We start from the raw sequence: 288358 nt of genomic DNA, 5'->3' as shown, positions 1-288358 counted from the left end.
TAGGAAATCCCAATGTGTAAATTTTCATGACCACAACATCAATCGGAACAGGTATCCAGGGATTAGTGGAAAAAAGCAAAGAAAAAAAGGGCTTCCATGGTAAAGTGTATTGGGATTTATTTAAAAAAAACAAGTTAAAATGAATTAAAAACAAGTTCCCATAACAACTTAAACATCCATATGTTGAAGATGCCATTAGCGTTCCAGCTGCATTGGATACGGTGAAAGTGTAGGGTGACTTGAGTGTGATACATCACTTCCACTCATTTGCAACGCAGCTGGAACGCTAACAGCATCTCCAACACATGGATGTTTAAGGATTAAACTGTGCATATAATAGGAAAGATGATTACTGAGGAAGCAGTGAGAGAAACATAAAAAAAAATAGAAAAAATCTGCGCTTAGTAAAAAAACTATAAAAAAATCAGCAGCTGAACACCATAACCAGGATACTGGGCACAAAGAAAACAAAAGAAATAAAGTGCAGTGCTTGGCCACTAAATGTGAATGTGACCTGAAAAAATGTGCAAAAAAAATATATGATCAGAAAAAATATATGATCAGAAAAAAAGCTGTGAAACCGAACACACAAATATTGTGAAAAAAATATTGTGAAAAAAATCTTATTAAACTCAAGTGTCCAATGAGATAAAAAAAAAAAAATTGTGAGTTCAAATGTCCATATGTAAATTAATGCAAAAAATATAAGTAATGTCCAGTGTATATATAAAATTAATTAAAGTTTGTTTATTCAATGAAATAGTACTTGACCACGTGGACCCTTCACCTCTAAACACCACTAATAGATGGAGGCTTACCAGATCCCCAGTGACCCCCCTGTTAGGGGAGGTCAAACTGTGCAGATTCAATCACAGATCACATAGACGTCCCGATAACCAGATGCCGGAGATTGTCCCGATCTTTCGGATGTCCCGTGATGTTCGGATCCGCACGGATGCTCTCAGCACGCCTCCAAACGACGTATCACTCCCCTCATGTGTTCAGACGATGTGCTCTTAGTCTGAACACATGAGGGGAGTGATACGTCATTTGGAGGCGTGCTGAGAGCATCCGTGCGGATCCGAAGATCACGGGACATCCGAAAGATCAGGACAATCTCCGGCATCTGGTTATCGGGACGTCTATTTGATCGAATCTGCGCAGTTTGACCTCCCCTAACAGGGGGGTCACTGGGAATCTGGTAAGCCTCCATCTATTAGTGGTGTTTAGAGGTGAAGGGTCCACGTGGTCAAGTACTATTTCATTGAATAAACAAACTTTAATTAATTTTATATATACACTGGACATTACTTATATTTTTTGTATTAATTTACATATGGACATTTGAACTCACAATTTGTTTTTTGTTTTTTATCTCATTGGACACTTGAGTTTAATAAGATTTTTTTCACAATATTTTTGCACAATATTTGTGTGTTCGGTTTCACAGCTTTTTTTCTGATCATATATTTTTTTCCGATCGTATATTTTTTTTTGCACATTTTTTCAGGTCACATTCACATTTAGTGGCCAAGCACTGCACTTTATTTCTTTTGTTTTCTTTTCTTTAGTGAGAGAAACATGTTGAATTAATTGGCCTCATCCACATAACTATATATTAAGTGTGTGATGACTAAGGCCGTGTACACACGGGCGGATTGTCTGCCCAACTAAGTTCGTCAGACAATCCGACAGACAGTCCGTTCAACTTTTGAATGAACGGACTTGACCACACACGATGAACAGACAGTCCGCTGAAAGCTTGCGCGATGACGTGTACAGCACGTACGACGGGACTAGAAATACGACGTCCAATACACTGCAATGCAACCTTCGGCCGTGTAAATCCTTTCTGAGCATGCGCCATACTTAGTCCGTCCAACTTGCCTACACACAAGCGGACTGTCCGCTGAAACCAAGTTTGGACGGACAAAACCAAGTTTGGACGGACAAAATTACGGAAATTCCGAAAGACTTAGTCCGCCAGACTGTCCGCTGAAAAAGTCCACTGAAGCCCACACACGAGCGGATTGTCCGCTGAAACACGGACTAAGTTGGGCAGACAATCCGCCCGTGTGCACGCGGCCTTAGGTTGACATGTAGTATTAAGCCCATTTGGTTATAGTTTTTTAAGTTATGGAGTGGCTATTGAGGTGTTTTCATTGAAGATGCTTACAATGAATAGATGTATATGTATTATTTTTTATTAGTTTGGATCTATAACATTCTATACTTTTAAGTATATGTATATTTTTATTTGAGAGACAACACCAGTAAAGTCCTATATCTTTGTTCTTCCTTTGACATGTTGTATTGAGAATTATTATGTAGTGTTTGATATTTCCACTGATGTTTACTGTTTTAGTCTAATTGATATGAGTTTGTAGTAAGAGTGTCAATCTTAACTGTAATTTCAAAGTCCAATTTCTAATCCCAATAATTCAATGAATTCACAAATTATATTTATCCCTCTTCTGTAATCCCATATGCAAGAAAGTCATCTCTATACCATCTTTACATGATCAATTCTGTCCCAAGTTTTGGTTAAATGTGTATACTTTCTAATGAAGAGATTTGTATAAGAAGGTACAAATCTGCACCCCATTAACTACCCTTATCTGTTGAAAATTATGTCTTAAAATGCAAATAGGCTCAATCCCTAAAATGATTTTTGTTACTTCAATATAGAATTGGGATTTATTTTTCTTTTAACTGCATAATGGACATGAAGTGGTAGTCGGTTTCTAAACCCTTTTGATGTTCTATAATTGTATACAGTGATTTGACTTCACACATAACTAAATGCCAGTGGTATTTCCACCTTAACTCTTCTAAATATCTTAACACATCCTCAGTGTTTTTCAAGTACAGGGCTATAATTTATATATGTAAACAGGTGCTTGTGGGGATTTACTGGGCTATGCTTCTCTGGAGGGTATGAACTTGGGCAGCCTGCATTAGTTAGGGCTGGACTCTGTTTTGTATACTGTGCTATTAAACTGTTCTACTGCAGCTGCAGAGTAAAGTTACATTATCTGTTTCCGTGCCTGGTCTGAAGTTATTTAAAGGGATGCAAGGTGGTAAATGGCATGTCAGAAGAACAGGGCCTGTACAGCACAAATAAGGTATGACGCAAGGCCACTATGAAGGGTTCACGCAGAAGGAAAATTGGAGAGCAGTTGCCCCAGTAACCAGGAACTGGTGGGAAGTGTATAGCAGCCGGTCATAAAGTGTGGTACCTGGCAAAAATGACAGGTCCTCCAGTAGCAAGGGGGTCAGTGTTCTGTCTCCCTCCCTAACGATCAGTTTGCCAAAAGCATCCTGAGCTTGCGGTAGGGAGACCCCATGTACCTGGATGCATGGTACGGGAGAGTGAAGTGGTTAAAGAGGAACAATACTGACCTCAGCTCCAGCGATGTGGCATCCTCAAACTCCCCGCTTGGCCACTGACATCTTCGGGTGGCTGGCTTCTGGGTTTTAATTGGCTGTGTGGGGATGTTCAGTCAGATACGGCATTGCCAAGTTTGTACCATGAGCTGCATGTGTGCGGCTCACTGTACAAGGACGAACAGGCAGGTAAGTAGCTTTAATGCAGAAGAGACAAACTATGTCTCTTCTGCATTAAAAATCCTGCCTGTCCACCAATTTTATTTCCATAGGCTAAAGTTTCACTTTAAAAGAGAGCAGGCATGAGGTCTGCACTTGGTGCTTGGCAGCACTACATTCTGTCACTGGGAGTGAGTTGACAGAGGAATGGACTGGTGGAAAGGGTATGGACTCAGCAGTGTCCCTCCTAAATGCAACATACATCAGCCGATGGGTGTGTAGTAACATGTTTCACAGAGGATCTACTGCTCACAGTGTATGGATAATCACTAAGACAGGGTACCGCCATAATGTTTAATTTCCCACCCCACACAACAAAGGGATGCAGGGATGCTGATGGCATCACTGATCTAACCTAGCCACATGGCTATATCTCTTCATTGGCATTTTCCAAATATAGCATTATGGCCATATTAGATCAATGATTTAAATTACTGAAAATGCAAACATTTTCAGTAACATTATTTGGAAAAACTGTAGAGTAAAAAATGTAGTCAAGACAGACATAAAGCAGCCCATAGATTATGCGATTTTCTTCCCTTCCACTCGATTCCCCCCATCAACACAGTGTTAATGGGGGAATGTTTCCGGCAGCACTATTGTGTTCTGGGGCATGGGAAGCCTAAATCCGCCAGCAATAATCAAATGTAAAAAATCCCACAGGCTGGTTGTACTCAAGTTGATCAATGGAGCAACCTGGGTACAATTACATTGCCCTTAGATGGATCAAATCTCGGCCAATGCTAAACCAGCAGAGATTCAATCAATCTATAGCCAGCTTAAAGTGGTTGTAAAGTCACTGTGTCTAATTAATAGAATCCTCTCTGTTATATGAAGCTATGTTGCACAGTGTCTGTTTTGTAAAAATGATGCAGCTCAATACCTTATTTCAGAGTACCACTGTGTGGTCATGTAACGTCCCGTTGCTTATCTTCCCTGATCTGAGGACTACAGGGGGAGGGGCTGGAATTCCCCTCTGACGTCAGCTGGGGGGAGAGGAAGAGATCGGCGGGCAGTCACATGATCGCACAGTGGCTCTCTGAAATATGGTATTAAACTACATAATTTTTATGAAACCAAGACTCTGTGCAATATACAGTATATATATTTACAGTACATAGATACAGTATATACAAATATATAGGCAAATATAGCTTTGACTGAATGTTAACCTTTACCTAAGGTGTGCATTTATTTCTCTAATAAACAATATTTGTTAAATAAAAATGTCCAAGACTGGTTTTACACGCTGATTAAACATATTAAAACACTTTTTTTTCTGTGCAGTGGTTTTCTCAGTCAGCAAAACAGGCAATGAGGAAACAACAATATAGAGACATAATTCCATTACTTTGGGAACTATAATGCGGACATCGGACAGTTTTATTATCACTATAGACATTTCTGCATTTTTATCTCCTTTCTCCTTTCTCCCCAATCCCTCCCTACAGACAGAAAATCTTTATTTTAATTTGCTTCACTTGCTGATAGTACATTTTCCCGACAATGCATTATAAACCTTCATTGGCATGTTGTGTCTGAGATTTCCAAAATTAATTGTGTTTAAAGGTATTTATACTAGCTGCATAAGAAACTATGAATGAAAGTGCATTTGGTTTTGATTGTTACTGGAACTCTTTGCCATTAAAATAGCAGTACTAAATATAGCTATTTAAGAATATAACTTGCATTGCATTTTACATTTTATCCATTTTTTAAATAAAGTAATACATTCATAAACAAAACAGAGTATTATTAAAAGCCTACATGATCTGGGCAGCTAGTTATGCTCTGCCCTTCAATATGACAATCAATTGTCATATATGTTAGCTAGGCACAAAGGGTTTCTTTAAGGCCCCATTCAGATACTGCTTGAACAAGCGTTTCAAGCATTCCAACTTCCAAATCTTGATTTACAGGCGTTTCTGTGCAATGGGTTGCCCTATGCGTGTTTGTCAGACAAAAAAAATCTCATGCCCCTTTTTGAGCATCAAGCTTAGCGTTATTTGCTGAATCACACAGCAATTGCAGCAGAATCACACTGCATTTGGGGTGCCATCAAGAATAATGGCACCCTAATACGCGTTGCATGTTTTACCACAATTTGGAATCATGTGCAGAATCGCATTGATTCTCCTCGTGATTCCAAATTTTCTAATGTGAATGAGGTCTAAGACATGATATATACCATAAAATGTATGTTTTGTAAATTTGCTTGTCCAATATATTTTTGTGCCAGGAAAAAGCTGATTGATGTTATTTGTCCTGTGGCTCTACTTTCCACATTCAGACACACATGTTATGGTTGGGATAGATAGTAACGAGGACATCTCACCATTGGGGACATGGTCAGATTGAAAGCTGACAAAGTTTATAACCCATAAAAAAAAAAAAAAATTTTTCTTTGTGTCTCTGTTAGAATGATTTCCTGTCAATTCCTGTCCTGGTGACAGGGGATGCTAAGTAAGGTGAAATTTCCCAAGCAGGAAGGAATACCAGCACACCTTAATAAATGTTTACAAATGGTATCCACATAAAATCCAGTTGCAATGATTGGGCCACATAAGGTCCCCTACTTTCACAGAGGACACCATTGCTTTGAAAATGGGAGCCTGTATGGAGCATTGGTGACATATATTCTCTCATGTTCCACTGACAGTGATATTCTGGTTAACACAGCAATTATTATTAAAGTAGTGCGATCTCCTTAAGCCGACCATACATGGCCTGAAATTTGGCTAGTGCAGCAGGGAGCAGATTAATTTTGATCCATGTGGGCCACTGCATTTTAATAGAAGTTGCCCTATTTTTTTATGCATTCTTTATTTATAGAAAGGTTTCACAATTACAATAAGCAAAAAAACATAGAGATGCAAAGATAAATAGACCTAACCATCCACGTACAAATTCACAAATTCAGAAAGGGTACCATTAGGATACTACCATAAGTCTAGGTCTAGAATATTCAATATAAGGTACAACATAAACCCATTTTGGGCCAAAAGCATTGCCAAAAAAGACTTCAAGAGGCTAGATAGTTGTTAATCAATAGTCCATCACGAAACCCAATGCAATGTTGAAGGGTATATAGGATGGATGATAAGAGAACTGTAAGCTAGGCAAAGGAGAGAGAATAAGAGAGAAAAAAAATTGGGGGGGGGGGGGAGGAAAGGGGCAGAGGAGGCAACACCACCAGGGGGAGGAGTAACAACAGCACACCTATTGTCTAAAGAAATTGCACCCAGCATACAAATGGGGTTAAAGAATGTCGATGATGTAAGGAGAGTGTAGCAGTGCATGAGATTATCCTGAGAGACTCTGTTTGAATTCCTCTACAGGATGAACAGAATTTACAGGAATTTACAGGAAACTTCAAGCCAATAGAAACACGTTTTAGAAATCCTTTCAGACCTTCCATTTCCCTAATGTCCTCCACTTTAAGGATCTATTGCCATAGAGTAGATGGGTACACCTACTTCCATAAAGGTGGAATACATGCCCAGGCAGCGCTAACTAGGTGCCTCACCACCGATTGTATTATATGTGGACAGTGGTACTTCATTGTAGTGCAATAGGTAAAAGGAAGGTGTGAAAATCAATGTCCTGTCAGTAAATTTGTGTGTGATCGCATGGACACAGTTCCATAAAGTTCTGAGAACCGGGCAGGGCCAGACTTATTGATTGACTTCCAATCCTGTAGGATTTTAGTCACTCAATCAGCACTGCAGCACTGATCTATGCATCCTGATGGTGGGGGAGTCTCCCCACTGTCAGAAAACAATAGCGCAAAGGGGAGGATTCCTGCATCCACCTTGAATGTGTGGATGGAGGACTTGTTGCAGTTTTTACCCGAGGTTGTAAACTCTCCCTACTTTGTCCTAATCTGTCTGGCTTTGGGATTTTAAATTTAGCAAGAAACAAAACAGTCTATAACTGATAACATCTCTGAATGCAATGATAGGAATCAGATGCAAACTAACATACTGTATTTTTTTCACAAGCATGACCAGGCTATGCTTCCACGCTTCATACCTCTTAAATTCATAGTTTAAATCCTTGTGCATGCTCCAGTCCCAATCTCAATAACAGGTCAAATAGTACCTTCGTTGGTCACTGCACCTTGGGGTTTGCCACTGTTATCTCTTTATGTTTAAGGCCGCGTACACACGCGGGGACTGTTCGCCCAACTTTGTCCGTCAAACAGTTTCAGCAAACAGTCTGCTCAAAATTAGCATGGACGGACATGGCCACACACGACGAACGAACAGTTTGCTGAAACCGTGCGCGATGACGTGAACGGCACGTACGACGGGACTAGAAAACGACGTCCTATACACTGCAATGCAAACTTCGGCGTGTAAATCCTTTCTGAGCATGCGCGGAACTTAGTTTGACGAACAAGCCTACACACGAGGGGACTGTTCGCTGAAACAAAGTTTCAGCGGACAGTTTTTCGGAATTTCCGAAAAACCTTGTTCAGCGGACTGTTTGCTGAAACTGTCCGCTGAAAGCCCACACACGAGCGGACTGTCCGCCGAAACACTGTTCAGTGGACAAAGTTGGGCGAACAGTCCCCGCGTGTGTACGCGGCCTTAGTTTTTTTTTCTATGCTCTTTATGTTTTAGTTTTTTGAAAAAAAAAATAAAAACAATATTTTCTACTTTCTGTTGTAAAACATATCTGCATAAATCAAATGTTTTCATCAATTTAGGCAAACATTTATTCTGCTACATTTCTTTGGTAAAAAATCTCAATAAGTGTAAATTAATTGGTTTGTGTGAAAATTATGGAATCTACAAACTATGGGATATATATTTGAAAATTAATCAATCCTGATGTACTGTACTATCTAATGTCTTGAGGCCCCTAAAATGCCAGGACAGTACAAATGCCCCCCAAAAAGTAAACTCCTCAAGGTATTTAATAAGAGGCATGAATGGTGTGGTGGTGATCAGGGATACTGACAGGTGATAGTATGTAAAAAAAAAAAAAAATCTTATTCAATTTGTTTTTTTCTTTTTTAATATTTTTCTTTGTGTTCATCCTGTCATCAGTGTCTGACACTATACTACTCTGGTTTGGTAGTACACTGATATTGGTTATACAGTGCTGATCAAGCAACAGTTTTAGCTGCCATGAATAGGTTAACATTCATGAACAGCTTGCTTATGGTTGTGATCCGTGATTGGCTACAGGTAATTACATGGTACAGATAGGCAGGTACCATGTGATTGCTGTGAGCCAATCACATATTACAACTGTAAGCAAGCTGTTCATGAATGTAAATCCATTCATGACAATTTGTTTACATTGTCATCATGTGATTGCTATGCTGTGACTACTTATAGCGATCACATGTTACCCGGTTACTAGTAAATTTAATGTAGTGCTCCCCTAGCCTATAGTTTTATGTGTCTAATGGAGAATTTTGTTGCATAGATTATTGTCAGAAACCAACTTGTTGTTAATACTGGACTGTGAAGTAAAGTGAGAACCCTTCCTGCTACTATTAAAGCTAAACCGCAGGCACAAAAGCTTTCATTAAAATCAATTTTTGTATAGCCACAATCGGGGCACATAGAAATCCATTTAATGTGCCCCAATTGTCTTTGCAAACCCAGATATCAGCATATAAACGTAGCAGTGGACTCATCACTGTGTTGTACATAGCCTGTGCAGAGAGGAGAGCTGTGAAAGGGACTCAGCAGGCTCCACCCGCTACAGGCTGTCTTCAGAAGTCAACAGGAGGGGGTAGAGAGAAGACCAGTCATCATGCACAATGAGAGGGAGCTGCCATCATTGGTCTTTTTTACAGTACGCTTCTACACAGAGGTAGTTTCACACTGGATTACTGCACGGATCTGGAAGAAAAACACAAAGCGTACCAAGATTCAAAAATGAATACACATGTATCTTGTATTTAGACAGTACTTACTCATTCCAACATGCACCTTATAAGTTGCTGTGTGCTCTCCCCACAATATAGTTACATGCTCAGCTTATCTGTTTCCATGGAGGTGTCAGCCTCTGGGAGATATTTGCAGCATTAAAGACTAGAGACATCTGTAAAAGGAAGTGGTGGTAGCACATACATGCCATTTTCTGGGTATAGCTGCAATCACAAAGACCCCTGCTAATACACTGCTGTTTTGAACTGAAGTATGGGCAGGGATTTTTTTCAGCCGGAACATGACGGAGCAGAGTTCTGGCAGTCCTGCTCTCCAACCTGTCATTTAACACATAAGTCAGTAGAGCAAGTTTTATGCACAGCTCACTTCTGCTGGCTTCTATAGACTAGCTCACATTTGATTTTCGTGTGTGTCTGTGTGTGTGGGGGGGGGGGGGTTGCGCAGAGAGAGCTGTGGGTGTAAGGGGGGATTTTAGCGGAGAGGAGAGATGCGGGGATCTGTACAGAGAGGAGAGCTGGGGTGAATTTGTGCAGAGAGAACTTGTGGGGGGGGGGAGCGTTTGTGCAGAGTGGAGAACTGGGAAAGTGCAGAGAGGAGAATTGGGGGGTTGGATGTGTGCAGAGAGGAGACTTGGGGGGACTCTGTAGAGAGGATAACTGGGAAAGTGTATGTGTGTGTGTGAGGGGGGGGGGGGGTGTATGCATAGAGGTGAGCTGGGAGGGAAGAGCTGGAAAAGTGGGGGAGAATTTTAGCAGAGAGGAGAGCTGGGAAAGTGGGGGCAGATTTGTGCAGAGAGGAGAGCTGGGAAAGTGTGTGTGTGTGTGTGTGTGTGGGGGGGTGAGTGTGAAGAGAAGGGAGATGGAAAAGTGGGGGGATTGTGCAGAGATGAGAGCTGCAGAAGGCAGGTTGTGCAAAGTGAGAGATGTGGAGGGCAGGATGTGCAAAATGGGAGCTGTGGTGGGTGGGGCGAGTTTTACTGAAGTGCGAACTGTGTGGAACGCTGGGGTTGCAGAGGTGAAACATGGGGGGTAAGGTGAGAGCTGTGGATTGGGGTAAGCTTTGGATGGGGGGTGCAGAAGGGAGGCAGAGATAATATGGATGGGGTGCAGAGGTGAGTTGTGGACTGGGAGTGTAAGCTGTGGTTGGAGGGGTGCAGAGGTGAGATGTTGATGGGGGGCAAAGGTAAGTTGTGGATGGGAGGCTGCTAAGGTAAATTGTGACTAAGGGTGCAGAGTGGAGCTGCGGACAGGGGAAAGAAGTGAGCTGTGAATGAGGGTTGCAGAGGTGAGCTGTGAATGGGGGACACAGAGGTAAGCAAAGAGGTAAGCAGAGGTGAGGATTTGATGGTTACTTTTGATGAATACTTGAGGGAATTTGATGGATACTCAAGGAAATTTGCTGGGGTACAGTAAAGCATACAGAGTTATTGACCAAGAGTATGTATTTTGTAACACCCTGTACATTGCACACTCAGAACCGCTATACTCTGTATGCTGTGCTGTATGTTAAAGGCCTCTGGATGACACACCTGAATGCTGTACTCTGTACATTGGGTTTTGCATTAAATACTCCTTTGTATGCTGGACTGCAAAGTACATAAGTACAAAGTACATATGCTTTACCACTGCTCTCTATGTGTTGGACTCTATATTTCATATTCCTGACCCTTGCACTCTGTACACAGGGCTATATGCTGCATATTCCTAAAAACAAGGGATGCTTCACATTGAATGTAAATACTATCCCTTTTGCTAATTTTTTGTTATGCATTGCTCACAACTTGTACAATACACATTCCTGAGCCCTATGTGTTATGAACTCTTGAGTCCTGTACTCAGGGCACAGTACTCATGTAAGGGGCCCAAGTGTCCCTTGGGGCCCGACCGGCCAGGGCCCGCTCCTCCCTACACGAACATGAAATTAATCTCGTACCAGCTCCACCGCTAATCTGTTCCACTGCAGAGAGGCATAAACAAGACAAGCCTCTGCCCCCCCCCCCCGCATTTTGTAAGTATTCTGCACACAGTAATGAAATTTAACAAGCCTGCTAACAAAACACCAGCCAACGCTGATGAGGCGGAGCCTGCTGGCTGCTGCTGGGTTTGCTTGCAATGTGATTGGTGGGCACAGAGGGACTGGCCTGTTCGTCGACGGTGCACGTGGACACAGCAATAACAGGTGCATGCAGATATACCTGAGAGTGCAGCATGGAGGGTAAGTTGCAAAAATGTAATGTGTGCTGCTGACTGTGCCCCCTGTGCTGCCTGTAGATTTTGGACTTTATCTCCTTCTTGGATGGGACACCCTGAGGCTGACAAGCTGGTATAATTGAGTTTCATTGTGAAAATGGATGACTCTGGGTGCAGATGAGAGTTACATTTTGGGGAACCTCTTCACTATGTAACTCTCATCCCCAGCCAGAGTCATACTCATCCATTTTCACAATGCAACTCAATCATCTTCATCCTCACCCAGCATCTACTCCATCCCTTCAGTCTCCACAATGCATCGCCACCCACACCCAGCACTATCCATCTCTCCAGTCTCCATAATGCATCCCCACCCATGCCCAGCCACCATCCATCCCTCTAGTCTCCACAACGCATTGCTACCCACGCCCAGCACCATCCATCCCTCCAGTCTCCACAACGCATAGCTACACACGCCCAGCACCACCCATCCCCCCAGTCTCCACAATGCATCCCCACCCATGCCCAGCACCACATCCATCCCTCCAGTCTCAACGCATTGCCACCCATGCCCGGTACCATCCATCCCTCCAGTCTCCAAAGGTGTAAGAGTATTAAAATAAAAGTGGGTGCACTGAAGGACTCAGTGGGATGGCCTGTGGGCGGATTTGCTGGGACGACCAGTGGGTGGGCCCTGGAGAATGTTGCTGATTGGGCCCTGGGGGCCCAGGCCTATAGCTGTGTAAGGGGCCCCAATTTCTGATGGCTGCCCTGCCTGTACTTTGTGTGTTACACATTCCTGAACCATGTGCTTTGTGTGATGCACAGTTCTAAGCCTTAACTTTTTACAATTATTTGGAGCTGCTGTGCTTCTCTCCTCTAAAGAAGGTGTGCATGGGGGTGGGGTTTGGGAGTGGTTGGGGGGTGGGGAGTTAAGCAGGGAAGGGCGAGTTCCTACACCTGTTTTCTGAAAAAATAAGCCCAGTCTATATGTACGCAGGACATTTTTACATTTTGTGATGGAAAATACATAAAATAAATCCTGAAAAAATATTTAATGAAAATAACCTGAATTTTGCTGCTTGAAAATGTAAAATGTGCAATGTGTTACATTTCTGTGGTTTTAAATTGTTTGCACATTTTACTTTTTTCTTGATCTTTTTTTTAATGCTTGAAATAAATAATTTAACAAAACATCACAAAAATATTTTTAGCGTCTTCATTATTCATAAATAATCCTTTGACTGATTTGAACACTGCAAACATTCCTTCAGGGATGTAAGGGCAAATGGAAACAGCCTCCAGGCATATGCTAAGAAATGTGAAGGATTTACAAGCTTCAATCCATAGATTGCTTCATTTTCTCTTTTTCAGTGTTATTATTATAGTTTTTGGTTTTCACATTGACATTCTTTACAAAATTAATTGTATGCTAAAGTTATTTTCACAAAAGGCTTTGTTTTAAGATGATGAAAGTGTGTATGAGATGTGTCCTTGTTACTTAATCTTGTACAATGCATAACCTTTCTGAAAAATACTAGGCAACACTAGTATATGCCTTAGAGGTTAAAGTGACTCTGTCATTTACAAAAAAAAAGATGCTGACTATTTAAAATGAAGGAGCCTAGAGGGACACGTGTCTGTAGCAGCTGTCAGTCCCTGCTACTACATGCCAATGCCTGGACTGTCCTGATGAGGCAAAGCTTTGAGTCTTCATGGTAGTGCCAATGCTTACCCATTCCCTCCCACATATTGCTATTGGTCCATCACTTTGATGCGCTGCCTCACTGACTAACAGGAATGTACACGAGACAGTTTGTTACAAAATGTATTGACGTTTCCATGTTTCCATTTTACCTGCTGTATGGGGTACATTATCTTGTAATATAATAAATATCTCCATCACCTGTTCCCAGTTCCTCTACTGTGTGAAATCTTCCATGTACATTTGTTTGCACTTACTGTTTAAGTCCCATTGAGGTGATTAACCATCACATTGTGTCCCCGAGAAATAATGGTTCCTGCTGAACCAGCCGACTTTCGGTATGTGTATACTTATGTTAAGGTTACATATACTTACACAGTAACTGGGGTATATTCAATGTTAATCAGATTCTTTTCATAGATGATTTTTATAATTTTTTTCTGAAATATAATCTGCCACTTTCCTGTTAGCTGTGTAACCCTATATCTGTGAATTAGATTATGTTTTCAATGCACATTGGTCTGGGTTCTTCCACAACACATTCTATCTTAGTAACCATGGTCATTAGGACAAATAGAGCGGATGAATCTCTCTCTATGGTTGCCATCTAAGCTGTAACTTCAAAAATCTCTGCTTTGACACATCCTGAAGAGGTCATATGACGAAACATGTTGACTGGAAGTGGCATCATCACATGCGTAAACCTAGAAGTTCTGGTTTCTTATACTGTTTTTTTAAGGTGAAAAAAGTTTTTATGTTTCTGTGAGTAATATTTATATAATAAAGAGCTTTTTTTTAATGAGTTATACTATGAACATGATTTTATTTTTGCTATTGAGCAATGCCTGGTTGTGAATCAAGTAAGGAAGATTAAGCAACAGATCCTATTCCTGCCTGGTCTGGTGGTAGTACAAGTGGACAGGATTGATGGCGTGATTTTAAAGCATTCTTTTGTGACTCACTTTGTAAAAGAAGGGATCAGCCTTTTCTATATACCACCTGTGGTTGGTTTAAAGACACAGTACCCTTGAGTGGAGTGTGCTTGCGACTCACTTTGTAAAAGAAGGGGGTTAATAACTTTTGGTGAGCCTTTTATGTATACCATTGATGGTTGGTTTAAAGACACAGTACTGTACTGTGGAATGTATATTTGACTTACTTATCTGTTAGGCGGGCCACATTCATTTGGGGAACTTTAGTAATATCACTTAAATCAATACAGAGCACCATGCATTTAATATCCCCTGTGTGAATGCGGAAGGATTGAGGATGGGGCCCTAGGTATTTGAAGCAGCCCATGCCGGGTGCTTATTTGACTCAGAGATATTAATGAGTCCTCTCTATCTAGTGAGCCCTTGAATGATTTCTAAAAAATAAATTTTTTGAAAGTGTATTTTGTAGCGCAAAAGTGCGTGTAACATCAACAAAGTTTAGGATTATCGCTGCAAAAATGACTGCACTATGGAGATATTTTTCTTTCTAATATGTACTCCAAACCAAAGGGTTTAGGAAAATAAATAGTGAAGAGGAAGCCTGATATTGGATCCATCCGGGTCGGAAGGAGGTGTACATCAGATCTGGCATACTCTCCCCCTTGGGGAAAAGTATTTTTGACTTACTTATAATTAGGTGGTCAATATATTCCAGCCACCAAGCCCTTGCAGACACACTGAACACGTGATAAAATATTTTAGGACTTTATTCTATTGAAATTTGTCTTCACTGACTGCACTATTGTATTTTATGTAATATTTTAAGTCATTAACTATTTGATTATATCACATCTATTGTAATTTTTAGAGAAGGTAGCGTTATTTGTTTTTTATTATTTAGGGGCACTGGGGAGTGGTATTTTTTATTAGCAGCTGGGGGTTATTTACAGCATGGTTTTAATAGTCATTTGCTATATATTGTCTGTATTTGCTAAAATCGTTTTTAGTCTAAGAAATTAAAATGAATGCAGCCAACACATCTAGGGACTGGTAGGCTTCACTATATTACATTTTTTTTCTTCAGTTCAGTTTTCAGTTTCAGTGCTATACTGCAACTTACTAGTCCTTATATATGGTGGATGCACTAGGTTTTTTTTTTTCTTTTCTCCATATTTTTTACTGGTGATCCTGTCAGTAAAACATTTACTGCCCTAGGGTAATAATGCTAACTCACTGTAGTGTATCTATGGAGGAGTAGTATTTTTACCCTATTACAGTATAAGAAGTGTGTTAGGACTACAGGACATCTCACCTCTCATTCATAACCCAGGGCAAGATGCTCTGTAGTCCACAGAGAAAACATTGAACGCTGATAACTGGTAGAGCACAAGAAGCTATCAATGCATTTGATTTCTGGCAGGATCAACGTGTATTTTTGACACTTAATAAGCAGATATGGCAAAACAATAAAAAAATGTATTAACAGATCAAAAGGGAGCAAATAAGGGAAAATCTTGGTTAGGGTTCATATACACTAGTTGTAAGCTAAAATTCTGTGTAAAAAAAATGTAGCTAAACTATTATTCTCTTTAAAGCAGATACAATTTGCAGATCAGTTTAAAACTGCATATAAAAAGTAAGCAAAATTGATTTTCTTTTCTACCATTGCTCCTCTGAACTCTATCACACTCAGTGCCAGATAGAGTCACAAATTATATACCCTTGGCACAACACTTCATGAACATTTTACATTGGTTAGAATTGTTTTTAAATTAAAACAGATTGCATAAATTATTGGTTCAGACGTGCTTGGCTTAATATAAGTTAACTTGCTACAAGAACAGAGCAGCATGGCAGTGATTATTTCAGTAATTTTAATAAATGGCATAGATCAGTTGCATAGGGCAAATACTCTTTGGGAATAATACATAGCATGACACTTTTTAACTGCAATTTGTTGGTTTGTTTTTCTACAATTACTGCATCTGCGCCTTCATCTTGGCACAGAACAAAGGGAAGGGTTGATGGATGAAAAGAAACAATATTTCATGCCAGTCAAATGCACTGCAGTAATAATGGCTTAAAAAATAGATCAGCATTAACCTGCCTGTTGGGGATATACAACAATGTGTTATTTTCTTCAGCTGTAACAAAAAAAAAAAATACATTACAACAACAACAATGAACTATTCTGAATTTGTGGCAAAATAATATTACAAGTATCAAAGTGACAAAGTTCTCCTTATACATTTTTTGGATGGATTTTGTCTCCAGATGACAGCTTCTTGCCCTTTGCTTGGTTTGGTGAGCTGACCTAATGATATCACGATCATTTATCTCATACCCCCACCTCCCAAGCATTAGTACATACATACACCTTTTCTAAAATATTTACTTTCAATGGTGAGCATTTACTTTTTTTTCTTTAAGAATAGGTGGTCCAGTGAACCCAATGAGAAAACAACTTCACTCATGTATGCATGTCTCCAGCAGCATGATGTCACAGATTCAGACAGGTTCAGAGACCAGTGGGAGAAAACACTTCAAACGCACTACTCCGACATACAGTGGTAGAATGCATGTATTCTGGTTCACAAGTGCTCCATCAGCACAAGGTTGCAGGGAAATGTATATACATTACTTTCACAATGGTATGCCACTCCGGTTAAAGTGAAGAAATGGTACCCGACATCCTCAGACCTGTTCTGGAGATGTGGAGAGGCTAAAGGGGACATGCTGCAGATTTGGTGGGATTGCCCCCAGATATCCGCTTACTGGGGGAAGAAATGCGAACTAATTTTACATATCACGAAGTCCAAAATTAAGCTCACCCCAGCTTGCTGTCTTTTACATATATCCAACCTCTCCCTTGAAAGATACAAAAAGTCTTTGACAAAACACCTCCTTATAGCTGCAAAGCCCTTGATCCCTAGGTACTGGAAACTATCAACAATCCTGACTATTAGAGAGTGGGTGCATACTGTAAACCACTTATTTAACCTGGAAGAAACACTCACGATAGCCAATGAAACATCAGATAAATTTCATAAAACATGGACCGCGTGGGTACAGTTTAAATACTCTGATACCTTTGAAAGAATGACCACGGGATGAGTGGGCCACTGGACCCAGGTGGACCAAATATCACCAGTTCTGTTTAATCCTGATGGGGCACTATTGAGATTGAATAGACGACCCTCCTCGACGGGGTACCTCCTATTTTACACTCCTTTTCCACACACATAATGGCAACGGTATTGTTAGGTATATGTCTGTAAGATAAGATTCACGAGCAACACAAAACAAGACGTTTATATAGTCCTGTATTTGCATTGTTTATCTCATGCAGATGGATCCCATATATGGCGTTGTTTTGCTATGTTTGTTTGATAATTATACCGACATTGTGTGGTTTTCATTGTAATGTCATTTTTGCTCAATAAAATTCTATTGGAAAAAAAAAAATTTACCTTCTATTGCTCTCAGCCTCTCTCAAATCTCAAACGTTTTTTTTGCTGCTGTGATCTGACTTCCTATTAGAGGGTGGCTACATTTGTTCTCCATGGTCCCACTGTATGTACAATGTAGCCACCTTCTCTTGTTCACACCAAAGATGAACTATGGATTATCGGATTTGTAGTGTGCACAGAGCAGTGGATGTGACCACAACTAATACCACGTACACACGACTGGACTTTCAGACAGACTAGGTCTGTTGGAATCATTCTGTCGGATAGTCTGATTGTGTGTGGGATAGTCTGATCATTTTTCTTTAAAAAAATCAGACGGACCTAGAAATAGAACGTTTTTTAAATCTGTCTGATGGACTCAATTCCTATCAGGATATCTGTTCGTCTGTATGCTGGTCCGATGGACCAAATACGACACAAGGGCAGCTATTGGCTACTGGCTATTGAACTCCCTTTTCTAGTCCCGTTGGACATCATCACGTTCAAAACTAACGGACTTTCGAATGGACTTTAGTCCGTTCGTTCGGAAGTCCGTCGTAACTCAGTTGAAAGTCTACCGGGATCTTTTCTGCCGGAAAGTCTGGTCGTGTGTACGCGGCATAACATGCACTGCTTGTTCCAAACAAGCTTAAGTTAGGGGGATAAATAGAGGTTCAGGAGCTTGCAGAAGACAATACAAGGAGGCAGAAAAACACAGTAGTAAGAAATGTGTAAATGAAAAATAAATTACAGGGCCATTAGTTTGTGAATGTGTATGAATTATTTTGGTGAATATAGATATAAAATACACAAATTAATTCAGATTTGTGTTCATTAATACATTCCTAAATGCATTTTTCTAAATGCAAGCAGTATAAGTCCCGGAATTTCATCTCTTGCAGCCCCTGTTTAACAGAGCTCAGACTGGGGGAGGGAGATGCAGCATAAGGAACTAATTGGTTGTGCTTAAAGTGGTTGTAACCCTTGCTAGTACTAACACCATATTTCAGCAAAACAAATGAAAGTAGAGCTAAAAACAAAACTGTTTTTTCAATTCGGATAGAGCAAGGGGTTAGAACCCCTGTAAGATTTTTTTTTACCATCTGTGTGCCATTATGGAGATTTCCCTTCACTTCCTGTCCTATAGCTCAACATGAAGTGAGAGTAAATCCCTGCAAATTAAGGGAATTCCTTAGGGACCCCAGGTCACCTGAAAGTGTGTCCTCATTGGAAGATTTCCCTTATATATTAATATATAATATATATAATACATATATTTTTTGGAGACAACCCAAAATGTAGGGTTTTCTTTTACTTTCACTTTCAAATCGAGAGAGTGAATGTCCTTATTGATAACCCTGGGTTTTGACATCACTTTCTTTTCAAATGTTTTTATTGAGATTTTTAGCAGAGTTAGTTACAACAAGGGTTACAAAACAAAAAAAAAAATAATATATAGTAATAAAAGTAACATAACACAGTATAATGTAGTGACAGGGTTTTCTCAGCATAATATAGCATAGAAACAAATAATCCACAATAAAGAATAAAGTAGTATTCCTAAGTATCTAATATTCATAGTCATAAAGGGACTCGAACAAGAGTAAGTCTCTTAAAATGTGTATAATAAAGTCTGTAATATAATTATTGTAAGATTTATAAATAGCGATATGGATAATGGCCACTTCTGGACCCCAAGACACCCCTCACAGGGATCTATCTGTGTCTTGGAGTACCTAGGCCAACATCCTAAAGGAAATTCAAACACAGTAGTTATCTTTTATGAAGGAAAATAAAGATCTATTCTTACTCCGCAGCTCAATTCAGATAAACAAATATGTGATATATTTGTCACTTTGCTATGAAATTATTTTTAAAGCCATCCAAAAAAAAAATATTAAAACGCACAGGAGTTCTTTCTTCTATATGATTAAAGAATCAGCATTATCTAAATTGTGGAAGTATAATTTTTGTACCATGTACTCCAAGGTTCCCATAGTTGTTGTTCCTTAATATATAGGGATTTGTCATTAGGAAATAACAATTCATAGGAGTGGTGGAGTTGGGGTAATTCTATAACTTCTGTCACAGTAGGAAGAGAGTCAGTTTTCCATTTTCTAGTTATGGATAGTCTCGCAGCTAAAAGTATATGTGTTACTACTTTACGATATTGTTTGGGAATCGTATGTAAATTCATATTCAGAATGGCTAGTTCTGGTGAAAGTTGAAGGACAATACCTGTTACGGAAGTGAGTAAATGGGAGATTGCCTGCCAGTAGTTATGTAAGCTTGGGCAGTCCCACATAATATGAAATAGGGTCCCCAATTGGGTACAATTTCTCCAGCAATTAGGTGACGAGTTCCCCTTGAATTTTGCTAGGATATGTGGAGTCAGGTATTGTCTTTGAACAATTTTTTGTGCCAGTTCCCATAGTGTAACACATGCAGTGGCCCTATATATGCTTCGTAGGGAAGCCATCCATTGTTTAATTGAAAAGTCTTGCCCCAAATCTTGTTCCCATTTAAGGAAGGAAGGTAGTTTGCTGGGTATGTTTTTTTCCCCTAGAATTGGGTATATTGTAGCTACTCCTTTCTGTGAGGTGGCATGGTTATTGAGGAAAGACCATATTTTAACCGGGATTGAAGCTCTGAGTTGTGGATTGTGTAGCAGACACTTTTCTATTTGAATATATGTAGATCGCTCAGAATTCGGAAGCTGTTATTCATTACTTAACTGAGAAAAAGACTTTAATGAGCCCTGTTGGAAGAAGGAACCAAGTTTGATATCCCCACCCAAATTCCAGTCGTGTATTTGTACACCAGGAATTAATGTTGGTATAATTGTTAGAGGAGGGTTTAACACCGTGATTGGAGTTTTATCCCATTTGTATGTGATGATTCTCTGCCAAGAGTGTAGCGTCGCTTTCACCGTTGGTGGGTATTGAGCTGTAATTGTGGACTTAATTTTCCTACTAAGTAACCAGAATTGCATATTAGGCTGTCGTGTGATGTCTTTCTCAATTTGTCCCCATAAAGTTTTAGGAGTAGGCAAGAACCATTCTTGCAATTGGGTCAAAAGAGTTGCGTCATAATAATCCTGTAGATCAGGTACGGTCGCACCACCTATATTTCTATGTTTAATTAGTATATGGTATGCGCAACGGGATTTTTTGCCATTCCATAGATATTTTCCCAAACTGCTTTGTAAGGATTTAAAGTAGTATTTAGGGATACATATTGGAAGGGACCTGAGTTGATATAATAATTTTGGTAAAGTCATCATTTTGAAAGCTGCCAGGCGACCAGCCCATGTAAATTCGAATTTACTAAGTGTTGTCAGATCTGTTTCAAAATGTTTCTTCAATGGTAAAAAGTTTGTTTTAAATAACTGTTTTGTTTTGTTAGCGAGAGTGATTCCTAAGTAAGAAATCCCCTCGTCTTTCCAGTGGTAGGGGTATTTATTAGACAATAACTGCCTGGTTGTGTTATTGTCAGGAATCCGCCCGTTCTGCACGATCGGGTGTCCGTTCGCGCACGCGCGTTCGTCCCGCGGGTCGTCGTGGGCACGCGCGTCCCCAAGCACGAGCGTGTGCACGTCTTTCGGATGTGCGCGCGGCATACGCACGCACGAGTGCGCGTTAGCGCTATTGGCGCCAGTGGCCCTTTTTAAAGGAGCAGCTGCAGTCATTCTGTGCTGTTCGTCTGCAGCTTGTGCCTGAAGAAACCTGTGATTCATCTGCTACCTACCCGATACCTGACCTGGCTCCGTCTGACTCTGCTGACCTCTCCTGCTCTGACCCCGGCTCGTTTGACCTCTCTTGGACTGTCTACCTGCTGCCGAACCCCTGCCTGTACCTGACACCTCTGCCAGTTCCTGCTTGTTCCTGCATCTGTACCTTGCATCCAGAAGAGCCCGCCATCCTGCCTGCAGTCTCCTCCCAGCGGCCTGCCTGCCACTGCCAGTTCCTGTTCCTGAGGATTCTCTCCTATCCGGTACCTGCTGCTGCTGCACCTGGCTGGACTCTCCTACCCCGCTGTGCTCCGGTCTCCCTGTTCCCATTCCAGAGAGACCAGAACCAGAGCCGTAAGAGCGGTCCCCTTCCACTAAGTCAGACTCACCACCTGAGGATCTTAACAGTACGAACAGCCATAATGTCTGAGTCTGCGGAAGGGGCCTCCGCCATGAAGGAGATCTGCTCGCATCTTGCGGCCCTGACTCAAGCAGTGAAGTCCCTTCAGGATGGTTACTCCAGGCTGGAGGAACGTGTGCAACAGCTATCTACCTCCGGTCCTCCTATCACCGCTCCTCAGCCTCCTCCTGTTCAGCCTGCCATTCCACCAACCGTGATGACGCTTCCACCTGAACCTAGGGTCCCCATTCCTGAGAGGTTTTCTGGGGATCGCTCCAAGTTCCGGGCCTTCCGTAACGCCTGTCAACTTTACTTTGCTCTACAGCCTAGGACTTTTTCTCTGGAGGCTACTAAAGTGGGATTCGTTATCTCCCTTCTGCAAGGAGAGCCCCAGTCCTGGGCCCATCACCTCCTGGAGAATGACAGTCCTCTCACCCAGACCCTTGCTACCTTTCTTGAGGGAATGGCCCAGCTCTACGAGGACCCCCAGCGGTCCGCTACCGCAGAATCTGCATTAACTGCGCTCCAGCAGGGCCGGAGGTCGGCAGAGGACTATGTATCAGACTTTAGACGCTGGAGCGCAGATACCCAGTGGAACGAGTCGGCCCTGAGACACCAATTCCGCTTGGGCCTGTCCGAGGGCCTTAAAGATGAGTTGGCCCGTGTTGGAACCCCGGATTCCTTGGAGGATTTAATCACTTCGGCCATTCGGATTGATAGGAGGCTCCGTGAGCGTAGGGCAGAACGCTCCACCCAATCCCAAAGACCAGCTTGGATGTCCGCCAGGACCCCTTCTTCAGCACCCTTCTTCATACCATCCTCTCAAGGGAGACCTGCCAGTGCCGCCCAAGCATCTGAAGAACCCATGCAGCTCGGGCTACTCCGGCCTACTCTGTCACCTGAAGAGCGAGCCCGCCGCCGGCAGATGAACTTATGCCTATACTGCGGTGGCCCAGGACATTACGTGATCAACTGCCCTGTTAAGACACGTAAGTGCCTTTCTTCTGTATCTCACAACCCTGTAACCCTGCCTTCCAACTCTTTCCATGTCGCTCTTCTGCTCTCATTCCAGCTGCAGGGAAGAATGATTCACGTCAGCGCTATCCTTGATTCAGGGGCCTGCGGCTGCTTCATCGACGCTGCATTTACCAGTCTGCACTCCATCCCCCTTCGGAAGAAACCCCATGAACTTTCCATCTTCCTGGCTGATGGTTCGCAAATTAAGTCTGGCCGAGTTACCCAGGAGACTCTTCCGCTACCCACTACCACTTCCTGCCAACATACTGAACTACTAACCCTGGACGTTATCTCATCACCACTTTTTCCTGTGATCTTGGGAATTCCGTGGCTTCAGGCACATAACCCCTCCATCGACTGGTCTTCCGGGGAAGTGAGGTTCCTCTCCTCTTACTGCCAGGATCACTGTTTGCCCGGAGCTCCGGTACAACCCAGAACACTCCTCTGTCTGGATCCAGACCAGGACTTGTGTCAGTTAGTCCCAGAACCCTACCAAGAGTTTCTGGATGTTTTCAGTAAACGGGGGGCTGATTCTCTTCCCCCACATCGCCCCTACGATTGTCCCATCGAGCTCCTTCCTGGGGCAGAGATCCCATTCGGACGTGTCTTCCCCTTGTCCGAGAAAGAGCAGGAGGCCCTGAAGGTCTACATCACCGAAAACCTTAAGAAGGGGTTCATCCGTCATTCCACATCTCCTGCCGGTGCCGGAATATTCTTTGTTACAAAAAAAGATCAGACCCTTCGGCCCTGTGTGGACTACCGGGAGTTAAATCGGATCACGATTAAGAACCGTTACCCCTTACCACTAATTCCGGAGCTTTTTCAAAAATTAAGATCAGCCTCTATTTTTACCAAGTTGGACTTGCGGGGAGCTTACAATCTGGTCAGAATACGAGCAGGCGACGAGTGGAAAACTGCGTTTCGGACTCGTTTTGGGCATTACGAGTACTTAGTAATGCCCTTTGGACTTTGCAATGCCCCGGCCACTTTCCAGCACCTGATTAATGATGTTTTCCGAGACTTTCTGGACATCTTCGTCATTGTGTACCTGGACGATATTCTCATCTTTTCCGGGTCCCTAGAACAACATCGTGGGCATGTCAGCAGAGTGTTGCTCCGGCTCCGGCAACACGGACTTTACGCTAAGGCCGAGAAATGTAAATTTGAGCAGCAGTGTATCCAATTTCTCGGCCTAGAAATCTCTCCAGCAGGCATCAAAATGGACCCGCAAAAGGTCTCTGCTGTGCTCGAATGGCCAGCTCCCACTGATAAGAAGGGAATCCAGCGCTTTGTGGGTTTCGCTAATTTTTATAGGAGATTCATAAAGGGGTTCTCGGCCATCATCGCTCCCATCACTCAGCTCACCAAACAGAATACACGCTTTCATTGGGGACCCGAAGCGCAGGCCGCCTTCCAGAGACTCAAGAGTCTGTTCACCTCTGCTCCCGTTCTCAGGCACCCGGATCCGTCAAGACCCTTTATCCTGGAGGTGGATGCTTCTGAGGTAGCAGGAGGGGCGGTGGTATCCCAACGTCAAGGTAAAGATGACCTGATGTACCCCGTGGGGTTCTTTTCCCGTAAACTTTCTCCGGCAGAGAGAAATTATGATGTGGGGGACCGAGAGCTACTCGCCATCAAATCTGCATTGGAGGAGTGGAGATACCTACTGGAAGGGGCGGTACACCCCATACTTATCTACACAGACCATAAGAACCTTGAGTATCTCCGTACCGCCAAACGTCTGAAACCTCGGCAGGCCCGTTGGGCCCTCTTCTTCTCCCGGTTTAGCTTTCATCTTACCTACCGCCCCGGGTCAAGAAACATAAAGCCAGATGCGCTTTCCCGCATGTTCGATAGTCCCAAGGACATCGCACCCCCTGATACCATCCTCCCAGCCAACACCTTTCTGCTCGTCCAGCCGGACCTCCTGTCTCTGTTAAAGAGAGCTTCCCTCGAGTCCTCCAGTCCTCCAGGAGTTACGCTTATTTCCAGAGAAGGTCTGCTTTGGAAGGACAATCTAATCTTTGTCCCGGAGGACGTCCGAATAAAGGTCTTGAGTCTCCTCCACGATCACCCCCTCGCCGGGCATTTCGGTGTCCGCAAGACTCTGGAGCTGGTACAGCGCTCCTTCTGGTGGCCTGGCATGAGGGAGTACTGCAAAAAATATGTGAATTCCTGCCCTGTGTGCAGCCGGAACAAGGTCCCCAGGAACCGGGCCTGGGGTCTGCTGAAACCACTTCCCGTGCCCGACCGCCCCTGGCGGATGATCACGATGGACTTCATTGTGGAACTTCCCCCTTCTGAGAACTGTACAGCCATCTTTGTGATCTGTGACCGTTTGTCTAAAATGGCCCATTTCCTACCCTTGAAAGGAACACCCACCGCATCGGAGACGGCTCATATCTTCATCAAGGAGATAGTCAGGCTTCACGGGGTACCTTCCAATATTGTTTCCGATAGAGGGGTGCAATTCACCTCTCGTTTCTGGAGAGCCTTATGTGAAGCCCTAAGAATAGAATTGGCCCTGTCCTCCGCCTACCACCCGCAGACCAACGGACAGACGGAACGCACCAATCAAACCCTTGAACAATACATTAGGTGCTTTTCATCCTTTGTCCAGGACGATTGGGTCTCCCTCTTACCTTTGGCGGAGTTCGCCTATAACAATGCCAGCCATGCTACCACCGGCCAATCCCCGTTTTTCGCTAATTTTGGTTTTAACCTGTCCTTTCTCCCTGATATTCTTTCAGAATCCCACGTTCCAGCGGTACAGGACACCGTATCCTTTCTGCAGCGGAACAACCAAATCCTCCAAGAGACCATAGCCAAGGCTCAGGCGGATAGCAAGAGGAATTTCGATCGAGGAAGAAGGGGAGAACTGATTCTTCAAGTCGGGGACCAGGTATGGCTTTCTACTTCTAATTTAAAATTAGCCTGCCCTTCTAAAAAGTTGGCACCCAAATTTCTGGGTCCGTTTCCAGTTAAAAGGAGGATCAATGAAGTTTCCTATGAACTGTCTTTGCCTGTTTCCATGAAAATTCACCCGGTCTTCCATGTAGCTCTGCTTAAGCCGGCCGTACCTGATCCTTTTCCCGGTAGAGGAACAGGTCCTCCTGACCCAGTGTTGATCGACGGCAATGAGGAATACGAGGTGGAGGCCATTCTGGATTTTAGAAGACGTCATGGACAAGGTCAGTTTTTAATTAAATGGAAGGGTTATGGTCCAGAGAATAACTCCTGGGAACCTGCTGCCAACTTACATGCAGATAGATTAATTCAGGCCTTTTTTACTGCACACCCTGAGAAGAGAGTCGTTAGGGGCACCCGGAGGTTGCCCCTTGTGGGGGGGCAATGTCAGGAATCCGCCCGTTCTGCACGATCGGGTGTCCGTTCGCGCACGCGCGTTCGTCCCGCGGGTCGTCGTGGGCACGCGCGTCCCCAAGCACGAGCGTGTGCACGTCGTTCGGATGTGCGCGCGGCATACGCACGCACGAGTGCGCGTTGGCGCTATTGGCACCAGTGGCCCTTTTTAAAGGAGCAGCTGCAGTCATTCTGTGCTGTTCGTCTGCAGCTTGTGCCTGAAGAAACCTGTGATTCATCTGCTACCTACCCGATACCTGACCTGGCTCCGTCTGACTCTGCTGACCTCTCCTGCTCTGACCCCGGCTCGTTTGACCTCTCTTGGACTGTCTACCTGCTGCCGAACCCCTGCCTGTACCTGACACCTCTGCCAGTTCCTGCTTGTTCCTGCATCTGTACCTTGCATCCAGAAGAGCCCGTCATCCTGCCTGCAGTCTCCTCCCAGCGGCCTGCCTGCCACTGCCAGTTCCTGTTCCTGAGGATTCTCTCCTATCCGGTACCTGCTGCTGCTGCACCTGGCTGGACTCTCCTACCCCGCTGTGCTCCGGTCTCCCTGTTCCCATTCCAGAGAGACCAGAACCAGAGCCGTAAGAGCGGTCCCCTTCCACTAAGTCAGACTCACCACCTGAGGATCTTAACAGTTATCTAATCCTAGGTCTAAAATATTGGACTTAGTTTCATTGATTTTATAATATGATGCTGCTCCAAATGTCGTTAGTATATTTTGGAGATTCGGGAGAGATGAAATAGGATCAGACACTATAAGCACTATGTCATCTGCGAACAGACTTATTTTATTATCTATTTGCCCAATTTTTATACCAGATAGTTTTGTGTCAGATCGTATACGTTCTGCTAGAGGTTCGATGGCTAAATTAAATATTAAAGGAGATAAGGGGCAACCTTGTCGTGTTCCATTCAAAATGCCAAAGGGCCTAGACATCATATCATTTGTGTATACTCTCGCTGAGGGGCCCTTATACAGTGCAAAAATTGCCGATAAAATATTTCCACGAAAGCCAAATTTTAAAAGCACTGACTGTAAATAGCCCCAATGGACCCTATCAAACGCCTTCTCTGCATCCAAAGAAAGGAGCAGAGAAGGCGTTTGATGTCTCTCAGTGAAGTGTATAATATCAATCAGACGTCTTGTTGCATCTGAAGATTGTCGACCTTTAGTAAAGCCAGATTGATCTTTGTGAATGAGGTCTGGTATGTAGTTCATCAGTCGATTCGCTATTGCTTTGGCGTATATTTTGATGTCAATGTTCAATAATGAAATCGGTCTGAAATTTTGGGGAGCATTGGGATCTTTGCCTGGTTTCGGCAGTGTTATGATCAAGGCCTGAAGCATCTCAGCCGGAAATTCTGATTTGGATGCCGCGTCGTTAAAAAGTGAGCATAGGTTCGCTCTCCAACCAGCCTAGCTACAACGGCGCCTTGAGGGACAATCCACCGCCATCCGATGGGTAGATCGAGGGCTACCCGATCTGCCTCCTCCAGGGGACCCTCTGCGGCCCCTCCGGGTCCTGTGGCAGGCCTTCGGGCGTTCTTTTCCCCCACGGATCTCCCGGCCGGCGGGCCTCTCAAGATGGCGCCGGCCGCAGCTGCGGAGACATCCCGGGCCTCATCCCCGGCACCAAACATGCAGATTGCCCGCCCTACGGGTCCTGAGGAAGCCAGAACGCCACCCGGTTCCAGCGGTCCGGTCCGGCCATCGGGAGGGGTGAGTGCACGTTCGCCCCCGGCCCCGTCCCGTGCCGCCGGACTAGGCCTGAAGCCTGCCACGCCACCATCGGAGCCCAGCAGACGCATGTCCGGCCCCCCGCAGGCCTCGGGGCAAGGTACGGCCGCCAGGGACCAGGTACTTCATCGATGGGGCCAGGAGCCCCCCGCACACTCTGCTGCGAACCGGACCCTGGACAATGGGGGTGGATGGGGGGACGCAGGAGGCTGCATGGAGCCCGGAAGGCCCCAGACTCCCTTGGGCAGCAGATCCCCTCCCCCCCCCGACCGGCACACAGTGCTCACTGGCACTACCCCGGCTGCTCAGGGAGTTGTCTGATCCCCTCCTCTCCACAAGCTCGGTGGGGTCCCCCCCATCCCTGGATGACAATGACTTTCCTGCCCTCCCTCCACCAAGGGAACCGCTGTCCCACTTACATCAGGGGCGCGGGGGAGTGGGGGGGCCCCGCTTAAGCCCGGAGGCACGCTCACCTCCACCCAAGTCTCAGAGACTGGCCTCGTCATGGGCCCTCGGCCCGCAACATCCCCGCAGGGGCTCCCTGACACCCACTGACTATGCCACGGAGTGTGGGGAGGAAGACCGGACCTGCCCGGCCCCCTTGCCTGCCTGGGAGGGGGTGTGGGGTCTGCCTGCCGAACCTGTCCCTACTACGCGGGCGAGCGGGTCCGGGAGTTTCGGGCCTGCACCGCCGCCCCATCAGCAACCAGCCGGAGGCGACGTGGGAGGCTCATCCCAGCCGCCCATACATCCGCATTGGCAACATTACCTACAAGCAATCCCTACCAAAGAAGATTTTAAGCAATTGATAGAAGATGTCAAGTCTACCTGTAGAGCGGAAATACAAATGCTACATACCGGTCTCAGGCACCTGGCCGACCAAGTGGAGATGGCTGAGGAGGAGATTCAAGAGACAAAGATAGCGATCCACCAGACCCAAACGCAGGGGGCCGACAACCGCGTGCTCCTGAGAGATATGCAACGCCATGTGGAAGACCTGGATAACAGGGGGCGCAGGCACAACATAAGAGTGAGGGGGATACCGGAGGCGGAAGGCCCGGAAGATCTACAATTTATTCTGCAGGAAATATTTAATGAACTGCTTGGGGAACCCCCTACCAAGTTTATTGAGATGGACAGAGCGCACCGGGCCTTGCGCCCCAAAAACGCAACATCTAGTCCCAGGGACGTTATTTGCAGACTCACCTCGTTCCATCTCAAGGAGGACATAATGAGACAGGCACGCCTGGCTCGGGAGGTGACCTTCCGGAATACGCCAGTTCAACTCTTTCCGGACCTCTCTTGGCTCACGCTACAGAAACGCAGAATTCTCCAGCCGCTCCTCCGCACCCTCCAAGAAGCTGCCATCCCTTACCGTTGGGGATTCCCATTTTCTCTCACGGCTAAACATCAAGGCAAGACGGCCTCCTTGCGGTTCCCTGAAGACCTCCACGCCTTCTGTGAAGATCTGGGCGTCCGCCCGCCCCAGCTGCCGGACTGGGACCTAGTGGCTACTCAGCCTGCTCCCCCGACATTGTGGCAGAAGGTCCCCTCCCGCCAACGGCCTCGAAACAGGGAAGCACCGAAAAAATCTGCTCGTCAAGGACATGGCTGAAAGATGGTGCAGTAACTCTTTTTTCATAATTTTTTCCCCCTTTTTTGATCATTCCGTTTGCCCGTGAGGCGAAAGGGAATAAGGCCCGTTTTGTTTGTTGGTTGGCCTTTGGACCGTTGTCTGGACAGTACGTTCCTGCCCGTATGCATTGACCCCTGAGTTCATTTTTTGTCCCTCTTGGTGCCCTTTTATTGATGTGTCACAATTAGGCTGGTACGAATTGGAGACCCGAGTTAGTGGGATCCCTGATACCTTTGAGTCACCCCCCCCTCCCCCGGATGCGTGGGCAATGTATCCGGGACTCTAGGAGATGTCTGGCGATTGGTATCGCGTTTGCATCTCCCCTGCTCCCCCCCGTTCTTACCCGTCCACTTCAATTGCAGAGTCAGACGGGGGGAGCTGGACTCCCAGGCGGCCGCCGGGCCCGACCTTCGGGTTCGGGTTCTGGTGACCCCCTGGGAATCCGACCAGACCTGAGCGCCAAGCCTGTTCATGGTCTTAAGTGGTTGTCCGCTTGGTTGTATTACAATTACCTGCTTAATATGAGTTCTTTTCTTTGCTGCTCTAACCTTTTTTTCTTTTCTCTTTCTCTATCTCTCTTCCTCCCCTCCCCCTCCCTACCCTTTCACCGTGTGGGAATCTGTGGCTGTCAAGCGGTATCCTGTCGGACCCTCCTACTGGAACGAGTATGCTCCTGGCTCCTGGCGGTCGTCAAGAGCGGCGGTGACCGGGTAAGAACTAGCTTCCACATCCCCTCCCCCTCCGACAAGACTGATGGCTAAAATTTTGTCTTTAAATGTTCACGGCTTAAACTCAAACAAGAAGCGGCATCTGGCACTGAGGGAATTTCGGCAGTCAGGTGCTGACATAGTCCTGGTTCAGGAAACACATTTCGATAAGGGGGGTTCTTTTGCTTTTGCCTCTAGATACTTCCCTCTTGCTTATCTATCTTCAGGGTCTCATAAGAGAGCGGGCGTGGCTATCCTGATACGTCAAGGGGTCCCATTTGCCTACCTTGATCACTACAGTGACCCCGGGGGTGGATTCCTGATACTTAAAGGCACATGGAGATCCCATCCGATCACCCTGTGTTCCCTTTACGCCCCGAATACTCATCAACACAGCTTTCTCTCTAAACTTTTCCTGCGATTATTTAAATCGGACCACGGTTATTTAGTGGTGGGGGGTGACTTTAACTTGGCCCATTCAGCTACAGTGGACCGCTTGGCGGCGGCGCCCCGGCCGCCCTCGGCTAAAGCACTTAGAGACTCCAAACTTTTTCGCCAACTGACCCGGCGATATGCTCTGTTCGACGCCTGGCGTGCCCTCCATCCGGTAGACCGGCAATATACCTATTTTTCGGCCCCTCACCAACTGCATACCCGTATAGATTCTTTTTTCACTAACAACGTTACACTGAGGAAGGTCTGGAGTGCCCGGGTCCTGCCAATTTCTTGGTCGGATCATGCCCCGATACTACTAACACTGGACCTCGGTGCCCCGGTGACTAGGCCCTATAATTGGAAGCTGAACACTTTCCTCTTGCAACACTCTCCTTCCCAAGCAGAACTGGTCTCGACCTTGAAATATTATTTTGCTGAAAATGCAACACCCGATGTATCCCTCCCCACGTTGTGGGAGGCTCACAAAGCGGTCATCCGCGGTAAGTGTATGGCTCTTTCTTCTGCAATGAAGAAAGATGTCGAGGCCACTAAGCTGCGAACGGAAGGGGAGCTCGGGCAATTGGAACGGGCTATGCAAGCCTCCCCCTCATTGCGCATCCTCCGCAAGATAACGAAGCTCCGCATGGTGCTCCGGGATCTGGCACTTCGCCGGGTGGAGAAGACCCTCCTGAGGATTAGGCAGACATTTTATGACAGGGGCAACAAAGCGCACTCCCTTTTAGCGAGGAAACTTAGAGATAAACACCTCCAGTCCACCCCACATCAGATTAAGACTAAGGCCAATGTTGTGGTCTCCCACCCTAAGGAGGTGGTTGACACATTTGCAAGCTTCTACGAGGAGCTGTACAACAGCCGTGACATCCCTAGTGATCCCTTGCCAGCTGAGCTCACCCAACGCATGAACCGCTATCTAACAGACAGCGGGATCCCCTGCCTTCGAGCCCAGGACCTAGCCTCCTTGAACAAACCCATTTCAGAGGAGGAGATAGAAGTGACCATCAAGTCGTTGCCAGCTAGTAAATCTCCGGGCCCAGATGGCCTGCCCTATGAATATTATAAATCGTTCCTGCCCCTACTGCTCCCGTACATGAGCAGACTATTTAATGCGTTCCTACAGCAGACCCCGGTCCCTCCGGATATGCAGCGCTCCTTTCTTACTCTGATTCCTAAACCGGATAAGGACCCCATCCTATGTGCCAACTACAGGCCTATTGCGCTCTTGAATGCGGACCTAAAAATCTTTACAAAACTCCTGTCCCTGCGGCTCAATGAGGTCCTCCCCTCCCTCGTACATAAAGATCAGGTGGGGTTTGTCCCCCTTCGTCAGGCAGGTGATAACACCAGGAAGGTTATAGATTTGGTCGACGTGGCGAACAGGGGGGGCATCCCGTCTCTACTCCTGAGTCTGGATGCGGAAAAAGCCTTTGATAGACTGGGGTGGCCCTTCCTGTTCGCCACGCTGACACACATGGGGATGAGGGGACCATTCCTGCAGGCTATACGGCACCTTTACTCTACTCCGACCTCGCAAGTTAAGACCCCCTTTGCTACCTCCTCGACCTTCTCTATTTCTAATGGCACACGCCAGGGATGCCCCCTCTCGCCCTTATTGTTTGCTCTATGCGTGGAACCCCTGGCGGCATCCATTAGGCGGAACCAGGACATTAGGGGCATCCCGGTCAGAGATAGGGAATTCAAGGTTTCGCTGTTTGCGGACGATGTGATCCTTACCCTGACCCAGCCTCTGGTTTCCCTGCCCAACTTACACAAAGAGCTCGACCGCTACAGTGCCCTATCGGGTTATAAAATCAATGCCTCAAAATCAGAAGCTCTCCCAGTAAACATCCCACCCCTGGAGGTGGATCGTCTGCGATCTGCTTTCCCATACCATTGGAAAACCTCCTCATTGAAATATCTGGGGATACATATTACCCCAACATTTCCTTCCCTATACCAGGCGAACTTCCCGCCCCTGTATGGCACCATCAGGCAACTGCTCTCCCGGTGGCGGAAACATCAGCTTTCCCTTTTTGGTAGGATAGCGTCAGTGAAAATGACGATCCTTCCGAAACTCCTTTACCTCTTCCAGACCCTTCCTATCCCCATACCCTACCATCATCTGAAAAAACTGCAGGCGGACCTCCTCAATTTTGTGTGGAACTACAAACGCCATAGAATCCCCTGTTCTGTCATGACTGCTTCCCGCTCAGGAGGGGGTCTGGCGTTTCCGGACCTCATTAAGTACTATCAAGCAGCCCAGCTCCGCGCAGTGGCCTCCTGGTTTACCCAGCGGTCGTACAATAGATGGACGGAAATAGAGAAACTCTGGTTGGCCCCGGCGCATCCTAATAGCATGCTCTGGAGCGCGGCAGCTTCGATCCCTCGGGCCCAACTGTTGGGGACTATGTCACATCTGCAGGGCCTATGGCGTAAGCTCTCTAAAGTCCACGAGCTATCCTCGGCTGGGTCGCTCCTGACGTCCTTTCTATATCATCCTAAAGTGCCAGATAGCCTGACATATCCGATGTCGCACCCGTGGTCGTCCCGGAATCTTTTCCATCTGGGCAACCTGGTGGATCCTAGGTCGCGGAGGCTGTTGTCTTATGCCGACCTTCAATCTAAATTTGATCTCCCACGACAGAGTTTTTATAGTTATTTACAGATACGACATTACGCCCAGACCATATCCTCTGACCTGCGCTTTTCTCCTCCCTCCGCATTTGAGACTGTGATCCTAGCGGGCTTGGCCCAAAGGGGATTGATATCAACCATCTATAAAATAATCAACGCTCCCCCTAAAGCCTCGAAAGGCAACCATACCTATATGCATAAGTGGGAGGAGGCGTTGGGTGAGGAGATTACGGAGGAGCAATGGCAGTTGATATGGTCCCAGGCCTCGAAAAGCTCTATGTGCACACTGTACCGAGAGAATGCATATAAAATTTTATTTTTTTGGTATATGACCCCGGACGTTTTACACGCCATTTATCCCGCTTCATCCGACAGATGCTGGAGATGCCAGGCCCACAGGGGAACACTGTTCCACATTTACTGGCAGTGCCCCCTCGTGGTTCCCTTCTGGGAAGAGGTCCAGCGCCTCTTGACGACTGTACTAGATCAGCATGTGACACTAGACCCTAAGACTTTCCTCCTGGGCATCCCCTTTCCCAAATTGACAAAGTCCCGAAAGAAACTGTCGAGACATATCCTGACAGCGGCGAGGTGTCTCATTGCCCTGCATTGGAAAAAAGTACAGCCTCCCACCCAGGACGCGCTCCATACTAGAATCAGAGACGTGGAATTGATGGAGAGGATGACCGCCAGGATGCAGGACCGGATAGAGGCTCATGACGTGGTCTGGAGCCCATGGAAATTTCGGGAAGACCAGCTGTGATTCGCTGCCGAGACCGCACACGGTGCTTACCCCCCCCTTCCCTCACCCACCCTCCACCCTATCTCTTGTCCCCCTTCTGTTTCCTTAATGTCCTGTCTCCTTTTTCTTCTCCCTTCTATCGCCTAACCCTTTGCTTTTGATCACCCCCATGTTCTTTTCTTCACTTCACTCCTATCTCCTTTTCCTTTCCTTCTTGCCTCTTTTACCTCTTTTGTTTTAGTTTCCTAGTGCTTCATGGTTCCTTTAAGAAGAAGCTTTGTTAACAGCAACTACAGGGAACAATCTGAAATGTTTGTAGCTCTAAGCACATAGATATTGGGATCTCTCGCTGGCTAATGTGACGGTTGTCGCCATACCCTGCACCCAGCGTTGGCCCGGTTGATCGGGGGGGAGTCTATTTGGCCAGGTCTATGCCTGCTCCAGAGGGCTCCCTGTGGATCGAAGGGCGGAAGGTCCCATAGTATGCTCATTTTCTTTCTTGTGGAACTATTCGGATGTAATGCAACATGATGTGTAATGCATTGTTGGAAACAATAAAAAGTTATTTGATAAAAAAAAAAAAGTGAGCATAAGTGGGGAGCCAGTATATCTCGAAGTAATTTATAGTATTCTCCTATCATTCCATCTGGGCCCGGAGATTTATTGTTGGGCAGGGAGTCTATAGTTCTTGCAATTTCTTCCACTGAAAATGGGACGTTAAGATCAGAGATTTGATCAGTAGTTAATGATGGGAGACTAATAGTATCTAAGAAATCACTTATTATCTTTGGGGTAGGTGTGGGAGTTTGAGAATCATCTTTAAGATTGTAAAGGGAGCTATAATAACAGCTAAATGCATTCGCTATGTCTTGGGGGTCTTGCAATTTTTCTCTAGTAATAGGGTGGTATAGATATGGAATCTTTGATTTGGAATATCTGCCTTTGATCCGAAGTGCCATGTTTTTTCCTGCTTTGTTGCTAGTATGGTAATATTTAGCTTTAAGTTTTCTAGTATGTTTTTCAAATGTATCCAATAAAGTCGTTCTGAGTTCCTGTCGTAATATTTGTAGTTTCGTTTTCAGTTGTTGTGATGGGTGAGATTGGTTTTGGGAATCTAATGTTTTAATGTCAGCAGTAAGTTTCTCAATGAGTTTCGTTTTATTTTTCCTGAATTGAGCATTCAGTTGCATTAGGATTCCCCTACTAAATGCTTTATGAGCACCCCATAGGGTGGCGGAGTCTGACACCGATCCCACATTATATTTAAAGAATTCAGTTATCTGGTTTTGTATAGCTGTAGCATAGGTAGGCATTTTGATAAGATATGCATTTGTTCTCCATAGAAAATGGGTCGTTTGAGAGTGTTTAGGTAGAATAGTCATACTAATTGGGGCATGATCAGTCCAAGTGATGGGTGCAATGTCAGACTCCCTCACCCGCTGCAATAACCACTTATCCGTAAAAATATAATCGATACGAGTATAGGTATTATGTACCAGGGAATGATATGTGTATTCACGATCTCCAGGATGATGGCATCTCCATACATCATAGAGATCGCTTTTATTCAAAAAAGTTTTAAGTGCACAGTTGGTTCTGGTTTTGGGATTAGAAGTGTCTAGTTCTTGTTCATGTATTGTGTTGAAGTCTCCACAAATTATTAAGGCACCTTTTCGGCATTTACCTATTTTTCTCATCAGGCCATTCAGAAAATGGGATTGCCTTTTATTAGGCGCATACACATTTACCAATGTAGTAAGTGTATTATCAATGGTACATATTAATATGAGGTATCGTCCATTGGTATCTACAATAGATTCATGCAATTGAAAATTAACTGAATGATGTATGGCAATAAGTACTCCTCTTTTTTTCTGTTGGCCTGATGCTGTAAATATGTGAGGAAAGTTCTTATGGGTGCAAGTGGGAGTAGCGCCTGTTTTGAAATGGGTTTCTTGTATACACAATATTTGACATCGCTGGGTGTTAGCCATTTGCCACATCGACGCTCTTTTTGCTGGATGGTTAAGACCATTAGTATTTAAAGATATTAACTTTATACTCATAAAAGGATATTAATAAGATGGAAAAAGTAAGTACATACTACCCTGATAATAGCTTTAAATTCTACTTCCATGTGAACAATCTGTAGTCTGAAATGACTATGAATGTCCAAAAATTTAGTGACTGAAAAGTTTTGATTCAAATTTTGTAGGTTCACAACATACCTGTCCCTTTGAATGCTATGAGTTGTGTATAGGATACTGTGAAGAAAAAAATAAAAGTAAAAGCACAAACAAAAATATAACCAAACATTAAACTTAACTTGCAGTGGTAAACATTTCAATGTATACTGCAACATTAGAATGGGGAATTAGTTCAAAGGTCAGCTGTTCCAAAGATTTAGTATCGCACGGCACGGCGGGCAAGCTGATAGATTGGTTTCCTATAGATAGGATTGTATTTTGACCGGATCTAGTCAATGAAAGCTAATGCCATTGTGGCGTAAGTTTCTCCAGATTCTTCTTAGCTCCGATAGGTGGAGTTGGTTCGGGGATAATACCCCATGCGTGAAGTAACTTAATGCCTTGTTCCACAGAAGTGATTGTATGGTAGGTGTCATTCTTCTGTATCAGTAGTTTATATGGTTGTTTCCAACGGTATTCAATTTTATGATTACGCAGAGCTTTTGTAATCATGGAAAGTTGTCTTCTCATATCTAGAGTATGTTTAGACAAGTCAACATAAATCTGGATTGTATTATATGGTTGTGGAAGTTGTCCTAGATGTCGCACTTTATATAGGATTTGTTCTTTAACATGGTAGAAGTGTACTCTAAGTAGTACATCACGTGGTATCTGTGGAGGGAGAAATGACGGTTTCGGAATCCGATGGATACGATCAATTGTGAGCTCTAAGGCTGGTATAGCTGGCAGCAAGTTGGAGAATAAGTCAGTGGCATATTTTTTAAGATCAGACTGCTGTATATTTTCAGGGATACCCCTGATTTTGAGATTGTTCTTCCTTGAGCGGTCTTCTAAAACTGCGATTTTAAATTTAAGCCACTCTTTTTCAGCTTTATTTTCTTCATGAGCATCTATTAAATCATTAATAGTATTGGTCATGTCTCCCATAGAGTTCTCAATAGTGTGTACTCTTTCACCTAAGGAGTTCACTGCTTTGGAGAATTGATTTGTGAGTTGTAAAATATCCGTATGAAGCGAAGTATGTAAAGTTAATAGCATTTCTTTTAATTGGGTGTCCAGAATAGGCTGGTTATTAGTGGGGAATGCGGCTATAGGTGAAGCTATAGGAGTTATGACTGTGTTATCTTGACTAATATGAGGTATTTTATAGCTTACCTCCTGGCCTGTGAAATCCAGTTTGATACGAGTTTTAGCCGGGCTGCGACATGTAGGACTGAGGTAATCTTCCTCATGAGGAGATTCCAGATATGTTTTCTGAGGTGATTCCTCTAGAGCAGCATCAGGCCTGTCAGTGTATTGCGCTCTCCCTGAGGAGGCTGTTGCTGGTACAGCAGCTGTGAGAGGATCTGTGCCATCTTTTTTTCTCCCTCCCGCTGACTGAGAGGAGAATGTCGTTAGTTTTTTCATTTTCCGTTCGTCTTTCCGCTTTTTTGACATCACCTTCGGATTCAGGAACTCTTCCGTTGTCTGTTCGTATCTTTTTTACCGATATTCGCTGTGAATTGTCGCTAATATGCCCGTTCGTGTCACAGAGCTCTCTCACAGAGCTTCCATTCAGCTCATGCGCTGGCCACGCCCCTTGACATCACTTTCGGTTGTCTGTATTCCATGCTGGCCCTGACAGCACGGCTCTCCATCTTGGATCAGAGACACAGTGTTTCCCACCGCTGGTCACCTGGAACTTACACCTGCAGCTGTCTTCACTCCCAGGAGGCATCCCACTGGATGTTATGGATTATTATTATGTAGTGTTTTTAACCCTTCCTTGTCATTAAAGTGCTTTATTTCTGCATTTACAAGCACCTTCTTCTCTACTTTGTTTAACCTATTTATTTGCCTAACGTTGATGTGAAAAATCCTTGCTAAGGTATTGTCCATTCAACTGAATAAGGTCATCACAGCTTTGGTACATGGTTTGGTCCCAACTTCATTGCCTGGATATGTATGTTATACTCTGCACCCCTGGTGAGAGTCCGCACCAACAACTCTTTGTCTTTGCCACTTTCCGCTATGCAGGGGGACTCAGCAGGGGTGTTCTCTCTCCCCTGGCTTGTTTGCCCTGGCGGTGGAAATGCTGGCTACTTTGATAAAAGCCGCTGACTCAGGATCCGTGTTGTGGTGGCGGAGGAGAAAATATCCTTGTATGTGGATGACATGCTGCTTTATTTGAATGATGTTGCCTCCATCCTACCCACAGCACTGCGGATTATGGATGTTTTTAGCTTCTATTCTGGGATCAAAATGAATTGGCAAAGTCTTTGTTTCTACTCCATCCAGCCCATCCTAGACCTACGGATGGATGAGTTTAGGTATTGGGCACCCGCCTATGGCTGTCTTCATCTTGGTAGGTGGGAGCAAAGTGAGGCCTATGTGTCATCACTGTACTTACATCATGTACAGCTCTGGATAAGATACATTCTGTTAATACATTTTCTGTTAATCTGGGGTGGGACCAAAGAAGAACTGCATCTGTTCATTCCAGAACTTAATGTAAATGCCAAAAACATTAAACTTATGTTTACCTTCCATACTGAAACTTTATCCTTTTTAGATCTATCTATTTCTATTGTCAATGGTAGACTCGAGACCAGAACTTTTAGAAAGCAAACAGCTGCCTTACTTCTGGCCTCGAGTCATAACCCACCATTACTTGTTAGAGGAATCCCCATAGGTCAATTTCTCCGTATCCGGAGAAATTGCTCTGATGAAGTAATCTATAGGTCGGAAACAGAGGACCTTTACGGAAGGTTTAGAAATAGGGGCTACTCTCATAAGACAATTAGACGGGCACAGAAAAGAGCATCATCCACTAAAAGGGAAGATCTCATTCAGCCAATATAAGGTAGACCTCTGTCAGTTGATAGCTCTCCTGTCTGTATCATAACTTGATACGGCTCTCAGTGGAATGAGGTTAGGACTATTTTAAACAAACACTGGCATGTCTTGCATAGATCTGATGCTTTTTCACAACTTGTTGGTCCTCGTCCCCTAGTGGTATCTAGGATAGCGATATATCTTCGAGACAACTTAGTCCACGCAGAATTTGTTCAGACTCCGACTACAAATTGGTTATCCGACAGGTCCCATCCGCATGGCATGTTCCCTTGTGGACATTGCCATATTTTCCAGTTTGTCGAACGTACGGCTAGCTTCACCGATGCTGATGTGCAAAAACATACCCCATAAGGCAGTTCATCAACTGCAGTACCTCAAGGGTGTTATACATCCTTGAGTGTCCCTGTAAAAACCTTTATGTGGGAAAGATCAAGTATCAGCTGTGCATCCGCATCGGTGAGCATCTTGCTAGCATTAGGAATCCCAAAAGCAATGACAAGTCCAAACAACCTCCTGTAGCCCATTTTGATAGGTTCCTTCGTTCATCTGCAGAGGGTCTCAAAATAAAGGCAATCTTTGCCCTTACTCTATCCAAGCCAAGGGGGATTTTGATACGGTCCTCCTCTGTAGGGAAAAGAGTGGATATTTTGTTTATAAACTATGGCCCCCAAGGGCTTCAACACTGAATTAAGTCTACAGGTGTTTTTGGAACCCTGATATATCAACAATGATCACGACATGTGAACATCTCCTTCCCTATGATCTGCCTGCTTTGCATAAATACGCACAGAGACCCAGTGATGATGTCATTGGGTATAAAATAAGGCATGTAATGAAAACTGTAAGGTTTTATTAAAAATTTCCATTTGCATTTTGGGGAGCGGGAAGAACCAGGGGAGGCAAAATATAGTTCTCTCCTGTCTTTTTTCTTCCTTCTCTTCTACAATCGTATTTACTACAATACACATAGTACTGAGGCAGGGTGCTGTGCTGGTATTAGGAAGCTATGTACAGCACCCCCTCCCACCATGATCTGCCTGCATTGCACAGATAGGCACAGAGATCCAGTGATGATGTCATTGGGTCTAGAATAAGGCATGTTATTTACTTATTGGTCACTTATATTTATTTTCATCCTCTCAAATAAATAATTTCATCTAGTTCAATTCCTCAATTTTTCTGTGGATATCAAAACCTATATTGCTAATAAAATATGGATGCTTGTGTTAGATGGTTTCTATAATTAGATCCACATATTGGACATTTTGTTATTATACATGCGGGAATTAGCATCATGTTATATACTGGTATTATTTGTCTATAAAAGCAAGTTATTTATGGATTTTATAGGTTGCATCGCTATATCTGTAATAGTTTTTAAGAACCACTAGAAAAGTTTTTCCTTGTGTGTCTCTTTAAGACTGTGCTAAGTGATGGAGACAATTGAAATGGTAGGTATCTAGTTTACCCTTTATAAACTTCCGTTCTGGACTCTCACAGTGCCCTGATGAACTCACATCATGTGAGTGAAATGCATTGGTGTTTCAATGTCATCTGACCCGGCCTTACCAGCATCTGTGCAGCTCCTTTCATCTGCCTCCCCACTTGATAAATTGATCTGATTGGTCTCAGCATGTACAGCCATTTGCTTTATTGGTGCACACCAAGCTGTCTGAGCTTTGAAGATTGGAGAAGTGCTAATAACATCTTATACACCTCCCAGTCCGCATCAGCTCTCATGCTGATTCGCTGACCCGGCAGTCTGTGGAACTCTGAAAGAGACCTCATTGGAGGCCCAATACCTACATGAATGGATCTGTCAGTGAGGAAGGAGCATCAGCGTGGCCTTGGGCGAGCTTGTTCCAGGGACTCAGTTCCCATTCTTTTCATCCTTACTGCACCACCGCTTCCACCGCTGAGTAGATGTCCCCTCACTTTCACATATCAGGCTGTAACATCAACATTTAGTCTCTTCTGCCTCTGTTCCTCTGTCATCCTTTGTACATGCTAGTTGATCTGATCCTTCATCTTCCATTAAGCGCCTGCAGGCATTTGTTTATTAAAACAAGCAGTCCACACCATACAGACGGATTGGTCCCCCTCATTGTTTTCAAGGATTATTTTTGATGTGTCTAAACCATTGGTCCAGCTAGATTTATAATTGTTTCAGCAATTCCTTGGCCATCAGTTCTTTCAACTAAGTGCCTCATCACTGCATATGGTTGACTGCTGGTATGATAGTGGGTAATGCACGTGAGCGTGAGTTTTGTCTTTGTTCTTAACACTATTGACAACATTGTCTTTAATGGTTTCCACTGTGGTGTGGTGAATGTTGCCTTTTTGTGGAAATCTTATTAATAAATATTTTCTATTTTTGTGACTATCACACTGCTGTTTCCCTTTGGAGATACTCTCTCTTGGTATATTTCTATATCCAAGTCCTCTCCTCCTTTTCAGTCTGTTACTGAATTCTGGGATCCCCCACCCCCCAATCCCCCAATAGAGGTGAGTCAGTGAATTTTCACTTCACTTCTAGTTTAATCAAGTGTTGATTTTCCCTGTTTTAACCCATTCATTTTGTATATATACTGCGGTTCCTTTAAGAGCCATAGCAGGGGCGCGCTCACTCGCTGCATGGCGGGAGACCCGATGCGTGTGGCTGGCGGGAACAATCCCTGCCGGCCACCTGCGACTGCGGGCACAAGAGCAGGAATGGGGATTTGTGTGTGTAAACACACAAATCTCTGTCCTGTCAAGGGAGGAGAAACAGATTGGTCAACAACGATATGTCTGGAAGGAACAACGATATGTCTCCTCCCCCTTTACAGTTAGAACACACCTAGGGAACACAAATTTAACCCCTTGATCACCCCTAGTGTTAACCCCTTCCCTGCCAGTGACATTTATACAGTAATAACTGGCTATTTTTAGCTCTGATCGCTGTATGAATGTCAGTGGTCAAAAAAAAATTTGATTCTGATCTGTCCCCTGCAAAGTCGCAGTCCTGATTAAAATCACCGCCATTACTAGTAAAAAATAAATAAATAATAAAAATGCCATAAATCTATCCCCTAATTTGTAGACGCTATAATGTTTGTGCAAACCACTCAAATTATGCATATTGCGATTTATTTTTTACCAAAAATATTTAGAAGAATACATATTAAATTCTAAACTGGTGAAGAAATTTTTTTTTTTTTTATTTAGTATATTTATTATAGCAAAAGGGATCAAATACCACCAAAAGAAAGCTCTATTTGTGGGAAGAAAGGGCGTAAATCTTGTTTGAGTACAACATCGCACGACCACGCAATTGTTTGTTAAAGTGACACCCTGCTGTTTTTCGCAAACAATGGCCTGGTCAGGAAGGGAGTAAATTCTTCCAGGGCTCAAGTGGTTAAACAAAAGAAAAGAATTGGTAATCTACCAGACATTACATTTTTATTTTGGGTTTATTACCTCTTTAGGTCCTAGAAAAAAGTATACCAGAAGTTGTGATGCAGTAAGTAGGAATTTGGCAGAAGAATTTGAAGAAGAGGACTTAGAACAGCGCTGGAGCAGCTTTACGATCATCATTACTGAAACAACAGTAGAAGTTGTAGAAGAAAGCTTTATTGAGAACCAAAAGGTAGTTCATGAGGCGTATAAGTGTGAGACAGGTCAAAGAATGTTCACTCTAATTCATTAAAGTGGAACTGTCAGTGCCTTTGCAATGAATACATTCCTGCAAGAATACATTCCTGAAATGTCACAATATACAGAAACAGTATTGTTTTTCAAAAAGGTTGTGCCCCTATCACTAGTAGTAGGTACATTCAACTGAACTTGTTCTGTTATGCTGAAGACCTTTCACAGCATATCCAGGCTGCTTGAGGAAGCTGATAGGATACGCTACAAAATATGTTTCATATTGCAGAACAAGTCTATCTACTAGATGTACCGACCTAGATATATTAGAACCTTTACAGACATACCGTGCCCTTTATCATTAGAAAGCAATAATTGAGTTCCAGTACATTTGTATAGGCTGAAATGATGTCATCAGTCTACTGCAGGCAGAGGAAGGGAATTTTTTTCAGTCTCTTCTTCACCAGTGACCAGACTGAAAGGTTGTAAATTAGTAGCAGGGCACAATGTAAGTGGCTGCAGCAGGGGGATAATCAGACATGCAGACATGAGCAGCACAGTGGTTAGCACTTTTGTCTGGCAGCACTAGTGTCATTGGTTCAAATCCCAACCACGGCACTACCTGCACTGAGTTTATATGTTCTCCCTGTGTCTCTGGTTTCCACCCACACTCCAAAAGACATGCTGGTAGTTTAACTGGCTCCAGTCTAAATTGGCCCTAGAATGTGTATTTACAAATGTGAGTTTTAGGGACCTTCAATTGTAAGCTCATTGAGGGAAGGTACTGAGGTGAATGTATAATATGTATGTAAAGAGCTTAGTAAATTGACGGCACTATAAAAGTACCTGTAATAACATTAACCACTTAAGATTTTTTAAAATCTTTTTCTTTTGAGGGTAAAGGGATTTGGGGTCTTTTTGACCCCAAATTTTTCCATAAAGAGAACCTCTCATCCTTATTTCTATTACACAGGATATAGGAATAAAAGTGATAAAAAAAATTAAAGGAACCGTGTAAAAAAATAAAATATAAATAATAAGAACCCCATCCCTCTGGCTCGCACGCAGAATCGAATGCATATATAAGTCACGCACGCATATGCAAATGGTGTTCACACCACACATGTGAGGTAGCGCCGCAAACATCAGAGTGAGAGCAATAATTCCCTAGATCTCCTCTGTAACGCTAAACAGGTAACCTGTAAAGGGCTTTAAAACATCGCCTATGGAAATTTTTAAGTACTACATTTTTAAAGCGTGACATGTTAGGTATCTATTTACTCAACGTAACATCATATTTCACATTTTTCAAAAGAATTGTGGCATATATATATATATATATATATATATATTTTTTTTTTTTATTCTCTAAAATGATTTTTTTCCCAAAAAATTGCATTTGGAAAATAGATGTGCAAATATCATGTGACATAAAAAATTGCAACGATCACCATTTTATTCTCTAGGGTCTCTGCTAAAACAAAATGTATAATGTTTCTTCTAAGTAATTTTCTAGAAAAAAAAAACTTGATTTAAACTTGTAAACAAAAAGTGCCAGAAAAGGCCTGTGGATAATGTGCCAAGAACTGCACAGGCACAAGCTTATGTATCTAGGAACTAGATCCTGACTCTGAAAGGGGAGGATTGGTGGAGTCTTTAGTTTGTGAAGTCTTTTTCAGAATGGGATGTCAGAGTTTCATTGTGGGCAAATTATATCACACAATTGTGCACTAAAAATGTGTGACATACCGTATATACTCGAGTATAAGCCGAGATTTTCAGCCCTTTTTTTTAGGCTGAAAGTGCCCCCCTCGGCTTATACTCGAGTCACCGCCGTCTGCCTACCTGATCAGGCATGTCATGTAGACAGACGGTGGCCAGCGTGTCATAAAAACATATAGCGGCCATTCCAGTATTTAAAAGCCGCGCCTCCTCCTCGTCTGATAGGCAGAACACTCAATTTCCTAGCAGTCCGTTTTCAGCCTATCACAGACAGCCTATCACGGACAGCCTATCACGGACAGCCTATCACGGACATCCCCTCATCCTCATACCTCAGACGAGGATGAGCGGATGTCCGTGATAGGCTGAAAACTGACTGCTGGGAAATTGAGTGTTCTGCCTATCACAGACGAATACTAGAGAGCACATGCAGACAGACTATACGAACGGGACAGTGAAACTTCACCCAGTGCACCAGCAGCAGCCAGAGAGCGACACAGTGGCTTACATTGTGAAGGTCCATCTAGCCCCATAAGGGGCGTAAGTTCTGGTGAGAGCATTTACATATTACAGCACTGAGTGGCGCACCGGGGATTAAGGTTTCTAATTGAAGACCCGCACTGTTTGCATTAGTGGATGAAACGTTCCCTATTGAATTCACGTATCAGTTACAGCAGTAGCCTGCGGTGGCAGTATTATCAGCCAAAATATTAACATTGGACACATATTGGATGCACATGCGTCTTTATGCGACTATTGGCTGAACTTGGTTTTTGATCTCTAGCCTTTTTGCACTTTCTTTTGCACTTATTTGCACGGTCTTTTTACACTTTGGCACTGCGCTGCTTTAACTGGTAATTGCGCGGTCATGCAATGTTGTACCCAAACAAAATTTGCTTCCTTTTCTTCCCACAAATAGAGCTTTCTTTTGATGGTATTTGATTGCCTCTGCGATTTTTATTTTTTGCGATATAAACGTAAAAAGACCGCAAATTTTGAAAAAAAATGATATTTTCTACTTTTTGTTATTAGAAAAATCCAATAAACTCAATTTTAGTCATACATTTAGGCCAAAATGTATTCAGCCACATGTCTTTGGTAAAAAAAAGTCAATAATTGTATATTTATTGGTTTGCGCAAAAGTTGTCACATCTACAAACTAAGGTACGTTTTCTGGAATTTACGCAGCTTTTAGTTTACGACTGCCTATCTCATTTCTTGAGGTGCTAAAATGGCAGGGCAGTACAAAACCCCCCCAAATGACCCCATTTTGGAAAGTAGACCCCCTAAGGAAATTGATAAGAGGCATGTTGAGCCCATTGAATATTTTATTTTTTTGCCTCAAGCGATTGAATAATGACAAAAAAAAAAAATTTTTTTTTTTTTTTACACAAAGTTGTCACTAAATGATATATTGCTCACACATGCTATGGGCGTATGTGAAATGACACCCCAAAATAAATTCTGCTGCTTCTCCTGAGTACGGGGATACCACATATGTGGGACTTTTTGGGAGCCTAGCCGCGTACGGGGCCCCGAAAACCAAGCACCGCCTTCAGGCTTTCTAAGGGCGTAAATTTTTGAGTTCACTTCTCACTACCTATTACAGTTTTGAAGGCCATAAAATGCCAAGATGGCACAAAACCCCCACAAATGACCCCATTTTAGAAAGTAGACACCCCAAGCTATTTGCTGAGAGGCATGTTGAGTTCATGGAATATTTTATATTTTGCCACAAGTTGCGGGAAAATTACAAACTTTATTTATTTATTTATTTTTTTAACAAAGTTGTCACTAAATGATATATTGCTCATGCATGCCATGGGCATATGTGAAATGACACCCCAAAATAAATTCTGCTGCTTCTCCTGAGTACGGGGATACCACATATGTGGGACTTTTTGGGAGCCTAGCCGCGTACGGGGCCCCGAAAACCAAGCACCGCCTTCAGGCTTTCTAAGGGCGTAAATTTTTGAGTTCACTTCTCACTACCTATTACAGTTTTGAAGGCCATAAAATGCCAAGATGGCACAAAACCCCCACAAATGACCCCATTTTAGAAAGTAGACACCCCAAGCTATTTGCTGAGAGGCATGTTGAGTCCATGGAATATTTTATATTTTGCCACAAGTTGCGGGAAAATTACAAACTTTTTTTTTTTTTTTTTTTTTCACAAAGTTGTCACTAAATGATATATTGCTCACGCATGCCATGGGCATATGTGAAATGACACCCCAAAATAAATTCTGCTGCTTCTCCTGAGTACGGGGATACCACATATGTGGGACTTTTTGGGAGCCTAGCCGCGTACGGGGCCCCGAAAACCAAGCACCGCCTTCAGGCTTTCTAAGGGCGTTACAGTTTTGAAGGCCATAAAATGCCAAGATGGCACAAACCCCCCCCAAATGACCCCATTTTGGAAAGTAGACACCCCTAAATTTAGGGGTACACTAGTGAGACTAGGTAATAAATGGCGGGTGCCCTGAAACTATAAAAAAATAACTAACCAACCAGCGTCACCTGTAACAGTTATATGGTGATCACTGGTGAAAGGGTTAACTAGGGGGCAATTAGGGGGCTTTATGCGGTAGTATATGGGGGTCCCTGGCGCTATAAAAAGCTGCAGCGAACCTAAATACCTACCTGCCTAACTAATACAGCGATCAGAAAAACGATCGCTTATTAGGCTGGGTTCACACTGGAGCGATGCGGGAACGCCACGAATGCGCGGCGGGTTCCCGCATCGCATGCCTCCCGGCGGCAGTTCACACTGCCCTATACGAACTGCTGGGAGTGTCAGTGAAATGTTACTGACACCCCCAGATCAGTTCGCATATCGCAGTGCGATCTGCAAACTCGGATCGCATGGTGTGAACACCCATGCGATCCGATTCTGCTGCGGGCCAAAAAAAGGGTCCCGTGCGAATTTGCGGCGGGTGCGGCGGGTGCGGCGAATGGCTGAACTCGAATCGCACAGAGATCGGATGTGATTTGCACTGCAGTGCGGTGCGAATCACATTCGTTCTCATAAACCGCTGCAATGTGAACCCAGCCTTAGTGACACTGGCGACGGGGGGTGATCACGGGGTTAAACCTTTATTGGGGGGGGTTAGGGGGGTACATTAGAACTAAAGGGGGCTAACCCTAACTGCCCTAACAGTTATTACAGTCACAAATGACACCAATGCAAAAAAAAAAAAAAAAATGACATTGGTGTCACTGTGACTGGGGGGCAGGGGTAATTGGGGGGGTGATCGGGGGGTAAAGGGGGGGTGTGAGTGTGCCTGGCATATTCTACTGTGTGTGTAGAGTGTTGGTGCAACTCACCGATCCGCTCTCCTCCGTGTCGGAACGAAAAATACCGACACGGAGGAGAGAATACATCACTTCCTCTCCTGTGTTTACATTACAGGAGAGGAAGTGATGTCACCGGGGATTTCTATTCGTCGGGAGCGATCGCGAGGGGGTGGCCATGAATGAATGGCCGCCCCCTCGTCCCGGATCGCTCCCGGACGAAAACCGACCGCCGCAGGCACCGGGCGGGGGCCCGATCGGGCCCCCGACCCGCGGGAGGCAAGGGACGTACATGTATGTCCTTATGCCTGCCCGTGCCATTCTACCGACGTACATCGGCGTGCGGCGGTCGGCAACTGGTTAAACAATGCCTTTGGTGGTGCTTTGTGAAGAGGTCTCTGCATTAGAGCTCATTAACACTATCAGTTGGGGGGCAGTAAAACCTGACATATCATTGGAGTCTTGCTAATACATTTCTAAAAAATAAATAAATATATTAAATAAAAAGCACACCCCAGTGATCTTTGATCTTTTCCGTGTTTTTCAGTTTGATTTCCACCTCTCAAAGGTTGCCTACCCTTGGTGTAGACTAGAGAATAGTAAACTCTCAGTTTGCAGTGTTTCTCACAACAGCTGGAGTTAAGGTCACCATACACAGCTCGACTTTCTCATGTTCATCCCATGGGCTGAGTGAGTGAAAATAAATCAATTTCCCATCCACGCTAACAGTGTAGATGGAGGACTCTCCACTGCTGCTATTGTATCCAGACAGCTGCAGCATCCGTGGCTGCCTGAATACAATTGTGTTACCAAAGACTGACTGTATCTGAACATTTTCGGTTCAATTCATTTTTTAAATAAACTTTTGTGGTTCTTTCCAGGCCCCCCCGCAGCTCAAATTTCAACGAATTTAGCCGGAATCTAAGAAATTTTGAGCTGTCCATGGGGACCTATAGACAGTGAAATGGTAGACAGTCTTTTATTGCTGTTTCTTCAGGTTCTGATAGATGATATCATTAGGTAATTCCACAGTAAGTCCATTTAAAAGGGCTGGCAAAAGTGTTACTTCTATCTGTCTAAGAAAACCATCTATCTTTATGATCAATGTACTTCCTAAAACTCACAACTATATTATTGAAAATATAATTTTTCAAATGTACAGCATAAAAATGCATAGGTATTAACTGTACTACTGAAATTAATTATGCAAAACACTCATATATTTAAGGCACAGTTTATGTTCCAGTTTAAGAAAAGGGGCGCTTAGATTTGTTTTTTGCTATTTAATGTAATCTATGTTTTATTCACCTTTCCTGTTAGACTGAGTTTTTTTTCTTCTTTTGGCCTTCATGACTGTGACAACATATTCTAGAAAACTGCCGTGCAAAATTCCCTTTAAAGTCTGATGTATGCAGTAATATGAGTACAGAGAACAGCTATAGCCCCTCTCTTCACCTAAGCACATATCCCAGACTGCCATTATCTTGCATTGCTACTGTTCAGTGAGACTTTGGAGGGTTAGATTATAGAATATCTTTTTTTAAGCTCCACTTTCTTAAGTGACCTATCCTCATTTTTATTCAAATGCAACTTTTATCCTAAACAAAGGCGTCCTTATAACTCAACCCAATGAGCACCGAATGGATACATTTCCTCCATATACAAGCTATACCCTTCTTCCACTGTTTTTCATTACTACTCTGACTTTTTCTTTACGTTTCCCTTGGGCCCTTGATTCATGTTTCCATCTCACTATAGTTCTGGGCCTTACCCTAGGTGTGAGGCTTAGCATTATAAACTATATTACTTTCATTTGACTTTCCTCACTAACCCTAACATGGATATCACTTTCACGTCTCGTTGCGATACGGACTTGTTTACGCTGGATGATCATTTTTTAATTTCATGTACTCTCTTATGGATCTCTATGTCTCTGTCACTGGACTATGGTCTGTGTTCTGTGCTGTTTCCTACAATTTTAAAGTTTTAATAAACATATATTGTTAAAAAAAACTCCAATTTAAAATCTCATTCTTTAAAATGATACCCACCAACCTAAAGAAGGGAAATCCAGAAATAAGTCAAAATGGTGGAACTTTTAATGAACTGAAAATGATGCAATTTTTTTGTGAAGCATTTCAAAATAATGTGTTTTTCTTTTAAAAATAATTAAAAATCTATATTGCTTCCAAGATGGTGAATGACTGAATCAATAAAACCTACTTAAATGTTTTGTGGATCACTTAATTTTTAGTGCCAAAGCACATTGAAAAGTACCATAAGGCACTCTTAATTACAGAGTAAGTGCAATCCATTCCCTTAACAGAACAAATCGATGACACTGATATGTTAAAAGAGCTAAATGTAATTGACTGACGATTAAACTTTTTCAGGCTTTTGACTTTCTTTTCTTGCTTGTGTTTTATGCAAGCTCAGCAAAGGCTTACACATACTAAAAGCAAAACGGCTCTTCACTTTGGAAGGGAATGTGCTCAAGACCTTAACAAAAAGTGAAGCTGCACTGATTCACCCAATCACGTTCATGCCCTTTTTTATTTTCCTTGCACATGATTGGGTATTCTTTACAAAGTGAAATCTCAATACTACATTCACAATGCTCTAGGGCAAATTACTTTTAAAAGTCAATATCATATTTGCTTTAGTAAATCATCCCTACCGCATGACATCAGTGACCAATTTTTATTGTGTAGATCTAACTAGAGAAGCAGAACTTTAGATTTGTACGAAACGCTTACAAGGACTTCTATACACAGTTACTGAGACTTTTGTCTGCCGCTATCCCACATTATTATGCATGTCAAACTGACATCCTTAAAGAGTCGCCGAAGACAGTTTGAATGCACTAAACTATTGCAATTCTTACTAGTAGCCAAAAATCCCCATTTTTATTTAATTTCAAAGTAAGCAATTGTTTGGAAGAAACATATTTTTACATATACTTTAAAAAGACCTTTGCTCTATCCCTTCTTTTATTCTGATATATGCATTAAGGTGACTGTGCTTTAACTTACATGCCCAAAAACCCCTACTAAGTGCAGTTCAGTTATTTCACATACAAGGTAATAGATTCAGTAAAAGGAAAACTCCAGCATAGAGCAGGTGATCCAGTTTGTTTTTTTCTGTACTTTATTATTAGCAGCACTGTTTTCTTGCAGGCTTTAAACATCACATAATTATAATAAAAAATCCTTGTTAAAGAGTTACCATTTTAAAATGCCATGAAATATAGTTCGTAAAGTATAACTTTGACTTTTCAGTATTTTTATTTTAGTTTAGTTTTATTTATTATACCTTCTGTTGACTGCAGAATAAATGGGCATCAGTCAGCACTCAAAAAGTAACATTTATGGATGTAAGGCTGAACCCAAGGCTGATATAAAAAACATCAAATAATGCAGCTATGTAATTTAAAAAAAACGAATTTTAAATGCAGGATAGGCAGGCGGAGGGGGAATGGAATGTTTTTAAGAATAGGTATATTAAGACTTTTAAGGTAGCACAGACTGTAAGTGGAAGAGGCGGTACAAGAAGCCTATCAGGTGAATTACATAGATTGGATATAGGATGGTTAACCTAGCTTCATGACTTAACCATAGTAGAGAAAATTCAGGTCACTAACCTGGCTGCACAATTTGGCAGAACTATGTGCCGTAAATCAAGTGCATTGTACTATCAAGCATTTTATGGAACTCTATATTATTATAAAATTGGAGTTCCAGCCTCTTAAAAAATATATAAAAGTCAACAGCTACAAATAATGTAGCTGCTGACTTTTAATATAAGGACACTTACCTGTCCAGGGATCTCCCAATGTCGCTCCCCCCCGAAGCCGATTGCAACTAAGGGAAACTTCAGGCTTCACAGTCGGTTTCCTTCTGAGCATGTGAGAGTTGTGTTGCTCTTCCTGATTGGCCCCGTCGCCTTCTGGAACACACACAGGTCCCAGAAGGCAGCAGGGGGTAGGAGGAGGGTCGGATGCAAATCCTGAGGGGACGTACCTCGCAACAGCGGTGTAGGACAAAAGCCCTGCTGGAAAAACGGTACAAAATGCCCCCCATGCAAAAAAGGATGTCCAAATACGAAAGGGGGGTGGGTTGCTTGATTGGATTACACCTAGTTTGATTTTAGCCTATCTTGAGGTAGCAATGTGATTCCTCTATATATAATAAAAATTAAGTAAATGGAATGACTGCAGTCCAATTATTTGCTGCCATACTTTCTAGTTTACTATTTACAGTTCAAACTTTGCATAATGACCATTTTATAAGGAACATAATTTAAAATGTAGTTCACAGGTATGTAGGATAAAAATGTAGGTTAAAAAAGGTCATATTAGATTGTGTGTGGAATAGAGCATATTATATTCAGATGTACAGCAGCAGAGTAAACAGCAATAGCACCAGGACCAATGAAACCACAGGGAGCATTGAATCAAAAACTAGGAGAAAGACATGCATTGGCATTGATCCCAGCAACCAGTCTGATAGCAACTACCATGTTTATTATTCGAAAAGGAAATATACCTTCAGACTACTTGTTATGGGCTGCAACTTGAGTTTACCTTTTATGTAAATTTTTTATGTAATACTCTTGATTTGCCATTCCATTTGATTGTTTCTGTAAAAGAAAGGATCTACACTTTCTGCTTATTAGTTAAAGAAGACTATATTAAAGCAGTTGAAACTATGGCTGGTTAAAAAAAAAATTGCATACTGTGCTAGTATGCATCATATACTAGCACATTATGAAATAATTACCTTAGAATGAAGCCCTTCCGTGGCAGGCTATCACTGCTGAGAGAGCTGACATCTTCACCCAGTCTTTTTTCCAGGTTGAGCGCTCTGGCTGTGAGATTGACCGGAGCCACGATGAAGTTCCTCCCAGTTCCGCTCTGAAGCTCTGAAGTTCCAGCAAGGTATACCAGATCTTCAGAGCACATGTGCCGGTGATGTCATCGGCTGCATCCAGGCTGAATATCTCCTAAACAGTGCACGTTTAGGAGATATTCATTTTACCTACAGGTAAGCCTTATTACAGGCTTATCTGTAGGTAAGAATTACAAATTGCCACCACTTTAAGCTAGGGATGCAACGTATTCTTCAGAGATCCCTCTACTACCGGTATATGGTTTTCAAGTAGTCCTTTCTTATCAGCCTGTGTGTGTGTGTGTGTGTGTGTGTTCTAAATAATGAAAAGTAATGCTATCTTTACCAGGTTCTAATTTTGTTTTATCATAATTACTCTGAATATTCCCTGCATTATTATAAAATAATGTCTAGGATCACTTACAAACTGTGGTGCAACTTGGGTAGCATCATAACAAACTTATTTACATGAAACTATAACATAAAATGTTTTTGAATTTGAAAAGAATTCACTAATTACCACAAAATATTACTCCAAATAAAGTTTGTTATTCACATTCTGGCTACATCATCGAAGACCCACTAAACAAACACAAACACACATACACACACCAACTTCCTGCTCATGAGGAGTAGGCAGAGTTAAGGTTAACCTGACACAAGCCTAGGCAATTCTAGATAAACGTATGATGAAAATAGTTATAAAGGTAAATGTTACCTTTGATGAAAACCACAGGTCAGAATGATCAGCAAATCCAGAGATATAGACAGCTGTTGTATATCTATTCTTTTTCCTGTAATGTTTGAGCATAACCCTCTTTTACCACCTCATGAGTCCTTCAATGTGATGAATGGTCTCACTGGCCAGTAGGGAGGCTTTGAATGTGAAATAATAAGCAGCCAAATTCTGAATTTGCAGGAAAGATAAGAATTGTATATAAATGTACCTGATGATAACTTTAGATCTGCTGATTGTTTTGTCATGTGGTTTTCCTTGAAGGAAACCTCAGCTCATGTAGTTTCCATCATATTATATACAAATTCAATCAGTGCAGAACACTGTTAACGTGATTCCACAACACCTTACTAATAATCCAAATAATGCAAAATTAGTGTAGCGCAACAATATAATGTGGATAAGATGGTGAAAACTCCAAAACACCACTGTGCAGTTCATGACCCTCTACCTTCAGTCTTCATCAAGTGTCGTACGTGCCTTCCCCCAATAGATGAAAGTCCTGTTCACCTCATAAAAGATCAAATAACTCTCATCAATATGCCACGGATGACTATACTATACTGAGGAAGCCCAATCACAGGGCACAATGCCTATAGGAGGGAAGAGCCTAGCTTGTGACGTCATACCACCGCCATCTTAGGCCGCGTACACACGGGCGGATTGTCTGTCCAACTTAGTCCGCTGAACCGTGTTTCAGCGGACAATCCGCTCGTGTGTGGGCTTCAGCGGACTTATTCAGCGGACTGTCTGACGAACAAAGTCTTACGGAATTTCCGTAATTTTGTCCGTTCAAACTTGGTTTTGTCCGTCCAAACTTGGTTTCAGCGGACAGTCCGCTCGTGTGTAGGCAAGTTGGACGGACTAAGTATGGCGCATGCTCAGAAAGGATTTACACGGCTGAAGGTTGCATTGCAGTGTATAGGATGTTGTTTTTCTAGTCCCGTCGTACGTGCTGTACACGTCATCACGCACGCTTTCAGCGGACTGTCTGCTCATCGTGTGTGGTCAAGTCCGTTAATTCAAATTTTGAACGGACTGTCTGTCGGATTGTCTGACGAACTTAGTTGGGCAGACAATCCGCCCGTGTGTACGCGGCCTTAGAATGTGATGCTGTGAGTTGGAAATGTCATAGTATTAATAAGCCTTACTGTCTGCTATTTTTGTAAGTGTTTTTAATCTTTTTGGGTGTCCAATACATTTTATAAAATTGAGAGCACTATGGTTTTGCCTTTGTGTTTCATGGGATCTATACCTTATGGCAAATGACTATACTTGATATCAAAGAGTATGCAAACTCTGGACTCAAAGTAGGACCATGAAGGGGGTTATCTAAAGAGTATAGTTGTCCCTGGGGTATTGATGAGCGTTATTTGATCTTTTATGAGGTTTTATGAGGTTTCACCTATTGGGTGGAGACATATATGACACTTGATTAACATTGAAGATAGAGAGTCGTGATTTCCAAAGTGGTGTTTTTTTCACCATTTAATATGGACTATATCTATAATACTATTAATCACATTATATTGTTCCGCTACACAAATGTTTGATTATTTATGCTCAGTTTGAATATTCCATGTTTGTCACTGGTTTACACTAAACAATGCTCCAGTTATCTTATGTACAATGGCATCCCTGCAGAACCTTTAATATGTAAAATACATTACATGTAAAGCATTGCCTTTCTTTTAATAAGATTCATAAATGTAGCAAAATAAGTTGTATGACTTCTTTTAGTTCTTTGTGCCATTAAACCACGGATGCAATGCATCAACTTCAAATGGCCTTCATCTCACAGCTCCAAAAAAATACTTCCAGAAATGTATAGTTCACATATTTCTTCTCTGTAGTTTTTTTTGACTTGACCGCAATAACTGGTATAACTGTGTAAAAAGTGTCTCCTCATTTGCAGATTGAGCGCATTGTTGCACAGCTCTGTGCAGTTCAGCTTGAAGGGGATAGGGACCAGTAGACTCCATGATGCTCACACTGAACCAGCGACGGAATATCTTGTCACATATAACCTGTGGGTGAACACAAAGAATATCTGTCTTATTTTGTCTTACCAAGACGGTTAAGGAATCTTTTAACTTTAGGCGATCCTGGCCTAATCTTTTGTATTTCTCTATACAGTCATACCCCACTCTTACGTACACAATGGGATTTATTTACTAAAGCTGGAAAGTGCAAAATCAGGCTCCCTTTTGCATAGAAACCAATGAACTTACAGGTTTTATTACCAAAGCTTAATTGAACAAGCTGGGGTTAGAAGCTCATTGGTTTCTATGTAGAAGTGAGCCTGATTTTGCACTTTCCAGCTTTAGTAAATAAACCCCAACATGTACTTAAAAGTGGGATATGCCTGTACATAATATACTTTTGTTAGTTACTCATAAATATTGTGAAAGGCAAAGAGCAGAAGAATTTATGGATTCAGATTTTTAATAGGAATAGAATATTGTAATGTGAAACATGTTCTCAAGAACATTATTTATGACACTGAATGAGATACAATATATTGATTATTATATAATAGAGACTTGTCAATTACCTGTTCTTGTCATCCTTAAACTAGATCAATATGCTATGTTATGTTTACAGCCATGCTTAGATAGTAAATAATGGAAGGGCTGAAGTGCCTTTCCTGAAGATAAACTGCCCCAGGCTGCCTCTGATGCTAGTCATGTGACCAAAAGATAGGTATTTGTTCATGTGATCTGTGATGCTGAAGGGGAAGATTAGTATTCAGACTGGCTGATCCTATTTCTTCAGCAGAAATCACATGACCAAGTTCAAAGGCTTTTTTTCAGCCATATAACTGGCAGTGGATGAAGGCCAAAAACAGCATTTTTTTAAGGAAAGTATTTTTTATCCTTTTCTAACTGTTCATCTTTCCAGACCAGCAAGGATTTAATAGTTCAGAGTAACCATCCTAATATGGATCTACTTTAATTATCAAATGAAATATATCCTGTTGCACAGAAACCAAAACAGAAATCAGAGGAAATGAAGAGTAATAAAAGAAAGGACAGAATGATACAGTGGAGACTATATTCCTATTCCACAGTAATTGTTTGAGTACTTTGAAATAGCTCTTTGATAAGTATGCAATAAAGCACTGACAATTCATGAGTTATGTTTGCTAATGACAAATAATTTTAAATGTGGTGAACGCTATGTGTAAAGAACTTATCTTTTTTTATAAGAACTTTTTATTGAGTATAACAAAGATACTATACAAAAACCAAAGGCAAGATTTAGGGCGCCATAACAAAGCCATCAAGTTCAAGAGATATAAATCCAAGCATACTATCGAGATTACAAGGAATACAACCTTAGGATTTACCATGTGGCTTCCATGGAGTGAAAAGCCTGGAGAAATGAAAGGAAAATCCCATAAGTGCCGTCAAGGCACATATTTAAGTCATGTATGTGTTTTCTCTAAAGTAAAATTGTTTCTCTATAACATAATTTATAGCTTTTATAAAAATGATTCTATATGAGTGCCAACTACTACTACCATAAAGTTATATATGTGAAAACTGGCACCTTCAGATTCTTTTTGCTTTATTATGACTGAATTTTAAACTCTGGAAGCATTTACATTTGAACAGGGATTAGAAAATGATAACTGCTAATAAAAAAGCTAATAAAAAAAGATGTAAAAATATTTGTTGAAAAAAATTCTACCAATCCAGGAGTGTGCTATTTTACGCCAGTCTTGTAAATCATGCATAGTTCAGAGTTAGAATAGTGAATAGCTGAGTTTATTTAGTAGGAGAAGTTGGAAAAATATACATTCCATATAAAGTATAGATCCACTCCAGAGATAAAATGAATCATTAGACTGGCTGGGGAAAGGGTAGAAATGTAAAAGCCGACCTTTCATTTGCAAATAGCAAATTCTATATCATGTATCATGACACAGTGCACTAACATTAGCAATCTTCAGTAAAAGAAATAAAGAATGCTAATATTGATACTTACCATACAGAGCTGATGCAGGGTCATGTGACCAAACATGTCCCTTTCAAGTCATCAGACCCAGAACCCAGCAGGACCCTGAAAAGGAACCCTTAGCCCCCAAGAAACCTAACATCTAAAGTGAGCCCTTAACATTCATCGCTCAACCCTAAAGCCAACACTTAATGTTTATTCTAAAACAATCCCAACACTAATGAATCTCTTTAAAGTGGAGTTCCGCCAGGAAAAAAAAAAAATTAAAGTCAGCAGCTACAAATACTGCAGCTTCTGACTTTTAAAATAAGGACACTTACCTGTGCAGGGCTCCCAAAATGTCCTCACTCAAAGCCGTCACGTCCCTCGGCTCTGGGTGGAGGTGCCGGCCTTGCAGCTTCCCAGCCTGGTTCCCTACTGCCAATGCGCGAGTTCTGCTGCGCATTCTGAGTGATCCCTGCTGTCTTCTGGGACCTGTGTGTCTCACAGAAGACAGCAGGGGGGGCAGAGGAGGGGCCAGACATGGAGTAGATCGTTGCAGACTCTGCATAAGTCTTTCGCCGGAAGTGGGAGCAAATACCTGTATTAGACAGGCATCTGCCCCCCCCCCCTGCCCCCCCAAAAGGTGCCAAATGTGACACTGGAGAGGGAAGTAACCGGATAAGTGGAAGTTCCATTTTTGGTTGGAACACCACTTTAACTAAGCCCTTAACATCCCTGGTGGTATGATTATTTCAGATTTTTGATTCTCAAAGCAGTACAATGCTTTGCATGGGAATATGCCGCTTTAGATTATAGGCGTGTAATTCTTAGAAATAACACACTTAAATCTGTCCAAACTAGTAGACATCCCGGGTATGATAAACTTTGAAACACAAAATCATAAATTATATTATAATAAATAACTATAAATAATTATAACAAATAATAATATAATAATAATAAAAATTATTCAATAATATAATCAAATCAAAAACAAAGAAATTTGTTCAGTTGCAGAATTGTCGCTGTCGTCACTTTCAGTGTTTGATGACTAATATCCCCACAAATCACTATCTCTCAATTCTGGGAGTGATTCTAATTTATTATCGCTGTTTTCTAGCTGGTCTAAAACCGCTTTTGATGTAAAGGAACAGTTTTGGTTGCTATGGACATTCTCCAGTTTCCAGACAGAAATAACAGTATTTATAATATAAAACTGCATGCAGGGCCCTGCACAAACCACTAGGGACAAAGGGGATGTGAAATTATTTGATACAGTGATGTAATCTGTAAGATTACAGTATATTGTATGTATTGTGTGTGTTTCCCTTTTTGAATTTGGCACCGTTCTCCATCCACATGCATCGCTGTGATACATCGATTGTAGACATGGCTTGCTCACACAGTTGGGAGACATCGCAGGATCCTGGGGACAAGGTAAGTAACTGTACCTGGATTCTGCAATGCGATCCTGAGTGTGGCTAGGGGTTACTGCTTTTGGTACTGAAAATCCACCCCAAGCCACACTCGGGAATACCACCAGGGAGGTTAATAAACCTTTATTCTGCTGCATAGTCATAATATTTTGCACCAGGAGTTTCTGCATAACCAGAAGCCCTGGCAATAAATCATGCATCATTGAGATCCCAGCACTATTCTATTGGGATCTATTCTGATGTTTTTCCTCATTGTTCTGGTAATTTGCTACATTTGGAGCCCTTTAAAGATGAAATGTAGGCAAAATCTTTACTAATAAAGGTACCTCTAATAATGTGTGTTCTACTGGTGGCTGCTGCTTCCTTTTTACACAATGTTACTTACTTACTCACCATTGAGGTTCTGGCTGTAGCACCGTGGTCACAGCAGGTCGCTTGCTATGCAGGTCCTCCATTCAGAAAACATACTGTATTTCAAAGAATTCAAGGCATTCTGTGATTGCATAATGAGAGATTTGACATTCATTCGGCCCCTTGTCCAGTCACAGAATACCTTGTATTCTTTGAAAACAATAAAAGATGTTTTCTGAATGGAAGAAACTGCACAGCAAATGAACCTCTGTTGATGTGCTCCAAACCCAGAAAAGAAACACTACCTTTTTTCCTTCCCTTTTTTCGTATACCGGAGAATGTGACTCCCTCCCCTTCCCACCATATGATAGTGTTAGTGCTTGACAATTGGTTGCTCAGGAGTCAGTGCTGTCACATGTGGGGGGAGAGGTGGGTTAAGTAATCAACCCTGTGTAAGCTCTAACTAGGATCAACTTGGAGCTTACACCTCAGTGGCAAATGCAAATACAAATGCAAAAGTATTCACCTCCTTTGGCATTTTCCGTGTTTTGTCGCCTCACGACCTGAAATTAACATGGATTGTTTGAGGATCATTTAATTTACAGAACATGCCCACAACTTTGAAGATTTTTTTTTTTTTTATTGTGAAGCAAACAACAAATAGGACAAAACAACAGAAAAAGTCAATGTGCTAGTCACCCCCTAAAGTCAATAATTTGTAGAGCCACCTTTTGCTATCACAGCTCTAAGTCACTTTGGATAATTCTCTATGAGCTTGCTACATCTTACCACTGGGATTGTTGCCCATTCTTCCTTGCAAAACTGCTCCAGCTCCTTCAAGTTGCCCACATGCCTTTTCGCAAACTCAAAACGTCACATTTTGTTTTTTTGCTGAAAGTAATGGCTTTCTTCTGACCACTCATAAAGCCCAACTCTATGGAGCGTACAACTTATTGTTGTCGTATTGTGCAGCTCATCCAGGGTAACCTTAGGTATCTGTGCTGCCTCTCTGTTTAATGCCCTCCTTGCCCAGTCCGTGAGTTTTGGTGTGTGGCCGTCTCTTGGCAGGTTTGCTGTTGTGCCATGTTCTTTCCATTTGGTTATGATAGAATTGATGGTGCTCCTAGGGATCGTCAAAGATTTGGATTTTTTTTATAACTTAACCCTGACTTCTACTTCTCAACAACATTGTCCCTTACTTGTTTGGCGAGTTCCTTGGTCTTCATGGCAGTGTTTGGTTAGTGGTGCTTCTTGCTTAGGTGTTGCAGCCTCTGAGGCCTTTCAAAAAGGTGTGTCTATGTAATGACAGATCATGTGATACTTAGATTGCACACAGGTGGACATCATTTCACTAATTATGTGACTTCTGAAGGTAATTGGTTGCACCAGAGCTTTTTATGAGCTTCATAACAAAGAGGGTGAATGCATACGCACATGCCAATAATACGTTTTTTATTTCTGAAAAATAGTTTTATGTATATATTTTTCTAATTTTACTTCACCAGCTTAGGCTATTGTGTTCTGATCCATCACATATAATTCAGATTAAAAGAACATTGAACTAAAGGCTGTAATGTAACAAAATAGGTAAAAAGCCAAGGGGGTGAATCATTTTGTAAGGCACTGTACATGAGGAACAAAAGGGATATAACACTGCATAGGTATAGCACTGGTCCACTTTATCTTACTTGTATTTTTATTGATATGTGTTTATTTAAGCAATCAAATGTGATACAATAGTGTTTGGTGACACATACTTATATAATTACAACACTACAATGATCTTTATATATTAATAAAGTTTCATTCAACATAATCACAGGGGATAGGGACAGGATTACATTAATCCTATAACAACAAAAAACTTTATCAATAAACTTTTCACAAAAATAAAAGGTAACTCACAAAACAATTTGGAGAAAGAGTGGTGGAGTCTTGTTAAATAAATATCCAACAGTAGTAACAGAAACAAAAAATAAAAAGGCAATAAATGGTGGAGAACAAGAGGGAATGAGGTAGGGCTCAGAGGTTCTCAGGTTATTGTACCCCAAGAGGTGAAGGGTAAATTCATCATATGTGATTGCTCTAGCCTAGCCACACCAAGTTTGCACACGTTTTTATGTTTGTTTGGATAGCTATAACAGAAATTTTTTTTTTTTGCTTTCATAGTTAAAAAGTACGTACTTCTCTTGCTGCCCATATTGCTGTAGTGATTGTGGATCACCAGTAATATGGTCCCCAGATCTGGGGATCATACTACTGGTGATCTACAATCTTTGAAAACAAATACAATCATTAGGTTGCAAGAGTCAGAAGTTATATTGATAGCCTATACCTATTTCTATTATGTTTTTAATCCATTGTTCTCTGTCATAAAGTTTTGTCTGTTTACTGCATCAGCTTGTGTTGTTGCTCAAGTCTCATCTTTGAGGGTTCTTCTCTTTTTTGCACATACATACAGGGATGTTGGCAACCACAAGCCACCGCTAAAAAACGCTTTCTGTAGCGACATGGAAGTCATCAGGAAGTACAAGTAAATGTTGAAGGGGGGGGGGGGGTGCAGGCAATCAACTCACTGAGAAGTGTCCGCTTCACAACACATTTTGGGGATGATCCCTCAACGACGTGGTGTTTGGTGCCATGGGCAGCAGATGAGATAAGTATTTATAGTCCTTTCAGGCAAATGCTTTATTTAGAATTCCATATTGGCAACGGGGTTGGTTTACATGTGATGCTAAAAATACCACACTATCATAGAAAAGCCAAGCAGTAAAATTTCAGAAAGCAGTCGGCCATCGCAGCCTACGTAATTCTCCAGCAGAGGTTTTCTTTTATTATAATAATACTGGGTCTAGAATGATTAAGCAGATTGTTTTTATTGATCTCCTTTTATGTTGATTTTTCAAATTATTAACTGTAGATTACTAGGTACACAAGGAAAGAAGGTCTATTTCCAAAAAGATGTAACATTTATTGTATAAAATATCACCACTGGCAGCTAATAGTGCTTAATAACTAAGACATTTCTGTATATCTGGGATGATTGCCAAACAATTTCAGGTCTCTTTGGAGAAAAACAGGTTTTAATATGATATTAAACAGAGCCCAGGGGCCAAAAGTGCATTGAGTGTATGCAGAAGAAAATCACTAAATGATCTATAAACAGCTTGCATTAAAAGCACTTGATGAGTGGGCCGTGTACAGCGAACAGGCACTCTGCTCAGTTACTTCTATACAAGCAGCCAAGGTGAAAAAAAATAGGGCTGTCTTGTAAGTTGTTATGGGTATGTGCAATGTACAAATCAATGGATTTCCTCGCTGCAAGCGTTATATATTTTAGAGATTTGTGCCAGCAAATTGTTTAAGAGATTAAGAAATAGCTGGGGCTTTACTAGCCATAGAAAGCCATTTACAGGACCTAGAAATAGATGTGCATTCAATGCCCAGTCTTAAAAGGATTTCATAATTAAACTTGAGAGTTTGCCTGGAGAGATATATTCATTTGTAGGAACGCTGCATTTTATTTTTGAAAAGTATTTACAGAAGTAGTTTTGGGGTGCATACGTGGCATACCCCACTTTTAAGTACACAATGGGGTTTATTTACTAAAGCTGGAAAGTGCAAAATCAGGCTCACTTCTGCATAGAAACCAATGAGCTTCTAACCCCAGATTGTTCAATTAAGCTTTAGTAATAAAACATGGACGCTCATTGGTTTCTATGCAGAAGTGACCTGATTTTGCACTTTCCAGCTTTAGTAAATATACCCCATTGTGTACTTAAAAGTGGGGTATGCCTGTACTCATGCTGCTCATTGGTAGATTACTGCATATAGTTAAAGTGGAAGTAAACTCATGGATTTAAACAGTTAAAAAAAAGGCATGCCGGAAATGCTAACTGCACATTGGCTGTGCTCTCAGCCAAACTACCAAACCATCCAATGGCTGGTGTCATAACGAATCACATGTGCAGCACCATAGCAGTTGAAGATTAAACAGAGGCAAAGATGGCAGCTTCCTTGGCTGAAAACGATAGGGGAGTTTACTTCCACTTTAAACTTTAGGCCTCGTTCACACCTATGCAAATTAGATGCGGGTATCCCCGCATCCAATTCACATAGCAGGAGAATGTGACTGGCTCCCTATGGAGCCGGTTCACATACCTCCGTTGTGGCTGCGGAGCGCACTGCACGCTGTGCGTCTTTGGCTCCATTTCAGGGCCAAACTCAGGCATAGAATCGGCCCTGATTTGTCCCTGAAACAGGGAACAGGGACACACAGCACTCCTGTGCTTTCCACAGCGGGTTATAATGTGAACCCGGCCTTAACCTCCCTGGCGGTACCATTATTTCGGATTTTAGGTGCTAAAAGCGGTACCATTATTTTGCATGAAAATTTGGCGTTTTATATTGTAGTCCTGCAATTCTTAGGAATAACTCTCTTAAATCTGTCCAAACCAGAGTCTAGCAGACATCCCAGGTATGATAAAGTTTGAAAAATTAAATCATAAATTATAATATAATAAATAATTATAAATGATTGTACCAAATAATAATATAACAATAATAAAAATTATTCAATAATGTAATCTAATCAAAAACACTGAAATTTGCTCAGTTGCAGAATTGTCACTGTCATTACTTTTCACTATTTGATGACGGATCTCCCCACAAATCGCTATCGCTCAATTCTGCGAGTCATTCTAATTTATTATCGCTGTTTTCTAGCTGGTCTAAAATCATTTTTGATGTACAGTGACAGTTTTGGTTGCTATGGACAATCTCCAGTTTCCAGGCATAAAGAACAGTTTTTACAATATAAAACTGCATGCAGGACACTGGGCAGACCACTAGGGACAAAGGGGATGTGAAATATTTACATACAGCAATGTAATCTGTAAGATTACATTATACTGTATGTATACTGTTTATTTCACTTTTTGAATTTGGCGCCGATCTCCGTGCCCGTGCGTCGCAACGCTCGCAGGGCACGGAGATCGCCGATGTGATAGATCGAGCGAGGCACGGCTCGCTCGTACAGCGGGGAGACATCGCTGGATTCGAAGGAGAAGGTAAGGAAACCTCCTCCTGGATCCAGCGACGCTGTCCCGAGTCTGACTCGGGGATACCGCTTTTGGTATAAAAAATCCACCCCGAGTCAGACTCGGGAATACCGTCAGGGGGGTTAAGGACAAAAACAAAACACCAGTGCACAAAGAAACCCTTGGGAAATAGTCGTAAATCCAATATATAACTTGTTCATTTAGGAAATGGTGTGATAACAGTGTATAAGTTAGACTTAAAGAGCCACATCACTTCTCTCAATCAATAACCATAAAAAAAAAAAACTTTAAAAAAAGTTTTTGCCCAATTTAGGCTCTGTTTCCACTACTGTGAGTTGTTGTGCGACTTGACACATGTGAAGTCGCATGACAAGTCAATATCCATGTATTTCAAGAGTCCCTGTACTAATTGGCGTGACTCAAGTTGCAGCGACTCTAAAAAAGTTTTTTTGTACTAATTTGTTCCGACTTCGGTGCAACTTGTTCTCCCATGGTGCTCACCAGTCGCATGGCATTGCATCAAAAATCACATTGCAAAGTCACACTGTAAACCGCATGACTATGGGGTCGCAATAGTGAAAACCTAGCCTTAAAGTCCAAATAAATATCCACTTCATTGATGGGTAAAAGGCAAAAACACTGATAGCCAAGTAAAAGGAATATAATGTATGTTCACCTGCGACCCAGGACTTCCGCTGTGTGATGCTGTGGTGGTAACAGAAGAAGGTATTACCCAAGAGGGTGGCCAGACCATAGGGGCAAGGAAGCTAACCACTTTGGGGGTCACACAGTGGGAATCCTGGGTTACACGTGAGCATACATTATATTTCTTACTTGGCTTGACTCTCAGTGTTTTTGCCTTTACCCTTCAGTAAAGTGGATGTTTATTTGGGCTCTAAATTGGCCAAAAACTTTTTCTTCTTTAGCCAGTGCAATTTTTTAAATAAGAAATTTCAAGCAAGGGACAAGTAGAGAGGCTGAAAAATAGCCTAAAATAAATCTGTGGTTATACTTAAGAGGCAATTTTACCTGCCCATTCAGAGCAACGTGAGAGTGCCTACTATCAACCCACTTCCCCAGCAAGTTATACCCAACCATTCATGCTCCCACCCGGGCCTTCTTTCTGCTCTTTCTGAGCCCTTGCTTCACTACTCTACTGAAGCAGGACTTCTGGGTGCATGGGACATATGACCTCCCCCATGGGACAGCACTAGAGTCTTAGCCCTTGTACACACGGTCGGAGAATGTGTCCTATCAGACCGTTTTGTCGGATAATCCGACTGTGTGTGGTATGCATCGAACTGTTTCTGTCGGAATATCCGTCGGACCAAATTTTCCAACTTGCTGGAAATATTTTCCGACAAACTGGTCCGATAGGATATATTCTGATCATGTGTAGAGAATTCTGATTGGACAAAGTGCCACGCATGCTCAGATCAAATTCCTACACCAAAGCTATTGGCTACTAGCCTGAACGTAGTCCCGTCGTAACGAAATAACGTCATCACGTTCTGAACGATTGGATTTTCTGACAACTTCATCCGACCGTGTGTATGCAACAGTTTCGGACAAGATCCGTCGGACAAAATCAGACGGACAGAATCCATCGGATTTGGTTTTCGGAATCTCCGACCGTATGTACAAGGGCTTAGTCACTGTCACATTTGTTAGTTACTTATGTAAAGTCCATCTAAATCTACTAGTCCATTTAATACTACTTCCTCCATAGGTTGACAATGCTGCATCTAAGGATGGCTAAGATGCTACTCCATAGATACAGTGGAGGAATGAGGTTATCTTTTCTAAGACAGGACATTTTACCAGATTACCAGGTAAAACTAAAGGAAAAAAACTATAAAAGGTAAAACAAATGCAGCCATAACATTGGCAAGTTTCAATATATTACATTTTTAGTTTTGGGTTTAGATGCCTTTTTTAGCAGCTATGAACAAAAGAGACACAGACCGAACACAGATTTTGGTTCTGATCTATTATGTGGTTTTGCTTGAGAGGGATATACTGTCAAAACATAAATGTCACCATGTTGGGTGAATTAAATAAATGTGATTTTGTAAGCAGCAGTTTTCCTATTACCTTTTGTGCTGTAAATAATATATAGAACAAAGTAATGCTGCTCATTACTATGCATTTCCTTTTAAAAACATAAGACTTTATTCCAAGTGGACAGCTGCTTATAGCAACCACCACATTAATCAGTAATTTTTATCCAAATTACAACATTATAAAGACTGCTTGCTACAGCAACAGGGAAAACAGACATATATTATGCCTCTGATGGGATCCCAATTTTGTGACGATGGATGATAATTTTCATCCTGATAGCTTCACATCTGTGCGTGGTGCTAATGGGCTTTTAAACGCACATTTTACCTCATGTTATTGAAAGCATGATTAGCATGATTGACAGAACAATGTCTTGCCTTGCCATGCATTTTGGAAGCTCCCCTCTGCCAATACATCTTGTAAAGACACTCTAAAATGTGTGTTGCAGTGCACCACAAATCACAAATAGAAACCGTCTGTGAACTGTGGTACAGTGCGTTTACAGAAAGAAAAAAATATGTCTGGTTTTTGGTGCATTCAAGATGAATAGGCTGCCTTAACACAACACATATCAACATACAAAATCGCTCATGTTAATGTGCTAGAAAGGGAAATACCTTTTGGACATTATTTCCCCTTTAAATGGCTTTGTACTGTTTTATTAAAAGTACAAAAAAATCAAGGCACTATAAAGATGAAATAGGATGAATGAGTAACATGCTTCACAGAAGTGTACATATAGTGTGTGTGTATATATATACAGTATATATATATATATATATATATATATATATATATATATATATATATATATATATATATATATATATATATATACTGTATATACACACACACACACATATATATATATATATATATATATATATATATACAGTGGGGACAGAAAGTATTCAGACCCCTTTAAATTTTTCACTCTTTGTTATATTGCAGCCATTTGCTAAAATCACTTAAGTACATTTTTTTTCCTCATTAATGTACACACAGCGCCCCATATTGACACAAAAATACAGAATTGTTGACATTTTTGCAGATTTATTAAAAAAGAAAAACTGAAATATCGCATGGTCCTAAGTATTCAGACCCTTTGCTGTGACGCTCATATATTCAACTCAGGTGAAGTCCATTTCTTCTGATCATCCTTGAGATGGTTCTATACCTTCATTTGAGTCCAGCTGTGTTTGATTATACTGATTGGACTTGATTAGTAAAGCCACACACTGGTCTATATAAGACCTTACAGCTCACAGTGCATGTCAGAGCAAATGAGAATCATGAGGTCAAAGGAAATGCCTGAAGAGCTCAGAGACAGAATTGCTCATGTTAATGTGCTAGAAAGGGAAATACCTTTTGGACATTATTTCCCCTTTAAATGGCTTTGTACTGTTTTATTAAAAGTACAAAAAAATCAAGGCACTATAAAGATGAAATAGGATGAAATTAGATAAAATTAGGAATAAGATTTTTTAATGAGTAACATGCTTCACAGAAGTGTACATATAGTGTGTGTGTATATATATACAGTATATATATATATATATATATATATACTGTATATACACACACACACACATATATATATATATATATATATATATATATATATATACAGTGGGGACAGAAAGTATTCAGACCCCTTTAAATTTTTCACTCTTTGTTATATTGCAGCCATTTGCTAAAATCACTTAAGTACATTTTTTTTCCTCATTAATGTACACACAGCGCCCCATATTGACACAAAAATACAGAATTGTTGACATTTTTGCAGATTTATTAAAAAAGAAAAACTGAAATATCGCATGGTCCTAAGTATTCAGACCCTTTGCTGTGACGCTCATATATTCAACTCAGGTGAAGTCCATTTCTTCTGATCATCCTTGAGATGGTTCTATACCTTCATTTGAGTCCAGCTGTGTTTGATTATACTGATTGGACTTGATTAGTAAAGCCACACACTGGTCTATATAAGACCTTACAGCTCACAGTGCATGTCAGAGCAAATGAGAATCATGAGGTCAAAGGAAATGCCTGAAGAGCTCAGAGACAGAATTGTGGCAAGGCACAGATCTGACCAAGGTTACAAAAACATTTCTGCTGCACTTAAGGTTCCTAAGAGCACAGTGGCCTCCATAATCCTTAAATGGAAGATGTTTGGGATGACCAGAACCCTTCTTAGAGCTTGCTGTCCAGCCAAACTGAGCTATCGGGGGAGAAGAGCCTTGGTGACAGAGGTAAAGAACCCAAAGATCACTGTGGCTGAGCTCCAGAGATGCAGTCGGGAGATGGGAGAAAGTTGTAGAAAGTCAACCATCACTGCAACCCTCCACCAGTCGGGGCTTTATGGCAGAGTGGCCCGACGGAAGCCTCTCCTCAGTGCAAGACACATGAAAGCCTGTATGGAGTTTGCTAAAAACGACCTGAAGGACTCCAAGATGGTGAGAAATAAGATTCTCTGGTCTGCTGAGACCAAGATAGAACTTTTTGGCCTTAATTCTGAGCGGTATGTGTGGAGAAAACCACTGCTCATCACCCGTCCAATACAGTCCCAACAGTGAAGCATGGTGGTGACAGCATCATGCTGTGGGGGTGTTTTTCACCTGCAGGGACACGATGACTGGTTGCAATCGAGGGAAAGGTGAATGCGGCCAAGTACAGGGATATCCTGGATGAAAACCTTCTCTAGAGTGCTCAGGACCTCAGACTGGGCTGAAGGTTTACCTTCCAACAAGACAATGACCCTAAGCACACAGCTAAAATAATGAAGGAGTGGCTTCACAAGCCCTGACTTAAACCCAATTGGGCATCTGTGGAGAGACCTAAAAATGGCTGTCCACCAACGTTTACCCTCCAACCTGACAAAACTGAAGAGGATCTGCAGGGAGGAATGGCAGAGGATCCCCAAATCCAGGTGTGAAAAACTTGTTGCGTCTTTGCCAAAAAGACTCATGGCTGTATTAAATCAAAAGGGTGCTTCTACTAAATACTGAGCAAAGGGTCTGAATACTTAGGACCATGTCATATTTCAGTTTTTCTTTTTTAATAAATCTGCAAACAATTTCAACAATTCTGTGTTTTTCTGTCAATATGGGGTGCTGTATGTACATTAATGAGAAAAACAAAGGAACTTAAATGATTTTAGCAAATGGCTGCAATATAACAAAGAGTGAAAAATGTAAGGGGGTCTGAATACTTTCCGTCCCCACTGTATATATATATATATATATATATATATATATATATATATATATATATATATATATTTATATATATATATATATATTTATATTTATACATATATAGTATGTTAATGTTATGTTAATGTTCATGACTCAAAACAATAATTTGTATTGCAAAGCACATCAGTACTTGCATAACCGTCACTTACTTGCAGATTGTTATTCTCTCTCTGTGCTCCACACGTGTATGTCTTTAAATCACATGTTGAAAAACAGTCAAAGAAGTTGCAGTCCTTATCAGATTGACATTTTTGTTCCAGTATGTTACGCATTTTGGGCTCAAAAAAAGCCATATCCATATCGATGGCAACTACCTGCAACCAATAAAATTACATAAAACAGGAGAAGCATAGTTAAATAAATTTATATGTAACATGTCACCTTCTATTACCAAGCTCCAGGCATGTTTTCTGCAGGAACATCTGCTGCGCAATATAAAAGGATTATTGTGTTCTAAATGTTCTGCTAAATAGGTGAGATCAATCTTGGCTTTACAAAGGAGTAGCTTAAGTGTGCCCATTCATTCAGTGTACAAATGTAAAAGGGAAAATGCCTAATGTACTTAGCGAGTAAGTGAATATATGGGTGTTAATAGTATATATATATATATATATATATATATATATATATATATATATATATATATATTGTGGCAGCACGCAGGTAAAATCACCTGGTTGTAATCAGGATGGGAAATATGTGTGTCCTAGATTCAGGCTTTATGCAGACTTTTACAATTAGAGGGGAAGATTTAATGAGCCCAGCTGTAGTAAGTGGGCTCATTAAGACCTCTACAAAAAACCCCAGCATGCATAGGGAGATGCTCCATCCTGGAACCAGTTTTGTGTGTATAGACTGGGGAGTCTGAGATCTGTTCTGTGCGGTGAGTTAACGCCTGTGTGGCAAACCCCTACAATAGAGACAGGGACTGGGCAGCACAAGGCTGCACCCAGTTGTTAGACAGGGAGTCTACGTGTGTAGTTAGAGGTCAAGCTGACCAGGATTTATTTTCTTGTTTTATTTTGTTTGGCTGTTATATGTATCACTGCATGTAGCCTAAATAAACCGGATCTTTTATTTTTTGCACCTACACCACTGTCTGCTGTGCCTGACTTTGTGTTGTGAACCCATCCAGGGGGTCACACACACCCGCTACCGAGCGAACCCCCTCACAGTTGGTGGAGAATGCGGGCAGTTTTTTTCTTTCTTTTTTTTTTTTTGTTGTTAAGGCCAGCATGGAGGAGATACTGAGACAGCTGGCTCTAGCAAATGCAAACCAGCAGCAAACAAATGCAGCTTTACAAAAGAGCCTTGCAGCTCAACAACAAGCCCAGCAGCAGGCAAATGCAAATCAGCAGCAGACAAATGCAACTTTGCAGCAGAGTTTGGAAGCCCAGCAGCAGGCAAATGCAAATCAGCAGCAGACAAATGCAACTTTGCAGCAGAGTTTGGAAGCTCAGCAACAAGCCCAGCAGCGATCTGAAGCCCGCTTCATAGACCTGTTGCAGAAGCAAGAGCAGAATTTTCAACAGCAAATAGAGACATTGATACAGCAACGTCCGCAGACCAATGAAGCAAGTGGGTACAATAATACCGCAACCTTTGGTGTGAGCCGTTTACTGACAAAAATGACTGGAGAGGATGATCCGGAGGTGTTTTTGACCACATTTGAAAGGACTGCTGAAAGGGAAAAGTGGCCTAAGGAGCAATGGGCTGGACTGGTGGCCCCTCTGTTAACTGGGGAATCGCAGAAAGCTTATTATGACCTAGAGCCTGACCAAGCAAAAGACTATGTGGTGCTTAAAGCAGAAATATTTGCACGGCTGGGTGTCACCCTGGCAGTCCGGGCTCAGCGTGTGCATAACTGGACTTTTCAGGTTGGAAAACCTCCCAGGTCTCAAATGTATGATCTCATTCACCTGAGCAGGAAGTGGCTGCAGCCAGAGATTTTGACCGCACCAAACATTGTGGAACGTGTGGTTATGGATCGTTTCCTGAGAGCTCTTCCTACTGCCATCCAAAAATGGGTAAGCCATGGAGACCCAGAAAATGCAGATAAACTTGTGGATCTGGTTGAGAGGTACTTGGCTACAGAGAACTTGACCACCTCTTCCAGGGACTCACGGACTTTCCCCCCTAGGACCAGATCATCCCCAGTGGCGGGTAAGATGACTCCAAGGGGTGAGGGTGGAGAGAGTGAGAGGGTGGGAGTTCTACCTAAGGTCTGGCGGGAGCAGCCCAGGAAGCCCATGCTGCAAGAGGCAGCAAAAAAAATTATTTGCTACCGCTGCCGGCAAGAGGGACATATTGCAGCCAATTGCCCAGTTGTGGATGAGCCTATGCAATGTGACTTTATAAGGGAGAGACGTCAGTCGCTGTTTGCGACAGTTGCATGCACTGCCATTCGGGGACCTGAGAAACATTTATGTAAAATGTGTATTAATGGTAGACATGTTGATGTGTTGCTAGATTCAGGTAGCCTGGTAACATTGATAAAAGCTGAATTAGTTACTACAGAGGTCTCTGGGAAGAACAGGGTGGCTGTTATTTGTGTGCATGGGGACACCCGAGAGTATCCTGTAACTTCAGTGTTTTTTGAGACCCCCAAAGGTAACCTCTCTCCATCAGGTGGGGTTAGTGTCTCAGTTACCACATGATGCTATTGTGGGAAGGGATTTTCCAAAATTCTGGGAACTCTGGGATTGTCCTGAGGCCCCTATAAACCAGGAAGATGACCAGAATTCCTCTGGGAGTGGTGAGGACTCTCCTGAATTTCCCTTGTCGGTATTGGCGGGGGAAACTCGAGAAACTGGGGAGGAGCCAACATCCTCAGATGAAAACATGCCGTCTGTGGAGTTTTCGGATCTTGAGGTTCACAGGGAAAATTTTGCCACAGAACAGTTAAAAGACCCCACCCTAATAAAGGCACGGGAAAATGTGGTGAAAATAGATGGCGAGTTAGTGAACCCAGATAAGACTTGCCCTTATCCTTACTTCACTATGGAAAGGGACCTGCTATATCGAGTGGCTCAAAGGGCAGAAGAAACCATTGAGCAACTTGTAGTCCCCAAACCTTACAGGAAGTTGGTGTTAGAATTGGCTCATGGACACATTCTGGGAGGTCATCTGGGGACAGAGAAAACCAGAGAGAGGGTATTGCAGAGATTCTATTGGCCTGGGGTCATGAAGGAAATAGAAAAGTATTGTTCCTCCTGCCCTGTGTGTCAGAAGTCGGCACCTATGCCACATTTCCGTAACCCACTGGTACCTCTTCCTATCATTGAGGTCCCCTTTGAGAGGATCGCAATGGATTTGGTAGGTCCGATAATGAAGTCTGCTAGGGGGCATCAGTACATTTTGGTTATATTGGACTATGCCACCCGTTATCCGGAAGCAATTCCTCTCCGAAATACCTCGGCCAAAACCATAGCCAAAGAGCTATCCCTTGTTTTTAGCCGCGTGGGTATTTGTAAGGAACTGCTTACGGACCAAGGTACACCCTTTATGTCCCGGGTTATGAAAGAATTATGCAAGTTGTACAAAGTGAAGCAATTGCGTACATCTGTGTATCACCCCCAAACAGATGGGTTGGTTGAAAGATTCAACAAAACCCTAAAACAAATGTTAAAGAAGGTGGTGGATAGAGATGGAAAGAATTGGGATTGTCTAATACCCTATCTGATGTTTGCCATTAGGGAGGTACCCCAATCCTCTACGGGTTTCTCACCCTTCGAGTTGCTCTATGGGAGACACCCAAGAGGGCTGCTGGATATCGCCAAGGAAACTTGGGAAAATGAGAGTTCTCCTCACAGGAGTGTGATTGAGCATGTCGCCCTGATGCAAGATAGAATTGCACAGGTAATGCCAATTGTAAAGGAACATTTATCCCAAGCGCAGTTAGCACAGCAGAGAGTGTACAACCGTGGGGCCAAGACACGTACTTTTTCCCCGGGGGATAGGGTCTTGGTGCTAGTCCCTACAGTTGAAAGCAAATTTCTGGCCAAATGGCAAGGTCCATATGAAGTAATTGAAAAAATTAGTGAGGTGAACTACAGGGTTAGACAGCCAGGAAGGCAAAAGCCGGAGCAGATCTATCACGTCAATCTGCTGAAAGCCTGGAGGGATAGGGAATCCCTAGTCGCAGAGACTTTGTCACAAGTACAGCCTGATTGCTTAGTTCCTGAGGTTGGAATAGCAGACACCTTATCGAAACCCCAACAACAGGAGGTTAAAGAGTTTGTACTTCGTAACAAAGAGATTTTCTCTGAGCTTCCGGGACAAACATCTGGCGTAAAGCATGACATTATCACCCCGCCAGGAGAAAGGGTAAAACTAAAACCTTATAGAATACCAGAGGCCCGACGGGAGGCAATACGTGGGGAGGTTCAAAGGATGCTGGAATTGGGTGTGATAGAGGAGTCCCAGAGTGACTGGTCCAGTCCTATTGTACTAGTGCCCAAACCTGATGGGAGCTGGCGGTTTTGTAACGATTTTAGACAATTAAATAAAGTTACAAAATTTGACACCTACCCCATGCCACGTATAGATGAGTTGGTTGACCGGCTGGGAACAGCCCGATATATGACAACTCTTGATCTCACCAAAGGGTATTGGCAAATTCCCCTGGCCGAGTCGGCCAAGGAGAAAACTGCGTTTGTAACCCCAGATGGGGCATTCCAATATAAGAGAATGCCGTTTGGGTTACAGAATGCACCGGCAACATTCCAGCGGAAAATGGATAAGATTCTGAGGCCCCATCATAAATATGCTGCAGCTTACCTGGATGATGTGATTATCCATAGCACAGACTGGGTCTCACATTTGCCAAAAGTACAAGCAGTCCTAGACTCTATCCGGGAAGCTGGGTTTACGGCCAATCCAAAGAAGTGTACCATTGGACAGGAGGAGGCCAAATATCTTGGGTACACTATTGGGAGGGGGGTGATAAAACCCCAAGTCAATAAAGTCGAGGCCATACAGAGTTGGCCACGTCCCAACAGCAAGAAACAGGTACGAGCCTTTCTGGGAATCGCTGGCTATTATCGACGATTCATTCCCCATTTTGCTTCTCAGGCTGTGCCCCTCACCAACCTGACAAAAGGGAAAGAGTCGGTTATGGTTAAATGGTCCCCAGAGGCTGAGGAAGCATTTCAGTCCTTAAAAACAGCCTTATGTAGCCAGCCAGTGTTGTACTCACCAGACTTCTCTAAGGACTTTGTTGTACAAACTGATGCATCAGACGTTGGGTTAGGAGCAGTGTTATCCCAGGTCTGGAACGGGGAAGAGCACCCAGTCATTTACCTCAGCAGGAAGTTAAAGTCCCATGAGGTAAATTACTCCACAATTGAGAAGGAATGTTTAGCAGTGAAGTGGGCTCTAGATTCCCTTCGGTACTATCTGCTAGGTAGGCACTTTGACCTGGTGACCGATCACGCTCCTTTAAAGTGGATGGCTCAAAACAAGGAGACCAATAGAAGGGTAAATAGGTGGTTCCTGGCCCTACAGGAATTTAACTTTACAGTTAAGCATCGCCCTGGTGTTAAAATGGGGAATGTGGATGCTTTGTCTCGGATACATGCGTGTCTGGCTGCTTGTGTTACAACCCCAAGGTTGAAACAAGAGGGGGGGGTATGTGGCAGCACGCAGGTAAAATCACCTGGTTGTATTCAGGATGGGAAATATGTGTGTCCTAGATTCAGGCTTTATGCAGACTTTTACAATTAGAGGGGAAGATTTAATGAGCCCAGCTGTAGTAAGTGGGCTCATTAAGACCTCTACAAAAAACCCGAGCATGCATAGGGAGATGCTCCATCCTGGAACCAGTTTTGTGTGTATAGACTGGGGAGTCTGAGATCTGTTCTGTGCGGTGAGTTAACGCCTGTGTGGCAAACCCCTACAATAGAGACAGGGACTGGGCAGCACAAGGCTGCACCCAGTTGTTAGACAGGGAGTCTACGTGTGTAGTTAGAGGTCAAGCTGACCAGGATTTATTTTCTTGTTTTATTTTGTTTGGCTGTTATATGTATCACTGCATGTAGCCTAAATAAACCGGATCTTTTATTTTTTGCACCTACACCACTGTCTGCTGTGCCTGACTTTGTGTTGTGAACCCATCCAGGGGGTCACACACACCCGCTACCGAGCGAACCCCCTCACAATATATATATATATATATATATATATACAGTGGTGTGAAAAAGTGCTTGCCCCCTTCCTCATTTCCTGTTCCTTTGCATGTTTGTCACACTTAAGTGTTTCGGAACATCAAACCAATTTAAACAATAGTCAAGGACAACACAAGTAAACACAAAATGCAATTTGTAAATGAAGGTGTTTATTATTAAAGGTGAAAAAAAATCCAAACCATCATGGCCCTGTGTGAAAAAGTGATTGCCCCCTAAACCTAATAACTGGTTGGGCCACCCTTAGCAGCAACAACTGCAACCAAGCGTTTGCGATAACGTGCAATGAGGCTTTTACAGCGTCCTGGAGGAATTTAGGCCCACTCATCTTTGCAGAATTGTCCTAATTCAGTTACATTAGAGGGTTTTCGAGCATGAACGGCCTTTTTAAGGTCATACCACAACATCTCAATAGGATTCAGGTCAGGACTTTGGCTAGGCCACTCCAAAGTCTTCATTTTGTTTTTCTTCAGCCATTCGGTGGTGGACTTGCTGGTGTGTTTAGGATCATTGTCCTGCTGCAGAACCCAAGTTCGTTTCAGCTTGAGTACACGAACAGATGGTCGGACATTCTCCTTCAGGATCTCTTGGTAGACAGCAGAATTCATAGTTCCTTTTATCACGGCAAGTCTTCCAGGTCCTGAAGCAGCAAAACAGCCCCAGACCATCACACTACCAACGCCATATTTTACTGTTGGTATAATGTTCTTTTTATGAAATGCAGTGTTCCTTCTACGCCAGATATACTTGGACACACACCTTCCAACGAGTTCCACTTTTGTCTCATCGGTCCACAGAATGTTGTCCCAAAAGTCTTGGGGATCATCAAGATGTGTTGTGGAGAAATTGAGACGAGCTTTGATGTTCTTTTTGCTCAGCAGTGGTTTTCTCCTTGGAACTCTGCCATGCAGGCCATTTTTGCCCAGTCTTTTCCTGATGGTGGAGGCATGAACGCTGACCTTAACTGAGGCAAGTGAGGCCTGCAGTTCCTTGGACGTTGTTGTGGGGTCTTTTGTGACCTCTTGGATGAGTCGTCGCTGCGCTCTTGGGGTAATTTTGGGCGGCCGGCCACTCCTGGGAAGGTTCACCACTGTTCCATGTCTTCGCCATTTGTGGATAATGGCTCTCACCGTGGTTCGCTGGATTCCCAAAGCTTTGGAAATGGCTTTATAACCCTTTCCAGACTGATAGATCTCAATTACTTTCTTTCTCAATTGTTCCTGAATTTCTTTGGGTCTCGGCATGATGTGTAGCTTTTAAGGATCTTCTGGTGGACCTTACTGTGTCAAGCAGCTCCTATTTAAGTGATGCCTTGATTGTGAACAGGTGTGGCAATAATCAGGCCTGGGTGTGGCTAGAGAAATTGAACTCAGGAGTGGAAAACCACAGTTATAGTATGTTTTAACAAGGGGGGCAATCACTTTTTCACACAGGGCCATGATGGTTTGGATTTTTTTTCACCTTTAATAATAAACACCTTCATTTACAAATTGCATTTTGTGTTTACTTGTGTTGTCCTTGACTATTGTTTAAATTGGTTTGATGTTCCGAAACACTTAAGTGTGACAAACATGCAAAGGAACAGGAAATGAGGAAGGGGCAAACACTTTTTCACACCACTGTATATATATATATATATATAGTATAAATATATATAGTATAGTAAGGAGTAACTGAGGATGCAGGTGTGAGGGAAGTTTGGGTGGCAGAATGAGGGTTGTGGGTTACTATTAATCACTGGTGAGTGGTTCATTAATACGGGGAGTCATGAGCGGTCAAGTTAGAAAGCGTATCATTTAGGGGCTAAAATCATTAATGGTCATCAGTTGAGAGTACCCACAGATACAAGTGAACTTTTGCCAGGTTGTTTTGATAACCCTTTTGGCATTGTTCAAATGTATGTAGGTTTTCCCCCATGCCTTCTGCCTAAGCTTGCTTGGGTATACAGTTGATGGATTTACTGACTTACCTTGAGCTAGTCATCAAGAGCAGATCTCCCCCTACTCTCCCCATGGGCACAAACCTGAAAGTTTCCACAGTGCATAACATTTGTATGTTGGGGGAGTCATTAGCAGGGCAAGTCTACGTAACACCTATATTGATCATATCAAAAAATAAAAGGCTCCCAAGACTATTTTCCTATTAGAGTGTGAAAGCTGAACTCTGGGTTAAGTAAAAGTTACCTCTGCCGAGAGGAATTCCTCTTCACTGCAAAAACGAAATACTCACTTTTGTATAGGGAGAACAGAAAAATAAGTTTTACTTATCTTATTGCTCACACCCGCAAAAGAGTTGGCTATTGGAGGAGCACGGGACAAGATCAGTAAAACCGCTTTTTAAATATCCTTAGACAAAGCTGTTTATTTAAAACAGAGTATTGACCCTTGCAGTGTGGGTGGAGCACCACTGCAAGAGTATTTTTTTATTTTGCCCAGAGTTTTCAAGACCTCAAGATACAGTATGTACCAATATTCTTTTAAATCATTTTAACAATATCTTTAGCTACTAGGTACACAAAGAGAAAGTAGAATTTGTACCCAAATGCAAGCTTCTGACAGCATTAGAAAAGCGCTTGACCTAATACATCACTAAAACAAATCAAAGCTAGCCTTAATTATACTAGAATTTGATATACAAAAAAGACTCCTGAGAGCCTCTCCTGGCCCTACATGTTGGCAATATCAAACAAATTTGGCATACAGAGAAAATGTACTTAATCCCAAAAATATCAAAATCTTTCTAGATCCCACCCTACCCCGTATCTTTTTAACATGGAGCAGTGTATTGCTGTCCAATTTTGCTCTCTTTGTAAAACCTTAGCACTTTATGCAAAACAGCTGATAGCCAACAACTATTCTAACCTGGACCTGTCTACCAGTAACAAAGCATATGCGGCCAGGTTGAGTTGCTTTAGATAGGAAGCCAAGAGTTAGGCTCAAGAACCAGACTGAGAAAAGCAAAGAAGCAGCAAGGCACAATTGAGTCTACCAGCTTATAGTGCAAAGCACAGCTGTTTCATTACTATTTGATTCCTACCTTAACAATAAATAAGGCAGTTTATTAGGTCAGCTACATCTTTAATTACTTTTTAATCATTGGGCTTCATTTGTACTTGAACTTCAGCTTAATGGTAGGTCTGCATTTGCTTGGAGTTAAAATAAACCTGGACGAGCGGAGGTACCTAAAGTTTAAATCTGCAAATCAAATTTTTTTGTGTAAAAGTCATGCTTAGCCTTCTTGTACCTTCCTACTGGCCCTATAATGTGATTGGCTAGGGAGGTGTAAGGGGTGGGGCCAGGTTAGATTCCCCTGTAAAAGGTCCATATTGTATAACTTAAGCAACCTTATTTCTGAATATACTCAATGTCCGAGCAAAGTTATGAATGCAGTTGCGTGAAGTGTTTAAAATAGGAGTGTGCAGTCCAATAAGCACCTTGGGTAAACCTAGTGCAGTCAGCAAATCAGCACTCAGTAACATACTTGGCTTGATATACCTCTCCCCTTCTCTCCAATACAAGTCTGTGTGAGGGCACTCGTGTGAGGGGTGTGGCTGTTACTCAGCTATACCACCACAGAGCAACGTAATATAACAGGAAGCAAAGTTTCCATGGAAAAAAAAAATGGTGTTTAAAACATTACCAGTCAAAAATGTGTTACAAATCATAACATGTGGGGTACAAAACTATAAAGAGATACAAAAATTATGAGACTTTAGGCTTTATTAATAAATGTATTTATTTATTTTGTATGCTACGGTCACTAAAGGAAACCTCTGCTTAAAGTGATTCTAAAGGCAGAAGGTTTTTATATATTAATGTAGGGCTGAAACAACTAATTGATTAATCGTTAACGAATCGATTATGAAATTAATCGATTACTATTTTCATAATCGATTAATCGGCCAGTAACATAATGGGGTTAAAAAAAAAAGAGCCCTTTATAGTAGAAAAAGAGCAAATAATCGCTAATGTAAATATTACTTTCACTGTTCTACAGTAAAAAAATGAATCCCTTACAGTAGTGATTATCTGCTTTTTTCTACTTTAAAGGGCTCATTTCTTTTAACCCCATTATGTTACTAAACGTCTTAGATCTGGTTCACATCTATGTGTTTATTGGTGCTTTTTGCAGAAATACACTAAAGTTCATTTACATGGTTTCCTATGGGAAACGTTCACATCTGAAAGGGTCAGGGACTTTTAACGCAAAATGGTTCTTTATTTGTTCAATATACTTCAATGGAGAAGCTGGAGAAAAGCATGTAATGCATTTTTGCTGCAATTTGTGTTTTTTAATCCGCCCAAAGAAAAGGCAAAAATGCAAATTGCCGTAAAATCACGTGCGCAAAAATAAAAAACGCACAGCAAAAGCACTGCAGAAACAGATTAAAAGCAAACTGCATAGGTGTTTACGGAGCCTTATGCTGGCCACGCAGATCAGTTTTCAGATGAGAATATTCAGACGAAAAATCTTTGTACATTCGCTGAATGAAAGAATTTTGTTTGAAATTTTCACTTGTTTTTAACATTCTGTTTTTAAAATGAATGTAATTTCTGAACGAAAACCACAAACACTGTCTGAAAATTCCTTTGACTAAGAAGTTTTCTATTATTTCTAAATTTTCCTGTCACTGTGACTGAAAATGGACGTCAATTTGACCCACTTTTTTTTTTTAAAGGTTATTAACCGATTAATCGATTAATCAAAACAATAATTGCCCAACTAATCGATTATGAAAATAATCGTTAGTTGCAGCCCTATATTAATGCATTCTTTGCATTAAGATAAAAAAACTTTCTGTGTGCAGCAGCCACCCTTCAGCCCCCCTAATACTTACCTTTGATCCAGTGATGTTGCTCGAGAGCTGTCTCGTCTCATGATCGTGTGCCCTCATAGCAAGCTGCTTGCTGTGTGGGCACTCGGCAGGAGGGAGGGGTCGGGAGCTCCAGCGAGGGACCCAAGAAGAGGAGGATCTGGGCTGCACTGAGCAAAACCATTGCACAGAGCAGGTAAGTATAACATGTTTGTTATTTTTAAACAGAAAGAAACAAGACCAGTGGCGGAACTACCGCCATAGCGACCCATGCAGGCGCTATGGGGCCCGCAGTTGCGTGGGGCCCGCAAGTGGCATACTAACTGGGGGTGGGGGGTGGTCCGCACTGGGTGGCACACGCTGCGGGGATGTCAGACGGCGTATGAAACAGTGACAATGGGCAGACTTGGTAGCAGCAGTGGCAATGTGTGCAGGGAGATCCCAGCTCAGGTGGACTGAACCATCAGGCATAAATATAGGGATGTCGGCTGTACTTGACACAATGCTGTGCATTACGTTCTAACAGCCCAGCGAGTACAACTCCCCCCCACCCCCTCCACATAAATGGAAGAGGCTGCATCGGCTCTGCTCCCTCTCTCCCTCCCCTCTGTGTCCATCCAAGCTCCGTGCAGCCGTGTGCTGTGTCTGAAAGGAATGTGGGGGCGGGAGCGTTTACAAAAGTAGCCGACAGCTACAGAAGCTAGTGTGAACATCCTGGGAACATCCAAGTGAGTTTGCAGCACTATCACTGTGTGTGGACTCTGCCCTCTCTCTCCCAAATCTTTCTCTCCCCCTCTTTCCTCTGTTGTCCTTCAGCAGAATCTTTCATTAACTCTATCCAAAACATTTTCTTTTAACCAGCCGATACTAATAGATGGCCACATCATGTTCCTTTAGCCATGTTTTTCACTAGTGCAATCACAGACATTGCATGTGATTCGCACCACATTGCTGTGCAAATCACATGCAATGTCTGTGCAATGCAAGTTTAGCCATACAAACTGTATGGCTGAAATCATTGCATTCTCTCCAAAATGGTGCAGGACCCTTTTTTGGTCTGCACTGGAATCGGATCGCATGGGTGTTCACACCTATGCGATCCCATGCCTGCACCATTTCACAGTTCGCACTGTGATCTGCAAACTGATCTGGGGATGTGAGTAACTTTACATTGACCCCGTAGCAGCTTGCAAAGGGCAGTGTGAACCTCCAGAAAACGACATGCAATGCAGGAGTCCGCACTAGAATCACGCTGATTCCTGCATTGCATATATGTGAACCAGGACTCGAGTTGATTCACACTGATGCACTGTGGTTCAGTTGCAGTGATGGTGTATACAGATTTTTCCCGCATTTAACTCCATTTCCACTACAGTCCCACAGACTTCTATTAGGTTACACATTTTGACAACATTTTCTGAAAGCGCACCAAATGTCCGCTATACTGCAACTTTGGTGTGCTTTCAGAAAACACAGTAACATTATACAAACTAATAGAAGTCTGTGGGACTGCAGCTAAAAATGGGGATAAAATGCAGAAAAAACTGCGTGTACCCCAGAACTGCGAAAAACTCCAGGACAGCAATGTGAACTCAAAGGCTGCAGGGTGCTGAGTAATATAAAGGGGTCCAGAGATGCTGTGTAATGTAAAGGGGTCCAGAGGTGCAGGGTGCTGTGTAATGTAAAGGGGTCCAGAGGTGCAGGGTGCTGTGTAATGTAAAGGGGTCCAGATGTTCAGGGAGTTGTGTAATGTAAAGGGGTCTAGAGGTGCAGGGGTTCTGTAATGTAAAGGGGTGCAGGGGGTTGTGTAATGTAAAGGGGTCCAGTGGTGCAGGGGTTGGGTAATGTAAAGTGGTCCAGTGGTGCAGGGGGTTATTTGATGTAAAGGGGTCCAGAGGTGCAGGGGGGCTGTGTAATGTAAAGGGGTCCAGTTTTGGCGAGGGGGTACAAAGTAGTGACAAAGAGATATTGGGGGATGCAGAGGTATGCGGGGGCACAGGGGGTTGTTTTTACATTTTAAAGTGGGGGGTGCCAGATATAGGATCTGCCCTGGGTGCCAAATGCTCTAGGTACCCCCCCCCCCCAGGGCCCGGTGAGGATGAGGAATGTAAGTTTACTGTTAAGCCTCCCAGGCCCTGCGAGTCCGGCCATGTCTTGACACACGCAGCCGCATACAGCAGGAGCAGAGAGCAGAGTGGGTCAGGCAGAACGCTTGAGAGCGCCTGTGAAGGGACATCGTTTTCAGCACATGAGGAGGCTCTGGAGTCTGAACAGGAGGTAGGAAAGGAGTGGGAGACTATCATCTTTTTTTTGTGGGGGGGGAGGGCCCAGTACAACATTTTGCTATGGGGCCCTGTGATTTCTAGTTACGCCCCTGAACAAGACTATAATATCACTTTAAGCATTTAGTAACAGTCGTAAATCATATACGCAATAGAAATCTTCCAAGTCTTTGCCAGGTTCCCTTTAAACTGGTATAAATATGGAGGGAGATCTATACTAGTAATGGTATGTGAGTAAATGAAAAATATACACTTGGCTGGGTTGCACTGTTCAAGATGGGCAGCTGAAATTCCACAGTGTTGACACCATGTGAAGTCAACAGATTTTCCTCATGATGTAAGTCAAACTGGCTTCAGCTCCAGTTATCAAGTACACAGCGATTCCAACAATTTAGTTATACGTTGAAGAAGTGTGAAGAATCATTCACATACTGATATTCAGGACAACAAATGCATGTAATCTGCACACTGAACTTTATTCCTCTTTTCACAGCTGCAAGATAAAATTGCATAGCATTTAATGTGCTTGTTGCTGAGGTAAGCACACACAATAAAAACTGTATGTGTAGAGAAATTAGTATTGTCCAGCATAGTTCACCATATATAACCCTTCTGCGTAACACAGTACATTCTATATAGTGCTAGACAGACATTTGTGAGCGTTCAGGTCACTTGATTTTGCTTGACCTAAACTGTAAAACGCAAACTCGTACAGAGAGAAATATAGAGCTGTCATTGCTGAACTCCTTCTGGACAAACTAGTTACCTGGCTGCAGGGCCGCTGATAGAAATCATGGGGCCCCGTACAGCCTACCTGACGGGGCCCCCTTCAGCTCCACCCTGTTTTCTCCCCTGGTCCCTCCTCCAGCCCCACCCCTCCCCAGATGGTCAGAGACTGCAGATATAGTACAGGAGATGGTCAGAGACTGCAGACATTCCACAGGAGATGGTCAGAGACTTTAGACATGGTACAGGAGATGATCAGAGACTGCAGACATACTACAGGAGATGATCAGAGACTGCAGACATTCCACAGGAGATGATCAGAGACTGCAGACATACCACAGGAGATGGTCAGAGACTGCAGACATACCACAGGAGATGGTCAGAGACTGCAGACATAGTACAGGAGATGATCAGAGACTGTAGACATAGTAGAGGAGATGGTCAGAGACTGGATACATAGTACAGGAGATGATCAGAGACTGCAGACATAGTACAGGAGAGGGTCAGAGACTGCAGACATAGTACAGGAGATGGTCAGAGACTGCATACATACTATAGGAGATGATCAGAGACTGCAGACATAGTACAGGAGATGATCGGAGACTGCAGACATAGTACAGGAGATGATCAGAGACTGCAGACATGGTACAGGAGATGATCAGAGACTGCAGACATGGTACAGGAGATGATCAGAGACTGCAGACATGGTACAGGAGATGATCAGAGACTGCAGACATGGTACAGGAGATGATCAGAGACTGCAGACATGGTACAGGAGATGATCAGAGACTGCAGACATGGTACAGGAGATGATCAGAGACTGCAGACATAGTACAGGAGATGGTTAGGGATCGCAGACATGATTGATTCAGGAGACGGTCAGAGACTCCGTTTATGGCTGAACCCAGTGTACAAGTATATAGTATCACAGGGCTGATCCACTCTATTTAAACCACCTCTGCAAGATCAAGTCAGTGATTTTCCTTTGAAAGTACAACCAAGTGACAGAAGACAGCTTCACATACAATTTCCAAAATACTAATTTTCTTACAAACAGTGAACGGGTCAGGATTACTGAGGTGCAGTAACCAGTTAATGGGTCTGTGAAGCTTCTAGCCTGATTTAGAAGTAAATCCTTCTCCAAAAAAGAATTAAAATATCAAACAATCTGTGCAGCACACAGAGCTCTGGCTAAATAGTTGATTATAAGCTGAAATGGTTAAAAGCTGCTACAGAGTCTTCCAGGAATCTTATCAGTGTGATCAGACAATGTGCAGGTCAGGTTAGGCAGATAAAAAAAAAAGTAACCAGCAAGACAAGAGGGAGGGGAGGCTGAACGATAACCTGTACACTGGCTAATCCCACGGAAGACACTGCAGCCAGCCAGTTACGTGTAACTGTGCTCCAGACGATCCTGTTTCCTGCAGAACTTGTATTGCTGTAGTCATACCTCCTTGTGTCTCCCTCCTGGCTCTCCCCCATTCAGCCCCACTCCAGCATTGTTTACAGTTAAAGGTGAGCAGGCTGAAGAAGGGGAGGGCTACACTTTTTTTTTTTTTTATTAGTTACTATGCATTCTTTCATCCCTGTTTATATTGCCTGGGCCCCCCCTGGTGGCCAGGCCCGGTACAACAGGGCCAGTCTTACTGGCTTATCAGCGGCCCTGCCTGGCTGGCATCAATATCTTTTTCAAAAACAAGAATGCAGCCAGTGAACATAAGAAGAAAGGCAGAAGTCCTTATCCACTTACTTCAGATTAGTGATTCAGAAAATCTTAAACCCCCATTACTAGAGGGGTGCATTCTCCAAGCACACAGGCAGTGACATACTTTCTGATACTGAAAGTCTGTGAAAAGGCAAGCGCTATTTGTATTGTCATAGAACGTAATGTGTTTGTTGCCTGGGGTTACTATTTAAAGTGGAAAAAATGCTGTCACATAGAAAATGTAGCCATAACCAGTAAGCTTGCCACTTCAACTTGCTTACCCATAAATTCTGATTGGCCTATCACAATGAAGGTATGTCTCAATAGCCAATAGGAATGTGCAGGAGGTGGGCAAGTCCTAACACTACCAAGACGTGCAAGAGTTTTGCCCATGAGAACAGGAGGCAGGCACAGAATTGCTTTAACCCAACCCCCCCCCCCCCACCCCCACCTGATGGTTTTAAGAGGGCCTGTCTCTGCACCATGTATTTGTGGCCCCCTTCACCATCTAGGGTATCTTATATCCACCATACATGACTTTTTTCTCTTTGGTAGTCTATATCTATACCTATTTCCAGGCCCTCACACATATTCTCACCAATATATGTGTATACCACACACAGTTCATTATTTCTTGATCCCATTCCCAGTGCACCTATCAGATTTATATATATATATATATATATATATATATATATATATATATATATATATATATCCCTACATTTCCTTATTTTTCCAATACACATGACTTTGGATCATCATGTTGTTATTGCCTATACATGGAACATGTCCACCATTTGGCCCCCTCATCCCTATTTCTTAAATTACCACCATATTAATATCACCTTATGATCCCCCATGATGTGCTGAATGTCTAATACTTATATTAAGTCAAAATTTTATTTTTCCAATATATTCAATTTTATCACACATATTTTGTCATTGTTTTTATTTTATTTTAGTTTTAATTTTTATTGTTCTATTCCTCTATTTTTGTCCCATGGTTATTCCCATTCTCAATATGTATTACATTACATTGGTTATCATTGTTGTTTTTTATTATTTGTTATTCCCACTAGATATATATGGCCCCCACCTGCATGACCATATCATTCTTCACCAGTGTTCATCATCACCTGCTATTTGCCCCTATCACCACTAGATGGTGGACTCTATATATAGCATGTTTAATTCCTGAATACCCAGCTTGACAAAGGAGCGCACCTGTCCTTCCCACTGTCAGTGCGCAGGCTCACAAATGGCGTTGCAACACTTCTAGTTCCACAAGCGCCTCAGACTTCTCCTCTGTATTACCATCTGAGCCACAGAGTGTACAGAGCCGGCCGACGGCTCCCTATGGGTTCCTGAGTGACATAGTCTGTTGAACCAGCGAGTAAGGAGATGCACTGTTGCAGGACTTTCCTCATGCTGATCATTTTTAACCCCAATGTGAGTGTTTTTATTTATTGTACCATAAAGATTCTACTTTAGAAACTACGTTTTCATACTTAGAAGGCGCCTCTTTCTTTACCCTTTTTTCTACATGTTTTGGAGCGTGCTTCTGCTGTCCTGCAGAGTCCTGCCCTGAGGTATAGACTGATTCTTCTTCACCCCTGGATATCTTCATTCATCTTGCATGGTTTGTTCTCTCCCTTGATCCACACCCAATATAATATCACAGACTCAGGTTCTCTGGCATTATTTGAACTACAGTTTGCGCCAGAACCACTCCCATTTCCACAGAGTTGCTTTATTCCTACTCATTCTTTTGCCTTTATTGCTATTTTTCAACATGCTCTGTTGTTATCAAAAAACACACACCAACCATATCTCTGTGAAAGACAAAAGACAAAAGACGAGCATGTATCTGGTCTTGCGTTGTACATTGTGCCAACCACTGTGCCTCAATTGAACCAAAACAATGGGCCATAAAAAGTAAAAATGTAATAATCATTTTTTTTTATTTAAAAACCTTACATTAAATACCATAATCAACAAAAGTAGCCTATGTGCCCTTTGGGTTGGAGTAAGGTTCTAACAAAGTTGAATGCCGTGTTATGATTGTGGAATGTCAGCATGAAATCCATTCCACACTTGTGGAGGTGGAGGATCTGCTGTGTGACAGGAGCAGCCAATATAGTGCATTTCAGCAGCCGCAGTTCCTAATGGCATTGTGCTTATCTATGATCTATAATCAAATCTGTTTGTGCTGCAGAGCAAGAGGAAGAAGCCGCTGCTAGCTAATCCTATGTAACATTAAACATTTATTTAAAGTGGAATAAAAGCCTGACTATATATAGTCTTAAAGCCTACATTCCATGTTTAATGTCCCTTTAAGTAGTTTGTGTGGGCCAAGCTGACCCATACAAAGGATTCACTGCAGTACCTGTTGTACTTGCTGTGCGCACTGTATTAACTGTATGTAGCCTCAGCTACATACTTCCATCCCACTCTCGAAACAAAATAATGGTCAAGCTGAGCGCTGCTCAGCAGTTCATGGGAAGCTTTGTAGTAAATCCGCTTGTGCAGTAAAAACTTTGATTGGGCCAGCTTGCCCCAAAAAAAACTATTTCAAGGGACAATAAATGTAGAGTTAGGCTTTTAAAATTTTCCCTCCTCCCTTCTCCTAACTATCCTGCCTAACCTGTATAAAATGATCTGTATACTTACCTATTTTATTCTGCTCTGTTCCAGTCATGTCATCCTATAGCATTGTGTAAGGAAGCGCTCAACGACGACTGTAAATTCTGGAAGCAGTGACGTTAGCTATATGTGCCCTTAGCCCAGCTGTTGTAGGTTCTCCCTCCTCTCCCCTGCAGCCACTGCTCCCTGAGAGCTGGAGCTGCAGGATTAAATGACCAGACAATGAGCACATTAAAAATAGATAAATTGAGGAAAAATATAACTGGAAAAATTTACTTTATAGGCATCACTGATAAAAACTAATACATTTTATACACCACATAAATATAAAAACAGAATTTAAAAGGCAGTAATTGAGAAAAGCCCACTGTAGTCAATAGACTTGATGCATGTCTTATGATGAGGTCTCTCTAACTTGGTGCACTCTATGATACCTGGTATATCACCACATTCGCCCATAGCTCAATTACATGTGTATGTCTGAGGTGCTGGTTTATAGATACACTATCTGCTATATGTTTATATCACACCAGTGAATAAGTATATATCCTGATGCATGATCAATGGAATTATATCTATGTATATATACTTAATGAATGTCTCTCCATTTTCATTTAAAAATTGTATACAAGCTCCAGAAGAAGCGGTTCCATGCGAAACATGTCAAGCTTCCTGTAATTTATACTTTGTATTAGCCATCATGACAATAGTTGGGGTTGTCACCAGTACACCCCTAACGTAGTGTCTTGCAGAAATATATTTGACCACTGTTTGTTTTTCTCAATTACAGTCTTTTAAATTCAGTTTTTTTATTTATGTGGTGTGTTTAACCACTTGCCGACCAGCTGCCGCGGTTTCACTGCGGCAGAATGGCACAGCTGGGCGACACAACGTTATGTAACGTTGCTTTGCCCTGTGGCCACTAGGGGGGCCTGCTACCTGCCCCCGGAGCTGATGCGAGTGCCCGGAAGCCGCAATCACCGCCAGGCTCCTGCGATCGCTGGTGACACACTGTGAACCAGGATCTGTGTGTGAAAACACATGGTTTCCGGTTCTCTGAGGGGAGAAGAGACCAATCGTCTGTTCATACAAAATATGAACAGCGATCTGTCATCTCCCCTAGACAGTCACCTCCCCCTTCAGTTAAAACACACACTAGGGAACACAATTAACCCCTTGACCGCCCTTCCCTGCCAGTGAAATTTTTACAGTAATCAGTGCATTTTATAGCACTGATCGCTGTATAAATGCCAATGGTCCCAAAAATGTGTCAAAAGTGTCCGATGTGTCTGCCATAATGTCACAGTCCCAATAAAATTGCCGCCATTACTAGTAAAAAAAAATAATAATAAAAATGCTATAAATCTATCCCCTATTTTGTAGACACTATAACTTTTGCCTAAACCAATCAATATACACTTATTGTGATTTTTATTACCAAAAATATGTAGAAGAATACATATCGGCCTAAAGTGAGAAAAAATTAGCTTTTAAAAAAAAAAAAAAAAATGGGGATATTTATTATAGCAAAAAGTATAAAATATTGTGTTTTTTTCAAAATTGTTGCTCTTTTTTTGTTTATAGGGCAAAAAGTAAAAACCGCAGAGATGATCAAATACCACCAAAAGAAAGCTCAATTTGTGAGCAAAAAAGGGCATCAATTTTGTTTAGGTGTAGTGTTGCACGACTGCGCACTTGTCAGTTAAAGCGCTGAATCGCAAAAAAGGGCCTGGTCATGCAACAGCCAAATCTTCCGGGGCTGAAGCGGTTAATAAAATTATTACTTTTTATCAGTGGTGCCTATATAGTCAATTTTTCCAGTTATATTTTTTCTCCATATCAAATTATATTAATTACTTCTGTACACCCTCAGTGCCATCCTGCATTGGTGTGCTTAGCTTTTTTTCTACTAAATATAGATAAGTATACATATATTTTTTATACAGGTTAGATACGTAGGAGGAGGGGGCAGGGGCTTTTTTTTTAAGAATGTATATGGTTAGGCTTTTACTCCACTTTAAAAGGTAACTTCACTTTTGTTGAGAAAAATACCAATCCACTCTGGGTGTTCAATGTATATTGCAAGGATTTTGACAAAGTTTATAACAGAGCCCTACTTTTTCTTGTTCTGGTGAAGAAAATGCAGATTGTTTCACCGACTCCTTTACAGTCTGATTCCTCAATGGGAAGACCTTTGTTCATTTTAACCACCTGGTGCTCTTTCAGTGTTTATTGACAAAAGCTGCAGTGTCTGCATCTCCTTAGAAGTAGTTACACCTTCTGGAGCATCTTATAGTAAATAAAATTATTATTGCAGGGGATGCCTACAATTGTACTTGTTGCGCCAGGTTGCAATATTGTATTTCATTTTTTGAAAATTTTTAGAAAATTACAGAAACTTCCTATTTAAATATAAAGGTTATTTTAATAACAATAGATTACAAAATGGCTTGTGTAACAATTTTAGATACTATAATAATTTTTGGACAATCGTGGAGTTCTCATTTAAATGTTAACCAAGTTTTCTACATCACTGCCTCAGACAATATTTCGATAGAAATATTCTAGTCTTTAGAATGAAATAATAAAGATTGTAATTTGATTTTGGTGAGGCATAGTGGTTGACACAAGACCTGAAGCAATTCTGGCTCTTTGCTTTATTTTTTCACTAATATTACTTGCTGTATATATAAAGTATACTCACAACTTATTGATAACATATGTTGTCTTATGATGTCCTTGTGTATGTATGCATGATTGATTACACATGCTGCTCAATACTGCTCTCTGTTAACATTAGCTGTTATGTAAGGATACTATTACAAGTGGTTACTTGTTACTGATATATACACCGCTCATTGATAACATATGTTGTCTTACGATGTTAGTGATGTCAGGAAAATACTGCTAACTGAAAAAGAAGAAAGTATACACATGTGCATATATAGCTATATACAGGCATCATTCTACCCTATGCATACCTGAACATTGACATGCTTGTCTACAAGCTCCTCCCCACGTATTTTGAATTTTCAAAGACTATAGTTAGAATGTGTTTATGGAATAGCAACCTTAGCAATAGCAAACAAAAGAAAGGTAGAGAAGGTTTCATATTTCCCAGATTAATCTTCTGATCCCTCTACACATCCCATACATTCGTTTCCCCCTATAGTCCTCTTGCTGAATTTAGGCCCAGATATTTAGAGATTGACATAATAAACCTTCCATTCTCAACCAGGTGTACAGGACACTGAGAATGTGTCCTGAATGACATGTATATTTCCCCAATTCCGGAGTTGTGATTCCTTTAAGGGGGACAGTTTGGAGACATGGTTGAGTACTCACTGGTAATTTCCCATGAAGGGTCAGGACTTCCTGGGTAAGAGAGGACTAATTGTCAGTACTGTCTGAATTGATACATTTCTTTTAGGGACTGGAACTTCGGAGTTTCAAAGAGTTTTGAGAGGGAAGAACCTCCAAACCCTAACTACAAGGACTCCGGTCATGAAGAGATTAAGCCACAGCAAAGGGAGTCTTAAAGGCAGTAGCAAGCCTAATCAAAAAGGAGATTATTGGCTGATCCCAAATAGTGAAGTAGAAAACCTATCCCCTTTAACAAACTTCCATTTTTTTTAATAAACACTTGTCAAGCAGTACTTCCTGCAATTATGTCGGCCAAGCTTCTACCTTTTTTGTTTGGCCCAACAAATTTTTTCAGAGTATTTTATGGAGTTTTTATCTAGGCCATTCTGTCTATTCTGTGTTTTGGCTATTCATTTTTATTTTGTATGTATATTATTACTAAAGTACTACTATCTGAAGATATTGGGAGCTACAAAGGAAGAATCAAAATAAAACTAAAATATTAATATAAAAAATGGATCAACAGCTGCAATCATTGATATAGTGATCTCACACCTACATAAATATAAAGTATAATAATGGTGCGCTTAATTCAACCTGTCACTGGCTCCTCCTCCTAGGTGATGTCACTTCCGGTGTCCCGTTACCAAGAAGTAAGCTGTGAGGAGGCAAGCTTTTGATGTCCTCTTAATACATGCAATTATTTGTGCATGCGCAAGACACATGGCTCTTGTGTTTGGACATTATTTGCTTATCTTGGAGTTCAGCTTTAATAAAGTAAAGGAGGCAAGATATGCCAATAATTAGGTTTGGTTCATTGTACACAAAAGTATTAAACCATGATTATGATTTGCATTTTTATTAGCACTTATATAAGACTTAAATAGGAATAATGTTTTATTATGCCTGACAGGGATTATCATGGTCCAGCTAACGTATTACCATTCAGTAATCGTTTTACATGTCATGTTTCTATGCACAGCCTGTCAACCTAAGCTATTTGAGAAGAAATACATTAGTGTGCTTTATATAAACAGGTATTTAGCAGAAGAATAAAACATATTATTATGACAGTCTTTGAGTAAAAGACAGTGCTCTCAGAATGACAGCTCTTAAAATCTTTCTCATCTTTTCTAAACTCATGCAGTATTATATTTTTGTTACATTTACAAATGGAACTGATAGCTGGAGATTAGAAAATTGTAAGGATCTCTATACACTCGATGTTGTTTATAAAATACAGTCATATATTACAGAACACTGCTCTCATTTTAAGCAGATGGGTTTCCACCCATTGAAATATTAGTCTGAATACTGAAGCTCCAATATGTGGATTACTACAATCCACAAGGCTTTTACTAAAGTTAATGCTGGTCGGAATCTTCTTAATAACAATAAATACTGTAAATATTAGCTAAATGTATTAAGATGCTGTTAGTGTCTAATGCTCTACAGCTCTTTAACATAAAGCATGTAATTATCTCTTCTAGAGAATGGTGCTCTTTGTGATGTGTGTATATAGCAGGAATTTTCTGCAATACAAAATAGATTTTAACTAAAGCTAGGTGAGGGTGGGTTTCCCTACGCACCAAAAGGCCACTTATCTAAAATGTAAACTTTATTATAAATCATAAAGTGTATATATATCTCGCAGGTGTGTAATACAGGCACACTCATCCATGTGAACACAGACCACCACTAATGGACGAGCCCCGTATATCACCATAGCCACAAAAAAGCTTCTCTAATAACCAAGACTGCATTGATACAAGGCATATCTCACCCACAAAAATGAAAAGGGGGGGGGGGGCGGAATGTGTCAGGACAAAAATTAAAGCATGTGAACCTAAATGAAAATAAAGTTAGAAGGTGCTGCCAAAATAAAATCACCCAAACTTAACATGTTTCACTCTTCAAAGAGAGCTTTGTCAGAGGTAAGAACGCCAAACAAAATGAGCAACCAAGAGTAGCTGACTGTCACATGGTGAAAAGAAAATGACGCCTAAAACCTCCAGTTCGCCCTATAGTTTCAGGGAATCAAAATATGAATGAAGGTGCCAACACATATATTGATTACATCCTTTATCCATATGTTCAAATATTGAAGATACACGAGACTTTGTTAATAAACTTTCAGACATTTCTCTGGAGGAGGATGTTTGGCTGGCAAGCCTCGATGTGGAGGCACTCTATAGTAATAATAGACATGCCTTGGGGCCTAAAGCATGTAAATACTTCCTGAATGATAGAGGTGTAACTTTTCAGAAATACACGTATTTTGTTCTTCAGCTCCTACAATTTGAGTTGAAACATAATTTCTTTCTTTTTGACTTCAAAATTTACAGACAATGTAAAAGCACTGCAATGGGTTCATCCTGTGCACCAACATATGCAAATCTGTTCCTTTTATATTTTATAATGAAGGCTATGTTTGGTGCGCAGCCTCATCTAGTTCTATTTCGTTTTTGCCACGGTAAGTATTATCGATATCATGGGCTTTTGTATATTTGTAACAAAATAGATTTTGAGCATTATTGTTACTACCTATTTAAAGCAATCCTGTCTTGTTCTCATATGGAAGGTAAAGGTTTCCTTTCATTATATCTCCCAAGCAACGCATACTCACCTTTCCTTGGTTCCCCTGCCCCACTGTACAGTTGTTGGGAGCGAACAAAAAAAGCCAGTACTTATTTGTAGATAGGAACATGTGACTTACTCCATGTGACAGCATTTGACTAATCACTATGCACCAGTGTTGTCACATGGGGGCAATCCATAGCATGTGTATGTATTGCTATGGCTTGGTGGTTTTCTTATAGTGTAGCACCCGCTTGTGTGCTGTAAGTGTAAATAGGTTTTTGTACAGAATAGGTAAATTGTCAGGCTTGGCTGGCAACCAAGCCTGTGTGTTTTTCTGGGTCAGGGTTTGGGTGACTCAGGGAGGGCTGGGTGACTCACAGGCAGCATCACTGAGACCTCCCCTCTACTTTTTGAACTTACTAGAAACTTCCAGAAGAATGGGGGGACAAGTAAGGTGGAGCTGCCTGGAGTGTTCCTGAGGGCCCTGACCAATCCCCAACACATGGGTTGGCAGGCCCCCTCAAATACTCAGGGTCAGCCCAGCTAGAGCAGTGGAGTTTGGGTGGAAGATGGAGTGTTAGGCTGTCGGTGGCCTTTGAGGGAGCCTCTAGTTTGGGGGGATGACCTAGGGCCTGGGCTCAGGTGTGGAAAGGGCCCTTCTCATGACACACAGAGAGATCCTGACCAGGAAGCAAGGGAGCAAGGTTAAGGATAACAGGAGAGAATACTGCCATGCAAATCTCCAAGAAGGAAGACAGCCAGGAGGGCTGGTGCGTGTTACAGTCAGAGGACTGAGAGGCATACCTGAGAGGACTGGGCGGAAGCAGTCTGAGATGGATGCAGAGTTAGTCTGGGAGGACTGTGGAGTCTTAGCTTGGAGGGCTAATGAAAAAGGCAGCTGCAGCAAGGCGGGCTGGCAGTGCCTTAAGAGGTGGAATTGGGATCAGTAGCCACAGGAGTAGGGCAGCAGAGCACTGGGACTTCTTTTTGCTACACAATAGGGGCCCACGGCCCCTGCTTGCAAAAGACATTTACTTTGGTCTGATTATACTCCTGTCAGACCATCATTACAGTGCCAGCCAGTCCTGTGAGTTGTTGCTCTACCAGCATATTTGTTGTGAAGGTAAAAGGAGAAGTGTCCCTGAAGAGTTCTGAGTTTGATCAGGTGGGCATCCCATAATACCCTCAAACCTATCCAAGTTCAATTCCCCTAATAAAATACAAAAACAAAGCTGCAAGGATTGTTTTCTGACTACAGTGTGCTTGGAAAATTTGTGTACCTGGCAGTGCAGGGTGGGAAATATTTTATTCACCAGCGACTCCTGTAGGGGTAGTGCTACAATACCTTAGACATAAATTAAATGTTCAATTTTAGTTACATGTGTTTTTTTTTTAAGCTAGGCCTCATCTATTGATATGCTAACGAACCTTTTGGGCAGCTTCATGAAGCTCAGTACAAGAAATGAGGTAGCAGGAAGTGAGGGATAGGGATGGACTTTGAACAAGCCACATGCTCTGGAAAACAAAGGGAGTTGTTCTGGAGACTTCGGGGAAGAAAAAGTTGTGTTGGAGGACTCTGAGAAACAAGGAGCCATGAGAAGACACAATTACCAGAAAGAATTAAATTAAGTAACTTTTAGTGAATCTCTCTCTTGCATACATTGCCCATGCTAGTTTGCTGGGAAGGATAGATGGTTTTGATATGTGTATACTTTATGCATATTTTGTGATACCTTGTATACTATGAATTGTTTTTTTTTTATCTGGAGCTGTATGTACAGCCCTTCTGTTTAATAGAGCAAATAATAATACACTACAGAGTTTTAATTGCTTCCTTGGCTTATACCACAAAGTAACCCTAATAGACAAAGCAAAACAGTGTAACATACAATTGGAGTGACTATTTCCTCTAATGAAGTAGAAAGGATAAAACCTAGGTTGGGAATACTAGCTGTTGTGATATGCTTTGTTTTATCTGTTTTGATGTGAGTACAAAAAAAAAAACTACAATTTGGTTTAATAAATGGTAACGTCTGCACTATTTTGCACTGACCTGACGAGAGACCATACAAGAGAAGGAGACAGCAGGTCACATGAGCTGGGGGAAGCATGACAATGGCAAGCCTATCCAAGCAGAAAAATCTTTTTTGAGGGGTTCATGTGAGGATATTGCCTTTATTGAAAGTTTCTACTTGATGGCAGAACAGTGAAAACATCTTAAACATTTTGCGTGAATGGTAGTTTTGGTCTAGATTACTGTTATGGCTGTTTGGGAAGAGCAGGGATCTAAAATCTTGTTTTCCCTGGTGAAAAGCTCTGTTATTGACTTTCAGACATTAACTTACCTTGAATTTTCAGTTATAGGATATGATTATATAGCGCTGCATTAAAGTACAACTAAAGGCTCCTGTATAACAGTCAAAACAATTACTAAATCCAAGTACTATGTGAGGCATAAGCCTCGTATGAATAAAAAAAAATCCCCTTGCAATTAGGTCTCACTTGCTCCCCCTTCAAGACACTGCAGCTCACAGTGGGAGGGCTTCACCAACAGATGAATTGTTGTCACTCTAGAAATCAGTGGGCAGGACTAGGTATGGTGCAATGCTGATTGACTAGCTACAGTCTTGAGATTTAGAAATGACAATTATGATAACTACCCTCCCCCCGCAACATTTTTTCATTCCATTGTAGGGCAAGCAAGCACAGCCTACATGAAAGTGACAACTCTGCCCTGAGGTTAGGAGCGTGGCAGCATTTTGACCACACTATCTCAGGAAGAGGCATTAGACTGACATCACTGGCAGGATCTTCAGATATGTGTGGGGCTTTGCAAGGGGACTAAAATACAGGTAGAGTTGTACTCATTATTAAGTGATGCAACACATATTTTTCAATGGGGGGACTTAGTTCTACGTTAAGCATATTCATGTTACTTACAATATTAGGCCTTAAATGATAAAACATTACTGACATTATATGAAAAATCATATACATGTAGCTCAGAACCACAGAACCATTTTCAGACTAGGAACCAGATAAGTAACAAAGCACTGATGCTTTCCTAATACCAGAGAAGAATGATATTCCTGCTCTAGTGAAGCACAATGAAAAATGTGTCCATTAAGAAATTGGGAAGTAGATTTCTAGCTTTTCATAATGAAATGTTTAGATTAGGCCTAAAGTGAGATCAAAGGTAAAGCCAGGCAACATCTTTAATATATGGGAAGCTATATGCTAACTATTAAAATGAGCAGTAAGGAGCCAGTTTCCTTCTTTCAATGTAATAGTAAACGTGAGCCAATTCTTGGAGCAAGGAAAAGACAAAAAAATATGTGGGTTTTACAAATGAGCTTATGGCTAATTCCACCCAAAGCCATTACAGGTGTGGATGGATGCTGGTAGGACAATTTGCCAGTTAACATCTTATATCTTCCTGTGAAAAGATCTCACTAATAGAGCTGCTAGGAACATGTCCCTCTGTAACTTTTATTACAAAAAAAGATATCAAGTTTCCCCTAGTGCAGGGATATGCAATTAGTGGACCTCCAGCTGTTGCAAAACTACAAGTCCCATCATGCCTCTGCCTCTGGGTATCATGCTTGTGGCTGTCAGTCTTGCTATGCCTCATGGGACTTGTAGTTCTGAAACAGCTAGAGGTCCGCTAATTGCATATCCCTGCCTTAGTGGATTCTAAATTGGAACATATGGAAGATCCTTCAGGGAAAAGTGACACCATTTAGTTGAAAAGGACCTATACTATGGAAGCTGTGCCCAAAAAAAGGCATGCAAAGGGAGGGCAAAGGACTATTCCAAGTATTGCCTGTATGCCTCCGCTAGCTGATCTTTTTCCTATGCTTTTCTCCACATTGTGTCTCTTTATAGAGGTTGCATCTTGGTAGAGGTGAAGGGCTTTGGTTCTTTATGTCTACGCTGCCTCCCTGCTGATATTGAAACTGTAGGAGAGGTGGAAGAAGCATAGATCCTTAGAATAAAGGAGACAGAAGCAGGGAGATGATTGCACTGAGAATGCTTGGGTACAGCTTCTTCTTCAGGCCCTCAGAATAGTGAATAGTGTAGTAGGGATGCCGCTAAGGCTGTACTTACACTGGCAGTTTTAATCTTACCTAGGCATTGTCTACCACTTCAATCCAGTTTGTTAGTGTGAGTGCTCCAAGCCATGCCAGGGGAATATTAAGTGTACCTCCTCCAAGTGCTTAGTCCTAGGTAAAGTTCATTTTTGGGCCAGGCCAGTTCACTATAGTGTGAGCCGAGATCATGCCTGAGCTTAGAACTCTCCATAGAACACAAAATCAGGGATCACTCTGTTCTGGATGATTTAAGATGTAATGATGTCTATAAACACTTATTTTACAGAACAGTATGAGCGCAGAGCAGCAGGGGTGAGGGGGGCATTCATACTTGCCCAGTGTGAGTACACACTATCTCACTGCCTTAGGTCTCGCACTGCAGATGTACCTTTACGTGTCGGGAAGTATACTATTAATTTTGAGGCATTTATAGCAAAAGGCAATTTTTTCAGTGTATTGTTAAGGCAGTGTAGGCCCACTTTAAATAATACCCTAGAGAGTAACAGTTGTAGTTTTTGTGCCTGTAGCAATAATTTATGCAAGCAACAGCTTGTCCTTTATTTTATTATTATAACCCATTTCATTCCTACACAAGAGAAAACACACAAAAAATATACAGTTATATAACTAAATTGTGGACCTTTTGTTTTACATTTTTTTACATGTCACATGCTTTTTTAATGTAATTTCTTCATAACTTTATAAAAGCCTTTCAATTGTGAGTTTCCTTCAATTTTTTAGGATCATAATATATTAGGTGTGATAAGTGGAAGGGGAATAAAATAGCCTTGTTCTTTTTTATAGGTTGAAATACTGCTGTATAAAGGAGATGGGCTTAGGGAAATACATACTTTAATTCACAGAGGAACCGTTCCTGCATATCAAGCTTTTTACAGCTGGTTATAAAGAACAAGTTAAAACTTGGACTAAGCTCAAACCAAACATCTGATCCCCAGCTGGAATTGCTTAGTCTTATGGTAGTTTCATCACATAAAATTAAGCTTGGAGTGATCCACACATTTTACAGGTTTTCGCAGGCTGTTATCAGGACTAAATATCCTTATAAAATTTTTATTTTTCTTAACATTTAAAACATTGGAATGTGTCCTATCATAATGATGTTTGGGTAGTAGACGAAGAAGGGCTGATATCAAATAAGTAGAGGGTTTACTTAACTGTATTAAAATCATTTTTATGGACCACTCAACCAGTTAGCCTCATAAAGTAGATTTTAAAGCATTTTTTATAAATAGTCTTGTATTATATACAGGGCTTCTATTTATTACACATACAGGCTGCGTTTAATCCCCAACCCTCTGCTCCATGCTCACCTCTTAATTTACCCTGATGACTGGGTTTTATGCTTTTTTTTGTACATATACTGACCTTTTTTTCCGAAGTCTTCAGACCAGTCATGTGACACCATAGGATCCCTTCCCTCTTTACCTCTTCTCCTGACTGGATGGTCTATACCGATTCTGAGAGGGGTGCTGATGTTTTCACATCAGCAGTGCTCTCTACACCAGTACACTGTGAATGAAGGAACCGTTGACGTTAGTTTGGCACTCTCATTGGATTAAAATCATGTGAACATCCCACGCACTATAAGTATCAATATGATCACAAACTGATAAATTATTGAAAATGCTGCTAAACATCAAAACTGCTTTCACCTCACTCCACGTCATCAATATAACCGTTCAGATGTAGCACAAATCATACGATAAACAATCGAAAGAAAAATAAATGTCCAAATAATTCCGTGGGGAAACAGTCCACCGCTAATATCTTATAAACACTTTCCACTTTGTGCTTCCAGTGTTGTCCTTGTTATACATGCAGCCACCCAGTGCAGTTTAAAAATGCTCACCTCATGGTGTTGACCCTAATATAATAGCAAGGTTACAACAAACATTTGTTATCCTTCCAGTCCACCAAAGCAGTCTCGTCCTCTGGTAGCACCTTACTCACTTATTAAAAGCACTATCTGTGCTATGGTATACACATGACAAGGTACAGAGGACAACAAACAGCAGTGTATATCATACTACAAAGACCATGCCATCCTCCGGAGCGTGGCTCCATCCCTATACATGTTACGCCTGGAATATGGGCTTCCTCAGTAGGTGTTATAAACTAAATCTAACATGCAAAGGAAGGATTTTATCATCTTCAGGGACAAATCTGAAAATTAGGAAGGAAATTAAAAACTACTTACATCCAACTGTATGAAGTTCCTGCTGTTATATAATAGAATTTATCCCTTTAGTCTCTTCCCTACCTTTCTGCCATTGGGTACTCCTGGTTTATATAGAAGGAACTGCTATGTATAGCGAAGTAGCACTACTGTAGTGACTGGTCCAGTCATATGGAACACTACAAGGTACCTTTTTACTCTTGTTAGTTATACCATTTGTAATGTTAGCTTTATTGTCAAACTTCAAACTTAAAGTGGTTCTAAAGGCTCAAAGTTTTTTTTTTACCTTAAAGCATTCTATGCATGAGGGTAAAAAAACCTTTTCTGTGCAGCAGCCCCCCCCCAATACTTACCTAAACCCCATTGTGAAACAGTGATGTGCACAAGAGCCTCTGCTCTCCGGGGAATCTCCCTCTTCATTGACTGAGCAAATGGGAAGGGGGGTGGGGATGAGCCATGGCTCTGTGTGTGAATGGACATGTAGAGCAGCTGCTCGGGAGCAAGCTGCTTGCTCTGGGGGCACTCAGCAGGAGGGAGTGGCCAGGAGCGCCGGTGGGGGACCCGAGAAGAGGAGGATCGGGGCTACTCCTTGTGCAAAACCACTGCACAGAGCAGGTAAGTATAACATGTATGTTATTTTAAAAAATTATAATAATTGCCTTTATTATCGGGGTAATTAAGGGATTGCAAGTAAAGTTTCTGTATGCCACTTAGAGTATATTCACTTAAACGGTAGATGCAGGAGAGCATTCAGCACCCATCTATTTTCCATTAGGCTGGGTTCACACTGTCTTCGCATGCAGCTCACAGCAGGGGTCCAGTGTGTCCCGCTTCTCTGTTTCAGGGATGAATCAGGCCCGAATTTTTGCCTGAATTTGGACCTGAAACGGAGCCAAAGATGCACAGGACCCCTGTGCAATCCACTCCGCAGCTGCCATGGAGATGTGTAAACCAGCTCCATCGACAGCCAGTCACAATCTCCTCACATGCGAATTGGATTTGGGGAAAACCACATCTAATTTGCAGTAGTTTGAACCCAGCCTTACTATCTAGGTTAAATATACCTGCCAAGTAACCCCCCTGGCACTTCAGTCTGCTCACATAATTTGTAATAAAAACGTCTTTGCCATTCTGAAGTTTCATTCAACCCCTTTGCATATTATTTTACATGTACTGTGATTCTGTACTTGCCAAATATGTTGCAGAAATCTCCCTCCACTGTCTGGCTGCATCCAATTTAACAACTGTGGGCAGCTGAATTTGCTGCCTGTTCACTTCATGGATTTACACAGATACACAGAGGCACACCTCCAGCTCTGCAGCCCTGCAGCTCTCACTGGCCCTCTAATGACTCACCCCCCCTCCCTTCCTAGCAAACTCTCAAGCCTAGGCTACTGACTAGACAAGAAACAGAAAGTTGGCTGTATGAGGTATTTACTGGCAGAAAAAAAATGTTTTACTATCCAAAGTTAAAACAACAAGGGCAGAAGATTTAATAGATGGAAAGATGAAAAAATGATTGAAGGTCCGCTTTAAGAAAAAATGAACTTAAGGCCTTTTTCACACGGGGCCAGTAATGATCCGCCCCGTGATGATCCGCACGCTCAGCGGGGATCGCTCCGTTGTCCCCGCTGAGCCGGCTGCGGACAGGGCGGTCTCCGCACACTGTGCGGGGACCGCCCGGTCAGCTCTCCACTCTCCTCTATGGGGATCGGATGAGCACGGACCGTGTGTCCGTGTTCATCCGATCCGCTCTGCAGACGGATAGAAAAATAGGATTTTCCTCCGTCTGCAGAATCGGACTGTTGCGGAGGCGGAGGAAATCGGGTGTCTGCGGATGTTCATCGCTATCCCATAGGGATGAATGTATGCCCGTATTTCATCCGCAAGCAGATGGATGAAATACGGACATATCATCCGCATGTGTGAAAGGGGCCTAAAGCATATCTAAAACTTTTTAGAGTGGGGAAGGGTTAGAATACCTGCCAGATGTTTATTGTTGTCTGTGTTGCTGTGACCTGGGAAGATCCACCTTTTCTATTTGTCTCATGAGCAACTATCTAACATTTTGAGCTGTCATCACAACAGGAAAATAAAAAGTTTGGAGCTCAGATATACTTTTATTATTAAAAGTGTACTGACATGTATACTATCTAGTTTAATCCCAGCTGTGTGCAAATAAGGTTAACTCAGGCTGTTCTGTTAAGCCATAAAACACCTTGCAGGAAACCTTAAGCTGACTAAGGAAATAAAGCCATTTATCTCTGCCAAAAGTTATGCAGTTAGCTATTTTGTTTGGAGGCAGAATAGCAAGCAATGTTTTCTTCCATAATAAAATGTAATGATAATATTCATTTGTGTACTGCATTGAGATAATGAAAACGACAAAACACTTTGCAGAAGGAGAGGTCATAAGAAAAAGCTGGTGTTCTGCATTGAGTGATTGAACACAAAAGCTCAGCACAATAATAGGGCATTCTTTAAAGGGTGAGCCTGTTATTTTGCAATACTAAAGAGGCTTGAACAGTGAGTTATAATACAGTTAACCTGCAGAGAAAGAATGTTATTATACAATTTTGTATTATTACGTTATATGCTGTGAATTTCCATACATATTATGCTTTGTTCAAAAGTGTTCACTGGATGTATCAGGAAGATAGGTGGGCTTTAGCCAACGAAACATAGACCACCCACACTGTATTCATTCCTGGCTGTACTGCTCTGTCAGTGGCATACTCAGATCGGTCGACTCTACACTACTCAGTACATTACATACTTCTCACTGCTCCACTCTGAATGCTGTGCTGTACATCACATACTTCATACCCCAAATCATTGCAGTATTGCCATATAGTACCTGAAGTTATTCATACCACTAAGAAATCGCACCATGTTCAATAAATTGGCATTTTCCCAACGTTTAATGAATAGGCAGGGCATGCATAACATCCTAACCAAGATTTTATACTACAGACACTGTTTGTGTACCCTAGAGTACTTTATGCAGTTTCAAAGGATACTTCTGCCAGTTAAAGAGGAAGTAAACCCTGATGGGTTTTACTTCCTCTTTTTTTCCCCTGCAAAGTAAAAGCATAGTGGGCTAGTATACATCGAAGCCTGTGATGTCCCCGTTTTCGCCGCTGGTGGCTGCATCCATCTTCACCCCTCCTCCTTTCCGGGGTCGCGGACTCCGGCTCTGTGATTGTCCGGAGTCGCGTGACCTAACTCCCGCACGTGTGCACGGGAGCTGCCAGTCATGGTATGTGCCCCTTCTTCTGTGCGTGTGCGCTGATGACGCAAGAGTATATGGTAAATATCTTCTGAACGGTGCAGGTTTAGGAGATATTCCCAGTACCTACAGGAAAGCCTTATTATAGACTTACCTGTAGGTAAAAGTGGTGTAAATAGGTTTACAACCACCTTATAGTAAAGGATTTTAGTAGAAAACAAAATAGATCTAAGGGATTATTTTAAAACCCACTCCAGGATAAACAGAAGGCCTGCATGGGGTGGAAGTGGGGCTGAAGTGAGTATAACTGGCTTTACACCAGGCAGGTTGGATTAGATGGAGGCTGGAGGCCACAATAGGCAAAAAACGATTTTTGGTAGAGTTGGGCTTTATTTAGACACATTTTATTTATCCCCCTTCACCCACGTTGTTCTTAAATGATTTAATAAACATAGGAAAACATAACCCCACAAAAGGTGGCTTTAAAATTATTGGCTTTATAAAAGGGTACATAATTAACAGAATTAGAGAAGCATGTTATACATAATGCCAGTCATTAGAAACAAAAGGGACACAAACATGATAATGATTAAATAAATTCTTCATTATCTCTCAATATTGGGCCTGGGACTCACATTTTTTTCTGTACCTGCCTGGATTTTACCCAAGCCTATTGGTCTATCCATGTCTATGGGCTGCCAACCAGAGCCCCTTAGTACACTTCAATGTGGTAAATATTCCAGCTGTGTGATGAAGCTATATTTGATTCCAATACCTCGATTTCTCACAAAAGGACATCACCCTCTGCTATACAACTGCGGCTGGGTGCAGTACTGAACCCCCCTTTACAACGTATTCAACGAACCACCAGCACATCAGGAACAGTGTTGCCAGTAATCTTCTTATTTTATTAGTTACTCACATTAAAATCTTCCACTAATGTGGGTGACTAATAAATAGAGAGAATTCTTGGCTACACTTTGCCTGTAATGCTGGTGGCACTGAATATCTAGACCATGCCAGCAGACGCTGATGTACCCCCTCCTCCTTTCATGGCACTAGAACAAAACTGAGCTCATGATCACTGTTGTTCACAAAGCGTTAGAGAAATACAGTTGTAGAATGCGGATAAGAAACCAAGAAATTAAGAGATGTGTTTGAATCTTTTGCAGTACTACTAGAAAAACGTATGCAGTCATTAATGTGCAAGCCAGTAAAACGTTGACCCTGGCACAACTTCTGAAAAGTTTGCATTGCTGTTAAATTGATCCAACTACACTAGCTAGATCTGTATTAATGTAGCCAACAGAACACTGGTAGTTTAAATAAAATCTTCATGTATTCATTTTAACATAGGCAAATGTCCAGGAGCTGCAGTTATGTGTTTATAATTGCATTACTTAGGTAGACCTCTGTTAATATTAATGTAAGATGTTTGTAGAAATAAAGAATTTTGTATTCATTTTGCAGGGTCCATGGAGACAAGTTTTGAAGTTAAAGGGATTGTAAAGGCAGAAGTTTTTATTTTATTGTATGCATTAAGATAAAAACCCCTCTGTGTGCAGCAGCCCCCCTCATCCCCCTAATACTTACCTGAGTCCATCTTTATCTAGCGATGTTGCAGGAGTGTCTAAGCTGCCCGGGACTCCCCTCCTTATTGACTGAGACAGCAGCGCAGCATGATTGGCTCCCGCTACTTTCAATCAAAATCATTCAGCCAATCAGGAGAGAGAGAAGCCAGGTCGTGGCGCCATGTCTGAATAGACACAGTGAGCTGTGACTCGGCTCGGGTGCCCCCATTGCAAGCGGCTTGCCAGGAGCACCGGCGAAGGACCCGAGAAAAGGAGGATCTGGGCTGCTCTGTGCAAAACTAACTGCACAGAGCAGGTAAGTATAACGTTTGTTATTTAACCACTTAAGGATTGCCCACCACAGATATACTGCGGAAGGGCGGCTCTATTGCACGAAACTATGTATCTGTATGTTGTTTAGTGTAATAGATACCGTGGGGGCATGCGTGGCACAGAGTGGGAGCCAATGCGCAGGTCCAGCGGCCACAATGTTCGCTGGTCACCCACAATCACCCCACAGAGAGGCAGAATGGGGATCTGCCTATGTAAACAAAGCAGATCCCCATTCTGATAGGGGAGTACAGAGAGATCGTCTGTTCCTAGTAATCAGAAACAGGGATCTCTGTATGCTCCCTGTCAGTCCATACCCCACACAGTTAGAAAGCACTTCCCTAGGACACACATAACCCTTTGATCACCCTGGTGTTAACCCCTTCCCTGTCAGTGTCATTTATACAGTAATTAGTGCATTTTTTTAGCACTCATCGCTGTATTGGTGTCACTGGTCCCCAAAAAGTGTTACTTAAGGTCACAATCCCACTAAAAATCGCTTATTCCCGCCATTACCAGTAAAAACAATGTAAAAAATGAAACATCCCTAAATCTATCCCCTATTTTGTAGATGCTATAACTTTTGCGCAAACCAATATACGCTTTTTTTACCATTTTTTTGGACATTTTTTTTTCAAAATTGGCGGTCTTTTTTTGTTTATAGCGCAAAAAATAAAAACCGCATCAAATCATCAAATACCACCAAAAGAAAGCTCTATTGTGTGGAAAAAAGGCATCATTTTTTTTTGGGTATGGCGTCACATGCCCATGCAATCGTCGGTTAAAGTAACAGTGCTGTATCGAAAAAATGGCCTGGTCATTAAGGAGGTAAATCCTTCCGGGGCTGAAGTGGTTAAAAAACAAAAATAAGTCTGAAAATGCATCACTTTGCTCAGAAAATTGTTGCAATTACAAATGTTTAGGCATTCTCATGTTTATTTAATGTGTTTGTATTGGTAGGAAACAAAAAAGTGAAGAAACAAAAACCCAAATCTGACACATTCCACGCAAAACTCCTAAAATGCACTGTACAAAATTATTGGCACCAGCAATGTAATATTTGATAGCACACCCCTTGGAAAAAATAACTGAAATCAATTGTGTCCTGTAACCATCAATGAGTTTCTTACACCTCTCTAATGAAATTTTAGACCACTCTTATTTCGCCAACTGCTCCAGGTCTCTCAGATAGGAAGGGTTCCCTTTCCAAATTTTGAGATCTCTCCACAGGTGCTCTGTGGAATTCAGATTTGCACTCTTTGCTGACCAGTTCAGTACCCTCCAGTGCTTTGTCTTAAACCATTTCTGGGTGCTTTTTGACATGTGCTTTGGGTCATAGTCCTGCTGTAAGATCCATGACCTCTGACAGAGACCTAAATTTTTGGCACTGGGTCCTAGATTGCACCCTTCTTTGGTAGTCTTCAGATTTCATAATGCTATGCACACAGTCAAGACATCCAGTGCCTGAAGCAGCCAAGCAACCCCAAAACATCAGTGAACCTCCACCATGTTTGACTGTAGGGACTGTATTCTTTTCTTTAAAGGCCTCATTTCTTTTTCTAAAAACAGTAGAATGATGGGCTTTACCAAAAAGCTGTAATTTTGCTTCGTCTGTCCATGGCAAATCTTCCCAAAAGGATTTTGGCAAACTCTTTGATCAATTTTTCTCTTTTTTTGTCCACATAGAAACCTCTGGTTGGAAAGGAGAGAGTCATTAAATTTCCAGTTATTAGTGCGATGTGTTACGGTTGGCATGGCCAAACGCATTGATACAGGTGTGTGATCTGATATAGTCACAGTGCCTATATGGGTTGATCGCAGGAGAGGGAGGTGAAAGTGGTCTAGAAAGATATTGTCTATTCTGGAGTAGGATTGATACATTTTGGAAAAATGGGAGAAATCTTTTTCTTTGGGGTAGAGTAGGTGCCAGACGTCTAGTAATTGAGGGTCTAGGAGCCTCTTTTTGACAAATGGCAAACGTTTGAATGAGATGTTGGAGCGACCCTGGGATGTGTCTAGTGTGGGGTCAAGTGGCATGTTATGTCACCTGCGAGGATAACTATTCCTTTGGCAAATTGCGATAATTTAGTGAGAGTTTTGGAGAAGAAGGTAGGTTGGTTATGATTAGGGCAGTAGCCATTTTCTAGGGTGCACTGGGTGTTGCCTAGAAAGCCCCTAAGGAAGAGAAAGCGACTATGGTCACCCGCTAACATGTCTGAAAGGCGAAAGGATACATTCCCGCTATGCCCAATGGCCATGCCCTTGGCTTTGTTGGTGTCGGAAAGACTATAGTACCACTGTGGAAAGTGAGGCGAGGTTAATTTGACTGGCGTTGAGTGGGTTAAATGTGTTTCTTGAAGAAAGGCAATAGAGCATGTGGAATTCTTTAGTTCACGTTATACTTTATGGTGACAGTCAGACCCTTAACATTGTATGAAGTAATTGTTAGCATAGCCATTATGACAGCGGAGTGGGACCCTTTAGTTTATTCATCCATGCATGCCAACAAGGAGGGGAAAGGGAGGGAGAGCAATAAATAGAGGTAGATCAGAAAGGAGAGAGAAAATAAAAAGAACATATACAGAGAGAATATTCATGTATTGACATACTTGTGGGAAGAACAAGAAAAACAAGAAAAAAAGGGCAGAAATCTGCAGTGTTCCCTGTGGAGAGAGAGAGAGAGCAAGCAGACTTCTAGGGAGAGATCAAATGGAGCACCCTGTAGGCTGCCCGCACTCACCAACCCCAGGAGCCGGGGGGCAGGGGACATATTGTGGAATAAGTGTGTAGGAGCAGTGTGCCCCGTCAGCACTCGGCCTATAAGAAAAAACTCAAACAGTAGGAGATCCAGCAAAAAATCTTTTTTTTTTAACAAGAAAACAAGAACATGTTAAACCTGGTGAAATAACCTGCAAAACCGAACAAACATGGTGATAACAAATGCAAAAGGACCCATTATGGTATCAGGCCAGTGTCATCCAAGCAAATTCAGGTGAAGCTGAATAAGCGTCTCATAGGCCTGATTGTGGCGCATTAGACACAGAAATGATAGTCATCCATATTTGAAAAGGGAGTTTGGGTAATTAAATGTTCATCTCAGCCGTGCTTTTGTGAGAAGTCCGGAATTGAAGTGCGCCTTTTCTTTGATGGAGTTTTCCACCACTGGGGATCTAGGGGGACCGAGAATTTACGGATGGGGTCCTGCCAGCCCGGGAGTTCCACTGGCGGCAAGTTAAGATGCTACAGGAAAGTTGAGAGCTCCTCAGGGAACCGGAGGTTAAAGGAGTGGCCATTTTTAGTGGCAATTAAACATGCAGGGAAGCCCCATCTGAATGTGATCCCATCAGTGCGCAAAAGATCAAGGAGCGGTTTTAGGGCTCTGCGGTGATCTAGGTTCTCCTTGGAGAGATCTGGAAAGATGTTAATGACCAATGACCATCAAAGTCAATGTTAGGGGTGTTCCGCATTTTAGTCATGATGGCGTTTTTGTCTTCAAAATAATGTAAGCGGCAGATAACATCTCTAGGCTGGTCTGATGTGACATTGCGAGGCCGCAGAGCGTGGTGCACTCAGTCAAATCACAGTGGGTCAGTGACAGGGTTGCCCAGTATTGTATTAAAAATATGGTGGATTGATGGTTCAAGATCATTATCCCTGGTTGCTTCTGGTAACCCCCTGATACACAGATTATTTCTGTGATTGTGATTCTCGAGATACTCGAGTTTATACAGAGAGGCACGGTGAGCAAAGACTAGCTGTGTAACAGTCTCCTGCCGCTGCTCTATCTCCTCTATTCTGACCAGAATGTGTAACATGTCTGCTCTCAATGCAGTGATTTCTTTCTTAATAGATTTTTCTAGGCTGTGGAACATCCCTGCAAGTTCCTTTTTAAGTCCACTCACTAATATTGTCATTTCTGAGCCAGCAGGGGATCCAGGATTGTCCATGAGATTCAAGCAGTAGCAGGAGGCAGGAGAGCTCTCTCTGATGAAGGCTGCATGTGTGGAGGAAGAGATACTCAACCTCGAGGCTCTAGCCCAGTGATGGCGAACCTTGGCACCCCAGATGTTTTGGAACTACATTTCCCATGATGCTCATCCACTCTGCAGTGTAGTGGAGCATCATGGGAAATGTAGTTCCAAAACATCTGGGGTGCCAAGGTTCGCCGTCACTGCTCTAGCCTGTCCGGCTGGATCTTTCCGCGGCTAGATACCATTTGATGGAGCTGACGGTGGACGGGTGAGTCACCGATCCCTTCCTGGATTTAGCAAACATGGAGCGGGGTCTAGGTGTCCTGGCAGGCATAACTGGTGCTATAAGGCCGATGGCTGGACGGAGCTCTCCTTACCCACGTCCGGTCATGTGTAAGCCACGCCCCCCAGAAAATTTACACTGTTATATAAGCTGTACACTCACTGCTTTACATTGTAGCAAAGTGTAATTTCTTCAGTGTTGTCACATGAAAAGATATTATTTACAAAAATGTGAGGGGTGTACTCACATGTGTGAGATACAGTGTATGTGTATATATATATATATATATATATATATATATATATATATATATATATATATATATATATATACACTTTATATATATATATATACACACTTTATATATGAGATTATGCCTAAATGATTGACTCCCAACTTCTGCAGTTTTAGTTCAGAAGATGGCAAAACAAAAGAAACTTGGTAGCCATGACCAGTTCTGCTTTACAAGGAGAAACAACATTAACACAAAGGCAGTTGGATCATTTTCCTGGATTAGAATATTGCATAATTATCCTTTACAGTTATGAATACCATTAGTGGTAAGAAAATAATCCATTCATTTTTCAATTCCATTATTGATTTTGCCATTACCATCTAATAGGTTAGGGTAGGCTATTTGTACTTTTGCATTAATATACAATAATGGCAAGAGCAGGGAATCCAGGTGCTCATATATCAGATTATTAAAAAAATATATAGAACTTGTTTCCTAGAAGATAACATTCATATACCATATTTTTCCTTTATCTACAGCATTGTACAGTTGGCACAGTTTTAAAATATAAACATTAAAAATATTTTTTTACGGACACCTTGTTGCTTAGCTAATTTATCTAAATCTCTCATTATTGCTCTTCAATAGAAAATAATGCTCAAAATGAAAAATAACTCTCAAAAAGAAACATCAGAAAATAAAATTAATAAATTATTTTAAAATCCTGAAAATAGAAGATTTGATACATTTTGTTATTTAAAATCCAAGGACATTTCAAGGCACAAACATTTTCAGGGACACATTTTTGTATTAAAGTTGTCCCTGGAGATCAGAAGTCAACATATTTGCAAAGAGTAAATGAGAACATTTTGTTGCAAGGCAATTATTTGCAATGGGATACTAGCTACTCGCAGTTTCCTGGGACAATAACATTTAAAACAGAACTATAGGCAGAACTTTTTTTAATTTTGGATAGACCAAGGGAGGATTATCACCCCCAGCAGATTTTATTCTCCATCTGTGCCCCATTGTGGTGATTTTCCTTCACCTTCTCATAGTCAAACAGGAAGTGAAGGGAAATCCTTGCAAATTAAAACTCCTTGGGGACCCCCAGGCCACCATAAGTAGTGTCCCCATTTAAAGATTTCCCCTCTGTTACTTTTCTGGGGATAACCCAAAATTTGAGATTTTCTTTTACATTTACTTGCAATGATAATGGTAAATAGGACAAACAGGGTGAATCTTGCCTTTAGTTGTACAGATTTACCATGACTGCACCAACAGTCTGAAATCCATAAATGAATCTTCTTTGAAGCCACGTTCTGACCCTGTTGTCTGCATGTCACATCAGCAATTGATACTTGTCTGATCAACCAATGTTGTTCCCATGTCCACTATAGCCAAATGTCCTGTTCTTAGCTGACATAAAGGGAACCTGGCATAATTTTTTGCTGCTCTAGTCCACTTTCTTCAAGTTGCTTCAACATGCAATGTCGGCACCCCAGCCGATGTCTCCATCGGCTCTTGGGTGCTGCTACCGCCAATCATTGTAAGGTTCCCTACTGAAGATCAGGGGGCCTTGGCTAGCTCCGGACCTGAACTGGGCATGCTGAGCCGAGCATCACAGCCATATTTTTTTACTGACAGTCTTTTCCTGTCATTGGCATTTACTGATAGGAGAAAAGTGCCTGTTTTTACTGGCTGGCAGTAAAAATACCTACGGTTGGTAGTAAGACATCTCTGAATATGTTTTGTTTCTTATTTCGTTAACTTTTTTGTCTGAGTATAGATCTATGGGGGTAATGATTAAGCGATAACTTTAGCATGAACCGCGTCTACCTGTGTGCCCCCTGCTCCATCTGTGAATCACCTGTCATTTGGTCTCGAATAAAGAGGATTTTTTTGGAAGTGCAACAATCCAGAATCTTTAATCTCATGATACAGAATGCGAGCTGAGCTTTCCCCCTGACTAGTATATGTGGGGATTAGTTGGAGACATACTCACCTTGAAGCTTAAACCTTTTGTACCACCACCCCCTCCCTTTACAATGTAAGCTCTACGAGCACGGCCCTCCTGTCCCTTCTGTATTGAACTGTACTGTAATTGTGCTGTCCCCCCCTCTACATTGTAAAGCGCTGCGTAAACTGTTGGCACTATATAAATCATGTATAATAAATTGTGTATAATAAAGCGGCTTTTTATTATTATAGATCTATGTTTGCCCCATGCATATTTGAAACCACTTACTGTTGACTGGCTCACTATCTCTGCTGGAAGCTCAATCAATTTAACATAATTACTTGTAAATCCACTTCAGCCAGATTCCAGGAAACTCTTGACATGTTGGTGGGTGACTGGGTCAATTTCTTGAAATGTTACCTTTTATTTACCTATGTGTCACCAGGCAGATCCAACCTTTCAAGGCAGGTTTGAATCTGTCTGGAGGCTGTAAAGAAGCAGTTCTACTGAACTTAGTACAGCAAGCTTACTCTATGGGATTGATTTATTGAAAAGCAAATAGGGTATTCACTTTGCAAAGGAAGTTGCACTTTGCAAGGGAATTTTCCCTTGGTGAATGTGGTAAAGTTTCACTTTGCAATCACATGCAAGGGAAATAAAAAAAAAACAAAACTGTATTTTTGCTTACACATGATTAGATGATGGAGAGCTTCATGTCAATCATTAAGCTCTGGGGTAAGCAACCTTGCAAAGTGAACAATCTATTTCCTTTAGTAAGTCAGCACCTATGTGACAGACAGGAACCTACATAGGGTATGTTTGGGAATGTATCTACTGTGATAGAATCAAAACAATGAGCAAAATAGGGAGAAATGGGAATGAGATAAACCTGTGCAATACCCTAAACGGACAACCTGTGTTCCCTGGAGTGTACTTTAAAGAGTGGAGGTAGAAGAAGGTTAGTGTACATGCATGCAAACTTATGCCTCAATTGTGCAGTTAACACACTATAACAAATACTATACATACTATAACAACGTATAATAAATACATCATTAACATAAATGTATCTGTGTTAGGCTTTTAGTTTTAAAACATTCATATATGGCATATTCCGAGCTATACTTACAACAGTTCTATCATTCTGGCAATCTGCATTTATTGTTTTCTCTATCTTCCCAAAGGAAGGACTGGCTGTGCCTGTGTGCTGGGTATGATTGCATCTGTGCTCTGCCGGAGCTCAGTTTTATATATTATGTTTTCCACTGCATGTAATATTTTGGTGGAATTTCAGGGCCAGTAAATCAAGTTTTTGCCCCCTTTTCTTTCAAGATTTTTATAAATCTTTAAATAGAAGACAGTTGGATACTTTTTTACAGATTTCAACATCACATCATTCTTTATTCTCCTCTATGGTAATATGAAATTGTGAGAAGCGCCTAAGAGACCAACAGTGCTGATTTTATCATGAAGCCTTCCTGCCAATCACAGTTCTAATGTTAACAAATGAAGTTCAGAACCACAAGTTTTCTGGATTGCAATGATGTGCTTACCCACCTTACCCTTGCTTGTACATGCCCCCAATCAAGATACCAGATACAATGTTCAGGTACGGACATGCTTTTGACCTCTGTGCACCACTATGCAGCTGAACAGAATTAGTTGTCAGCCCGTCTGTCGGGCATTCCCTTATAATCAGCATACTAGCACCCAGAGTCAGTTGAAGATCTCTGGATTACAAGCAAAGCGGTTCAGTACATTAACCCCTTCCAGTCTACCTGTGTCCCTTTAAAGCGGTAGTAAACCCATCCTGTGCTATTTTGACCATATCAAGCTTTCCTACCTCGTGAACTGGTTGCTCTGTGTAAAATGCTTCCTACCTTATCCCTTTCTGTCCTTTTCTATTCAAAGAGGTAATTGGTGTATGCGCAGTTAATCACGTTTTTTCGGCAGACTCTGAGATCCCGCGACACTGTTTGCCATTCATAAGCTAAGCCTTTACCAGGCAGCGAGCGCGTCAGATTAGGAACATGGAAAGGGAGTAAGGGTGGAAGTAATAACAGTATTGAACATGGAAGACAGAAGTCAGCATGGTGGCGTCTGCAGAAGAAAAATAGTTTTATCAAATACAACTTTTTTACAAGTAAGAAGCCTTCATATATATTCCCTATATGGCGCTTTGATTTAAAGTAACCTAATGAACTTATATGTAATGTAACATGTACTTTTTGGGTAGAAGTATGAGAGTTTACCACCGCTTTAAATGGGCTATTATGCCCAGGGGGCCAGGAAGGTCTGCTTAATCATTTGACCACTGTGTCACGGTGGTCATATGATCAGGAGCCAGTCCTGCCAGTTCCCGATCACTAGTACAGACCAAGAGCTTCATATCTCGGTCTCTGTGCTGGTAGCTCTCAGTGAATGTGCTTAAAGCACAGAAACCCATGCCACCCATAGACGCCATTGTGGGGTGTGGGTATTAAAACCCACCTCCTTGCCTCCATACATATGCGTTACGTGATTGGCAAGAGGTTAAATTATTACACCTGCGTCACCCTGATCCAGCGAACTTCTGAGCTCAAAGTTATCTATAAGGCCCCTTTAAGATCTCACGTAGCCTAGTGTAGCCTATACCCATTTGCTGGTGATAAGATGTTCCTGCTCCTTTTTGGGTGACAAGCTTTTCCATTTGGCTGTCATTTTTGGCGCATTTGGGCAGGGTTGAGATGCGCTATATGTGTCTGTAGATTCCCACAGCTCGGCTTGGGAATTTGCTCTCACAAGGTTTACTATTGGCGCACACACAGGAGAGGAGAACACTGATAGGGGACTCCAGAAGTAGGGGTAAGGAACCACTACAACCATTTAAGGGTAAACGTTAAGAATTTTGATTTCTTAGATTTAGGACAATATACAGAACACATAAGCAAGTTAACAAACCTATATAATGTGCTGACAAAGTTATAGACAATGTTACAACTGTAAATATGTATACTTTAATGTGTTGCTTTGTCATAAAAAACAGCGGTTAGGTACGTTTTTGTGTAGTAAATTTTCAGATGAGTGCGTGTGTATGAAATAACTGTATTTTGAGTTCCTTTATAACAACAAAATAAACTTACAGTAAGATCACTTCTAATGGCAAAGTTCTCCGGTTTGACATCACAAAGGTGGAGCCGATGAGAAAACTCTGTGTCAAACTGATGGACCATATCTAAGAAACTGATGGCAATATCAAGGAGAGCGTTCATCTTTTCCTCACCTGTTTTGCACTGACCAACTACTTCTTCTAAGGAGAAGAGATTTTGTTTCCAAGAGTGTCCAGCATTCAGAAATTCAACTGCATAGAAGTGGCCACAGGTTCCAATGACCTGTAGGACATGTCTACTAAAGTCTTGTAACAAGTTAAAGAGCAGGTACTCTTCTTGCTGAAATAAAGACCACATACTGGCAAGCTCCACTTTCCAGTTCTGATTCTTCTTCTTTTCTGTCCAAATGGGCATTATAGTATTGTTTGGTAAATCCAAACCCAGAACATTTTTAATTTCCACAGCTACCATCATCAGCAAATCAGTGTCTGATATACTCTGAGGATCTGGCCCATTTGATATGTCAGGAGCCTGGAACTTAGAAAAGGCATCATTTTTGGACTTTAATATGATTGAATTGCCTTCCCAGTCTGCATGTATGACCTTTTTCCCTCGGTGGTAGTATAGACAGTGTTTATAAATCAACTTCTTCGTCACACACAGATCTTCACAAAGGTCTCCAGTCACAGCTCCATCAGTGTAATCATAACACTAGAGAAAGAAAGAGATATGCTATGTTTTAGTAAGCATATATAATTAGCATTTTACAGAGAAATAAAGTCTTTTTAAAAGCATGAAATCAATAGGCACGTGCAAATATAGCCTGCTTTATAGGGAGGGTACCTCTGTTCCCCTGAAGGAAGCCCCTTTGGTGCTTGTCTCAATAATTCTAGCCTGTGTCTTCCTGCTGTAGCTAAGAGGGTAGGTCACCACATTCTGACTCATATAGAATGATATTCCCAACGGGGAAAGCCCACTCTGCAGCAGGGAGACACAACACACATGTTGGCCATCCAAACACAGATATACACTGAATAGAAATCCCTCTTCATCTTCTTGAAGTCTGGTTTAGATTCTTTCACTGAGACTTCTCATTTTCTTAAGCTCAATACAACCTGCTGTCCAGCAAAGGCTGTGCACTCTATGCCAACACTCTGCTATAGAAAATACTAAAGGAAAGGAAAGTCCACAGCAAGCAGGTATGAACATGCATCTTCTAACCTGCTGGTGAAATGTAGAATCTAAATGCTATAGAACAGGGATCTCCAAAATGTATAAACAAAGGGCCAGTTTACTGTCTTTTATACTTTAGGTGGTTGGACTATAGACAATGGGGGTAGACAATGCCCCGCGTCAGTGGGAACAAACAGTAGCTTATGCTTGGTGGTCAGGGGGAGTGAAAAAAAATTACATAACACCTGTGGTCAGTAGGATGAGGAACAGTGCCCCGTCATTTGTATCAGTGAGAGAAATCATGCCTCAACATTGGTGTCAGTGGGAGGAATAGTACCCCGAAAATGTTATCAGTAGGAGGAATTATGCCCCACTGTTGGCGTCAATGGGAGGAATAATAACCCACTGCTAGTGTCAAAAGAAATGGTGCCTTATTGTTGGTTGGAAGAAATTATGCCCAAGGGCTGGAAAAAGTCAAAGGCCTGCAGTTAGAAGACCACTGCTATAGAATCACATTCATTGTTCCCCTCTCCAGTTTTATTTTATATGCCCTCCAACTGACCCTCATTTAAAGGAATGTTTCCACTTTTGCAGCCAGTCCCTTTATTCCTCCATGCTCTTCAGTTGTTCCTTTTTATGTTTGTTTTGATGTTTAAACCTCTATAAAATAATATACTATTTAACTATCAAAAATTTTATTCTACACTAGACTGTTCATTAAACATCTAAATTATTGTACCTATTACTTTGAAAAGTAAGTGTTAAGGAAAAGTAATGGTCAAACAAACTCCTATAGTTCTAACATTTTTACACATGAATTCTTCACGGTCTGAGTAATTGGGGGGCAATGCTTTTGCTGCATAGTTTGCACTGAAAGGTTTCCTTCTTTCTTGTCTCAGAAAGCTGGAAGGTATGGTTTTATAATTTGAAGAGACCCTTAAAGTGGGTCTACCATGAATTGCTGAGGAATTGCTGAGGAACATTAAAAAATCTTTTTTATAGAGAGCTGTGCCTCTCAATCTCCCTACTGAGACTAAACATGATCTTGATTACTAGAGCTGTGGGTTTTTCATGTCAAACGCTTTTAGTCAGAAAGACCCTGTCTGGAGGACTTACAGTGAAATAACATCATCACCAAAACACAACCAGAAAAGGAGGCACTATAAGCAAGTATGACCACTCCCAGATACATAAATAATTACAAACTATATATAGCGCCGGCTCCTGATGAGCATGCGCTATATGTTTTTCAATTTAATATTTCCTAAGACCACTGTTGGGTTTTAGGGTTGATTATTCCCAATTATGGTTTCAGTACCAGTCTGGTTGGATTGCAGTGGGTTCTCCCTGGCCACAGGTGTCGCTGTCACCGCTGGCAAGTGTGAGAACACAGTCTGGCTGGGTGTGTTGAGTGCCATCCTTTCTCTGAACCAGCCCAGTGGGAGTGTCATCCTGCTGTGCACTCTGGGAGGTGGTATTTAAGGTGCTGACATCACGTGCTTCGGGGTTCTGGTCCAGAAGATCTTTCTGTCTGCTTGGTCCTTGTCCTCCTGACCAGCCCCCGTGGCCCTCATGGCCTGGGGTGCAGATCCACCAAATTCCAAGTCTCAGAGATGCATAGCCCGAGACGAAGTAACTGAGAGGATTCAAAGGTGGTCCGGGGCCATCTCATCTGAGGAGAGGCCCAGAAAATGGAGAAGCACCCAGGGGGAGGACTCTTCGGGAGAAGGCCATGCATAAGGCTGGCTTCTCAGAAAGAGCCTGGAGGCTCAGTTGAAAGACACTAAATGGATCTACACTCTTACGGTATCGCTGGACCGGCTGCAAGATACTGGTACCGTATGATATCTCTCTAAATTTATCTATATTCCTCAGTTACATTCAAGTCTGTGGCAGAGACTTTTCAGAAGTGTTCTACATCCAAGTCTGTGGCAGAGACTTTTCACAAGTGTTCTACATTCAAGTCTGTGGCAGAGACTTTTGCTTTGCTTAACACTCTATCGGCTGCTAGGCTTAGTGAGAGAAGGCCTATCTGGTATTGGGGGAATTCTCTGGATTTCTATTGTGAGAGACTTCCTATTCTTTGCAGTTCCAAAAGTACCTAAACTACCTTTCCTAACCCTCTACCCTTCATTGAGAAACTGTGTTATCTTTTCCAATAAATATCCCAAAAAGAGGATCCAGTGTCAATTTCTGCAATTCTTTGGGCCATCTACCATGGGAAACCCCTAGACGCACAAAAGGTAAAGAAGGTAACAGTAAGCCCAATAAAACCAGCAGCTCCTTCGGGGGTCATTGCTACATATACACAGAAGCAAGCTTTATAATATATGAGCACACACTGATAAGAGTATTTTTTTTAATTCTTAGTTTAGCAAAGAAGCATCCAACAAACCACATCTAAACGTGAACCGCAAACATAGTTTGCAAAATACAGAGAGCTTCAAGGACATCATATGCAAAATAGCAACATCAAAGTGTCCATGTCGAGAAAAATGGACCACATCAATTCCAGAATTAGAGAAAGCACCCCACCATTCAGAATGTGACAACATTAAACCTCAGTATCATAACACATGATAAGAGTATTTTTTATAATAAACTCTAAATCCATAAACATCCTATTTTAAAGTAAAACTAAAGGCAAAACCTCGGTATCATAACAAATGATAAGAGTATTTTTTTATAATAAACTCTAAATCCATAAACATCCTTTTTTAAAGTAGAACTAAAGGCAAAACTTTTTTTTTTCATCTTGGATAGAGTAAGGGGATGTTTATAACCTCTGACAGTATTTATTTATTTGCCATCTGTATTCTATTGGGGAATATTTCCCTTCACTTCCTGTCCCATTGCCAAAACAGGAATTGAGAGGCAATCCCTGTAAAATGAGGAAATCCCAGCTTGCTACCAGGGTCATCAGAACGAGTATCTCCATGGGAAGACTTCCCCACTATTACTGTTCTGATATCAACCCAAAATTTGAGATTTTCTTTTACTTTCACTTTTGATGATAACAGTAAACAGGAAAAATAGAGAGGGTGAATCTTCCTAACGGGGACACAAACAGCAATAAAAACTGACAGGTGTTCTAATCCCTCTCCACTCTATACAAAACTAAAAAAACAAATGTCTTCAGTTATACAGTTGTGCACAAAAGTTTACATACCCTAGCAGAATTTATGATTTCTTGGCCATTTTTGAGTGAATATGAATGATAACATGAAAACTTTTATTTCACTCATGGTTAATGTTTGGCTGAAGCCATTTATTATTGATCAACTGTTTTTACTATTTTTAAATCATAATCACAACAGAAACTACCCAAATTACCCTGATCAAACATTTAAATACCCCGGTTCTAAATAACATGTATTCTCCCTTTAACATCAATAACAGCTTGAAGTCTTTAATGGTATTTGTGGATGAGGCTCTTTATTTTCAAATAATGGTAAAGCTGCCCATTCCTCTTGGCAAAAAGCCTCTAGTTCCTGTAAACTGTTGGGCTGTCTTGCATGAACTGCATGTTTGAGATCTCCCCAGAGTGGCTCAATGATATTGGGGTCAGGAGACTGAGATGACCACTCCAGATCCTTCACTTTATTTTGCTGTAGCCAATGACAGGTTGATGTGGCCTTGTGTTTTGGATCATTGTCATGTTGGAATGTCCAAGTACGTCCCGTGTGCAGCATTCTAGCTGATAAATGCAAATGTTCCTTCAGTATTTTTTGATAACATAATGCATTCATCTTGCCATCAATTTTGACCAAATTTCCTGTGCCTTTGTAGCTCACACATCCCCAAAACATCAGCTATCCAACTCAGTGTTTCACAGTAGAAATGGTGTACCTTTCATCATAGGGCTTGTTGACTCCTCTCCAAATGTAGTGTTTATGGTTGTGGCCAAAGAGCTAAATTTTGGTCTCATCACTCCAACTGACTTTGTGCCAGAAGGTTGGAGGCTTGTCTCTGCGCTGTTTGGCGTATTGTAAGTGGGATACTTAGTGGCATTTGTGTAGTAATGGCTTTCTTCTGGCTACTCGACCATGCAGCCCATATTTCTTCAAATGCCTCCTTATTGTTTATCTTGAAACAGCCACACCACATGTTTTCACAGAGTCCTGTATTTCAACTGAAATTATTTGTGGGTTTTTCTTTGCATCTCGTCTTTTCTAGGCTTGTCTCTGTGCTGTTTGGCGTATTGTAAGCGGGATACTTTGTGGCATTTGTGTAGTAATGACTTTCTTCTGGTGACTCGACCATGCAGCCCATCTTTCTTCAAATGACTCCTTATTGTTTAACTTGAAACAGCCACACCACATTTTCAGAGAGTCCTGTATTTCAACTGAAATTATTTGTGAGTTTTTCCTTGCATTTCGAATAATTTTCCTGGCAGTTGTGGCTGAAATTTTAGTTGGTCTACCTGACCTTGGTTTGGTTTCAACAGAACCCCTCATTTTCCACTTCTTGATTAGAGTTTGAACACTGCTGATTGCCATTCTAAATTCCTTGGATAGATTTTTATATCCCTTTCCTGTTTTATACAGTTCAACTATCTTTTCCCACAGATCCTTTGACAATTATTTTGCTTTCCCCATGACTCAGAATCCAGAAACCTCAGCGCAGCTCTGAATGAAAGAGGCAAGGGTCTGTTAGGAGTCCAGAAGCTCATTGACCTTTTATACACACACACTAATTGCAAGCAAACAGATCACATGTGAGGATGATTACCTTTAATTGACATTCAAACCTCTTTGTGCCAAATTGTGTGCATGTTTTCAGGCCAAAATCACCAGGGTATGTAAAATTTTGATCAGGGTCATTTGTGTAGTTTCTGTTGTGATTTTGATACAAAAAAGAGTAAACACAATTGAGTGATAATAAATGGCTTCAGCCAAACACTAACCATGAGTGAAAGAAAAGTTTTTGTGTTATCCATATTCTCTTAAATATGGCCAAGAAATCATAAATTCTGCCAGGAATTGTAAACTTAAGAGCACAACTGTATTTTAAGAAAGAGTGGGAAGGTTACAACTTTTGTTAGATTTTAACTGCTGTCCATTTCTACATTGGAGAGAACACTTCCTATTCTATTTGACATCTTTAACCTAAAGTGCTAAGAAAAATCTCATCAATAGGGACACAGACACAAGGCTTGCAAGTTCCTAAATGTCTTGCAGGACAATTTCATGGGTCAGATGGTAGACGCACCAACTAGAAACAAGGCATACTAGATCTACTGAGTACCAACAATACAGACCTGATCGTGGATGTGGAAATACGGGTCAATTTAGGAAACAGCGATCACAGGTCATCTGGCGTCAGTATAAATCACACAAATAGGAAACACAAGGAGAACACAAAAAAAATGAATTTCAAAAGAGCCAACTTCCCTAAACTACAAACTTTGCTAGCCGATATAAATTGGGATAAAATCTTAGAAACAAAGAACATGGAGGAGAGATGGGTTTGCTTTAAGAGCATATTAAATAAGGGCATTAGCCAGTGCATCCCATTGGGAAATAAATGTAAAAGAGCAAACAAAAGTCCTGGCTTAACTCTAATGTAAAAATGCATATAAAAGGCCTTCAAAAATTACAAAGCTGAGTGATCATCATCAGCATTCAGAGTTTACAAAGAATGCAACAAGATATGTAAGAGTGAAATTAGGGCAGCTAAGATAGAACACGAAAGACACAGTGGAGGAGAGCAAAAAAATCCCTAAAAATTATTTAAGTATATAAACAGTAAAAAAGGGAGGAAAGGCCATATTGGCCTCATAAAGAATGAGGAAGGACATCTGGTTACAAAGGATGGGGAGATGGTGAAGGTATTGAATTTATTCTTCTCTGTCTTCACGAGGGAATCAGGGGTCTTCAGTAACCAAAACTTCAGTGTTTGCCCTCATGACACATGACAGGAAACACCCTCATGGCTAACAGAGGACAGAATTAGAAATAGATTTGGGAAACTTAACATTATTAAACCACCGGGACCAGAGGGGTTGCACCCGAGGGTACTTAGGGAACTCAGTCAAGTAATTGCCAGACCATTGCTCCTAATTTTTTCCCACAGTCTACTGACTGGAATGGTACCAGCTGATTGGAGAAAAGCCAATGTAGCACCAATATTTTAAAAAGGGCCAAAATACATCCCTGGGACTTACAGACCAGTTAGCCTAACATCAATAGTATGCAAGCTCTTGGAGGGGATGATAATGGACTATATACAAGATTTTAGTCATGAAAATGTTATCAGCAGTAATCAGCATGGATTCATATCACCGACACCCAAAGGCCAACTTGTTCCCAGTGCACTACATTGTAGCCTCATCATACACTCTGGCTCCCCAGCTGTTGCTGATCAATATAAAGGCAGCTTGCAGGGAAAATTTCATTTTTTCTGGCTTTATAAATGCAATTATGGGGGGCGTGGCCTAGACATGCAGGAGTGAGGACGCTTTTTTCTGGAGCTCCCGGTCCGTGACCCCTCCGCAAGCCGGTACCTCAATAGGATCGCACATTTCGGCATCGCCGACATCCCCGCACGACAGCGGAACCCTGCCAGCCGAGCGGAGCCCTTCACTGCAGCGATGGAGAAGTACTTAGTCCCGCTGCAGCCCCCAGTCTCCACGCCGGATCCATCCAAGATGGCGCCCGCGGCCTCCGGCGCTCCGGGACATGAGGCACAGAGAGCAGGTGAGCAGATGACTGTGCAGGGACACGACCTGCCGCCGTTCTCCCCACCGAGTGACTTGTCCCCATGCCTCCCCCGCTCACTGTCTATGGCCTCACTAGACAGCCCGGACCGCAGCAGCCTGCCACCCTGGTTTCCCCATAACTCCCAACTGTCCCAGAGACCCTCTCACAGTGGATGCCTCACCCCCAGTTTACATGCCCAGGCTACTCCTGCCTCAGCCGCACAGGGGGCCAATCTGCTACCCACTCCTCAAGCTTTATTAGGAGACACAACCATACTGACTTTGCTACAAAACCTTCCCACTAAGGAGGATTTTAGTTGTATGGCAACCAGGATTGAAACGACCTTGCGTCAGGAAATCGCAGGGGTCAAACGTGATGTGTCGGCTACGAACGAGCGGGTGACCACCTTGACATCAGATGTTACCTCACTGACCACTAATGTTTCTGACCTGAAAGTCGCACATGATACCCTTGCTGACAGAGTCGCACAGTTGCAACATAAATGCAATTATTACTGCAGAAGATTCTAGACATGGTACAGATCTGCCACTTTACATGTAGACTAAAATAAAATAATCACTGCTCAATTTTTTTTATTGATACATGTCCCCCAGGGCAGGACCCGGACCACTATAACCATTGTATGCTCAATTACTTGCATATAAGCCTTCAAAATGGGCACTTTTGATTTTTACCATTCGGGTCCCATTGACTCGGGTCTGAACTTTCGCGGTGTTTGAAAGTTCTGGTGCGAACCGAACAGTGGTCCATACGGCCCATCCCTACTCTTTGTGAGGCATATGCCTGTGGACCCTTGGAGTAATGTTACTTTTGGTTAAAGTCCATGTCTCCCCAAGACACACAGACTCTGGGATCCATGTTAAGGGCCTATATGCCACATTTCCAGCAAGGACGGCTTCACACTGTGGGACTCATAGCAGATGCTAATATCATCAGCAAGCCATCTGTCTGGGGTCCCTGCCATAATGTATTTATTGCAAGTAGGTCTGCTATTGTCTGAAGGAGTTCTGTGTTTATACTTATGATAATGTGTATTGCGCTGTGTGAGCTTGGAGTCGGCAAGTCTGACCTGCAGGAGTCATCCAGGTGGTTAATTAAGGATCCTCTGTGATGGGATTAGCCATGAGTCAGCTATACCTCGCTAGCTAAACCATTGTGTGATGTTTTGGGTAAATATTTGGGTTGTTGTTAATGTGGTGAGAGACCTCCTTCTCAAGTGTATAAAAGCATGTATTCTTGTTCAAATAAACATTGCTTATTCTGGTTTACTCGAAAACTGATGTTGCCTAGTTCTTGGGGTAACTCATGTTCCAGAGCATTGGGAAGCAGCTTCTTGCCGGAGACACTCAGTTAGGGTGTCCATATTCCATTAGATAAGACAGAAGAAAAAGATAACACCCGATGGTGTAGCTCAACTTTATTAAAGTAAGGTAAAACCACTCTCCAAACTAAGCACCACCTGCCGGGTTGGATGGTTTTCTGTTACCATCAGCTGTGCCACGCTGCCAGGGCCCAGTTCCTGGCTCCCATTAGGCTTAGAATAGACCCCATTGAAGAGATACTGGTGCAGGAGAAACTGGACAGACCCCTATCTGCCCTGTACCTGGGCCTCTTGAGCACTGACTCCGCTAAGGTGGACAGACTGTGGGACTTGTGGAAGGCAGACATACCCGATCTAGATAAAAAGGACTGGGAGGACTGCCTGGCAGATAGCGCTGCCACCTTGATATCCTCCAGGGAAAGGTTGATTCAGGTCAAATTCTTACACAGGGTCTACTACACTCCCCAGAGACTCCATAAAGTTTATCCCCAGCGACCACAAGACTGCCCCAGATGCAAGAATACTATAGGCACGTATATACATATGTTCTGGAGCTGTCCTAAAATTGCTAAGTATTGGGCTGAGATAGTGGACTCTGTTAATGGCCGCCTCCAGCTAGAGCTCCCCCTGTCCCCAGAGCTGGCTCTACTAGGGGTTCAGGACGATGATCAAAGACCCAAACATACCAAATTACTGCTGACTTACCTCTTTTTCTATGCTAAGAGGGAAATTGTATTGCGCTGGAACGCCTCCTGTCCCCCTACGGTTGGAATGTGGGAAAAGTCGATCAACGCTGTGCTTCTGCACAAACTAATTTATATAAATAGGAATTTCCCCCAAAAATTCTCCAGGGTATGGCAGCCATGGACTGCATAAAGGGAAGTGTTCATGAAGGGGGGGATAGTAACCCGCAATAAACATTTTTGGAGATGGGGATGATGGACGCATGGGGGAGACATGCCTTAACCGCTCCTGTATCTGTACCATGGCTCGAACCCTGCTATATATGAATAAGGAATAGTGTTTTATGTTGTACATTTACTTGTTCTACTCAACCAATGTACCTATACTGTGTATTTGATTTGGTCCATGTTGGACGACTATTGTATCGTGCCTTAGTTGTTTGCAATAAAGGAACATTCTTTTTCATTAAAGTAAGTTAAAACCAATCAGCAGAAAGACTCACAAAAATCATATACCAACACCAGTGTTAGGACCTGGGCTTGAACCTGTGATCTCTGGTGTGTCTGGCGGTGACTCTGCTTGCTGAGCCACCTGGAATGCTGGACAGTGCCCTGGACAATTCCTTGAATGATCTTGTCTTGAATCTTGTTTGCCTTGAACCCTTTGCTCCTCCCATGAACTTCCTGATTCAAGCCATGTCTCTGCACTTCCTGGTTGCCAGAATATTGTGCCTTCACCAGCCAATATCTTGCTCCTGTCTCTCCTGCTGCCGACCGTATCTTTGCTACCATTTGTTACCGACATTGGGCTTGTTCTTCAACTTCGCTTCTGCTGAATCCCAACCTGCAACTATTTCTTACCGACTTTTGGCTTGTTTCTCAACTACGCTTCTGCTTGAACTCTACCTGCTATATCTGCTACCGGACCCTGGCTTGCTCACCTCCTGGTGGGGCTATCCTGAGGACCGTGACCAGGCAACACACAGCAAAGCCCTTCTCCACCATCAGGAGCTCTGGTGAATACCGGTTAGTGCTTAGACCCCGCACCTCAGGTGAACCCGTGTCATCAGCCAGGGTGACCTGTGTGAATACCTGCTCTGCTGCTATAGCTACTGGCCTCTGAGCCTGACTTCAGACCGTGACAACCAGTGGCAGCTGGTGCTCTATTTTCTTTTGGGGGGGTGAGGTGGCAAACAAACAACCCGACTCCACTGTCCGTTCACTCGGTCAAACCGTCGCTCATTCGATCGGCAAACAAATCCTCCCCGTCACTTGCCTGTCTGTCCACCCATCAGTCCCGCACATCCAGGTCGTGGGCAGCTTCGGTGACTCCCCCCCGTGTCTCCTCCTCCTTGGCGCCTCCCCCCTGCTCAGGGGTGGGCTGGGCTGGGGATCAGAGTGGCAATTTCCCCCCGTGCCACTCTGATTCCCTGTAAAAGGGCCTCTGTGCCGCCAGCTCAGAACCACGCAAGTGCAGTTTCCGGAGCTGGCCGAATGATACTGCTCGGGCAGCTCTGGCAGGGGGCGGGGTTAACAGGGCTGGATTAACGGCCGAATTGCAGGGAGAGATCCCTCCATCCCTTGCTGCAGCTGCGAGCCGGTGATGTGTCCTGTCACAGGGCTGAGAGTGTGTGGAATGTCTTACAGAGCGCAGCCCTCCCCATCCTCTAAACGAATGGGAGGAGGGAGAGAGAGAGAGGGAGGGAGAGAGAAGGAGGGTGAGCGGGAGAGAGGAAGGGAGGGAGGGAGAGAGGGAGGGAGGGAGAGAGAGGGAGGGAGAGAGAGAGAGAGAGAGGCAGGGAGCGAGAGAGAGAGAGGGAGGGAGAGTGGGAGAGAGGAAGGGAGGGAGAGGGAGAGAGAGGGAGGGAGGGAGGGAGGGAGAGAGAGGTAGAGGGAGGGAGGGAGAGAGAGAGAGAGGGGGGGAAGAGGGAGGGAGAGAGAGAGAGAGGGAGAGGGGGATGGGGACGGAGAGAGAGGGAGAGAGAGGGGGAGAGAGAGGGATAGAGAGGGGGAAAGAGAGGGAGAGAGAGAGGGGGAGGGAGAGAGAGAGGGGGATGGAGAGAGAGGGAGGGATAGAGAGGGGGAAAGAGAGGGAGAGAGAGAGGGGGAGGGAGAGAGAGAGGGGGAGGGAGAGAGAGGGGGATGGAGAGAGGGGGAAGGAGAGAGAGAGGGGGGAGAGAGGGAGAGAGAGAGGGGGAGGGGGAGAGAGAGGGGGAGGGAGAGAGAGGGGGGGAGGGAAAGAGAGGGGGAGGGAGAGAGGGAGAGAGAGGGAAGGAGAGAGAGAGGGAAGGAGAGAGAGAGGGAGGGAGGGAGAGAGAGGGAGGGGCAGACAGAGAAAGGGAGAGAGAGAGGGAGGAGGAGAGAGAGGGAGAGAGAGGGAGGAACAGAGAGAGAGAGAGGGAGGGAGAGAGAGGGAGGGAGAGAGAGAGGGAGGGAGAGAGAGGGAGAGAGAGGGAGGGAGGGAGGGAGGGAGAGAGAGGCAGAGGGAGGGAGAGAGAGGGAGGGAGAGAGAGGGGGGAGAGAGAGGGAGGGAGAGGGAGGGAGAGAGAGAGGAGAGAGAGGGAGGGGGAGAGAGAGGGAGGGAGAGAGAGAGTCTCAGCCACATATCCTGTCCATACTGGGGCAGGATCTGGGGGTCCCCTTGTTAAAGGGGGCTTCCAGATTCTGATAAGCCCCCCGCTCGCAGACCCCCACAACCACCGGCCAGGGTTGTGGGGATGAGGCCCTTCTCCGCATCAACATGGGGACAAGGTGATTTGAGGGGTCACAGACCCCCAAAGCATCCTCCCAATGTTGAGGGCATGTGGCCTGGTACGGTTCAGGAGGGAGGGGGCCACTCTCTCGTCCCCCCCTCTTTTCCTGCGGCCTGCCAGGTTGCGTGCTCGGATAAAGGGTCTGGTATGGATTTTTAGGGGGACCCCCACGTCAAATTTTTTTTTAATTTGACGCAGGGTTCCCCTTAATATCCATACCAGACCTGAAGGGCCTGGTAATTAAATTTGGGGGGACCCCCACGCTTTTTATTTTTTTATTTTTTTATCAATGACTTTCAATGAGTGTTCTCTGTATTACGGAGCCGACAATTCATAATAGCTGCGAGTGATTTTAAAGGACTTTTTTTCCTGCATAAATGACACTTTGTGCAGGGACAGTTCTAAGCACCAGAAACATGCGCCCCTTCACAGGCATACTATAGACACCCCCCCCCCCCCCCCCCGTACGAAATTTAAAGGAATATTACACTCTTATTGTTTTTATTACACTTTTATTGTTTCACTTTAATCATTATTAAAATCACTGCTCTCGAAAAAACGTCCGTTTTTAAAACTTTGTTTGCATTGATACATGTCCCCTGGGGCAGGACCCGGCTCCCCAAACACTTTTTAGGACAGTAACTTGCAGAATCTTTTCTCTCTGTCAAATCTTTTTTCTCTGTCGAATATTTTCTCTATATAATCTTGGACTAATAGAGGTAAGGTTAGGCACATTCGACCACAGGTTCTATATACACAGATTGTTATTGTCAGAGTCACGTCGAATCTCCTATTCTATATCGAACTGTTGTAACAATGAAAATGAAAATAACGCATTTATGTATGTCGGATGTTTCGTTTTTCGGATTCTGTGCTTTCGTTATCGTTTGTCAAAACGAAAACGAAAATAGCTGAAATTCGGACGAAAATGCATTCGGACGAAAACAAATGCACATGTCTAATGCAAAGTGCCAGATAGATAGGCCTATACTACTGTATGCATAGTAAATACTTTCCAGTATGCTAGTAGGTTTATTGCAAAAGAGTTTATATGCAGCTCCTGTTATTTTAGTTGTCCCTTCTGGTCTGGGATTCCATAGCTAGTTTTAGCTCAGTGCTCAATAACCAGCATAGCCTAGAGCCAGGTTAGGCATCCGATTTCTGGTAGTTAGAGGTCCAGTTGCATGTTAGATTAAAAACTAGGAAGGGGCTAAAGCGCTGAGTAGATAGGCTAATTCTGAGATCCAGTGCTACATAGTGTCTGAGTGTGAGAAGCTGTGTTCCAGACCGGTTGGACAACAGCTTGAGGATCTCCCCATAACTGCTGATCTCGTCTTCAGGTCTCTGACACAAAGATGAATGCTGCATCATGATCATCCTCAAGGGCCCCTGCAACTGAACTTTACTGAAATATTCCATATACTGGGGTGCATCTTTATACTTATGACAATGTAACATGCTGGTTGCCGTAGTTTGTCTGCTCCCAATTACTTTAATTGAAGAAGAGAATCCCCATCAGAGGCCCTGTCCTGGGTGGAGGCACTGCCAACTTTAACTTTAATATCAAACCAACTCTTCAACTTATCAAAGGTTCTGGTTCTCTTATGTTTTGGGAAGGGCCATTTGTCATAAGCTGTCATAATAGTCACTGCTTCATAAATATGTACATTGCTCCCTGCTCATACTGGAAATCACACTGTAAGGACATTTTAACTTTCAGCTACAATCTGCTTTAAAGTTGTCAATAGAGGTTAACGTCTTGACAACATTTAATTATAACAAAGGCTTCAAGAATCAAATATAGTCTGGCAATTAACTGCATTAATCATTTTGCATATTTCATTTCTACATCTTATACAATATTGAACACTAATGGATTGGATCAATAAAGGCTGAATTAGCTTTAGCAAAATGTTCAACAAAATGTTTTATCTGCTTTCACTGTCCTTGATATGCTTATTCATTGAAAGCAAAGAAAATAAAGTCATTGCTATACATAAATAGGAGTAATACCCCACGTTATTTAGGGACATGCTTGTTCTAATGCACCAGTGTGCTTATTACTAGCTCTTCTTCATTCTGTCTTACAGTTCATTCAATAATCATAACCGTTTGTCTGTTTCGTAGGAAAGGTATCTATTCTGCCCTACTTTCTTGTATTTTTGATGTGTTGTATTTAACTACATTACGTTATTTGTTTTCTATAGACATGTGCCAATCGTTTTGTTGCAAATTAGTTTTTCAACAAAATTTTACAAATTCATTAATTCGGAAATATTCAAATTAACGAAAACTTGTTTAACAAATTTTTCCCAAAAACAAAATATGAAAATCCGAAAATTCAAAAATCCGAAAAGTCAAAAATTCCAAAAATAAGAATGAAAATCCGAAAATAACAAAAATCGGAGCATTCAAAAACACTAAAATGTGAAAATCCTAAATAATAACTAACTAATAATAACTATTACTAACTATTACGTTATATGGGGCATTCATTATTTTGGATAATTTGTACCATATTTATCGGCGTATAACACGCACTTTTTTCCCCTTAAAAGCAGGGGAAAATCGTGGGTGTGTGTTATACGCGATCCCCCGAAATTCTGAGCCTCTGGGCGGCTTTCAGCCACCTTCGGCTCTTCAAGGCGACTTTCGGCCATTATCGGCGGCTTTCGGACATCTTCGGCCATTCTCTGCAGCTTTCGGTCGCCTTCGGCCGTTCTCTGCAGCTTTCGGCCGCCTTCGGCTCTTCTCGGCAGCTTTCGGCCATTCTCGGCAGCTTTCAGCCGCCTTCGGCTCTTCTCGGCGGCCGAAAGCTGCCGAGAATGGCCGAAGGCGGCCGAAAGCTGCTGAGAAGAGCCGGAGGCCCGCGGAGAACTACCGCACGCCGCCATGATACACATCCGGCGGCATTTAAAAAAAATAAAAAACAAAAAGCAAATAAAATAGACAAGGCTGCAATGGGGGACAAGACTGCATAAGGCTGCAATGGGGGACAAGACTGCAATGGTGGACAAGGCTGCATAAGACTGCAATGGTGGACAAGACTGCAATGGTGGACAAGGCTGCATAAGGCTGCAATGGTGGACAAGGCTGCATAAGGCTGCAATGGTGGGCAAGGCTGCATAAGGCTGCAATGGTGGACAAGGCTGCAATGGTGGACAAGGCTGCAGATGACACTGATGGGCATATAAATTTAATTTTTTTTTCCCCTTAAACTTCCCTCCTAAAAGTTTTTTTCCTTAAAATTCCCTCCTAAACTTGGGGTGCGTGTTATACGCCAGCGCGTGTTATACGCCGATAAATATGGTAACTTAAAATTCATATACGTTTCAACAGCCTAATTTGAAAGGAAATTCCAATACCTATAATTAAATAGTTAATTATTAGTTAGTTATTTTTTTTTTGAGATTTTCACATTTTTGGATTTTCAAATTTTCGGATTTTCAAATTAAATTTTTTTCTAAAATATCGAAGTAATGAATACCGCATCTAAACGAATTGAACATAACTAATTAGAATTTTTCCGAAGTTCCACATTAATTCAAAATAACACATTTCGATCGTAACGCAAACCAGAAAAACGTCAAAAAACAAAAAAACGAATGAAACGAAAACAAACAAATTTTTCAGCAGTACACATGTCTAGTTTTCTGTAGTATGCTGACATTTAGGGGCAGTTTCTAGCCACTACAGCTTGTTAACTAGTGTGATTTTGCTAGCGTATCTTGATCTATCCTGCCCTCTTGTTTATTGCCTAGGTTGGTTTAGGCCTAGATAGACTCTCCCCACTTCTTCCTTGTCAGAATTAGTTATTCATAGAGACAGGAATTAGGAAAGCGATTGTCTTCTTACACTTCAAACGACTGGAAAAATATCTTTTGTAATGCAATTAGCAGTAAGTAAAATTGAGTTGGATTCAACTTCTGAGTCTTTTTTCCATGGTTACCTACATGTGATAAGATTGTCCACCCCCACCAACTCCTCATTCGCTGGATTGAGTGCTGCATTACCAGTTTTTTGAGCCTGTCAGCTGCTACTGTCATACCAGTACTGCTGGATCTCCTGAGTTCCATGAGAACGCCAGGTTAGTGAATCACTCACAGTGGTCGCATACAGTAGCGGGAGATCTTCACTACCCAGGAGCGAGTGATATTCCTATCTTATTGGATATCTGGTAAGCCTGCACTTCTTAAGGTAGTGGAATCAAACTGTTTCCTATTCCGTGAAGATTTGCCACAGGGTGTTGCAACATTATCATTGTGTTGATTTCAACCATTAGGGATCTATTGATGCTGGCTGCTGGGTGATCTGTTGCTGCTGCTCAAGGTCTATTGCATAGTTGCCAACATTGTAAAAAAAAAAATCGGGACACTCTTTTGGCAGTAGGCGGAGTCGTGGTACAATTAGGGGGCAGGGCATGCGTTTATAGGTGTGGCATAAGAAAAGGTAAAAATGCGGCGCGCGAAGCGCGGCGCGGTGCAGTATGGGTGTGGTTTACGTAAAACAGTGGGCATGGCTTACATGGGGCGTGGCTCAAAGGGGTGTGGTTAGAGTCTGAGATGAATGCGGGATGGAGAGAGGGAAAGGAGCGGGATGGAGAGAGGGAAAAGAGGGGGATGGAGAGAGGGAAAGGAGGGGGGAAGGAAAGGAGGGACAGCAGCCCCCCGATCCTACACCACAATAGCAATATGAGTTTTCCAGAGTTTGACAATCAGCAGATAAAGATACTCCAAATACCTGATGTTGGCGCTTCAATCATCCCGGCGCCATGATTGTTATGGTGTCAGGATGATTGAAGCGCATTATTTCTATTATTACATTGTAATATGAAATTAAATCATTCAACTCGCCATAATGCAGAATCAGTGGGAGCCATGAGCGCGTCGCTAGCCACGTTGCCTGCCACCAGATGCCATCAGGTGTCCCAAGCGGAGTCTGTCCTTACATCAGGTGCCCCATCAGAGGTACCTTCCTCACATCTGTGTCCATCAGCGGAGCCCCTCCTTACATCTGGTGCCCCTCTGACATCCACAGACCGCCCCCCCCCCCACATACTCCACAGACCTGCCCCCACATACTCCACAGACTGGCCCCCGACATCCACAGACTGGCCCCTGACATACCACTGGCCCCCGACATACCACTGGCCCCCAACATACCACTGGCCCCCGACAGCCACAGACTGGCCCCCCGACATACCACTGGCCCCCCGACATACCACTGGCCCCCACATCCACAGACTGGCCCTCGACATCCACAGACTGGCCCCCCCGACAGCCACAGACTGGCCCCCTGACAGCCACAGACTGGCCCCCGACATACCACTGGCCCCCGACATACCACTGGCCCCCGACATCCACAGACTGGCCCCCGACATCCACAGATTGGCCCCCTGACATCCACAGACTGGCCCCCACATCCACAGACTGGCCCCCGACATACCACTGGCCCCCGACATCCACAGACTGGCCCCCGACATACCACTGGCCCCTGACATCCACAGACTGGCCCCCGACATCCACAGACTGGCCCCCACATCCACAGACTGGCCCCTGACATCCACAGACTGGCCCCCGACATCCACCTAGCCCCGACATCCACCTGGCCCCCGACATCCACAGACTGGCCCCCACCATCCACAGACTGGCCCCCGACAGCCACAGACTGGCCCCCGACATCCACAGACTGGCCCCCGCAATCACAGACTGGCCCCCGCATTCACAGACTGGCCCACGACATACCACTGGCCCTCACATTCACAGACTGGCCCCCGACATCTGACGACTGGCCCCCGCCCCGACATCCACAGTGACTGGCCCCCGACATGCCGACGTTGCCGCGCGGAGAGTCATTTAACTGTGGCGCCGCCCCCACTGCACATTACACATATACACACACTGGCAGCGGGGGTGGGCGGCGCCACAGATACTCTATATTGTAGACCAACTTCTGGTCTTCTTAAAAATCGCGCCCGGCGGAGACATCATCTCCGCCGGCCGCCAACCTCTAGCGGCTGGTGGCAAAAAAACGGGACAAACCGAATTTCTCGGGACATTTCCCAGGACAAAATTAATTTGGGACAAATGTCCTTATCCCAGGAATGTCCCGGGAAATTTGGGACAGTTGGCAACTATGCTATTGTTACTGGGGTGGTATTTTTTTGCAGGGGTCCATTGTTGCTGGGGATGGTCTTTTGCTGCTGGCTGCACATGATCTACGTTATTGCTTTTCTTGTTATCCTTAAATAATTCCATACAAACTAATTAGCACCTACAAAATGATACTTGGCTCTGTATTCTCTTAAAGGAGCATTACTAAGAGTTTCTAGACCTAATCTCTGAGAAAAAAAGCCCCAAAGCAAAGGCCCTTTACAGGCAGGGACCATGGGCACCTATGGTGTAGCAAAAATAGAACACTGCCAGCCCTCCTAGCTGCAGCTGCCTCACTCCACTGCCCGTGACACCACCATCCTCCAGACTGGCTTTGCACCCAACCCAGATGTCAGGAACCATGAAACAGACAGACAGAAGTACAATCAAATCACACATGTTTATTAATAAAACTAAAAAGGTAAATAGAAAAAAGCATAGTCAAGCATAGCCAGAGTCCAGTAGTCAGATCGGGTAGTCAGCCAGTCCAAAGTTCATAAACCAGATCGGGTAATCGGCCAGTCCAGACGTCAGGGATCCAAGAAGAGCAACTGCAAGCAGGATAGAAACCAGAAGGGATGTCAGCAAGCCAGTCTTGAAACAAACAGCAGGAGATGGTTCCTAGTGATGTGACCAATGTGAAGGCAAATGAAAGAGTGAGCTGGAAGGCTTTAAATAGGCAGGTCAGATGAGCATCATCGGGAACAGCTGTTAACTGTGGAAAGAGAAGAGAGCTGGCAATTAGCCAACAGCTGAGCGGCCAGCCCAGAGGAGGAAGGGCTAAGCCAGCCCAGGCAGTACCCCCCCTTAATGACCCCTCTCCCTTGGAGGGCCACCGGGCTTGAGGGAAAACTGTCTATGGAAGGACAGGGGCATGTAGGTCAGAGGATATCATCGAGATAAACCACCACACACAATTGCAACAAATCTCAGAGGACATCGTTAATAAATTCCTGGAAAACTGCCAGGGCTTTACAAAGGCCAAAAGGCATTACCAGGTATTCATAATGGCCTGTTCTGATATTAAACGCAGTTTTCCACTCATCGCCCTCCTTAATGTGCATGAGATTGTATGCCCCTCTCAGGTCAAGCTTTGTGAAAACCGTTGCTCCCTTGAGGCGGTCAAATAATTCTGTAATCAATGGAATCGGGTAGGCTTTCCTAATTGTGACACGATTGAGACCCCTATAATCTATACAAGGTCTCAGTTCACTGCTCTTCTTTTTCACAAAGAAGAAACCAGCACCAGCAGGAGACGAGGACTTGTGGATGAAACCTCGAAAGTGCGTCAGCAATATACTCCTCCATGGCCTTATCCTCCAAGACCGACAAAGGGTAAACCCGGCCACGAGGAGGTATGGCACCAGGTTGAAGGTCAATTGCGCAATCATAAGGCCAGTGTGGAGGCAAACTACCGGCTTGACCTTTATCAAAGACATCGCCAAAATCACGGTACTCCTCCGGCAGGCAGGGGAGTGAAGCGGTGCACAGGACCTTGGATACCTTCAGGAAGCATGTTTTACTGCATTGTGGTGACCAGGAGAGAACCTCAGCACGGAGCCCATCAAAAGAGGGGTTGTGCCTCTGTAACCAAGAATAACCAATAACCAGCAGAAATCTGGGTGAGGAAATAACTTGGAATTGGATTATCTCATGGTGAAGAGCCCCTACGGCCATGGACAACGGAACCGTCTCATGAGTCACATGGGCAGGCTGTAAAGGTCTCCCGTCAAGAGCCTCAATGACAAGTGGAGTGTCACGCAGCTTCAGTGGAATCGAGTGCTGCGAAACAAATGCAGCATCAATGAACAGGCCTGCAGCCCCAGAGTCTGTATCTCGATGGACGACTCAGCCCAAGAAAGGGTGACCAAAACCAAGGGCTTATCCTTCTGGATAACTGGGGACGAAACAACGCCACCTAAGGTCTGTCCATGACAGGACCTCAAGGTTCGGGCGTTCCCTGGACGGGTAGGACAAGACTTCAAAAAGTGACATGCCTGGCCACAATAAAGGCACAATCTCTCCCTCCTCCTAAAGGCTCTCTCATCCGCAGAGAGACGTGTGACGCTCAGGAGCATGGGTTCATCTTCACTGACCAACTCGGTACCAGGAGGCATGGGAGGTGAGGGAGGCATGGGTGGGACTACAAAGCTCGGAGGCAAACGTACAGGAGGCTTCCACAAGCGCTCCTTAAGAGAAAGTCTTTCTCTGAGTCTGGGGTCAATGAGGATGGCAAACGAGATCAAGCTCTCCAACTCAGTGGGTATATCTCGGGCTGCTATCTCATCCTTGATGGAATCCGAGAGACCATGAGAAAAAGCAGCCACGAGGGCCTCATTGTTCCAAGCAACCTCTGCTGCCAGAGTACGGAATTCAATGGCGTAGTCGGCAACAGTTCTCGTACTGTGATTGACACTTGGCAGCAGAAGTAGAGCGTGCGGGAACGTCAAAAATCTTTTTAAAGGAGGCCACAAACTGAAGGTAACTCAAGACAACAGGTTTTTGCGTCTCCCATAGAGGGTTAGCCCAGGCCAAGGCTCTCTCAGAAAGCAAAGATATCACAAAACCTACTTTGCTTCTGTTTGTGGGAAACGCTTAGGGCAGCATTTCGAAGTATATCTCAACCTGATTGAGAAACCCTCTGCATTGAACTGGATCACCCCCAAATCGCTGGGGAAACTGAGCAGAACCAGACATACCTCTTATAGAGATAATACTCGAGGTGGGTGCCTGCACAGAGACTGGCACAGCAGCAGGGGCGGCCTGCAACTCAGGTTGTACTGGAGCAGCCACCGTGGGGGATTCCAGGTGAGCCGTGTGATTCAGGAGCGTTTGTAACGCCAAGGCAAACTGATCCATGTGGTGATCTTGCTCATCTAATCTGAAAAAAATATTACCAACAAGTGGATTGACTGTATCTTCTGAATTCATGGCCTTCGCGTACTGTAAGGAACCATGAAACAGACAGAGACAGAAGTACAATCAAATCACACTTGTTTATTAATAAAAATAAAAAGGTAAATGGAAAAAAGCGTAGTCAAGCATAGCCAGAGTCCAGTAGCCAGATCCAGGAGGAATGTCAGCAAGCCAGTCTTGAAACAAACAGCAGGAGATGGTTCCTAGTGATGTGACCAATGCGAAGGCAAATGAAAGAGTGAGCTGCAAGGCTTTAAATAGGCACGTCAGGGGGAGCATCATCGGGAATAGCTGGTAACTGTGGAAAGAGAAGAGAGCTGGCAATTAGCTGACAGCTGAGCGGCCAGCCCAGAGGAGGAAGGGCTAAACCAGCCCTGACACCAGACTGCTGAATCTCAGTCCTCTCAGGCATGCCTCCTAGTCCTTCCGACGGTGTGCTCACTCATCAGCCCTCCTGGCTGCCTCTGGAGAGCTCCCAGAGACTTGCCTGACAGTGTTCTACCGCTGTCCTCTCTTGCTCCTCCTGTGCCTCTTGGCCAGGACACCTCCGTGGGTTATAAGAGGGTCACGTCTGCAGCTGAGCCCAAGCCCAAGGTCACCCCCCAGACTGGGGAGCTCCCTCAAAGGCCCTGACAGCCCAACGCATCTTCCACCCAATCAACTCCTGCCCAGCTGGGTTGACCTTGGGTATTTAATGACAATCCAGTTTGGTCAGGGCTCCTTAGAACATCCCAGGTGGCTCTACCTCCCCTCTCCATCTCTCTTTCCAGAAAGTACCAGAAGATTCTGGAAAGAAGTAGGAGGTCTTGGTGATACCACCCGTGAGTCTCCCAGCACTACTCTGAGCCACTCCCAACCCAGATCACAAAACACACCCAGTCTTGGCAACCAGCCAAGCCTGAAAATGTACCTTCTCTGAAAAAACCCTGCACTATTCTTCTAGAACACTAGAGGGTGCTTCAGTTAGATCCACGCATTACCAGTGACATGCAGTTCCCTAAAAGCACTTTTTCTACACATCAACATTTTCTGCATACAGTAGTTAGTTGCCTCATGAGGTGCTCCAGTGCAGCACCCCTACATCGGTAAGGTACTTTGGGATGCTATTCAGTAAGAATAGCACTGAATCGAATCATCACAAGTAGCGTGCAGTACCAGTTCTTGTGATGCGCAGATGAACGTGCAAAAAAACATCCAATTTACATCTAATAGTGGAGGTCTGCCAGCACAGTACGAACAGTGTTAAGGTAACTCTTCAGCCCACTTTGCATTCCACAGGAAAATCCAGCTTAGGAGTAAAAAGTAATAGCAGGTAAAAAGATAGGTAGCAAATTTTCAATATTTTTTAAAGTTATGCTATGTGCATGAGAACAAATACAAAGTAGGCATTATACCAATGTGGCTGTAAAAGGGGAAATACACATTAAGGTACAATAGCTAATGAAAACAAAAGTATTTATTTACTAAAAGGCAAAATGGGCTGTTCATAGCACAAAGGAATTTTCCCTAGGTTAGTGAATGTTGTAAAAATTAATTATGCAAATAATACCCAAAAATAAAATAAACAAAATTCTGTATTTTTGGCTTGCACATAATTGGAAGATGGAAGACAGCAGAGCTTCACTTCATTAACTAAAGAAAACATCCCTTGCAATGCTAACAGACTTTTTGCCTTTAGTTAATGAACCCCATTGCAACAGTACTTCCACTTTGGCAAGGAGGGAGAATCAATCATCCCTAAGTCCAGCCCATGACTTTGGAGCTAAACACTTGATACCTTCTTCTGCTTATACGTTCCATATACTCCACAATATGACCTTCTTAAATCTCTAAACCTCTAAAATACTGTCCTGAACTTTTCTCTACCTTTCTAGTTCTGATCCCCTGACCTTCAAGCCAACCTTTCACAAGAGTTCATTGACTAATGATGCCCATAGCTGATGGTCATTTGATCCATCTGATTTAGAAATGATTAAGTGACAGGTCAACTTCAGATGTAAGAACACACCTAGTCAAAACACAGAATTTACTGGCATAGAATCTAATGCTCTCCGTTTAAAATGTTTAATTATATATAAAAAAGGTCAAATAAAAATAGAAAAATGGAAAAATAAAATTAAAATTAAAATTAAATAAAAATATAAATAAAAATAAAGATAAAAAATAATACAAATAAAAATGACAAAAATAAATAAATAAGAGTAAATAAAATAAAAATAAAATTAAGAATAAAAATGAAATATAACAAAAAAAAAACAAAATTAAACATTTTAAATGAGAGCACTGCATTCTGCCTTCCTTCTTTTGCATATCCATCATATTTTATGAGATTATCAGGGTTTTATGCCATAAGAATAGGCGATTTGGAGGAAGAAAGTGATTACCAGCACCACGCCAGCCCTCTCTATTATCCCCAGAGGGGAACACTGTTGATTTTATTCAGATGTGAAGTGAGCAGCCTGTGGGACTGGTGGAGGAGAGCACAAGCACATTGAATTTTTGCACCGTTGATATATTGATTTTTTTAATTCACTTCAATCAGTCACAGATTTTATATATGAACTTTATATATGAACTTTATTTATGAACTTTCAGCAATATATGTTTATTGATTACCATTGTCAGTTACACTTGTACTATTATTTTTGATTTATAGCACTGCACTATTTATTTATTAAATGATCAATGCTAGTTCAGATCCTATAGACAAGATTTAACCAAAGAGTTTATGTCGAGGGCTAACTTAACTGGGATAGGTTTGGCCAGAAAACTAGAGGAAAATAAAGCTGGCCCTATACTAGAATTTTGTTCAAAGATTTTAGTTTTAAGAACATTTGTTCTAATAGTTATTGGGGTCAATGTCTATTTACTTCAAAATCAGATTTCGAAAGCAAATTACATTTTAACCGGCATTCATCAAGTCATCGAATGTATTGAGAATTTTCTTACAAATTTTCATACCAATGTCCGCTTCAAAATGTGTATGGCCAGCTTTCCATCCTGCTACTTTGAATTGTGGTTAAAAATGAACGCTGATTTGACACAACAAACAATTAGAAAATTGAATATTTCTTAAAAATTAATATTTTCTAGAATATTAATTTTCTTGAAATTCTACTAGTGTTTGGCCAACGTCAGAATTGGAATTTGTATTTCCTATAGCAGGTCATGTTGTAGCATTTGGCTATGAAACCCTTAGAGCCAGTTCACACAGGGGCAACTTGTCAGGTGACTTAACTGCCTGACAAGTCACACTCCATTCTGTACAATGGAACCGTTCTAATAGGAGCAACTCAACTCAAGGTTCCTGTACTACTTTGGGGCGACTTTGGAGCGGCTTCCATTGACTTCTATACAAAAGTCTTTTTGCAAGTCGCGCTGTACGGGGTGGCTTCAGAGTCAGGCGACTTTGAAGCCATCACTGTGTGAACCAAGTCTTATGCCCTGTACACACGGTCAGACCTTCCAACGGAAAATGTGCGATTGGATCTTGGTGTCGGAAAGTCCGATCATGTGTGGGCTCCATCTGCCTTTTTCCGTCGGAATTTCCGACACACAAAGTTTGAGAGCAGGATCTAAAATTTTCCGCCAACAAAATCTGATCGTTTAAATTCCAATCGTGTGTAGACAATTCCAATGGACAAAGTGCCACACATGCACAGAATAAATTACGAGACAAAAGCTATTGGCTACTGCCCTCTTTATAGTCCCGTCATATGTGTTCTACGTCACCGTGTTCTGAACGATCGGATTTTCTGAAGACTTTGTGCGGCCGTGTGTATGCAAGACAAGTTTGGGCCAAAATCCATCGGAAAAAAATCTGATGGATTTTGCCGTCAGAATATCTGGCCATGTGTACAGGGCATAACATATAATACCTATGATGTTACTATCTGTTACATAAAATAATCTCCATATGTCCTTAGTAGAATGTACCTGCACTGGTACCTGGTTTCACAGACTTTATCTCAAAAGTTAAAGTATCTTTTTTTTTCAGTAAATCCTTACATTTTTGGGGTTTTTTATTGGGAAATTTGTATGCAAGTTACATTTTTACAGTCAAGCTTTGTTAAAGTTTAGCTATTGCGTTAAAGGCAGCGATTTGAAGAACGAAGGCCTCTTGAGCCCCTCCCTAGGGAAAGAGAGCCTTGACTGATGGGGGCATGGCTAGGTACATGACCAGGGGAACAATTGGTTGGGACATGTGGGATGGGATGGGCTTGAGCTCAGGAAATCGTGTGCCCCAGGGAATTCTGTGTCTTTTGGAAGAGCTGGCAGGGTGGATGAGCTACAAAAATGACTCTGCCTAACTGATTAACAACTGTTCAGATAACTGGGTGGATTTTCCAAGGGAGTTGAATATTCACGTCTATAAATTTAGTGAATATTCAGTTCAATCAAGCATGTGAACAGCAAATTCCTGTTTACTTATTTAATCTGCACACTACTGGGCATTCAAAGTGAAAAGGAATTTGCTTTTCACATGACAAAATAACTGAAATTAATATTCACATGATTTAGGTCTCTTGCACATGAGCAGAAAAAAAAAAACAATTGTATTTCTTTACAGATCTGAACACAAGTGCATTGTTGTCTATGAGAAAATACACACAGCTGCATAAAGATCTGTAAAGCAGTAAGGCAGCGATGCTTTCAGAGCAAAAGGGAAAAATAAATCTATATACTGTATATATTGTATATTTGCATGTATCTGCAAGCAACATATGTGCATATATGCAAAAATGTAAGCAATGGCAGGTAGAACAGGATGAAAAAATTTACATATGCATATTTATGTGTGTATACGTGAGATCTTTATTAAACAGTTGCATTTTGCCAGCAAAATCTTGAGTGTAAATTTCAGTAAAATATTATGTCCCTGAGCAAGAGATCTCAGTGGGGGTTATTTACGAAAGGCAAATCCACTTTGCACTGAAAGTGCACTTGGAAGTACAGTCGCTCAAAATCTAAGGGGTAGATCTAAAATGAGTGGAAGCTCTGCAGATTTTATCATCCAATCATGTGCAAGCTAAAATGCTGTTTTTTTATTTTCCTTGCATGTCCCCCTCGGATCTACAGCGGCTTTACTTCCAAGTGCACTTGCAGTGCAAAGTGGAGTTTCCTTTAGTAAATAACCCCCATTGTGTGAAGATTCTCAGCTCTTTTACTAAATCAGCCCAAATCTACCAGCCACACAGAGAGTGCATTGGTCTCACTAACTCCTCTGACTCTGGGTGTATTTATAAAAAAAAATCTAAATTATACTAAATTATTAAATTATATTGGGCAATTCGCCCAATGAAAATACATGTACATTTTTTGGTGTGAATGGGGCATAAAACCAAAAGTTATTTGGCTATTTTCTGTGCAGGTTAAAGAGGGATTCCACCAAAAAAAAAATATTAAAAGCCAGCAGCTATAAATACTACAGCTGCTGACTTTTAATAAATGGACACTCACCTGTCCCGGGTTCAAGCGATGCCGGCAGCCGAGGCCAATCGATCGCTCGGCTCTCGGCTGCTGCCGTCACCATTCTAGGTGAGGGAATCAGGAAGCGAATCGGCTTCACTTCCCTACTGCGTATGCGCGAGTCGCGCAGCGCAATAGGAATTCTCCGCGCTGTCTCTGAGACCCGTGTGTGTCCCAGCAGACAGCGCGGCAGGACAGGAAATGGCATAGACTCCCACGGTATCTCCACCCCCCTCCCCCCTGAAAGGTGCCAATTGTGACACCGGAGGGGGGGAGGGTTCCGATCAGCGGAGGTTCCACTTTAGGGTGGAACCCAGCTTTAAATATTTTTAATTGAATAAAACCAGAAAATATTGCATTTGGCCTTTAGATGGTGCCAAGTATCATAATATCCTATGATACTTATCACCATGTAGTGGCCCAATATGATATTTTCCTTTTTAATATAATGAAAAGTGTTTGACCAGCACAGAAAATATAATGTCATTTTTTTTTGCCCCGTTCACATAAAACAAATGCACATTCACTGAGCAACTTGATATGCAAATTTATATTTATAAATTCTCCCCTTAAATGGTGAGAAACAGCAAACTTATATTGTGCAGCACTTCAGACAGGAAGCAGAGTCTATAATGAGAATAGCTATCTGTACACAAAAAATGACTAATTATACATAGAAAAATGAAAATGGGTTTAATTCATAGAATAATTGACACCCAGCTGATTACTTTCACATACCATTATATCTAAGAAAAAAATTGAAAAGGCTGTATATTCTCTTTGATCCTTCTAGATAACCTCCAGTTATCCAAAAAATAGGAAAGGTCTACACCGCAAAGATTCACTGATTAGGGATGCAAGATACTTTATCATTGAATCTGCCTTTCAGTTGTGTATATAGCCAAGATAAGCTAAAGGCAAAATAGTTTGATATGTCCTGATTTATGAAGATAAAAAGGAACGCCATAAGCCAAAGGTATGTGAAAAATGACAGTGAACAGTAAGACATGCTTCATTATATATCTATTTCACATTATTCTGCTGCTATAAACTACTTGAAAACATTGTTTTTATTTAGGACATTGATATTGAACGATAGATATCAGAATACTTGCTCTTTCCCTAGAAGAGATTTATCACTTATGTTTTTGTAAATGCATACAATATAAACAGCATATTTTTAAGACATTATATTATATTGTTAACATTATAGAATGTTTATCCAGGAAGCAGGGGTGGACTGACAATTTGTGGGGCCCCTGGGCAATAGGAGATTATGGTGCCCACAGGCAATCAGAGATTATGGGGCCACACAGTATACACACACACACAGTATACAATCACACAGTATACACACACACAGTATACAATCACACAGTATACACATACAGGTATGCACAGACATGTTTCTATTGGCTGAGAAGGTATTGGAGAGGTGGGGCAGCTATAATCTCAGGATTTTTAGACCAAAAGGATGTCGGTAAGGGACATTTCAGAGACGGATGTAAAAAAAACACAGATTTTTACATACTGTCCCTGGTTTTACTGAGGCTGGAAACCCTGATGGGACCCCCTAGTGGCCCGGGGCCCTTGGGCAGTGCCCGAGTGGCCGAATGGTCAGTCCACCCCTGACAGGGAGTAACCAACTATCTTTAAGGATTAATAAAGTTATTTTTTTCTTTTGTGGTAAATTTGACCATGTTCTTTAAGGAAGAAGTAACAGATAATAACGGGATATTACAGGATACCAAATTCACACTTTTGATTACACTTTTATGTTAAAATGATTTGTTAATGGAAAGTACTTTAAAATCCATAAAACCTGGTGTACTGTACAAAAATTCAAATTCACAAAAATGCAACCAAATTTCACCTCCTTTCTTGCACACTCTCCACAAAGAAGACCAATCGGTGTATGTTTATATAATAATTGGAATAAAAAAATCATCCTATACCATAGATATTATGTTATATCAACAACATTCCACTGTTATTGGATATTTGGCTGTGGCGTTCTTGGTTTCCTGACATGTTCCCTAAACCTCGCAGTCTTGCATCCACTTTGTCAAGGGGGATGGTGGAGGTGCTAGTCTAAAACAATATAAATATCCAATCACACCATAACCAGGGATGGCATTTCACATTCATTATACTCTATATTTATTTACCAATTCATGAGGTGGGCTTACATATATATATACAGTGGATATAAAAAGTCTACACACCCCTGGTAAAATGTCAGGTTTCTGTGATGTAAAAAAGTAAGACAAAGATAAATAATTTCAGAACTTTTTCCACCTTTTAATGTGACCTATAAACTGTACATCTTATTTGAACAACAAACTAAAATCTTTTAGGTGGAGGGAAGTAAAAATAAAAAGTTAAAATAATATGGTTGCATAAGTGTGCACACCCTTAAACTAATACTTTTTTTGAAGCACCTTTTGATTTTACTACAGCACTCATTTTGGGTCTGAGTCTATGTTGGGTATGAGTCTATCAGCATGGCCCATCTTGACTTGGCAATATTTGCCCACTCTTCTTTGCAAAACACTCCAAATCTGTCAGATTGCAAGGACATCTCCTGTGCACTCTTCAGATCACCCCACAGATTTTCAGCGGGATTCAGGTCTTTGGAATTATCCATAATTTCCTCTACCTTGACTAAGGCCCCTGTTCCAGCTGAAGAAAAACAGTCCCCAAAGTATGATGCTGCCACCACCATGTTTCACTGTGGGTATGGTGTTCTTATATCTTTTGGAAATACGGAGAAAATAACATATTTCGCCACATTCTTTTGGAAGATTTCAGATGTGTTTTTTCAAAATTTAGCCAGGCTTGGATGTTTTTGTTCATAAGAAAAGGCTTCCGCCTTGTCACTCTACTCCATAGCCAAGACATATGAAGAATATGGGAGATTGTTGTCACGTGTACCACACAGCCAGTACTTGCCAGATATTCCTGCAAATCCTTTAATGTTGCTGTAGGCCTCTTGGCAGCCTCCCTGACCAGTTTTCTTTTTGTCTTTTCATAAATTTTGGAGGGACGTCCAGTTTTTGATAATGTCACTGTTGTACCATATTTTCTCCACCTGATGATAACTGTATTCACTGTGTTCCATGGTATATCTAATGCCTTGGAAATTCTTTTGTACCCTTCTCCTGATTGATACCTCTTAACAATTAGATCCCTTTAACAATGAGATGCCCCTTTGGAAGCTCTCTGCTGACCATGGCTTTTGCTGTAGGATGCTACTAAGAAAATGTCAGGAAAGACCTACTGGAACAGCTGAGCTTTATTTGGGGTTAATCAGAGGCACTTTAAATGATGGCAGGTATGTACTGACTCCTATTTAACATACGTTTCAATGTGATTGCTTAATTATGAACATAGCCACATCCCCAGATGAAAGAGGGTGTGCACACTTATACAATCATATTATTTTAATCTAAAAGATTTCAGTTTTTAAAAAGGGGTGTGTATACTTTTTATATCCACTGTATATATAGATCTTTATATATATATATATATATATATATATATATATATATATATATATATATATATATATATATATATATACAGTATATTCCCTACCTGTTACAATGTGTCTATGCACACCATTGCCCTCTGCAGAAGCTAATAAGCATACATGTTTAAGTAGCTGCACTTAGGTTACCACCTAACCTTTGTATTTAGAGCAACATTTTTTCATCATTCATTTCCTTTGTGTATAAAGTAGGACACAACTAAGTGAAGGTAATTTTCAAAATGCTTTGTGCTAAAAAAAAATGACAAGGTGTTATTTGTGTTACCCAGACAAGCAATTTCACACAAAAGTACAAAGCTATGTCTGGCACCTGAAGTCAGTGACAAGTTGACCTTGGTGAACCGATATCCATTATATGAGCTTTGGTATAATAACTTCAGGCTATACATTTTCCCATCAGTACAATACCTCAAAGTCTGAAGAGAATAAAGTTAGATTTTCTAACCTTTGCTAAGTTTCCAAGGATCATTAGCTGTGACTAATGTTCACCTACATTGGTCCAATTCCTATGTGCTGGCAAAAAATGACATTGTAATTTAAAATGAAATCAAACTACACATTTTTTTCTATTTTTTAGATGTATTTTATTTTAATTTTTTTCTTGAAGTATTAGTAGACATACCCTTATTTCGGTAACTCTCCAGGAGCAAATGTTTTGTGTGTCTTTGTAGGAACACTGATCATGTAATTAGTGTATAGTCTGTTAAGCTGTTTTTATTTCTCAATAAAAAAAAGTTTTACTGGAGATCAGGATTTGTCATATGAATAATACACTTAATAACAGACTATATACTGTATATGTGTATATATATGTGTGTGTGTGTGTGTGTGTGTGTGTGTGTGTGTATATATATATATATATATATATATATATATATATATACATACATACCTACACACACACACACACATCAGTGCCCGTCAGTGAAGGAAAAAACAAACTTTTATAACAGAAAACTTTTTTTTCAACAATTTTAGTCTTTTTTTAGTTTGTTTAGCAAAAAATAAAAACCCCAGTGGTGATCAATTATCACCAAAAGAAAGCTCTATTTGTGGTAAGAAAATGATAAAAATGTAGTTTGGGTACAGTGTTGCATGACCGTGCAATTGGCATTCAAAGTGTGACAGCGCTGAAAGCTGAAAATTGTCCTGGGCAAGAAGAGGCGAAAGTGTCTGGTATTAAAGTGGTTTAATGCCAGGGCCCATAGTCAGTGGGTAAGAGGCTTGGTCCTAGTCCTCTCCAAAAGCCCCTGTCCCGGGTGAGTCTGTCACAACTCCCATAGATACATTCCTAAACCTTGTGGACAGCCTTCCCTGAAAAGTTGAAGCTGTTATAGCTGCAAAGGGTGGGCCAACTCAATATTGACCCCTACTGGGATGCCAGTATATTAAGTGACAAAGAATTCCCAGAGCACTATGAGTTAAGAGATAACATATAAAAAAAAGTGCACTTTCTGGCTGGCTTCCTTTGATTAAAACATTGGATCTAGCCATCTAATAGATGAGTCACTGCTATAACTCACTCACTTGTGTGTGTAAGTTTCAGCTTGAGCTACTGACTTCTGTAAACAACAGCCATTTTACAAGAGGGTGCAAGGAGATAATGAAAAGTATAGGAATTGAAGCAAAAAGCACCACCTGCTGGCTTTTATAAAAAAAAAAGAGAGAACATATGTACAAAACCTCTATGGAGATGGGTATATATGAAGGGGGTTAAGGATTTTGACTAGATAAATACAAGATTAAAAACATATGGGTAAATAAATAAAATGGTTTGAGGTACTTTAACCCCTTCCCACCAACTGTAGGCCCTTTTCCATGGGGCCGCGTGTGCGCTTATGTATGCTTGTGCAGAAAGCGTGCTGCACAGAATTCTCACAGCACAGAGACTGAGCTGTCACCGTCATTGAGTTGTCATACTAGTAATTGGAAGCTGAAAGGACCAGCTCTCAATCACATGATTGTTCTGATAGTCTGTGATTGGCTTTCACCATGATCAGTCACTGTACAGACCACTCCGGTGTTCCTTCTCCTCTTGCATTGAGAAAAAGATACACACCTTTAAAAAAAATTTTTTTTTTTTTTACCAATTTACCAATTTTTAACAATAATAATAAATGTTAGTAGAAAAATTCAACATAAAAAGCATAGTCATGCATCCTAAAATCTCTACACCAAAAACACCTCTGCAGCATTTATACATATAAACATTGTGAGATATTTCTCTGATTTTTCTGCACTGTTTTTCTATGGTAATTCCACTGATGGAATAGTATCTGTGTACATGACAGCAAGTCTCTTAGACAAGCACTTCTTATATTTGACAGATTCTAATCTATAAACAATTTTTCTTAGCCACTACCCACATTTATTGTTATTTTTTTAATGAGAAAAAGGAACCAAGCAATAAAATGCACTTACAATTTGCTGTGATGTCATATTTAAAATTAAGCTATAGGTATGGATGGTAATAGGTTAGGCCCCTGGCCGCAGTGACAATGAAATTGGGCCTTTGGAATTTGAAAAAAAAAAAAAAAGCGTCATTAAAGATATTACTGCCGGAGGCTGAGCAGAAAGGAGATGGAATTGTTCCGTGTTTATGAGCTGCCGGTTTCTAAAGGATTGCATTGAATTAATAACCTTAAACCCCCATATCACACACCATAAACCACCAACTAGATGTAAACAACGCTCAAGGCGATCACAATATGACACTCAGATGTGCTTAAAAGGGAAAAGGTACAACGACATGCTGAGCACCATGAAACATAATGCTGACTTTATTTCCTGACTGAGAACTCTAGGCATCAACAAAAGTCACTCCTAGCTCTGCTTTGCAAACAGTTATCTATATAGATGTCCTTGGTTTTTGTTAAAGGATAGATGTTGACAAAAATAGTTCCCATATATCTTTGATACATAGTAATGTCTTTTATCTACTCCCCCCCCCCCCCCCATTAATGCCATTATAATTAAAGAGAAGCCTTTTAAAATGCAAAAAAGTCTAATATATCAAATGCAATCATTTAAGGGTGTATTTATAAAAAATAAAAATAATCACAGAGCTGTCCTGTGAAACTGTATATACATTCATTTTGTGCAAATGGGGGCAAAAACAAATGTTTTTAGGCTATTTTTCCTCCAGATTGAATGTTATTCCTTATTCAGAATAGAGTGAATCAGGAAAATACTGCTTTATAGCCACTAGATGGAGCTGGTGAAATAAATACTTTTTTACTAATATCATCTACTCAATCTAGTGGTCATAATGTGGTGTTTTCCTGATTTACTACACTCTGTATTAATGAAAAACATTATAAAATAGCTTGACAAAATTTGTTTTGTTCCCTATTCGCACAAAACAAGTTTGGATGCAGTTTCACAGGCTGAATAACTTTGTGGACTTTTTTCAAATGCGCCCCCTATTGTATAATATTCTATAGTCCTCATAAGCAATGTTCTGCATGGTGAGCTTAGATATATCTATGGCAATGGGGCCTTAGAAATTGTTTTTAGGTTGTTTATACAAATTCAGGAGGGAATTAAAGTGAAAAGTAAGCCTTGTGTTCTACTTTATCCAATATTGGTTTCTCTTCCCCCATTGTCACATTTGCAACATAATAATTTTTTTTAGCTAGAGCTTTTGCCTTAGCACCTAGGTGAGAATGATGCAGCCCCAGCTACCTGCCATCTGCTGGGGTATTCATGTCACCCATTCCAGGTGGTTTGGTGCAATCTATGCCACACTGGGTACGCTCCAGGCAGTCTACACCACACAGTGCATGTACCATAGCGAATCATCAAGGGGGCTTGTGTAAGAACTAGGAAGAGACAGCTGCCCCCTTGTGAAATACAGACACTCTCTTTCTATAAAAGCCTTTCTGCTAGCAATTTATATCCTACACACTATAGGTCATTTTATTTATTTATTTTTTTATTGATATTTCTGCAAAGAAGTAGGTAACAAAATAGAGCCTCTGGTTTTATAAAGGAGTACAGATGGTCTTAACCTACAAGGTTGCCTCTTGTAGGTTACACTGTGGTAAAGAATGTACATTTCATTACCAGCTCAAAGGAGAGTGGAAGATACTGCATGTCAACTAGCTTACTGGGCTGAGATTTAAGAGTATCTTGGGAAACAGGGTATTATCGTGTGGCGCTGGTTGTATCTGATTCCAGCCAAATATGCCAGATTTTGTTGAACTTCGCTGGGCAGCCTCTGGCCAGAAAGACGGCCTTATAAAGCAGCACAGCGGACTTAACCAATGCTTTCCACGAGTTCAGGGAGGGCACTTTAGGTTGTTTCCATTTAAAAAATAAGGCATTCCTTGCATAGAATAATAGGAGTCCTATTAGAGATCTGGATGCTCAGAGGTGGGCTAAAGAGGCCACCAGGCTCAGGGGACAGACTGATATGTTCAATGGGATGTGGATTATTGTGAGGGTGGCTATGAAACTAGTAACCGCCAACCAGAAGGAGTGTATTTTGGGGCAAGACCAAAACATATGGTTAAAATCTGCAGCAAAGATGACACTAAGGGTCTTCAACAGGGGCCAGCTTTCCTGTACCCCACATTGCTTTTATCGATTTTTTTTTTATTATTTCGTGATCACTTTTACATTTTTTTGTGTCATTTATAATTCATGACATATTGCAATAAACCAATTTTTTTTTTTGACCTGCACCATTTGGAGCCCCTTTTGTTACTTTTTCCTCACATTTTTACCTCAAGCATTGGAGGCGAAAAAAAGAGCTTGTCCTGGATACGTCCACTTTTGAGTGTTTGCTCCTTTGGAGCCTGGAGACGGAGAATTGAGGACCCTTCACCAGGATCTATTCAATCATCATCCATACACAGTACCAGATTGTGATTCTAAGCCACTGTCGTATGACATGTGTGTCCAAACTACATCGGTAAGAGTACCCATCTTTTTATCCTTGAATGGTCGGTGTTGATGTGACTTCAGACAACCATTTCCAGCTTCTACTATTTGCATTGCTCTATCCAGACTCTATCCGTGTTTGGTACCATCCTACAGGAATACTTACATTCGCATATTTGTGTTCATGCGGACTACCTGGTTACAGGAAATATTGGAGTAAATTCCCTTAGTCTGAGCCACACTTACCCAGTTCACTTTTTGGGTTTTGCACTTTTATGTAAATCATATCGTATCTTATGTTTTATACTCATATTATGCATTATTTTGTTGTGTGTCTAATCACACCTTCACATATTTGTTTATACAACACTTAGCGCTACACTAATTATTTATCACTCTGTTTAGCTTTGTTTGCTTGAGTGTTAGCTGCTAGTGCTTACCACCTTTCACATTTTAGCGCAGTGTTTTCCCCCTCTCCTCACTTCCATTTTAAAGAATAAATATACTTGCCTCTGTTCCAGAGATGCAATGTCCTTGAGCTTCATGGTGGCAAAATCATCTTGCCACCTTCTTCTGGGTTTGGGATCTTCAGCCACCTTGCCTGTCAAGCCAGGATAATGTGAATTCATGGCGACACCCAGTATATGCTGGGATTATAAATGGAGGCCCATTCAGATCAGCAGCTTTGTTATACTGCAGTCGCTAGGGTGCACTGTGAAGCGAGCAGAGCCCATGCATCATAATTGAAGCATTATACTGTTTTCTTTTTTTCCATGGATTGTGATGCATTGCACAGCATTTCAAAGTGCTGCACTGAAAAAAGTAGCTCATGCCCTACTTTTTTTTTTTTTGCCTACACTCATAGAACTAAAGGCAAACTGCCTTGTCAATACGATGGAACTGCATTGGCCCAGCACAGTCCAATGCCTATGGAGTGACTGGACCCTAAAGAGTTTGTAATGAGAATGATATAAGAATCCATTGTTGCAGAGGAGGCATATCATGTCCCTTCTGCAATGAACAAAACGCCCCACTCAAAAATATATATTTTTAACCTGAAGCTCCACTTTATGCAGATGTGTACATTTATTGGTGATTTCTATTCTGACTACTGTTCTCTTTTGAACTGATCTAGCCCTCAGTGAAGATTATAGAGAAATGTAATCGGATTTTATTGCATCCAGCCTACGGGCCTGCAGATACCGTCTGTTTAAAGTTCAGACACTGAGGTATGCAGATTATTAATCAAGTTCAGTTTAATAAGACTCAGTGCAGCTCAGAACAATGTTCTGTTCCTAGCAGATTACTTTATTAAAGGAATGTTCCAATATTTAGAAGAATAGTGCCTTGATCTCGACACATTTGTGTAGCAATGTGTGCAATCACCCCATCTGCACTCCCTGATTGTCCCCAACAATCAAATGATCCTTATAGCAATTCTCAGGTGGATCCTAGTTTAGCAGTCTGTCTATGTTGTTATAAGTACTTGTACATTGGCATTATCAAATTCAGTATTCAATGCTAATCAAAGCGTAAGAAAAGCCTTGTACACACAATCGGATTGTTGGCCAACAAAACTGTGGACTTTTGTCCGAAGGGTGTTGGCCCAAAGTTGTCTTATATACACGGCACACAATTGTTGGCCAACAATCATGAACGTAGTGATGTACTACTTGCTTTTTCAGCTCCTTAACGCCACCCTTTGGGCTCCTTCTACTAATTTCATGTTAATTTCATGTTAATTTAATTTCAAGTTTGGTGAGTGTTGATTCACACTTTTCATTAGGTGCTTTTCATTTTGCGCTTTTCATTTCATGCTTTTCAGTTCATTTCTGAATGGCTGTTCGTCAACCAGACATGTTGTGGAATCGTAGGATATAGTGTGTTATTTATTATCAGCCTTGGAGTTATTGCTTTAACATTATTTTTTTGGTTGAATAATGATTTGATTTGGTATATTTTCTATATTTTAATATTTTCTATATTTTTGGATGCATAGAATGCACTTTTTGGTTAAATTCTACTGGCAGATAGCATGTCTAATTTTATTTGTTTTCTTTTTTTAATGCACAATAAAAAAAAATTGTGTAGAATAATACTTGGCTATGTGTTTTACTTCAAATTACAGTTTGGGAGTAGGCATATTTAAAAAAATACAATGTAATATTGACAAAGGACACCAACATAGTTGTATCTTTAATCTTAAAAACTATGGGATAATGGTGTTGTGGTAACTTGCCCAATATATATATATATATATATATATATATATATATATATATATATATATATATATATATATATATACATATATATTATTCTTGCTATCACTAGAAAAAAAAGCATTTCATAAATTGCCACATCACAAATGTTAATTCTCCATTACAAGCGCTAGTTTACAAGACTGCCCTCTTCTGGCTCATCCTTGCTTCTGAGCATGCTTGTTTGTAATTGATTATAAAGTGAGAGCTGGAGTTGCATTTAATTTAATACTCAAGTCCATCTAAGATTTCTAGCCTGGGGGGCGTGGCCGGTATGTGAACGAGAGCGGATGCACTTCACCGGAGCTCTGATCCTGACATTATTTTCCAGCTTTAAACGTCGCTGTCTGCCCTTGTTTCCTACCATGCTGCCTATCACCAGATTCCCTGCTGTCCCATGATCATCCCCATCACTCCAGTTCTGTTTGGATGGGACCGCCACGGACCCGCTCAGCTCAGATCAACTCCAGCGCTCTCCTTTCCTCCCAGCAGGTGGCCATATTGACCACGTACACGCTAACACAGAGCATGTCTGCCAGCACACAAATGGCAGAGGAGCCGGGAGGCACAGCCTATCCCTCTGGAGCAGACATTCTGGCAACGATTGTCAACAGCAAAGCTTCCCTGACAGCCAAAATCCATTATATTGGCTTAATCCGCTAAGACCTCGACAAGTTCCGTGCCCGGGTCACGGAGGACCGGGTCTCCCATGTGGAAGATGTGGTCGGATTGGACTCCAGGGACATCCGGGCCCTGCAACTACAGGTACGGGCACTTCAGGAACGTGCCATAGACACCGAGAATTGCCTACGGCGAAATAATATCCGTATCCTGGGCCTTCCAGAATGAGTAGAATGCTCTAGATCCATTGACTTCCCTGAACGGCTCTTGACTGACCTATTTGACCTTACTGACCTGTCGCCTACCTTTGTTGTAGAACGAGCCCACAGATTGTCACCGACCCCTCCTAGGTCTGGGACTCGGTCGTGCTCTTTCCTGCTATGGTTCCTTAACTACAGGGAATGAGATCGCATCCTGGCTGCGGCCCGCTCCAAACCTGACATCAAGTACGAAGACACCAAACTGCTGTTCTTCCCGGACTATTCCCAAGAAATACAGCAGCGCCGCAAATTCTTCACGGAGGTACGCAAACGGCTAAGGGAAAAAGGCATCCGCTTCTGTCTCCTCTACCCCAGCAGGCTGAGGATCACAGACAGGGATAGCACATGCCTCTTTGACAACTCTGAGGCTGCATCGGCATGGCTGGACACCCGCTGAAATCCGTACAGCCATCACACTGCCTAACCGAACCTCCACCTTGCCTCATAATACCAGCTAAGTACATTTTATTTTCCCTCCCTGATGTTCCACTATGCTGGTGACCCAACACTTCTCCCCTGTGCAGCATTGCTCCCCTTGAACTACCTGCGCCAACTCTCCATACCCTGTTGAATCTCTTTTGTCACACTCCTGTTCCCTCACCTCCTGTCTCACCCTCCTGGATATGCAGCTCCAACAGTCCCTGCCGAAATCTCAAAGTTTTTGCAAACTTCAAATCCGCTATTGACCAAACTATTGCTGTGATTTCTCCCCACTAGTATTGGAAACAACCGCTGCTTGCAGGCAGCCCCCCACCCTATTTCCATACATCTGGAATCACTGGTTTTGCCACCATTGCCCTTCACAGGTCCCCCCCCCCCCATTTTTCTGGGGGAGCCTCTGGAGCTTTAGGGATAGCACCAAACTACTACCAGTTTTGGGTTCAGGTTTAAGTTCTAGGTACAGGCCCGGCCTGATTGCTCCCCAATTCGGGGATGTCATCACGTCAGGGCAGGAAGGGCAACCTGTTTTCCACATGGGCAATGTTTCCTTTTTTTTGTTCATGTAAATGTTTTTTGTTTGTTTGGTTATTTCATGGTCATTACTGTATATGGCATGGGCTCTCTGGATTCATGCGGCTCCTGTCACACGCTATTAGATTAAATGTGCACCTCCTTGCTGTTGTACTAAAACCACCTGATGGCTACATGTGATATGTCTACCTTTAACATCTTATCCTGGAATGTCCGGGGGCTTAATTCCAAATTTAAAAGAGCATTACTATTTAAATATCTCAAACTACACTCCCCCACATGATACTGCTTCAAGAGATGCACCTTATGGGTAGCAAATTATTGGCAATAAAGAAGCCGTGAATCCAGAGAGCCTTTCATTCCTCCTACTCCACCTATGCCAAGGGGGTCTTGGTGCTGGTTAGCAAATCTTTTCCATGTGTAGTAGAGCAGATTCACACGACCCCCAGGGCAAATATGTGATAGTGGTTTTCACTGTTTGGGGCAAGAGATATATTGTGGTAAACATATACATCCCTCCTCCCTTCTCACCATCCACCTTATACACTATCCTAGAGCGGGTTACCCCATACTGTCCCACCAAACTGTTAAGCCCCATACACACTATCAGATTTTCTGCTGATTTTTGTCAACACGTGTGCGCCCGTCCTCCCAGGGAGGCCTGGCATGCCCTGACCTGTATAAATATTTCCTGGCCACCCTGCTAGTTATGGTGGCTTGGTGGCTCACTCCTGACAAGTCAAACCCTGCTACCTTGGTTGAGGCGGCGGTGGTGAAATTGTTGAAAACGCTAAAATTCCTACTTTTTCCTTGGCCCCAAGGCCCCATATCCATTGACTACCTCCATGAGCACCATGCTGCGTGCATGGGGGCGGGCCTAAAAATTGAGAGATACCGTAACAACGCATTCTCTCCAGCTGCCCCCCTATGGTTGAACCCCACCCTGCAGCATATCTACAAATTGCCGGAACCCCACGCCTGAACCAAACTTAACATAAAAACAGTGGTCCAAGTAATATCCAACCAATCCCTGGCCCCTGTCAGGAAAACCTTTCCTGCAAACATCCGAGTGGTGTGAGGGTCGGAAGAATACCTGTGCGCAAGAAAAGCAATAGCGCGATCGGCAGTGCGCGCGTGCACGTGCGCGGGAGCGTGCGCACTGCCGTTTTGACGGCAATTGGCGCCAATGACGCTATTTAAAGGAGATCTTTGCCTTGCTGTCTTGCTGCCCGATCAACAGTGTTGTCCTGGATACTCTGCTACCCTGTATCTGAATCTACCTGATCCATATTGAACTTGGCCTGTTCCTGACTTCTCTGCTTGCTGCCTGCCCCCGACCTTGGCTTCTGAACCTGACTATTCTCTTGGACTACGTTTTGGTACCTGATCTGCTCGCCTGTGTTTGACCCAGACTGTTTAACTACTCTGCAACCTGCCAGTTACCTGCCTACCGCTGCTGGACTACAGAACACCTCCCTGTTCTCCGCTGTATCCGGCCGGTGCCTTCTGCTGTGTACTGCTACCACCTGCATCCTGCTGCTGGACTACAGGACTCCTTCCCATTGTCCGCTGTATCCTGCTGTCATCTGCATCCCGCTGCTTGTCTACAGGGCTCCTCCCTGTTGTCAGCTACATTCTGCCCGCGGTCTGCATGCTTCCACTGGGCTACAAGGCACATCCCTGCTGTCCGTTGCTTCCGGTTGGAACCGCCTGCTGCGTCCTGCTATCATCTGCATCCTGCAGCTGGACTACAGGACACCTACACTGGAAACTAAAGGAGGATTCTGAGGTGGTTGGGTGCCGTCTCTGGTTCGGGAAAGACCAATTGTGCTTTGAGCATTCCAGGGGAGGACTCTTTAGAAGAACACCACGTACAGGTTGGTTTTCTTAACAAGAGCCTGGAAGGGCTGAAGTTACCGAGAGAATCCGGTCTTGTGGATATCGCCAAACAGACTGAAAGATCCAGGTATCCTACAAGTGTTCTAAAGCTTAGTTTCCCTACATGTTCTGCAACACCATCTGTGACAAAGCCTTTTTTCCTGAGTAAGCACCTTGTTGGCTGCTAGGCCTTGTGAGAGAGGGACTGTCCAACCTGGGTGTTCATCCAGCTGCGAATGGCTATTCTCTGGATGCCGTCAAAGTAAGCAAGTTCTTTAACGTTTTTTGGACTTTGACATTGAGAGTACCTGAATTTCCTTTTCCAACCCTCTGATCCCAAGTTGAAAGGCTGTTCAATGGTTTGAGTTTTGCAAATAAAATCCATTCAAGTGGATCTATTGTCAGTCTCAAGTTACTGGGTCATCTACCACAGGACATCCCCTAGACGTGCCACAAGGAGAACGGAGGGTAACGGTAAGCCCAAAAATAACCAGAAGCTCCTTCGGGGGGGGGGTTAGTGCTACTTGTGTTTTAAAATTCTGTCCATAGGTGTCTGCTTTACTACTTCATCCAGAATAGATACCTCAAAGTTGGGCATGTATGGGCCAGCAAGCTGATCATAAAAAAACTGAACATATTCTCCAATCCACACAAACGAGGTAGATAGAGGACTCCTCCTCACTGGGCTATTGTATTCTGACAGCAGGGACTCCTCCACTCTCAGAAGATTCTGATCAGCACTGCAGCACAGCGCCCCCTGGGGCACGCATATAACGAGCTCTGTGACCGATGTGTCCTATGACTGATCAAAGATTGCGGTAAAGGGCTAATCACAGCAGCCATTTACCATGTGATCAGCTGTATCCATTCACAGCTGATTACATGTAAACAGACTTGCCAGTTATCAGAAGTCCTTTCCTCCCATACTGTGTCTGTGTGATAATAAGAGAGCCGTTAACCAGCAAGACTGTCAATACACTGTTTACACTAATAATCAGGCCACTGATCATCAGTGCCCTGGTTATCGGTGCAGCCCCATCGGTGCCAATTAATGCCCATCAGTTCAGCCTATCAGTGCACATGTGTTATCTATCATTGCCCATCAGTGCCACCTATCAGCGGCAATCAGTGTAGCCTATCAGTGCTCATTAGTGCCACCTCATCAGTGCCTCCTCATCAGTGCAGCTTATCATTGCCCATCAGTGCCCCCTCATCAGTGCTCATCAGTCCTGTCTCATTAGTGCTGCAACATCAGTGAAGCCTCATGAGTGCAGCCTATCAGTGTCCATCAGTGCAGCCTATCATTTTCCATCAGTGCCCATCATTGCAGCCTATCAGTGCTCATCATTGCAGCATATCAGTGCCCATCAGTACAGCCTATCAGTGCCCATCAGTGTAACCTATCCATTCCCATCAGTGCAGCCTATCAGTGCCCATCAGTGCACATTCATCAGCCCACTTCAGTGAAGAAGAAAAATTACTTATTTGCAAAATTTAATAACAGAAAATGTATAACTTTTGTTCAACATTTTCAGTCTTTTTTCCTTTGTTTAGCAAAAAATAAAAACCCAATGTTGATTAAATATCACCAAATGAAAGTTCTATCTGTCTCAAAACTGTGATAAAAATGTAACTTGAGTAGAGTGTTGCAGGGTGAAAGTGCTCGGTATTGAGGTGGTTAATACTGCTATTAAAAAATAAGTTGAAAGATGTTTGGTGAAAACGGGGAGTAAAAAGATTTCACATTTCTTCATATTTGGGTAAACTGCGGTAGGAGAGTTACAGAAAACGTTCTGGAAGACTGAAGATTTAATGGAGCTCCGCCATGAGTCACCTAGACACTGCACAGAATGACTCTACAGAGCTAGAGGCAAGCTACTAAAATTGGTGAGCAAAACAGGAGACTGGGCATCACTTAACGTAAAAGCATTTTTTGTTTTATTACTTTTTTTATGTTTAGAGGATCCATTTTCTAGGTCACTAATGTAAGGCAAAATAAAGTAACCTTCCAGCGCTGAAGACAAACTGTTTAACATAGGAAATATAAGGCAATATACTGTGTATAACATAAGGTATAACAATATTAATACCCAAACACAATAAAACATTAAAACATTCACTTTAATCCTTCATTTCAGCAAATTATTTAGTTTAGTTGATAAACTTTGTGCAGTTTTTGCTGAAAATAGGAGGATATAATGTAAAGGTGCGCAGTGCACAGAAACCTACAAACTTTTTAACAGGTATGTTTTTATTTGCCTCCATAAAGGAGAAAGTCATAGGTACAATACAACAGTGTATCGTACATTTAAAATAAACCATAACATTCAGTGTACAGTCAGTCTTTCAATTAGTGCACATTAATATGTTCGGGTCAAAAAGAGAAGGAAAAAGAGAAAACAAAGGAAAGGAAAAGAAAAAAAGAAAAAGAAAAAAAGAGGGGGGGATGGAGATCGTGAGTCAGAGTCATTTATAGGGATCACAGCAATAAACATTATGCAACAATACATCTTTGTCCCACATTAACCATACTCGAGCAGGTGAGTACAAGAGGATGCTGCAATCTCAACCGCCAAACCTTTTGTCGGAAAAATAGCATCTACACTCCCACCCAGCATCCCCAAATCTTGTCAAATTTGGAGGGACATTTCTGGCTCATATAGATCAATTTGTACAGAGGAAGAGCAGAGTCAATCAACCCCTTCCATTGCGAGATCTCAGGGGGGTTTGGCTTTTTCCAGTTAAGTAGAATGGCCTTCCTGGCATAAAATGCTGCATAGAATACAAAGAGCTGTCTGTGTGTACTCACTGCCACTCCGTCACACACGCCCAAGAGCAAGACCATAGGGTTCAGCCCCAACGAAAGGCCCCCCACCGAGTTCAGGATCCCCATCACCTCCTTCCAGAAAAGTTGAATAGCTGAGCACTCCCACACTACATGCATAAATGTCCCCACTGCTGTGCTGCATTTCGGGCATCTATCGGAGCACAACGGGTATATCCTCGATAGTCTCTGTGGGGTGTAGTAGGCTTTGTGGATAAATTTAAGCTGAATAAATCTATCCCTTGCAGAAATCATCAAGGGGATATAATTCTGAATCCCCTCCCTCCAATCCTCCCCCCCAGGGTCGGGAGGTCAGCCCTCCGTTTATGGAAAAGTTTAGTCCCCTCCGCAGGCTCCGGAGCGGAGAGTCTTAGGTACAGGGAGGATAGAATACGATCTGCATGTTTGGTTATTAGGAATCTCTCGATCTGATGTGAACGTAAGGAGACCTCGTCGGGGAACTGGGCCTGGATCGCATGGCCCAGCTGCAGGTATCGGAAAAACATTCTATTAGGTAGCTCAAATTCCGCTCTCAGAGTGTCAAAGTTAAGAAGGACCCCCCTAGGTATAACATGCTGGAGAGTCGTAATGCCGTATTTGGCCCACAGTGCAGGGTCCGGGACAGAGTTTAAGTGTTGCAGCTGCGGATTGCCCCATAATGGAGTGTGTGGTGAGATATCCGAAGGGCCATTAAGTTTTGCCGACACCTGCAGCCACACACCAACCGTCGTTCTCATAGGGGATGTAATACCTGGGTGTGCCTTAGGCCCTCTAAAGACCAAATTGCTGAGTGCGGCATAGGAACCCAGAATCGCTGCCTCCAAGTTAACCGACGGATTGGACCGCGATTGTGCAAACCACCACCTCACCGTCACTAGCACCGCCGCCCAGTAGTACTGTTTCAGGCACGGCAAAGCCAACCCCTCAGCGGACAAGGGTAGCTGGAGGGCGTCTTTGGCGACTCTGGGTACCGCTCCGGCCCATATAAATGCAGTAGTCATCTGATCCACCTTCTTAAAGAAGGAGTTCGGGATCAGGGTAGGGGTGTTCCTAAAAACGTACAAAAATTTTGGTAGGAAGGTCATTTTTAACAAATTAATTCTACCCATAATGATAAGGGCAAGGACTTCCACATTTGGCATTTGGCAATCAGATCATCTAGGACTGGGTACACATTATCATCCAAATATTGTTTAGGGTCTCCCCTCACTACTATCCCCAGGTATCGGAATTGCTGAACAAATTTCAGGGGCGTTGGCGTGATCATGTCCCGGGGGTCCTGAGAAAGTAAAAATAACAAGGATTTATCCCAATTGATTCTTATCCCCGAAAAGGAACCAAACTCATCTATGATGTGAAGGGCCTGTGTCAATGAGGAAGACGCCTCAGGAAGGTAGAGGAGGGCGTCATCCGCATATAGAGATATCTTTTCAATAAGGGGACCCACCCACAGCCATTAAACCTCTTCCGATGCTCGCAAAAGTATGGCCAGGGGTTCCACGGCCAGCGCGAATAGGCCCGGGGACAGAGGGCAGCCCTGCCTCGTGCCTCTGCCCAGCGAGAACTCCTCAGACACCATCCCATTGGTACGAATTCTAGCTACGGGGTTGTTTTAGAGCAACTTAATCCAGGATATAAATTTAGGGCCAAAGTTAAAGCGTTCTAAAACCCTCCAGAGGAATTGCCATTCGACAGAGTCGAACGCCTTTTCTGTGTCTAGTGATGCAACGACTCCCTGCCCATCCTGAGTAATCGCCCTGGAGATATGAGTATATAAGCGCCTTATGTTAATGTCAGTGCCTTTGCCCGGCATAAAGCCCATCTGATCACCCTGGACTAAGGTCAATATCACAGATTTAAGCCTATTCGCTAGAATCTTTGTTACGATTTTTGCATCGACGTTAAGCAACGAAATCGGGCAATAGGAGGAACAGCATTCAGGGTCTCTATTAGGTTTGGGGATTGCGACGATCACCGCCTCGGACATAGTGGGTGGAAGTTCTCCCTCCTCCAACATGGTACGAAGCAAGCCATGAAACTGGGGAGCGAGCATTTCCGCGTGGGTTTTGTAAAACTCCGCTGGTAGGCCATCAGGGCCCGGAGTTTTTGACGCTTTGAGGGAGGCAATAGCCTCCTGGACCTCCTCAAGAGAAATCGGGGTGTCCAGTCGGGCATGATCAACATCAGAGAGCATCGGGAAGCCTACCCGGTCTAAAAAGTGGTCAAGGGCCTCCGGGGTAAAGACCTCTCTGGGGGCGTAGAGGGCCTTGTAGTATTGCGCAAACCTATCATTGATTTGAAAGGGGTCCGATATTACCTCTCCCTGCTCCCCCTTAATTCTGGCTATATGAGCTACCGATACCCTCTCTTTGGCCAGCCACGCCAGGAGTCTGCCGGTCTTCTCCCCCTGTTCAAATATCCGTTGTGTTTGGGTCAGCAATATCTTCCTGCTTGCCTCGGTCCTGAGCAAGGAAATCTCCCTGTGAGCCAATTGTAATGCAGCATAGGTCGCTCCATCACCTCCCAGTGTGTAGACCCGTTCCAGCTCCTGTGCCCTTTTTTCCGCATCTTCCAGAGCCAGCCTAGAACTTTTCTTGGCTCTAGAGATGTAAGTCTGCTATTGACCTCTGGCATAAGCTTTGCAGGCATCGCGGAGCACCGTGGAAGCCGCGGTGCCCCTGTTCTGCCCCCAGTAGGACCTCAGCTACTGGGGGCAGCTCCACCTCCACCCTCGGAGCCCACCTCGAGCCGCAGCAGCATAGGCGCATGATCGGATATGCCTCTGGGCAGAATCTCCACCCCCATAGTGCGGTGAAAGCAGCAAAGCGTCCGCCAGCAGCAAATCAATCCTGGAAAATGAGGCATAAGTGGCGGAGTGGCACGTGTATTGTCTGTCAGCAGGATGTTTCCACCTCCAAATATCAGTTAACCCATACAATTCCATCCATTTCAGAAGTGGGGAACTCTGACCCGCGCCCATCCGGAATCTATCTAGAGATGGGTTCGGGGTCATATTAAAGTCTCCCGCTATCAACACCCCGGCGCCAGGGTATAGTGCCATTATAGGGGTCAACTTATTCAGGAGCTCCATAGTAGCAGGAGGGGGTACATAAATTCCCACCAGAAGCATCTCCAGTCCATTACACATGGCATGAAGCGCTACATCCCTACCACCCGGGTCCAAATGAAGATCGAGGAGGCAGAACTGGAGAGATCTATGAACCAGAACACTGACCCCCCTGGCATATACAGAGTAGGTAGAGTGGTAATATGCCCCAACCCAGGGTTTCTTAAGGGCCAGCGTCTTCCCTCCAGTCAGATGGATCTCCTGAAGTATGCAGATCTGCGGGGAGTATTTTTTAATGTATGTGAATACTAGAGAGCGTTTAAGTTTGGAGTTTAAGCCCCGTACGTTCCAGGACAAGATGGTCAGTGGAGCCATAATCCCGTCACCCATAAAAATACACGCTGTCCCCGGATCACCAACCTGTTACTCAAAGGCCCTCCTGCTAGCACACATACAACAACCTCCCCCAATACACCCTCCCTCGGGTCTCCCTCCCCCCGTACCAGGAAATGAACACCCTTCGCTCGTGTTTGCCGACACTGAAAGGACACACTGAAAACCTGACCCAAACCAAACATAAAAAAAATTAGGAAAAAGCAGTGAGAAAGACCGGTTGAACACATTAACTCCCCCCCCCCCCCACCCCGACATCACCTCCTAAACTTCGGCGTGTCCTAATCCCTAAACAACCTTCCCAGGTATCTACCATGGGGGTGCGTGTAAAGATAAGCACCATGAGTGCTACAGTCTTAGCACTGCAAGTCCGGTCTAGTCCATCTTGCGGATGAAAGGGCCCTGCAGAGGCATAATTGCGTAGTTTCACCCGGCCATTACCGGGGGCACAGTCTTAGAAAGAGAACCGTTTCAAACCAATAATTGAAAAATATCGCTCAAAAAAAAGAAGAGTCACTGGGCTCCGCCAGCAAGTGGGGATCGGGGCAGGCAGGTCACAGCAGGGGTAATATTCAACTGTTCGGGAAACAACTTCCTTAATGATCGAGCAGTGGCTTAACAGGAGCTGGAGCCTACCCCCGCCAGCTACCCTGTAGGAGACCAAGTACACAGTGCAGTCAAGAATGAAAGCGAATCAGTCACAGATCCCCTCAGGGGCGGCTTACCGATCCTCCTGTCCCCGTGGTAGAGTGTCCATCCAGGCCGCAGCTACTTCCGGTGAGGTAAAAAATCGGACTGTTTCGCCATCTTGGACTCGGAGCCGGGCTGGGAACAGCATGCTATATTTAATGCGCTGATTGCGAAGATTCGACTTAACCTGGTCAAAAGACCGGCGTAGCTTCTGGGTGTCGATGGAGTAATCCGGGAAGATCATCAAGCGCGCCCCCTCGTAGGTAAGAGCCTAAAGTGGAGTAGGCGGAGGATGAGCGTGTGTGGAGGAGCCCCGGGATGGCCCGGACGGCAGGCATTCTATGTGCCCTCTCCACAGTGAAGAACCTCGAAAATGGCGCTTGAGGCAGGAGTGTACGAAGCTAGCCTTCAGTAAACGTTTGGGGGTCCGCACCTTCCGCCCCCTCAGGCAATTCAACAATGCAGAGATTATTCCTCCGATTTCTATTTTCGGAATCTTCCGCTCTGCTTTCCAATATTTTCACCCTGGTCTGCAGCGTTCTGAGGGTCCCAGAGTGATCCCGCAGCACGTCCTCGGAATCCCCCACGCGGCATTCCGCCTCGGTCAGCCGAGCGCAGAACGAGTCCATATCCCTTCGGATAAGGCTGATATCTAATTGCACCGATTCTATCTTTCCCGTAAGGGCAGACTGTCAGTTCATAATAGCCTGCATCAGCGCCACAAAATTTGATTGTTCCGACAGAGCCGGGTCCGGATCTTTCGGCGGGGACGCCATGCAGGCTGGAGGCTTCGGGTCTGGAGACGGGCCGGAGCTAGGCCGGGTCTTCGTTTTAGCCAATGCGGGGGTTCTGCGGCTGTTTGAATTACCCTTCCCTTTGGTCATCCCCTCCCGGGTCCGTTTGCGCAGGATGCGGTCCCACTACCCACTATATCTGCAGGGCAAGGATCCCGTTTTCCAGGTGGTCAGCCGGAGCTCACTTCATGTGCGTCCGCTCAGTCGGCCATCTTGGACACGCCCCCCCAACCTACAAACTTTTTAGCGTGATTTGCATCTTTCTGTAACATGCAGTAACACATTACAAGGATCTGCGCTTAGTATACCACAATGCACAAATGTAAACCATCTGTGTGGGGTGCACTGGAAAGAAAGATGCAGACCCGCTATAAGGTTCATTTTGGTTCATTGGCAGGCCATTTAAAATGCATGATATAGCGATAATGTGTTAGCAGTAGCACACTGCACAAGTCTAAATACTACTTTTTTATCATCTAACAGTGATTAATGTATAAGGTACAGTATAGAAGTCCTTAAAAGAGAAGTGCAGGATCAAAAAACAAACAATCATGCTCACCTATATGGATGGAGCAGCCATCAACCCGATGCTGCAGCTGTCCCCCTACCATCTCTAAGATCAAGAACTGAGTATTCATATGACTGCTGATCACTCAGTTCTCAGTCTACACTGAGCAGACAGTGGTGACTTCAGTCATCGTCTATCTGCTCTCCCCCACCAGCACTCTCTTGGAATGCTGGGCCGTGCAGGGGATGGGAACAGCTGGCTTAGGCTCTCAGCGACGCACTATGAGCCTGAGCTAGCTAGCGGGCAGGTATCTTTTTTTTTATCCAAAAGGACATAGCCAACCACATACATTGTACATTAACCGCTTAACAACTGGCCCATAGCTAAATGACGGCTACAGGGCGGTTGCTTAACTCTGCGAGGACGTACTATGATGTCCTCCCAGAATTCCGCTCTCGCGCGCCCTCTGGGGCAAGCACTCGACAACATCCCTGACCGCTGGGTCCACAGTACCCAGCACATCATGGTAAACGGCCGCGATGTGATCATTCTGTCATTTGTAAACAAACCGGCGTCATGTCATGCCAATACTCTGCAATACCCAGCAATTCCCTGCCAATACTCTGCAATACACAGCAATACCCTTCCAATACTCTGCAATACCCATCAACGCCCTGCCAATACTCTGCAACTCCCAGCACTACCCTGCCAATACTCTGCAATACCCAGCAATGCCCTGCCAATACTCTGCAATACCCAGCAATGCCCTGCCAATACTCTGCAACACCCAGAAATACCCTGCCAATACTCTGCAATAGCCAGCAATGTCCTGCCAACACTCTGCATTACCCAGCAATGCCCTGCCAATACTCTGCCATACCCTGCAATACTCTGCAATACCCTGTCAATACTCTACAATACCCAAAAATACCCTGCAATACCCTGCCATGAACTGCCATACCCAGCAATAACCAGCCATATTCTGCAATACCCAGCCATACTCTGTGATATACTGAAATACCCAGCTATACTCAGTGATACCCTGCAATACCCAGCCATACTCTGCAATACCCAGCCATACTCTGTAATACCCAGCCATACTCGGTGATACCCTGCAATACTCAGCCATACTCTGCAATACCCAGCCATACTCAGCCATGCTCAGCCATGCTCATCCATACTCAGTGATACCCTACAATACCCAGCCATACTCGTGATACCGTACAATACTCAGTGATGCCCAGCCATACCCAGCCATACTCAGCCACGCTCGGCCATACTCGGCCATGCTCAGCCATGCTCGGCTGTACTCGCCCTCTGTATGTGGCCAGGCTGTGGAAGTCTCACACGTGGTATCGCCGTACTCAGGAGGAGTAGGAGAATCTATTTTGTGGTGTCATTTTTGGAATGTACATGCTATGTGTTAGAAATATTGTATAAATGGACAACTTTGTGTTATGCATTTTAACCACTTCCCACCTGCCGGCCGTCATATGACGTCCTTGACTTTGTGCGGGGATATCTGAATGATGCCTGCAGCTACAGGCATCATTCAGATATCAGCTTTTTCAGCTAGCGATTCCATACACCATAAGAATGATCATAGCAGCTGTTCCACTGCTTGATCATTCTTATGGGAGGCAAGAGGGGACATCCCCCCTCCCGCCGCCCTCCGGTGCTTCTGCCGACTCACTGCTACGATCTAAGCCAGAATAGTTTTTTTTTTTTTTTATTTCAGGCTTTCCAGTCTAGAGGTGAGATGTGGGGTCTTATTGACCCCACATCTCACTGTAAAGAGGACCTGTCATGCCATATTCCTATTACAAGGGATGTTTACAAAAAAGTGTCAAACTAAAATAAATAAAGTAAAATGAACAATAAAATTTATTTATTTTTAAAGCGCCCCTGTCCCCGTGTGCTCGCATGCAGAAGTGAACGCATACGTAAGTCCCACCCACATATGAAAACAGTGTTCAAAGCACACACATGAGGTATCGCTAGACGTTAGAGCGAGAGCAATAATTTTGGCCCTAGAACTCCTCTGTAACTCAAAACATGTAACCAGTAAAAAAATGTAAAGCGACGCCTATGGGGATTTTTAAGTAGCAAAGTTTGGCGCCATTCCACAAGTGTGTGCAATTTTGAAGGGTAATATGTTAGGTATCTATTTACTCGGCATAACTTCATCTTTCACATTATGCAAAAACATTGCGCTAACTTTACTGTTTTTTTTTTTTTAAAGCACAAAACTATTATTTTTCCAAAAAAAAAACGTTTGAAAAATTGCTGCGCAAATACCATGTGAGATAAAAAGTTGCAACAACCGCCATTGTATTCTCTAGTCTTTGCTAAAAAAAACATATATAATGTTTTGGGGCTCTATGTAATTTTCTAGCAAATAAATGATGATTTTTACATGTAGGAGAGAAATGTCAGAATTGTCCTGGGTGCTCCAGAACGCCTGATGGCGCTCCCTGCATGTTGGGCCTCTGTATGTGGCCACACTGTGTGAAAGTCTCACACATGTGGTATCGTCATACTCAGGAGTAATAGCAGAATGTGTTTTGGGGTGTAATTTGTGGTATGCATATGCTGTATGTGAGAAATAACCTGATAATTTGACAATTTTGTAAAAAAAAAAAAAAAAAAAAAGGAAAAAAAAATCTTGATTTTGCAAAGAATTGTGGGAAAAAATGGCAACTTCAAAAAACTCACCATGCTTCTTACTAAATACATTGGAATGTCTTCTTTCCAAAAAGAGGTAATTTGGGGCGTATTTGTACTTTTCTGGCATGTTAGGGTCTCAAAAAATGAGATAGGCCGTCAGTACTTCAGGTGTGATCAATTTTTAGATATTGGTACCACAGCTTGTGGACTCTATAACTTTCACAAAGACCAAATAATATTCACCAATTTGTACTTATTTTTACCAAAGATATGCAGTAGTATAAATTTTGGCCAAAATTTATGGAGAAAAATTACTAATTTGCTACATTTTATAACAGAAATAAAGAAGATTCATTTTTTACAGAATTTTTGGGTCTTTTTTCTTTTATAGCACAAAAAATAAATAACCCAGCGGTGATTAAATACCACCAAAAGAAAGCTCTATTTGTGTGAAAGAAAAACAGAAATCATATGGGTATACAGTGTTGCATGACTGAGTTATTGTCATTCAAAATGTGAGAGCACCGAAAGCTATAAATTGGTCTGGTTATTAAGGGGGTTTAAGTGGCCAGTGGTCAAGTGGTTAAACAGACATAAACCAGATTCATGTCAACAGTTACTGTACAATGTATACATCAGGAAGCAAGCAACATGAATACAATGCACCGTACATATAGCAAATACATGCCCACATCAGTACTATGCCCATATTAAGTTCAAACCGCATAATCAACACCAGTCAGGTATCTGGGTGGATCCGGACAATATGGTTGGGATCTTTCCAGAGCCTGGAGTGGAGCCTGTAAGTAGAGCATTGCTTCCACTAACCGCCAATGAACAGAGAATTCTTCCCACTGACCACTAATTTATGATACATTCCTCCCACTGACCACTAATATATGATGCATTCCTCCCACTGACCACTAATATATGATGCATTCCTCCCACTGACCACTAATATATGATACATTCCTCCCACTGACCACTAATATATGATGCATTCCTCCCACTGACCACTAATATATGATGCATTCCTCCCACTGACCACCAATGTAAGGAGTATTATTCCCACTGACCACCAATGTAAGACGTATTCTTTCCACTGACCACTAATGTAAGGAGTATTCTTTCCACTGACCACTAATATAAGGAGTATTCTTTCCACTGACCACCAATGTAAGGAGTATTCTTTCCACTGACCACCAATGTAAGGAGTATTCTTTCCACTGACCACCAATGTAAGGAGTATTCTTCCCACTGACCACCAATGTAAGAAGCATTCTTTCCACTGACCATCCCATCAATGTAAGGACTTTTCTCCTTACTGACTACCATCATAGGGAGCATTCTTTCCACTGACCACCAATGCAAGGAGCATTATTTCCACTGACCACCAATGTAAGGAGCATTCTTTCTACTGACGACCAATGTAATGAGCATTCTTTCCACTACCCACCAATGTAAGGAGTATTCTTCCCATTAGCCACCAATGTTAGGAGTATTCTTCCCACTAGCCACCAATGTAAGGAGTATTCTTCCCACTGACCACCAATGTAAGGAGCATTCTTTCTACTGACGACCAATGTAATGAGCATTCTTTCCAGTGACCACCAATGTAACGAATATTCTTCCCACTAGCCACCAATGTAAGAAGTATTCTTCCCACTGACCACCAATGTAAGGAGCATTCTTTCTACTGACGACCAATGTAATTAGCATTCTTTCCACTGACCACCAGTGTAAGGAATATTCTTCCCACTGACCACCAATGTTTTGAGCACTCTTCTCACTATATACCATTACAAAAAGCATTCTTCATGCTGGACACCCTGCTATTGATCTTTGATCTGTAGATATGCTACTTATTTGTGGGGGTTCACTAAGACCTAAAAGTTATTTTAAGGGTTCCTCCAAGTCAATGAGGTGGAGAAAGGCTGGGTTATAAGCTTGAGACACACTTCAGAAGAAGGTGAGAGACTCAGAACGTGTTACATGAGGCTGGCAAAGATCTTGCTGTTACTCCTTTATAAAGCAATGCTTCAACCACAGACTTCTGAGGTGCACGGGCCAAGCAAAAGTACCAAAGGGCCACATGTGCCCCTAGGGTGGCAAGTTTGGCTCTAGGGATCTAACGAGACCTGGACAATGATCAGTTGTTGTGGGTTTCTTACTGAGTTTGTTTTTCTTGTCTTAATTAATAACAGCAGACTTTTATGTTTTTTTATTAATGCATTAATGAAATACTTTGTAATACACGTGTTCAACATGCAAAACATATGTAGTATCCATAACCAGCGTTTAATACAATTAAAACTGTTCAGCGCCATCTAGTGTTGTCAGGCTATAACAGCTATGTTCTCCTAAGTAAAAGTTGAACATGTTTCCTATAGGCAGGTTTACAAATTTCAATGTAATATGATGTGAATTTTTACAATTATTTATATAGTGCCTCATCCATGTCTTATTCAGTTCCCAGCAAACGTCACACAATTTTCCATGAAATGTTCCAAGCAATGTTTGTTTAGCAAAGGATGCTTGACACATTTTGACATATAGAATCTCATATAATTAGGGCAATCCTGGGCATGTTTTTGTGAGACCTCCTCTTGGTACATTTTCACTCTAACACATAGCTCTTCAATCATGTTATTGACAATATAAGAACCACGGCATACCACGGGAATGATAACAATGATGAATAGGTACATGTATTTATTATGATAAAATATTCACAATCCAGCAAAGCTGATTTAGAACTTCCAGCAGATGCCTTGTGTTATAAATATATCATAGTGTTGGCATACATGGGAGATGTGTGACTCCTGTGTCATCAGATTAATCATGTAATGGTATGAAAATAATAGGAGAAACATCCAGAGATGTCATAAATGTGCAAGTCTACAGAGGTAATTGATTTAATTATTTTGTATAGAAACCCCCTTTGTGTAAGGTCACACTTCATTGTAGTCAGCATGTATCTTAAGTGATTTCATGATGACCTGGGCTGTGTCATTGGGCTTGTTATAGTGATCAGTGTATGGATCTCTTATGCCTTGTACACACGGTCAGACATTCCGACAACAAAAGTTTTTGTCCTAAATTGGTGTTGCATACATACGGTCGGACAAAGTTGTCGGAAAATCCGTTCGTTCAGAACGTGATGACATTCGTTCGTTACAATGGGACTACGTTGAAGCTAGTAGCCAAAAGCTTTGGTCTCGTAATTTGATCTGAGCATGTGTGGAACTTTGTCCAATCAGAATTCTCTACAAATGACTGGAAAAAGTCTGATTGGATTTTTTTGTCTGAAAATTTGAGATCCTGCTCTAAAATTTTCTCCGTCGGAATTCCCGACAGAAAAAGTACGATAGAGCCCACACACAATCAGATTTTGCGACAATATAATCCGATCGGACCTTTTCCGTCTGAATTTCCGACCGTGTGTACAAGGCATTATACTTATCATGCGGCTATACAACAACTGGCAAGAATGATATTTGATATAATCAGACCCTAAAGAGGTTATGCCAAGAACAATCACTTTCAGAAGAAGCTTTTTTAATGGTGCAAACATTTTCCAGCATAGTTGAAACTTGAAAATGTATCAGATTGCTCATTGATCATCTCATTTTCTGCATAGCAGTAATAATGGACCTTTATTTAGTGCAAGAGTGGCATGGTATTATTAACCAAAGGTAGGGAAAAACTGCTTGTGTCATTCCGAAAGCAGATGAACTAAGCCATCAAAACCAGTCATTCTCCCATTTATGACAGCCTTATGATTGGAGGTTGGCAGAGAAGCCCAAGGGCACCCAGAAGAAACCATGAAAGCCTTGGTACCTCTTTTCTTATCTTACTGCTCCTCGTATCCCATTAAAACTGCTAATAGTTAGCATTCCTTAGAATTCGTACCCTCTACATTGCTATGTAGTAATGCTGTTTTTCATTTCTATGCATTAAGCTCATTTTAATCCACCCAAACTACATTATTATAGCATTCAAGATCAAGGATCAAGGGTCTCCAGACCTTCTAAACAAGAGGCCAGTTTACTGTCCTTCAGATTTCAGGGGGGCCAGACTGTGGCCATTGGGAGTAGAAAAGGTCCCGACTTCAGCAGGAAAAAAAAAAAAGCCCCATCATTGATGTCAGTGGAAGGAATTGTGCCCCATTGTTGGTGTCAGTGGAAGGAATTTTGCCCCATCATTGGTGTCACTGGGAGGAATAGTGCCCCTTCACACTGGTGTCAGTGGAGCGGAATGTATGCACCATTGTTGGTATCAGTGACTGAAATAGTGCCCCAAGGGCCAGAAAAAAAAGCAAACAAAGAGCTGGATCTGGCCCCAGCGCCACAGTTTGGAGACCACTGTTCTAGAATGTAATTTATGATACAGACCCCCTTGCCTAGTTTGCAATCACAGTACCCAAAAATTAAAATATTCAGAACTATAAGCACTGGAACTCTTCTAAAAGAGCTATGTATCATGACATATACAATGTAACCTGAGCTTGGTGCAATATACGAAGTAATAATCCTGATGTTAAACATGATGCCGGATGTTCATCAAGTACACCAGCTGATCCTTCACAATCTACATTACTATAAAGTTCTATATTGTCGACTCTGGTTCAGATCCTGTCTAGTTAACAGTTATGGCACACAGAGAGGTAAAATATTTCTATCCACATCACAGACAATGACCAGTTCAGTACTATAAATACTGGGACTTTCTAAGGAGCCATATATCAAAATAAAATCTATACAATCTAACCTGAACTTGGTGCAATATACAATGTAGCATCCCACAACTTGAACCTGATAGCAGATGTTACACAAGTACATGGTTTTCTACAATCTACAGTACTATACATTTTATCATCCTAATTTCTGGTTCTGATTTTCCTGTCTACTTCATGGTAATAGCATACAGAGGTAAAATATTTCTATGCAGATTATGTACAATGACCAGTTCAATACTATACACAATGGAACACGTTTATAGGAACCATGTATCAAAAGATTACTTATACAATCTAATCTCAACCTTTTTAACATGGAGGATCCCCCAATAGTTCTCAAATAACCCCTTACAATTACTATAAGTACATCCCATGGTGCATTAGTGTGATGGTCAATGGGAAAAAATCTTCAAATATTAGTGGTCAGTGGGCGGAATGCCTCATGTATAAATGGCAAGTGGAAGAAATGCTTCATATATTAGTGGTCGGTGGGAGGAATGTGTTATACACTGGTGGTCAGTGGGAGGAATGCTTCTTACATTGGTGGTCAGTGGGAAGAATGCTTCTTACATTAGTAGTCAGTGGGAGGAATGCCACATATATCAGTGGTCAGTGGGAGGACTGCTTCTTACATTGGTAGTCAGTGGGATGAATGCCACACATATTGGTGGTCAGTAGAAGGAATGCTTCTTACTTTGGTGGTCAGTGGGGGAGGGGGTGCCATATATTAGTGGTCAGTGGGAGGAATGCTCCTTACTTTAGTTGCTAGTGGGAGGAATGCTTCTTGCATTGGTGGTCAGTAGGTGGTCAGTAGGAAGAATGTCTCATATATTAGTGGTCAGTGGGAGGAATGCTTATTATTTTGGTGGTCAGTGGGAGGAATGACTCATATATTAGTGGTCAGTTGGAGGAATGCCTCATATACTAGTGGTTAGTGGGTGGAGTGCTTTATATATGAGTGGTCAGTGGGAGGAATGCCTCACAGTATTAGTGGTCAGTGGGAGTAATGCTTCTTACCTTGGTGGACAGTGGGAGGAATGCTTTATATACTAGTGGTCAGTGGGAGGAATGCTTTATATACTAGTGGTCAGTGGGAGGAATGCCTCATATATTAGTGGTCATTGGGAGGAATGCCTCATATACATTATTAGTGATAAGTGATAGAAATGCCCCATATACAGTATTAGTGGTCAATGGGAGGAATGCTTCTTACCTTGGTGGTCAGTAGGAGGAATGCCTCATATATAGTATTAGTGTTCAGTGGGAGAATTGCTTCTTATGCCGCGTACACACGAGCGGACTTTTCAACATCCAAAGTCCGAAGGACTGAGTCCGTCAGACTATCCGATCGTGTGTGGGCTGCAACGGACTTTTGACTCGCCAAAGTCCGAAGGACTTTAGAATATGGAACATGCTTCAAATTTTTCCGAAGGAACTCCGCCCGGACCCGGTCCCTTCGAAAAATCCGCTCGTGTGTATGCTACTCCGACGGACTAAAACCGACACTAGGGCAGCTATTGACTACTGGCTATGAACTTCCTTATTCGAATCCAGTCGTACGTCATCACGTTCGAATCCGTCGGAGTTTAGTGTGATCGTGTGTGGCCAAGTCCGCTCAGCCGAAAAGTCTGTCAGAACTCCGTCGGAATTCCAGCAGAACTCCGACGGAACTCCTTCGGAAGTCTGTCGGACATAAGTCCTCTCGTGTGTACGGGGCTTTACTTTGATAATCAGTGGAAGGAATGCCTCATATATTAGTGGTCAGTGAGAGGAATGCCTCATATACTAGTGGTTAGTTGGTGGAATGCCTTATATATGAGTGGTCAGTGGGAGGAATGCCTCATATACAGTATTAGTGGTCACTGGGAGGAAGGCTTCTTACCTTGGTGGTAAGTGGGAGGAATGCTTTATATACTAGTGGTCAGTGGGAGGAATGCTTTATATACTAGTGGTCAGTGGGAGGAATGCTTTATATAATAGTGGTAAGTGGGAAGAATTCTTTGTGCATTGGTGTTCAGTGGGAGGAATGTCTCATATATTAGTGGTCAGTGGGAGGAATGCTTGTTACATTGGTGGTCAATGAGAGGAATGCTTGATACATTGGTAGTCAGTGGGAAGAATGCCCTCCTTACAGAGTGCTAAAAATATTTTTTTTGTCATTCATTATATATCTGAAAGACAGACATTGTTCATTGCTCAAAGAACCCTGAGAAACCTCTGGAGGAACCCTAAGGATCCAAAGAACCGTGAATGAGAATTGTTGATTTATACAATCTAATAAAAATTTGGTGCAATATACAATGTAATAATCCAGATGTTAAACATAAAGCCATAAGTTCTTAATTTATACTAAATTATCTTCTACAATCTATATTATAGTTATAGATATATAAACTATATCTAGTTATAGCTTTTTATTTCTAACACGGATATTCTTGTCTATTTTGCAGTCCCGGCCAGCACACAAAAGTAAATATTTCCATTCAAATCATGTACAATGACCGGTTCAGTATTATATACTGGAACTCTTCTAAATCAATGAATGCTTGTATATAATCTAATCTGAACTTGGTGCAACATACAATGTAAAAATCTTGATGCTAACATGATGCCAGACGTTCTACAAATACACCCTCTTCTCCTACAATCTGCGTTAGTTAACATTGTATATTGTCCTTTCTGATACAGATCTTCTTGTCTGCTTTTCAGTCACAGCACACAGAAGAAAAATATTTCTCTGCAGGTTATGTATAGTGATCAGTTCAGTGCTATAAACACTGGAACTCTTGTAAAAGAACCCTGTATAAAAATATGATTCATATCACCTACACTGGAATACACAATGTAATAATCTAAATGTTCTACAAGTACATTATGGATCTTCTATGATATGTGAAATACACATAATTATTGTGCCTTCCCTATGGAATGAAACCAAATCAAGTGAAAAGCAGCTAATATGCATTAATATAAAATTGTAGATTGTCATCTCTGGTTCAGATCTTCTTTAGTTTACAGTCAGAACACACAGAAGTAAAATATTTCTATTCAGATTATGTTCAATGACCTATTCGATGCTATATACACTGGAACTCTTCTAAAGGAACATAGATGACTTATACAATCTAATTTCAACCTTTTTTAACTTAAAGGAACCCCCAATAGTTCCCAGGGAACCCCTGACAATATTTACTACATATATCACCCATGGTGCATTAATGTGGGGGTCAATAAGAGGAATTTTTCTTACATAGGTGGTCCGTGGAAGGGATGCCTCATATATTATGTCACCTGAGTTTGGTGACATGATTCCAGATACTGTATATGTAGCTATTTTTTGACAAACTAAATTAATATAAAGTTGCATATTGCCTTTTCTGCCTCAGATCTTGTCTAATTCTCAGTCACAGCACACAGAAGTCAAATAATTCTATCCACATTGTGTACAATGACCTATTCAATGCTATATATACTGGAACCTGTCTAAAGGAGTCATATATCAAAAGAAGATTCACACAATCTAATCTCAACATTTTTAACATGGAGGAATGAACCCCTAATATAACTTTCAGTTCTCATGGAACTTCTGACAATAATTACTATAGGTACAACATGGTGCATTAATGTGGTGGTCAGTAGTAGGAATTCTTACATTGGTGGCCAGTGGATGGAATGCTTATACCATCTAACCAGAACTTGTTGCAAATACAATGTCTTAAACCAGATGTCAGTTCTACAAATATAGTCGAGGATCTTCTACAATCTACATTCAAATAAAGTTGTAGATTGTCATTAGTGGTTCAGGTCTTGTCTAGTTCTCAGTCACAGCACATAGACGTAAAATCATTCTCTCCACATTATGTGCAATGACTAGCTAAGTACTACAGTGGGGAAATTAATTATTTGATCCCTTGTAGATTTTGTAAATTGATTTCAGTCAGTAAAATAAGTATTTGTTCCCCTACCAACCAACAATAATTCTGGCACCCACAGGCTGGCTACAGTATATGCTCATCTGGTACACAATTAGTCCTGTCAATTTGAGAAAGGTGCTCCTAACGACAACTCACTATGTGTATAAAAGACCCCTGTCCACAGAATCTCTTTCTTCCATCCAAACCTCAAAATCATGAACAAGACCAAAGAGCTGTCAAAGGATGTCAGAGACACAAATGTAGACCTGCACAAGGCTGGGATGGGCTACAAGACCATCAGCAAGAGGCTTGATGAGAAGGAGACAACTGTTGCAGCAATTATATGCAAATCGAAGAAATACAAAATAACCATCAATCGCCCTTCGCCTGGAGCTCCATGCAAGGTTTTCCCTCATGGGGTAAGGATGATCATGAGATAAGTGAGGGATCAGCTCAGACTACATAGGAGGAACTTGTGAATGATCTGAAGGAAGTTGGGACAACAGTCACCAAACAAACCAATGGTAACACAATACACAGCCATGAAACTTACATCCTGCAGCACACCCAAGGTCTCCCTCCTCAAAAAGAAAGATGTACAGGCCCATCTGAAGTTTGCAAAGGAACATCTAAATTATTCAGAGAAGGATTGGGAGAAATTGCTGTGGTCAGATGAGACCAAAATTGACCGCTTTGGTATTAACTCAACTCGCTGTGTTTGGAGGAAGAAATATGCTGACTATGACCCTAAGAACACCATCCCTACAGTCAAGCATGGAGGTGGAAACATTATGCTTTGAGGCTGTTTCTCTGCTAAAGATACAGGCCAACTTTGCTGCATTAAGGGGCCAATGGGTGGAGGCATGTATTGTAAAATTTAGGATGAGAACCTTCTTTTCTTAGCCAGAACACTGAACATGGGTCGTGGATGGATCTTCCAGCATGACAATGACCCAAAACATACTACCAAAGGCAACAAAGGAGTGCCTCAAGAAGAAGCACATTAAGGTCGCGGAGTGGCCCTGCCAGTCTCCAGACCTTAGTCCTATAGAAAATGTATGGAGGGAGCTAAAACTTCCAGTTGCCAAGTGACAGCCAAGAAACCTTAAGGATTTAGAGAAGATCTTTAAAGAAGAGTGGACCAAAATCCCTCCCGAGATGTGTGCAAAGCTAACTAAACTAAAAATGTCGTACCTCTGTGCTTACCAATAAAGGTTTCTCCACCAAGTACTAAGTTGTGTTTTCATAGTTTCATAGTTTCATAGTTAGTAAGGTTGAATAAAGACACCAGTCCATCCAGTTCAACCTGAGTGAGTGTCTATCCCTATCCTTGTACATTACACACTCACATTGGTCCCTACCCTCAAAGAGCCCACAATCTAAGGTCCCCATTCATATACTAGGGCCAATTTTGGACAGAAGCCAATTAGCCTACCTGCATGTCTTTGGAGTGTGGGAGGGGACCGGGGTACCCGGAGGAGGCCCACGCAGGCACAGGGAGAACATGCAAACTCCAGGCAGGTAGTGTTGTGGTTGGGATTTGAACCAACGACCCTTTTTACTGCTAGGTGAGAGTGCTAACCACTACACCACTGTGCTGCCCCCCTTTGCCCCCCTTTTGCATGGGGATCAATAGTAATAATTATTTTGCCCACTATGTATACACTATATAACTCTTATAAAGAACCATAAACAAACTATTATTAATATTATACCATCTAACCAGAACTTGTTGCAAATACAATGTAATAATCTAGATGTTCTATAAGTATAGTAGAGGATCTTCTACAACCTACATTAATATAAATTTGTAATTTGTGGTTCAGATCTTGTCTAGTTCTCAGCACAGAGAAGTAAAATCATTCTCTCCAGATTATTTACAATGACCAGCTCAGTACTATATACACTAGAACTCTTCTAAAGAACCATGAACTAAATAGGATTCACATCATACCATCTAACACTTGTTGCAAATGCGATGTCATAATCAGGTTGTTCTACAAGTGTAGTAGAGGATCTTGTACAATCTACATGAATATAAGGTTGTAGTTTGCCATTTGTGGTTCACATCTTGTCTAGCTCTCAGTCACAGAGAAGTAAAATAGTTATTTCCAGATTCTGCACAATTGCCATTTCAATGCTATAATCACTGGAACTCTTCTGTATCAAAACAATACAATGTAACCTGAACTTGGTTCCCTATATAATGTAATAATTTAGATGTCAAGCGTGTAGTACAAGCACAGAGGGGGATCTTCTACAATCTATTTTTCTATGAAGTTGTCATTCCTGATTTGGATCTTGTCTAATTTGTAATCACAGCACACAGAAGTAAAATATTTATGTTCAATGAGCAGATCAGTTTGTAAACACTGGAACTCTTCTAGTATAACAATGTATCAAATTAGGATTTCTATCTGACAAAATAGGATTTCTATCCTGAACTTGATTCCATATACAGTGAAATAATTAGGTGAACATGATGGCAGATGTTGTACATGTAGAATAGACTATATACTACATAATAAACTACACATCAGGATCTAGTTTCTGAAGATCAGACTACAAGAAGTGTATGGGAGATCTGAGGACAGAGAGAATTGCTGTACAAGAGATCAGCGATCCCACACACACAGGCAGACATCGGTACCTACCAGCCCTGCCAAGATCTTGGTGCTCTCCTGGTCGGTGCAGCGATCAGAGAAGACAGTCCGGTGTACGAAGAGGAAAGTGGTGACAAAGATCCAGCAGCAGATCCAGAAAAGTAGGAGCAGCAGAGTGTTCTTCTTGCTGATCCTCCTCAGTATCATGGTAGATGAGTGCGATGTAGATCAGTGCGATGTGGCCATGCTCCTGGATGGAGGAGGCAGAGCCGGGTGGTGGCAGGCGGAGGGGCAGAGCCGGTGGTTACAGGCGGAGGGGCAGAGGCGGGTGGTGACAGTGGACGGCTCCCTCCAAGGCACATCCCGCTGTGTGCACGGACTGTCCGACACACTTGTATTGGAGCCACGTAGTTCCGCCTTGTATGCTGGAGACAGCGATGTGCTATGTACACTGAGGATGGAGGGAGCAGGGGGTAGATGTCTGCCAGGAACAGTCCAGTGCCCACACAGCCAGGATCAGCACAATGATGCCATTGTGTTGGTGAATGGAATCTGGGGCCACCGGTCACTGAGCTGGAGGCAGGTCACTGAGATCTACATACCGGGACTGATGTAGTCATCATGAGTGATAGGGAGTAGAAGACCCATGGAGATCACAGCTATGCTTCCCAACTTGTTTTCACCCACCGAACCCTTAATATGTATGCAAAATCGGGGGGCAACCCAGTCTGAAATGTACAAAATGTAAATGTTACTTATTGGGTTATACCTGAGCCTGGGACCATGTACACATGAGATAAACCTCACACCAGAAGCCCCTCTTCATGTCATAGGTCCCTACATCGAATCAGAGGTTCCCCCATCAAATCAGAGGTCCCTCCACCACACCAGAGATCCCCCAGCCTATCACATCAGACTCCTCCATCAAAGTTCAGACAATCATGTCAGAGGTTCCCCAATCACATCAGAGATCCTTCCTTTATGTCATTGGTACCCACATAACCCCATGGGTACTTCACATCAGAGCCCCCATTTACATCAGAAATTACCCCATCAAATCAGAGGTTACCCTATCGAATCAGATGTCCCTCCACCACACCAGAGGTCTCCCCTCAAATCAAAGGTCCCACAATCATGCCAGAGGTTCCCCAATCACACCAGAGATCCTTCCTTCATGTCAGAGGTAACCACTTAACCCCATAGGTACTTCATTCACATCAGAGCCCACATTTACTGTACATCAGAATTTACCCCATCAAATCAGAGGTTACCCTACCTATCGGATCAGATGTCCCTCCACCACACCACAGGTCCCCCTATCATATCAGACTCCCAAATCATGTCAGAGGTTCCCCCTCACATCAAAGTTCCCACAATCGTGTCAGAGGTTCCCCAATCAAATTAAAGGTGCCCCTTTCACATCCGACATACCCCCCCCATCACATCAGACGTCCCCCCATCATATCAGAGATCCTTCCTTTGTGTCAGAGGTACCCCCATAACCTCTTAGGTACTTCATTCACATCAGAGCCCCCTTGACATCAGAGCCCTCCTTCACATAAGAAATTACCCCATCAAATCAGAGGTTACCCCGTCAAATCAGATGTTCTTCCACCACATTAGTTGTCCCCCCATTATTTCAAACCCCCCTATCACGTCAGAGATCCCCCATCACATCAAAGGTCCCACAATCATGTCAGAGGTTCCCCAATCATATCAAAGGTGCCCCTTCACATCCGACATACCCCCCATCATGTCAGAGATCCCCCCATCAAATCAAAGATCCTTCCTTCATGTCAGAGGTACCCCCATAATCTTATAGTTTCTTCATTCACATCTGAGCCCCCCTTCACGTCAGAGCCCAACTTCACATCAGAGCCCCCCTTCACATCAGAGACTCCCTTATACAATACAAAAAAAAAGTTCTCTCCCCCTCTTTACATCAGAGTCTCCCTTTACTTCAGAATTTCACCCTTATGTCAGAGGCACCCTTCCACATCAGAATTTCTCCTATAGAGCACCCATTAAAAGTATGCAAAATATCAAGGCACCCCAGTCTAAGATGTCAAAAATATACACTTTACTTATCAATGGAAAACCTTCACATCAGTAGCCCCCTTTCACATCAGTGATCCCCCTTCACATCAGTGTTCCTCCATTACATCAGAGGTCCTCCTATCACATCAGAGCCCCCCCCCCCCCATTCACAACAGCGTCCCCTCTTCATTTCAGAGTTCCCCTTCATATCAGAAGCACCCTATCGCAGCAGAGTCCCCCCTTTATGTCATAGCCCCTCTTCATGTCAGAGGAAGAGGCTCCTATCACATGTGGACCCCCCCCCCCCCCCATACATCACCCTTTAAAAGTATGGGAAATCTCGAGGCACCGTATCTCAACTGGAAACCTTCAAATCAGAAGCCTTCTCATATTATCAGAAGCCTCCCTTCACAACAGTGGTTCCCACATCACATCAAAAGTTCCTCCCCCCATCACATCAGAGCTCCCCTTCCCAACAGAGACCGCCCTTGACAACAGAGTTCCTCTTCACATCAGCAGCACCCTATCACATCAGAGATCCCCCATCACATCAGTGCCCCCTTCACATCAGAGTCTCCCCCTTACATTAGAGTCTCCCCTTCACGTCAGAGGCCTCAACATATCAATGTTCCCCCTGTCATCACAGAGCCTTCTTATTTTCTCATCACATAAGAATTTCCCATAACATCAGAGTCTTACTATCATTGCAGAGTTTATCACAGAGTTATCTAACCACAACAGAGCCCCACATCACAAAGTCCACTCATCATATCAGAGTCCCCCCATCATGGAGCCCTCTCATCTCATCAAAATCCCCATAACATCAGAATATCCCCATCATTACTGAGTTAATTAGAAAGCCCCCTCCCCACATTAAAGCCTCTGCCCCTCACTACCACCATCATACAGTCCACTCATTACATCAGAATCCCCCATTCACATGGTTCTCTTGTCAAATCAGAACCCTACCTCAGTGCATCAGAGGTGGAGCATGTCTGGCAGACTTCCATGCTTTCCTGAAAGCTGGGGTGGTCCTGCATACTGCCTGCCTTGGATCAGCATCATACGTAGCCATCAACACCATAACAAATGATGCTGTGCATCCCACATTAGAGCATCATTGGTTGTTATGGTGCCTGCAGCTGGTCCACCTGAACCATGATAAATCTTGACACCGATCCAGGGAAAACTGGGTCCCATGCTCGCTGCACTCTAGGGGAAATCAAATAGTACACCCGTTTAGGAACACAACAATGATTTAGAGGACATAGTAAAAGGGTCTCCTTCACACCTGCCCCTTTGGGTCCCAACCCATAGACAAAGGCAATTTACTTTTCATTTTGGATAGAGTAAAGAAAGTTTTTTTTTTGCCATTTATGTCTCATTGGGGAGATTCTGGTCACTTCCTATCTCATTACCACAACAGGAAGTGAGGGCAAATCCTTCCAAAGGGAGGGAAATCCTTAGTTGTAAACAAGAACTAGTGTCCCCATTGGAAATATTCCCTTTTTCCTCATATGGTCACAAATCAGAATGTGGGATTTTCTTTAATTTTCTGTGATAACAGCCATTAATCTCTCCCCCCCCATCAAATGATTTGGGCCCGTGCACAAAGCAAGGGCCATAAAGACATTGGTGAGCAAATTTGAGGTGGAGGAATTTGACTGGTTTGCACAGAGTCCTGACCTCAACCTGATAGATCACCTTTGGGATGAATTAGAGCAGACACTGTGAGACAGGCCTTCTCGTCCAACATCAGCGCCTGACCTCACAAAGGTGCTTCTGGAAGAATGATCAAACATTCCTATTGGCACACTACTCAATATTGTGGACAGCCTTCACCAGAAGAGTTGAAGCTGTTCTAGCTGCAAAGGGTGGGCCGACTCCATATTGAACCCTACGGACTAAGACTGCCATTAAAGTTAATGTGCGTGTAAAGGTAGGAGTCTCAATACTTTTGGCGATATAGTGTACATTGTTGCATGTTTTTAATATGCTTTTTATTGACTGCTAAAATGAATTATGAAGCATGTCAATGCATATTGTGATGTGTTGATATGCACCAAGATGTCCATTGATGTCAATGCATGCATTTACATACAGTTTGATGTGTGTCTATTGATTTGAAATGCAAAGGTGAATTTAGCCTTGTATACACGGTTTGATTGTTGGCAGGGGATTGTCTGTTGACAGACTGGTGTCCTAAAATCTTACCGTTAGTACTCTCCTTTTGACAATTGTTGTCCAATTTTTGGCCAACAAATGTTGGATGACAGGCTAGTACATTCTCGGCCAGACCACAGCTTGATGTCTGATTTTCGGATGGTCAGTACACAAATCCGTCACACAAAAGTCGAAAGTACAAACATGCATGCGTGGAATTAATGCTCACCAAACATGAAATTACCAGAAGGGGCCCAAAGGGCAGCGCTCAAGAGCTGAAATTTCTTGTAGTACGTCACTGTGTTCGTGTTTGTGGCACGACAATTGTGTAACGTTGGTATGCAAGACAAAATCTTGGCACACCCCCTTTTTACAAAAATCAGATGCTCAGTGGGCCAACAATTGTACAGTGTGTACAAGGCTTTAGACTAGATTTACACTTAGGCATTAATACAACGTAGGGTAATGAATGTAACATATATTGTTGCATTGGGTTACTTTTGCAATAAAAAAAAGGGTCATGTGCGATTTTAATCGAGTTAGGGTGCATTGGCTGTCCATTCTTTTTGAATGGGCCGCCTTAAAGTGATTCTAAAGGCAAAGGTTTTTTGTTGCTTTAAAATATAAAAATAAGTTATACTTACCTGCTGCGTGTAATGCTATTGCATGGTATGGTATTGGTTATTACCTTCTCTTTTGGAGTCCTCTGCCAGCGCTGTCCGTTCCTCCTCTTCTCCAAGTGCCCCCTCAGTAAAGCAGGGTAGACAGGTTGTTTTTTTTTTTGTTTAACCCATGGCAGCGATGTGCATGAAATCAGTGACTCTTTTGGGTCTCTTCCCTTTCATTGGCTGAGACAGCAGCAGGAGCCAATGAGAACAGAGTGAGGCGGGGCCGAACCACACTCCGTGTGTGAATAGACACACAGAGCAGCGTTTCAGGAGCAAGCCTGCTTGGGTGCCCCCATAGCAAGCTGCTTGCTATGGGGGCACTTGGCAAGAGGGAGGGGCCTGGAACGCCAGCAGGGGAGCTGAGAAGAGAAGGCTCGGGGCTGCTCTGTCCAAAACCACTGCACAGAGCAGGTAAGTATGACATGTTTGTTATTTTGAAAAAAATTCTGGCTTCAATATCACTTTAAATGATTAATTGCTATCAGTGGCAATTAATCGTTGATCAGTTGTAACAAAGGTCTTACTATCAAGTAAGTTACACAAGTAACATTTAGTAGTGATTTATCTTTCAGGACTACATGATGCAACATTCATGTGAGATTGGTTGTTATAAAAGGCAACTGCATGCTGCTTGGATAGCTTACTCCATATTCAAATGTTTGTTATATCTGTTTAGGACCAGTACAGACTTTTAGAGCTTGCTTATACTTGTGGTTGAAGGGCGTTAAAGCCACACAGTTGAACTGCCCTTTTAGTTTCAACTGCTCTCTCTTTAGCTGCAAAGGCGTCAGCTGGGCATATATATGCTTTGCATGCCTGGCAGCAATTAAATCCACTGTCGCGTTTGGTGGGCAATACCTGTTAAATGCGACCTATTCAAATGAATGGGGCCACACTGCAAGTGCCCTACAGTATTTGTAGCTGCTGACTTTTATTTTTTTTGGGGGGGGGGAGACTGCAGCTCCTCTTTTTGTATATATAAATACTTTAAAGTCCATAGCCTTATGTGTCCTCCTACCTGCAAAATGCAGATTATTTACAGCCAGGCTACAAAGGTGCAAAACTAGCACATCTCTGAATATATATTTAAAAAAAAATCTGATCCTATGAGGGGCAAAAGCCTGAGACTCCGAAGTGGTTATTAAAACTCATATTTTTATTAAATAAATAAAGTTAAAATTCTGCTCTGCTCACTTTCCTATGCACAGCAAAACCTTTTAAAATTATTAGCAGGGATGCTAATGATAATTAACTGCTTTGATTATTTACTTTACCTCATTAGTGCTAACTGGAGAGCAATTAGTCTACAAAAGCAACATTTTCTAAAAACTTTAATTTGTGAAAACTATATTTGTACAAGAATAAATTACCTACATATTGCTTCCCAGTAGATAGCAGTGAACTCCACAGCCTATTGGACTGAGTGAAAGGAGAACATAAATAATACATTTAGCTCTGTCAGTATCATGGCAGGGTGATAGCAAAATGCAGCAGTAGTGCAGAGATTTGCTTTGCACAGATTTTCTCCAATACTGGCCCATTTGTAATCTATATTCACAATATCAATACATGCTGATTTAGAATTGACTGTGCTTCTACCTTGGCTCTGTTTATTTGGCTTTTTGCAGTCTCTTGATTTTCTGCTGCTCGATGTCTACAAACTGAAGGACCTGCTTGATAGCTTGTACTATATATTAGGGAATGCGTTGCATGCCACTAAATAGCCAGAAACAGCTTGTCACCTTGAAAACATATAATATATAATTATAAAAATAATGATGTCTTTTGTGTCGTTCATGATGAAGCGTCCATTGATTATACAATTTAAAGCGCTATTAAACCCAAAACAAAAAATGTATTATAGTACAGCTTATCAATCATTAGATGTGGTGGCTGCATTCGTTTTCTTTTTGTTTAGGATTTTTTGTCCTGTTTTCATCTGGTGATCTGGCCAGTAGGGATGAGCTCCGGTTTGTTCGCATACTCCACGTGCAGAGCCCACCAGGAAGTCGGCGCAGCGCTGCGCTAATCACAGGCAGTGAGACATTGTCCGATCTCTACAGCCGTGCATCGGGGCAATGTCTCACTGCCTGTGATTAGCGCAGCGCTGCGCCGACTTCCTGGTAGGCTCTGCACGTGGAGTATGCGAACACGCCGGAGCTCCTCCATCAGATTTTGTTGTCGGAAAATTTTAGATCAAGCTCTCAAACTTTGTGTGTTAGAAATTTTGACGGAAAAAGTCCAATGGAGCCCACACACGATCGGAATTTCCGACAACACAATCCGATCGCACTTTTTTCTGTCGGAAAATCCGACCGTGTGTAAGGGGCATTAGGACTCCTTTGCCAATCATGTCTCATTCTGGACACACTTCCTGTTCCTGGTGAAGGCCTGTGGCCGGGGAGTACTGGAGCTGGCATCCGGAAGCCGGAACGAGCATGGAGGCCGAGTCTGGGCAGGAACTGCGGGTCGGCTCCCTGGTGTCGATCCTAGTGGAGCAGATGGTGAATGACAGACTGGTGGTGACCCTGAGCTTCGGGGAGAAGTCATACAGCGGGATCCTCCTGGACTGCTGTAAGAAGTGAGCCCCCCCACCAATACACTGTAATCACATTGCTGCAGTCCCGTTTGTTTGGCTCTGCCATGCACTCCTCTGCCAGGTGCCTTGGTAGAACTGAGAGGATTCTGAAGAATCCAGGATGGTTGGAAGGTATGGCGCCCCTAAGAACTTTGTGTCTGGGACAACTGCCCCTGCGGCCCCACGCACGCTACACCACTGTGTATATGTGACATTTGCAAGCTGTTTACCAGGTGATTGTTTGCTACATTATAAGTATTGCAAATGTAGCCAGTATATGTTACTCGTATATGCCAACAAAAGTTAAAGCAAATATGCAATAAATCCATCACTAGCAAATGTGTCGGTGAATTTAAATTGTATTGTTTAATAAGAACAACATAGTCTTTCTAATGTTTTCTTCATCTGAACTAGATTATCTAGTAATGTTAGTAATCTTTTCAGCATTTATGTTAACATTTTAAAAACCTTCATTCTAGATAACATTTGTAATAATATGTGGACCCAGGGCAGCCATAACTGCTCATTAGACAAATAGGTTTTACATCCTGCTTTGTAGTGCAGACAGGGCTTTCACTTTGTTGCTGCGTCTGACAATGCAACTTTTAGGTTGGCCAAAGGGGTTGAAAACTATTCCCTCCTTGTGGAGTTGAAAGCTTGGAATAACTCCAATTTGAGTGTTTGCTCCCTCTAGTGGCTAGTCTATTTTTTATTTTATAATACTTTAACAAAGATTTGGAAGACCCATACATGTAAAAATGTGAAAGTCACAAAAATGTAAATACTATAATCATAACTTTGAAACTGCAATCAATGGAAATATAATACAAGTTCTCTTTAAATAATTAGTGGTTGTAAAGGCAGAAGTTTCTTTACCTTAATGCATTTTCTGCATTAAGGTAAAAAACACCCCTGTTCAGCCCCCCTAAACACTTACCTGAGCCCAATCTCAATCCATCATTGTGCCAGAGAGGGGTGCTCTCTAATCTCTCTCTCTCACCTCATCTAGATCTAGAGACAGCAGCAGGAGCCACTGGCTCCTGCTGCTGTCAATCAAAGCCTGTCAGAAGAGGTTGGGGGGAGGGGGTGTCGAACCACACTGTGTATGTGTGTGTGTGTGTGTGTGTGTGTGTGTGTGTGTGTGTGTGTGTGTGTGTGTGTGTGTGTGTGTTAGTGAACACACACAGAGCCCAGATGTGGATCGCACCTGCATGAATGCAAGTGACTTGCTATAGGGGCACTCAGAAGAGGGAGAAGCCATGAGTGCCAGTGGGGGACCCCAGAAGAGAAGGCTGGGGGCTACTCTGTGCTAAACCATTGCACAGAGCAGGTAAGTATGACATATTTGGTATTTAAAAAAAAAACCTTTACAATCACTTTAAATTACTGAAATGAATACATAATGGCCACAAAGAGTATTTCCATTCCAAAACGACCATCTTTTTATTACTTTTTATAGCAGAATAAGCACACAAAGATTTTACATTATGTGTAATTATGTGATAATGTTATATACACAAACTCTATATGCAAATGTGTATATTCCATAGACAGCCAAAATACTATTGCACTATGAAATTACTAAAGAAAGCCAAGGTTTAATGTAATGTAAACATTAAAAATCCATTTCTTATAATAAAAAGGTACATAAAGAAATGAGCGCTAGCACCAGATGGCATTTCTGAAGAGGCTGCATAAAGAGTCGGAATATATACTTGGGAGCACTATAAGAAGCACTTAGCTTTCATCTTCATGCAAGCCATTAGATCATCATGTTTATCCTAAAAAATCCAAGCACAGTTCCCCTGTAGTAATGAAGCACAGATGAAGTGTAATGAGCAGTAATCCATGTTTTCCAGTTACTCAGTAAGCCATCTTTTCTGTAGAACATTATTTTATGTCCTTTTAACCTTTTAAAATGGAAGAAAACCCCTTTTTTGGCACTTGTACCTACAGTACAGTTAGGCCTATAATAAGGCTTTCCTGTAGGTACAGGGAATATATCTTAAACCTGTGCCATCCCCTCAGAGCTCCATGCAGCAGGCCATGGCGTGGAAGTGACGTCATTGCGGCATAGCCAATCAGACAGCTGGAGGACGCAAATCTGGATGGAAGACTGGGTGAAGATGGAAGCTACTGTCAGCGTGGTGCTGGAGGACTTCGTTCTAAGGTAAGTATTTATGCTTTTACCTTGCAGGGTTTTAAAAAAAAAAATTGGTGCAGTTTACTACCGCTTTAATAAAACAGTCGAATAAACCTTTCCAAAGTGTATAAACTGAAATTACTGTCAGCTCGTTTGTACCTTGGAGTACCTTCGATCTTAGCCCAGGTCGGTATATAGGGCTTCATTGTCTCCTCAAGTCAAAATATAATCCCGCCTCCCTTTTGTTGAGTCCTAACACTGTCATTCTACCTTCATATGCCACAGAGTCACAAAGGTTGTGGCCTTTCACAGTTGAATGACAAGAGGCAGGCCTTAGTTTTAAGAGGGGTGGTGCTTAATCTTGACTTTCGAGAGAAGTCAAGGGCTTGTATACTGTCAGAGCCTAAAGCTATCAATAGGAGATACATTTATTTTTCTTTCAGCCAGTAAGCTAAACAAACAAAAAAAAAGGCCAGATTCCTCTATCCACCTCTATTGCCGTGTACACACGGTCGTAATTTCTGATGGAAGCTTTTCATCTGATTTTTCGACCGTGTGTATGCCCATCTGTCTTTTTCTGTCGGCATTTCCGACGGTCTTTAGATTGAGAGCCTGTTCTTAATTTTTCTGACGGAAAACCTTTCTATCGGATTTTTCGATTGTGTGTATGCAATTCCGGCACGCAAAATTCCGACGCATATTTGGAAACAATTTGACGCATGCTCGGAAACAATTCGACGCATGCTCGGAAGCATTAAACTTCCCTTTTATAGTGCCATCGAACGTATTGTATGTCATGTTGACTGTCGTGTTGACCATCGGAATTTGGTGTGACCGTGTGTAGGCAAGATAGTTTGAGCGACATTCCGTTGGAATTCTGACAGGAAAACCATCAGAGCTTTTTCCAACGAGAATTCCGATCGTGTGTACGTGGCATTTGAGTGAATGGAGGAATCTGGCCATTCCCCGCCCCTTCCACCTTGAGGCACCGTACCTATCAGCCACTGATTGACAAAAGATTTACAACTTGTCTAATGATCAATTTCTGTCACACTGCGATCATAATTCAACCAGCCCCTACTAAAGTAACCACATTTTGATTTGTCCATGACCAGCTTAAGTTTTCAGGGTCTTTTCAGGTCCAAAGGAACTGGTAGAGACAGGGTTCTGCTGCCTGGGCCATTTATTTGATGCTGCACACTTTCACGTAGCAACTTACTTTGAATGACTGGTCGTTTTATCGCTCCCTAATGCATTAAGGCAAGGCAGCTGGCATACATACTTTGGAGAACCACTAGCTTGTGTTGTGGTGCACTGCATCAGAAAGATTTTGTGTGTACAAGTTTTTTACTCCACATTGGCAGCACTTCCGCCTAGCAGCACTGGGGCCATCAGTTTGAATCTCAACTATGGCAGTACATGCATGGAGTTTGCATGTTCTCCCTGTGCTTGCGTGACAGGTGTGAAGAAATGTTGTAAAGTAAGAATGCTTTTAATAAATTATATTTGAATTGTTTATTTTTATCAATTTACAAAATGCAAAGTGAGGAAGAATCTAAATCAAACCAATATTTGGTGTGACTACCCTTTAGCTTTAAACCAGCATCAATTCTTACACTTGCACACTTTGCATACTTGCACAGAGTCAGGGATTTTGTAGGATTAGCCCCCATTCACAACGGTGTGACTTCTGTTAAATGAAGTCACAAACCGCAATGAAATTGGCAGTGCTAATTGCACTCATGTTCGGCTTTGAAATCGTGCAGAAGTAGCGCATTTTCAAAGCCGCACCATTGTGAACCAGGGCTAACAGTCCGGGTATGATTAACCAATTATACCAAGCAGGTGCTAATGGTCAGAAATTTCACATGTAGGTTGAAGCACAGTCATTAACTGAAACAGAAACAGCTGTGTAGGAGGCTTAAAACTGGGTGAGGAACAGCCAAACTCTTCTACTACATGTGATTTGCCCCAAATTTATTCTGCAGCAGGACAATGGCCCCAAACATACAGCCAATGTCATTAAGAACTATCCTCTGCATAAACACGAACAAGGAGGCCTGGAAATTTTGGTCTGGCCCCCCACAGAGCCCTGATCTCAACATCATTGAGTCTGTCTAATGCCGCGTACACACGACCGGACTTTTCGAGGGACTAGGTCCGACAGACTTTCGACGGAGTTCTGACGGAGTTCTGATGGACTTTCCGAAATGAAGGGACTTGGCCACACACAATCACACCAAAGTCCGACGGATTCGAACGTGATGACGTACGACCAGACTAGAATAAGGAAGTTCATAGCCAGTAGCCAATAGCTGTCCTCGCGTCGGTTTTTGTCCGTCCGACTAGCATACACACGAGCGGATTTCTCGGTAGGAACTGGGTCCGGCGGAAAAATTTGAAACATGTTCAATTTCTAAAGTTTGTCAGACTTTTGCAAATCAAAAGTCCGCTACAGCCCACACACGATCGAATGGTCTGCCGGAATCGTTCCGTCGGACCTTTGATGTTGAAAAGTCCGGTCGTGTGTACACGGCATAAGATTACATGAACAGACAGAAGGATTTGAGGCAAACTACATCCACAGAAGATCTGTGGGTGCTTCTCCAAGATGTTTGGAACAACCTACCTGTCGAGTTCCTTCAAAACTATGTGCAACTGTACCTAGAAGAATTGATGCTATTTTGAAGGAAAGGGTGGTCACACCAAATATTGATTTGGATTTATCTTAGCCCCTCCAGTGCCCCCCCAGGCACCAGTCGGCATCCTAACAACCAGTGACTTACCCCTGATGTCAGCTGGGGATTCCCTGCTGACAGTAGAATGTAAGCCAAGCAGCCTGAACATTTAACCCCCCCCCCCCAAATTAAAATGTGTGGGGTTCCCCCATGAGCCATACCAGGCCCTTTGGGTTTGGCAGGAATGTTTATGACCCAATGCCAAAAAATGCCAAACCAATGGCTGCGCTGCCTTCAATCCATCCACTCCAGCCAATCAGCGGCCAGGCTGAAGAGGAAGCCGGGGGCGAGTGCGGGACTTTCGAGGGGTGAGGTAAGTAAAACGGGGGGACTGGGGGCGCAGGTACTGTGAGATGTTTTTTCACCTTAATGCATAGAATGCATTAAGGTGAAAAAAACATTCACCTTTACAACCCCTTTAAGAAAGCCATTTCACAGAACGAAACCCTGTGGATACACAAGGTGGGCACTTTAAGTCCACATGGCCTCAATATTGGACATGATTTAAATAGTTTTTTATCCAATTGGTAGTTGTTATTTATTTGTTTTTATTTTAAAACATTTTTTTATTTTATAAAAATTTATGTGGCTACCATTTCTTCACTAACTGGTCTTATTAATTATTCAGATGAAATTTTAATATTTTATGTTTTATAAATTGTTGTTATTAAAGTTTATTACAATTTGGCAAAAACAGGAAGTGATGTGTTTTAAAGGGAAGTAGGTGTTTAATTACATCAGAAGGTTCCCATTCGTATCATTGGTTATTTATCTGGGAGGTGAAAGGGGTCTTCGTGAGAAGTTTGTGGAGCCTGAGCAAATACTTGTGACATTCGTCCTACAAATTATTTATTATTATTATTATTATACAGATTTTATATAGCGCCAACAGTTTGCTCAGTGCTTTACAACATGAGGGCAGACATTACAGTTACATTACAATTTGGTACAAGAGGAATCAGAGGGCCCTGCTCGTTAGAGCTTACAAGCTAAAAAGGAAGGGGCAATTGATACAAAAGGTAATAGCTGTGGGGGGGATGAGCTGATGGAGGAAGTAAAACAGTGTTAGTTAGAAGCAGAATAGGCTTCTTTGAAGAGAAGGGTTTTCAGGGATCGTCTAAAGATGGATAGATTAGGGGACAGTCGGACAGATTGGGGTAGGGAGTTCCAAAGGATGGGAGAAGCGCATAAAGAGATTCTATAAAGATGTGTCAATATAAATATAAAATTATAAAGAAAAAGTATAAATGTAAATATAAAATAGCAAGACCATGTATGTCAAAGTCCCCAAGCCCTGCTCTCTAGAAGCCATGGTTTTTGCTGAAGATGGCCAACAAATATGAAACAGCTGAATGATATCTGTAATAAATGGCTCTATAATACTAAGCTGTATCTATAAACAGAAGCAGGTCCGGAGATACAGTTGGCCCAAGGATTGCATACCTCTACCCTAATATGGGAAAGATTCCTTATATTTTGTATTTGTATAGCAGCATTTCTCACCCTATATTTTGTCATTTTCTCTTCATTTAAAGTGGTACGATCTTATCTACCTAAACTGCACATTAGTTTTCCACATTGGGACCAATTAGGCCTTCCTGTCAGAAGGGAGCAGGATGCTTTTACTGGACAGAGGAATGTCCATTGGTGGAAGTTAGCCTAGTAATTAGGGATGTCAGGTCCTAAAAAAAAAAAAAAAAAGGAGAGACTCAATTTGGAGTGGCACAAATGATGGGTATTAGCAGGCAACTTGTCTTGTCTAGCCCCATACACACTTCAGATTTTCTGCTGATTTTTTCCTTCAGTTTTACCAAAACCATATAATATGAGGTCAAACCTTATACATTTCAATGTGTATGCAATCAAGCAGGCCCTTGCACTACATGGTTTTGGGAAATCTGAAGGAAAAAATCATCAGAAAACCTGATAGCATGTATGGGGCTTTAGACATGACTTTAACTTTTTAATGTTCTATATTAGCTGACATATTCATTTAAAATAACAGCTGCTGCCAGCAACAATTACAGCTATTCTTAGTTAACCTCAAAAACCTATTTTTTTTTTTTCTTATCATTTTCACAGCAGAGCCAGTACAATGATTATATTCTAGCTCTGCCCTGAGGATGATCTGTTGGTTCTAGCAGTAAGAGGACACTGAAAGGCTCACAATTCTCCTGAAAAAGTCCTACTGCTTACACCTACCCAATGGGAAAGTCACAAAGCATGTCTGGGAGATTTCATTAGTAGAAATGTATGGAGACCGTAAAGCGGAGTTCCACCGAAAAGTGGAACTTCCGCTCATTTGATTCCTCCCCCCCTCCGGTGCCACAATTGGCACCTTTCAGGGGGGAGGGGGTGCAGATACCTGTATAATACAGGTATCTGCGCCCACTTCCGGGGATAGTCTCCTGTGGGAGCCACACCCCTTCCTGCAGCCCCCCGCTGTCTCCAGGGAAACACACAGGTCCCAGGAGATAGCGGGGACCACTTGCGTCACGCAGCGTGACTTGTGCATGCGCACTAGGGAACCGGGAAGTGAAGCCGCAACGCTTCACTTCCTGATTCCCTTAATGAGAATGATGGCGGCAGCAGCAGAGAGCCGAGCGATTGCTCAGCTTCGGCTGCCGACATTGCTGGACCCTGGGACAGGTATTAAAAGTCAGCAACTGCAGTATTTGTAGCTGCTGGCTTTTAATATTTTTTTTTTAGGTGGAGTCCCTCTACTAAAAAAATACAACTCTGCAATAAGCGGAGCTAATCCCTCTTATCCCTTACAGCCAAGGACGCTGCCATTTTAGCCTCAGTTTAATCAGTAGTTGTCATGGTCCTGCACATGGGATTATTTATTACACCGACCATTCGATGGCTTTAGAGTCGGGTTGAGAGCACCAGCAACTGTGACAGTTATCATTTATAGCATGCCTTGAATGCAACTGGTTTGTCAAACAGATAAATTGATGGATTTAGTTCCGCTCTAAGTGGGTGCCTCCGGATAGGCAACCCATCTTCTGTCTTGCACGAAGCACTTAGTACCCCCACATTCTTTTTCAGCGTAACAGGATGTAAAAAAAAAACTGGCATCTAAATTTAAGATGGAATTTTCCAGTTAAACCCAACTTCAGCCCAATGTTTTACTTTATTAAATAGTAGGGAAGATTTCAAATTTCTGGCAGGTTTTTATTTGTCTGTGAGCACATTGGGGAGGTTTCCTCTCAGTTCCTGTTCCTGATCCTTTGATACCCAAAGAGCAGTTATCAAAGGGAATGGAAGGTACAAACAGCAATAAAAGAATTGTCCTAAGTTCTAAATCTTCTCAAACCCACTAAAATTGTGTTTTTCCCTGCAACCCCGTTGCAGAGAATTCTTATGACTTTCTGTTCTAACAGGAAATGAGGAAACCCCCAGTGAGGACCCACGCAGCTATTTAAAAAAAAAAAAAACTGACGGAGACTTTAACCCTTCTCTACTAAAATAATAGATTTTGACTAGAGTTAGCCCTTGTACACACGGTCGAAAATTCCGACGGAAATGGTCTGATCGGATTATATTGTCGGAAAATCCGACCATGTGTGGGCTCTATCGGACTTTTGAAAGCAGGATCTCAAATTTTCCGACAACAAAATCCGATCGGACTTTTTGCAATTGTTTGTAGAGAATTCCGTTCGGACAAAGTGCCACGCATGCTCAGATCAAATTACGAGACCAAAGCTATTGGTTACTAGCCGCAACGTAGTCCTGTCATAACGAATGAACGTCATCACGTTACAAACAATCGGATTTTCCAACAACTTTGTCTGACCATGTGTATGCAACACCAGTTTCGGAAAAAATCCATCTGAAAAAATCTGACAGATTTTGTGGTCGGAATTTCCGACCTTGTGTACAAGGGCTAAGGGTTTAAAATGCACAAGCAAAAGTTGATAATATGAGGCCATAGGCGTGCACAGGGGGTGTGCCAGGTGTGCCTGGGCACACCCTAATTACTATGTGCGGTGCCTATTCCCCCTACTTCCTGGGCTTACCCATGTTTGCCACCCGCCCTGCAGTGCTGTTGGCTTCCCTCCTCTCCTCTCCCCCACAGCTGCTGTGGGGGATGTTTCAGGAAGAAGAGTGTGGGAAGGGGCTAGTAAATATGTCATTTACCAATACCTTCCTTTTCTAAATGAACACAGTGATCATACTTACTTACTATAAATCAGTTTGTGAATGAACAGGAAGCCGCTCAGCACAGAGCACTTCCCATTCATTCACTGTCCCGTGCAGCTGAGGCTGCAGAGAAAGACAAGTGTGTTAGAGATTTGGGGTGTACACCCTAATGCAATAGGCTGTTCACACCTATGTATGAGGCCATTTTACAAATAAACTGAAAATATCTGAGCGATATATGCAGCAAACAGCAACTCCTTCCCAAATGGTATATGATTCATTGACTTGCACTGCAGAGGGAATTTTTTCATTATGTGTAACTTCAGTATCTAAATTATGTCCACATTTTTAGACAGAATGATGAAATAAATAGCACTTTCCGTATGTTCATGTGTTAACTAGACAGAAAACAAAGAAAGCCCTCCATTGACCTCAGAAGGACATCTTCAGTAAGCAGATGTTGTTCTTAATTATCTTCGAACATGTTGGCCTGCTTATTCTGCAAACTTCTTTATTTTCAGTCCCTAAAGCATATAGCAGAAATCTGGAAACACCGCAGTCTTACTGGCCGGAGAAATGCGCAATAGATTCCAAAAAGCTGTTTCAAGAAGGTTAGAAAATGTTTAATTCACAGTAAACATGCATTTAATGAAATAATGAAGAATACACAAAGTATGAAAAATAGCACGGCTCATTTTGGGGGTTCTTTTGATTTTAGCCCAACAGCATACATGGTCCACTAATGTTTGAAAACTGTGACAGGTATCGGTTGGATGAGGCTGGTGATGATTTCATTTATTCCAATAAGCTGGAGGATGAGAGAAGAATGTTAGTTGGAAGACTACAACTTTCCTTAGTATTCCCCGAAGGGACATTTATACAGTAAGAACTGTATTTGGCCTGCTATATCCATCTTGTTCCATGGGAGTATCATGCACAGATACAGCCAGTCTCTCTTATAATACTCTGTCTTGACCTCTAACTCATGGTTACATGGGTTCTGTGATCCAAAAGGTAATGCCAAGGTTTTCAGGAATGTTTTTTTTTTATTACTATAAAAACAAGCTAGCTACATCTTTTTCTCTGTCAGCATGCTTATGTTTAACCACTTAAGCCCCAGACCATTTGGCTGGCCAAAGACCAGAGCACTTTTTGCGATTCGGCACTGCGTCTCTTTAACTGACAATTGCGCAGTCGTGCGACGTGGCTCCCAAATAAAAAAATAAATAAAACGGGCTACATACCCTAAAAATACAGTTTGGACCAGCACAACTCACTTGAAAACATGTCTACCACATGAGAATAGTCACCTCAACAACACACATGCCATATACAGTATATTCTGCTCATGTCAGTGAATGTGATAACACATAGATGCACATTAGAGCTGCATGATTCTGGATAAAATGAGAATCATGATTTTTTTGCTTAGGATAATGATCACGATTCTCAGCGTAACATAATCTCTCACATTATACAAAGAAATTGAGCTAACTTTACTGTTTCGTTTTTTTTTAATTCATTGAAGTATGTTTTTTCCCAAAAAATTGCTTTTGACAGACTGCCGCGTAAATACAGTGTGGAATAAATTATTGCAATGACCATCATTTTATTCTTTAGGGTCTCTGCTAAATAAATAAATATATATATATATATATATATATATATATATATATATATATATATATATATATACACACACATATATATATATATATATATATATATATATATATATATATATGTATATATAATGTTTGGGAGTTCTAAGCCATTTTCTAGCAAAAAAAATGATTTTAACTTGTAAGCAACAAATGTCAGAAAAGGGCTTAATCTTTAAAGAGGAATTGCAGTCTGCTCACATAATTTGTAATGAAAACATGTTTGCCATTCTGGGGCTTCCCTCCAACCACTTTCCATATTATTTTATATATACTGTGATTCTTCCAAATATGCTGCAGAAATCTCCTTCCACTAAATCTGGAGCCATTTTAACTGTGGGCAGCTGAAGCTACTGCCTGTTCACTTCCTCGATTTACACAGACACACAGAGGCACACCCCCAGCTCTGCAGCTCTGCAGCTTTCATTGGCCCTCATATGACTTATCCCCCTTCCCTTCCTGGAAAACTCTCATGAGAGTGAGAGAGAGCTGTGCATGATATCATAAGCATAAGCTAATGACCAGACAAGAAACAGGAAGTGGGCTGTATAAGGTATTTACTGGCAGAAGAAAAATGTTTTACTATCCAAAGTTAAACCAACAAGGACAGAAGATTTAATAGATGGAAAGTTGAAAAAATAACTGAATGTCTGCTTTAAGTGGTTAAACTGCTCTCATTTGCAGACCAAAGTTAATCCCTTTGATCTAAAAGAACCAAATGATACAATGTTTCCTTTTATCTCAGCACTGTGCAAGCATTGCCGGGTTTTTATTTGTTTTGTTTTTTGACAGCTGTCACCTGTGAGCAGAGAACCGCTCTGTACTGAATTGTGGAAATGCCAGATTAAGATCATGATAGGAGGTTGATCACAATTTATTAATGATTAATCGTGCAGCTCTAATGAACATTAAGGAGATACTATAGATCAGCCCTCCCCACCTCCACAGCTCCAGGGACCATCTGTGCAGGAGCTCAACTCCTCTACGCCAGTGGGGGTGCAGGGTGTGGATGCAGCCTGTCACCTGGGTGGGTGTAGCCTGGGTCTTACCAGTGCTCCTGGCCCGGCTCTCCTCCCTCCCCTTCTTCTTTGTGACTGCTTTGTAGTGCTAGGAGAAGGGATGCAGGTGCTCTCTGGTGGTCAGAGTGTGGCAGTGCAGGTTATGCTGGCTCACTCTGCTCAACACTAACCCTCCCCCTCCAGAGCCTGGCCCCCAGCAGACCACAAACCAGCACCAGTCCATGGCCTGGGGGTTGGGAACCCCTTCTATAGATGTTATAGTACTCTGAGTGACCTAATCCATGCTTTGTCTAAATTAAATCTAAGAGACAGTTGGAAAATTTTGAGCAATATAGATTATAAAGACAACATATTTCAGTACACATGCACAGATGTCACTGTTTCATATGCACTAGACTGGTGGATATGTCCGGTTAGATCAGTAGTTGTCAACTAATGACTGTAGCCCCCGACATCCCCAAAGGACTGCACATAATGCTCAATGTATAATGCTTGAGAGTGCTGTCAGAAACTGCAGACCTAATAGAAGAGATGAGGGTCAGAGAACAGACATGCTACATTTTTGGCTGGGGATATGCTGCAGAAGACAATACGAAACTGGGAATGTGTTACATGAGGCTAGTGGAGGTCAATACTAATACCCTAATCAATGTCCCCATTACAGACTTCTGAGGTCCAAGACCACACATTATATACCAAATTGCCATATGCGGCCCTTAGGCAGCAGGTTGGGCATCAGGGGTTTACTCGATAATCCCCCAGGGGCTAAATCTGCCGCAGACTTTTTGTTTCCCTTCCCAGAATTAGTTACCTCCACAAGCTCACGATAATGAGACACAACAGACACAGCAGTGTGGTGTAGGACGATTGAGTAACCCAGCAGAATAGGATGCATAGGCTGGATTCATTGAAATAGATATTTTATCATACTATACATGTCATTTTTTTTAAACAGTTGTCTATATGCTGGATACAATAAAAAGACCAGTAAACAATTGTGCTTTGCAGCAGAACTAGCATCATATGAACATCTGTGTGCTATACGTCATGCTAATACAGGTTGATTCCTCCAATACCAGATAAAGAATCTGCTCAGTCCGTAGTGGTTTGCTTTTCAGAGCACCAGCACTAAAGCAGAAGATGCTGGTGCCAGTGAGGGGCACCTCGCGGACTTCAGACATTAGAGAGGGGGTAAGTATATTGATATTAGTTCCACTTAAAGAAATTGTGGTACAAGGGATCTACTGGCAGGATCATCAGTTAATAGAACAATGTTACATCAGGAACTCAGAAAAACAAAGGCTGCTGTGTTATTGCTATTGAAAGACTGCATCATATACAGTATGTAAGTTTTATTTTATTTGCATGGGCCAGTTTTAGGAAGATTACATGGAATGTTGACAGACCATGCTAATTATTTTGCCTGCGAGCCTTGGAAGAGAATTGAAAATGAGTTCTAGTATCTCATAGGTGTCACGGACATCAAAGACACTTCCTTTTGCAGAACACAGCAACGTAGAGCCGAGAAAAGGTCATCCAGTGCCCAGGGCAAACAAGCCAAACTGTGCCCCCTCTCATTATGTGTGATCTTAGGGGATGCTAAAATAGGATCAGAATAAGCTCACTGGGGCCCCGGGCCCCATCCATACACTTAACCGCTGCGCCCAGGGCAGCCGTTCCTCCTGCCCACCTCTTATCCCGGCCCTGTATGGAGGAAAAGGGTATACTTAATCTCCTACAAGAGAGGTGGTATTATTGAAATAACTACAGGCTGAAAAGTCTATTACATGAGTACATCCAACAGTTAATATACAACATAAATGATTGTTAAGACATAGAAACATACAGGTAACTGGATTAATGTTATTATTCAGGGTTAACTACATTTAAAATTATGGATCATTATGTACAGTTTTCTTCTAATAAACAATTTTGGCTGCAGGTTGTATGTACATCTGTGCCCTTACAAGAACCCTTGATAACAAGCAGGGTTGCCAACCTACCGCAGCATTTTTTACTGACAAAACATGGAAAATTTACTGGTGGAGCACATTTTTTACTGGCAACCTGAGAAATTACAGAACTCCTATTGAAAACTAACACAGTGAATATTTGAACAGCATAAACATGAGTTGCAAACACTGACAATACCTATAACAAAGTAATTTGCTTGATTAAGGCTCGGTTCACACAGGGGGCGACACGACTTGCCGCGCCGCGACCTGACAAGTCGTCCCCGTTCTGTACTACGGAACCGTTCTAAGAGGAGCGACTCGAGTCGCTCCGACTTAGAAAAAAGGTTCCTGTACTACTTTTGGGCGACCTTGGGCGACTTGCATTGACTTCTATACAGAAGTCGTTTGCAAGTCGCCGCTGAGGTCGCGGCAGGTCGCGGCGCGGCAAGTCGTATCGCCCCCTGTGTGAACCGAGCCTTACACTTAAAAGGTCAAAACTACATGACATTATCAGTCCCTGATATTTACTGGCAATTGTAAAAAAATCACAGATTTTTTACAAACTGTCAGTAAATTTATTGGCAGTTGGCAACCCTGATAACAAGGTCTCATTAAAACCTTATCTTGGGTGCCATCAATCTACTGTATATAATATTCCAGTCTCTAGGTGCTGTTTTTGAAAAGCAAGACAAAAAAGGCATAACTGAGTTTAATATATGCATAGCAAAACATATACAAAAATTAAATGAATACCATCAATATTACAATCCCATACTAATTAATATGCAGATTGTATTTTTTTCTACATCTGATCATTTCCTAATTCCAGAATGCACAATAAAATTAAAGGAATAATTAAAACACTATTTCAAGGCCAAGAGAAATGTTAATTCAGCAAAAAAAATATTATGTTGTAACGCAAACCTGAGTCTAAACAGGCTGCAGTCTTGTCTGATTTCAGCATAGCCAACATAGGTGTAGTACATCTAGGAAAAGCTAAACAGGAGCAGCAAGGAAAATTTGAGGCAGATGTATTATATTTCCATTGAAGCAGATTCATTCATAAATTCGCAACAACTTGTACCAGGGTGTTAGGACCCTAGTTTATACATCTGTGAGGATGTTTGTTGTAGTTTCTGCAGGATATGGAATGTCATTCTGCTCCCTGATTATACCCTTCTGCAATTATATGAGGTTCTTTTTATGGGTAGTCCCATCCATGGGTAACCTTTATGTCTCTTACCCTTAGGAGGAGATAAAAGGACCCATTGAGAAGAGTCAGGGCTCTTGGAAAGAAAGGCAGAGAAGAGACAACATCATGTAGAGAACCAAATTCTACCATGTTTTCCTACTGGGGGAACACATTGGAGACACAGACCCCCTGGGATACCATATGATGGAAACAGCAGTGATGTGATTTGGTCACCTGTATGTAGGCAGGCCAAACGTGATACAGTTGCCACACACTCTAGTAGATGGCCTGCTACAACACAAGGTTGACTAGGGCCTCACTGATTTGTTATTATACAGTCCACAGCCCATGAAGGACTCTCTGCTGAGGTCTTGCATTGCATTGTAGGATGCAGTGGGGGTATGATTCAGCATCAACATTTGTAAAAGTTTAGATTTTTCTCAAGCCCCAGGTTTTGGGAGCATCACTAATGATTTGGAAAATTAAATGTACAGATCAAAACCTGGTAGTGCTTAGTCTTGCCTTCAAAAGGTCAGTTTCATTTATCAAGCTAGTGACAGGTTGACTTTAAAAGTCAATTTTATTATGGATTTTTTTAAATTATTTTCAGCTTTTTTTTAGCCTTATAAATCTGTCAGAATAAGTAAAAAAAATATATATTTGCACTTCGGATTTCAATGTATTGATCTTTACAACTATTCCTACAATAAAATAAATTTATTAAAATATTAAAATTATTTTTCCAGTACTTTTTGACGTTTAATTCATCTTATGCAATTGATTGAACATACATAGGCTTGAGAATGAGTCCAAAAGCCCGTGAGCAGCCTTTCGACTGACTTTACCCTACAGCGGCAAAACTGAGTAGTAAATATTCTCCACTGGCCAGTGATTAGTCAGGGAGACTAGCAAATAGGTTGCTCTCCATCAAAGTCTTTTATCTATTATTTTGTTGTCTGATATCATTTATCATTTGCTATCATCTGCTATTTGACTACCACCCAAAATTCATTTTCAGGGCTTTTTCCCATTTCAACTGTTATAGGTGTATCAGTGTTACTTGGGTCCAGGCACAGGACAGATCATCACTGGACAGGACAGAAGGACCCAAACTAATCCAATGGATCCACTAGGAGTAGCACTAGACTTTTCTTGATATGATTTACCAGGGGTCTTGTGCTTGTAGCCTTGGGTCAAGTTATTAAGCTAGTTACCAGTCTCTGGTGGGGGTGGGATGTTTCCTGAAAGGACCTCTCTGACTATCCTCTTATCTGGGCCTTGAGTCTGGTTCCTCAGAACAGACAGTTTCTGAGGACTTTTTGGTCTAAATTACTGGACATCACTTGGGCCCTGTAGATCTTTGTTTCTGGAAACATTTGTGACCACTGTTTCTCCTAGAACCACAATATGACTTTCAATATCTTCTCAATAGATGATCATATTGAAGTATGAAGTTCCAACGCTTGAGTGTACTTCTTTTCTTGCTTGAAAGTGATTTTGTTTTTGATTTTTTTAATATATATTTTTCTGACATGTTGGTGTTATATCCTTCACTTGTATGTTATAAGTAAATACAGGTTTAACAGTAAATAGAGCTGGATAAAACAAAAACTGTACCTGTCTTCATTTCATTCTGCAAAGTAACAAATTGATTATTTTAAAGGGGGTGATTCTTTTCTATACTCACAGTATATTGTACATTCACATCAGTCCCTGCCCTCAAGTAGCTTACAATCTAAGGTCCCTAACTCACATTTATACATACACTAATTTAGACAGGAGCCAATTAACCTACCAGCCTGACTTTGGAACGTGGGAGGAAACCGGTGTACCCAGAGAAATCCATGCAGGCACAGGGAGAACATGCAAACTCCAGGCAGGTAGTTCCATGGGTTGGGATTCAAACCGATGACCCTAGTGCTACTAGGCTTAATTGCGAACCACTTAGCCACTGGATGATAAAGAAAATAAGATTTTGTAAAATCTTTTACTTCAAGTCCATTAAGAGACCCAGGTCTGGCTCCATTTATGATTTTAGCCTTATATACCACTTGATCATACAATTGAGGCAGGATAGTTAGTGTGTGGGGGCTAAAGGGGGGACTGGCTTAATATTTTTTTTTTTTTGCCAGTGTCCAAGCCTTCTGTAGACAACAATATTCAATATAATCAGACTGTTTCACATTGTATTACTTCCTGTGCCATAAATTGAATGGGGCTCTTTCCATCTAGCTCATTTACAGACTGTACAGAAGAGACTTCCACCCAGGAGAGGCTGAACCTGGCTGGTACACAGAACAAATGGTAAGTTCAGTCCAGTTCTATTGATGAGGACAAAAAATGTTTTAGTCCTGTCTATAATACGGAAAGATTGAAAATATGTATACAACTGCAATACATTGCCTTTAATCATTATTTTATAATTTAAAAAAACAGTCAGAACTGGCCGAATAGTGGGTTCAGGACTCTTAACATAGATGCAGTTTTTTTTTAAAAGCATACTTCAGCTGGACCATCAAATGTATCTTAGTGGGTGGATAAATTTGGCAGTAAAATAGGAAAACCTTTCAAATGATAATATCAGCAATGTATACACATCCGTTGTACTGTATTAACAAACTAATTGGTTGGATTGTCTGTTTTTATCATTTGATCTCTCAGGTTGTGCTTTTTTGTTTTTTGGCATGAAACACGCAACTTTTTCCCTACTTAATGTTATTTAAGACCACCAGACTAAATACTCTGTAGGCCTCTGAATTTTCACATATCAGTTACATTTTTTTAGAAGCATGCAAAAAAAAGACAGGAGTTAAAGATGGTGCAATTTGTACAACAGAAAGTAAAGAGAGCAGGTTACATTTAAAGTGTTACTAAACCCAGTAATATGAAAGGTGTCGGCTAATAGACACACTGAAATGTGAGTGCAATGTGTTTTAAAAGAGTTTTTTAATTAAAGGTGTTACGGTTTTACACTATGTTGGTCTTATTTACCTTTGTATGAGCAAACAGAAAATGAGGAATTGCTAACGGGAGAGTTAATTGAGGATTGGTTATCCGTTGAATGAACCGAAGGCTTATTGTGTGGTGAAGTCTGGTGAGTGGCCATTCTTTAAGGTGGTGGTGGCACGATCTTGTTTTTTGGTGATACGTGTGGAATACCCATCAGAGGGTGAACGTGAACTAAGTTGAAACAATGGGAGCTGATTGAAAGAACCATTGCATAAGAAGGACAAGTATATATTGTGCACCCCCCCCCCCCCCACACACACACACACAGTGTCCACAGCTTATAAATCTTCTTGTTACATTAAAATACTGCCACTATATACCTTTTTGGATGATCTGTATACCACAGTTTACTTGGTAAACTGCACAGTTTCTGCAGTGCTGAGTGTACAGAGAGGAGATTTCCACTACAGCCTGTATACACGCCCACATGTGTGATGTCAAAATCATGTAACCTGGCTAGCTCTGAGAACAAGTAAATGTTCTCTTCAGCATAAAAGACACAGCTGAGCATGTGCAGGTCAGCTACCCTGGCTGTGTTAGCTGGCTTTCCCAGTTAGACAGTGGACAGTGCAGGAGGGGCATACAGGATAAAACAGCCTTTTTACACCATACAGAGGATTGACAATGGCAGAATTTTCCTGTTGCAGATCTGATGGTCTTCAGCGGCAGTCGGAGCTCATTATTGAATATTATTGTATCCAATAGGGTGTAGAAACTGAGTGGTAGTATATCTTGTGATGACTGTAGCTTAAGAGAATTATGTATAATGTTCAAATGAAGGTGCAGTGAAGTGTTCCCAAGGTAAAGCTGTCTGTGCACAGTGTCCCAAACAAAGGAAAGGTTTTCAAAGATTTAATCAAGGGCAAAGCCAATCCAATGCCTTACAGCTAGCGACTCCCGAATGGACATTCTGGCTGTAGATCCAGTTGTGATGAGTCTGGGTAGCTGCACTGTAGAGACGGTGCTGATCAGAAGTCCAGTAAACAGCGCTGGATCCCTTCTCGGTCTGGTAGGAATGCTGTGGACTGCATGGTAGGCCACAGTCTCAGTCTCTATGCGTGGAGAGGTCCTTCACACACAAGGCCTCAGAGGAAGAGACCTCAAGGCGGGTCTCTGGTTTCTTTTATAGCTCTTCCCAGCAATCTCCCTGGTGGTAGCAAAAATCCCTGGGATATGTAGTCTGCATTCATAGTCATGCAGGGGAACAGCCTTCTGCTGGAACTACCAATCTTACAATCCTTTTGGTTGGCTCACAAATATGAGGTCAGTCTGATAACGCTGAGCGCTAGAGGGATAACATAAGACAGGGCAGGGAATAGCTGTTCGTGGCAATTATAGTCCATGTTGCTACACTTTAAATTCCTAATTTGTGACATGATGATTTATCTTTGCGTTGATGCAATTAAAAATATATGTTACTGTAACTTCACAAAGCTTTTTTTTTTTAACGATTGCTCTAGTAAGCATAGCTATTGTGCCAGTTTTTTAAAAGTACAATTAGCAATAGACTGGGCATTGTTCCATTCCATTAAATTGTTTAATCATTAGAACTAATAAATGTATGACAAGCAATATGTGATTAAACAACCATTTTATGTTATAAAACAATTCACACTGATTGAGTTATTCTCTAAAGTGAGGAAACTTCCCTGCTTCTTAATGTCCAACAAACGATGTATGGCCATATAAAGGAAGATCTGTTACAGATAATGATTGGTAATGGCTCATCTAACCACCGTTAGTTAAAAAATGTGGCACCAGGTCCCACAACAGACTCTGCCTGACAAATATGACTTACAAAAAGGTGATGCTAAGCAGTACATATAAATAGGTTTGCTCACTTAAATCTGACCTTCATAGATTTTGCTTCAAAAGGAACACACCTCACAAATCCCGCACTAGTAAGACGTTATGCATTTGCATATAGTGAGATCTATGCATGCCATTATATTGCCATTATTATTATTGTTGATATTAGTATCATTGGATCCACCACATAGAAAATGCTCTTCAGTGCCATGTTGGACCATATGTATGCTCTGATGTAATTTGTCAAACACTGTGTTCATGAAGGTCCTGTTGTATCTTTTTGGTGTGAGGGTCACCATACATGTTGCAATCTGACCATGCAATACATGTGCAATTAACTTTAGTGTGGTGAGATTAAAAGTTTATCTAGTTGTCCAAGGTTAATTCGTGGATGCTCACTTTAACCACTTCAATACTGGGCACTTTCACCCCTTCCTGCCCAGGATGATTTTCAGATTTCAGTGCTGTCGCACTGAAAATTGTGCGGTTATGTGACATTGTACCCAAATACAATTTGTATAATTTGTATAATTTTTTTGGACAAATGAAAAAAGACTGAAAATTTTGAAAAGGCAAACAAAAACCTTTTCTTAGTTTCTGTTATAAAATTTTGCAAAGAAGTACTTTTTCTTCTTCACTGATATGCACTGATGAGGCTGCACTGATGGACACTGATAAGGCTATACCAGTGTGCACTAATAAAGCTGCATGGATGAGGCAGCAACGATATGCTGCATAGAAGGAGTCATGCACGTGGGAGGACGTCCATGGACATCCTCCCAAAACTGGAGAGCCGAGCTGTAGCCATCTTTCAATAAATTTCTGTTAAAAAAAAAAAGGTATTGAATTCATCATGATAGTTGTGACTGGAACTCATTAGACCATAGAACATTTTGCCAGTTATTAAAGATGGCTATGCACTAGTAGGTTTTTAAACAAGCGTTTGTCCCAAATATTTGTACAAACATTCGTAGGAAAAATTCTTTCTAGATTCAACTTTTACGAATATCCATCGAAAGTACTTTAGAATTTTATTTGCTTTTCGATTTAATTTAATTTGATTTTGGAATGAGTGTAATTTCCTGAACAAAGACCACATTCACTTTTCTTGGGAAAAATTTTCGCCCTGCTCTTTCGATATTTTTCCCATCATGGTGGTCAAAAATGAATGCCGATCTGACGCCATGAACGACTAGAAAATTGAACAAATTGATCTTAACATAGAACATCTTGAACAAAATTCTACAGCCAGCTTAAGAGTTCAGAGTTGTATTAAAATGTAAATTGTTGTATTGTGGATTTGCGCCTTGGTCTGCTTAAGCCAGGTACACACGAGCCAAATGTCAGGAGACAACAGCCGGTTAAAAAAAAAAAAAATCCGACATTTGGCCCGTGTGTATGTCAGTCTAACCAACAGAAGCGGGCTACTCGGCTGGCTTCTGTTGGACGTGCATGCTGGGAAACCAGCAGCCGACAGATTCCTGAGCAGCGGTCTCAGCCAATGGCAGAGAGCTCTGATCGTAGTGTTGTGGCGGGAGGGGGGGGGCGTCCCCCTGTCAGAGCACAACAGCTTAGTGGGGAAATCACTGAACTAACCTTGGTCCCGCTGGGTTGCAAGGAAAAAAAACTGTTATGCCGTGTACACACGATCGGATTTTCCGACAGGAAATGATGGATGTGAGCTTGTTGGCAGTAAGTCATGTTTATGCTCCATCGGACATTTGTTGGCCGACTTTCTGCCAACACATGTTGGCTAGCATGCTCTCAAATGTTCCGCCAACAAATGTGTGTTGTCAGACTTTCAGATCATGTGTACACAAGTACAAACACGCATGCTCGGAAGCAGAAGCGGGCGGTCTTGTAAACTAGCGTTTGTACTGGAGAATTAACATTCATGACGTGGCAAATCTCCAAATGCAGCGCACAATTCTCTTCTTTTTTACTGGGATAATAATGAAGCTGCTTTGCTGTTGATACTGATGGAGTTATTGCAAACACATTTTCAAAGGTTTTTTTTTCTACTGATATCAAGAATAATATTATTTTGTTTTCTTTATTTCTTTTATTTTACCACAACACCATTATCTCCTAGTTTTTCAGAACAAAGATACAACTGTGTTGGTGTCCCTTGTTAATTTACATTGTATTTTTTAAATGTAACTGCCTACTCTCAAACTGTCATTTGAAGTATTATTCTCCACAATTGTTTTATTGTGCATTAAAAAAATAAAATTAGACATGCTATCTGCCAATAGAACTTAACCAAAAAGTGCATTCTATGCATCCAAAAATATAGAAAATATACCAAATCAAATCATTATTCAAACAAAAAAATAATGTCAAAGCAATAACTCCAAGGCCAATAATAAATAACACGTTATCTCCTCCGATTTCGCAACATGTCTGGTTGACAAACAGCCATTCAGAAATGAACTGAAAAGCATAAATCAACACTCACCAAACTTCTACTAACATGAAATTAGCAGAAGGAGCCCAAAATGGCGCTAAAGAGCTGAAAAACCACGTAGTACGTCTTGTACGTCACTACGTTCGTAATTGTTGCCCAACATTTGTGTGACCGTGTGTATGCAAAATAAGTTTGAGCCAACACCCTTCAAACAAAATTCCACGGTTTTGTTGTCGGAAAGTCTGATTGTGTGTACGAGGCATTAGTGTGTACCCAGCTTTACTAGCAGCAGTGATAATACATGATTATGTTGTGTGACAATATTTAAAGCATTGAGGTTTGGTACATAGAAAAATGAATTGTAAGCTCCAATTGCTCTCCAGTGCTCTGTGCAGAATATCTGTACAGAGCTGAATAGCTTTGGTCTGTACTGTCATATTAAATGATAACTAATGTTTTAGAACATAAAGCTACTTATGCTCCAGAAATTATTTTAGATATGTTGCCCAACCTACCCACCACTGGGTAGGACTTTATTATCACGGGGGAGACAGTATTTGCAATACTGCTCATACATTTGCTGTCTGCCATATAATATATTGATTGATCATTTCCTTGCAAACCTGCAGGGAGAAAGCTCCTAGGATGCTAAAGCACTTACTAGCTAGAGCCAGTATGAGTAGTGTATGCCAAAGTATGCCTCAATTTACGGTATGATATTCTACTGAACAATTTGCAGGGGAGTGGGGATGGAGGCATATGGAACTTCATACTATAAGTTTACAGATTTAAGGCCCTTGCACATGATGCCATTCAGCTGCAGTGCGTTCCTCCCAGTGCTTTAGAGTGCTGTACCAAGTCATACCGATGTTTAGGGCTCTGTCCATTCAGGAAGGAGGTTCTAGAATCCAGGTGTAAGATTTCATCTGGGTGTTAAAAGATTAGTCCACCTTTCTGAAAAAATGTTGTAAGTGCAGCAACATAAATCTAATGTGTGTTTACTACTTTTTTTTTATTTAGTTTTTATTTTTAACATTAAAGCCTGCAGAGCATTGCACCTGCAGTCAACTAGGAGCAATTTACAGGCTCTTTCAATGTTTTTTCCCAGTCTCAAGTCTGTATGGAGGTATAGATCTTTTCTTATGGGGCTGCAGTAAGTGCAGAGTGGATGACAGTGTGCCAGCCGGCCTTCTCCATCCTTGATGCACAGCTGCAATTTATCCTTGAGTCCTTAAATGTAGAATTGACTGTGAGGAATCTCATACACGGAGGCTATGCAGGTGAAGCCATGCCCAGCCACATAGAATTCAAATGATAACCAAATGCTACAAGGCAAGGCAAGAAGCACCCCACAATTCAAGTATCAGGGGTGGCATTTTGGGTTTTGGTGTATGTAACCACACTTCATGTGAAAACTTTTAGAATTTTTTTTTTTTTTGATGTTTCAAATATTTTATTTTCAACATGAAGAGTTAAAGGCAAGAGGCAATCCAGAGTTGTGCATAAAGATAAGATACACAATCAAACCACAGATCATAGGCCTTACTGCAGTACATATCAGGTATAATGCGTTTTAAAAAGTATACCATCACATATGCAATAGGTACAAAAAGTACAATAGGTTGTAAGATAAGGGACACACATCTTACTGTGTGGGAAAGCGAAATAAATCCATGGATTATCAGACAGTATCATGAAATATGTACAACTCAGTTTCAGAGAAATCAAACCATCAAAGAAGAAGGCTGAACAAGAAAGGGGAAAGGAGAAGAGGGAATAAAAGAAGGAGAAGTAAGAGACAGAAAACACAATGATAAAAAAATACTGGATTAATGGATTATGTGATCGGTCGTTTGCAACCGAGGCGATACACTCTAAACATAGGTGTAACGTAAACCATAGTCTAAAATATGGTTTATTTTCAGTTGAATGTATGCTGCCATCTAGTGGCTTATTTCCTGTACAACTTTTTACATTTGTTACTTCATTTGTTTATTTAAATATTTTTGTAAATTTAAGTAGATTTTTTGTTTATGTCTTGTTTTTTGATATGGTTATATTTATTTATAGGTATTTAGTTCAGATTCAGATAATTGCAGATCACACCTCTGCAGCATCATTCTTAGTGACAATACTTCCCTGGTACTAACACCAGTGAATAGCTTTGGATAGGAACCTCTGCATTGGATAAGAACATTGGCTATGAGCTTTCCTGCAGGTTCCTTTAAATACAATAAAATAAATATTAGCCATTATTAAAGAATGAGGGAGGGAGGCACAACCTACTTACAGTACCTTGAAAAAGTATTCACACCCCTTGAAATTTTCCAAATTTTGTCATTTTACAACCTAAAACGTAAATGTATTTTATTGGAATTTTATGTGATAGACCAACATAAAGTGATACATAATTGTGAAGTGAAAGTCTCTCTGAACCAGCCCAGTGGGAGTGTCGCTCTTGCTGTGCCTTCTGGGAGGGGGTACTTAAGGTGCGGATGTCATGTGTTTCGGGGGTTTCGGTCCAGAAATATGTTCTAACTGCATGGTCCTGGTCCTCCTGACCAGCCCCCAGGACATCCATGGCCTGGGGTGCGGATCCACCCGACTTTACATCTTGGGGCTGGCTAGCCCGAGGCGAGGAAACTGAAAGGAGGATTCGGAGTTGGTCTCGGTTAAAGGAGAGGCCCAGGAACTGTGAAGTTATCCAGGGGAGGACTCTTCGGGAGAAGGCCACGCAAGGGTTGGCTTCTCAACAAGAGCCTGGACAAGTTGAAGGACCTAAGTGAATCCTATCTTGTGCGGTATCGCCGGACTGGCTGCAAGATACTGGTACCACACGAGTGTCCTACAAGCTTTCAATTTTCCCTCACATGTTCTATAGTAAAGTCTGTGGCAGAGACTTGTTCCTGACTCAAACACCCTGTTGGCTCCTAGGCCTGGTGAGAGAAGAACTATCCAATTAGGGTGAGGATCCAGTTGTGTTAATTCTCCATTAAAAACGAACACTGCACATCACCCTGAACACACCATCTCCACGTGAAGAAACATGGTGGTGGCAGCATCATGTCATGGGGACGCTTTTCTTCAGCAGGGACAGGGAAGCTGGTCAAAGTTGATAGGAAGATGTATGGAGCCAAACACAGGGCAAACTTAGAAGAAAACCTGTTGAGTTTACATAAGACTTGAGACTGGGGCAGAGGTTCACCTTCCAGCAGGACAATGAATCTTAACATACAGCCAGAGCCAGGACAGCCATCAGATTTTTTGGGGCCCCTTACACAGCTTTAGGCCTGGGCCCCCCAGGCCTGGCCACCGATATTCCCGTGGGCCCGGTCCCCTTCACAGCCCCCTTCCTTGCACTCCAGTCCTCTTTACAGCCCCCCCTTCTTTGCACCTCCACCCCCTTCACATCCTCCCTTTCTGCACCTCAGTCCCCATCACAGCCCCCTTTTATGCACCTCAGTACCCTTCACAGCCCCCCTTCTTTAGACCTCAGTCCCCTTCCTTGCAACTCCATCCCTTTCATAGTCCCCCTTCTTTGCACCTCTGTCCCCTTCTCAGCCCCCCTTCTTTGCACTTCCATTCCCTTCACAGCCCCCCCTTCTTTGCACTTCAGTCCCCTTTATATCCCCCCTATTTGCACCTTCGTCCCCTTCACAGCCCCTCCTTCCTTGCACCTCAGTCCCCTTCACAGCCCCCCTTTGTACCTCTGTCCCCTTCATGGCCCCCCTTTTTTGCACCTCAATCCCTTTCACAGCCCCCCTTCTTTGCACCTCAGTCCCCTTCACAGCCCCCTTTCTTTGCACCTCAGTCCCCTTCACAGCCCCCCTTTGCACCTCTGTCCCCTTTACAAACCCCTTCTTTGCCCCTCCATCCCTTTCACAGCCCCCCTCTCTTCACACCTCATCCCCTTCACAGCTGCCCTCTCTTTGCACCTCAGTCCCCTTCACAGCCCCCCTTCCTTGCACCTCCATCCCTTTCACCCCCCTCTTCTTTGCACCTCCACCCCATTCTCAGCCCCCCTTCTTTACACCTCCATTCCATTCACAGCCCCCACTCTTTGCACTTCTGTCCCCTTCACAGCACCCCCTTCCTTGCATCTCCATCCCCTTCAGAACCCCCCTCTTTGCACCTCCATCCCCTTCACAGCCCCCCTTTATTGCACCTCAGTCCCCTTCACAGCCCCCCCTTTTGCACTCCGGTCCTCTTTACAACCCCCACCCCTTCTTACGTTTTTGATTTTAACATGACAAAATTTCAAGGGGTATGAATACTTTTTCAAGGCACTGTATATTGTCCTTACAGTCTCATATATTTTGGCCTGGTTCACACCTATGCATATTTTAATGCGTTTTCAGTTTGGCAGAAACATACTACAGTCCATTTAACATGGTTTCCTATGGGTCAAGTTGGCATCTATGAATTCTATGGAATAGGCCTGGGACTTTGTTCTGGTTTTTGGTTCCATAGACTTTAATGGATCAAAAATGTGTGTTGAAAAATGCAAAATGCACCTGGAATATGCTAACTGCAACCTGCATAGGTGTGAACCAAGCCGTAGCAGCTATTGTTTTGTCGCTTATTCTGAAAGCCTGGAGACTCACCTCCAGCTAACAGCTTCATGTTTCTAGTGCTGATAAAAAAAAAAACTAAAGGAGTAATCTGACTGGTTACAAAGGTGTTGCTGCATCTCTGCTTATACAAATGGCCACACAGCCAAGGCTCATATTCAGTATGGTAGACATATTCAGTACATTTCTGTTTATAATGTTCTTACGGTCCAACAGACTTAAGCCCCGTACACACGAGCGGACTTTTCGACATCCAAACTCCGACGGACTGAGTCCGTCAGACTATCCGATCGTGTGTGGGCTGCAACGGACTTTTGATTCGCCAAAGTCTGACGGACTTTAGAAATGAAGCATGCTTCAAATTTTCCCGACGGAACTCCGCCGGACCCGGTCCCCGTCGAAAAATCCGCTCGTGTGTGTGCTACTCCGACGGACTAAAACCGACGCTAGGGCAGCTATTGGCTACTGTCTATGAACTTCCTACGTCGAATCCAGTCGTACGTCATCACGTTCGACTCCATCGGAGTTTGGTGTGATGGTGTGTGTTCAAGTCCGTTCGGTCGAAAAGTCCGCCAGAACTCCGTCGGAACTCCGTCTGAACTCCGGCGGAACTCCTTTGGAGGTCTGTCAGACTTAATCCCTCTCGTGTGTACGGGGCTTAAAGCTTCGTACACATGGTATGAAAATCAGAAGGGGGTTGTCGTTTGACAGGCTGTTGTCCGAAGTTCTTACCATTAGTACGCTCCTTTCAACAATTATTTTCCAATTTTCGGCCAACAAATGTTGGATGACAGGCTAGTAAATTTTTGTCAAACAACAGCTCCACTTCATATTTTTGAATGGTCAGTAGACAAATCCATCACATAAAAGTCGAAAGTACAAACATGCATGCTCGGAATCAATGCTCACCAAACACGAAATTAGCAGAAGGGGCCCAAAGGGTGGCGCTCAGGAGCTGAAATTCCTCATAGTACGTCACTACGTTCGTGTTTGTGGCACAACAATTTGTGTAATATTAGTATGCAAGACAAGATGCTGGCACACGCCCTTTTGACAAAAATCAGACGCTCGGTTGTCCAACAATCGTACCATGTGTACTAGGCTTTAGGAACTGTGATCCTGTCTGTCTGCAGGGAGAGATTTTCAGTAGTTCAGAAGCAATGCTTGAACACAGTATTTACATTTTCAACTGCATCTAAAGCCTCGTACACACGGTATGAAAATCAGAAGGGGATTGTGGTTTGACAGGTTGTTGTCCAAAATTCTTATCGTTAGTACGCTCCTTTCAACAATTGTTTTCCAATTTTCGGCCAACAAATGCTGGATGACAGGCTAATACATTTTTGTCAAACGACAGCTCTAAGGCCGCGTACACACGGGCGGATTGTCTGCCCAACTTAGTCCGCTGAACCGCGTTTAAGCGGACAATCCGCTCGTGTGTGGGCTTCAGCTGACTTTTTCAGCGGACAGTCTGATGGACTTTGTCTTTCGGAATTTCCGTAATTTTGTCCGCTGAAACTTGGTTTTGTCCGTCCAAACTTGGTTTCAGCGGACAGTCCGCTCGTGTGTAGGCAAGTTGGACGGACTAAATATGGCGCATGCTCAGAAAGGATTTACACGGCCGAAGGTTGCGTTGCAGTGTATTGGACGTCGTTTTTCTAGTCCCGTCTTACGTGCTGTACACGTCATCGCGCAAGTTTTCAGCGGACTGTCTGTTCATCGTGTGTGGTCAAGTCCGTTCATTCAAAATTTGGACGGACTGTCTGTCGGATTGTCTGACGAACTTAGTTGGGCAGACAATCCGCCCGTGTGTACGCGGCCTAAGTCAGATTTTCAGATGGTCAGTACACAAATCCGTCACACAAATGTCGAAAGTACTAACATGCATGCTCGGAATCAATGCTCACCAAACACTAAATTAGCAGAAGGGGCCCAAAGGGTGGTGCTCAAGAGCTGAAATTCCTCGTAGTACGTCCCTACAGTCGTGTTTGTGTCACGACAATTTGTATGCAAGACAAGATCCTGGCACACGCCCTTTTGACAAAAATCAGATGATCGGTTGTCCAACAATTGTACCGTGTGTACAAGGCGTTACAGAGTAACACCCCGTACACACAATCTGACTTTCCGTCAGGAAATATTGAATGTCAGGCTGTTGGTGGACAATCCGACCGTGTGTATGCTCCATCAGACATTTGTTGTCGGACTTGTCGGTTTTCACATTTTCCGCCAACAAATGTGTGTTGTCGGATTTTCCGAGCATGTGTACACAAGTCCGTCGGACAAAAGTCCAAAGTACAAACACGCATGCTCGGAAGCAGAAGCGGTCGGTCTTGTAAACTAGTGTTTGTAATGGAGAATTAACATTCGTGACGTGGCAAATTATGAAATCTACAAATGCAGCACAAAATTCTCTTCTTCTTTACTGGGATAATAATGAAGCTGCTTTGCTGGTGATACTGATGGAGTTATTGCAAACTAATTTTCAAAGGCTTTTTTTTTCTAGTGATATCAAGAATAATATTATTATTTATTTTTTATTTTTTTATTTGTGCCACCACAAAACCATTATCCAGTAGTTTTTAAGATCAAAGATACAACTATGTTGGTATCCCTTGTCAATTTTTATTTTAAAATTTTATTTTTTAAAATGTAACTGCCTACTCCCAAACTGTCATTTGAAGTAAAACACATAGCCAAGTTTTATTCTCCACAATTTTTTTTCTTGTGCATTAAAAAAAAATAGACATGCTATCTGCCAATAGAACCAAAAAGTGCATTCTATGCATCCAAAAATATAGAAAATGTACCAAATCAAATCACTAACCAAAAAAATAATGTCAAAGCAATAACTACAAGGCCAACAATAAATAACACTCTATCTCCTCCGATTCTGCAACATGTCTGGTTGACGAACGGCCATTCAAAAACAAACTGAAAAGTATGAAATGGAAAGCGCTAAATGAAAAACGTGAACAGAAAACACTCACCAAACATTTACTAAACTAAATTAGCAGAAAGAGCCCAAAGTGTTGCGCTAAAGAGCTGAAAAAACATGTAGTAAGCCTAGTATGTCACTACGTTCATAATTGTTCGCCAACATTTGTGTGACCCTGTGTATGCAAGACAAGTTTGAGCCAACACCCTTTGGACAAAATTCCACGGTTTTGTTGGCGGAAAGTCTGATTTGATTGTTGTACAACTGAGTGTTTGATTTTTGTCAAAAGCGTGTGTGCAGGAGTTTAGCCTGGTAAACACATTTGGATTGTTGGCCAACAGAGCGTCAGACTTTTGTCAAAAGGGTGTGTGTCTTGATCTTGCCTTGCATACTAACGGCACACAATTATCGGACAACAAACACGAACGTAGTGATGTACTACGTATAATTTCACCTCTTGAGCGCCACCCTTTGGGCACCTTCTGCTAATGTCGTGTTTGGGGAGCATTGATTCCGAGCATGTGTGTTTGTACTTTGGACAATACGAAAATCTGACAACAGACCGTTGTCCGCCAAAAATTTACTAGCCTGCCATCCAACATTTGTTGGCCGAAAGTTGGACAACAATTGTCTGAAGGAGCGTGTTAACGGTCGGATTTTAGGCCAACAGTCTGTCATCACACAATCCCCTACCAACGATCGGATCATGTGTACAAGGCTTTAGTCTAGCATACTAACTATTTTGTCGCTTGACAAATACAAACGTATTGATGTACTATGAGAGTAAAAAGAGGAAGTTAATTTCTTAAGCGCCACCCTTTGGGCCCCTTATGCTAATTTTGTGTTTATAGAAGTTAGTAGAATTTTGGTGAGCTTTGATTTGTGATTTTCAGATCGTACAAAACAAATGCCTTTTAAAATACGTTTTGCATAATTACATCAGTATCACCAGCAAAGCAGCTTCATTATTATCCCATTAAAGAAGATGAGAATGTGCGCTGCATTTTCAACATTTCATCAATTTCCGCGTCACAAATGTTAATTCTAGATTATGAACAGTAGTTTACAAGACTAAACTCTTCCCAGTCATTCCTTGATTCAGAGCATGCGTGGTTGTACTTTCGACTTTTGTGTGACGATTTCTGTACTGACCATCCGAAAATCAGATGTTGAGTTCACATCCGACAAAAATTTTATAGCCTGCACATCCAGCTTTTGTCTGACGAAAAAGTCAAATCAGCTGTCGAAAGCACCGTACTAACAATCCGAAAATCCGCAGCTCGTCTTACGAATTTTCCCTTCTGATTTTCATATGGTGCACACTGTTAGCCCTTGTACACACGGTCGGAGATTTCGACGGAATGTGTCCTATCGGACCGTTTTGTCAGATATTCCGACTGTCTGTGGTCTCAATCGGACTGCCAACTTGCCGGTAAAATTTTCCGACAAAATGCTCCGCTCGGACATACTCCAATCATGTGTAGCCTACTTCGACGGACAAAGTGCCACGCATGTTCAGATCAAATTCCTAGACCAAAGCTATTGGCTACTAGCCTGAACGTAGTCCCGTCGTAACAAAATAACGTCATCATGTTATGTACAATCGGATTTTCCGACAACTTTGTCTGACCGTGTGTATGCAACAGTTTTGGACAAAATCCAACGGATTTGGTTGTCGGAATGTCCGACCGTGTGTACAAGGGCTTAGATCTTCTGCAGATTTTTTATTCAGATTTACCAAAACCATATTATATAAGGTCAAACGTTATGAGTTTCAATTTGTAGGCAATCAGGCAGGCCCTTGCACTGCATGGTTTTGGTAAATCTGAAGACAAAAATCTGCAGAAAATCTAATAGTATGGGGTTTAAAGCACAATGCACACTATTACATTTTCTGAAGATGTTTGTCTTCAGATTTACCAAAACCATATAATATGAGGTCAAACCTTAAAGCCTTGTACACACAGTACGATTGTTGGCCGACCGAGCTTCTGATTTTTGTCAAAAGGGCGCGTGCCAGGATCTTGTCTTGCATACTAACGGTACTCAAATTGTCAAATTGTCGTTTGACAAACACGAAGGTAGTGATGTACTACGAGACTATGAAGAGGAAGTTCATATTTCAATTGCCACCCTTTGGGCTCCTTCTGCTAATTTCGTGTTAGTAGAAGATTGGTGAGTGTTGATTCGCGTTTTTCAGTTCGTGCTTTTCAGTTCACTTATGAGCGGCCGTTCGTCAACCAGCCATGTTGCATAATTGGAGGAGAGAACGTGTGATTATTGGGCTAGAAGTTATTGCTTTGACCCAAGTCCAGTCCAGGAACAGGAGGAGTTCTTGGACCAAAAATTGGTTGCTTAACCGTGGCTAGTTATGAGCTGCTGTGGGAGCTCCAGGACCTTGCAGTACTTGGCGAAAGGGAGAAGTCTCCAGGACCTCAAGTTTACTACTGGGATCTCCCCCTAAGCTCTGGGAGTCATTATTCCAGAGACCTGCTCAGCCATCATTCAAGTCCTGCAGAAGGAATATATTTTTACAAAATTTTTACTTTTAAGATCACATTCTATGTATTTATATTTGCTAATGTATATTATTCATTTGTTGATTACATAATTATAAATATTGTAATATGTTTAAATGTCCTCTTTGTCCTCATGCATGCTGTAAGCTTCTCCTGCTCCTTTTTTGGCCCACATGCATATTTTCCTTCAATAACCTCCCCAGCAAGCTATCCTGGGTCCATACACAGCTAGCCTGGTAGCTTAACAATGTATTTTGTCAGCTACATTTTGGTGCTTACCCTAAACAACCCCTAAAATGTGTACACATGTTATTGGTGTCTTCAACTTCAGGCAGAGTGCAAGAGGCCATTTTTTTGGTCCCAAACTCATTTGGAACCCTCCCCCCACTAAAAAAAATGCTAAATCATCAAATCTAAATACTCTATCTGCTGACTTAGAAAAAAAACATACACACTATCCCTCTTTTGTGTTCAAATTTCTGTATAAATTCCCCAAACCATGTAGTGCAAGGGTCTGCCTGATTACCTACAAATTGAAACTTCTTAAGTTTTTGTCTACTACTATATTGATTGGTTAAGTCATAATGTCAAAATGCTGCAATTTGGACAGTGTGTATCCAACTTTTAATGACACTTCTTACCTGTCCACTGGGCTGTCATAGTGTAAGTAAGGAGGGGCTGGCCAAAGTATCACTGATTATTTATGCAAACAGCTCTCATGGAGGTGGAGAGGGTTACCTGTCCAAAACATCTACCCATTACCTCCCCCCACCCTAAAAATGGTCTAATGGGCCACCAGAGGGGGGGAGGAATCAGATGAGTGGACCTTCAACTTTTGTATTTAAATACTCATTTAAGTGTATCCTTATGTTGGCTAAGTATGTTTATGTCAAATCCGATTGCCATGTTATGTGCCAAGGTTATGTGCCAAGGTAGTGGATTTTTTTAATCCACAGTTTCCTTCCATCCCAGAGCAATGGCAGGACGTTGCAGCCCAGTTCTATCAGCAGTGGGATTTTCCCAACTGTGGTGGTGCTATTGATGGCAAGCATGTCTGGACTCTGGCTCCTATTATTTTAACTTTAAGGGCATTTGCAGCATAGTCATGCTATCTGTAGTGTCTGTCAACTATGAGTTCTTGTATTTGGATGTTGGGAAGAATGGCCGCAACTCAGATGGAGGAATGATTATGCAGACAGAGTTCTACAAGTGGGTCCAGAATGGCACCTTAAACTTGCCACCTGCTGAGGAGAATGTTGAGGGCCTCAATTTTGTTTTCATGACAGATGAGGCCTTTGCTCTCGGCGAACATCTGATGAAGCCATTTCCAATGAGGAACCTCACCCCAGAGCAGAGAATCTTCAATTACAGGCTCTCTCATGCCAGAAGGGTGGTTTCAGGCTGTTTTTTACTCCAATCAACCTGGCACTCTACAGGATAAACCATGTGGTCCTGTGCTGCTGTATCCTACATAATTTTAAAGAGGAATGTTACCAGCTACCTAGCCTGACTACCAAGTGACGTGGACCCTGCAGTGGTAGGCCCAGCTGAAGATGCTGCAACTCATCTGTCTGTGGGGCATACTGACAGCTATTGAAAATGCCTGTGCTGGATTGCCCTCCCAAATTGCCTGATATTTATGGCAGAAATACCTTGAATATTTTGTGGATAGAGGGGCAGTGGCTTGGCAGCAAATTGTAGATAAACATTTCTAATATATTTTTGAGATCATAAACTCATATTTCATTTGAACTACTGTTGTCTGTGTTTCTTATATGTCTAATATGTTCCCAAATGGGCTTTATTTTGGACACTTGCTCCAATAGTGCAAATGTACCTTAATTGCTACATGAGGTGACAATATCTTCTTCAGCTAACTATTATGGTGTGCTGTGGGTCTGCTACACACACACAATGTTTTTGTTCTTAATGGATCTAATGCATAATGTTCAAAAACATTATGCGTTTACAACTCCTTTAATTTTTTTGAGCCCTAAAAATTGCAGGAGTTGTTCACATATAAGAGCACATTGTCACTGTAACTACAACAAGTTATGAAATACACTGGTATGGAGCAATGAAATAATAAGCTACACATTGTTTAGTACATGTGCATAAAGGAAAAATAAACTGCGCTTGAGCGAAACAAAACAAACAAAAATTAATAATAATCTATAAAGAAGGCAGCAGCAATAAGTGAGATACACACACCTAACAGCAACAAGGAAATACAAAAAGCTGTGCCAACAAGAAAATAATCTACACGTTAACTACCCAAAAATAAAAAATAAAAAAATAAAATAAAGATTATAAATAGTTGATATATTCAAAACTTATAAATAAAAAATGACAATTAATATGAATTCATAATTAAAGAGTTCATGAAAGAGTCCATAGATAATCCACAGTTGCGATCCTATGCAAAAACACCACGGTGGTTACACACACTCGAAATGCGCACAAGTGCCCGTCACCTTATAGTGAGTGCGCTTACCAGATGGAAGCTTAATTAAAGCATTGTAAATATATCCTCAATCTCCTCAGAATACTCCTTTTAATGGATCAGCTCACCGTAATGAAAAGCAGTATTCACATACACACATCTTATTCCACGATCCCAAAAATTACTATCAGTGGATCTGAAATAGTTACTCTGTATAAGAGTTGTACCATGCATTGCTAGTTTTCCATAATCGAGAAATCCAAGCTTGCAGTACACACTTCTGTCTTGTTTGGGGACCTGGGTCCTGCCCCAGGGGACATGGGACATGGATCAATGCGTTTTTTCAGGAGCAGTGATTTTAATAATGATTAAAGTGAAACAATAAAAGTGTAATATTCCTTTAAATTTCGTAGCTGGGGGGTATCTATAGTATGTCTGTGAAGGGGCGCATGTTTCTGGTGCTTAGAACTGTCCCTGCACAAAGTGTCATTTGTGCAGGAAAAAAAGTCTTTTAAAATAACTTGCGGCTAAATTGTCGGCTCCCGTAATACAGAGAACATTCAATGAGTGTTCTCTGTATTAGCCGACAATTCATTCATTCATTGATAAAAATAAAAATAAAAAATAAAAAGCGTGGGGGTTCCCCTAAATTCAATTACCAGGCCCTTCAGGTCTGACATGGATATTAAGGGGAACCCCGTGTCAAATTTTTTAAAAAAATTGACGTGGGGGTCCCCCTAAATATCCATACCAGACCCTTCAGGTCTGATATGGATATTAAGGGGAACCCCGCATCAAATTAAAAAAAAAAATTGACGTGGGGGTCCCCCTAAAAATCCATACCAGACCCTTTATCCGAGCACGCAACCTGGCAGGCCGCAGGAAAAGAGGGGGGGACGAGAGAGCGCCCCCCTCCCTCCTGAACCGTACCAGGCCACATACCCTCAACATTGGGAGGATGCTTTGGGGGTCTGTGACCCCTCAAAGCACCTTGTCCCCATGTTTATGAGGACAAGGGCCTCATCCTCACAACCCTGGCCGGTGGTTGTGAGGGTCTGCAGGCGGGGAGGCTTATCAGAATCTGGAAGCCCCCTTTAACAAGGGGGCCCCCAGATCCCGCCCCCCCCCTGTTTGAAATGGTAAGGGGGTACAAAAGTACCCCTACCATTTCACAAAGAAAGTGTCAAAATGGTTAAATAAGATAAACACACTTTTGAAAAATTCCTTTATTAAAAATAAAAAAAAATAAAAAAAAGATTCCAGCGGTGCTAATCCACTCTTGCTATCCAGCGACGAATCTCCGGGATCCAACGTTGGATGATCATATCCAGCGACGGGGGATCTCTCAGTCCAGCTCTGTCCATACATCCTTCTTCTGTCTCCATTGCGGAGACACTGCGGAGATCCCAGCGCTGACGTTTCTTATATTAGGAGGGCGGGGCCACTCGTCACCTGACCCCGCCCCCTCTGACGCTGGTGAAGGGAGCCAGGGGTTCCCCAGTGACGTATGGGTGACCCCGCCCCCTCTGATGTAACGGAAACCTGCGTTACATCAGAGGGGGCGGGGTCACCCACACGTCACTGGGGAACCCCTGGCTTCCCTCTCCAGCGTCAGAGGGGCAGGGTCAGGTGACGGGTGGCCCGCCCTCCTAATATAAGAAACGTCAGCGCTGGGATCTCCGCAGTCTCCGCAGTGGAGACAGAAGACGGATGTATGGACAGCGCTGGACTGAGAGATCCCCCGTCGCTGGATATGATCATCCATCGCTGGACCCCGGAGATTCGTTGCTGGATAGCAAGAGTGGATTAGCACCGCTGGAATCTTTTTTTTATTTTGAATAAAGGAATTTTTCAAAAGTGTGTTTGTCTTATTTAACCATTTTGACACTTTCTTTGTGAAATGGTAGGGGTACTTTTGTACCCCCTTACCCTTTCAAACAGGGGGGGGGCGGGATCTGGGGGTCCCCTTGTTAAAGGGGGCTTCCAGATTCTGATAAGCCCCCCGCCCGCAGACCCTCACAACCACCGGCCAGGGTTGTGAGGATGAGGCCCTTGTCCTCATCAACATGGGGACAAGGTGCTTTGAGGGGTCACAGACCCCCAAAGCATCCTCCCAATGTTGAGGGTATGTGGCCTGGTACGGTTCAGGAGGGAGGGGGGGGCGCTCTCTCATCCCCCTCTTTTCCTGCGGCCTGCCAGGTTGCATGCTCGGATAAAGGGTCTGGTATGGATTTTTAGGGGGACCCCCACGTCAATTTTTTTTTTAAATTTGATGCAGGGTTCCCCTTAATATCCATATCAGACCTAAAGGGTCTGGTATGGATATTTAGGGGGACCTCCACGTCAATTTTTTTTTTTTAATTTGACACGGGGTTCCCCTTAATATCCATGTCAGACCTGAAGGGCCTGGTAATTGAATTTAGGGGAACCCCCACGCTTTTTTTTTTTTTTTTAATCAATGAATGAATGAATTGTCGGCTAATACAGAGAACACTCATTGAGTGTTCTCTGTATTACGGGAGCCGACAATTTAGCCGCAAATGATTTTAAAAGACTTTTTTTCCTGCACAAATGACACTTTGTGCAGGGACAGTTCTAAGCACCAGAAACATGCGCCGCTTCACAGGCATACTATAGATACCCCCCAGCTACGAAATTTAAAGGAATATTACACTTTTATTGTTTCACTTTAATCATTATTAAAATCACTGCTCCTGAAAAAACGGCCGTTTTTAAAACTTTTTTTTGCATTGATCCATGTCCCCTGGGGCAGGACCCAGGTCCCCAAACACTTTTTAGGACAGTAACCTGTATATTACCCTTTAAAATGAGCACTTTAGATTTCTCCCATAGACTTGTATAGGGTGTTCCGGCTTTTCGAATTTGCTGCGAACAGCCCAAATTGTTCACTGTTCGCTGAACAGGCGAACAAGCAATGTTCGAGTCGAACATGAGTTCGACTCGAACTCGAAGCTCATCCCTACCTAGCAACACTTCCAGCTCCTTCCACCACTTCCTTCTACATGCTAATGTTAAGGCACTACATACTTTGATAATGTGTGAAGTGGGTGTTTTGGTTTGAACATCTAAACACTCCACATGTATACACATTTGACGCAAGAGTCCAAGAATACTTACTTGCGCAAACAAGAGGCTCCTGAATACTTTCTTCCTCTTCTGGTTTGCTTTGGCGCTCACTCTGACTCGCGTCAGGGAATTTTACGTCCATCATGGCAATGTCTGTGCTGGGTCCAGGAGACAGATCCCGTGGCTCCAAAGAAACATCCTGGGTGAGCTGACCACACTCACTTTCTCTAAAAAGAAACAATACATCATTCATTAAGCCACCCCAAGTCCCATCTGTTTCTAGAATCTATTTTGCTACCTTAGTTGACCAAGCTTGCACTTGGTCTGATGTCAGTGTTTTCTCCTGACTAGTGGACTCCACTATGCTGCACTCTGGATGTTTTTCTGTGAAAAATGCATAAAAAAGGGAAGGTGATGGCATTTTCCAGAAGGCAAACACCAGAAAAGTGCCAACATTGAAAAAGTCCTGCAAGTGCCTCCACCCCCCTTGTCTACTTTGGGATACGAGATATACAATGACCCTCCTAGCAGGCGTGACTCTGGGGCCCCCGGGGCCTCTCTTCTACCCATGTCTACACTGGTAAGGCTGTGTTAATGGGCACTGATGAGCCAGGCAGCAACCAGAAAGTGTATTTTACCCCTTAAGTTCTGCCCTAAGCCTTGCTCCACCACCGTGGGGCTGGCTGAAATACGTCGAATCCGCCATGTTGTCCCTCCCGAATGTTCTCCCATGTGTGGTGCATGCAGAAGAGAGATGGTCACACCCCAGCGTCATGACGCACTGAGAGCGGAGTTTGACGCATGCGCAGTGTGTATAAAGCCAGAAGGCGCGGTCGATGGAATTGCAGTAGGAACGATCTTGGAGTGGAGGACAAACGATCGCAATTGCACAAAAGGAGCAGAAAACAAAGGAACAATTGGAAGTTGGGGTATCGGTGGTTAGTGGCCTATACTGCTTAGATTGAGGCCTATATTGGGACCAGCTTATGGGTTAAGCCAGACATTATGGTTTGTCTTGTGTTCTAAAAAATTAATTGTAACAGTCCTCTACGCTAAAGCCCCATACACACTATTAGATTTTCTGCAGATTTTTGTCTCCAGATTTACCTAAACCTTATAATATATATACAAACCTTAAGGCCTTGTACACACGGTACGAAAATCAGAAGGGAAAATTCGCAAGACGAGCTGCGGATTTTTGGATCGTTAGTACGGTGCTTTCGACAGCCGATTTGACTTTTTCATCAGACAAAAGCTGGATATGCAAGCTATAAAATTTTGGGCGGATGTGACATTAATATCTGATTTTCGGATGGTCAATACAGACATCATCACACAAAAGTCGAAAGCACAACAACCACGCATGCTCAGAATCAAGGAACGAGCCGGAAGAGTTTGGTCTTGTAAACTACAGTTCATAATGTAGAATTAACATTCGTAATGCGGCAGCTGATGAAATGTCGAAAAGCAGCGCACATTCTCATCTTCTTTAATGGGATAATAATGAAGCTGCTTTGCTAGTGATACTGATGTAGTTATGCTAAACATATTATAAAAGGCATTTGTTTTGTACAATCTAAAATTGTGAATCAATGCTCACCAAAATTCTACTAACTTCTACTAACATGAAATTAGCATAAGGGGCCCAAAGGGTGGCGCTTGAGAAATTAACTTCCTCTTTATACTCTCATAGTACCGCACTACATTCATGTTTTTTCAAATGACAATTTCCGGATAGTTATTATGCTAGACAAAATCCTGCACACGTGCTTTTGACAAAAATCAGATGCTCAGTCATCCAACAGTCAAACCGTGTGTATGAGGCCTAATGCCGTGTACACACAACCGGACTTTCCGGCAGACTAGGTCAGACGGTCTTCCCGAATGAACGGACTTGGCCACACACAATCACACCAAAGTCCGACGGATTCGACCGTGATGACGTACGACTGGACTAGAATAAAGAAGTTCATAGCCAGTAGCCAATAGCCAGTAGCTGCCCTAGCGTCAGTGTCAGGACCTGGGCTTGAACCCGGGACCTCAGCTATGTCTGCCAATGAATCTTCTCTCTGAGCAATCTGAGATGCTGGACAGTGCCTTGTCAGATCCTTTAGACAACCCTGCCTTGTACCTTGATTTCAGCTGAACCTTGAACTCTTTGCTCCTCCCATGAACTTCCTGCTATAAGCCATGTCTCTGCACTTCCTCCTTGCCAGAATATTGTGCTATCTCCAGCCTGTATCTCGCTCCTGTCTTCCTTGCTGCCGCTTATATTTGCTACTGCTCGTTATTGACCCTTGGCTTGCTCCACGACTACGCTTCTGCCTGATGCCAATCTGCAACTACTCATTACCGACCTTTTGGCTTGCTTACTGACCACGCTTCTGTTTGATCCTTACCTGCTCATCTGCTACTGAACCCCGGCTTGCTCACCTCCTGGTGGGGCGATCCCGAGGACCGCGACCTGGTACTAACATGCAGCTAAATCCATCTCCACCATCTGGAGCTCTGGTGAAAACCGGTTAGTACTTAGACTCCGCACCTCAGGTGAGCCTGTGTCATCTGCCAGGGTGACTGCATGTGTTCCTATCCTGCTGGTTAGTGGTAGTCCTGCAACTGCTATAGCAATTGGTCTTCGAGCCTGACCCCTGATCATGACAGAATATTCTGGCCCAAAACATGGAGGCTGCTATAGAAAATGCCATGGCTTCGTTCAGGCAGAAAATTGCAGAGCTGTAGAAGTTCGGTGTCACTTACCAAGAAAAATTCTCCGTACTTGGAGGTGTGGTGAAGGAGCAGCACGAAGAGATCCGTGCTCTGACAAAACAATTGCTGGATCTACGTTCCCGAGATGATACTAATGAACATATGCCTCACCCACCCAAGTTTAATGGCGTCCGCCACCATTACAGAGGTTTTCTTAACCAGTGTCGCATCTATTTCCAAATGCGACCCACTGCATTCATTTCTGAAAGACAGAAGGTAATGTTTGTTATCAACCTCCTGACTGGGGAAGCTCTAGCCTGGGCCTCCCCCTATATCGGACAAGACAGTGCCATGCTGAATAATTTCCAGACTTTCGAGGATGCAATGAATCAAGTTTTTGATGATCCCAACCGCTGCACTACGGCTGAAGCAAAGTTGCATAGTTTACAACAGGGTAAACGCTCTGTTGCTGAATTCAGACGCTGGATGGCAGATACCACTTGGAACCCAGCAGCGCAAAAAAGTCAGTTCCGCCAAGGGCTTTCTGAACAGGTAAAAGATGAGCTTGCCAGAGTAGAGACTCCCAATGATCATGAAGCCTTCATCCAACTATGTATCCGAGTTGATCAGAGGCTTACAGAAAGGAGGAAGGAGAGGCTGGGAATGTTTGGAAGTAATGGTGGCATGCGTTTCCCTGCTAGTCAATTTGTTCAGAAGGATCCAAGAGTTTCTCCAGATTCTGACACAGCTGAACCTATGCAGGTTGATGCAATTAAGAGATCCATTTCTTTTCAGGAGAAAGAAAGAAGACGTTCGGAGAATCTCTGTCTATATTGTGGAGACTCTGGGCATTACGCAGTTAACTGTCCTAACAAGGTTAGAAGAACAATTGCAGCGACTGATATGATCCTGCCTGAACAAATCAACTCTATTACCCAGTCTATCTCCCCATTCATTCTCAAAGAAAATAAAGTAAATTCTCCACTGTCTCATTTTGTCATCCCTATTAAAGAGGAAGTAAACCCTGATGAGTTTACTTCCTCTTTCATTCCCTGCAAAGGCAAAGCATAATGGACTACTATGCATCGCATAGTAGCCCATTATGTGTCACTTACCTGACACAGGAGCCAGCGAAGTCGCCGCTGTCCACTGTAGTCCGCCGCATCCATCTTGTTGGTGGGGTCTCCCAGCTCCGCCGCTGTCATTCGGCGAAGCCGCGATGACGTCACTCCCGCGCATGCGCACAGGAGCCGACACGCGCGTCAGCTCCGTCGCTGAGAATGCCGCGCTCAGTGCGCCTGCGCGCCGCTGTCTACGGCGCATGCGCCGTAGACAGCGGTGCCCGTTTTCGGGCAAATATCTCCTAAACCATATAGGTTTAGGAGATATTGCTTGGACCTACAGGTCTGCCTTAATCTAGGCTTACCTGTAGGTCAAAGTGGTTTGTAAGGGTTTACAACCACTTTAAGCTTATTTCTGAGGGCCGTGAAATCCCCTGCTCTGCTATGCTGGACTCTGGGTCTGGAGGAAACTTTATGGACATAGAGTTTGCCCACCGCAATAACATTCAAGCCAGAAATACATCTGCTCCTATTGAGATGGAGACGGTTGATGGTTCACCCTTATCCTCAGGACCTGTTACCCATAAAACAGTTCCTCTGGTGACCCAGTTTGAGGCTGACCATCGTGAGACCATCAGCTTTCAGTTGATTACATCACCCAAATTTCCCGTCATTTTGGGCATTCCTTGGTTCTTCACTCACAATCCCTCTATCAACTGAGGAACACGGACCATAGATTTCACATCTTCGTACTGCAAGGAACACTGTAGGGAATCCTACCAAACAAGTTCTCCGCTGGTCAAGGAATTGCAAGTTGATGTGGTAACTACCCAGTCATATCACAACTTGCCTCCACAATACCATACATTCCGGGATGTCTGTGATAAGAAAAATGCAGATAAATTACCTCCTCACCGCCCATATGATTGCCCCATTGAGCTGCTCCCAGGTGCTGAAACACCTTTTGGCCGCCTCTTTAATCTGTCAGAACCTAAATTAAAAGTGCTCAGGGAGTGGCTTGATGAAATTTTAGAGAAGGGTTTTATTAGACACTCAACCTCTCCTGCAGGAGCACATCAATAAGGTCACTATTAAAAACCGTTATCCACTTCCCTTGATCTCGGAAATGTTGGAAAAACTTCGTTCTGCCAAAAACTTGACCTACGGGGGGCATATAACCTGGTCCATATTCGTCCAGGAGACTAATGGAAAACCGCCTTTAGAACCAGATATGGACATTTTGAGTTCTTGGTCATGCCTTTTGGTCTCTGCAATGCCCCTGCGACCTTTCAACACTTCATAAATGATGTTTTCCGAGATCTGTTGGACCAATTTGTCATTGCTTATCTGGATGACATCCTTATCTTTTCTGATAACCTGGAAGAGCACCGCAGGCATGTTTGCACTGTCTTTGAAAGATTAAGGCAGAATCGACTTTACATCAAACTGGAGAAGTGTGAGTTTGAACAAGCCCAGATCCAGTTCTTAGGGTATATTATTTCTCCAGATGGAGTGAGCATGGATCCCGAGAAGATTAAAGCAGTGGTAGATTGGCCTGCCCCTGGAAACGTTAAGGAAATCCAACGATTTGTCGGGTTTGCCAACTTTTACAGAAAATTCATAAGGAACTTCTCTAAGGTGATAGCTCCAATTACCCAACTAACAAAGAAAGGGGTGCCAGTACTGGTACATCCGAATCCTGAATTACCTTTTATAGTGGAAGTGGATGCTTCAGACTCTGCCCTGGGAGCTATCCTCTCTCTCAATGACGTGGTGAAAAGATGCAGCTTCATCCTTGCGCTTACTTCTCTCGTTTAATGTCTTCAGCCGAAAGAAATTATGATATTGGGAATAAGGCGTTATTGGCAATTAAGGAAGCATTTTCTGAATGGAGGCCTTTGCTGGAAGGCGCTAAACATCCTGTGACCGTTCTCACAGATCATAAGAATCTGGAATTCATTCGTTCTGCCAAGAGATTGTCTTCTAGACAAGCACGTTGGTCATTGTTCTTTTCCAGGTTCAATTTTATTATCTCATATCGACCTGGGTCAAGGAATGGTAAGGCTGATGCCTTATCACGAATGTTGTCTGGACCTCTCCAGGAAAACAACTCTGAATACACAGTCCTGCCTCAAAAGAACTTTCTAGGTGCCACAAGTTCTAAAGCACTCTTGAGTCTCCTCAAGGAAGGGTATGAGAATGACCCACTCCTCAAAAATCCTCCTATGGACATCATACTTGAGTACAAAAATGGCTTCTGGACTCAAGCACATCGCCTCTATGTACCTGAAGTTGCTCGGTTGAAGTCCTCAAGTTGGTTCATGACTCCAAACTTGCTGGACATTTTGGAGTTTCTAAGACAGAGGAACTTTTACCCCATTCCTTTTGGTGGCCTGGGTACAAAAGAGATGTCAAAGGTTATGTAGATTTGTGCCTGGTCTGTGCTCGCAATAAGACACCCGAGCTTCTCCTTTGGGGTTACTCCAGCCACTCCCTGTCCCATCAAGACCATGGGGATCAATTTCTATGGACTTTGTAGTCGATTTACCCCCCTCTAAAGAAATGACCACCATCTTGGTTGTTCTTGACCGCTTCACGAAGATGGCTCACTTTATACCGGTCAAGGGGGTACCCTCTGCAGAACAAACTGCGGAGTTGATGGTTCGAGAAATCTTTAGACTACATGGAATTCCAGAAGATGTCGTTTCTGACAGAGGAGTACAATTCACTTCAAAATTTTGGAAAAGCTTTTGCTCAGCTCTAGGAGTAACAATTAATCTATCTTCTGCTTTTCTTCCTCAGTCTAATGGTCAGACCAAGCGGACCAATCAAATGTTAGAGCAGTACCTTCGATGTTTTGTTAATTATCTTCAGGATGACTGGGTGGACTAGCTTCCTACATCCTGCTGGTTAGTGGTAGTCCTGCAACTGCTATAGCAATTGGTCTTCGAGCCTGACCCCTTATCGTGACAGTCGGTTTTCATCCGTCGGACTAGCATACAGACAAAGTTATTTTTCGGCCGTACTCTAGACCGTCGGAAAGATTTGAAACATGTTCTAAATCTAAAGTCTGTCTGATTTTTCGACAGCAAAGGTCCGACGAAGCCCACACATGATTGAATTGTTAGACGGATTTGCTGTCGAAAAAAGTCCAGCCGTGTGTACACAGCATTAGGCTCACTTGCATCATTTGCTGCCCTTGTTTAGCTCTGCATCTTGGTAAACCTAGCATGTCCTGTTTATTATCGGAAATCACACTAATTGGCTTCCAGCCATCAGTGGAGACAGAGCTGTCAGTGACAGCCGAAATTGAGAGTCCGCAGCAATGCAAACTGTCATACTTTTGGGTGTGTTGGATATCTGCACTCTCTGCCACAGACTGTAGTTCCTTCCTCTGACCCCTACAGCACTATAAACACAACAGTGATGTAGGGGCTGGAGGATAGAACCACAGTGTTGCGGCAGAGACCTAAGCAACTTCCACTCCCAGAAGTGTCGACTGACAAGTCTTACCAAAGGTGGAACCTAGCACCTTTGTTGCCTGATGTGCCCATCGCAATAGCACCTCTCTCAAGGTATGAAGTTTAGGCCACTTGCACACTGTACTGATGTATAAGCAAAAAAAAAAGCAAGGGTGGGCTTTATATCACTTGAAAATATTTGTGAGTATGCGCACACCCAAGCAGGAAGCATGGCATTTGTGTGTACTTTTGAACATTTGCATGTATTTGCAATCATACATGCAAAAAATACTGACTGGCAATTCAGATTTCTGTATATTTTTTACTGATCAATATGAAGAGCATGCTTACGGGCCGGTGTGTATGACACATGAAAAGAATGGGCTGCATTTTAGATCAGTAAAAAAAATGTATACCCAAAAACTGAGTGTTTTCAAGCAGCAGTCTGCAAGAGGCCTTAGGTTCAATTCACACTAATGTGTTTTTTTTAATGCTTTTTGCATTTTGCAGAAATGCTGGGAATTTTTTTAACATGGGTTCCTATGGAACACGTTCATATCAATGCATTTTTGTGCCTCTGCGTTTTTGAAAAGGGACTTTTGTTTGCATGTAAAAGACTTCAATGGACCCACATCCAAAACGCAAATACTGTGTTTTTACAGCGATTTGAGTTTTTTTTTTACATAGCTGGTTGCTAAGGAGTTGCGTCCTTAACAATTGATGAGTCATCAGCTGTCAGCGGGCTTCCCTGCTGACAGCTGAATGTAAAAAATAAAATTGCCGGCTAAAAAAATTCCCGAAAAAAACATTGTGGGGGTCCTCCCCCAAAGACCATACCACCCCCACGCCAAAACAAAAAAGAAATGGCGTGGAGTTCCCCGCAAAATTAATGCGAGTTCCTTATCCGAGTATGCAGCCGGGTAGGTAAGGAAAGGGAGGGAATGAGCAAGCGCCCCCCCCCTGAACTATACCAGGTTGCATGCCCTCCACATGGGGGGGCGCCCCCCACCCCAAAGCACTTTACACCCCATGTTGATAGGGACAGGGCCTCTTCCCGACAACACTGGTCAGTGGTTGCCGGGGTCTGCAGGCAGGGGGCTTATCGGAATCTGGAAGCCCTCTTTAACAAGGGGATCCCCAGATCCGCCCCCCCCATGTAAATAAGTGAATACATCGTACCCCTACCCATTCACCAAAAAAGCAGTAACATGTAAAAGAAAAACAAGAGCCGTTTTTTTGACAAGTTATTAAAAAAATAGCTTTGTGCTGTCTTCTCTCTGAGCCATCTTCTCCTGCCGCCGTGTCTCCCAGTGCTGTGTTCTCCCTGAGCCGTCTTCTTCCTCACCGCCGCTGTATTCTTACCTGCCAAAAACAAGAAAAGAGATGTCAGACAGTGGTGGATGTCACAACAGAGGAGGACAGCCTCAGGACAACAGCAACCCTTTTTGTTTTACATAGGGGGGCTGGTATCTGGGGGTCTCTTGTTAAGGGGGGCTTCCAGATTCTGATAAGCCCCCTGCCCAAACACCCTTGTCGGAAAGTGGCCCTTGTCCCCATCAACATGGAGGCAAGGTGCTTTGGAGTGCAGAGCCCTGCCCAATGCACCGCACCCCCCCCCCCATGTTGAGGGCATGTGGCCTGGTACGGTCCAGAAAGGGGGGCGCTCGCCCCAAAGCACTGCACCCACCCCCCCCCATTTTGTGAATTTTTTTTTTGTCCGGCAAATTTTTATTTTATTTTTTTAAATTCAGCTGTCAGCAGGGACGCCCACTGAAAGTCGATGACTCATCGGTTATTAAGGAAGCAGTGGCCCGCTTCTTAGCAACTGGCTGCATTCAGTGAATATAAAAAAAAGCAAATTGCAGCAAAATCGTGGTAAAACGTGGAAAGCACAGCAAAACGCACTGTAGAAATGGTCAAAAGCAACATGGATAGATGTGAATCAAGCCTTAAAGTGCAGGTGTCATTTTAGCTAAGGGGACACCCTTGGATGCAAGCTCCTGGATGGTAACATGTGCTTTATAGACAAGTACATCTCCCAAAAAGCCATGCTCCTCCTTCCCTGCAATTTGAATGATGGCAACAGGAACCAATCGCTCCGTTGTCCCCTGTACCCACCTCTAGAATCCGGAAGATCGGGGAAGCAATGCAGATCAATAAAGTGCCAGTGATTATGCACTGCAAGTAATTGTTTGCGGTTAGGGGTGCAGAAAAAGGTACTGAGGTATCTTTTACCTTAATGAACACAATGCAATAATGTAAAAAAATACAACACATTTAGTGCCACATTAATTAACACACATATATACACACCAAAATACATTTTAGAAAAATTCAGCACAATCAAATTTCAAGGCAAACCCTAATCAAATAATGCCAGCTGGACACTTATAAGTATATTTCACAAAACCTATACATATAATCTCAAATAGTCAAAAAGTGCAACATATATACATCACCTCACAACTACCTTTTGGCAAAGTCTGGCATCAAAGATGAATTGGTAGGCTGTGAAATGCCTACCAACCAGACTGACATCTGCTTCCAAGAGTGAACCCAAGAAAGGGCTTACCAGCTCAATGATTTTATTTCTTGCCTGATACCCACCTTAGAACACTGCTCTCATCTAACTTCAAAACTTCCTTCTATCTCTTTGCAGCTGCACTTGCCTACCTTGCAGACACATTGGAATCTTTCACTTTAGAACCTTGTAAGAGAAACTTAAATGGACGTTTGAACCTCTTCCTCAGATCCTATGAATTTCAGAAACAGATGGAACCATTATTGCTTCTTGACTTATTCCAGTCTGTTTTCAAGATGTCTGTGGGAATACTCCACCATGAGACGTTTAGGTATTACCCCAAGCCTCCTCTGAGCTTCTCTTGGTTCTCCCATGACTAATATAATTCACCAGGGTTTTATTGGTCCTCCTCTCAATTACTGACTTGGGGCCCATCCTGTCATAACAGATGTCTTGCCAAAATTCTTCCAGTTAAACCACTTATTTTGGTTTTCTTTGTAGTTTCTAGTCTTATGCTCCCACTGCATAGGCTTTATGATTGTGCCATTGATTGGTGCCAGAATTCCTAGACATCGGGTATATCCTCTCAGCCTTCCAACAAGTACATTGTGGAAAACCTTAAAAAAAGGAATATTCATAAATCATCTCCCCCAGTTTTTCTTTTTTATTTACAAGAAGAAAATGTCTCCCTCCACCCACGCATCAAATATCATGGCTTGAATGGAATAATGGGTAAAACAATGGTATCCATTGACACTTATTACAGAACTGTTTGACTGACTATGTTGGGACCATATTTTTACAAAACTCAATCTGTGAGGTTCCTACAACTATAGGATGGTGATGAGTGAAAAACAGCATTTTATACCAGGGGTGACCATTATGATTATCTTGTGATGTCCTTTGGCCTTTATTATTTATCTCTTATCATGCCCCAGCAGTTTTCCAGTAGTTTGCAAATTAACTTCTGTGACCTCCTTTATGTCTGTATAGTCGTCTACCTTGATGTCATATTTATCTTTTTCACTGGATCTCCCACCTCATAGACAAAATGGCCAGACAGTTCTGTGACACCTTTGCCATAACAGTTTATATGCCAAAGCAGAGAAATGCCTTTTTGAACTGCCACATGCTTCCAAGGATGGACTCTCCACGGATCTGGATAAGCTTGTGGCTCTCACCAACTGGCCTTTTCCCAGCTGTCTCAAGGCTACTCAACGCCTCCTAGACTTCACAAACTGTTATCGGCAACAAATTATTAATTAAGGCTAGTTGCTCCAATTACTGCCCTTACTAGGAAGGGTGCCAGTCCCAAGAACAGGCCTCCCGAAGCAATGGAAACATTTGCACTGAACAAAACCATTTCCTGCAGCCCTGCTCTTCAAGGTCGAACATTTCCAAACCCTTCTCTATTCAGAGTAATGCTTCTCTGGGAGATGGAGCTATTCTTCTCTAATTGCCAAGTGGAGCTAGGTGTCCCTGCACCTTCTGCATGCAATTCTCCTTGGCATAAAAAAAAAAACATTCTCCATTGGAGTTTGGGAACTACTCGCCATTAAAGTGGCCCTGGATAAGTGGCAATACCTCTTGGAAGGCTCACCAGGTAACCATTTTCACTGACCACAAGAATTTATAGTACCTTCAGACAGCTCATCACTTGAACCCCAGACAAGCCCGCAGGTGTTTTTTCTTTCCTAGGCTTGATTTTGTCCACCATTTTAAACCTGGGGCAGCTAATTCTCTAGCAGCTTCTCTTTCCAGTTCTTTTGACTCACAAGATTCTGATACTCCCACTGAACCAACTTTTATCATTCATCCCACTTAAGTCCTGGCTCTGACCTCCATCTGAGACCATGCCACCTCTCCGGCAAAATGTTTATCCATGAATTTAAACACTAAGATACTCTATTGGGCCCATGATTCCAAGTTTTCTGGACTTCCAAGTATTCACAGAACCTTTGTACCTGTCTCCTGCCTGTGCTGGTGGCTGGGCCTCTGAAAGGAAGTGGAAAATTATGCGATAGCTTGTTCTGTTTGTGCCCAGACAAAATCTCCCACCCAAGCTCCAGCTGGTCCTCATCTATCACTATCTGTCCCTGAACAGCCCTGGTGCCACATTGCATGGATTATATTACAGACCTAACTCCATTAGAGGTCATTACCTGGGTAATTATAGAGCAGTTCTCCAAAATAGCACATCTTGTACTTCCCCCACTACTGCTCTCAGCAGCAGCCTTAGTGCCAATCTTTATTTTATTTTATCTTGAAAACTATTGATGTACTTTTTGTCATGTTACAACCAAAAACCTAAATATATTTTATTGGGATTTTATGTGATAGACCAACATAAAGTGGCACATAATTGTGAACTGGAAGGAAAACGATAAATATTTTTCAAATTTGTTTACAAATACATATCTGAAAAGTGTAGCATGCATTTGTATTTACCCCCCCCCCCCTTTACTCTGATACCCCCAACTAAATTCTAGTGGAAAGAATTGTCTTCAGAAGTCACCTAATAGTAAATAGAGTCAACCTGTGTGTAATTTAATCTCAGTATAAATACAGCTGTTCTGTGAAGCCCTCAAAGGTTTGCTAGAAAACCTTAGTGAACAAACAGCATAATGAAGGCCAAGTAACACATCAGACAGGTCAGGGATTAGGTTTTGGAGAAGTTTAAAGCAGGGTTAGGCTATCAAAAATATCCCAAGCATTGAACATCTCACTGAGCACTGTTCAATCCATCATACAAAAATGGAAAGAGTATGGCACACCTGTAAAACTACCAAGACAGGGCCTTCCACCTAAACTGACAGGTTGGGCAAGAAGAGCATTAATCAGAGAAGCAGCCAAGAGGCCCATGGTAACTCTGGGGGAGCTACAGAGATCCACAGCTCAGGACAATTAATAGTCGTGCACTCCACAAATCTGGCCTTTAGAGAAGAGTGGCAAGAAGAAAGCCATGGTTGAAAGAAAGCCATAAGAAGTCCCCATTTTCAGTTTGCGAGAAGCCATGGGTGGGACACAGCAAACATATGGAAGAAGGTTCTGTTCAGATGAGTCCAAAATTTAACTTTTTGTCCTAAAGGCAAAACGCTATGCGTGATGGAAAACTAACACCGCACATCACCCTGAACATGCATCAACAGGGACAGGGAAGCTGGTCAGAGTTAATGGGAAGATAGATGGAGCAAAATACAGGGCAATCTGGGACAGGGGTTCACCTTCCAGCAGGACAACAATCCTAAACATACAGCCAGAGCTAGGTTGGAATGGTTTAGATTGGGGATATGCAATTAGTGAACCTCCAGCTGTTGCAATCATGCGTCTGCCTCTGGGTGTCATGCTTGTGGCTGTCAAAGCCTTGCTATGTCTCGTGGGACTTGTAGTTCTGCAACAGCTAGAGGTCCACTAATTGCATATCCCTGGTTTAGATCAAAGCATATTAATGTGTTTGAATGGCCCAGTCAAAGTCCAGACCTAAATCTAATTGAGCATCTGTGGCAAGACTTGAAGATTGCTGTTCACAAATGCTCTCCATCCAATCTGACAGAGCTTGAGCAATTTTGCAATGAAGAATGGACAGAAATGTCACTCTCTAGATGTGCACTGGTAAAGACATACCCAAGAAGACTTGCAGCTGTAATTGCAGCAATAAGTGGTTATACAACGTTTTTACTCAGGGGGGCTGAATACAAATGCATGCCACACTTTTCACATATTGTTTTGTAAAAAATTTGGGAAACCATTTATCATTTTCCTTCCACTTCACAATTATGTGCCACTTTATGTTGCTCTATCTATCACATAAAATCCCAATAAAATACATTTATGTTTCTGGTTGTAACATTACAAAATGTGGAAAATGCCAAGGGGTATGAATACTTTTTCAAGGAACTGTAAATCAGTGAGTAAAGGCATCAGAAGTTTAGATGTACTGTGTGCAGGAGTCAGTCATCTGTAACATGCAGAGTGCAGGGGTCAGAAGTGTCTCAAGGACAGAGTGCAGAGATCAGGAGTGTGTAATGCAGTGAGCACAGGGGTCAGGAGAGTATAACGTACAGAGTGCAGGATTCAGGAGTATGTAATGCAGTGAGTGCAGGGGTCAGAATCATGTAACATACTAAGTGCAGGGGTTCAGGAATGTATAATGTACAGACTGCAGGGACAAAGAGTGTGTAAAATATAGAGTGCAAGGGTCAGGCTGTCTGTGGCTGACAGGAAGCAGCATGATGGATTGCACACAGCATCAGAAAACATAGGTAGCAGAAGTGTCACCAGTAGCACCAGTGGCTCCAGTCAAGTCATACGGAGTATGTACCCTAGGTCAGTGTTTCTCAACACTTTTTCAGTCAAGGCACCCTTTAAAAATTATGGACAGTCTTGAGGTACCCCATTCTAAAATGTAAAAACTATTCTAATAGTTTTGCATAACACAGTAACATCCACACCAGGGGCAGCCCGTCCACATGGGGCGCCTGGGCGCTGCCACCCCCCTCCAGGCAGTCCAAAAAAAAAAGAAAAAAAAAAAATATATATATATATATATATATATATATATATATATATATATATATATATATATACATTTTTTAAAGCTGGCCCTTTAAAATAAAAAAAAAGGTCCTTAAGTGCACCGTGTTCGGACGCCAGACACAGTCTGACGCCGGACACAGTGCACCTATGGGAATCGCCACGTCTATGCAATCAGAAATTGCAGAAGTGGCGCTTCATTTTCATGGGCGGGCGGTTTGATTGACATCTGAAATGATGTCACTTCCTGTTTTCTCTCTCCAATTGCTGCTGCAACTTGGTGGGACGCATGCTGCTGCAACTTGGTGGGACGCATGCTGCTGCAATTTGATGGTGACACATGCTGCTGCAATTTGATGGTGACACATGCTGCTGCAATTTGGTGGTGACACATTCTACTGCAATTTGGTGGTGGCACATGCTGCTGCAATTTGATGGTGACACATGCTGCTGCAATTTGGTGGTGACACATGCTGCTTCAATTTGGTGGTGACACTTGCTGATGCAATTTGATGGTGACACATGCTGCTGCAATTTGATGGTGACACATGCTGCTGCAAGTTGATGGGGACACATGCTGCTGTAATTTGATGGGGACACATGCTGCTGCAATTTGGTGGGACACATGCTGCTGCAATTTGGTGGTGACACAGGCTGCTGCAATTGATGGTGACACATGCTGCTGTAATTGGTGGTGACACATGCTGATGTAATTGATGGTGACACATGCTGCTGCAATTGATGGTGACACATGCTGCTGCAATTTGATGGTGACACATTCTGCTGCAATTTGATGGTGACACATGCTGCTGCAATTTGGTGGTCACACATGCTGCTGCAATTTGATGGTGACACATGCTGCTGCAATTTGATGGGGGCACATGCTGCTGCAATTTGATGGGGACACATGCTGCTGCAATTTGGTGGGACACATGCTGCTGCAATTTGGTGGCGATGCATGCTGCTGCAATTGATGGTGACACAGGCTGCATTTGGTGGGACACAGGCTGCATGTAAGGAGGGACTCCGCTGGGGGCACCTGATGTAAGGACGGACTCCACTGGGGACACCTGATGCCATCTGGTGGCAGGGACGTGGCTAGTGACACGCTCAGGGCTCCCACTGATTCTGCATTATGGTGAGTTGAATGATTTAATTTTATATTACAATGTTATTACAGAAATAATGCGCTTCAATCATCCTGACACCATAACAACCATGGCGCCGGGATGATTGAAGTGCTAACACCAGTTGTTTGAAATATCTTTATCTGCTGATTGTTAAACTTTCTAGAATACACATATTTCTATTGTTGTGTGGGATCTGGGCCTGCTGTCTCTCCATCCCTCTCTCCCTCTCACTCCATTCCTTGTTCATCTCAGACCACACCACCTTAGAGCCACGCCTACTATTTCACTGAAACCACGCCCATTTTCACCAAGTGGGAGGGATCAAAAAGGAAGGGCGGGGTGTGGCGCCCCCCCATCCTAAAACTTCACCAGCCGACACTGATCCACACGTGTAGGACACCCAACATTAGAGGTGATTTATTCTTCCAAAGCAAATACACTTTTGCAAACTGGTACTGACTTGTATTCTAATGTTTCTCTTCTCCCTCAATTTTTCTCCATTACTCATCTAAGGTGCCCTCAAGAAGGTTGTAATGGTGCCCAATGAAAACCTGTGGCTTTGTGTAACTAAAAGTCAGCTTTATCCACACGCCAGCTTATATACAATTTAGGGGAAATTTTTATGCATTTTGCCAAGGCAACCCTGAAGAAAGCTCAAGGCACCCCAGGGCTGGGAACCCTGGTTAAAAAAGACTGCCCTAGGTGCTTGATGCCCCCCACAAGGGTTGGTCGCGATCATGAATGGATCTGTTGAGAACCCCAGATTAGACCCTCTGTGAGTTTATTTTTTAAAGCTGCCCTTTTGGGGAGGCTTTCCTTTCTTGTCTTCTCTGAACAGGAAAAGATGGGAAAGCTATCCAATCAGAACAGAAACGTAAAGACTCTGTAATTCACTGGGAAGGCATCGCTTATATTTGTCTGTGCCTTCCTACCCTTATAAAAAGGGTCAGTACCCTGAAACGTATGCCTATCCAATGCTATACCTTGCATGAGGTCTACATAGGACTGCACATTGTGTGTGAGATTACATCGCAGCCACAGCTTGAGGATCGGCTTCTCTAATGGTTTGTACCCCCGCCTTTCAGCCTACCATCCAGATGTATTGGTCAATGAGATCTTGGCCACCTCTGCTGTCTAGCACTTTTTTGCCCATCATCTGTGTGCTTGCAAATTCCATCTTTGCCTTGAACCAAGCTCCTCGGCATGGGGTTAATCACATCCCACACTGGCCTTCAGGCGGCTTGCCTGCATGCGATCTGTGCTGTGAGAGTCTGTGGATTCCCTCTCACCTCTTCCACTGTGAAGGCATCCATGTAAGTTTTAGCTAAAGCTTAACCCCTTGTCGCTGACGTAACACATATATGCACTGGGCTTTTGGGGGGCTGCATATTTGCATACCTCCCTTTGTACTATGTGGCATGCTCCCAGCACAGTGACCAGGGGTCTCACTGAGAGCCAGTTCTAACGATCAGGACCTGGAACGTTCCATTCCAGGTCACCTGATCACTGTGATAGCATCTGATTGGCTATCATAGTGACCAGTCACTGTGAAGCCCGCCCCCATGTTTTCTGTCTCTGTGAATGGATGAAAAGAATACTTTGCATCTTTCTCTGTCCTTGCAGAGATAGAAAAAAAGGGTGTAGAAAAAAAATAATAACAATAATAGTAATTAAAAAAATTAAATGTAAAAAAATATAAATATATCTAGATCAAGGTTTGCCAGGGTTAGTGTTTGGGTCAAGGTCAAGGTCAAATGTTTTAAATTAGTATCAGTGTCAATTATGCTGCGTACACACACCCGGACTTTCCGGCAGACTAGGTCCGACGGTCTTCTCGATGGACTTTCGGCGGAGTACCGACTGACTTTCCGAACTAACGGACTTGGACACACACCAAGTCCGATCGAAAGTTCGTTTGTTTTGAACATTATGACGTAAGACGAGACTAAACAAGGAAGTTCAATAGCCAGTAGCCTATAGCTTCCCTTGCGTTGTATTTGGTCCGTCGGACCAGTATACAGACAAACGGTTTTCCCGATTTTAGTCCGTCGGAATTGAGTCCCTTTAGATAGATTTGAAACATGTTCTATTTCTAGGTCCATCTGATTTCTTTTTTTGAAAAACTATTGGACTAGCCCACACACGATCGGATTGTCCGACGGACTAATCCCTTCGGAACTAGTCTGCCAGAAAGTCCGGACGTGTGTTCGCGGCATTCGTGTCAGTGCATTTTAAGTAGGATGAAAAAAAAAGCAAAATGCACACTTTTGTTTCTGGGCTGTACTACAGGGTACATTCAACAACTAGCATACACATATTATTATTATTATTATTATTATTAATAATATACAGGATTTATATAAGGCAGACCGTACAGTTACAATACAATTCAATACAGGAGGAATCAGAGGGCGTTAGAGCTTACAATATCTAGGATGTGGTATCGCTGCGATCGTCAGGAGAGGAGGAATTTGTTTTGGGTTGTTCTTTGATGGTAGGTTATGGTAAAAAAAAAAAAAAATATATATATATATATATATATATATATATATATATATATATTACTATTTTCAGCCAGTTTTGCTTTGATAATATAAAAAAACAAATCAAGAGATATCCATTACCATTTACCACCAAAAGAAAGCCCAATTTGCGCTGGAAAAAAAAAACAAGGTATAATCAATCCACTTGAATGCACTGGTTTTACTAACACGTGTCAAATTTGCAAAATTGGGGTTAGGCGCTAAGATTTATTTTACCCTTATGCTGCGTACACACGATCGGAATTCTCGTCGGAAAAAGCTCTGATGGTTTTCCCGATGGAATTCGGCTTAAGCTGTCTTGCCTACACACGGTCACACCAAATTCCGATCGTTTATAACGCGGTGACGTAGAACACGTACGGCGCGACTAGAAAAAGGAAGTTCAATAGCCAGTAGCTAATAGCTTCTGTTTTGTAGTTGAATCTGAGCATGCGTGATTTTTGGTATGTCGGAATTGCATACACACGATCGGAATTACCGATAGAAATTTTTTCCATCAGGAAAATTGAGAACATGCTATCAATTTTTGGCTGGCGGGAATTCGTACAGCTAAATTCCGATGGAGCATACACACGGTTGCATTTTCCGATGAAAAGCTCTCATCTGTCTTTTTCTGGCCGGAATTCCGATCCTGTGTATGCGACATTTGACTTTTAGAAAAAAATTTTTCACAATAAAACTTTTAGAAGTTATGATCCAGCACCTAGGTCACTTGTTTGCAATCCTTATGACAACTAGCTTATGCATTTTCTGTCCTGGTGTCAGAGGGACAGAAATAGATGGAAAATCTCCCCACATCAGTAAACAGACAGGTGTAAAAAGCTGACAGACAATAAAGAAAAAAGCATTGTCTGGAGTTTGGATAAAATATTGTGTAATTCGGTCTCGTGATGCAGAATTTGCTGACGGGCACAAGACTCGCCTGGTAAAACTGGCCAAGCAAGCAAAGTGAAATCAGCCGACAGCCCCAATGTCACATGACATCGGAAATGACAGCTTGTACAGTCCTGTGGGTTTGCTACTATTATGTGAAAGAAAGCGCCCATCTTCCCTTTAGATGTGATATCTCCTTGTTCATCCTTTCCTACCGCTGTGCGGAGCTGTACTTCTGCAATCAGCTTCTCAGTTTAGAAGAGTTCATGCAAATACTTGTGAGCATCTAACGTGGCTAAATGTCTACGTAGACACCTAGGGGTCTATTTCTAAAAAAAATAGCTTTGGGACTGTCTCATCATTAGCACAAACGTAACAAATAATATTGGTAATGTTTGTAATATGTGTGTAATATCAGTTTCTATTTGTGGCCTTTCACTGAGTGAATGTAACATTCTGTAACATTCAATCCTAATAGAAATGTAGCCTTATAAACATTTTACCAAATGAGTTAAAAGACATTCACCAATAGAGAAAATAACTTGTCACTATAGACCAGGGGTAGGCAACCTTTTGAGCTCACTGTGTCGAAAAATGTTTTTAAAGAAAGTGAACGTGCCGATAAAAAAAATGTCAACTTCACACTTTCAATCACTAAAAGGATTTTTTTTTTATAAAGTAAATGCTGTAAACTACTTTAGTAGTTAGAAATTAACATCCTGCACTCTCCCACCTCAGATCACTGTACCACCCTGGACATCTGCTCCATCACTGTACCACTCTGCTCATCTGACCCACCACTGTAACCTCCTGCTCATCTGCCCCACCACTGGAACCCCCCTCTATATCTGCCACACCACTGTACCCCCCTGCTCATCTATCCCACCAATGTACCCCCTTTCTCATCTGCTCCACCAATGTTCCCCCTTTCTCATCTGCCCCACCAATGTACCCCCTTTTTCATCTGCCCCACCACTGTAACCTCCTGCAAATCAGCTCCACTACTGTACCCCATGCTCATCTGCCCCACCACTGTAACCCCCCTCTATATCTGCCACACCACTGTACCCCATTTTCATCTGCCCCACCACTGTAACCCCCTGCACATCAGCTCCACCACTGTACCCCTTGCTCATCTGCCCCACCACTGTAACCCCCCTCTATATCTGCCACACCACTGTACCTCCTTTCTCATCTGCCCCACCAATGTACCCCCTTTCTCATCTGCCCGACCAATGTACCCCCTTTCTCATCTGTCCCACCACTGTAACCCCCCCTGCACATCTGCTCCACCACTGTACCCCCTGCTCATCTGTAATACCACTGTACCACCCTGCTCTTCTGTCCCCCCACTGTACCACCCTGCTCTTATGTCCCACCACTGTAACCCCCTGCTCATCTGCCCCACCAATGTTCCCCCTTTCTCATCTGCCCTACCACTGTACCTCTTGCACATCTGTCCCACTACTGTACCCCTGCTCTTCTGCCCCACCACTGTAACACCTTGCTCCTCTGTCCTACCACTGTACCACCTTGATCTTCTGTCCCACCACTGTACCACCCTGCTCTTTTGTCCCGCCACTGCATCACTCTGCTCTTCTGTCCCACCGTTGTAAACCCCTGCTCATCTGCCCCACCAATGTTCCCCCTTTCTCATCTGCCTCACCGTTGTACCTCCCTGCACATCTGCTCCACTGCCATACCCCCATGCTCTTCTGTCTCACCCTTGAACCATCTTCTCATCTGTCCTAACACTGAACTTATCTGCTCATCTGCTCCACTACCGTAACCCCCTTTCTCATCTGCCCTACCACTGTACCTCCTGCACATCTGTCCCACCACTGTACCCCATGCTCTTCTGCCACACCACTGTAACCCCCTGCTCATGTTCCACCGATGTACCCCCTTTCTCCTCTGCACCCCTCTGCACATCTGCCCCACCTCTATACTCCCCCCCCAAATCCTCTGCCCCGCCGCTGTAACCCCCTGCTCATCTGTCCCACCAATGTACCTCCTTTCTCCTCTGTCCCAACACTGAACCCTCTGCTCATCTTTCCCACCACTGTAACCCCCTTCTCATCTGGCCTAACACTGACCCCCCCTGCTCATCTGCCCCATCAATGTGCCCCCCTGCTTTTCTGTCCCACCGCTGAACCCCCTTCTCATCCCTCCCACCACTGTACCTCCGGTACATCTGCTCCACCACTGGACACCCTTGCTCTTCTGCCCCATCACTGTAACCCCCCTGCTCATCTGCCCCATCAATGTACCCCCTTTTCTCATCTGCCCCACCACTGTACCTCCCTGCACATCTACCCCACCGCTGTATCCCCATGCTCTTTTGTCTAAATACTGAATCACCTTCTCATCTGTCCTAACACTGAACCCATCTTGTTATCTGCCCCACCATTTTAACCCACTTTCTCATCTGCCCCACCAATGTACCTCCTGCACATCTGTCTCACCTCTGTACTCTGCTCTTCTGTCCCACCTCTGTTCCCCCTGCTCTCGTGCCCCACCACTGTAACCCCCGCTCATCTGTCACACCAATAGACCTCCTTTCACATCTGCCCCACTGCTCTACCCCTCCCCCTGCTTTTCTGTCCCACTACTGAACCCCCTTCTCATCTGCCCCAACACTAAACCCCCCTGCTCATCTGGCCTGACACTGAACCCCCCTGCTCTTCTGTGCCACTGCTGAACCCCCTTCTCCCCTCTTCCATCACTATAACTCCCTGCACATCTGCTCCACCTCTGTACCCTCCTGCTCATCTGCTCCACCACTGTACCCTCTTCTCATCTATGATATGCATGATATGCAGAGTGGTGAAAGGAAGCAAAGATGGGACACATCTACCTGTCCTGGCACACTCATCCTGCTGATCCACCTCTCACATCCAGCCCACGTGCTTGTATGTGATGTATGGGATGTCACATACAAGCATCTGGAATGGATGCGCAATGATGAGCTCAGGTCAGGGGCATTTTTTGAAAGCAGTGGGCCTGTGTGTAGGATCATAAGTTGGGTCCCCGCAGCTGAGAAAAAGTGCGGAGCTGTGTGCCACAGGAAAAGTTGGGTGTGATTTTCATTGTGCTGAATACTGATTCTGGCTTAAAGGGACACAGAGTGCCGGGGTTCAGTAGTAAGTGTAGCAAACGTTCAGGAATCATTTCAACAAAGATCCCAGAAGCTCAACAGTAATTCCACAAATTGTCACCTGATTGTGTTTTTCTCAATCACAGTGAAATCCCTTCTTTCTGAGATTGGTAGTGGTGAAACATTCAGCAGCGTTAATATTGCCATAGGCATGCGCACAGGGTGCGCCGGTGTGCCTGGGCACACCCTAATCACCTAGTGTGCATTAGCATTATCGCTCTGTGTGGCATCGTGGAGATCAATGTGCCAGGGCAATATATATATATATATATATATGTAGAGACACACACACACGCATGTGTGTTTGAGCATTGAGGTGCACACTCTAATGCAATAGGCTGTGCACACGTATGAGAACTACTACTGCTAAACGCGACAGATCCTGCTCAGGGCTCCTGTTTGTTAGGAAGACAGTACCCAATGGTGTCCTAACAACCAAAAACTCACCCCCCACCTGGTACATTCAGCTCTCAGCTGAGGATTCCTGACAGGTGAATGTAAACAAACAGTAGGGATATTGTTGATGAGGACAAGGACCTCTTCCCCTCAACCCTGGCCCGGTGGTTGTGGGGGTCTGTGGCCAGGGGGCTTATTGAAATCCCAAAGCTCCTTTTAAAATCAAAGGGGACTCTGCATACTATTGTGACATTGGAACTTCTCTGATTAAAGTATGTAAAATATTGTTAAAAAACAAAACAAATAAAAAGTGTAAAAAAATATTTTTTTTTACAAAATTGAATAAAAAAATAATAATAATATATATATATATATATATATATATATATATATATATATATATAAAAAACATAGTTTGTAGACTGTATAACTTTCACACAGACTAAATAATATACACTGATTCTGGTTATTTTCAGCGAAGAAATTTAGCTGAATACATTTTAGCCTCCATTTATGAAGAACGTTTATTTGAAAAATTAGAAACTAAGAAAAACATGTTTTTTTTTTTCAAAATGATCAGTATTTTTTCATTTATATAGTTAAATAAAAACTGCAGTATTAAATACCACCAAAAGAAAACTCTATTTGTTATTTTCTTGTGTACAGTGTCGCATGACTGCACAATTGCCAGTTAAAGTTTTGCAGTACTGAATAGCAAAAAATGGCCTGGTCATGAAGGGGTAAAAACTTCTGGAGGTCAAGTGGTTAAAAAAAGGAAATATAACACACCTTCTTATCTACTGTATTTACTAATGCTAGCAGCATAAGGATAAAAAAAAATAAAAAATAAAAGTCTATGTTAATGATGATGAGAGAGTGACCAGTCATAGCGAAGGAGTTGTACACTGATGAAAGGATTGCTCCAATCAGCACTGGAGGTTGCTTAGTAAGAGGTCATGGAGGGTATATACTGCTCATAAGTGTGTTACCCCTGAAATGTCACCAAATAAAAATGTTTCTCCTTTTAATTTTCCTTCAAAAAAAAAGTAAATATATATATTTATATATATAAAAAAAAAAAAAAAAAAAAAAGATGATAATAAAACTATGATACTGCTGTATATGAGACAGAGACAGCTGTGGGTATGTTAGCCTGTGCTGGGTGGGCGGGGTCAGGAGTCGGTACAGCTAGAAGGATGCTGGGATGCCCCTGTAATGTATGTGGGCGGGGCTGGGTGCAGGCTGGGCGGAAGTGTATGATATAGGGCAGAGATTGGAGCCAGAGCCGCACACTCAGCACTGTATACCGGCATAGGAGGACCGATCACGTGTCTACACCATGGCTGACGTTCTCCCTCAACTCTTCCAGCAAATTGACAGCCAGCAGGAGCTCTACATAAAGGTACTGTCCATGTGTGCCCTATACAGGGTGGGGGAGACATGCTTTGTACAGGGTGTACACCATGCATGGCATTATTATAGGGCTGGGCTGCACTGTAGCATCACACATGTTTTGCAGGGTTTGAGCTCACTTCTCAGGAGCACACTAAAGTCCAAAATGTAGTTTTTTATCTTTGGACAGTAGGGGGAAAAAATATTATGGTGTTAAGGACAAAGTTGGGAGGGGTTAGAATCTCCTCAGGTTTTTACTGCTGTATGGGACTCTGTCCTCCCCATAAGGGTAAATCTGCAACAAAATCACAGACTGCAATAAAAATGTATTTTCTTATTAGACCAGAACCCTTTATATATATATATATATATATATATATATATATATATATATATATATATATATATATATATATATATATATATATATTTATATTTATTTATTATTATTATTATTATTATTTTTTGTATTTGTCTGGCTTCCTTTTGCAGATCTTCCTTGCTTCCTGTCTGGTGACACCATTGTCAGCAAGTGAGAGGAAGTGCAGACTTATTTTACTGTGTGCTGTGAACGTGCGCAAAACTGCATGCGTTTCCGGCATACAGAGAAATGTGCTACCGTTCGTTGCGGTGGGATTTTAAAAGGAGGTAAGGGAATTAATTTCCAGTGGGTAGGGCAGCCCTTTGAAATGAATGGGCTGCTGTACTCACAATGTACTCGCAGACGTGAAATGGGTCTCGCTTATGCGACTTTGGACATCAAAGATCACATGGCAAGCCGCAGCTCGTTCTTTTCAGTGGCAGCTGTTCAAATCGGTGCAAATTAGAAAAGGTGACTTCGGTAGTTTGATGCAACTTTTGGTGCAGAGAATGTAAAGTTGGATCAAAGTCACACCAAAAGTTTCACCTAAGTCTTGAAAGCTGTGGAAATTGTGCAACTTTGGAGACGCACTAATGTGAATGGAGCCGGAGGCACACTTCACGCTTGTACAACTTCAAAATCTTGCGATTTGTGGCTTTGACTGCTGATAGTGGACAACTGTCACATGCATAGCATTCAGGTGCGACTGTCATGCGATTTTATGAGGGTTAAACGGCCCTCAAGTCGCATGAAAGTCGGACCAAAGTAGTGCATGAACTACTTTGAAGTCACTGCAACAATAAGGCTACTTTCATATTGAGGCGCTACAGCGCTAAAAATAGGGCCCGCATAGCGCCTGTAAAGAGCCTCTCCTGTCTCTCCAATGTAAAAGCCGGAGTGCTTTCACACTGGAGCGGTGCAATTGCAGGATAGTAAGAAAAACAGTCCTGCAAGCCGCATATTTTCAGCGTTGTAGGAGTGGTGTATACAGCGCTCCTAAAGCACCCCTGCCCATTGAAAACAGTCGGAGAGCGACGCTTTACGGGCGGTTTTAACCCTTTTTTCATCTGCTAGCTGGTGTTAAAACCACGAATGGTGCCGCTTTACCACCGACGCCCACCCGCTCCAGTGTGAAAATAGCCTGAGTCGCATAGATATGAACGGTGCTCTTTGGAAAACATGGGATGTGACTTGTCATATGATTTTTAATGTTTAAAGTGTGAATGGAGCCTTAATCTCACTAAGGCTCTATTTACACTTGTTGTGCAACTTGGATGTGACTTGTTGTCCCTCTACAAAATCACACACACTGTTGCATGTAAAACATTCAGATACTACTTTCATGCAACTTTTGAAGGTTAACATTGAAGCCTATGGCTCTCAAGTTGAAAGTTAGTGCATGAACTACTTTGAAGTCGCCACAACTTGTCACTCATATATATGAATGGTTATCATTGGAAAATGTGGGGTATGACTCATCATGTGATTTTTTTTTTTTTTTGATGTGCACATTCACAAAAATTGCACAAGTGTGAATGGGGTGTAAGTTGGATTCATAGGGGGTTAAGGCAAATCTGCTCCACTCTGCACTGCAAGTGCACTTGGAAGTAAAGTCACTGTAGATCGGAGGGGGACATGCAAGGAGAATAACAAACAGCATTTTAGCTTGCACATGATTGGATGATAAAATCAGCAGAGCTTCCCCTCATTTCAGATCTACCTCTCAGATTTAGAGCGACTGCACAAAAAAAAAAAAAAAAAAAAAAATTACTAATAAAAATGCCATAAAACTATCCCCTAGTTTGTAGATGCTATAACTTTTGCGCAAACCAATCAATAAATGCTTATTGCAATTTTTTTTTTTTTTTTAACAAAAATATGTAGAATACGTATCGGCCTAAACCTGAGACGGAAAAAAAAATTGTATATATATTATATATATAATATTTTTTTTTTTGGGGGGGGGGGGGTGGATATTTATTATAGCAAAAAGTAAATAATGTTTGTTTTTTTTTTTTTTTTTTTTTGTTTGTTTATAGCGCAAAAAATAAAAAACGCAGGGGTGATCAAATGCCACCAAAAAGCTCCATTTGCGGGGGGAAAAAAGGACACCAATTTTGTTTGGGAGCCACAACCGCGCAATTGTCAGTTAAAGCAATGCAGTGCCGAATCTTAAAAAGTGCTCTGGTCTTTGGCCAGCCAAATGGTCCGGGGCTTATGTGGTTAAAGAGATTGTGACAGTTGTACCTCTAGGCAAGCCTATAATAAAGTATAGGTACTGTAAGTATCTCCTAAACATGCACTGTTTAGGAGATCTTTACGGTTTACTGCGCTCTGAAGGATCGGCTGCTCGTGCTGTGACTTGCGCCTCCCGCACGCATGCGTGGGAGTGACGTCATGTGGCTCCGCCAGTCACAGAGGCTTTGTTTAAAGGCAAGTGTCACATAATGTGCTAGTATGCAATGCATCACTATGCCTTTTACTTTGCAGGGAAGACGAAAGGAAGGAAAACCCACCAGGATTTACTTCCTCTTTAAAGTGGTGTTGCCACCAAAAAATTAAAAGTGCTTAAAATTCGTAAAAAAAAAAAAAAAAAAAAAAAAAAAAAATAATTGGCAAAAAAAAAAAATTTTTACTCACCTCTAAATACCGGTTGCTAGGGGGTCCCTCGTAATCTGCCTTCCTCAATGCCCAGGCTGGTGACATCACTTCCCCTCGCGCCGCACATTCACCTGGGACCTGTCATGTGTCCCAGGTGACTGTACGGCGTATCAGGGCGCCCTGCGCCGCTCGCGCATGCGCAGTGGGTGCCCGGCTGTGAAGCCACAGCCGGGTGCCCACAGTATGCATGACGGCGCCGCGAGCGGACGGGGAGCGAGGGGGGGGGGGCTTCGTTCCCCCGCATCGCTGGACCCTGGGGCAGGTAAGTGTCCGATTATTAAAAGCCAGCAGCTGCAGTATTTGTAGCTGCTGACTTTTAATTTTTTTTTTTTTTTAGGGGGTACCCCACTTTAAGTTCATCTAAACTCAGCAGTTTACTAGTTCTTGGAAGTGATGGATTGTTTGCAGTCTAATTTTTTATTTTTTATTCTTTTTCTCTCCTTTCACTTTCCGTTTGGTGATCAGACCAGTAACACCTTTCCTGTCAAAAGCTGCGTATAATGTAAAATTTATTTTGTAAATGTATGTGAATGTAATGTGAAATCTATGAAAAAGAAAAGAGGAAAAAAGAGAGAATTTATAAAAGAAAAAAAAAAGCTGCGTATATACTCATAGGGGTTGATTTACTAAAACTGGAGAGTGTAAAATCTGGTGCAGCTCTGCATAGGAGCCAATCAGCTTCCAGGTTTTATTAGTCAAAGCTGAAGTTAGAAGCTGATTGGCTCCCATACATAGCTGCATCAGATTTTGCACTCTCCAGTATTAGTAAATCCACAATAGGTCCCCCCCCCCCCCCCCCAAAAACAGATTCCCCCATCCACACAAGCTATCTGTGTATACTGATCAGCGCTGCAGCGGCTGATTGATTGAAAGTTTTTCTTCAACAGTGGGACAACCGTGGCCACATAATATGATCAGATTATATGATCTTGTAGGGTTGGCTACATTTGCAGTTTGCACATTAACCACTTGGCCTCTGGAAGATTTACCCCCCCCCCCCCCCCCCCTCCTGACCAAGCCATTTTTTGCAATATGGCACTGCGTTACTTTTAACTGACAATTGCGCGATAGGGAGACGCTGTACCCAAATAACATTGATGTCCTTTTATTCCCCCCTCTTTCTGGATTCATTGAATGAGTTTACCAAAATGAATAAGCTAAATTATTAATGTATCTTAAATAGAAAATTATCTTTAAAGTTTTACTTCAAAAGCATATTATTAAAATAAATGTGATAAAAATCCAAAAAAATCGATTTTTAACCACTTAAGCCCCGGACCATTTTGCTGACCATAGACCAGTGCACTTTTTGTGATTCGGCACTTTAGTCCCTGTAACTGACAACTGCGTGGTCGTGCAACGTGGCTGGTGGTATTTGATCACCCCATCACATTTTGAAAAAACACTTTATTTTTTTACATTTTGCTTTAATAAATATCCCCCAAAAATGTAGTCAAAACTTTTTTTTATTTTATTTTTTTTCTGTGACATTATGGCGGACACATCGGACATTTTTGGGACCATTGTCTTTTATACAGCAATCAGTGCTATACAAATGCACTGATTCCTGTGTAAATGGTAGTGAAGGGGGTTAACCACTAGGTGGCAGTGTAAGTGTTAAGTGTGCCCTAGGGAGTGTTTCTAAATGTGGGGGGTGGGGGTGTGGCTACATGTGTTATATCACTGATCTCTGCTCCCAATGACAGGGAGCAGACATCAGTGACGCTGTCACGAGGCAGAATGGGGAGATGCTTGTTTACATTAGCATCTTCCCGGGAGACGATTGCGAGTATCCCCACAGTGATCGAGTCCTCGGGGCCTGCAATCCGACTCGAGGAGGTCCCTGCCAGTGGAAAATTTAAAGGGATGTACCTGTACGCCCATTTGCCTGTCCGTGCCATTCTGCCGACGTACATCAGCGTGTGCCAGTCGGGAAGTGTTTTTTTTTTTTTTTTTTAAATCATTGATTTATATCCACCCTGGGACAAGCCAAAATGTGGGATTTTCTTTCACATTCACTTTCAATGCTAATGGTAATCAGGACAAATAGAGGGGGCAAATCTCCTAACGGGGACACAGACAGCTGTAAAATCTGGCAGAAGTTCTAATCCATCTCCACTCTGTACAAAACTAAAAAAAATTCTGCCGTTAGTTGTACTACAAGCTAACAATATTTTATACAATGTGACTGCACCATATTTGTTTACATCTCTCAGACTCTGTATTGAAAGACCTGCATGCTTGGATACAAATTGAATGGATTATTTAGGTGTGTCCTAATATATTGTAGAGATTGTGCAGTCATAATTGTGTACAGCCAACTTTAAAGGTGAGATCTAAAGTGCTGGTAAAAAGTTGGACAAAGCTGCATAAAACATGACGACATTCATTTTTTTTTTTTTTTTTTTTTTTTTTTTTTTTTCCCATCACTCCTAAGCGGTTTGGGGGACATTGCACTCTTTTTTTTACTCTTTTATGTTTGTAAAATATTTCCAGGTAGGTTGAATATTTGCAAATTGTAGCAGCACAGCTTGAGAAATGGATTACAATAAATAGGTTACTAGAGATTACAGTTCTAACACTGGAAAGTGCAGGTGTGTAATTTTTTTGCTAAAAAAATAAAATATGTATATTATATTACTCATTGTAAGTGCTGGGACAGGTCCTCGAGTGTCCAATGTGAAGGTTCCAAAGTGATCCTCCTCACTATTACATGTTACCCGATATCCAAACAACACTTTATACCACATCACTTTTTCATCCTGATCCTTAGGCTACATTCGCACTTGTGCAGTTTGTCATGTGACTTTGGACATCAAAGTCACATGACAAATCGAACACCATTCTTTTCAGTGGCACCTGTTCAAATCCCTTTGACTGTACTTGCACTGGAAATGGTGCGACTTTGGAGATGTGCTAATGTCAGAGGCGCCTAAAGAAACTAGTGCAAAAATGTAAAATCATTTCTGCAGTGTTTTCAGTGCTGAAGCTACTCGGACAGACAGCTAAGCAGCGATCGCTCATGTAAAATTCCAGATATGGTAATAGTTTTGGTAATGCCTTATTTCAATTGTGCTGCTCGGGCCTCCTGAGTGTCTCTCAATGCCGCCTTGACCTCACCGCACTGCTGCACAGAATGGCATTCACAGGTCAATATGTTTCCACCATTCTGTGCAAGAGTATGCACCGCCCACCACCGGAGGAAAGAAGTGGGGAAGGAGGACGCTCGCTCATCATGTGACTGCAGAGACACTTGGGGGGGCTGGGTTTACACTGTGTGTGGCGTGGGGCATAGCAGGGGTTCTGGTGCATTCCTGTTCACCAGACGCACAGGACCCTTCTGATTTGAGAGCTGGTCCCGCTCTCATGTCATGCAAAGTGGATTTTGGGAAACCCGCATCCAGTTCACAAAAGTGTAAACCTGGACTTGGACTTGGGTTTTAAGGAAAACCTGTCAGAGTATCTTCAGCGTTGTGATTTGCCCAGCATTTTACAGCATATGTAAACTTAAAGCTCAACTCTGGAAACTTGAAAATACTGCAAGGGTTAACTGCTTGTTTACGTCTATGGGACATAGGAAGATTTATCTTCCCAAGCCTCCACTTGTCTTTGCTGCCAGACTGGGCCCTGCAGCATCTTCTCCCATGTTCCAGCGGTCTAAGGGGGGTGGGGGTCTTCAAACCCCCCCTTCCACGCCAGAACACACTGATCCAATGCTGGTTTTCCAGCTTGCCTGTTCAACAGAAACCAGGCGTCGTGAGGCCGGCTTCTGTCAGACAGGGCTCTAGACATGGGCCGAATGTTGGCTGGTTCCTGCCAAACTGACCATTTTCAGCCCTTATGTGTACCCAGCCTTGGCATGGTCAGTTTCTTGCATTTCCTTTTGCTTCAGAGCTGTAGGATGCCTTGCTGACACATTGTGCCTGTAGTCCCGATGTCAGATTAGTGCTGTTGCACTCCCCGGCCAAACTGCTGCAGGAGTTTTCAAGGTATGTCCATCATCCCTGTATCTTCACCTATCCAAGCCTAAGGACGCTTTAGAGTCTCCATGGAGCAGAAGAGCAGATGTTGGGGGAAGCTGCTAATTCTCTTTGATTCGTCGCTACCCGCCACCCTTGAAGCTAGGAGGGAGAAAACAGACCAAGCAATCGCATGTCAACTAAAATAAATAAATAAAATAAAACAAGAAAAAGGGTGTGTGTGTGTGTGTGTGTGTATATTTATTTTTTTTAGAAACTACACAACTTGACAAGTGTAAGGGCTTAAAGACTACCTGCACATTTAAGACTTACACCCATGTTTAGAGTGTAATATGTAATGTGGTGCAAAGCTAGAGCTGGAGGAATAGTCTGCTGGAGCCTGGTATTGCACCTGTGATTCGCTAATTGCAATGATTTGCAGGTTCATTTGAATAAATAAAATAAAAAATTCTGCAAAGATGCATTTATATTATATAGTGTTGTTGTGGGTTTTTTCTTTTCTTTTCTTTCTTTTCTTTCTTTCTCTCCTACATACCTAATGTAGCAAGTATATTATTTTGAAGGGTTAGAAATGAAAGAAAATTGTTTGATTAAACTAGTGTCCTGAAATAAGTTTGACTCAATATAACCACCCCCCTGGGGTATATATACTTTTTGTTGTTCAGTAGTGAGTATTTGGAGAAGGGTAACCGTTTGTTCTCTAATTTTGCAGAGACTGGCAGAATGGGTTGCCATCCAAAGTGTGTCAGCCTGGCCCGAAAAAAGAGATGAAATCAAGAAGATGATGGAGGTGGCTGCCAAAGAAATTGAGCGTCTGGGAGGCAGCACAGAGCTGGTGGACATTGGAAAACAAAAGGTAACCTGCCTGCTGCAAAGTGTTTTCATAGTTTATAACTGAGTTGTACAGTAGACTTTTGAAATTTGAATAGTAAAAGCTTTAAAGCCAGGCTACCCATCACCTCTACTAAACCTGAAAAAGCTGTAACTGTAAAGGAACCCCCTTTGATCTATAAGATTTGTAGTTTTGGCATGGCAAAATGGAAAATTGACCTTATTTCTACTACTGTTTCTTGTAGGCTTGTATAGTTATCATTGATCTCTATGCTGAAATGCAGCCCTGTGTGTACAGTCACTACCAAATACTTGTATGCTGGAAAGCCTGTAATAAGGACACCGCTGCCCAATGCCCTTTTTAATCTCTAAAAAGCCAACCTGAGAAAGCAGTTGGTGAAGAACAAGGAGTTTTCCCTTGTTGGCTTGCTGCTATCTAACTCCTGCAGAAAGCCTGATGTGGGGGAAAATAACATCACTAAAGTATATCCACTAATCGGATACAAACTTGTCTTGGAGATTTTGCACAAAGTGCAATTCAGGCCATATGGATTTCAGATAGCCCCTCATTTGTTTTCACTTCTTGACTAGAATTGCTCTGTGATTTCATGGAATTTAATCTATACAGAAGTATGCTTCAAATGAGAATAATCACCAAACCACCTCATGAATGAGGGATTAATCTACTTATTCCAAGCCTACAGAGGAGATTACTCAATAATACTTCCAAAGTGAAACAAAATGACAGCATTGGCCAGTAATAGGAGATTGGTTTTGCAGATTTGTCTCTTTTTTTGTGCTATATTTCACAGAAATCAGTGGGCTGTAATCTCTGAATTTGGTAACTAAAAATCACACTTACAGATCTGGCCTAAGGGAGTACGGTGTCCTGCTGACACTGTGTATCTCTGTTCTCTAGAGGCTGTGTGCAGTCTTGCACTTCTAGATCTGGATTAAAGTATATCCAAAGCCAGAACTTCTTCTCGTTGTTGTTCTTCTTCTCGTTGTTGTTGTTCTTCTTGTCATCCACCCCCCCTTGTAGTAGCAGCATCACCAAATCTACTGAGATTAGCAGTGCCTAAGATCTTAAACTGCATATATACAAATGTGAGCCTAGGTAGCCTCCGATTTTCGGGGTACTGCTTCGGTACTTTTAGCAAATCTTTACTTTCTAAATTCAGGTCCACTTTGAGACTGATGAAAAGAGAGATTAGCTTTTACCCTAATACTGAACTGATTTAATTATCTGATACCTGACTATGAAACATGATCCAGTTAAGGCCAACCTTGCTACCTATAACCCACATCCTGAATGAGAAAAAAAACACGAGCTATGAAAGAAGGAATTAATCGCACTGAAAAAGCTCAGTCCAGGAGTCGCATCACAACTGCGAATACGTGTTTCATTTATTTTTTATTTTTTATATATCGATCTAGATTCATTACACTTCTACTAGAAACATTTTTGTGTTTCATGAAATGACTGAGTCAGTTATCAATATTGATACTTTCAAATCTTTTTGACAATACAAATTCCTATTTTGAATTTCTCTTTCCCTATGGCATTGTTCTTGTGAATACTTGGCTCTGTGCCTCTAACCAGTCCAGCCAGTTACGTTAACCATTGTAGTAACCTAGTAAAGCCTGTCTAGCTGGTTTCATTAGGTTTATGAATAAAATTTATGTTTTTATAAATCATTTCACACTGAATTGATGACAAGAACACCCTCTTGTAGCGCATATTTGTTGGGCTCAGTGGCCTTTAAATCTGAACTTAAGTAAAAATGAAATGCATCCTATATACTGCAAGCTTAAAGTGGTTGTAAACCCTTACAAACCACTTTGACCTACAGGTAAGCCTAGATTAAGGCTTACCTGTAGGTCCAAGAAATATCTCCCAAACCTATACGGTTTAGGAGATATTTGCCCAAAGACGGGCACCGCTGTCTACGGCGCATGCGCCGTAGACAGCGGCGCACTGAGCGTGGCATCCTCGATAATGAAAATGCCGCGCGACTCGGCTCCCGTGCGCATGCGCGGGAGTGACGTCATCGCGGCTTCACCGAATGACAGCGGCGGAGCTGCGAGACCCACCGAGAACATGGATGCGGTGGACTACAGGGGACAGCGGTGACTTCGCTGGCTCCTGTGTCAGGTAAGTGACACGTAATGGGCTACTATGCGATGCATAGTAGTCCATTATGCTTTGCCTTTGCGGGGAATGAAAGAGGAAGTAAACTCATCAGGGTTTACTTCCTCTTTAAATGTTTTTAACCCTGAAAGATTTGAAATTCAGTTCAACCTGTTTGATACAAGCACCACTTCACACAGCATAGGTCAAACCTCATTCGTCTTCATAAGTTAATCAGTGCAGTTAGGAAGGTGGCTTAGCGATCTAGAGACACTTAAGCCCCATACACACTATCAGTTTTTCTGCTGAGTTTTTCCGTCAGATTTACCAAAACCATATAATATGAGGTAAGACCTTAGAAGATTCAATTTGTATGCCGTCTGGCAGGCCCTTGCACTACATGGTTTTGGTAAACCTGAAGGAAAAAATCAGCAGAAAATCTGTTAGTGTTTATGGGGCATTTAGTGAGGAGGAATGGGGCAAGCTTTGCAAAATGTATTTAAGGTATCCTTATCCTCCGCACAGTGTTTGACTAAACTATTTATCATCCATAGAGCTCACTACACTCCTTTTTAAAACTATTTCTGGGGTAAAGCAATTACATCCAAGATACTGTGGGTACATATGCTATGGCGATGCCCCAAATTGCATTGCTACTGGGAGTCCATATTTGATATTTTAAATTCCTTGTACTCTACACAAGTATAGTCTGATCCAAAAATAGAATTGTTAGTGGTTATACTGGAAGATACTCTTAGTTTGATGTGGCTGAGAACTATGTATATAGCATGTAAACTTATTCGCCAAAAATGGATATCAAACTGTCTACCAATGATAGATCAATGGATTAAAGCACCTAACCTTAATTTAAAGTGGTTGTAAACCCTTACAGACCACTTTTTGCTACAGGTAAGCCTATGAGGCTTACCTGTAGCTACTCAGGATATCTCCTAAAACGGCATGGTTTAGGAAATATCCCCTGTATTTGCGTGTGCGAACATCATCGGCACATGCACATTGAAGCAATGGAACATTTGTGCCGTTGCTTCAGTGAGTCTGCTTTTACCGGCAACTCCTGCACGCATGCATGGGAGTGATGTCATCGCGGCTCCAGCCAATCACAGCTCTGGAGCCAAGTAACCCAGAAGTAACACCCAGGAGTGATGTTGCTGGCTGGTGCTGTGTACAGGGCATTGCCACGAGGGCTTTGATCTCAGCTGAGTATTGCATAATGAGCTTGTATGCTATGCATACAAGCTCATTATGCTTTTGTCTTGCAGGTGTTTTTAGTTTGTGTGTGGGTTGTTTCTTCCCCCCCCCCCCCCCCCCCCAAAGTGGGTTTAAAATCTCTTTAAGACAAGAGAGAGAGGAACTGACTTATAACTGACTTATAATCTGGCAATATAATATATAATCTGAAAATATCTGGCATTGGTGGTTAGTAGTGTCTAATCTGTTTGATCACTGCCTTCAGGATTTCTAAGGGTGCAATCAGATGAGTATGTTAGTGATATGGAAAAATAACAAGATATAATACTGGAGCAAAATGAATGTATAATAAAATATGTACTATCTTGTAAAAATGTGAAGGAGGGAATTAGGGTTTAATGAACGCATATAGGGGAGGGTGGTGCCCTTATTTCCATCTTCCTTCTTCTCTTTTTTTTTTTTTATTTTTATTATTGCACTGATGTTGGGTGGGGTAATGTGATGGAAATGTCCATGTGTGTTTTTTCTTTTGTATGATGTGAAAAAAAAAATTCAATAAAAACTAGTTAAAAAAAAAAAAAAAAAAAATCCAACCTTTGAATACTGGAAAGCATCGTTTCCATACAGTTCCTGCAGAAAAAAAAGTCTTTCACAATTGTTTTTACATGTGACAATTGGTGAAGAAAAACGGCTTTGTTATAGCCACGCTGACAAATGTATAATTTACTAGTAATCATTATGAATGTGGCATTTTCATGAATACTTGTGTGGTGTGTGTGTTTGTATTTTTAGCTCCCTGATGGGTCAGAAATCCCTCTTCCTCCTATAATTCTGGGTAAACTGGGTTCAGATCCTGGTAAGAAGACGGTGTGTGTTTACGGACACCTTGATGTCCAGCCAGCAGCTCTGGAAGATGGGTGGGATAGCGAGCCCTTTGTTCTGCAAGAAAGAGATGGTAAGTATGGAATCACCATTGATTAAAGAAAATGTCAACTTACTCCACAAAAACAGCTGGATATCTTATTGAGTTTTTATCAGTGAATTTTTTTTATTTTTTTTATTTTTTTGTTTGAGCTATCAAATCGAGCAGAGAAACCTGTGACTTCTTTCTGTAACTGAAGTCCCACAATTTGCACAGTAGCAACCAACAGATATAATATTTCTGATATAAAGCAAACACTTTTGGGTGGAGCTATACTGAGATCTCTGGCCATGCGTTTTTGCCAAAAAAAAATCTGTAGTAAGACAATAAGGTAGGTTTAGATAGAATTACAGGCTACACCCTAAAATTAGTAGACACATATAAGCATCAATATCAATATTTATTTTGGGAGACTGATTTTATGTGTCACTACTTCCCTTTTTTTATTTTGTTTGCTTTTTCTAACATTATTTGTTGCAATCATTTTAAATGTCCAAATTGGATCTTGGATGCACCGTGGGAGATAAAAAAAAAAAAGGGAGAAGCAGATGCATTTGGTAAACTTTTTCTCCAGCTTTGACAATTGTGACAACTGGAGTAATGTAAAAACTGCTGTTGTGGTGTGGATGTACTGGAGAGCAAGCCTACCATGGATAGCTACAAGGTATATAAGATAAAGCATCTCCCATGGGGCTTTAGCCTCCAACCCATGATATACTCACCCAAATTTATATCAATGTATATAAACAAAGTTAAAATCCCAGCAATAGTACCATACCTGCCAATTCCTACAAGAGAAGCATGGTATTTTAACCACTTCAGCCCCGGACCAATTAACAGCCTAAGGACCAGAGGTCTTTTTACAATTTCACACTGCACTGCTTTAACTGGTAATTGTGCGGTCATGCAATGTTGTACCCAAACGAAATTTGCATCCTTTTTCTCCCACAAATAGAGCTTTCTTTTGATGGTATTTGATTGCCTCTGCGATTTTTATTTTTTGCGATATAAATGGAAAAACCGAAAATTGAGAAAAAATGATATTTTCTACTTTTTGTTTATAAGAAAAATCGAATAAACTCAATTTTAGTCATACATTTAGGGCAAAATGTATTCAGCCACATGTCTTTAGTTAAAAAAAATGTCAATAAGCGTATATTTATTGGTTTGCGCAAAAGTTATAGCGTCTACAAACTAGAGTACATTTTCTGGAATTTACACAGCTTTTAATTTACGACTGCCTATCTCATTTCTTGAGGTGCTAAAATGGCAGGGCAGTACAAACCCCCCCCCCCCCAAATGACCCCATTTTGGAAAGTAGACACCCCAAGGAAGTTGTGGAGAGGCATGTTGAGCCCATTGAATATTTTTTTTTTTGTCCCAAGTGATTGAATAATGACAAAAAAAAAGTTTACAAAAAGTTGTCACTAAATGATATATTGCTCACACATGCCATAGTTATATGTGGAATTGCACCCCAAAATATATTCTGCTTCTTCTCCTGAGTACGGGGATACCACATATATGGGACTTTTTGGGAGTCTAGCCGCGTACGGCACCCCGAAAACCAATCACTGCCTTCAGGATTTCTAAGGGTGCAAATTTTTGATTTCACTCCTCACTACCTATCACAGTTTCGAAGGCCATAAAATGCCAAAATAGCACAAACCCCCCCCCCCCCCCCCAAATGACCCCATTTTGGAAAGTAGACACCCCAAGCTATTTACTGAGAGGCATGTTGAGTCCATGAAATATTTTATATTTTGCCACAAGTTGCAGGAATTTTACTTTTTTTTTTGCACAAAGTTGTCACTAAATGATATATTGCTCACACATGCTATGGGCATAAGTCAAATTACACCCCAAAATAAATTCTGCTGCTTCTCCCGAGTACGGGGATACCAGATTTGGGGGACTTTTTGGGAGCCTAGCCACGTACGGGACCCCGAAAACCAAGCACTGCCTTCCGGATTTAAATATAAAATGCTACCAAAAAAAACTGTTAGCGATCGCAGGGATCAGGCCTGACTCTGCGATCGCTGCAGTTATGTGTTTAGTGTTTTGTAAGTGACAGTGATCGATCGATAAGGCACTTGGGTGGGCTGGGCAGAGGGGCAAAACGCAGGTGCCAGCAGGTATCTGGGCTGATCCCGCTAACAATGCGTTTTTTTGGAACCCTAAACTGCTGGGGATGCTAGTATAGATCTGATCAGATCAGATATTGATTTGTTCAGATTCTATACCACTATGGGGGGTTTATGCTTTGCGTGTGGGTGTTAGCGGTACTGGCACTAACCTAGCGCTGCCTGGGGCGACGCAGACCCTGACCCTAAAACCTAATTGATATCACCCGCCGGGTGATCAGGGGGTTAAACCTTTATTGGGTAATAAATGGTGGGTGCCCTGATGCTATAAAAAGTAACACTTATACGGTGATCACTGGTGAAAGGGTTAACTAGGGGCAATCGGGGTTCAAATTTTTATTAGGTAGTATATGGGGGTCCCTGGCGCTATATAAAAACCTGACGGGGAACCTAAATAACTAACTGGCTAACCAGCATCACCAGTGACACTTATACTGTGATCGCTGGTGAAAGGGTTAACTAGGGGCAATCAGGGGGGTTAAAACCATTATTGGGTAGTATATGGGGGTACCTAGCGCTATAAAAACCTGGCGGTGAACCTAAAAAAAAACTAGCTACCTAGCGACACTAATGCAGCGATCAGAAAAATGATCGCTTAGTGACACTGGCAAAAGGGGGTGAAAGGGTTAACTCTAGGGGCAATCAGGGGGTTAAACCTTTATTGGGGGGTGGTAGGGGGCTACCCTGGACCTAACACTAACTGCCCTGACAGTGTTTACTTTTACAACTGACACTGAATGCAGTGATCAGTAAATAAATGATCACTGCAATCAGTGACACTGTAACTGGGGGGGGGGGGGATCGGGAAGCGAAATGGACCGCCGTATCCAGCAGGAGGGGGTCCGATCTGACCCCCCACCCGCTGGAAGGCAAGCATGTACATGTACGTGCTTGTGCCATTGTAATGACGTACATTGGCAATACGGCGGTCCTTAAGTGGTTAAAGAGTGCCTGTGAAATGCTTCCCTAAATCTTAGAACCAGCTCCATACAGTTAGAGGTGGGCACCCCTGGGACTTAAGAATTCTAAAGTTTTCACTGTTTACCTGGACAGTACAGGAATCCAAGTGTGTGTGTGTATTTTTAGTTCATTTTCTCATGTAGGACCTATAACCTTAGTTGTAAATGTTTAAATTCCTACACTTTTAGTAAGTAGACCTGTGTCAAAAACATACGTAAGTGGCTATGTCTATCACTGCATAAGTGATATGCAAATGATTTGCAAATACTCCTTCAAGTGGTCCTCCTGTATTTCAGGGAATGTTTTACACTTCCTTGCCTTAAGAGAATCTATCATTGACATTCACACTTTATGTAAATTATTAATGAACATCAGCCAATTTTTATGTAGCACCACAAAGTAGGAAACACAACCTGCTTATGCAAAAAGCAGTTGTAGTAATGTATACAGATAAATATACAGAGTGACTGCTGTTCACTTAAAACAGGAGGATGCATGCTCGGCATGGGCATGCAGGAATCGTGTGTGTGTGTGTGTGTGTGTGTGTGTGTGTGTGTTTTTTTTTTTTTTTTTCCAATAACGTTCTCTGATTGTGCCCTCTCTGCCGTCTCTCCACCTTGTCCAATCTGAGAATGCTTGGCGTTCATTGTGATTGCAAAGTCTCTGGTGCAATGCCCAGCAAGTGTCCTGTGTTGGCAAAGCAGTAGAACAGGATCCAGAATTTAAGGGCCACCCCTCTAGTATCAATGTCTACTACAGTGATTTTCAGCTTCCACAGGAATCCTACAGATATGGCACACACTTACACTGGTCCGAGTTGTCCCAATGAAACAATGGGGAAATTTGCCATATCGAATCTTTAACTTTAAAGACTAGCTTCTCTTTCGTTCATTGACGTACACAGCATCTTCATCTTGACCTTGGTTATATCACCCCTTCAGGAGAGGACTAGGCAGAACATGTTAAAAACAACAATACTGCACAGTACCACTCAGGGGGTGGTCCTACTGGCTTTAACCCCTCACACTGCATCTAGCAGCTCCGTTTTTTTTGTTTTTGTTTTTTTCTGCCTAGTGTAGAAGGACCTGGCTCTTGGTGGGACCATTTGTCCTCGATTTTATTTTTATTTTTTTTCTGCTTTTTGATTCCTGTGATCTACAATCAACAGCCGGGTTGGGTGACAGGCTGGATAATATAGATCCTGGTAGTCTTTCCAGCTTGGCCATCGAGCGTGAGCCGACCTTAACTACAGGCTGGGTCGGCCACAACATGCCCCGTCTGATCCAGGGGCGGCCGGTGAGCTATATGCTCCGGGGCACACATATGACCGGGCTACTGCTGTCCGTGTCAGTGTGCCATGACTGACAGCCACCCCGTACTGCTCGGTTGATTGGTCTGTCTGAAATGTGTCCAGCAGTCCCTACAGGAGGGGCAAGTATGGTTCCACCTGTCTCGGCAGGATGGAGAAGCTGGGCATTCCATGGGTGGTCGATTAGGGAGTATCTCACTCTCCCTTTCTTCTGTCCCTTCCCTCCTCCCCATGCTATGGGCCGCTGTGTGACTGGGCACATGGGGGGGGGGGGGGGTGTGTGGTGCACATAACTGGCCAGGGTCCTCCGGGGGGGCTCCAGGTCCTAACAGGGGGCTGCGCTGGCTGTTGGGGGTTCGCTCATCCTCTTCCCTGTTTCTGGGCCACGGTGGGCTGTTTTTGGTGTTTATGCCATGTGGGGAGGCTGCGGTGAGCTCCGAGGCCATTGGCATTTTTCTATAGCCACAGCCAGTTTTTTCCTTTCGGACATTTTCTGGAAGTCCAATGGCCAGTTTTCCATTGCCCTATGATTTTTTTTTTTTTTTTTTTTTGCTGAGGTGGCCGGTCGGCCATTTTGTAGTAGCCTCAGCTTGTTTTGCCTCTAGCGCCGGGTGCTTGTTTTCCTTCTAGAACAGCACGCTTTTACACAGAACACCTTGTGGATGACACGGGTGAGTGGACAGCAGCAGCGCAGTACCTGGGTCAGGGTGGGGAGTCCTGCGGGTTGCCCCTCTGTCTGTGGCAACTAGGAGGGTGGACATTTTGTGTGACTTGCCTTAGGTCCCTAAGTGGTGACAGGCGAGTGTGGGTCAGCATGGTGTCAGAAGCTGGCACTTCTTCCCTAGACATCCCTGTTATGGCAACTGGTTCCCATGCACCTGTGGTGCCTATGGATGCTCTTTCAGCGGTCCTGGAGGCCTTTGTTGCTAGGGTGGGGAAAGCTCTGTTTCAGACTCGGGCCCTGCTGTGGCAGACGGCCCCTGTTCTGACACGCCAGAGGTTGCGGACTAGGACCGTTCAGACAGTGAGAATGACTCTGTGTCCAGGTCAGTGCAGGAAAAGTACTTGTAAGAACTTGTAGAGGCACTTATCAAAGCGGTGCAGGATACCCTAAAGCTGGAGGATACTGCGGGGACATCTACCGAGGTGTCAGTCCCTTTCATGTCCCACAAGCCAGCCCGTGCAGCTAAGGAGTTTCCTTACCCAACTTATTTTGATAAGTTTATTTACAAGGAGTGGGGGAAAACTGCAGCGGACCTTTTCCGTCCCGAAACGCATGCCGATGTGTTACCCCCTTTGCGGTGAGTTTCCTGTAGAAATGGACATTTGCTGCGATTGTTCTGGAGTGGTACCACCGGTCAGTATCCAGTTAAATAAGGTAACCACGAGGCGGATGCCCGGTCCATGTTTATGGTGGTGGGGTCCGCATTGCGGCCAGTGTTAGCCACAGCCCTGGTGTCAGACGCTTACTGAATGGGCTGAATTGTTGCACCGTGAGTTGGAGAAGCAAAAGGCTTCCCCAGTGGGCGTGGAGCTGGCGGACCAGTTGGTGCAGGGCCTTAAGTATGTCTGTGATGCGGCCTTAGATACTGCCCTCATGCTTTCTAGAGCCTCAGTATCAGCAGTAGTGCTACGTCGCCTGATTTGGATGAAATGCTAGTCTGCGGACCAGGCATCTAAGAAAGCACTGGTGGACTTGCCCTTCCAGGGAGAGAGGCTATTTGGAGCCTCGCTGGATAATCTTATTAAGAATGTTACAGAGGGTAAGGGTACGTTGCTCCCACAGTCCAGGAAAGGTAAGGAGCCACGCCATAGGCAAGGGCCCTCCTTTTCCGCTCCAGAAGCAGATTTTTTATTTTTTTTCTCCACCCGGGTCGGCAGGTAAGCGTTCCCAGTCCGACAAGGTGCCCCCTGAGGGACAAAAGAGTCTCTGGTTTTGGAAACTGAACAAACAACCTGTCAGCAAATATGGTACCGCATGAAGGTTTTCCCCCTGCCCGACTCACGGGTAGGGGGTCGCCTTCAGGAGTTTGCAGCTCAGTGGATCTCCCTACTTTCTGACCAGTGGGTCTGCAAACTAGTTTCATCAGGATGCAAGATAGTTTCTTTCTTGTCCACCAACCTTCATCATCTTCCGGCTCGTCAGGAAGCCCTGTTAGGGGCAGTACAGGACCTGCTGCTGCGCAGGGTAATAGTGCCTGTAGCGATGCCTGAAAGGTTTCAGGGATGTTACTCCAATCTGTTTGTAGTTTCAAAGAAGGAAGAGGTCCATCCGGTCCTGGATCTCAAGGCCCTCAACAGCTTTGTGAAAGTACAAAGGTTCAGGATGGAATCGGTTCGCTCAGTGGTCGCTGTACTCCATCAGGGGGGCTCTCTGGCATTCCTGGACATCAAGGATGCATACTTGAAAATTGCAGAGGTTTATGTTTGTAGTTCTCCCTTTTGGCCTGGCGTTGGCACCGAGGCCTTCGCCAAGGTGCTAGCCCCAATTTTGGCTTGGGTAAGGCAGCGAGGGATTGCAATCGTGTGTTACCTGGAGGACCTCCTTCTGAGGGCAGCTTCTGCCTCAAAATTAAGGGAGAATGTGGCAATCGATCGCCATGCAAACTCTTCGGGAGTTTGGTTGGGTACTGAACCTACAGAAGTCGGTGTTGGTGCCGACTCGATGCCTGAAGTTCGCTCACATCCTGCGGTGGGCAGAGCGGCGCGTGCCGTCTGTTGGCCGCATACATTCCGGGCGTAGAAAACTGGCAAGCGGACTACCTAAGTCGTCAGATGCTGGAACAAGGGGAATGGTCGCTAGATCCAGGGGTATTTCAGCTCCTTTCCCTAAGATGGAGCATGCCAGATGTGGATCTCCTGGCTTCTCGACTCAATCGGCAGGTACAGAGGTTTGTGGCCAGGTCAAAGGACCCCTGGGTGGACGCGGCAGACGCATTGGAGGCATTATCGGCTGATTTTATGCCTTCCCCCACTTCGCAGAGTAGAGGCTGAAGGGATTCCAGTGATTCTTATTGCCCCAGTTTGGCCTTGGTGTCCGTGGTACGCCGACATAGTGCCGGGTGTTTCTTTGCGGCTGCCGATGCAAGAAGACCTTCTGTAGCAAGGTCCAATACTTCATCCTGCTTTACCATCACTGGCAATTAACTGCATGGCTGTTGAAAGCTAGGTGCTAAGGGACCGGGGTCTGTCAGATTCGGTAATCTCCACTATGCCGAGGGCATAGAAGTCTTCTTCTCATGGAAGGCTTGCATCTCCATGTATGAGGCGATGGAGTGGCGTCTGCGCACATACTCAGTTTCCAGGATCCTGCTGTTTTTGCAGCGTGGAGTGGATCAGAAACTTGCTTTAAGCACCATTAAGGGACAGATACTGTGTGTGTGTGTGGTTATTTTTTTTATTTTTTCCTGCGACCCTTGGCAACTCATTCGTTGGTGAGTACATTTTTGTTCAGGGGGTTCGACATGTGGCCCCTCCAGTTTCACCACCTCTACCTCCGTGGGATTTGAATCTGTTGCTTCAGAAACCGCCATTTCAAAACGTTAGGTAGATTCCCTTATTGACACTCTCTCAGAAAGTAGTCTTTCTAGTGGCTATTACATCTGCCAAAGGTTGTTTCAGGTTTTCATCTAAATGAGGACATTATGCTTTCGTCCTTATGTCCTCGGCCGTCACACCCCAAAGAGGTTGCTTTGCTTTCCTTGGACATGGTCCGAGCTCTGTGGGTGTATCTGTCTGCTACGGCTCCTTTTCAGAGGTCGGACTCGCTGTTTGTATCGATGGCTGGTCCGAAGAAGGCTCTGGTGGTCTCATCAGCCCCCATTTCTCGGTGGATCAGACAGATTGTGGTTCATGCTTATGCCATAAGGGGGCGGGCGCCTCCTTTTCCTGTCATTACACATTCTGCCAGGGCAATTGGTGCCTCTTGGGCTTTCCGACATCATCTGTTTCTCAAGTGTGTAAGGCGGGTGATCTGGTCGTCCCTTCGCACTTGTGTGGTGGTGGGGGGGGTGGGGTTGTTGGGGGTTGTGTTTTTTTTTTTTTTTTTTTTTTTTTTTTTTTTACACACTGCTTGAGGACGTCTCTAAGGTCAAGATGAAGATGCTGTGTCCATCAATGAACGAAAGAGAAAAGGGGATTTTTTTACTCGCCGTAAAATCCTTTTCTCTGAAGTTTGACGGACACCGCACCCACCCCTCCTGTTTATGTTTTGTACTGCTTTTGACGAACTGAGCTGCTGGATGCAGTATGAGGGGTTATAACCAGTAGAACCGCCCCCTTGGTGGTACTGTGCAGTTTTGCTGTTTTTTAACATGTTCTGCCTAGCCCTCTTCTGAAGAGGCGATATAACCCTAAGGTCAAGATGATGCTGTGTCCGTCAATGAACTTCAGAGAAAAGGATTTTACGGTGAGTACAAAATCCTATATTTATTATTATTTATTATTATTTTTTCATCAAGAACTTTTAAATGAGTGCTTAATTAACAGAAGTTGTCACTGCTTTAAACTTGCACATCTCCCAGCTACAGGTGTCGCAGGTTCTGACCAGGGAGCCAGTTCTCACAGCCAAGACCATATACACAAGTGGCCGCACGCCGATGAAGCCACTTCTTTGTTTCTTTGACTTGAACCAGCCAAAAACATGTGGAGCCTCTTCCTGAAGACCAACTATCTAAAGTGTTTCACCTTCTGGGCTGATTGTAGCTAGCTTTCATGAAGCTGTGGTCTCATCTGTGTGCCCATTTGTTTCCTTGGGCCTGTATGGTCTATTAGCCGTATTAAGTAAAGGTCTGTGGTTTAAAATGTAACCTAGTCCATAATCCTCTTACTGAGGGCACTAAGGCTTACGCATTGTAACACTACTGAGCAGAAATCAATGTATGTATATTGCCAACAAGCATATAGTATATGTCTGCTTTCATAAACCTATATAATTGCAAACACTCTGCAGATGCATGGTTTTTAAAACCTTATTTGGTAAAATTACTATATAAAACTGATTGCATTATGTATATATCTAAGAGAAAACAAGAAAAATTCTGTACTGTAGCTTGCCTCCCTATTCCTATCAGTTCTGTTGACAAGCTCCATATCTAGCACTTTATAGTCACATTAGAATGTGATCCCTGGATAAGGAAAACCCCCCCCTCTGCTCAGACGGCTGATTGATCAATAAATTTTTTTTCTGTTGACCTATTCTCATATGACCAATGTGACGCATTTTTTGCTGTGGGTGTGTTTTTTTTTTTTTTTTTTTTTGACAGTTTGCAAAAATGTTGCAATCTTGTGGGTACAGTAGTACAGTACAGGAAACAACTTTGGCCCGAACTTGCACAGTAGTGTCAGCAGTTTCTTTAGCTGTCACTTGAGCTGAAATTGATTTAAATGGGAGAACAAAGGTTTCTTGGAGCTTAAAATGCTATCTTAGTAGATACTGCAAGGTGACCTCTCTGGCTCATCTCATATCCGGACGATCGCAACCATTCTGATGATTTTTTTCATCTGCTAGGTTGTCTTGTGTAGCTTTTCTGTATTCAAACTAGATCTGTGCTTTTGAATACCTGTCCATGACTTATGAATCATTAAATATATGTATGTTCTTATGCTATATACAAGTAGCAGAGTTGTTTAGTTATTAAGGCTCGGTTCACACTACTGCGATGTGATTATGTGGTATGATTTTAATGCGACTATGTGGTTGGCATATTCTGTGGAGCCAAATTGAACTGAAATTGCACCAAAGTAGCACAGGAAACTTTTCCAAAATAACACTGCACAGAGTCTTATTGATGAAAATGGGCACTATTGAAAATGTTTCCCTTGTCATGCATTTCTGTGCAAATGAAGTCCCATTTCAGAAATCGCACCGGTGTGAACTAGCATTAAGTAAGTGTTAAAAATATGCAGCTTCAGATACATAGTTGCTCTAAAGTTGGAAAAACGTTATCTAACTGCTACTGTTTTCTTCTTGATCAGTTGGCACAGAATGTGTCTGCTGTCTACATGTCCTCCTCTTTGTATGCCTACACACCAATTGTCACCTGAATAGGGATGCACTGGAATGAACAGACCTGAAAGCAGTCAGATAAGTGCCCAATAGAGTCTATAAACTGGTTTCATTTCTACTTTTAGGTGGCCATCTTTGTTCTTGGCATACCCTGTTTCCCAAGCAGACTCCACAGCTTCCCACTAATTTGACAGGGCTTACAATTTCCACTAATAAATTGGTGACTCTACCTGCTTAATCAGACTCTGGTTCACCCAGGCTTACCAGTGCCCACTCAAGATGTTTCAGGCAGTGACCCATTTAACTTTGATGACATGGGAACTCGTTTGGTTAGAGCTTCTCTAGTGTATGTATATCCAAGAGCAACAGTGGTCTTCAGTAGAAAGGAAGAGGGCGCATCTCCCCAACATTAGGGTAGAACAGCTTCCACCCTACTCGGGGACTTTAGAGGACATGTCAGCAGCAGGTTGTTGGGTCCTTGTCAATCTGTCTGCATGTTTGTCCGCAAAAGTGGTTCTCCCCTTAACTTAACTTAACTTGTAAATGCCCCAAATTAATTTTGTCTGGCTGTTCTTATGCTTGTAGCTTTTAATTTGGGGAATAAGAAATGGTTCAGTAAGTGAAGACCCAGCACACGCCGCAAGGTTGTGTGTTTTCTTTTCTTTTTTATTTTTTTCCAACACAATTGGTAAAAAACAAAAAAAAACTGTCATTGTACCAACAAAAGCAATGTTGGTGTGCACCCCCTGCGAGCGCTGATCGCATGTCCCTTTTGACAAATGCTGATCGTTGGACCGGCTTCTGTCAGGCGAACTGCAGTACCATCTGAAGCTCCATGCACACTGGCTTAAAAAAAATGTGGCTTCTACAGGAGTTTTATGTTCTGACTGTAGAAGCAGCTCAATGTTATCCTATGTGTCCATACACATTAGGACATTAAGAGGCATATTTTGAGTTTAACGTTTAAAGGCAGAAGAAAAAACCCTTCTGATTCATGTTTCTGATTGGAGCATGGAGGCAGAAAAAAACTTAACTCATAAACTCGTCTAATCTTTGTCCAAAAATATGCTCTATATGAGTGTGTGTGTTTTATCCCCCAGAGAACAGATGTGCTCTTCTTGGGTGGGGGGGGGGGGGGGGGGATTTAAGCCACCAAGGTTACAACTCTACCACTTCTTGAGTTGATTTGCAACTTTGCACTTATAAGTGTGCTGACAATTCAGATCACACATCTTCAAGATTAGATTGGCTGAACTAGACTATTATATTGTCATTATTACTCTAGCTAAACATAAACTGCCTTATCTTCACAACTGATTTGTTTTTTATCTAGGTAAACTCTATGGGAGAGGCTCTACAGATGACAAAGGTCCAGTGCTTGCATGGCTTAATTGTATTGAAGCTTATCAGCAAACCAAGCAGGTAACATATACTGAGCTTTGATAAAATGCAAACATTACTATTTTTTAATCAGTTAAGATGGAGTACACGCTGGATGTTTTTTCATTCAGTCACCGGGCTTAATGGGGGGGGGGGACTGATTCCTGCATTCACACAAATGACATGGATGTAGGAATCTCCTCCGCTGCACTATTGTATTCTGACAGTATCCTTGTCAGAAAACACTGATCAGGACTGCAGATATTGGCAGCAATCATTAGATCTACTTCTGCCTACTTCTGCCAAACAGAGAAGGCTACACACAGATTCAACCAACTTGCATGGCGCTTTTGTATGCAGATGATGTCCGTGAGCCATTTACATCACCTAGGTAGGTCCTCTAGAGACCATGTATACTGAATGTGAAATCCAGTTTTCTAGTCTGGCAGTTTAATATTTAGCCTGCATCTTATAAAGTTTATGTTCACTATTCTTAGCCAAAACTACGGGGGAATTGTAGCTAGCGAGAATTTAAACATATGCCTCTTTCATTCATTTTCAGTGACATTTTATTGAGGCAGTGATTTTGTATGGCTGATAGTTCAATTGATTTTGATAAGGATTGCAATAGACGCAGAGAAGCTATCCCGATTTGCATTTTTTTTCTTTGCTAACATGGCCCTCCCCATCAGACATCAATTGCTTACAAGTGTTTCCTCTAAGTGCCACAGATTTGACTAAGACCCCTTTCACACTGAAGCACCACTAAAACAGCGCTAAAGTGCTCATTTTTGCTATGCTTTAGCTGCACTGTTTGGGCGTGAGCGGGGTTTTTTTTTTTTTTTAAGGTCACGTGACTACGTGACCATGAAAAGGAAAATGGTTTAGTGGCACTTTGGAAGTGCTGTGTGTGTAATATAAATATATAAATATATATATATATATATAATTAGCGTTCCCAAAGATGGTGTGCGTTGTGCTTCCAGGACTTTTTCTAACGTCCCGCAAGCACACCTCCCCAGTGTGAAAGCTCACATTGCAATGAATGGGAGGCAGTTTTCAGAGGCTATTTCTATGGCTAAAATGCCCGAAAACTGCCTCAGTATGAAAGGTCTAATTGTGCTTTTCACTTGATGCACTGCAGGAGCATGAAGGTTGTATCTGGGCCCCTAGGACATCCACTGGATTCTAGACTGCTGTCTAAGTTGCTTTGTGGATGATCTGATCTGGCTCTACTGGTAGTTATTGAAATGTCACAACGGACTCCCTCAACATCTTCCAGGGGAATTGGCCAGTTTTAATTTAATTGGGGAGTAATAATGTGACCCCAAAATCGCATTGAAAACACTGCGCTATCAAAGGTATAAACAAAAAGCCTCTGAACTGGTAATAATATACCCTATAAAGTATAAAATATATGATGGAAAAATATATAAAAAGACACGTGCTTAATAGCCAAATAATAAAGCGACAATGTGCATTCATTTAATGATAAAAATATTAAAGCAAATAAGTCTGTGCAAATCTAAATGGATCAAAATACTGTAATTATAAAAAAATGCTTAAAGTGGGGTGCCCCCCCCCCCAAAAAAAAGTAAGTCGCGAGCGGCGCCGTGATACGCTGCACAGTCATCTGGGACACATGACAGGTCCCAGATGACTCTGCGGCAAGAAGGGAAGTGATGTCACCAGCCCAGGCATTGAAGAAGACAGACTACGAGGGACCCCCTAGCAACAGGCATTTAGAGGTGAGTAAAACCACTTCTTCTTCTTCTTTTTTTTTTTTTTTATGGCAAAACCACTTTAAGTGCACCATGCACAGTTCAAATTGCGATTCAGTATTCTGTGAAAGTGATGCGATAATCAGACACTGTGTTCTCACTCAGGTGCCCCCCCCCCCCCATGTAATGAAGGCTCACCATAAGGTATGTGACCTTGCTGTTAAGCTTGGTCAATATACGCTTTGGAACCACTGCAGGGTTCAACAGTGCATCCGGGATCCTTGATCAATCGCCAATGTGCCTCAGTAAATCAATGAAAAAAGCATCTCGTAGTGTAGTATGCTTATTCAATTTATTGAACCGAGAAATAAACAGGTCCCACACAGGGTACTAACAATATCCAAGCGCTTCAGTGCGCCATTCTACATCAAGCGAAAAACAAATGTTTGAAACGGAATGGTATGCTGATCATTCCTAACAGCTGATCTGCTACGCATGCTGTCCTGTCCCCTTCCCCCTACATGTGTTGCTACAAGGGAATTTCGTATCTTCCTCAGGGGGTGATGTGACAGTTTTTGGTTCAATAAATTGCATAAGCACACTACACTTGAGATTTTTTTCATTGATTTACTGGGGCACAATGGCGATTGATCCAGGATCCCTGATGCACTGTTGAACCATGTAGTGGTCCCAAAGCTGTATTGACCAAGCTTAACAACAAGGTCACACACCTTAAGGTGAGCCTTCATTACATGGGGGGAGCACCTGAGTGAGAACACAGCGTCTGATTATCGCATCATTCTCACAGCATCCGGAGTGTGGAACACCTGTAAATTGGATCAATTTGAACTGTGCATGGTGCACTTAAGCACTTTTTTTTTTTTTTTTTTTTTTTTTTATAATTCCAGTATTTGGATCTATTTAGATTTCCACAGACTTATTTGCTTTAATATTTTTCATCACTATATGAATGCACATTGGCATTTTATTAATCAAAATTTTTGTGAGTTGCACTCTTTAGCCCCACTGCATATCCAGGATAAACTGTACAGTATTACAATTCGTTAGTTATTTCACTGCTCATTGGAACAAAAAGAAATTCACTGTTCAGAAAAAGCAGAGAGGTGACTAAAGCTGGCCATACATAATAATACAAATTTCTTGAATTGAAAATATTTGTTTTAGGGCTGACCTCATATTATATGGTTTTGGTAAATCCAAGGGAAAATGTGTATAATGTATGGCCAACTATTATATATATATATATATATATATATATATATATATATATATATATATATATATATATATATATATATATATATATATATATATATTAGTTGGCCATACATTATACACATTTTCCCTTGGATTTACCAAAACCATATAATATGAGGTCAGCCCTAAAACAAATATTTTCAATTCAAGAAATTTGTATTATTATGTATGGCCAGCTTTAGTCACCTCTCTGCTTTTTCTGAACAGTGAATTTCTTTTTGTTCCAATGAGCAGTGAAATAACTAACGAATTGTAATACTGTACAGTTTATCCTGGATATGCAGTGGGGCTAAAGAGTGCAACTCACAAAAATTTTGATTAATAAAATGCCAATGTGCATTCATATAGTGATGAAAAATATTAAAGCAAATAAGTCTGTGGAAATCTAAATGGATCCAAATACTGGAATTATAAAAAAAAAAAAAAAAAAAAAAAAAAAAGTGCTTAAGTGCACCATGCACAGTTCAAATTGATCCAATTTACAGGTGTTCCACACTCCGGATGCTGTGAGAATGATGCGATAATCAGACGCTGTGTTCTCACTCAGGTGCTCCCCCCCATGTAATGAAGGCTCACCTTAATATATAATATTTTTTAACAAATCTGAACCCCTCTTTGTTATGCTACAGACGATTACATCCATGGATATCCTAGACTACTGCTGCATTACACTGCAACAGACTAAGCTGCATTAATTATGCAAACAACCCTTTAACAAGTGCAGAACAGCTGATGGCAAAGGTCTAAATAAGTGAACATCACTACCTGGCATGGAACGATTAACGAAGGGAGTTTGCATTTACTGAACCCAAATCTGAACCCAAAACGCTTCTGTATCTAACTGGAATTGTTGCTTTCTTTTGTGTTTTGAAGGAACTTCCGGTAAACCTGAAATTCTGCTTTGAGGGAATGGAAGAGTCTGGATCTGAAGGCCTAGATGATTTGATTCTTTCCAAGAAAGACACTTTTTTCAAGGATGTGGACTATGTTTGCATTTCTGACAACTACTGGCTTGGCAAAAACAAGCCATGCATTACGTATGGACTCCGTGGTATCTGCTACTTTTTTATTGAGGTAATATAATTGTGCTAGAGAACACCTTTTCAGTCAGTCGCAATCTTAAGCTGGCCTTGCATGGATTGAAATTTGTTTGGTTCAACGGGGACTGGCCAAGATTCGATCCATCAATCGGGGGGGGTTGAGACAACCAATCCTGTTGGATTTCTTTACATGTTATTACTGCCAGCAGCTATAGCCACTAGCAGTAATCATTTTGTTCTGAAGCTCCCTGCAACTCCCCACCACCACCAGAAGAAAAAGGAATAATCTAAGCTGTCTTTGTATACCAGCTTACTCTGTTAAAAACTTACGCCCCGGACCATTTTGCAGCTAAAGGACCAAGCCACTTTTTGCAATTCACACTTCTTCGCTTTAACTGACAATTGTGCGGTCGTGCGACATGGCTCCCAAACAAAATTGGCGCCCCTTTTTTCCCCACAAATAGAGCTTTCTTTTGATGGTATTTGGTAACCTTTGCTTTTTTTTTTTTTTTTTTTTTTTTTTTTTTTTTTTGTGCTATCAACAACAGAGCGACAATTTTGAGAAAAATTCAATATTTTTTACTCTTTGCTATAATAAATATCCCCCCAGACATTTATATAATTTTATTTTTTTCCTCTCAGTTTATGCTGATACGTATTCTTCTACATATTTTTGGTAAAAAAAAATAGCAATAAGCGTTTATTGATTGGTTTGTGCAAAAGTTTATAGCGTTTACGATATAGGGGATAGTTTTTGGCATTTTTATTATTTTATATATTTTTTTTCTACTAGTAATGTGAGTGCGACATTATGGCGGACACGTCGGACAATTTTGACACGTTTTTGGGACCATTGGCATTAATGTAGCGATCGGTGCAATTAAAAATGTCACTGGCAGTGAAGGGGTTAAGCACTAGGGGGCAATGTAGGGGTTAAGTGTGTGGGTTTTTTTTTTTTTTTTTAACTGTAGGGGGGCGTGGCTTGGCATGTGACGTCACTGATTGTCTTTCCCTATGACAGGGAACAGTGACAGGCTCACTAGGAAGCACGAGGAGAGGTTTGTTTACACTTACCTCTCCTCGTTCTTCAGCTCTGTGACTCTATTGCGGGACACTGGCGGCGATCGGGTCACAGAGCTCAGGACCGGGTTGTGAGTGTGGCGTGCACGAGACCCACGGCTGGGCACTTAAATGGCAATGTACCTGTACGGGCGTGTGCCCAGCCGTGCCATTCTGCCAACGTATCTTGGCGTGAGGCGGTCCTTAAGTGGTTAATCTTGGAAAAAGAGGTTTTACTTACTAAATGCTAGATGAGTACAAATTGGCATATCTTTATGTATCCTGAAGCCAGATCTATTTAGATAGAATGGTTTCTTATAGCAGTCTTTTCCAGCTGCCATTGTTCTGGTTTGAGTTACACTGCCCATTGGACGCTAGAAAGTTGTCATGCAACACGCCTTCTCTATTTTGCTACTATGAGCAGCTGCACCAGATTCTCTGGGCTCCAGTTTTAGTAACTCTCCCCCAGAGAGACATGGCAGTAAAAGGCTACCAATAGAACATTTTCTGCCCTAAGCCTTCAATCCCTGTATACAGTACCGTGCAAAAAGCACCAAAAATGCATAGGTGTGAACCAAGCCTAAGTCTGCTGTGTGTATTTAAAACTTCCTTTTTCTGCCAGGTGAGTCAGTTGTATCTTCTATTCTCTTTGTAGGTTGAATGCAGCAACAAGGATCTTCACTCTGGGGTCTATGGAGGCTCTGTGCATGAGGCAATGACTGATCTAATTTTTCTGATGGGTAAGAATAAGACACTGTACTTTGGGTCATCCTTATAAATATTAAGGTGCTGCTTTAAAGGGTTTTTTCCCTTTTTCAGTAAATGCAAACTCCCTTCGTTAATCGTTCCATGCCAGGTAGTGATGTTCACTTATTTAGACCTTTGCCATCAGCTGTTCTGCACTTGTTAAAGGGTTGTTTGCATAATTAATGCAGCTTAGTCTGTTGCAGTGTAATGCAGCAGTAGTCTAGGATATCCATGGATGTAATCGTCTGTATCATAACAAAGAGGGGTTGTGCCACTCCGGGCATTCCTGCAGCCTCAGAGCTGCTTATTCACCTCTGTAAAATAAACTGACTTTTGAGGTCGGGAAATCGAAATAGTCTGCTGTCTGGCATTAGGGCTATCCAGTGGGGTTGGAAAAGGTCTTTCCATTCTATTCTTGCTTTAAATTGCACTGCATGTTATCTATTGATTATGTATGTAGTGTAGCTTGAGAATGTTCCCATTTAGAAATCAAAACTATGCCTCTAATCGGCGTGCATTAAAAAATAAAAGTTGCTGTAAGCAACCTTAGCGCATCTCCTTTCCACATGTAATTCATTGGCTTTTGCATCCTATGGATGTGAGAATCAATTTATAGTAGCTTCATGGAATGATAATGTGGGCATTTAATAGAAGTGTGGTAAAATTCCGCTGATCATATGCTGTTGGTGTTTTTTTTATTTTATTTTTTCTGTAGGAAGCTTAATAGACAAGAAAGGTAAAATCCTTATCCCTGGAATAAATGAAGCTGTAGCACCTGTTTTAAAAGAGGAAAAAGAAATTTATGATAAAATTGACTTTGATCTTGAAGACTTTGCAAGTGATATTGGTGCTAGTAAACTTCTACACCCCACAAAGGTAATGGATCACTCTGGAAAAGAAGTTGGCTTTCAAATATCTTGTTAAATTTACAATGGAAATAGTTGGGTTTATCTAATCCCTCATTTCTTTATAGTGGCATTTTATTAAAATTTATAAGAACAAACATGTTTGCGTATTAAAGGCTAAGTTCCCTTTTTGTAACCTGTTACAGCTTGCCCCATATTCAGGGTGTAACCTGTTATTGTTGCAGCAGCTCTCACCCCACAATCTGCTGCTCTACTTGCAAAAAAAAATAAAAAAAAAATTACCATTTATTTACCCTTAATATAACATATTTGACTATGCAGCAGGATTTTTCTCTCCTACAGTAAGAAGCTGAGGTAAGGTGTTATAGTTCAGAAGGGGTGTGGGGTTTAATGGATTTTTAGCTTAAAGCCCAACTCCGGGCAAATAAAACAAAAAAATATTACAGTAGGGCTGCGCCTGCACTGCAAGGTTTATTTGCTATTTTTTTGAATCCAGGGGAACAATAAAAGGAAATGTACTTGCCTGATCCTTCGCTCTTCCCTGTGGCTTCTGCACCACCGCACTGTAGCAGTTTAGGGGCCTGATGTCATCAAGACCAGAGCAGGATCTATAGCTCTACTCTGGGCGTGAGGACGCCGAGGGACAGTCCACTGCTGGATCAGGGGGGAGCTCCCTCTGCTGGAGGAGAGGCGAATCTGGTATGGGAAAACTTTCTCCTCAACCCAGATAAAACACGCTATTTGCCCTTGCAGTGGGGGGAAAAAATGAAAAAGATAAAAGTGTTTACTTAGTAACTACAGTCCTGTGAATTTAGTTTGGAAGATACTCGAGAGTTCAATAAAATCACAGGCTTTTGTTTTTTTTAATTTATAAGTGTTCTAGAGTTCGCAACTTTCCGTGATTGCAAATGACTATGTAGCTGTGTAGTATAATAATGTCCTTACAGGATGTATCCAACTCACAAGCAGACCTTTTTGCACTATTTGATTGGGCAACTGTGTGCCAAATTAGGTTTCATGTTGACAAGTGTAAATGTATGTACTTTGTGCATTCATGCATGCATTGCACATTCACAAAAACGATCAAGAAGGATCTGGGTGTTCTGGTAGATCATAGACTTAATGCTATGCAATGCCAAGCTGCAGTTTCTAAAGCAAGAGAAATACCTTCTTGTATTAAGAGGTATAGCTGCCTCTGGGAGAAACCTAATTTTGCCTCTGTACAAATCATTACAAAGGCCTCATTTGGAATAGGCCGTTCATTTTTGGGCACCAGTTCATAAAAGATGCTTTGGACCTGGAGAAGGTTCAGAGAAGGGCAAATAAACTGAGGGGTATGGAGGACCTCGACTATTATCGGAACTGTATTGTGAAGGATGTGATCACATGTATAAAACATAAATGGTCCTTATAGTGAACAAGGTGCAATGTTATTTAGCTGTGCATGTTTCCTTGAGAATAGAGAGGGAGTGTTCTTTTTCTCCACTCAGGTCTCTGATTACACCTAGCTCATTGCTCTATATTGTGCGGTGTATGACATAAGATACCTGCCCCTGCCTTCTGGAGCTGAGAAATGCTGTCTAAATTCTGTTCATTGAAGGGCTGTAGAAGAGTGAGGGCCACAGGTAAACAAATTCAACTTGTGTAGGGGGATTTGCTTCATGTCAGTAACACTTGAGGCTAGTCACTTCACTAGGTATATAACTTTTTAAGGTCCGTACAAAGGACAAGAGGCCACTCTTTCTTACAGAAAGGCTTCTTAACACTAAGAGCTGTGAAAATGCGGAATAGACCCCCTGATGAACTAGTTCTAGCCAGCTCATTTGACAAAATATAAGTGGCTATTATCTACAGATAACACCAGGGATTGTTGATCCAAGGAATATTCCATTTGCATAAGGGTATGGGTACCCCCCACCTAGCAATTTAGACCATGCTTTAAGGGCTTGTTTACTTGTGTGGGGGGGGATTTCCACCCCTCTGAAAAGCAATTGACAGTGGATCGTTTTTCAGAGATTTGACAGTGACGGCTCACTGCATTGTATGTCCGCCACACTCGCTTGCAATAATATCTTCTCTAGCTTGTAAACCTTTTAAATATGCATTCACTTAAATGTCTCATTTGGCAGTGTGATTACTTGCCATATGCAGCAGGTTGCATCAAATTCACTGCATCGTAACCATTGCAGTGTGTGCTAACATGGCTGCTAGCTTTTAACTTGCAGCTTGGTTGTTGGGGGAGCAAAATGCCACTGCTCAGCTGCCTGTTTTTACTGCCTCTTGGCCACGCCTGTGAAAAATGGCTAAAGTTTTTTTTGTTGCTTTGGCTATTTCTGCGCTTAAAAGGAATGTTCAAGCAATAGAAGAAGAATTTTTATATATATAATATTTCTTCTATTGCTTGAACATCTCCTTTTAAGCAGAGATATACCCTTTTCTTAATAAAGAGAATGTCTTATTAGTTGGTAATATGCTCAGGAATCAGACCTTATTTTTGAGTCTTTTGTTACAACACATTATATCTCTTTTCAGGAGATGATATTGATGAACAGGTGGAGGTTTCCATCTCTATCTCTTCATGGCATTGAAGGAGCTTTCTCCGCGGGTGGAGCCAAAACAGTAATTCCTAGAAAAGTCATCGGAAAATTCTCCATAAGACTTGTTCCAGACATGAACCCTGATGATGTTAAAAAACAGGTAGGATTGTTTTCCATGCCAAGGTTCCAGGAATGTTTGTTCTTACTGACATACACAAAACAAACAGTGAGGGTGTATAATGCCTGCTCGTTACTTAGCCATACTTTGCCACTACTCGTTACTTAGCAATACTTTACCACTATGATCTATTGCCAGAACCTCTCTAACATCCCAAACAAATGCTGACTTTCTGAAAGTCAATATTTGCACAGAGCCTAGCAGACCGCTTCATGTGACAGGATTTAGGCCCAGTGATTGGATCCTAAAAGAGCAAAGCAAGACATTTGTGCCCCATTCCTGCAATGACTGGGTTTTGTGAGGCTGAAAACTTTTTCAGCAAGATTAAATCGGTTCTAAAGCCTTAATGTATTCTTTGCATTAAGGTGAAAAACCTTCTGTGCTGTAGCCATTTCTTCCTTATCTGATCCAGCGATCTCTCTCTCTCTCTCTCTCTCCTCTCTCTCTCTCTCTCTCTCTCTCTCTCTCTCTCTCTCTCTCTCCCTCTCTCTCTCTCTCTCTCTCTCTCTCATCTCTCTCTCTCTCTCTCTCTCTCTCTCTCTCTCTCTCTCTCTCTCTCTCTCTCTCTCTCTCTCTCTCTCTCTCTCCTCTCTCTCTCTCTCTCTCTCTCTCTCTCTCTCTCTCTCTCTCTCTCTCTCTCTCTCTCTCTCTCCTCATCTCTCTCCTCTCTCTCTCTCTCTCTCTCTCGTCTCTCTCTCTCTCTCTCTCGGAAACATGTAAAAAAATAAAAAAAAAATATGGTTCTACACAATTGAAATTACTTTTCCTAATATTTTTTTTTTTTCTCCCTTTTTATACTTTCTGAAAGTGTATATGGTAGCCAAAAATCTAAAAAATGAAACATTATTCACAGCTCTCCAATGCATTCATATTCACCCCTGTTATGTCTCTTTTAAGTGTTATTAGATGTGATGAGCTGCATTTGTCTTCTCTTCTCTAGGGAACGAGTTAGCTGTACAAATAAGTGGCAACCACCCACATCTAGAACCAGCCTTTGCAGCAAGGTGCACATTGAAGGGCAATTATATCACAAACAAGATTTCCCAGTATACTTATACCTGCCCTTAATCTTTCTATTCTTTATGTGCCCCACTAGGAGGATCTGATTATTATTATTTATTTTTTTTAACAGAGGAAGTGAGGCTCTGGAATTTTAAAGTTGGAACCACACTATATCAGAGGTCGTGTTAAAAGTGTGTTCAGCACCAAAAAAAAAAAAAAAAATTAAAAGCCAGCAGCTACTGATATTGCAGCTGCTGACTTTTAATAAAATCACACTTACCTGACCCAGGGTCCAGCGATGATGGCGGCAGATGACGGGCGATCGCCACCATCCTCTGTCAGGGAATCGGGAAGTGGAATTATTGCGGGCTTCACTGCCCGGTTCCCTGCTGCGCGTCTCTTCTGGCCCCCGCTGTGTCCTGGGAACTGTGTGTTTCCCAGAACACAACGGAGGGCGGGGCGTCTGTGGGGGTCTGCGGCGGTCTGCCCAGAAGTGGTGCAGATACCTGGATTATCCAGGTAACTGCACCCCTCCCCCCTGAAAGGTGGCGATTGTGGCACTGGAGGGGGGGGAGGGGATCAGATTAGTGGAACTTCCCCTTTAGGGTGAAGAACCGCTTTAAGCTGGATTCACACCATAAGCATTTTGCAGATTTTGCACTACGGAACATGTTCCATAGGAAACCATGTTAAACTGAAAAATGCAAAAAGCCATGAAAACGCATAGGTGTGAAGTCAGCCTTAGACGGGGCCAATTCTGTTGTTTTGCAGGCTGGTCGGTAAGTGTGATGGGAAATCTTTTGTTTTGTGGTGTTGGATGTATTAGCAGATTAAGATGCACAAAACAAATTGAAACCAAACTCCATCCTAACACATTTTAATCCTTTAAAGGAACAGCTTTTCCATTTGGGGATAAAGGGTTTTAATAAAAGCTGATCATTGTAAGTACCCCTGTTAGAGTTAAATAGTTTATCCCATCCCTCTAAATGCTTCATCTGCAGGACAGTTTGTTCTGATTAAAAAAAAAAAAATCAGACTTATTGGCCAGATCACCAGGTGAAAATAAAAGAAGCGACTCTAAAAAGAAAACTAATGCAGCCACCACATCCAAGAATTGGTAACCTGCAATATAAGAATTGTTTGCTTTTGTGTTTTAATACCACTTTAAAAATGCTGCTAATACTAACAATACACGCTGATCCTGCCAGAAATGTAGTTGGCTTTTAAACTTCTTGTTGCGGGGCACTAGTTCCTCTGCTGCCCCCCAAAATAGCAGGCAAGTGGCATTGAAGAAAGATAGGCTTGATTCACATCTATGCATGTTGCTTTTGAGCGTTTCTGCAGTGCTTGCCGTGTTTTTGGACACACGTTTTACCGCAATCCGCTGATGACCTGAAGCCCGCTGATCTGTCCGGCAATATTAAGCATTTCTTAGACTAATGGGGGCGTGGGCCATTGGATTGTCATTTGGAGGCCCTGCCCCCTTGTGACGTCACCACCTGGAGCGGGCATGATGGGTCCATGTTGTCACAAAGGGGCTTGGCCTCCAGATGATGTAATCCGATTGCCACGCCCCCATCGTTGTATAAGAAGAAATGCTTGACATTGGCATGGACAGATGAGCAGGACGCAGCATTGGAGGAGGGTCGTTGGCGGGAGCAGCGGTAGAGGGAGAACACAGGACAAAGAAGAGCAGAAGTAGAAGCAGCGGGAGAAGACCGGAGGAGGAAGCGGGGAAGAAGATATATTTACTTACTGGGATGGGTGTGTGTGTGTTTGTTTGTTTGTTTGTTTTTTTGTGAATGAGTAGGGGGTACAATGACCAAAAACCCCCTACACCTTCACATGGGGGGGAGGCCGGGAACTGGGGGCTCCCAGATTCCGATAAGCCCCCTGACCACAGCCCCCGACAACCACTGGGCAAGGATTGTCAGGAAGAGGCCCTTGACCTCCTCAACATGGTGCCCTACCCCAAAGCACCCTCTTTGATTTTGGTGTGGGGGGGGGTCCCTCTGAATCTATACTAGATCCAAGGGCCTGTTATGGACCTGGGGGGGGACCCCACGCTGGTGTGTGTGTGTGTGTGTGTGTGTGTGTGTGTGTGTGTGTGTGTGTGTTTGTTTTTTTGTTTTTTTTTATTCAGCGGGGAAGCCTGTTGATGACTCATCAGTTAAGGACGCGGCAGCCTGCTTCCTGGCCTCCTCCTTAGCAACTAGCTATATACAGTGTAGAAAAAAAAATAAGAACTCAAATCACGGTAAAAACGCACTACTTTTGGATGCGGGTCCATTGAAGTCTACTACATGCAATATATTTACTGGAAAAAAAGTCCCTGACCCTTTCCAAAAATGCAGAGGCACAAAGATGCATTGATGTGAACATGTTCCATAGGAACCCATGTTAAAAAACCTTTTAAAAATGCATCAAAAAACGCACTAGTGGGAATAGAGCCTGAGTGCTGAGAATTTAAACTAGGAGGATTTATGGAGATGAGGGAGATGTGCTGACCTAGATCATCAAAGGAGAACTCTGATAACACAGCTTGAGATTTAGGTGCAGCAGCAGAAAAGGTGTGAGCATACTTCAGGAAAGTGGGAGTTGCATTTCTGTCAGTATAATCTACAATAATGTTTAGCTTTTGGCTTTGTTTCCCAAAAAAAAAAAAAAAACTTCTAGTTTTAAAGGAGACAAAGCCTAGGGATGTGTTTGTACTGGGCAGCTGTGCTATATATATATATATATATATATATATATATATATATATATATATATATATATATATAATATATATTAAAAATTTGCACTCAATAATGCACTATTTTCTTTAAAAAAAAATATAACGCCGTAGTACTGATTCGTTTGTAATAATCTCCCAGATGCCTAACACTGCATACTTACATTAAAGGTGGAAGATTACTTAAACAAGCAATTTGAATCACTGGAAAGCCCTAATAAGTTCAAAGTGACAATGGGTCATGGAGGAAAGCCTTGGGTGTCTGACTTTAACCACCCTCACTACCTTGCTGGAAGGAAAGCCATGAAAACAGGTATGCGAGTGGAAAGCTCATCTGAGTATTTTTGGTGTGTCACCATAGACCTCTCAAGGGGGGGGGAAAGACTTGAGTTGTATTTTATTGGTTCATAGCAGGTTGTGTTGCTGTAAACAAATGTTATGCTCCTTTTTACATACTCCACTTCTAAAATATTTACAGCCAGGGGATTGAAGGGGATACTCCAAGATGTCTGGCTTTATATACAGAGAGCCTGTTATAACTTGCTGTCTGCTAGTCTAGAATAGTTTTGGAAACCCCTTGCCAACATGAATTGTCATATTTTATTATCACTTTCTACTCCTACAGTCTTTAATGTTGAACCAGACTTAACCCGGGAGGGTGGAAGCATACCTGTGACTCTCACCTTCCAAGAAGCCACTGGCAAAAATGTCATGCTGCTACCTGTGGGCTCTTCAGATGATGGGGCACACTCCCAGAATGAAAAACTTAACAGGTAACTGGAAATGTCTTTAATATTGGAACTGAGATGCTATGGTTTTATTTTCTGAGCAGGGATATACAGTAGTTAAAGTTTAAGGCCTACTGATGCAGTATAAAGTATAGCCACCCATCATAACCAATCTGGTTTCAGTTTACTATATTAAGAGTAGTAATTGGTTAAATAATTGCTCCATTCCATACTAGGCACAAATTGCACCAAAATTAGTAGCCCAACATTGGCATTTTTCACAGCAAGTGCAACTCTTCCTGTAAATGAAACATGTAAATGTTTATGGTTCTGATGTATCTGGAAAATGGTTTAACAATTCGGACCTGTGTATGGCCACTAATCGATATCGGTCACCGCTCATCTGGTGTTTAAAGTCGCTCAGAAGGGTCTTCACCTAAAATAAAATAAAAAATTCTACTTTGCCTACTCTGTACAGTGGTATTGCACAGCGCCGCCCCTCTCCTCCTCTTCCTGTGTCCCCCTGCCAGTGATCTCTGCTCCTCCTCTTCTCCAAGTGCCCCTCGGGCACGCTCCCGGGCTGGCCTGTGTGTGCCCATATACACACACGTGCACACACACAGCATGGCTTAACCATGCTCCCTCCTCACATGATTTGATAGCTGCAGAAGCCAATGGTTCCTGATGCTGCCTCTGTGTCCTGTGAGAAGATGGTGAGAGAGCAGCTCTACTGCAGAGGGATGCAGCACTGGATCGAGAGGACTCAAGTGTTTAGTATGGGGGAATGCTTGGTTTATTCTGTTATCACAGATCTAAAACTGCCAAATGTTTTAGTCAATTAGCCCTTCAATGGGCATTTGCACAGCCCCATTCATACCACTACTCAGACTAGGGTATGGAGGGGCAGGACTGGGAGCCAATCCTGGTCTGCCTGCAAACCTATTGACAAGAAACCTACTGATAGGAGAAAGCAGAGTGATGGCCTCATCAGTCTACTGCTGTTCTTTAGTTGCCTCAAGAGAAGACATCTTTGGTGTCTTCTACCTGGCTGTACTGTGTGATGGGGCTGTTTAGAGATTAGGATTAACAGAAATACAATTTCTTCAGCAGGTAAGGCGGCTTTCGTGCAGTTCACTGTTTACCTGGGGTTCAGTCTTCTTATATTTTGGAATTTGCAGTGCAGTTGCATTTCACAGTGCAAAGGGCAGTAAGCTTTTGGCTCTTGTGTTTAGACCTTGCTATAGTCTGGGCAGTAAAAAGTCATTTATGATTGGTTGTGATGGGTTACTACACTTTGAACTTTATAATCTTGTATATTTTCAACAATAAGTAACCAGTTTAATTTCTTTAGTAGATAATCCTGATTATTACACATTAACGCTTTACTAACCAATTTTCTTTGTCAGAGATGCCATTCTTTTTCACAACGCTCCAGGTGACCTAAAAATACTCCTATACAGTGGGGCTGCATCTGTACCACAAGGATTAGATGCTTGTTTATGTTTAGGGAACTTGATAAAGCACTTTTACGTACCCAACCCTCCGCTTCTGCAGACTGCTCTGTGATACTAGACCTATCCCCACAGTGTTCTATGCTCTGGTGAATAAGGTCCTCAAGACAGTTGCAGGAACCATAGCCCTACACTGGGTGTTAGGACAGAGCAACAGTTGGAGAATGGTGGGGAAGCAGAGATTCTGGTAAATCAAACTTCTTCTTCTTTCCTTTTTTTCCCCTAGAACTAAATAAGAAGTTAACCCTTGCAGCACATATCTAGCACCCCCCCTGCAAACAAGGGTTTTCAGGTTTTCCTGGAGTTGGGCTTAAGTATCCACATTTTACAATATACACTTGTACAGATGTTGTTTTTCATTTTTGTACAGTTTTACAAAAACATTTTGTTTACAAATGTAATCTCTTTCAGGTATAATTACATCCAGGGTGTCAAACTTCTGGGGGCTTACTTGTACGAGGTGTCTAAACTGGAATAAGCTAATCAGCTCAAAAGCTGTCATCAATGTAACTGCACAAGAGAAAATGTCCACTTTTTTATATGGATTAGAACTAGTGCAAACAATAAAAACAAAAAAGAAGAAAAAATAAATAAAAAAAAAAATGAAAAATCATATGTGCGAGTCTCATTTGTGTAATTCTAAATGATTCTTTCACAGCCATCTATGAAGTGATAAGCAAGAATGTTGGATTATCTAGTAACTAACAGCTTCTGATACACAGAACTCAAACAGTGATCTCATCTATTGTAGAATAAACATTTTTTTAACAGATAAAGTAAAGGGTAAAAAAACCATCCCTGGAACCGAAACAGTTTTGCTAAATGTTAGTTCAAATACAAAGATTGTGTGTGTGTGTGTGTGTGGGGCATTGAAAAGGCTTCTTAATTACACCATTGGTGTTAGTTGCCCATATCGCCCTTCTATGCAAGACCTCCTATGCCTGTTCACTGCATTGTTTGCGTGACTAAAATATGTCCCCCTCATCTTAAAGAATATGTTAAACCTGATATGTGCCTTCTGTAGCATGTACTTGTATGAAAAAGTATCCTGTTGACGCTAAGCATGAGAACACAGCGTGGTCAGTGTTCTGGCTGTACTGAGAACTCAGCCTGCTCTCCTCCTCCAATTATAAAACTTGTCCTGACATGCGCCCCTCCCTCCCTGCACAGCCATTCACTAGGAAGACCAGTGTCCTGCTGTTTCTCCTCCCCTCAGGTCTCTAAACTCCTTATGCAGCTGAGCACAGATGTGATCACTTGTATAAGAAAAAAAACATTTATAATGGGATATATCATATTTTATCTAATAATAATCTCACTTTTTTTTTTGCCTTTTTCGTTTTTTTTTTTTTTTTTTTTTTTTTTACAAGGTGGGGGGTTTACATATACTTTAAGTATGACCATAGAACATCATTTGAATTAATTTGGAAGAGCTACAATACTAGATTTCATCAGGTGGCACTGTATACAAAACTCAGATACTCCAATTTCTTGCAGGGCTATATTGGCATTA

The 288358-nt window shown here is 42.5% G+C and overlaps 2 protein-coding genes across 3 annotated transcripts; one reads left to right on the top strand and one right to left on the bottom strand.

The window, feature by feature from the left end:
* Positions 1–51163: 51163 nt before the first annotated feature.
* DIPK1C (divergent protein kinase domain 1C) lies at positions 51164–179363 on the bottom strand. Of its 2 annotated transcripts, XM_077492364.1 has the most exons (4): positions 178745–179344; positions 114914–115591; positions 69777–69941; positions 51164–55547 (listed from the first exon to the last, which is right to left on the bottom strand). In XM_077492364.1, exons 1-4 carry the CDS (start codon positions 178898–178900, stop codon positions 55353–55355), a joined length of 1194 nt encoding a protein of 397 aa, XP_077348490.1. In that variant the 5' UTR covers positions 178901–179344; the 3' UTR covers positions 51164–55352. The 2 variants fall into 2 exon arrangements, with proteins under 2 accessions (XP_077348490.1, XP_077348491.1); XM_077492365.1 differs by lacking the exon at positions 69777–69941 and having other exon boundaries at positions 178745–179363.
* A 68028-nt stretch (positions 179364–247391) lies between these two features.
* LOC143997006 (cytosolic non-specific dipeptidase-like) lies at positions 247392–287443 on the top strand. Its single transcript, XM_077492363.1, has 11 exons — positions 247392–247559; positions 255264–255407; positions 259515–259677; positions 271398–271486; positions 275317–275517; positions 277198–277282; positions 278005–278165; positions 280688–280852; positions 284778–284919; positions 285232–285379; positions 287257–287443. Exons 1-11 carry the CDS (start codon positions 247497–247499, stop codon positions 287321–287323), a joined length of 1428 nt encoding a protein of 475 aa, XP_077348489.1. The 5' UTR covers positions 247392–247496; the 3' UTR covers positions 287324–287443.
* Positions 287444–288358: the final 915 nt, after the last annotated feature.

Source organism: Lithobates pipiens, unplaced genomic scaffold (genome assembly GCF_037356315.1).
Source record: "Lithobates pipiens isolate NorthernLeopardFrog02 unplaced genomic scaffold, aLitPip1_a1.2 Scaffold_19, whole genome shotgun sequence".
In the NCBI taxonomy this organism is placed as follows: Eukaryota; Metazoa; Chordata; class Amphibia; order Anura; family Ranidae; genus Lithobates; species Lithobates pipiens.
Note: the sequence above shows the minus strand (reverse complement) of the source record. Positions and strands in the feature narration are given on the sequence as shown.

Coding starts and splice junctions, on each gene's coding strand:
- LOC143997006 (XM_077492363.1), top strand. CDS start 247,497: ATGGCTGACGTTCTCCCTCAACTCTTCCAGCAAATTGACAGCCAGCAG. Junction 247,560..255,263: donor AGCAGGAGCTCTACATAAAG/GTACTGTCCATG, acceptor CTAATTTTGCAG/AGACTGGCAGAATGGGTTGC. Junction 280,853..284,777: donor CTGATGATGTTAAAAAACAG/GTAGGATTGTTT, acceptor CTTACATTAAAG/GTGGAAGATTACTTAAACAA.
- DIPK1C (XM_077492364.1), bottom strand. CDS start 178,900: ATGATACTGAGGAGGATCAGCAAGAAGAACACTCTGCTGCTCCTACTT. Junction 115,592..178,744: donor CCAAGATCTTGGCAGGGCTG/GTAGGTACCGAT, acceptor TTCTTTCTCTAG/TGTTATGATTACACTGATGG. Junction 55,548..69,776: donor GAGAGAATAACAATCTGCAA/GTAAGTGACGGT, acceptor GTTCACCCACAG/GTTATATGTGACAAGATATT.